The sequence below is a fragment of the Sander lucioperca genome, chromosome 24 (assembly GCF_008315115.2).
Source record: "Sander lucioperca isolate FBNREF2018 chromosome 24, SLUC_FBN_1.2, whole genome shotgun sequence".
Taxonomy (NCBI): domain Eukaryota; kingdom Metazoa; phylum Chordata; class Actinopteri; order Perciformes; family Percidae; genus Sander; species Sander lucioperca.
Window position 1 is genome coordinate 12,605,886 of NC_050196.1, and position 243,793 is coordinate 12,849,678.

The 243,793-nt window shown below is 40.9% G+C and overlaps 7 protein-coding genes and 2 long non-coding RNA genes across 30 annotated transcripts in view; 5 read left to right on the plus strand and 4 right to left on the minus strand.

Moving 5' to 3' along the window:
- mgat5 (alpha-1,6-mannosylglycoprotein 6-beta-N-acetylglucosaminyltransferase) overlaps positions 1-46,830 on the plus strand; it is a 90,872-nt gene extending 44,042 nt beyond the window's left edge. The window contains exons 6-17 of the mRNA XM_031291881.2: positions 4,443-4,514; positions 6,759-6,920; positions 8,086-8,255; positions 9,430-9,564; positions 15,461-15,594; positions 22,332-22,465; positions 35,607-35,756; positions 40,349-40,495; positions 40,599-40,715; positions 41,689-41,763; positions 42,713-42,870; positions 43,279-46,830. Of these exons, the coding sequence (XP_031147741.1) occupies positions 4,443-4,514; positions 6,759-6,920; positions 8,086-8,255; positions 9,430-9,564; positions 15,461-15,594; positions 22,332-22,465; positions 35,607-35,756; positions 40,349-40,495; positions 40,599-40,715; positions 41,689-41,763; positions 42,713-42,870; positions 43,279-43,477 (1,653 nt within the window). The 3' untranslated portion in view covers positions 43,478-46,830. The remainder of the gene's footprint in view (positions 1-4,442; positions 4,515-6,758; positions 6,921-8,085; positions 8,256-9,429; positions 9,565-15,460; positions 15,595-22,331; positions 22,466-35,606; positions 35,757-40,348; positions 40,496-40,598; positions 40,716-41,688; positions 41,764-42,712; positions 42,871-43,278) is intronic.
- LOC118494437 lies at positions 36,136-52,874 on the minus strand. Its single transcript, XR_004896567.1, has 3 exons — positions 52,822-52,874; positions 45,606-45,615; positions 36,136-36,147 (listed from the first exon to the last, which is right to left on the minus strand). It is a non-coding gene; the product is annotated as an uncharacterized LOC118494437 (long non-coding RNA).
- On the minus strand, positions 47,116-49,145 carry LOC116044609 (methyltransferase N6AMT1-like). The gene is made up of 6 exons (XM_035998407.1): positions 48,669-49,145; positions 48,082-48,168; positions 47,877-47,966; positions 47,730-47,783; positions 47,686-47,699; positions 47,116-47,611 (listed from the first exon to the last, which is right to left on the minus strand). The coding sequence occupies exons 1-6, from the start codon at positions 48,773-48,775 to the stop codon at positions 47,595-47,597; spliced, it is 369 nt and encodes a 122-aa protein (XP_035854300.1). The 5' UTR covers positions 48,776-49,145; the 3' UTR covers positions 47,116-47,594.
- Positions 52,875-59,584: 6,710 nt separating the features above from the next.
- LOC116044599 (transmembrane protein 163-like) lies at positions 59,585-83,369 on the minus strand. 2 transcript variants are annotated; one of them, XM_035998406.1, is made up of 9 exons: positions 83,146-83,369; positions 82,173-82,512; positions 77,923-78,042; positions 72,009-72,052; positions 71,806-71,897; positions 68,458-68,554; positions 62,299-62,410; positions 61,694-61,835; positions 59,585-60,938 (listed from the first exon to the last, which is right to left on the minus strand). In XM_035998406.1, exons 2-9 carry the CDS (start codon positions 82,357-82,359, stop codon positions 60,878-60,880), a joined length of 855 nt encoding a protein of 284 aa, XP_035854299.1. In that variant the 5' UTR covers positions 82,360-82,512; positions 83,146-83,369; the 3' UTR covers positions 59,585-60,877. The 2 variants fall into 2 exon arrangements, with proteins under 2 accessions (XP_035854299.1, XP_031147786.1); XM_031291926.2 differs by lacking the exon at positions 83,146-83,369 and having other exon boundaries at positions 82,173-83,145.
- On the plus strand, positions 83,185-93,799 carry LOC116044575 (cyclin-T2-like). Of its 5 annotated transcripts, XM_031291882.2 has the most exons (9): positions 84,791-85,040; positions 85,597-85,678; positions 85,768-85,896; positions 86,819-86,879; positions 87,189-87,251; positions 87,515-87,560; positions 89,482-89,645; positions 91,621-91,691; positions 91,791-93,799. In XM_031291882.2, the coding sequence occupies exons 1-9, from the start codon at positions 84,883-84,885 to the stop codon at positions 92,832-92,834; spliced, it is 1,818 nt and encodes a 605-aa protein (XP_031147742.1). In that variant the 5' UTR covers positions 84,791-84,882; the 3' UTR covers positions 92,835-93,799. The 5 variants fall into 5 exon arrangements, 3 of the variants coding, with proteins under 3 accessions (XP_031147743.1, XP_031147742.1, XP_035854298.1); XM_031291883.2 differs by lacking the exons at positions 84,791-85,040; positions 85,597-85,678 and adding an exon at positions 83,185-83,395 and having other exon boundaries at positions 91,791-93,797; XR_004896565.1 differs by lacking the exon at positions 91,791-93,799 and having other exon boundaries at positions 84,790-85,040; positions 87,515-87,888.
- Positions 93,800-106,418: 12,619 nt separating this feature from the next.
- On the minus strand, positions 106,419-185,175 carry zranb3 (zinc finger, RAN-binding domain containing 3). Of its 3 annotated transcripts, none has more exons than XM_035998404.1 (22): positions 185,060-185,175; positions 183,449-183,628; positions 174,339-174,357; positions 173,881-174,059; positions 170,970-171,201; positions 165,808-165,893; positions 163,942-164,113; positions 159,117-159,251; positions 154,948-155,067; positions 151,841-151,960; positions 150,965-151,144; positions 149,391-149,564; positions 147,975-148,449; positions 141,154-141,432; positions 136,602-136,756; positions 128,987-129,091; positions 125,626-125,768; positions 117,192-117,332; positions 114,194-114,352; positions 113,038-113,230; positions 109,687-109,818; positions 106,419-108,997 (listed from the first exon to the last, which is right to left on the minus strand). In XM_035998404.1, the coding sequence occupies exons 2-22, from the start codon at positions 183,592-183,594 to the stop codon at positions 108,899-108,901; spliced, it is 3,444 nt and encodes a 1,147-aa protein (XP_035854297.1). In that variant the 5' UTR covers positions 183,595-183,628; positions 185,060-185,175; the 3' UTR covers positions 106,419-108,898. The 3 variants fall into 3 exon arrangements, with proteins under 3 accessions (XP_035854297.1, XP_031147724.1, XP_031147723.1); XM_031291864.2 differs by lacking the exon at positions 185,060-185,175 and adding an exon at positions 184,855-185,032; XM_031291863.2 differs by lacking the exon at positions 185,060-185,175 and adding an exon at positions 184,461-184,511.
- On the plus strand, positions 182,609-183,080 carry LOC118494439. Its single transcript, XR_004896570.1, has 2 exons — positions 182,609-182,858; positions 182,910-183,080. It is a non-coding gene; the product is annotated as an uncharacterized LOC118494439 (long non-coding RNA).
- Positions 185,132-230,889, plus strand: LOC116044564 (R3H domain-containing protein 1). 15 transcript variants are annotated; one of them, XR_004896564.1, is made up of 27 exons: positions 185,132-185,307; positions 193,667-193,827; positions 199,175-199,373; positions 202,617-202,634; positions 203,260-203,349; positions 207,127-207,250; positions 208,652-208,730; positions 209,280-209,339; positions 210,488-210,628; positions 210,894-211,002; positions 211,206-211,301; positions 211,783-211,808; positions 212,100-212,153; positions 213,004-213,236; positions 214,937-215,206; positions 215,768-215,922; positions 216,330-216,443; positions 217,359-217,706; positions 217,893-218,019; positions 220,953-221,110; positions 221,438-221,619; positions 224,226-224,329; positions 226,482-226,663; positions 227,309-227,466; positions 228,486-228,583; positions 228,801-228,872; positions 229,862-229,950. XR_004896564.1 is itself a non-coding variant. In XM_031291854.2 (27 exons), exons 3-27 carry the CDS (start codon positions 199,215-199,217, stop codon positions 230,176-230,178), a joined length of 3,456 nt encoding a protein of 1,151 aa, XP_031147714.1. In that variant the 5' UTR covers positions 185,132-185,307; positions 193,667-193,827; positions 199,175-199,214; the 3' UTR covers positions 230,179-230,889. The 15 variants fall into 15 exon arrangements, 13 of the variants coding, with proteins under 13 accessions (XP_031147714.1, XP_031147715.1, XP_031147713.1 ...); XM_031291854.2 differs by having other exon boundaries at positions 221,438-221,583; positions 227,304-227,466; positions 228,801-228,885; positions 229,862-230,889; XM_031291855.2 differs by having other exon boundaries at positions 221,438-221,571; positions 227,304-227,466; positions 228,801-228,885; positions 229,862-230,889.
- Positions 230,890-231,558: 669 nt separating this feature from the next.
- Positions 231,559-234,888, plus strand: LOC116044587. Its single transcript, XM_031291910.2, has 3 exons — positions 231,559-231,933; positions 232,871-232,965; positions 233,087-234,888. The coding sequence occupies exons 1-3, from the start codon at positions 231,699-231,701 to the stop codon at positions 234,029-234,031; spliced, it is 1,275 nt and encodes a 424-aa protein (XP_031147770.1). The 5' UTR covers positions 231,559-231,698; the 3' UTR covers positions 234,032-234,888.
- Positions 234,889-243,793: the final 8,905 nt, after the last annotated feature.

Genomic DNA, 243,793 nt, shown 5'->3' on the forward strand with positions numbered 1-243,793 from the left:
AATAAATCCCATGAATAGACCAAAATCAACAGTTTGAATCAGAATACTTTATTGATCCCCTCAGGGCAATTATTTAGTTGCAGTTGCTCACAGTCACAGTCAAGTTAAAAATAAGAGTAAGAAAAGAGCAAGTCAATAAGTGTACACAGTAAATAAGTAACATATCTACAATTAAGACATAAATAAAAATGTTAAGTATTTACAGACATAAATAAAAATGTTAAATTGAAGTGAGATTAGGTTACAAGTCAGATTAGGTTAAGAAGATTGTTTCAATGGATTGTACAAATTATATTGTAGTGCAGTGTACAGTATAAATACAAGTAGCAGCAGTGAATAAATAAATAAATAACACGTTTGTTCATGTAGCTGATAACTATTGCAGGAATTATTGTAGATAATTGTCCAAAAATATTGAGATGTGATGTGGGGATGCGTGCTGTGAGACCAGTTTTAACTCTAAGCGTGTGACACTCAGAGGGAGGAGATCTATACTTTGATGGCCACAGGCATGAACAACGTCCAATATTTTTTGCATCAGTGGAGCTCTATGGCACAGAGGATTAAGATATATCAGGCTTTAATACACAGTTGGATACATGCAGTGTGTACTGGTTTGGGTCTTTTCATGAGATTTGTTGACAAAAAGAAAAACATTATCCTTGAACTTCAGTCTAAGATGTCTCTACCAAACTTCATGAATGCCATATTGCTGGAACTGTGATGGGAACATTTGCATATAACATTTTAATAATTTAGCTTCTGCTCCTGTTAGTCATAGTAACTTACAGTGAGTACAAGAGTAGAGTAAGCTGGGATTGCTGCAACACACTAGCACATAATGGGAGGTTCAGAGCCCTGACAACACTCAGTCACCTGAGAACGATCATATAACAATGAAGCGCTAAAAATAAGAGCAAAGGAGAGAGGCAGATAGGATTTTATTTTTAATGAGAGCAAATTACAGTGTGTTCAAAAGGCTGGTGTGGGAGAAAGGAGGCGATTCAGTGGGAAGGGAGGAAGAGGAGGAGTGGTGTGAGGTACTTCTTGAAGAGATGAGTTTTAAGCCTCCGAGGGAAGACGTGGAATGACTTTGCTACCCTGCCTAGTCTACGTATCCTTGGCAAACAGGAAAAAGCTGCCAGACCGGCATGGATGAGTCATGCATTATTGACGAGCACTAACGTATAGAAGCTTGTGTTCCTTCAAGGGACACTTTGAGACTTTTAATTTTGCATGACTTGTCTGTGCCAGACCAGTCAACATGGCTAGAATTCATTCATTTATTGTCGTTGATTCTAATTAAACATTCACCCCTGAAACCAAGCTCAAATTCATTCCGATAATGATTTGCTTTTTAACACCTTCCCCATCACCATCTGAATTAGGGGTGTAACGGTACGCAAAAATCACGGTTCGGTACGTACCTCGGTTTTAAAGTCACGGTTCGGTTCATTTTCGGTACAGTAAGGGAAAGAAATGCAAACATTAAACTGCAGGTTGTTTATTACTATAAACTTTTTTTAACAGTTTGTTTACACTTTTTTAAACACTTTTTAATAAAATATAATAAATAATATATATATAAAATAAAAAAAGAATAAGAAATAAAATACTGATGCAAAGTTCTCCACTAAATAAAATACTCTGTCTCAAACCAATATCACATAATAAAATATAATGAAAAATATAAATAAATAACTATGGATTACAGTGCAGCATTACCAATCCCAGCTTGTCAACAACCGAGTATGGTCGTAGATCAGCTGCTATAAAAACACCAGTTGCTTTCGTTATTGCGTTGGCCCGATCGGAATTACCAGCAAAGGTCTGTTTAAATGCCAACGGGAGCTGCGTTTGAATTACGGTCGTTTTTTTCCTTGTAGTAGTGATGTTCACACTCGCGTGATGCCTTTTCAAGTGTATTAACAAGTTTGAAGTGTTGCCAGAAACATACCCGATCATTACTGAGCAACGTCGGCACACTGCTTTCGTCTTATCGACTAGTCTTTGTCCGTTGACGTATTTCACTGGGAAACCGAAGTGTTCCCAAACAGGAGACCTTAATGATATGGGTGGCTCTTCAAGCTCCGGCTTGTCCGTACTGTCTATGGGCTTGTCTGCATTGGCCATGACGCTAGCTAGCGAGAGGCTGGGCTAAAGCGTGCCGTGTATGTTGTTGTACAGTGCGCGGTGTGTGATTATTATTTTTTTCCCCAAACCACTTCAGCAGAAATCCCACCCTGCAGTCGATTTCATTGGTTTAGGTTACAGTGACGGCGGGTAGGTTTAGAGATCAGTGTTTGGTGTAGGCAATCTGTACAGTGATTGACATATTAACATGACCAATGAAAACTTTAGAATCAGCTGCAGGGCGGGATTTGCGCTGAACGCGGAGACTTCCGCCACTTAATATGTTCGTGTGGAAACACGAAAATTGACCTATGTTCCGCACACAAAAGATTGCATTCGGTGCACATGTGCACCGTACCGAAAGCCCTGTACCGAAACGGTCCAGTACGAATACACGTACCGTTACACCCCTAATCTGAATACAAATCATGTGCTCATGATAAACTGTTTCACACTCTTTAATACTCATACTCTCAGATCCAGGAAACAGCTCTGCTTCTCATGAGACGTGATTTATCATTTCAAAGATCCTTCATATATCATAGCCATGATTACCATTCTGTTTGATTTAGATTCTTTAAGTGTGTCTCTCCCTCTTCTCTACTGGGAAAATGTTCATGTTAATAAGTTGTTTGATCAAGTGCTGATTCAAGTGAGAATCATGATTCTCCTTGTCTAATGGAAGGATATTTTATTTTCTAAAAAGTAAAATTTTAGTCATAGCTTCAGCTCAGGGAAGGTCAGTAGCCTGCTATGAATATTGTATGTAAGCTGAAAGCATGGCAGTGAACTAAGAAGGCACACAGAAAGCCCGGCCTGCTCTGTATGGAAATAGAAGTTAGATGGACAACAGCAGAATCCATTAGGGGAGAGGAACCTTTTCTTGCTTGCTCTCTGTTCATATTCATTCAGTGTTTATGAAACAGGGATGCTTTACAGGAAACACATTTGCTATTAAGACTTGCAAAGATTGGAAACAGATGCATCTTCTCTCTGCAAGTTTCGATCCTGCTAATCTAACAGCCCTCAGCCTTCACTCACGGTTGCCATGACAATTTGAATGTATTTTCATTTAGAATCTGTCATGTGTGGCTCGTCTGTTACGAACACACACAGACACACAAATACACGCCCTTTGCCATGTATAATTCATATCTGTCAACCACCACATTAACCTTGCGAATAGGCAAATCAGAGTGGGCAACATATCATGATGGATGTCGACTGCAGAAGGTCAGAGCTGTGTGTGTGTGTGTGTGTGTGTGTGTGTGTGTGTGTTGAGAAGGAGGATAAACACACCTACCTTATCTTTAAGCTCTAGCGTTTACAGAGCAATATTTAGACTGCTGTTGCTGAGATAGGCAAGACACACACATACTCCATATTCCTCTCTGTGGTCAAACACAAGAGGAAGGACATGCTCAGACAGAGAAGTGGAAGTAGAGCAAAAAAGGGACACTTAATTAACATCAGATGTAATCCTACTAAGACGGGCCAATATCCCACTTTTTTGTCTCGTAAGGGCATTTACAACAACACACACACACACACACACACACACACACACACACACACACACACACACACACACACACACACACACACTGTAGGAAGTGAGACTTCTGTTGAGCATTGTGCTATATAACTAATATTTCCTCACATATGGCCTTCATTGCAGGATGAATACTAGGGGTGCACGATTCAGAAAATGTCACGATTCAATATCGATTTTCGATTCAAAACGATTCTCGGTTTAAAAAAACGATTCACAGTATGTAAATTTAGTTACTTTTCCCATGTGATTGCAGTAGACATACAATTAAAAAATATGAATCGATTTTTGGAATTCTATGAATCAATTTTGAATTGGTAGAGCTTCAAATGTGAAGCGATTTTTTTTTTTTGCACACCCCTAATGAATACACATTTGCAGTTCCAGGAGTTTTTTTTCGAACCCATATTCCAAGTTCAGCAGCAGAAAACAAATTAGTTTGCGCTCCATTGCTCTTCAGACATGTGCAACATGGAATCAGATCTAATTTAGCTGCTCTTTATGCAAATCAGGGGAAGTGCTGCTCATTTACATCTGTAGTCTTAGATGATACCCTGCTAAATTGTAAAACTTCATTAAAACATAATATTAAGTTAATATCCCCCTATATCAGTTCCTAAACATGGATTAGCTGACTTATGTGTGTGTGCTCTTCTGTGTCACTAAATGTCTGGTATGTTTTGTTAAGTGCACACCTCTTAGTTGTGCCAAACTGAAAATGTTCCAGCAAAGTAAAACAGTGTTTTTGATTTGATAGGTGGAGAACTGGTGTCCTCGCCTGCCTTGGAGGATAAAGAACCTGAATGAAGATTTAGACAGGAGGGGACAGGTGAGAAACACAGCAAACGGCTCCTGTTCACTGTAAAACAAAAACAAAAAAAGGACACTTCAACTACCTCTGCTGCTCTTTGGAGATGAGCCTTTTGAGGGCGTTGCTTGTACCAGGACAGCTAATGGTCTCTCTGCACTACTACGCTGTTAGTTAAAAAAAACAACACTTGGCACCATTACTAGAAAAAATCGGGATGTATTTGGGCGTCACATTTCAAGTGTCAGGGTTGTGTTCCAAATGGCTTGAATGTATTCATTTTAAAGAGGCTTGCGTGTGTGTATGACAACTCCAGACTTTGTGACAGCGAGTTTTTCCATTAGCATACATTTTTAAACCGAGTCTTTCTCGACGTTAAGTCCCACGCCATCCTCCTGACACTACAGAAGAAAATGACATTCGACACCATTTAATGGGCTGTTTAATTTTAAGAAACACTTGCTCGGGGCGGCCTCTAGCTCACCCAGTAAGAGTGTGCGCCCCATGTAGGCTGAGTCCTTGGTAGCGGCCCGGGTTGGAATCTAACATGCGGCCCTTTGCTGCGTGTCATCCCCTCTCTTTCTCTCCCCCTTTCCTGTCTATCCACGGTCACTATCAAATAAAGGGAAAACCCCCAAAAAATAATCTTTAAACACTTGCTCACAAAATATATAATTGTTTTAAATGTCCCAAAATGGCAGTAAAGTGTGAGAGGTAATTTCTACTGCAGTGTGTATCATGATCATATTTTTAAACAAGGCAGCAAATGAACAAGCAGGCTGAAGCTGATCCACAGCATCAACATGCCTCGATGGCATAAAGGAGTCGAGCAGCTTTCGTAGACCAAATCCGGAGTGACGGGACCTTGGGACAAATCTGGAATAATGATCTTCTATCCCTGCCAATGCACCAGCTCACTCAAATCCCACTTAGAGCGCCTCTCCGGGCCGTCAGCCTCGTGCACTGTCCACAGTATCAGCGCTCCTCGAAAAAACACCCCCCCTTCCCTCTGCTGTGGGTGAATCAATATTATAAGCACTCTTTATCCCCTCTCTGGATGCATCAACAGAGCCCTCTGTGGTGGGGAGATGTCATTTGACAGGCTTTGGAGATTTTAATTCAGGCCCAGGTTTTTTAATAGGTTCAGTCCGCGGAAGTGATTTCCTGTCGTGATGAGGGATGCTAATGCCCTGCAACAGCCTTGTTTCAGCCACCTTAGCAGCTGGTAATGGCACTGTGGTTTGAGGTTTGTTCCCCCCGTCTCATTCACTGCTTCTCTTCTCTTGATTTCCATGTCTGAAATACACACATTAAAAGTATTGGTATTTTCCCCTTTATAATGCTCTGTGTGGCATTCAGATGAGTTATATTACAGTGTAGTGTGATTCAGTAGCCTTAGTTTTTGGACATAATGTCCATGAATGTATCCTAATGTTGCTGATAAGAAGTCCTCCTCTCCTCTCCTCTCCTCTCCTCTCCTCTCCTCTCTAAAGCTTTCGTACAGCTGAGCTATAAAAGGTGTGACTGATGTATTCACTTCTTTCAGACTATACAACCAGAGCTCACGTTTGCGTAAGCACATTTTTGTGTGCCCCCAATAAATGATTTCCTCTGCAGATGTCTCTCTGACAATTTATGATGGTTATTATCACCTCAACAGAATTACTTGAATTCCAGCTTCAGTGATTATAGCGGTTTCTTGGTCAAATAGGGCACATTTAGGTAAATGCAACATATTCAACATTCACTCATCCACCCATTTATCTATAAACCATCCCTGCTTCCATCTGCCAATCTAATGTGGTAAAATTCAAAATTTAGGCAGTTTGGATAAACCTTTTTATCCTTTAGCGTGCAGTGTTTGCCTTTGAGCTGGGGCTCATCGTTTCATTACTACAGCTCTTCTAGAAGGGTCTCCCAAGAAAAAGGCCCTTTAGCCATTTGGAAAGTGCAGTTGTCAATTTTGCAATTATATATTTGATTAGATACATTTTTAAAGATCCCCATGGGGTTACGTCATGGCAGCAGCAGAATAAGGATGAAAGCACTTGAAACAAACCATTATTTCAGATAACAAAGCAAGCAACAGGATAACACATTAAACATACTTAGAGTTACAGTGTCTTTAGATTATATTAGATTTACAGCTTTGAAATTAATAGCTTACTCTGAACATTATCTGGTGTACAGGTGGAGGAACAGTACAGTACAGTAGTAGCATATATACATACAATGTTTCACGTTTTCACGTGTCTCCATGTGCAGGCGGAGGTCCGGACCAGTTTTGAGGAGCTTTACCGTGTGATGTCACAACGTGAGGAGTTCCGCTGGATGATGCTGAGGATCAAACGCATGGCTGAGCCATGGGTCAGCGCCATCCGCTCGCTGGCTGCCAAGCAGAACCTGGCCCGGCGTCGGAGGAAGAAGGTATGACGTACAGTGCGTCGTAGTACACTGGAGAAGTGAGATTTGCACTCAGTCGGGCAAAGGGATAAGCAAAGACCTATTAGAAACTGTGTTTACAATTTTGACTGAAAAGCTTTTGTGAGCTGGATATACTCTAGATGTAATTAACGCATCAGTTGGAGACAGAATACCGTATACAATTGTCACAGCCATCAGACACCCACAGAAGCAGGTGCAAGCAGATATAATGAGTGTAATTCCAAATTTAGATTACTTATTTGGGTGATCTACTCTCACAAAAAGATATCACAACTGGTCAAATTCTAATGTTTATGTTTCTAAAAATGAGAGGAATACAAACCTTTTAAGAACTTTCTGAAAACATGTAAGCGCACGTACACACACACACACACACACACACACACACACACACACACACACAAACACACACACACACACACACACACACACACACACACACACACACACACACAAACACAAACACTTATTCACACTTGTAAACGCCCCACTTTTGTTTAGGGAAGAATTGGTGGTGGGAGCGGACTGATATGGATATTCCATTGTGTCCAAAGTTGGTGGCAGCTCCTAACACTGAATAATGTACTCCACACTTTCCACTGGCCTTGTAAATAATTCACATCACATTCCTGTGATACCTTAGTGCTGATGCAAAGCAGCATCCCCTTAACAAAGCAGAGAGTTCAAGAAAAGAGATCTATCCATCTATCTATGGTATCTCACCTATCCTACCTTACTGTTCTATGTGTCAGTTTAATCCATTTAATCTATAATTAAACAAAGAGTGTTGTTCTCTCCAGATACTTTCAAAGCCAGGTCTTTATTTCAGCCGCTAATCTCTTTTGGATATTAATCCGCACATATTAATCCTTGACTAGTGTGCTCTGGGACTGGGGTTGGTTGCTATTACTTCCTACTCCTGCTGTGGAACACTGTGTTCCCCTCAGCAACTGGAAACCTGTGTGTGTGTGTGTGTGCTTGCTGCTGTACTAATGTACTAATGCACTATTGCACTTGCAATAATCTACAGAAAGACTGGAATTGTGGATATTCCTAAAAACAAACCAAAAAAAAAATCTCTTTTTAAAGTAAATTCTACGCTACATGATTTAGAGTGTCAATTCCATACCTTTTTCCCTTTCATTAGATCCTGGTGCACTTAGGCCTGCTGACCAAAGAGTCAGGCTTTAAAATAGCAGAAAACGCCTTCAGCGGTGGCCCATTGGGAGAGTTGGTCCAGTGGAGTGATCTCATAACCACGCTGTACCTGCTGGGCCATGATGTTCGCATCTCAGCCTCCCTGGCGGAGCTCAAAGAGTCAGTACCAAACACACTAAGCACTATGATGTTCCTTTAGTGAAAACAGTATCGTAAGAAGATACTTATACTGAGTTAGACTTCAGGAGATCCAATTTTCTTTAGTGTTTGCTTTAGTCAGAGTAGACTAAAAGCCAAACAGCCTGAGTCAATAAAAATAATGATTGTTGTGTATCCTGATGCTTTAGGTCAGGTATAGAAATTGTTTGACAGGGAAGAAACGCTTGATTTCAAACAACAGGTTTGCATGATTTTTGCTGCATTGGTGCTGTATACTTTAAATGCAACCCTTGGTGAACAAGGCCTAAATTCAAAGCACATTTTGTTTACCACCTTTTTTAAACATTTAGGTTAACCGATTAGCTCTTAGTATTTAGTTATATATGACTGCATATTTGTTAATTGACTGAGGGTAAACAAATGTAGCTCCAATGTTATTTGTGAAATATTTGTTGGTGGTTTTTCCAGGTAGAAAAAAGACTGTAGGGCAACTAGAAACTTTGTTTAAACTGAAACTGGCACCCTGACTCAACTTGTGTAGTGGGTGCATACTATTTGACATGGATATAGTATAGTGTGAGCTGCTGTGCTGCCTAAAAGTAATCTGGCCTTCTAGCCTCCCATCCTCATCATGTCAGGGATGATTTTTGTTGTTTGCTCCATGTTAAGAAAATAATACCTTGGTAAGTACCTAGTTAATAATTTTTATGTTCAGAGGCCATGGTTTAGTTTTATTGTCAACAGAAATTATAAATACAAATGCTATTAAATAATCTTCTGTACCAATATTTTTCCACATCTTTTTAGCTTTGTAGATTGGTACCTCTATCAAATATGCTGATGTTAGTGCATTAGACAAAGAAGATACCACTGAACTTTTAATCTGAATGCATTGTTGTTTTTAAATATTTATATAAAAAAAAATGTCATGCACTATTGGAGTGAACGAAAGTATCTTCCCAAAGCGTCCCTCCCAGGTTTATTACCAGAGGGCTACATAAGTAAAAGGTATCTGTTACTGTTTAGCTACTAGCCTAATAGAGTGAAATCTGACCATGTTAATACCATGGAATAGAATGCAGAAACAAATAACCAGCAGCAGCAGCAGACTTGCATGTTTAATGTTATTACTTATCTGGCTATGAGAAAGTTAATTCCAAACTTTTCTCCCCAGGATCATGCGCAAGGTCATGGGGAACAAGTCCAGTTGCCCGACGCAGGGTGACAAGGTGGTTGAGCTCATCTACATTGACATTGTGGGCCTCACCCAGTTTAAGAAGACGCTGGGACCTTCCTGGGTCCACTACCAGTAAGTCCTTTTATATCCACCGACCAGCTTCTGACTATGAGTGATGCGTTCCCTACATGGCCACACAATTCTCTGCAATTTGAACAGTTTGGGGTATTGAACATGAGAGATTTCTGTATTTGTGTTCTTGTCTGCATTCTCACTGGTTTGGAGTGGGCGAAAAACATGATGTCACAATCTTCCAAGCACTAATCAGGATTTCGCAACATTTGAACCACAATATGATGACAGTTGTGTGATTGTTTGCTTAAGTTGCTAACACTGTCAATGAAATCTGATCAAATCACACCCACACAGTCCTGGTGACGCCTTTTAGCTTTGTTTTTAGTGTTAAACTCTTAATAAACAATATCGACTTTAACTTTAAATGTAATTGTTGCGTATTTAGTTGTGACTTTTTAATGTTATAGAAACTTAAGAGACAGCTGTAGGCCCTGTCACATCAACACAATTGCAGATTGGTGGCTGCTATCATTGGATTTAATGTTTAGCTTTAATTGTATGCATCCAGGGAGCGGTTTTGCTGAGCATGCATTGTCTGTTTTAAACACTTTTACATTGGCCGGCTTTCCAGTACAACCACTTTTCTACAGGTGGCTTTTGCGTGGCTCTGATTAAGCCGTTGGCGGTTGATTATACTGCACTGTTTGTTTCCCCTGTTTGTGATGAATTCCGCAGTTTGTACATTTATCTTACCTTGTGCTGTCAACTGTGGTTTAACAGCTTTGCTCACATATGCAAAGGGCATTGGGTTGAGGCTTGTCTGGCACTTGTTTGGACAATGAGTCTATTTTCTGCTCAAACATTACCACAATTTCCCAAAAGGCCGCAATAGCGTCTGTTGTTCGCTGTGTTTCAAGTCTATTCTCTCTCGGATTGCTCCGCTGAGGACTGTAGATGAGGCCTTCCTCGTTTTTTTTTAAAAAGCTCTCATCCTTGCCGACTGACAGGAAAAGAGAAGAAACAATAAGTCTGGGGGCACTAATGGCCCCGCTGGTTCCTCCTGCTTGTCACCAGGTTTTGTTAGTCTGCGACATAACACCTTATACTGTATCCGCTCCCTTTGTGCCCTGAGGAAATTGATTCAGCCTCGGGCGTCATGTAAGGTCCGGATGCTGTTTTCTGCATTATTAGTCCTACCATAATTGAACACTTATCTCAAAGCACTTAGTGTCACTGTGCTTTGTGAAAGAGGACATACACTGCAGGTTGGAGACATTGTTCTGTACTCTCTCACTAAGTAAGTAAGCTAGTCAGTTTCCCTGCATCACCTTTCTGCCAAAGTGTCTTTTACTTTGCCGTCTCCTGTTAGTGAATTACATTCTTTGCCTTTGTGGCCTGAGAATCCCTTTGTGAAACCATTTTCCCTTGACTGTATTTCTCATACAGGAAGGCAGGGAGAAGGATATCCTAAGCACAGAACATGCCAGATTTCTGTGCATATCAGACCCCAAGCAATAAACTGTGTCATTATTGTTCCCTTTTTTCTGGTTTATTCTTTGTGTTTGGGGACAAAGCAACCACGTCTGTCAGGCCCGTTTGTGATTAATGTGTTTTGTTATTACCCAGTCTTCTGGCTATCTGTCTTACAGTGCTGTATCACTGTGTTTCATACTACTCCGGAGGAATGGGAATGCTCTGAGCTATTGTTTTCTGGGTATATACTAGAGCCAATGTTGCCCTATTGTTCCGTTTCATTTAATCCTTTCATCCAATAACTGAATCGGGCAATGTGCTTTCATCTGCATCAGCGAGGCTGCAGAACATGTGCCAGTGTATACCAGTTCTACATTTGGTGTTGAAGGAAATATGCAGAAATGAAACTGGACAAATGACAAGTGAGGCTTTAGCTGCGTGTGTCCACAAGTTTGATTTCATCATTTTTCGTCTGGCTTCTATTTCCTTTTGATACTTCCTCACTTTCTTTTTCCAGAAACTTTGTTTTGACACAACACTGCATGTATTGCAGTGGCATGATTTCATGCCACTGGCTTCCGCTCATCCACAGTGTCAGTTGTTGAAGTGTCTGTGGTTCTGTCAAAACAATAACGTGCTTTGGAGATTGTGTGAGTCGCAAAGCATATAGTGGTAAAATGTAAAAGCCAATGTTTTTAGAAAGTTTTGGAGAAAATAAAAAATTGTTGTAATTGATCCTTCACTAAGCCTGGCTGCCCTTAGTTACTTTTGCTACGGCTGTCAAGTTTTCCATTCTAGCACGGCACATATGCAGGTTATAATGATATGTGGCAAATTTACCCCTCATAATGTGTGTTAATTATTGAAATAATTGGTCTTAAAGTGAAGACAGAAGTAGAAAAAAGCAAACTTCTCACTTCTAGTTGGCCACGGTGAATTCCTTCTGGCTGAAATGACAACTGTCCCGCGCAGATTTTATTAGCTTTAGCTAGCTAGCTAACTAACTCAGTGAATGTTTTAATTCTGAAAGGACTTTTTCTAACAACCTGTCCCACCACATAATAATAATAATAATAATAATAATAATGTCGTTAAACGCTTGGCCTTGGAAGCAATGCAAGGTTACTACTGTAGTTACTAGTCAGTCAGCCAGCCATGCTAATGTTTGCGGCTTATGCTGCTGCTGATTGGTTCAGGGGAGAGGTTCAGCAAACAGGTAGTTGATCAGATGACTTGTGTAAAGGAGAAAGGTAGCTTCTCAAAAGAAGTGGCCGAATAATGCCATTTTTAGATAATCCAATGCCAGCGCTCACGAGGCCGTTTAACAAAAAATGTCTGCAGAACAAAGTTAGCGCTCCCCCGACGTCAGTGTCATGGTGCGTCTCCGCGACAACGGAACGTTTTGAAAACGTTGTTTTCCTTTTGCTTTTTAAAGCTAGGCTGCGAGTTATAGCCTACAACTAAACACGGACTATAAAGAGACAATGCAGACAATTACAGTGTTAAATAAATGTTCATTTAAGTTCAGCAATTTTGTGTCTTATCTGTTATTACTATTAAACTGTTGTATTTCATCAGATGCAAAAAACAACAACATGATATCGGCATCATAAATCGGCCATCGTCCGTCCTGCTGTCTAAATATCGGCATCGTCATCGGCCATTAAAAATAACGACCACTTCTCTAATGTTATATAGGTGTTATTTTATTGTTTTATAATGGTTAGAAAAGATAACAATTCAGGTTAAAGTCTTATGAGTAGAATTTATTTTCATAATCAGATGTTATTAGCTGGATGACAATCAGGGTAAGATCATAAGTAACAAATTATAGTATATCTTTCCCAGCTCCATGGTGCCCTTGTAAAGTTTTTTTTAACTAAACCCTGACGCTGGGCAGTTGTTCAGCTTAATGTTTTTTATAAGACACATTATTAACTCATATGTCTGTTTATCATGCAGCTGTTGTGTTTAGCGTCAGGGCTGTGCAGACATATAACAAGCCCTTAGGTAGATTCATATAAAACAGAAATTCCCATTTGATATCTCCTGTTTCCTAATGACCCATATGGGACCAATTCATTTATGGCTTATTTTATATGAGCGATAATCATGGCAGGACAGAAAGCTATCTTTTACAACAGCTTTTGTTATACACTATCCATTTGGGATCACTTTAGGTGGATTGCATTATCGTGAAATTGCACGTCTACTTTGGCATCAACATCCTCACTCAGTCCACCTCGATTGTGATATTGCAGCAAGTGTTACTAAGTGCATACTTGTTGAGCTGAACAGCCTCAACTCCTGCCACATTACGACGCCCACTGTCAACTCACTGGACTCAGAATATGTGCTGAAAGCCTCACTGCAGCCCATATCTACATCATGCTATGGTTCTAGCAGCACTTCCCCATCTGTTGAGGATAGATCTACCGGGGACAGATGAGGGTTGTTTTTTTCCGGAGCGAGTGGGAGATGACATGTGGCCGTGTTGTTGTTTTTGTTGTTCTGCTTTCAGTCTAAAGTTTCCTCATGGTGAATCTGTTTCCCAGCTCTTTACTCTCCCAGGGCCTTTCACTGTTCACGCAGCCAGCTGCACAGCATCTGCCTGGGCGGAGAGATGATAACAGAGAGGGAGAGAGGGAGAGAGAGAGAGAGAGAGGGAGAAATTTTTACTTGCAGATGTCTATGTGTGTGAGACTAAGGGCCCTATCTTGCACCCGGCGCAGCGCGGCGCAAAGCCCGACTTAAGTGTCTTTGCTAGTTTTCCCATCCAGTTCCCAGGTCGTTTAAATAGCAAATGCACCTGCGCCCATCTTTGCCCACATGGGCGTGCTGGTCTTACAGGGAGGTGTGTTCAGGTGTATTCGTGGCGTATTGCTATCTTGAGGCAGCGGGAAGTGATCGCGCCATTGACCAACAAAAACCTGGTCTAAAGTCAATAGCGCAGCATTTCATTGTTACAGCAAATGACTAAAATGTGCCTAGGCGAATGCACAGCACGCACACTATGCTTGTTACACACACATGACACTCTGATTGGTTTATTGCATGTTACGGCCAAAACACACCTATGTATTAATGAAGACACTAACTACAACCCTTTTGAACCATGCGCCTGGCACACGGACCCTTTTTTCTGCCGTCAAACTAGCAAAAGTGGATTTGGACACGCCCTAAATGCACCTGCGCCAGGTGCATCAAGCCGTGTGCTTAGATCGTTATAATAGAGCCCTGAGTGTGTATATGCATGCATGTCTGTTTGCACTTGGCTTCTTCCTATCACTTCATAAATAATGCTGAGTATTTTACTTTAAAGTGGGAGTCACTTAATTGTATTCCCCTACAACAAAAAACTGTTTTTGGGCTAATGATTGCCAATAAAAAAAAGGTTAATTTTAGGATGTTGTAGAAAAATCAGTAAAGAAGTTTTGATTAATAGCATGAGAGGGAGAGATCGTAATTTGTGGCCAAGTTGACAGATTGATATTGGCTTTCCTTTCGCTCATTGGGTCTTTGCCTTCCTAATTGTTGATAGCGATGGACAGGGCAGACCAGACGAAGGTGGTTTAATTAATCCTGTGCTGTGACCTTTGAGTCAGCCGTGATGTTCATTCACAGTCTCACAAAGGACAGGATTTCACCGTCTCTCTGTCTGAGAGTGGAGGCATCGTTGTTGTGGTTTCATGATCCCGTACGGAGCTGTTTTTATTTTGGGTAAATGCATTGCTTTTTTGTGTCACTGCATACATTGTGAAATACTTTATTAAAGACATTTAGTCATATCTCAAAATACATTTCTTCAACGTTAAACTACAAAAATGCTAAATATAAATTAGTTAATGTTTTTGTTTTTGTTTCATACCATTACAATGCTCCATTCCACACGGGAATACATGACACACAATAATACCTCATATAAATAAAGATTTCCAGTAGTTGATAACACAAATAGCACATATTCTGCAGCATTAAAATACATGTGTATCTCATCTTTAGCTGTTGTAGCATCCAACGGTTTAGATAAAACACCTCAATGTTAATGTAGCTGGGAGCTGCCATAAAGTACTATCCAACTATGAACAGGTTGGTCAATTTTCTAGATCTCCAGGCTTACTGGTGGGGTTTATATGGGTATAAAATTAAGTAACCTAAGGCTTTTTTCTTGTACTACTGTGAAGGTAATTGGGAGATTACTGGGGAAAAAGCATTGTGTGGTGGTTCACTTCAGTTACACTGTAATTGGGTGCACAAGGTGTGACGAGTTTTTCTTCTAGCACATAATAACAACACTGAGCAGAGATGTGTGCAGAGATGATTTATAATAGTGTTTGTAGGTTTCATTGATTCAACACGATTCAAAGAAAGGTTCATTGAAATATACAGCATGCTGTTAATGTTAAGCAACTCATCATACAAGCATGTGCTTCTGGCATGGAGCAGCCCTTAACACTCTTGTCTTTGGGTGATGTCATAGGTGCATGTTGCGGGTGCTGGATTCGTTCGGGACGGAACCAGAGTTCAACCACGCCCACTACGCCCAGTCCAAGGGTCACAAGACGCCCTGGGGGAAGTGGAATCTCAACCCGCAGCAGTTCAACACCATGTTCCGTAAGTCGGCAGGACGCCAACACACACCAAACACTCTCTTACCAAAAGTGCATTTGTCAACCATCAGTAAGCTTTAGCTCTGGTAGTTTAAAATAAACAACAAAAACAGGCCATTTGGCTCAATTATAGGTGTGCAGAATGTAAAATCTGTTCACCACAGTTTATGAAATGAAAACCATAACAGAGAACGTTGCTGGTTGATTCATCCTCTGACTCAACAAGTTAAGAATGTAAAAAGATCCCTGATCCGTCTGAAGTACAAAAGTGCTGGACACTGGCCTTCTTCTCCACATGACTCTCACAGAGTTAACGTTCCCCACTCTGTTTAAATAAGGCCAAGTTGCCAAACATGGCTACTTGCAGTATAAATCAGTTTTCGTGATCATTACACCCTAGGCGACATCCTATGTCCACAGTTTAAGTTGAGTGTGAATGAGATGTTTTGGTCAGAAAAGAGGCATAAAAGAAAATCCAGCACATTGTTAATGGAATGTCATCAAGCATATTAAAGGAAAATAAGAGGTCAGACACACTCCATTTTACTGTGATTATAATGTTGGACGTAGGGGTTTTATTGCTCTGTGTGTGTGCATCACTGTGAGCTCACTCTGTAACTGGAGTCAACCACATTTGCGGAGGTGGATGAGTGGTGGCGTTGCAGCAGAAGGGAGAGGGGAGCCAGTCCCCTGGGGTATTGACCTTTTCCCCATGGCTAAGAGAAAGTGAAATGTTACCCCTGCAGTCCCCGTTTGCGAGGTGAGGCCTGGAGCTATCCAGAATGCCACTGCACCTGAATAGGCCCTTTGTCCCCTGAACAGGGTATGTCTTTCTCATAACACACTGGGGCCTTTGCACAAAATCCAGTTAAGAGTCGCTAGGTTAGATGATATCGCTCCTGAAACAAGTGCACAGTGGTTTGGTAGCGTGTTAAAACCACAAAATGGCATCACTCCCAGGCACGAGAGACTAGAAAGTTTTTTTTTTTCATCTCTGCATTGTGCCGCACAACACCTTACCTCCAAGCTAAAGAAGAGCATGTGTACCATGCAAACAGTATTACATTAACACCTCCAAGGATGATGAAGTAGATATATCAGGTATGGTATTGTTATAAGGCCGTCCACAAATAGTATTTGCACATCAATCAGTCATTGTTATTTGATTAAGCTTGCCGTTAGTTCATGCAGAACATGGAAGTAATATGCCCGCTGAATGAATAATCATTCCTATCAGACACAGAGACACACCAATCACAGCCATTCTCACATCAAGGTGGTCTTTTTATACTGTATATGACTCCTTCCTCACTGGTCCCTGCTACACTGACGCTGCTTCACTCACTGCTGCTGGCAACGCTTTGGCTCCACCACCCCAGCCTCCACCTTCCTAGTTCAGAGTCCTAACGTGACTCAAAGTTTAAAATGGTTTTCAATGTTTTCCTTTTGGCTTGCTCTTTTTTTACCAAGGGAGGGGTTCTGCGTGGTGCTCCCTGTTTCAGCTTAGCATGCTGCTTGGCTGGTCCAGGGAGGATTATCAAGAGCGGAGCCATCAGCGCCAAGCATGTTTTTCCATTAGTTGCAATAAATGGTTAAATCTATGACCAGAGTGTTCCTGGCTGAATCACATTAAATTGTACGGGGTAGTGTGTATTTCTGAGCAGGTGCTTCTGTCAGCTTGGATTTACCATGGGTGGAGTTTTCTGCTTGAGAACATTTTACTTATGGTGTCAGGATCTGCAGAAGTAAATTTAGTTGTCCAGAACCTTGATTCTGTCTCATATTTACCCCATCAATCTGGTCCTGCAAGCACGCTGTCAAAGAAATATAAAAGCATTTTAATACTATTTGCAAATGCTGTGTACAGTGTAGTTCCAGATAGAAAGTAAATACAATAAAAAACTTAATATTTACTTTCTTAAACCATACATTAAATGTTATATTTGGATTCCTTGGTCATGAATATGTATTAAAATTCACCTATTGAATGTAGATGTAACAATGGACAAATCAGATGCTAGTAGGTAATCTATCCTAGATTTGGATTGGTCTATTTGTTACGATTAGGCTCTGTGCTCTATAAATCATTGGTTGGGGGAATTGGGAGTTTGTGGCCTCTGGCCAATAAGACAAGACAAGGCCAAATTGACCTCATTAATCTGTTTCAGAGTCAGGATAGCAGGGAGTGTTTTCTGCTGTACAGTTTGTGTTAGAATGGGCTGCACGTCATGGTTAAGTCGGCTGTGTTTCCTAGTCATTAATAATCAGGGGAGCTGAATACTTGCAGTTAAAATTAACCTTTCCTGTAGGTTAGAACGACATGTAAGGACTGAAGTCCTGTAAAGTCTAATTTATTTACTATACACCTTATCAGGTTAAAAGACAGGTTTGTTACAAAGACTTTGGTGTGGGATATAAACCTGACTACAAACAGATATACATTTTATCTATTTATTTTGGAAACAAGAATGACTATGAATAATGATCCTTCCTTTAATCCCTCTGCACTACTGTCACAAAGATACTTTCCCTGTCAAACGTCTTTGTCATGCACATGCACTCTTATAAAAACCCATTTAGAAACTTGAAGCATGCACATGGCCCAAGAAATCTGCTTCGTCAACCAGGTTTCTCTTAAACCCTTGCCACAGTTTTCCTGTGTGTATCCGTGCAGCTGAATGCTTAATCCCTTCCCGGAAATGATGATTAATACTGGTCATAGGTCGAACAACAGATAGTATTTATCTTTGAGGCATTGCCAACTACGTAACTGACCCTGAGATCTGCCAGGCTGATAGTGCCTGTAAAGCTTTGACTGATAATGTCGTTGGCACACCCACTCACAAAAGGTTATCTTTTTTTTTTCTTTATTTGTATGGGATCAATAGGCTGTTGTCTCTCATACGCCTTACTCACTGTCCAAAGCACAAATAAACTGTTTACAACACCTTAAATAAGAAATGGGTTCTTGTAATTCATATCATTGGAAAACCAGACAGAGAGAACACATTTGTTGAGAATGAAATCATTTTTATTTCATTCAATCAAAACGTAATTAAATACAGGCTTTCAAGATGTCGCCCTGCCTGTACTCTACGTATGTGGTTATTGGATTTACAGAGTTTTCTAATGAAACATTGGTGCAAGACAAGAACAGGTGCTGTAATTGAGCACCTCTCACTGTTTCTTTTCATTTTAAACCTTTTTAGATGCTTTCTTTGATTGATTGCAGTGGATTAGCATTAATCAATCTTATTAGATACTGATACCAGTATCGGTATCGGCTCCGATACTGCCTAAAACGCTGGTATCGGTATCGGGAAGTACTGGAGTTAATGCACCGATCCGATACCACGTAATAAAGCCCTAAAGAAAATCTACGTCAAAGTAGTTTATTTATGTTCTTTTCCCGTTATAACTGACTGTCAAACTGGATAATAAAAGAAAGTTCTGGGGCGTTCATTGTTTGTGTTTGTTCATGTTTCACAAAGAGTTTAACCTGAGCCAGGCCGACAACAAAGATAGAAATCATATCACATCCATACAGGGATAGTAGTATACAGTTGTTAAAACATAATAAAATATATGTCACATTGGTATCGGATCGGTACTCGGTATCAGCCCGATACGCAAGTTCAGGTACCAGAATCGGTATCGGGAAGCAAAAAATGGTATCGGGCCATCTCGCATAATATCTTAGCATAATGGAAAGTTCCAACACTGAAGTCCAGAAATACCGTAGAGACATATAGACACCAATTAGCATTTAATGACATAGAGACAGTTACACACTTTCCAAAACTGCTTTACCGATTAATAGATTGCAAACCAAGGTAAATATATTGGACCTTCAAATAGCACATACAGTACCATGGTTGTGTGGGTGCATAGAATAGGGCCAAGTGCATTTCTTTGTTTGTCCTCAGACTGTATGAAATATGGCCGACATTAGCATAAATTAATGAACATCAATAATGTGCTAATGATTGCGAAACATCTGTCGAATGAGTTATTCATTGGTCTCGTGGATAATTTTTGTGATATTTCAAACTAACAGTGAATTACTTTCAGATTAAAAACACTTCATTTTCATTCTTATGGTGTTTGCAGCACTGTAGGACTGCCTGGCAGTCGCTCAATCTCAAAGTTGCTTGTGTGAAAGTGTTGCATGTGTATTTTTATTTTATTCTTACCCTTCAGGCCCATTCAGAAGTTGTCTAACCAAAAAAGTCTTTGATGTTGAGTTTTCAGAGTGCTGGAGATTTTAGTGCTGATGATGCATCTTTGCAGTTTAAAATCTTTTTTTTTTTCTGTGTGGCCAGCAAAATAGAAGTTAGTTTCCTGTAAAATGAGTCTGCATTCTCAAATGTTGGGCTAATATTAATCACATAATCCTTAGTCTGTGACTTGGGATTACTTTTTCCCTAGTGTATTTTCTTGTGCAGGTACCACTGTGTGATGATGTAGTGTAGTCTGCCTCTAACGCTGATTCAGTGACACTTTCCTGCTCCTTTTAAAGGGCACAAAGGAAGCCCCTGAACAGTCCCTCTCACCCTGTCAGAGACGATATTCTGTCCTGTATTACCTGTATTACCGGCATTTTTTCACCCAGTTTCTCCACTCAGCTCGGCCATGTTGTACCAATATTGACTCCTAATCTAACAGAGTGAACCCAGGCTTCCTTATTTAGCAACTTCACATTCACAAGTTTGTCAAGAGCGACAAAAGCAGCTGCTTCTCCGACAACACTGTCCTCCCAGGCTGTTTGTTAGCTAATAGCAAATGAAGCTGTGGCAAGTTGAGTGACATTTTGAGTGGCGGCTCTAGTGGGAGAGGAGGCATCTGTTGCCAAATGCATCAAGAGGGCCTAACACTAATTAACAGCCTGTCCTGTTTACACAGTTAGTTTGGTACAGGAGTGTTAGTGCTGCATCCTCCCAGTGCAGAGGACAATCTCTGCCTCTTCGCCATCAGAAATACTTTCAGTTATTGTTGACCTTCTGACGTTTTGGCTTGCTTTTCTACCGTTAACACCAGCTCAACTCCGCCTCCATTATGCCACACTGACACCTCACACAGATCTGGTGGTATCTTCGTAACATTTATGTGCTCTCCTACACACACGCAACATGAACTAACGGTAAAGGTTCCATCTGTGCATTGTCATGCTGGGAAGTGCAGAACAGGAGCAGGATTTGATTTGTTCAATAATTACTTGGTCTGGTGCTAGGCTCATTTACTCTGCATCCTGTGCTCTGTTTCTTTTTTATGTTTGCCCAAAGATATTTAGCTGGAGCCAATATGTGAACTGCCTGAAGAGATCGAGTGAACAAAAATTGGCTTTTTGTCAAGTGGGAAAAAATGTCACATTCCAGCCAACACCCTGATAAAAACACGTCAGTAGTATTTATGGAACTGCTGTAGCATAGTCAAACTTTTACAGTACGTCATTGTTTCTGCTGTCATCTGCCACAGTTGAATCATGATACAGCAGCTGTATCCCTGCCATCATGTGTTAAATGTCATCATTTATGATGATTCATCCCCTCTTATTACATGAGGCGTGATTAGTCCAGAGGACACCTGTGTTTGCACCTGCGGTGTCAAGGTTCTTTGCAGAGATTTTCTCAATCAATCCTTCTTTTATTTTCTATACCAGGGTTTTCCCTACCATTAGGTGCAGAACCTACGCTATTTTGGGCACCACCTTAAGACGAATGAATGTAACCAAATTACTTTTCTCAGATGTAATGATTGTAGTTGTCTGCGCTAGCTTTCCATTTTAAACACAGATATGGTAAAAATAATGGTCCAACATGACGTTAAATTGCATTTATTTTATTTTTTTTGAAAAACGTACGATTTTCTTGAGGGCCGACCCCTAAACCCCATGCCAAATACGTTCATCTAAGTCTTCCATATACCTAGGGAAAACACTGCTATACTGAAGCTGATTCCATCTCCCTCTGACTGACTGATCTTAATTTGCCTCTGTAGTAAAAGCATTGTGGTAATAAAAAAATAAAAAACGAGCTCTGACCACAGTACAGTAGTTGCCCGGGGCTCTGGCACAAACTAATACTCTGCACCAAAACACCTCGCAGGCTGTTTCATTCACTTCCATGGGTGATGAGGTCTGCGTTTCAGTCTGGTTGTACTATTCCTCAATTAGATTATTAAGCATATTAATTTTTGACTGAACCTTATCTGCCAACACTCCAAAACCCTTGTCTTCACATTTGTTTTACAAGGCAGATGGGAGTGAGGTAAAGCGCTGCCAGATTCGGGCTCCACACTTGACCTGCTCATCTCGTTGTTCCCATAGTAACTTGTCATCACCAGGTGATAAGGAACGGAGGGAACAAAAACCCAAAGTGCTTGTCGAGTTGTTCTGTTCAACTGTTTCCGTCTCTCTCTTTAGATCAGTGCTAATTGCTGGGATTGAAATGGTCATATTTAACTAAATAGTATGCAGACACTTTTGTTTTTGCCTTAGTGATGCATAAACTAAGGAGAGAAAAATAGGCTAAAGTCATTTTTAATTTTATTCCCAAAGAAGCAATAACTGACTTTTTTTCTCGCCTCTACCCTTTTTTCCTTTTTGTTTTGCTAAGACACATTTAAATGCATCACAGTGAAGGTTAAATGCCGCCTTTTAGAGCTTTTAATCCTTTAGAGGAAAGCACCGATATTCATTTGTGTGTTTGTATGTATTTATATTTTATTTTTATTTTGCTGCAGCGCACACCCCAGACAACAGTTTCCTGGGCTTTGTCGTGGAGCAGCACCTCAACGCCAGCGACATCAGACACATCGATGACATCAAGAGACAGAACCAGTCACTAGTCTATGGCAAGGTTGACAACTTCTGGAAGGTATTATAATCTTTTATGCACTCGCACACATGTATGAGACATTTACGATATTACTAAAACCCTGTACACATTTCTCACGCCCTGGAACATGTAAATTAGACACCTATAGGGCCGGGTTATACTAGAAAAGAAGTGGTTTGTATGTGTTGTCTGATCAGGTCGGAAATCAAAAGTGTCATAGTTATAGACTGATACAACCATGCTACAGAGAAAAAAAAGTAGTTCTGACTTTTCAAAAGCAAAAACCCATATATTGTACACACATACCTACAAACTCATTCACACAGACACACACCTTTTCAAATACTTACACTCTGACATACACAGACATACACATAGATAAATACCTACGTATGCCTTCTGAAGATGAAAGGGACGGACTAGGCATGCCAAGAATGCCAGTGGACCAAGAATAACCCATTTCCAGACCCCTGAGAACTCTGCAGTGAAACTCTTTGAACAACCTTGGGTAAAACTTTCACAGAAAAGTTAATAACGAAGCTCAAATTCAGCTTATCGCTCTCTCCGTGAAATTTTTAATATATTCAAATACATGCTCACACTGCGGCACAGGGACCAAGGGATTACTGTATCCTAGACAAAAACGACTTAGAGACTTGGAGAGATTTGCACATTGTTTGGCATGCCATGGATGGTTGGATTACTGCCCACGCCTTGATGAGCTTTCAGCCGACACCATGTATGTTTCAGAGTGGGTCGCTCCAGATCCTACTGACTCTTTAGTTGTCTGACAGAGTCGCACGGTGGCATGATAATAGAAGCTACAAGAGAATTGTCTTCATGTAACATGCCTTGTAGTGCAAATGCCTTCTCACATCAGGAGGCTGTGTGGTGAAGATGTGTAGAATTGAATAATAAGCCGAACATAACTGGCTAATGATCTGCAAATACTGTTGCATCAGCCGGTCATGGTTTGTTCCACTTGGCTTTACCTACCTTAACCAACTCATTGGCTTTACATTTATGTCAATACAGCTGACTGGTGATAATAGTTCATGCATTGAGTTTCTGTGGTTCCATAGTTCCTGGAACTGTTTGGTCAAAAAGGGCTAATAGTCACACACATTCACGCTTGGAGCTGCACACTACAGGATTTCAGTTGGAGCAGATGGGAGTTAAGTGTCACTATTAAGGGCATTTAAACAGTATGTTTCAGGGCTTGGATGAGAACTTCACTTCTTCACCTCCAGGATTATTGCGATCCTGATCACATAAAGATGTGATTTGTCCTAAGGAGTAATGAGCAAAATCCAACCAGTGGCCTCTGAAACAGCACAAGGAAGTGTGTGTTTGGAAAATACAAGTCATGTGGGAAAATATTAACAGCAACAAAACAAACTTAAAAACCTAATCTAAAACGTATTCATTAACAACACTTGTACAGTTTGAATTTCAAAGCCACAATGTAAGGCTCTAAATCCCAAGGTGTTTATAGTTTTTTAATCCAGAGGTAGCTGGCATGCTGCTGTGCTTTATGGCTTCTAGTACTGATTCAGAGCTCACACAGCAGTGTGCTTTTCAGTCTAGCGTTAAAAGGGCAGACAGGGGGAGCCCATCAGCTCACAGCAAGCGGCATTAGTTGCCAATCAGACTCCCAAGCGTGTTCATTACCTTCTGCTTTTAATTAAAGGGCCATTTTGGAGCTGACTGATAACGAGCTGACTAGCTTACTCCATTTCCCTCCCTCTTCATTTTAAATCGAGCTGTCTTTCGATCTCTTTCTCCACACTTGAGAGGTTTTATTTCAAAATGATATATCCCCTATTTGTAATAGAAATTGGGTCCCACTTTAAGAATTCTATTTCTTGCACAAAGGTAAAATTTACAATGGAATTATATTCATGTTATGGGATTAATGATCTGAAGACTCCCCAACTAACGCTTGAGGGAGGTACGGTCATCTTTTTAATATGTAGCAATCAAATTAAATCTCTTTTCAGCCCTGATAACGTTGGCAAACTTCAGTGTTGCTCATCAAATCTCTCTCTTGCCTTAATTACTATACCTGCCCCTCATTTCCACTTTTTTTCCCTACGTTTATCTAGGGATCAGATGATTTTACATTTTAATGTAACTTTTAGCTAATGCAAGTATAACTCCGGTTCGACTCCGACCTGCGGCCCTTTGCTGCATGTCGTACCCCCGCTCTCTCCCCTTTCAAGTCTAAGCTGTCCTATACAAATAAAGGCCTAAAATGCCAAAAGAATAATCTTAAAAAACAAACTAACTAAAATGTCTGCTCTACAGGCATCATAAAACAAATACAAATACATTTAGGCTACATAAGACTTTACAGGAAACTGTATTTCCAATATTTCCAGGAAAGGTTTTTGAGACTGTTTATTATTTATTTGCTTTATTGAGCTATAAAACCCAAATAATGTGGAAAAACTCTGGTCATTGAAACTGGAAATGTGTGGACCAAACAGGACACATTAGAGTGCCTGAGCCAGCATTGTTGCAGATGTATTCTCCAGGTGAATGCTGTCTCCTTCCTCGGCCTTAATATGGAGAGGTTAATGTAGGTTAGGCAAGTAATGGTGTCCACGTAAAACCCAGCCTATTGAAAGGCACTCGCTCTGCCTGATCAGTATACAGAGGTGCTCAGGTCACACTCATCCCACCGGTGTACAAAGTGAACCAATGTGTGAAGCTCACTGAGTAATAATCACCCAGACACACACACATTCTCTCACACATTTTTCACTAGTCTTCATTTCAAGTTTTTATCAATACCAGCACAACTGGAAGACAAAAAGGGGAAAAAAAGTGTTGTTTCTGATGCACAACAGATGCTTTGTAGTGCACATGAGTTTCTCATTTCCGTGAGCACAGTCATTTGCCAATGAGAAATTTTGACAAAGTTCTTTTTTTCTTTTCTTTTTTTTGGATCATCTATTTAGGGGCTTTGTATATTTTTAGCATGGTATATAGTTGTATGGGACTAAACCTCAAACCTCATACTATCAGGAACAATAGTCTAACTATCTGCGGAGGGTTTCTGATCCATAAACCCTCCGTTCATTGGATTACCTTTTCTGAAACAAAATACTGTTTTTCTTATTTTTCAAAATGCAAAATTGGGGCAGATTTCAAATATCTTACATGAAAACTTTATGGAGTCAACCTTGTGTGTCGTAGTAAAAAATCTCACATGCTGAGAACATACAGAAAAAGTGACAGCTGAAAAATGAAATAAATTACTATGAGCTAATTAACAGCGTGCAGATTTTTGGGAAGCACAGGGGAGAGTTTGATCGCTCTAGGGTTGAGGTTGTACCTAACTTTATGAAAGATTTGTCTGCACTTGTCTTGTGGTAATAGAGGTGAGTCAAGTCAGTGATTTAAAACAGGGATCATTTGTAGTGAATCACTTTGTAGTGAAATTAAATGATTCCTCGTTTTGCTGAGGACTGTAACTTCATGAAGGCCAAAGCAGCAGGTCTTTCATATTTCAAGTATTTTGTTGTTGAAGAGGCAGGGTTGATGGTGAGACCTGAAATAAAATGGCCAGACCACCTCTGAGGGACCTGTTTCCATAGCAACCCAGTTCGAAAAGCAGAGCAAGAGTGACTGTCTTCTCTCTCTCTCTCTCTCTCTCTGTCTGTCCATACACACACACACACACACACACACACACACACACACACACACACACACACACCCCCCCCACACACACACACACACACACACACGCACACGCACTATACAAACAGCTGTTAGGTATTTAAGTATTCATTATTTGGAATATATCTCTCATATTGTCACCCTGTCTCTATATCTTAATCTTCCGGTATAGATATTTTATTTGTAAATTTTGTGAGTAAAATGTGAATCTGCAACTTAAGCAGCAACATTTCTCTGTCAGGTAAATTTTTTCAGTAGTAGTAAGTCAGTAGTATACAGTTAAGTTGCATATTAAGTGCTTTGGGGTGCCTCTGTAAGTTATTTCGGGGTACGATGGTTCTGGAGAAAACTGCAAGCAACAATACAGGAGGCAAAGCAATTAGCCTGTTCCGAGCAGGCATGTTTTAAACGGGCACTGCACTAGTCTCCACTAAATCGGTCAGTGTCCCTATCTTTTAGCGTTCAGTGTGTAAGAAAGCATTTGATGAGGCAGAAGGGAGCATGGAGCAAGGTGAGAATGAGGAGGATATACAGAGAGGGAAAGCTGCAGGCCCTTGGCAGGAGATCAGAGGACATGTTGAAAAAAGAGAAATCACACTAAGCTGGCAGACACACACACACACACACACACACACACACACACACACACACACACAGAGCTGGCATATGTAGAGCAGGAAGGGCAACCATCCCACACTCTTACCCTTGCAGCCTTATACACAGTCTGTATGTGTTTCATCCCCCTTTCATGATGGATAACCAAGTTGAGTTGTACATTAAACCGTCTTTAGTTTCACTGTGCTTGTCCAATCTAATGAAGCAATCTCTTGTGCCATTAAAGTGACGTGAGTGCCTGGGCAGAAACCTGAATTTGACGTTTATGAAAAAGCTGGGTCGGCGCGGGAAATGTTATTGCGGTTATTGAACAGACTGCTTCTGTCACAGATGTTTTGTTGAATTAGGCTCAAGCCATTTCCAGAAGGTGCTGTTTGCTGCTGCTTTACTTTGTAACTCAGATCTGTTGTGTCAAATATTATGTTTTACTTCAATCTTTAGTATATTACAACTAGAACTGTACACTTTCTGATGTACTTGTGCTCACTGCTGAAAACTTGCACATTTGAATTGGTTGAAATACTGAATGAAGTTAAAGTGGCAGTTGAAATACAATGACCAAAAAAAAGTTGAAATGGCAGTTAAAATGGAAGGGCTGTATGAAGTTGAAGTGTCAATTTAAGTGTAAGCGCTGACACAAGTATTAGTTGAAGTGAAAGTGCTGAAAGAAGGTGAAGATTCAGTTGAACTTCAATCACTGAAAGGAGTTGAAATGCCAGGTGTTTAGGTGGTAAATTGAGCAGGATGGGTCAGTTGTAGTGTAAGTCCTAAAAGAAATTAGCCACTTTATGCGTATAAACTGCAAGAAATGTGTCAATTGAAGTGCAACCATTGGAGGCAGATGAACTCCGTTAAAGAATAAAAGATAAAATCAGTGAAACTGTCAGTTGACATATGTATAAGCGCTGAAAGCAGTTGAATTATCACTTGAAGAATAAGAGATGTCAGTTAAAGAGTAACATTTGAAAGCAGCAAAAAAAGTTTAATATTTAAAACAAATATCAAAAATCAATATCAGAGACACAGATATCCCAAATAAGCTGAACATTTAGAAATGTAGTTACATTTCTAGGCATGATTCATCATGATTAGTGTCTTTTCTTGGCATGGGGAACACACTGACCTTGCCTTTTTCGGAATGTGTTGTGTTCAATCTACTTTCGATTTTATTGAGCAAAAGAACAAGTGCATTGAACTGTCAACACTGTTTGCTTCTGTGATCATTCACAGAAACCGTAAATGGCTAATCCAGACTTATGAGGGGAATGCAACCAACAAATGTGAGAGTAAAACAAAAAATAATATATTTAACAGTGACATGAAATTGAATAGCTACAGTAGGGCAACAGTAAGTACAATAATAATATCATTAATATAAGAATAGAAATAAGTAATGTTTAAATTGAGCAAGCAGCCTAACTCTGCTTATACCACATTGATAATTAGGCTTGAAATAATATGGACACCTCCCGATGGCTGGTTTTGTTCACTGCATGCTTCACGAAGTAGTAGTTTGAATGTATGGAAATGGTGTTAAGATCCCCCCTGGTGCCATTAGCTTCTATATACAAGGTGCAAAGCTTTTAATTGCACCCAATGATGCATGCAGCGCTACAGGTGTTTCCATCGCTGCAGGATGGGCAGGAATAATATAGATGCTGCATGGGTTTTTAATTTATTTCTCTTGAAGTGGGCATACAACACATATGGGCTGAGCCTGGGACACTTGGATGATTACGCAGCCCACATATACAAAGCAGGGACTCAACTTTTCAGTTATCACCTCCTCTACTACTCAAAAACATGCTCTGGCCAGCCACCAAACTCCAATAGGTTACACACTGTTATGTCTAATGGGGTGTGGGAGGGCATTAAAGTAAATAACATCTCCTGACTGCACTCCAAGCACTTCTGGATACTATTTACCCATGTTCCCCTGGCGATTTCTACGTATCTGTCAGTGTCTAATGGGTGTTACGGTGCTTTTGTTAAAGTGCTCATATTATGCTCATTTTCAGGTTCATAATTGTGTTTAGAGGTTGTACCAGAATAGGTTTATGTGGTTTCATTTTCAAAAAACACCATATATTTGTTGTACTGCACATTGCTGCAGCTCCTCTTTTCACCCTGTGTGTTGAGCTCTCTGTTTTAGTCACAGAGTGAGGCATCTCACTTTGTAAGTACGGCTAGCTAGTCAGTTGCACAGTATGAGGGAGTGTCATGCTAGCAGCTAGGCGAGCATTATAATGTGTGTTACAAAGTGACCACGTTTGTCTCTGAAGTAAAGGCTGGACTACAATAGAGCTGTTTGGAGCAGTTTGTGAACAGAGTTTTCTGTTGGAGATGGTAAGTCCCTTTGGGGTGGACTTTGGGCTTTTTCACTTTGTAAACCTATAACATGCACAAAAAGATATATAACACAATAAAGGAAAGGGGAAAAGCCAAAAAGCACAATATGAGCACTTGAAGCTGTTTATTTACAATTACATCTGTCATACATTTGTCTGTTATTCTTTTTTGTAATCTGTAGTGGTGGGTCTTCTTTTTGCCCATTAGACGTAAAAGAACCACACTGGAATTAAGTCATGCAATAGTTCTAATGATGCCAGTTGCACGTCCTGAAGAAAATGTGTGTGTGATTGCTGTGAGCATTTATGCTGATTGGTATAATTTTTGATTGCAATACCGAGCTTTTTGAGATCAGAATGGCAGTTCTACTGTAGTTGCAGTTGCTACAGTTGCTGGGTATAAATAAATAAACTGTTTCAAAAGTTTCATGTATGGCATTGTATTCCTCATAACAGTCATTCATAAACAGTACATTTCAGTATAATACATTTATGTACACTTGATCAATGCGCAAGACTGAGCATGTTGAAATATCAGTGTTCAGAAAGACCATGGCTGAGATATAAATACAATTAATGTCTACGGAATTGATAATAACTCAAACTACAACAGTGAAGAATAAGAAAAGTCATAGCCCGGGTATAAAGGCTGTTTAGTATTGCTAAAGTGCCCTTGTGCAAATCACCACACTTGAAATGAACCACTGCTGTTACTTCTGACTGACTCAACATTACGACATCACTGCAGAGATGTGTGTATAATGGGCTCTGCTTGTCAGAGAGTGTTTGTTATGTGGTGTTCTCTGAAGAATAGGTGGAGTGACTTTTTTGTTGTGACTGACAAGCTTCCATTTTTGGGCCTCCAGAGAGGAGATTATTTCAGATGGGAAGACGATCAGAGGTGCGTTTGATGTCAAAAGCAGTTTGAGGGTCGAGTAAGTCGAACCAAGTGCACCTGTCTGCATTCTGATGAGCCAACAGCTCTTTGCACAATCTTTTTTGAGAACATGAGGAATGAACACGAGGAAGACAGAATCTGTATTGAATGCAGTGTCTCAGGTGAAAGCAGAAGTTGATTGTTTCGGTTGAAATGTGCTGAAATGCAAGATTAATCTGCTCCCACCCTTCTGTCTTGACACCAGTACCTGATAAGAGAAAGCGCTGAAACATCAAAATCTGCTCTCAGCCCTGCAGCTCTGTCCCTATACCAACATATAGGAGGAGGAGGAGGAGAAATTTAATAATAAATGGTAAAAAAGTGCCGTGCACTCACATAACAAGTGTTTTGATTTCCATCTAAACCTCAGATCAGAGAGCTGATTCCGCATTTCTGTAGAACAGCTGATAAACATACCTAACAGTAAATTTCGAAATCATTTAACACTTCAACAGGAAATAAGTGATGCCAGGATGTGTCACTTAGCAGCCACTATAAAATTGCCTAAGAGAAAAAAATTAAATAGAATAAAATGTAATAAAAATAAAATAACAGAGATGGGGAGTTTAATTAAGGCCACTTAATTAAGTCTGTGACAGCTTTAATAGTCTAATTTCTCTTATTTCTTACTTATAAACTGGTGAGTGCTGTAATGTTAGCCATCATAAACACCGATCATTGACAATAGTAAGTTAGCTGTGGATCTGAAACCTTTTTAGGTTGTCTCTCAGCCTGTAAGCTTTCCTCCCCTTAAGGTCGTGACACACTAACCCGATAATCGGCCGTCAGACAGTCTGGCAAGGTCAGTGACTCGTGTCTGTTCGGTGTGTTCCGTGCCGTCGGCCTTCATTTTGGCCGATTTGACATGTTGAATTGGAAGGCGGGCACTGCCGGCAGTTGGACTCAAATGACCAATCTGATTGGTAGACTGCTAACCCGGAAACGAGGAGCGGGATGAGCGTGACTAGAGTCTCTCAAAATCTGACGAAAATCTTTTAAACTGACCTTTGTTGATCTGAAATGAAGACAGATTCAGCAACTGCACGGCCTATTTCTCGCTTAAAATGTTTTCAGAAACGCATTTCGGTGAACTATTTCAGTAAAACATGAGATGGTATTCTGAACAAGCTGCCATGACGGTCTGGCTTTGAATTTCCGGAGAAACCAGACCCACGTGATGTGTTCGTCCAATCAGCTGCCGATTTTCATTTTTGGGCGACAATACAGATTAGCGCCGCCTGCTGTTATGGAGACGTATTACGTTTCCTCGCTTCGGTGTGTTCCGAGGCACTTTTTTGAACAACTCGGCCGTCTGGTTGGAGTGTCAGGGGCTTTAGACTGCGGACAGAAAGCAGCAGCCGCCGCCTCTCCTGTTTCCTCTCCGAGCCAGGCTTTACAAATTCCCTTTGATTTACAAGGTCATAAAACTTGCCTCCTCCTCTCCTGCATCAATCAACCTCTCCTGCTAAAGCAGTTATTTTATAACTCCCTAAGCACATGCTCCCGTACACGGCTGCTGCAATTGATCTGCTACCTTGTTTCAGATTGCACGTCGCATGTGGTTGGAGACATATACATCTACATACAGTGCACACAAATCCACCAGGGCTTTTCTGAGGACATGGAGGGAAAAAACTATCTTGTGATGTGTCTTCACGCCTGTTAGTGTTACAAAGTCATAACCTTTTTCTGCTTAACCGTGTGCTGACAGCCAAGACAGGTTTATGAACTGAAGTTGGCATATTATTATTACATGAAGGGAAAGCAAAGAAATTCCACAATGGATCTGAAAAATGGCAATGCACCGCATGCTTCTCTTCCATGTTGTCCCACTTCTGTAGTCCTGTCGCGCTTTGCCAGGAATGGGATTTTTTACATCTTTCAACCCGTCTTTTTGAACACGCTCCCTCTCTTTATTCCAACCAAGTGTGTCTGTGTGTGAGAGAGATCATCATGCTCCAGAGAGCATCTGGCCAGTGATGTCCTCTGACCGTGAAGCTTTGTGTGGTGACTGCCTTGAAGGGTCATGGCAATCTATGTTTCTCTTCTGCACACACACACAAACATATACACACACACACACACACACACACACACACACAGCCACTCAAACGGTCACCATAAACACATCACACACATCCTGCCTTAAGAAACTTTATGATGTTTTTCCTTCAGTAGTGTTTTTTTCTTCTTCTTTCCGCTCCAGGCTGTCATGTCTCATGTACAGTAAATCCAACAATGTTCATCTAAAATGTTCATTATAATCCATATTCTAATTTACTGCATGTTTAATCTCATACATCATTAGAGTGTTTTACAATTGCTTTGGCTCCAAAACTCTGCACAGAAGCAATTGTAAAATACCGTACTCATTCAAATGATTGAATAAAAAATGTAATTCTATGTTGAACAGCAACAAATCATTCCCAATCAGAACATGTGTCTAAAATGTATGTATGCCCTTAAGATTCTGTCAACTTTTGTATTTAAAGCACCATCAGCTGATGTGAAAGTGCAACACATATCTTAAAGTTTAACCATTCTGCATATTTACATGAATCACCATACTGCATAGGAATTACTGTGTTTTTAGACAGGTAAACATGTAAAAAAAAAGTATCAATGTTAATAGTCTTTCTTGACTCATTCCTTTCTGTTACAAAGTGTGGATGTATCCGCTCTTCTTCTTTCATTGGCTCTTTCTGACCTCATGCACCACCTTCTATAAATGTGTACTTCTATAGAAGTGTGTGTGTGTGTGTGTGTGTGTGTGTGTGTGTGTGTGTGTGTGTGTGTGTGTGTGTGTGTGTGTGTGTGTGTGTATCTTCTTCATTTTTAAATCCCCTCACACACACAACCACACAAATAAATCCCAGCTCAGCTCTCCTGAGTGTAAAGATTACAGGGTAGTGATTTCACCTTCTAATTAGAACTTACACACACACACACACACACCAGGCTGCTTTAGTTACAGTAGGCTAGCTGGAGGCATCTGATAGCCATGCCGCCAGGGACCCTGACGAGCGGCTACCTGAAACTTAAGCCCCAAAAAAGAAGCACTGAGGTAGACACACACACACACACACACACACACACACACACACACACAGAGAAAGTGAGAGCAGGGACATGACCTGGAGGCAGAAGCGTTTCAAAGGCAGGCTCATGTGTAGGGGTTGTGTGTGAATTTGAAACAGGTAGCTTTTAACAATAATGGCCTTCCTGCCCCATGAGTGTTGAAACTATTGGTAATCGATAATATTCCAGTGTGTATGAGTGTGTGTGTGAACCTACTGGTGAATGTGCCTTTGAGGCATCCTGTCATTATGGCGAAAATGGCGGGCTTTCAACTTACTGCCTCCCTGAAGGGCTGGGCTTTAAGAGCATTCCACTGTACTGTACTCGTCTTCCATATGGTACAGGACTAGGTGAAAAAGACAGATTTTACACTGCAGTTCAGCAGGAAACATAGGGACATTTTGTGTGCACGTTTGGCAGTCTCATCCTCGTTTTTGAAAATCATAGACCTGCTGTGAAAATTTTAGTGTGGGGACCATCAAAGGCCTTTGTAATAGTAATGTTTCCATCCAAACTGATTAACTTGATTCATTTTTTTTATTTTTTTAATCTCTTGTGTGTCTTTTATGACCAACTTGACAGTGATTGCCAAGAAAATGAAACGATGTTCAAAGTAAACACATCATAGAAACTGTTAATAATGTTTTAAGTTGATCAACAGACATTATTATGAAATTTACGATATCACATTTTGCTGCACGGTCTGCTTAACCCCAACTCACACATAGCCTTGAATCACTTTTAGTATAACTTTTAGTATAGTCTCGCATTTGCCACAGCGCTGTGGAGAAAGGTTTAATCCACAGAGCATTCCGGGATGGGAGCAAAACATGCTCTGGTTTGTTGGCATTTCTTTAAACCAATCACAATCGCCTTTGGTGGCGCTAAGCACCGGCTGGAGCCACGGTGCCGCTGCAAAATAGCCTCGGGAAGGAACTTGTTTTGGTGGAACGTGTACGTTCAAAGGTTGTTTTAGTCGTGCAACAGAAAACTCAGATTGGACAGATAGTCTAGATAGCTGTCTGGATTTACCCTGCAGAGATCTGAGGAACAGTTAACCATAGTCCTCATAAATCCACCGGAGTTTAAAATGCCAACACAAAGAAAGTGGAAGGTAACGGATATCCGGCCGAATATGTGAAACTTCTTTGATATAGACTACTTTTAGTATGACATCATGTATATAATGTCATTCTGCTTCAGTACACGCTGCACTGTTATCATGTGGACTGAATTCTTAATCCTCCAAACACATGAAAGAATGCAGAGGCAAAGTGCATTCTGGGGAACATTAAAAGTGCCCTTGAAGATAAAAGCCCACTCTTAGGCAGAGAAAAAAATAATACAAATTTGGGGGCATATAAATGGTTTAAAAAGATGATCAGTTTTGACCTCACAAGGTCTTCGTCAGGGTGGATATAATACAAACAGATTAATTGCACCTGTTATAACAAACATTATTATATCACATAATGAATTGATTCAGATAGGAGATACAGTTGTTAAGGGTTACTCCTGCGATTTAGTATTATACTTAAATAAAGTTGGAAAATTCACAAAAGTTGCATTAAAAAAAGTATGGTCAAGGTCAGCAGAGGCTTTGATATCCTGATTGTCATTCCCTAGATTGTGGCTCAAACTTCAATAACTACTATTACATTTACCATAATGCAAGTCAGTGTCATTTGTTGGACCATCTTTGCCGGGCAAATGCCCATGTCAGTCAAACTCCTGCCCCCAGATTGTAATTTTGTTAAAAATATTAAGTCTATGGAACAAGTCGAGATAGCCCTGATGACATCATTATGACATCATCAGGGTTATATTTTCTGACATTATAGACTCCTCCATACCCAAGATAAGTAGTACACCCCATGACAAGTAAATATAGCTAAACATTGGTGAAGTGCCCCTTTTAAAACATGAAAATAGAATATGTATTTAGTTTGACCTTGTCCACTATAAAATCAGCCGGGTAGCATTCCTGTGTGATGGAAGTGGGCTGGACGTGACTTTTGTTATAAAGGAAGCAGGCTTTGTTGGCATGCTTTATTGTGTTTTTTGATCAAGGGCATCACAAATCAGGTAGACCTTAATAACAATAGCAGGATATTGTGCGCACTGATGCTCCTCATACAGTGCTATTTTTATCTCTGCCTGCCTTTGTGGCCAGATGGGCCTCAGGTAGCTCGGACAAAAGTTCATCAGGTCACGTAACAAAGTAATGATCCTGGTCCACTCTCATAAACATGTAATTCAGAATTGTTCATTCCAGGATGTTTGTTTCTGGATTGGGCCAGCTGAACCTAAATAGCCTAAATATTTTTCCTGACTAAATTAATTTCATTTTGTGTGAGTATTTTGCAAGAGTAGGTGATGTTTTTTAACAGTGTTTCTGACTTTGGAAACAAATGTACACAATGTGAAACCCTGTGTTTTCCGGAAGGTTTGTGGACATCTTTTATTGAAAAGTAAACGGTGAAAAAATTGAATTGTATCTCCCTCTTTGTTCTAGGACAAAAAGAAATACCTTGACACCATCCACAGCTACATGGACGTCCACGGCACCGTGCACGGCACCAGCACTGTGCACCTTCCGAGCTACGTCAAGAACCACGGCATCCTGAGCGGCCGAGACCTGCAGTTCCTCCTCCGGGAAACCAGGGTGAGTCTCCCCAGCTTTAAATTATCTCACATTAAGAAAAAAAATGACCCTTCAGCGTGAGGGTATGGTGCTTATTAGATGGCTATGAAAGCCAGAAACTAACTCCCACGGTTTTCCCTTTCATATTTTTTTAAATAAGCAAGAAAAAGGTGGCCCTGCTAACCTGCAGAATATTGAGGACACACAGTGTCTTTTTCACAAACCATGGCCTTTCTTTATGTGCAGAGGGTGTGAAATCTGCTTTGAACATTCCTGTAATAGAAGTCGGTGTGTGACACTTACTTTAAAAAGCTTTTTTGAATGAAGTTTCCTAAAATAAATCACATTTTAGTACTGAAATTTAACTCAAAAGACAAGAGTGAAAAAAAGTGAAAGGTTTGGAGAAAAGAGTCTTTGTTTTGACCTGAGTGGCTGTAGTTTGTCTGAGTCTGTCCTCGGCCCAGCCATCCACAGAAGCACTTCTCCATTCATGTCATCACTTGTCTCTTCTTCTCACTTCTCAAACCACTCTCATCCACAAAGACAAGGACACAGCCACAGAGACTGCAGCCAAGCTGGATTGTACCGGGTGGAGCAAGCAACACGCACGCACGCACACACACACACACACACACACACACACACACGCACACACACACACACACACACACACACACACACACACACACACACACACACACACACACACGTTCACAGAATGTGTGTTGAGCTGTTTAACACAAATGGCTTTGTTTTGTGGTAGTACTGAAAGCTGTGAAGTGGAGAGCATGTTACTGTACCTCGAACTGATGTAGGACATTCCATCTGGTATAAATCCTTTACTTTAAATGTGACTTTTCACTACATTTTCTGGTGCTGCCCATTGCCAGATTGGGATTGGAATTAAATTGACATGGTCCTCGAAAAAACCTGTCTGCTGAAGGTAAAACGCATCATTAGTGCCGGCAATGAAAGATGGAGTCTGTTTTTTGGCTCCAGTCAGCATCCTTTTCAGAAGAATAAGGTGGGAGAGGGCTTCGATTTCTGTAGCCTCTGAAACCAGATGCCTTCCAAACAGAGCAAGAGAGGTAGGAGAGGCAGACTGAGAGAGGAGAGAGACATCAGACAGGAGCTGGGGCAGGGATACAAAGTGCAAAAGAGCCATAGACCATGATTCAGACAGTTATAGAAAATAAAAATATGGATTGAGATTCAAACCCCTTTTGTACCTGAAAAGATTCCGGACATTGCTTCAGCCAAAAAAAACGATTCTTGGCTGCCAAATCCCGCTCTGTACTGAGCACCTGAAACCAAGGACACAGGGATGTTTGAGGCACTGACAGAGAAAAGCAAAGGTGTATTCAGCAGTGGAGCAGATCGTTGAAGTGTTGAAAACAACTCGCTAAAGACTAAAGGGAAGCAACACTCTGCACATTGGTGCCAGAGAGGGCTGCACAAAGAATGTAGTGAATTTATATTTGCTGAATTCACGTAGCCTCTCTCTCACAAGTGATGAGATATAGTAGATACTTCCTTATCCTCTCATTACATTGTGGTTCTGCATGGAAAACCCATAGGGACTGGCCAATTAAATCCCACAAAACCCCAACATTTTAGCCACATAGTTGTTTAAGAGCTTGCAAGGAAAACATGAGGGGTTGTCGGCACAGTTTTCCTCGTGTTTCTTAAACAACAAATTTATCGTTACCTGCAATCAGACTGCCTGAGCTAATTGGCCTCGTGGGTTTTAACTATTGAGTGGACTGTAAAAAAGAGTGTGTGGAGGCGCTTCTGTGACAAGAAGAGCGTGTTGATGTTGGCGTCTGACATTTCATTTTCTCTCAAACTAAATTTCCTGAAATAAACTGACGTGCTGTTCTGTATCAGGGGAATAGTGTCAATGATCAAACCGCTGAAGTCTGGCAAAGCCTTACTGCGTCATGTTGCACGCTGATGGAGTCAAAGGTTTTAGTTTTTCTGATTTTTGCTTCTCCTCTCTATTGTATGTCTGTCTAACACTACCGGTTTAATTGCCTCTGGTAGTCTTACATGTGTTTCCTATTTTCTTTCTCTTTCGCACTCCTCCACACATCCACTACATTTGAACCATAGATTTGTATGTAAGACAAGACTTCCTATTGTCTTACACATCATTATTGTCACCATATTCAAACACATCCCATGGCAGGTGCTGAATTTAACTCTCTGGGTCAATAAACTCAGCGACTTCCGTGTGCCGTGTGTACTGAACCATAAATGCAAAAGTTTGTGTGAGCTGCTACTGTATCTGAGAATTGAAGTAGTGATGGTATGTGATGATAGGACAATTGTATGATGTAAGAAATACAATATGAAAAACACATTTCTTTTCTAATTTATTCAGGCTAATAGAAGATCTATGCAGAGATCTTATTCAAAGTTAAACGAGCCTCCTAACAAAGGAACTACTCCTGCATAGGAGTATTATTGCCATCAATGTGATGCCTGTCAAATTAAAGCATCTTCATTGTAGGTATTGTATACTCATGCAAGAGTGTTTGAACAGAGGAGGACAAATCAATAGAACAACAGTTCTGATGTGGAGCTTTGGATCTTATAAGCAGGATGTCCTTCGTGTACAGCATGAGCTTTGCAGTGCACATAAACAAAGCCGCTTGAATGCACACTAATAAGGAGCTTTCAGGTACAAGCAAAAATTCTTATTGATTTACATAGGAGATGCAGGGATCATTCATTCATTTGTACTACATCACTGCTTCTCCACTTAACCATATCCATTTTCATCCCCTCTCCTCCTCGCTCCCTATAAAACGTGGGCGACGGTTTCTCGGCATTAAGGAGCTCTCATGCGCACACAGCATACACACGCACACACACAGAGGAAGGAGTGTGCTTTGCTGCCATCTGTTGGCAGAAGTCAGTCGTTAACAAGGCTGTAGGTGTTGACCAGAAACATTTGAGTTATGTTCATACATGAGCTGGAGCATAATTCAGCCTTAAGCTTAAGTCTGAGTATTCATGTGTATACAGACATACATGGTACAGCCCTGCATTGTGCGTTATAGAAAGTATGTCATAAATCACACACACACACACACACACACACACACACACACACACACACACACACACACACACACACACACACACAGGCCAATACAAACACACAGACAGCCATTGTAGCCAGCCAGCTCCAGTAAAAGAGCCACTAGCCCATTGCCACCACCTCCACCCCACCCTCCTCTCTCTGTTTCTGCATACTTGTCTCACGCTCATGTGGATAAGCTGCTACTACCTCGCAAATATTTGTTCTTCCCATCCCCCTGTTCTTTATATATCCCATTCATACTGGCCATTAAAGTATCCCTTCCTAAAATGCTTCTAGTGTATGTGATGGGGGACCAAATCCACAGCGGGATTATAATATGAGCCACTTCAAGGCTTCAGCAGTCTGTGTTTATCGAATCAAGAGAGTATCCTCCACAGTTAGTCCTTTTTAGTAATCCTTAGTTAATCCTTTAATGCTTATGCTTTATTTCCTTTTAAGTATTTCAAATGTGTGCTCTACAAATAAACTTACCTTACAATATGTAGTAGGAGTAGACTCAGTTGTAATGCGATGTGAAGGCCTCACTGACTGCTTCTTTAATCATACAGTAAGACAGGTAGACTTACTTCTTCTCATTATGATTCTTTTTTCACTTTTTTCTTACTGGATCATTTCAGTTTTATGTATTCTAACAATTATTCAAGTCAGATGAGGAAAATCACTCTTTTGGGTAAACTGCTCACAAGTCTTGTGCAACTGGTGATGAGGGGTTGCAAGTAGACATCATTTGAATCACTTTTAGTGGTCATAAGCCACAAAGTTTGGAAAAGCACCGATTTCAGTCATTGGTAGGAACATAGTAAGCTAAAATGGGTCAGATCACGCGTGAGTGATATATCTCAGGGGTTGTATTAATAATGGTTTATAATATTTTCTTTTGTAAAATGGTTGTTTGTATGCCTATTTATATGCATATGTGTGAGTTACTGTAGTTGTTTTCCAAATTCTCATCAGGCTACTCAGATACAGTGTGTTTCCATCTGCAAAATATCCTCCCTCTTCACCAAACCTCTAGTGGCCTTTGGGAGCAATAAACATTAGAGTGTCTTCATATTATTTGGCTTGTTTTTCTTCCCTTGTTTCATAGAGAAAATGTGCTGCCTCGACTGTATTTAGTGCTGGTAACATGGGAGAGTTGCTTTAACAAGGGTTAACTGCTGCTATCAGCAGACAACAGAAACTCCTCAACACAGCCAGTGAACCTTTCTGCACCTCTCCATCCTCGACCGGCTTCTTGTTATTCTGGTTATTTCAGTAGCTCCCACATGCCACCTTCAGTGTTCAACATGTGATTTAAAAAACGTGTGATCACAGACTAAGTTGGTGACTCTTGATTGGCTTACATTAGCAGCAGTGTTATCACATACTGTATGTGCAAAAGTTATAATCATGACTATCCTCATCTACAGTTTAAGCTTTCTTTTCCTTAAAAAAAAAATAAAAATCCATGTGGAGGCTAATCTATATTATATATATATATTTTTATATTTTCTCTCCACTGCAGTTGTTTGTGGGTCTGTCCTTCCCCTACGAGGGTCCTGCCCCCCTGGAGGCCATCGCCAATGGCTGCGCTTTCCTCAACCCCAAATTCAACCCTCCAAAGAGCAGCAAGAACACCGACTTCTTCAAAGGCAAACCCACGCTGAGAGAGGTGAGAGGAGGGGGGGTTTTACCCTGCAGACGCTTCTGCTCAAGATACAACTTTTAAAAGGTGTGTTTGTTTTCCCTGACCTCTACTCTCTCGTTGTCTGCAGCTGACCTCTCAACATCCGTATGCTGAGGTGTACATTGGTCAGCCCCATGTGTGGACGGTGGATATCGAAAACTCTGCCGAGGTGGAGCGGGCCATTCGCTCCATCCTCAGCCAGAAGGTAAGGAACATGTTGATAGATTTTCCTCATGAAAAGTCTGCATTGATACAGAAATTATTTGAAAACATATGAGATGACTTTCTCATAATAGATAGATAGATAGATAGATAGATAGATAGATAGATAGATAGATAGATGGATAGATAGAAACTTTTTCATTCTTGCTTGAAAAATAGCTTGAACAAATACATAGGACAAAGAAAAGCCACAGATCATCACAGTTGAGATGCTGCAACCAGAAAATGTTAGGTAAATGATGAATCGATTATCAAAATATTAAGAAATAAGAGATCTATACAGTACAGTTCAGTACATACTGGAACGAAATTGTGTTTCTCCTGGTCCCCGGTGCAAGATAGATACAGTACAAGTACAAGATACAAAAACAGGTACAGACATGCAATGCAATACGCAGGACAACTATACAAATTATACAAATATAAACTATCAAAATTTGGACACCCTAATTGACAGAAATGCTTGGATGGAAACTATCCAAAGGATAAGTGAAAGCACGGGGGAAAGAAAGCGAGATCCTGTTCCGTCTTCGCGTCCAGGCCCATGCATATTTAAAGGTCAGGTTAGGGACCTCGTGTTGTGTTTTGCTCCGCCAAGCGAGTCGGAACAATGGTTTTGTTCACTGGACAAGCCTGCGGAGCCTCATATGCTTTGTGATCCGTGGCGAGCTGCAGCCTACCAGGCTCCGGCTGGGCTCGGGAGAAAGCAGCGAGTGACTTAGTGCTACAACAAAGGCTTTAGTTGTTGGTCCTCAAAATCCAAGTCTGTGGAGGTTGATAGTGGTGCAAAGGGCAGACAGCAGGCTAACGTTTCACCAGGCTGAGCTCACACACATACAGTGAAACGAGCTCATGCCTGGCTCTGGAGGTGTGCTGTAAAGTGTGCGACTTCCCCACCACAGTATCCTCTCCTGGCACTTCTGTGACCAGTCTGTGTTTTGTGTTTATGTGATCAGATTGAGCCCTACCTGCCCTATGAGTTCACCTGCGAGGGTATGCTGCAGAGAGTCAACGCCTTCATTGAGAACCAGGTACTGCTTCTAGATGGATTCCCTCCTCATGTTCTTTTCACATGTTCATGTTTAGGATACAAGCGTATCCGAATCTTGGTCTACTGAGACTTGATTATAGCTGAATGAAAATCCAAATCTCTTCCAAAAGACAAGCGCAAATGATGACTTTTATCTCTGCTGACAACAGCTCTCCAGCTCTTCTCTGTTCACTCGTAACGCTGCTGCTGCTGCCATCATCGTCATCACTGTTAAAAATGTGATGGGTTCTACGGGGGCCACAAAGATGTGAAAGCCAAACATTTCAGCTGCTGTTGAGTCACTTGCATAGCTGTATAACCCTGTCAACAAAATGAAGATATGTCTTGAAAATGTTCTGTTGTGGGACTGTAAAAAAACTAAACCAGATTCCAGATACTTTTGTAGGACAAGAGTGCAATCAAGTGCAACAATAAAGACATCACAGCTTTAATAAAAGATAGGGAAATTATATAGAACGATTTTCAAAATATATACAATAAATACCAGAAACTATATTATTGAAATAAGATGAACATTAAGAATACTAGATAGTAGCCAAATATAAATATAATAAAAAAGTAAATATTTGAATATTTAAACTAAAGCTATGAAATTTGTGGGAGGATTTGTGAATGTGGAATTTGCCTATTACAATTATGTTTAGTAATAACTAGTAGGATCATGTATTTAGGTTCTGGAGGATTTCAATCAACAGCAGTCAGTAACACAATTTCGTATTTACCATGTTAGTACATTCAGGACTGGTCATTTGAATGCCCTTAATTGTTAAAATAGGTATCACATCAATGTTTTTTAATTATTAGTGTCATACCAGATACAATGGCTTTACTCAGAATTTTACAGAAATTCCATGTTTTATGTTTCTAAGCTGGCCTATGTTGCAGTGTGTGTTGTATTTCCGTTGTGTGACATGATATTGCGTTGTCAGGACTTCTGTCACGGTCAGGTGATGTGGCCCCCTCTCAGCGCTCTGCAGGTGAAACTGGCCGAGCCGGGCCACTCCTGTAAGCAGGTGTGTCAGGAGGAGCAGCTCATCTGTGAGCCCTCCTTCTTCCAACACCTCAACAAGGACAAGGACCTGGCCAGGTGGGACACGCACGCACGCACACGCGCTCACGCACGCACACACACACACACACACACACACACACACACACACACACACACACACACACAATAATATATAGTATATACATCGAAAGATGATGTTTCTCCCTGTCCTAGTTGTTATTTTAAAAGTGTCCTCTAGGTGGCAGCACACTTCAGGTTATTCATGTGTACAGTACTGTATGTCACACAGAGGTTAAAACCACTGGAGGGCCCCATTTATTTCTTGGAATAAATGGGTCAATGCTCCTAACTGATTAGTTTACTTTAGTTGAGTGTGTGTTCAGCTTCTCCTTCTGTCTCTCCTTCTCACTCTAATTCAAACGAAACGAAATAAATAGTTATTAAGCATAACAACTGAAGGAAATCTCTCTTCCTGTGTTTCAGGTTTGGTGTGGACTGTCAGACGGTGGAGTCAAGCGCAGACACGCTGGTCCCGGCCTACAGCGAGGCTCGCCACCACTGCATCTTCCAGTCTGACCTTCTGCTGTTCAGCTGCGCGGGCGCCCACCAGTCACTGCGACGCATCTGCCCCTGCCGCGACTACATGAAGGGCCAGGTGGCGCTGTGCAAAGACTGCCTATAGCACCAACACCCAGGCTGAAGGGAGGGGGGGCTGACAGAGGATAGGGCGGTGTTCAAGCGTGGCTGGATGCTGTTTAACGAAGTCGGAGCAGCTCAATGAGTGTGTTTGAGAGACATGCAGCTGTCAATCAAACACACACACCAGACTTTTGTGGGAAGCTGTCTGCGCAGAAAAACATTCAAAGGACTGCGTATGTTCATCATATTTATTGTTTTCCCCAGCTGCTGGAGGTAAAGCAGCCAACCTGAGCATCCGTCAACCCTCTGGTTCACCAGCGGCGGTGCTGCGAGTCCCGGAAGCGGTGTAAAATTACTTGAATCAACAAAGGGAGTCGTCTTTAAAACTGCAGCCTCCTTGGTGGACTGCACATCAGTGACTGCCTGCCTGCCTTGTCTTCAGGTTCATCACGGCAGCAAGGCACCAAGGAGACTGAACCGCCCCCCGCCCCCCGCCCCCCTCCCCCTCCACTCCAACCCCTCCATCCACCACCCCTGGTCAAATCTGAAGCTGTTTATTCATTCTTTAGGTAGGTTTGCACTGGACTGACATGCCTGAAGGCAGAGAGAGACGCGCACACACACACACACACACACACACACACACACACACACACACACACACACACGCACACACACACGCTAACAGACGGCGGCTAAAGAAGAACCCAGTTTTACACTGTAACCAACTCGTTCCTGTCTTCTGGACCAGCACGACGAGAGCGGACATGTAACGTAGAGATCTAGATTTTTATTCTGGAAGTTTTAGCATTTCCAGACACATACCCCAGACTTAAAGGCAGTCCTCATTCCCTCTTAAAAGACCGAAAAGTCCAGTTGTGGATCAGTCACCGGCATGGTCCTCCCCTTGATTTTCATACATTCACTTTTAAATTGCACACTTGTTTTAAATGACTTTTATCAAAAAGAGGATTTAGTGTGTGTGTTTCTACAAAAGGCCAGTAGGGGAGCGTAAACATTTTTTTTGTTCTGACTGTTGCAGCAGCATGCCATCCGGTACTACACACACATTGAGAGGCGAGGATCCGGAAGGCGCGAGGGTCATTCTCTGTAGCTAAAGCTGTCGTGTACGGAGTGGCCGCGTCGTAGGTTGTTGTGACATTTCGTCGTAGATGATAAACCGTCGTCAGTAGTGGTGGTAACGCCTAGATACACCACAGCCCAGGCGAGGAAGCCTTTACAACACGTTTTCCAAAGAGGAAACATGAAAACCTTACTGAGATGTTTGTCTGTGTCTACACAAACTGTTACAATACAAAAACACAGATCCACACTCCTTGCCAGACAAAAGCTGTAAATCCTTTCAAGCCAACTGTAAGCAACAAAAACATGCCAACGAAGCGTTCCTGCAACGCAAAACCTCGCATCTCCTCATTTATTTCGATAATTGTTAGGATCTTAATTTGCCTGCAGATTTGCGAAGAAAAAAATTGAGATAAAAGTAAAATTCGTAGTTCTTGTGGTGAAAAGAAATGCACTACGGTAATCCATTTGCAGAGGTTTAACAAGATATTACTGACACTGTATATTGTTCATATGGGTTTTAAAGGTTTTCTTTTTTATTTATTTAGTATACAGATCTTTATCTCTGTGTTTGCTGGAAATCTTTGTTTTTAATTTATAGGAGGGATGTCTCTTTTTTTCTCTCCTTTTTATAGATTTTTATTTATGGATAGTAATTTATAAAAAATAAAAAAATAAGCTTGTTTGTCTTTGAGTGTATGCCCGGGAGGGGGAGGCGTTGTCTGCCTCTGTTCAGCTCTCAGCAGTGATGTGAAAAGACCTTATAGATTTGAGTCTCGCTGGTTATTTCATGATTGACTTTGCATTTTTATAGAATTTCATTTCTTTAAAAAGCTAAAAACTTGCATCAGGATTGGTTTTAAACTGAAATCTTTAGTTTTTGAAAAACTTTAACTGTAGAATAAGACTTCTAAGTCTAAATCTTTTCATCATCACTGTGTGGTTAAAGATGGACAGCAGTGGACAAACATGCCTAGTTTCATAGTGAAAGCCAGCAGGAGCCTCATACACTCTGTGCTTTTATTTCCAATCTCAGTTTTTCTGTTTGCACACGTGTAAATTCAGACTGAACGGCACCGTCCAGCTACAGTACACCACCTGTACTTTGTCAGTGTCGGCTCAGACTGTTTTTATGTTGTTTTTTACTTTTGTAAACAGGTCCAGTGATCTGCTGCCAATTTAGTTTTTCAAAAAACATGATGTGCCTTTTTCATGGTTCAACTTTGGGTTCTGCTTGTGTTTAATTATGGGCGAGCTGTTTCAGCCTGACAGTCGGCTGTGGTGTGTCAGAGATCAGCTTCAGGTCAGCAACACTTGGAACCTGATCAAACGCAGCTTAGCACTCGTCATACAGCTTTCACTCCCAAATTGAGCCTGAATCAGATTTATCTTTTGCTTGAATTGAAATCATTTTAATTATGTATCTAACTTTAATTTATTACAATTAAAATCAGTTAATTGAATTGCTCCAAACCTTGTGATTTGTTCCATTTGGTTGAGTTGCTTAGGTCTGGAAAAGTAAACTGATTGGCCATTCACAGAACTATAAGAAAGGATGATACCAGTGTTTGTTCACTTCAGTGAATGTTTACTTTACCATCTTGAAAATGCCAGTAGCCTATCAGTGGATGTACATGTTTATAGTAATTGGATTACCATTACCTTCCAGCAGTAATTTGATTTCAGAAACATCCATGTAAACACTTAATTTGGTATCCTTTTTCCCCCCAGTTAATCAATTAGAAATTAGTTTTCTACATGACTAAAAACCATGTATAAACTGGTGAGTAATCAATTAATGCAGCACACTGATTTTATTACTTTAAACTGATTACTCACAGTGATATAGTAAGAAAGAAACGATAGTGGTGTTATCCTTTCATTTACAGCATAAGGCTTATGATATTCTATAGTGGTGTTATTTTCAAAACGTCCCATGTGTGGACCAAAACCAACAATGTGTTAGTCTGTCTCTCAATACTTTAACTTCCCTACCTGTCTGTGGGATTTGCTGGCAATAACAATAATATAGAATATCACCACTTTTTCTTGTACATGTCAAATAAGTGTACCATAGTGAAACTTGGCTTCAGTTATTTTTCAATAAACAACAAGAGTCTGTCAAACCTGTTCTGTTGCAGTAAAGCCTTATGTAACTTTCTGTTAGTCAGGCTTATTCTGAGCATGCTGTCCATCAGATTATCAACTGTTTGGTTTCAAAAGAACAAAATGGTTTCTTCACCATATCTGTCTTTGTTAACCTCAGCATTGAATGTCTCCATTGTAAAAAAACAACAAAAAAACTAGACCAGCTACTTACAGTCATACAACATGTATCAATCTTTGTGTTTTAATCTGTCAGTTAGCATCCAGTGAATCACTAGAGTGGTGATGATTGTGGTCCAAGCGGTGAAAGGTGAATAACGCAATGATGACATTTTTTTTTGTTTTCACAGTCCTTGACAAGTAAGAAGGATATAACTTTATTTTTAAATAAACCTTTTTTCTGTGACAAAAGGCTCAGACTCTGGTTTAATATTTGTTTTACATCACAGTGATACAGATTCAGTATTTACATCGGCACAAGAGAGTACAGCAGCACAGGCCAAGGGGGCAGCTAGAGCCCCACAGTGTGAGCAGATACACATGTCTAACAAGTCATACAATGTTTAGTAAATGATTACCATCAACCAGCATTACTACTGCTATTACTCCACAAGTCAACATACTTAATTCACCAGAAAAATAAAGAGTTCCCTTATAAATACCAAAACAAACAGCCGTTCCAGATAAGAGAGGACACATATTGACTTTTGACACAATATCAAGATCAATGTTGACTTGTCTGTTGTCCAAAACCATCACTGCAGCATGTGTGTTGGAAGCAGTTTCACTGATGGGGAGCCAACATGGTGTTAAGTGGTAACAACCACCAGGCATCATGTACATTTATTTTATGTCTTTTTTATTTTATATTTGTATTTATTTCATTTCAAGGTTTGGGTATGAACACTTGCAACTGTGCTACCACAGACAGAAACCTGTCGGTCACCTCTCGCCCTCGGCCCAGGCAGCCTCTATACCTGTGCTGCCCGCTGAAAGAAAAGCACACATTGATCAAATGCTCCTCATCTCTGAACTGAAGATGGTGCTGTACAGAGCCTCGCCACCTCTTCTGAAGGATGTCCTTCTCTTCAACCACATAGGGAGGGTTGAAGAGAAGGACATCCACTTTTCCACTTAAGCGGGACAGGAGACACTCCGCCTAAAAAATGAAGGAAAGGAAAACAACCCATACAATTCAGAAACTTGCACTCGGACCATTTGAATATCTGACATGTGAATGTAAAAGCCTCAGCAGTGATGTGTTGACAGGCTGCAGTGAAACATTGTTACAGGGAGCTGTCTTTGCTGTGCACTGTGCTGCTGCAGGATTAACATCAGTGCAACTGAGGGAGACAATCATGCTTCTATTTAAGATTGTTTTTCCTCCCATGCATTTACAACAAGTAAGCTGTAAGTTGTATTGGCTGGGCGTGAGAATTGTCTTTTCTTTAAACTCACAGATATAGAGCTGAAGGTCCAACCACTGATGCCAGAAAAGCTGACAGCACTCCTGAGCCACTGGCCTTCAGGTGATGTTCAGGTGAACTAAAGGAAATACAGTTTATGACGCTGTCTGAGCACAGAAATCTTTATTTTCTACCTAGGAAATTGTTTATAAAAATGATGTTTTATGTAAAAAGAGAAAACAAACTTCAACCTTCTGAACACCAAAGCGGCCACCTGACTAGCGGGTTTTAGAAGACGTAACACAGGCGACTTCTACATTTCTACATAGACTTAATATGTCTATATAACATTAACTTTACTCTGTACTGTATTTGCATGTATATAAAAGACGTCAGAGGTTGGACTGCACGCCACACAGCATACTCCTTCCCTAGGCAATAATCATCCGTGGCACTATCCACACGCCATAACCCGGACACACAAACAAACACGGGGTTCCTGTGTCCCGTTGCTAACTTACAGCTAGCTTATGCTAACGTCTGTACAGTTGGTACTTTGGCTGTTTGGGGCGAACAAACAAACGACCCAGCGGTCGCATTCACCGCCATGACAGGTGCTTTTATTTGTCACACACCTACCTGTAGATATGTGCAGCCTCAACAGATGTCATCTGGTAAGAAGAGGAAGCTTCTACAGACCAAGCGAAGGAACATCCTCTCTGTGCTGAAGCTCTGAGGTGGGACATGCTTACTCTCAGGATTAGCTAACTAACAGCTGCTGCGTTGAAGGATTGAGTTCATTTGAAAGGCTCAGATCACACAGAGAACATCGTCCACAGTAAGGATTATGAAATACATCTTGAGTAACTGAGACACTGTGTGTGGAAAAGTATTTTTTCCTCAAACAAAATGTTAATGAAAAAAAGACTCGATGGCTCACATGGTTGTGTTGTTAGGTCAGTAGAGGCATTTTCAGTGCCGTTACCTTGTGTTAGACCCAGGTTGTGTTGTGGTGTTTATGCTGAAGAAGTCTAATAGGACTATATGTAGTGATAGAGCAGAGTGTACGCTGCTGTCTTCCCTGTGTGTTACGTCTTCTAAAGCCCGCTGGTCAGGTGGCTGCTTTGGTGTTCAGAAGGTCGTAGTTTGAAGCCCTCGGCAGGTCTGTCGGGTTTCGAAGGAGTAAACGCGCAAAGCAATGTGTGAAATGTTTCAGAGAATTCGTGCTGAAGCTGAATGTTCTGTCAGCTCATGACAACGATGGCAGCGTTAGTTTTAGAGTTGTTGGTAAGCTGTCAGAGAGGACGTGTGAGTGTGGTAGGCTTGGTGGTGTAGTGCTGCTGTTAGTTGTCATAAATCTCTGAGAACGTTTAGCTGGTTCCATCTTCTCCACTCAGATGGGTTTAGGGTTTGACATTTTGTAGCAATGAAAAGAATGCAGCCAAGGGTGAAAGCAGATTGTAGTTGTTTCCGGTACTACTACCCTCCATCCCTTAATATTGTTCTGCTCAGCTTCATGCATCCCTGAACACACACATTGCATTTATTTAAATTGTGCCACAGAATAGTTTGTTAAGGTTGACAAAACTTTTCAAACCATACAACTTTGCTGGTAATTTGTCAGCCATTGACCGGTGCAGATGACATCATTTGTGTGGTTTGGTCATCAAAAAAATCAAATACGGGAAAATGAAATCAAACGCACCGTTCCAAGCACTGTGTGTGTTTAGTAAGTAAAGAAGTGCGGTCGCCCACCATTATTATGCCAGAGTTCCAGAAGTTGCATAGCTTGTTTGACCTGCCGTCCGTGGTGTTGGAATAAACTGAAGATCACGAAACATCACAACTTATTTTGTCTGTTATTTTATTTTGGAGATTTTTGCCATTAACGACCCACAGCTCTGAATATCAGGCAGTCAGCTGTAGGAGAAGTTGACGTTAGCCAGCAGTAACTAAACAGCTTTGGACAGGCGCTTCCCTCCAGCATGGATTAAAAACCCACTGACACTGGAACAATTTAGAAGCAATTCATGAGAAAACTAATGTCAAATGTCAGCAGCTGTCTTTTCTTGTTGGAAATGTGATGGTGACGGGTTGTTGTATGTGGGTTTTGGCAGGCGGCGGCTGCTGTTCCCACTTCCTGTGTACCGGCACTGCATCATTTAGTGGTATGGCGTATCAGACCCCTTTCCCCCCTGGTTGCAGCCCATATATTAATACGTATCACACATTTCATTTGTTACGGTCTTTGTGTCCGCTGGATTGCAATGCAGCTGCATGCAGTTAACCTTAGGGTGCAGCTCAGATACTAAATGATGTCAGCAAGACACTGCCTGTCCTCTGCATGTGAGCTACAGTTCTCAGCACTAGTAGCTTCACCTTGTGTCTCGGTGTCTTTTATTCCTCCTTGAGGAAAAGAAATGGACACAAATGTTTTGAAGCAGAATAATCCAGTAAACTCTTGTTTTCTCCCCAGATGAGTGCAGAGTTTCCGGACCACAACGGAGAAGTTCCTTCACTTCATTCATGCCTTCTTCATACCGTACTCACTGTATACTCATAGTATTGTATGCCATGAAAAAAAAATTAATAAAGTAAGTAGTAGTAGTAGTAGTAGTAGTAGTAGTAGTAGTAGTAGTAGTATGTATGTATGTATGTATGTATGTATGTATGTATGTATGTATGTATGTATGTATGTATGTATGTATTTATTATATCAAAAAAAGCTCTGAAAAGTCATACAGAATGTCAAAAAGTGTTATTACATAGTTATTACATTGTAATAACACTGTTATAACATGTGTTATGTCAGAAAATCTGTCAAAAAGTGTTATTATACAGTACATAAAAGTGGACGTAAATTTTTTTTTGTCCATAAAAAAAAAGTATTTTCTCTAGATTACTCTGAGTTTATCTTACCTACTCGGGTCTCTCCCTTTCTCTGAATTGTCCTAATCTTCGGAGTTCTCCTACTCTGGTCTCTCCCTTTTGCCCTACTCTTCTCTGAGTTCTCCTACTTTGGACTGTCCCTTTCTGAGTTGTCCTACTGTGCTATCTTCCTTTGTCTCAGTTGTCGTACTGATATCTGCGTACGCGTCCTGTGGTCTCTCCCTTTCTCTGAGTTCTCCTACTCTGGTCTCTTCCTTTCTTTGTCTTAATACTGTCCTAGTCTCCTCTTGCCTGCACTTCCTTTCCTAACCTCTCTAAGTGGCCTATCTAAGTGTTTGCACATACGCTGGCACCGAGCCGGTCTTGAACTCTCGACCCTGGGCGCCTTAGAGTCGAGCACAAACCAGCAGCACTACCGACGCAAGTACGCACGCAAGAGTTCTCTGGGTGTATTTGTCTTTGTCATTCTGGGTGTAAAGCTCAAAATAAGTTGACTTATCCCAGTATTGGAACCCACAACCTTTGTGTCTTCCAACCCGCAGTCCATCACACTGAGCTATCAGATCTGATACAATTTGCACCTGTCTAGATGTGTATTTGACTTCTTCATTGTGGGTGTTGGACCTTAAAATTTAGTGCGCCTCAAAAGAGTTGAACCCACAACCTTCTGAATAGATCATGTCACAGCTATCATGCTGAGCTATCCATGATGCTGGAAATGGTTTGGTTGGAGGTTGTATTTAATGTTCACATCACTGAGGCGAGACATTTAAAAAGCTTTTGACTGAGCTGGGATATGATCCCTCAACCTCAGCTTGTCATGTCAGCATCTTATCCTGGTGAGCTATTCCTCAGACTGGGAAAAGGGATTTTCGTTCTATTATTTGTTCTTCACACTACCAGGGAGACTCCTTGGACATTACCTCAACACATCTAGTCAAGTTCAAGAGTGCCAATTCGGACCATGGGGTCGGAGCTTGTTAATAAGCAGCTGAATGCTGTGTGGGACAAAGGATGTGTAGCCTCTTTTAGTCCCCTGGGGACAATAAAGGATTTATTTGTTCACTCATTAATTCATTCATTCATGTGCCCTCCCACTCCTGAAAGTTTTTATTATGAGAGAGAGAAGTGGCTCAACAAGACAGGCTGAATATATAAGGCAGGCCACCAGGCACGTCCTTTGACAGCGACATGACCAGTGGATCCGATCTAGCATATAACCCCCCCCCCCCCGTCTGGCTAAAGATGTCCAAGGAGTCTCCCTGGTAGTGTGAAGAACAAATAATAGAACGAAAATCCCTTTTCCCAGTCTGAGGAATAGCTCACCAGGATAAGATGCTGACATGACAAGCTGAGGTTGAGGGATCATATCCCAGCTCAGTCAAAAGCTTTTTAAATGTCTCGCCTCAGTGATGTGAACATTAAATACAACCTCCAACCAAACCATTTCCAGCATCATGGATAGCTCAGCATGATAGCTGTGACATGATCTATTCAGAAGGTTGTGGGTTCAACTCTTTTGAGGCGCACTAAATTTTAAGGTCCAACACCCACAATGAAGAAGTCAAATACACATCTAGACAGGTGCAAATTGTATCAGATCTGATAGCTCAGTGTGATGGACTGCGGGTTGGAAGACACAAAGGTTGTGGGTTCCAATACTGGGATAAGTCAACTTATTTTGAGCTTTACACCCAGAATGACAAAGACAAATACACCCAGAGAACTCTTGCGTGCGTACTTGCGTCGGTAGTGCTGCTGGTTTGTGCTCGACTCTAAGGCGCCCAGGGTCGAGAGTTCAAGACCGGCTCGGTGCCAGCGTATGTGCAAACACTTAGATAGGCCACTTAGAGAGGTTAGGAAAGGAAGTGCAGGCAAGAGGAGACTAGGACAGTATTAAGACAAAGAAAGGAAGAGACCAGAGTAGGAGAACTCAGAGAAAGGGAGAGACCACAGGACGCGTACGCAGATATCAGTACGACAACTGAGACAAAGGAAGATAGCACAGTAGGACAACTCAGAAAGGGACAGTCCAAAGTAGGAGAACTCAGAGAAGAGTAGGGCAAAAGGGAGAGACCAGAGTAGGAGAACTCCGAAGATTAGGACAATTCAGAGAAAGGGAGAGACCCGAGTAGGTAAGATAAACTCAGAGTAATCTAGAGAAAATACTTTTTTTTTATGGACAAAAAAAAATTTACGTCCACTTTTATGTACTGTATAATAACACTTTTTGACAGATTTTCTGACATAACACATGTTATAACAGTGTTATTACAATGTAATAACTATGTAATAACACTTTTTGACATTCTGTATGACTTTTCAGAGCTTTTTTTGATATAATAAATACATACATACATACATACATACATACATACATACATACATACATACATACATACATACATACATACTACTACTACTACTACTACTACTACTACTACTACTACTACTACTTACTTTATTAATTTTTTTTTCATGGCATACAATACTATGAGTATACAGTGAGTACGGTATGAAGAAGGCATGAATGAAGTGAAGGAACTTCTCCGTTGTGGTCCGGAAACTCTGCACTCATCTGGGGAGAAAACAAGAGTTTACTGGATTATTCTGCTTCAAAACATTTGTGTCCATTTCTTTTCCTCAAGGAGGAATAAAAGACACCGAGACACAAGGTGAAGCTACTAGTGCTGAGAACTGTAGCTCACATGCAGAGGACAGGCAGTGTCTTGCTGACATCATTTAGTATCTGAGCTGCACCCTAAGGTTAACTGCATGCAGCTGCATTGCAATCCAGCGGACACAAAGACCGTAACAAATGAAATGTGTGATACGTATTAATATATGGGCTGCAACCAGGGGGGAAAGGGGTCTGATACGCCATACCACTAAATGATGCAGTGCCGGTACACAGGAAGTGGGAACAGCAGCCGCCGCCTGCCAAAACCCACATACAACAACCCGTCACCATCACATTTCCAACAAGAAAAGACAGCTGCTGACATTTGACATTAGTTTTCTCATGAATTGCTTCTAAATTGTTCCAGTGTCAGTGGGTTTTTAATCCATGCTGGAGGGAAGCGCCTGTCCAAAGCTGTTTAGTTACTGCTGGCTAACGTCAACTTCTCCTACAGCTGACTGCCTGATATTCAGAGCTGTGGGTCGTTAATGGCAAAAATCTCCAAAATAAAATAACAGACAAAATAAGTTGTGATGTTTCGTGATCTTCAGTTTATTCCAACACCACGGACGGCAGGTCAAACAAGCTATGCAACTTCTGGAACTCTGGCATAATAATGGTGGGCGACCGCACTTCTTTACTTACTAAACACACACAGTGCTTGGAACGGTGCGTTTGATTTCATTTTCCCGTATTTGATTTTTTTGATGACCAAACCACACAAATGATGTCATCTGCACCGGTCAATGGCTGACAAATTACCAGCAAAGTTGTATGGTTTGAAAAGTTTTGTCAACCTTAACAAACTATTCTGTGGCACAATTTAAATAAATGCAATGTGTGTGTTCAGGGATGCATGAAGCTGAGCAGAACAATATTAAGGGATGGAGGGTAGTAGTACCGGAAACAACTACAATCTGCTTTCACCCTTGGCTGCATTCTTTTCATTGCTACAAAATGTCAAACCCTAAACCCATCTGAGTGGAGAAGATGGAACCAGCTAAACGTTCTCAGAGATTTATGACAACTAACAGCAGCACTACACCACCAAGCCTACCACACTCACACGTCCTCTCTGACAGCTTACCAACAACTCTAAAACTAACGCTGCCATCGTTGTCATGAGCTGACAGAACATTCAGCTTCAGCACGAATTCTCTGAAACATTTCACACATTGCTTTGCGCGTTTACTCCTTCGAAACCCGACAGACCTGCCGAGGGCTTCAAACTACGACCTTCTGAACACCAAAGCAGCCACCTGACCAGCGGGCTTTAGAAGACGTAACACACAGGGAAGACAGCAGCGTACACTCTGCTCTATCACTACATATAGTCCTATTAGACTTCTTCAGCATAAACACCACAACACAACCTGGGTCTAACACAAGGTAACGGCACTGAAAATGCCTCTACTGACCTAACAACACAACCATGTGAGCCATCGAGTCTTTTTTTCATTAACATTTTGTTTGAGGAAAAAATACTTTTCCACACACAGTGTCTCAGTTACTCAAGATGTATTTCATAATCCTTACTGTGGACGATGTTCTCTGTGTGATCTGAGCCTTTCAAATGAACTCAATCCTTCAACGCAGCAGCTGTTAGTTAGCTAATCCTGAGAGTAAGCATGTCCCACCTCAGAGCTTCAGCACAGAGAGGATGTTCCTTCGCTTGGTCTGTAGAAGCTTCCTCTTCTTACCAGATGACATCTGTTGAGGCTGCACATATCTACAGGTAGGTGTGTGACAAATAAAAGCACCTGTCATGGCGGTGAATGCGACCGCTGGGTCGTTTGTTTGTTCGCCCCAAACAGCCAAAGTACCAACTGTACAGACGTTAGCATAAGCTAGCTGTAAGTTAGCAACGGGACACAGGAACCCCGTGTTTGTTTGTGTGTCCGGGTTATGGCGTGTGGATAGTGCCACGGATGATTATTGCCTAGGGAAGGAGTATGCTGTGTGGCGTGCAGTCCAACCTCTGACGTCTTTTATATACATGCAAATACAGTACAGAGTAAAGTTAATGTTATATAGACATATTAAGTCTATGTAGAAATGTAGAAGTCGCCTGTGTTACGTCTTCTAAAACCCGCTAGTCAGGTGGCCGCTTTGGTGTTCAGAAGGTTGAAGTTTGTTTTCTCTTTTTACATAAAACATCATTTTTATAAACAATTTCCTAGGTAGAAAATAAAGATTTCTGTGCTCAGAAGGGTTTATGTTAGTACATGAACATATTGGGTGTTGTAGTTCTGGATGTTTTCAGTTGTATATTATTGTGTATGTACTTTCAAATACCTTTTCCTGATTGTACATACTTTTATTCAGGTAACATTTCCAATGCAGTACCTTTATCTGGAACCGAGTATTACTACAGTATGGTGGTATAGTTTTGCTCAAGTAAAGGATCTGAATACTTCTTCTACCTCTGGTTTTAGTATTTATTCCACTATGTAGCCAAATATGTGTAACTTCTATTAATTAAGCCATCTTTTTTTCAACAGCAGAGGAAACTGATGTGTTTTTGTTTCATTTCACACCAACAAGGCAGGTTGAACAGTATTAAAATCCCTCCGTGTCCGAGTAGTTAAAAATAAAATATCTAAAATTAAACAATAACAGATATAAGAAAATAAGACTTCAATTAAAATGATAGTATATTCAAACAATTGATTTGTACAAGTATTTACTGACTCAAGCGTTTAAACAGCAACCATGTAAAAGTCATAGTAAAGTATGTCGAAAAAAGTGATAAAAATAGTAATGGCAAGGTACGAGCTTTACGTCTCCAGAGGCTGACTAATGACCACAGTCTGTACATCGATCAGCCCAACTGTCAGCATCACTTGAGAAGTCCAGAACACTTCTCAGGGGGCATTCTATTAGACTTAGTTATTCATTATATATTTGAATTCAGATATACTATATCACTTTTTTGACATACTATACTATGACTTAAATCATCTTTTTGACATACGATGACTCTTATTTATTTTTAAATTACTATACTATGACTTTTTAGGCCTTATTTTCAACATACTATACTTTGACTTTTTTAGGATTCTTTTCAAAATACTAAAAGCTGTTCTGTTGCATTATGTAACTTTGTTAGGCTTATTCTGAGCATCAGATTATCAACTGTTTGGTTTCAAAAGAACAAAAAGGTTCTTCACCTTATCTGTCTTTGTTAACCTCAGCATTGAATGTCTCCATTGTAAAAAAAATTTAAATAAAAGAATTGCTACTTTTAGTCATACAAATATGTATCAATCTTGTGTTTTAATCTGTCAGTTAGCATCCAGTGTCTGAATCGCCAGAGTGCTGGTGATTGTGTTTCAAGGGGTGATAGGTGAAAAATGCAATCAGGGTTTTTCCTAGCATTAAAAGACTTAGGTGCAGACGTTTTGGGCAGCAACTAAGCCGAATGAATGTAAAATCAATGTGAGCTTCAAAACTAAGTGATACTCAGAAATACTGATACCTAATGATTGTAGTTGGACTTCTTTAACAAGCTATGTCTTTAAGTTTTTGAGTGTTTATTTATTATCTGCTCTAGCATTTCCAACGTTTTTTGACACATATATGGTAATAATTATGGTCCAAAATGATGTCACATCACTTTTTCTTTTTTACTGAAAAACATCAGATTTTCTTGAGGGATTTACCCCTAAACCCCATCGCCAACGAAGGGTTAGGGAACCCAAGTCTTTCACCTGCCCAATGACATTTTTTTGTTTTCACAGTCCTTGACGAGTAAGAGGGATATAACTTTATTTTTAAATAAACCTTTATTCTGTGACAAAAGGCTCAGACTCTGGTTTAATATTTGTTTTACATCACAGCGATACAGATTCAGTATTTACATCGGCACAAGAGAGTACAGCAGCACAGGCCAAGGGGGCAGCTAGAGCCCCACAGTGTGAGCAGATACACATGTCTAACAAGTCATACAATATTGAGCACACATGGAGTTAAATTTGGGCCTCGTACACATTTTAGTCACAAATAGAACTCCATAAACTGATGACTCTCATAACCTAAATACCACTTTTGTATTCAAATAAAGGTCCTTAAATGTGAATCAACACTGAAGCACATTTGTCTCACTTTCGAGTCACTGCAGAAAACTCAGACTTGAGGAAAATGTATGAAAACGCCGAAAAATGAACACCTCTCTCCTGCTCCTGAAATCTATGACAATCAAACAGCTGAAAATCCACCTGATAATTACATTCACATTTTGCACTGAACACTGAGCAGTACGATTAAGGCTTCGGAGTTAAGAAGGAGCACAGATGGGATGGAAAGAACCATTTTAAGTTTGGTAGGTGATTTCCAGGTGTTATTCTAAATTGATGACATACTTTACAAAAATAACAACCTCCTTCTCAATGCTTGGGTGCAGTTCAGTAGCCACTGTGCTTCAGTAAACTCTATTTTGTGCTTTTCCATTTCACAGCAAAATTTCAGGGTAAAAGCAAACACCATTAGAGCAGAAAAATGAGCCACTCCAACTGGCAGCCATAGTGGGGGAAAGAGTTAAGCTGATGGTGCATTTAAGACAAGTTTAGGATCTATGAACACCAGACAAGTCAAAATCTTGTGTAAAATGGTCTATAGTAAATGATTAACATCAATCCACATTACTTATGTTATACTCCACAAGTCAACATACTTAATTCACCAGAAAAAATAAAGAGTTCCCTTATAAATACCAAAACAAACAGCCGTTCCAGATAAGAGAGGACACATATTGACTTTTGACACAATATCAAGATCAATATTGACTTGTCTGTTGTCCAAAACCATCAATGCAGTGTGTGTATTGGAAGCAGTTTCACTGATGGGAAGCCAACATGGTGTTAAGTGGTAACAACCACCAGGCATCACATACAAAAACAGAAAAAGGGACAAAACCAAAGCAATGTTTAACAGACGTCCAATTTCAGTGTACACTTCAGAACAGTTTGACGACACTCTGGCCAGTAGTGGATTCATGCATCTTGTTTCCCAGTCAGTCAGTCTGAGTAGCTCTGCAGAAGACCAACGTCTCCTATCAATAACTAACCATCAGTACTGAAATAGATGGAAAGTGGAATCATTCACAGTATGATATTAAATTGAAATATAAACTAGGGATACGTTTGGGTCATGGTCCTTCATCAGGTATCAAGACAAGATATCATTACTTAGAATTCCTCATGGGGGCGACAGAAACTACGCACTATAGCTTTAGATAAAATAAACAGGATATGGGAATTGATAATATCAGCAATGAAAGAAATGTATGTATGGTTACTTGCTGTGGAGGTGTGACAGGTCCAAAAAGAAGACATGAGACCGAGTGAGAGTGAGCACCTGGACCGGGAGCCCAGGTGAACCAGATCAAGTGATGAGCATGTCAGTCTCCGAGATTCTTTTTCCTTATTTTATTAGGATTCTGTACATCTTGACATATATTGTTTGTCTAATTTTAAGGATGTTTTTTTATGTATTGATGTGGTAACTTTCACAGCTGTTTGAGATCTAGCTCCTCTTTGTATTGGCTCTTGCAGCTTTTTACTTTAGTATAAAGTTGTTGTTTGATATTGTAAATTTGAAGTCTGATGATCCATAACCGAAAAGTTGTATCTTTTATAAACTGAGTGCTGACAGTGTGCAGGAATAAACTTTTTCTTTTGTCTTATGCATTTAAAAAGCTTTTCTTTGACCTAAAGTGTCTTAAGACTAGGTGCAGAGCTTTGTCTGTAACTGTAATTAGCTGTATTAAATACACATTCAAATATATTCACGTGTGGCAGGTACCTCTTCTGGTCAATAGATGGTGCAAGTTGTGCATGTACAAATGATATTCTTGGGTTTGTAACTTCAACTTCAAAAACAAAAAAGGTGGCAACGTTAAGCCATAATTTGTGCGTGTTCAACCTGTGTCTGCTTGCCCCTTTTTACTCCACGTCCATCACAATCACTCCTTTCTGTCCCTTCCTTACCAGCTCTCTCTCTCCTTTTCTTTTATTCACAGTCACTGTAATGCTGATTTCCTTCCGTCTTGCTCATCTAGTTGTGTAATGTGAAATGAGGGTACATACACACAACAACTGATTGCCTTTCCTCTTTACTTCTCAATAAAGTTTACACATTAGTCCACATTGCTTAGTGCAAACCTTTAAGACAAATTTAGTTTAAATCAAAAATATTTCTCATAACCTTAAACCTGCTCTAATCAAGATTTCACAAGGAGAAGGAAAATAGCAGGAGCTCAGTAGCTGAGCTAGCTTTTGCTATTTTCCTTCTGTTACAGTGAATTGGACGGCGAGTCAGGTCATGACTCTTAGTGAATGGAGGCCAAAAACAGGATTTTTATCCTCCAGGACTGTAAGCTGGCGCTGGCATTAGGTTGCTGAAACTGTCCCCACTCCAGGCTTCTGCTCCCGCCACAACAGTCTAGATAAATATTGCAAAAAGCAACTCACATGTTACTGATCCTTTGTGTGTGTGTGTGTGTGTGTGTGTGTGTGTGTGTGTGTGTGTGTGTGTGTGTGTGTGCGCTTATATACCTGCTCCCTATGCCAAATGGGCCTTGTATTGATATATCCTCTCTGGTCATATAAAAGGTAAAACACCATTAATCCTGCACTGCTACATCAGCTACATCAATCAGTGTGACCTGCCACACTACAAAAGTTTATAGCACAGCTGAGCAAAGGCCTCTGGCAACCATGGGAAAAAAATAAACTGCTGTGTTTTGACAGGGTGATAAGGTGTAACTGAGGTACTGTACATCAACTTGCTGTACAAAAATCTGTTGCTTCTAAGGAGTTATGGACTCTCTGGGTCCATATGTCTCCTGCACGCTGCAGTCCAAGCTCGTCTCAGTCTCTACTACAACTGAGTCAAAAAAATGTTTAAGTTCACAGTTTACTCCCTCTATCTTTTTAACCCTCTTGTTTAAATACGGAGGCATGAAAGAACAGTTAAATTAATTCACTGTTAAAAGACAGATACATATATAATATGTACACCAAATTGTAACACACTTAAAAGGCGCCAAGAATTGTATCCACCCGCACTGTCATCATCAGCCTGGATAGTTCAAATTTTTGAATGGGAGGACTGTACAGACACTGAAGCCTCCGCTGGCACCTCGGGGACTGAATGTTATCGTCTGAGACTGTGGGAACTGTAACCCCTGTCCCTCTCCTGTCAGTCAGTCAGTTGGTCAGCCCCCTTTCCATCCCTCCCAAACCCTCGTCTTCTCCCTCTTTCTTTCCTTGGTGGTCCGTCACTCAAAACGCTCGTAGTTCCTGGTTTGTCGGACCCGTGGGACCATGTCGAGCAACAGCCTGCAACAGAAGAAGAGAAGGTAAAACAGAGTTGATGCAAACACTTTGATAATATACAAATGTGTGCATTCCATTCCGACTTATTGAGACACTGCACACGGACATACATTCATTTTGGGTGTTGTTTAAGGCAGAAAATCTCACTGCATCAGCAGCAAAGATAAAACCTTTCATCTGAAAGCCTACTTGTTTGAAGAGTAATGTTTGTGCATGATTTCTGGATAAAGGTATGCATTAGTTTGTGCATGCTTTTTAGGGTTCATTTTAATTGGTTAAATGCTAAACTACTGTTTGTGGATGGCAGTCTGGAGGTCAGTGATAGCTTGATTTAGGCAGGGCAACTGTCTATCATCTGGGCTAGTTGTTCCTATATTTTTTATACAAAATGGAAAACAGAACAGGTGCTAATATAGAACTTTGTGGTACACATGTATATATATATATATCTCATTACATTACAAATTAAGCCAAATAATTGTTTATTCGTGAGTTTATGATTCAAATACTTTGGCCAAAATAGATACCTCTACTATTACTGTAACTATTATATTTCTTTAAATCATCTCCAGAACAAAACATATTTACAAATATAGTTCACATATAATGAAAAAAAATGAAAAGTTTATGGTCCAATACCGATCCTTGCAGGACTCCACATTTAATCTTACATTTAGATTTACTACCAGCAAACCTTACATATCGTTGTCTGTTATCCGAATAAACCAGCCCTCTAATAACTTCTAGTAATCACTTACTTGACTCCATAGGCGAGGATGATAAGACCCATGAGGACACCTATTGTCCCGTCCAGGTACCACACCTGGGGTTCATGCTTGAACACTTCAGCACTGATGAGGATGGAGAACCCCATGACTCCCCCCACCAGGGAATTGAATCCTGGAAAAAGAAAACAAAAAGTCAGTTGATGGGGATTTTGTCGGCTTAGTGTTGAAATTCAGCTTACGTTGTGTTTGGACTTCCCTCGGAGACTGCTAAGAGTCCATGGACATGTGATATTGCCTGCGGTGGCCTCTTAAAGTATACAAAGTGTCTTGTGCTATTACAGATTCTTGAAATGCCTCCAATATCTGACAGATACTCAAAATGAAGGTGACAAACTGCTGCGTGACCACAAGTATCTGCTACTCCATGGAAGGAATGTAAGCACGAGTAAGATACCTGAGTGTTACAGACATGTGAGCGTGTTTGTGCAAACACAATATTAACGTAGAAGTCACACTGTGATGCTGGTACTAGGAAAAGGACAGTACTTCATGAGTAAAAAAAAAAAAAACCTTCCTACAAATATGAGTGGACAGACTGATATAAGAGGTGTTGGAGCATGTGTGTGTGCACCTACCATCAGTGACGAGGGCCCGGCTCGTGAGCACTTTGCCAAGCATAAACTTGATCACAGCCAGGGAGATGCACACCAAGCCGCTGACGATGGACACGGTGAACAGGAAGCCATCCTGACATAGACACACACAGAAGCACAGAGAGAAAGTGGGAGTCATGGTTTGTTTTCATTTGATGATCTGCTCTGTCTTCACCGCCCGGTCACGTCACCGGTGTCCCTCAGGTGCACTACTGGTTGATCCACATGAAACTGTGAGAAACTTTTACAGATTTTATACTAAACAACAATGTTCTTTTTTTAGTAAAAACGCAACCTCATCTATCATTCAGTATTAAGGTAACTAAACATGATTTTAGGTAGTCAGTGAGTTAGTGGACTAAAAATATGACTTATTTTTATAACATTTCAAATATTTTGTAACATTATTAATGAAAGAGACATTTCTCAGCTCTAACAGGGTTACGCCTTTACTCATTGAATCCAGAGTTACGAAGTGTAACCAACACAAACACAATCATGGCATCTTCTCTTAAACCAAACCTACACCCTTTCTGTCAGCTATCATCCCAGCTAATTAAGCTGCACTTTTATTGTTCAAAACAGAGACACTATCATGATCATCCACTACATCTCCACTGAATCACATCACCTCCCCTCTCGACCATTCACTCAAATTATACCCAAAAAAGGTTTCCCTTTGCTTCCCCTAGCCCTTATTTTATTACCTTTCCTGGCAATTATCTGTATCTCATCAAATGCTCTGCCTTATCCTTACATGTCCTTTTGGTTTTAAATAATTTTAAGATTACTTTCTTTATGTGCCTGTTGTGAGATTCACCGGAAAGATGCCAAAAATTCAAATGCTCAGAACAAGGACTGATGGAGGAGAGGGAGGGAGGGATGAGAAAAGAGAAAGAGGGGCTATGGCGCACTCAGTGCCTCTGCGGCAGCATTAATATTGCACTATGGCCTTGGAGCCATGTAAAGCTAATTTGGCGAGCTCACAGACACCAAAGAGGAGATGGAGAGAAAACCTCAGCATGCTGCATAGACCTGAGTCAGTGCCGTGACTCAGGTGCGAAAAATAAATAGTAAAACATACATAGTGTATTATCCTAAACATATTCTTCAGCATCAAAGGACAAATCATCAATACCAACAAATACAGACATACACACATTTTGCAAATGGGAGCTATTCATTATTTACCACCGTTTAAAATCTTAATTTTATAGAAAATATTGAAGGCTGTGTAAAATGACACGCCTGCCTTGTTCTTTGCACTAACAGCAATTTAACATTACATACCAACGCAAAATGAGGACTATTAGATACACTGTAAGTATTTTACAGCTTAAAGTACTCCACATTCTATGGTATCTGTGTACCTTTATGGGGAATCCCCCCCAGTGAACTTTAAATCAACATTCAAAGTAGGTGGGTTGGTACGCACACATACACACAAGACAGCGATTTCATGACAGACCGACCGTGCACAGAATGTGAACAGTGCTTGACATTTACATTTGACTTCCAGAGATTCTTGTGCAGAATATGAAAACAGTGCCAACTGTTCTGATAAGTCAGGTAGGCCAAAAACTATCATTTATGATGATGATTGGATGTGGAGAAATTAGTTCAAAATTGTAATGATAATAATGTAAAAAAAAAAAAACCCCAAAAAAACCCAGTGTAATTACTGTGGTATTACCTGGTCTGAATGTTTACCAAGCAGCTCCATTACACACACAAACATACATTTAGGAACTGAAATCTCCCAGGTCTTTAGTTTGATGAGCATGACGACTACAACTGTTTTGGTGGCTAACTGACATTAATTGGACCCTGAGGACTATCAGAGCAGGAACAGTCAGGTGTCAAATCTCTCTCTCTCTCTCTCTCTCTCTCTCTCTCTCTCTCTCTCTCTCTCTCTCTCTCTCTCTCTCTCTCTCTCTCTCTCACTATTTCATAATGAGGAGGAAGAGAGGGAGGCTGTGAAAAGTAACCTTATTTCCAGCATCTGCATACTGAGGAGGGCTGTGAGGCATACACAAGCTATATATAACTCAAACTGTGATGCACCAGAAAGCAGTCTGGTAGAACCCGACTGTGTGAGCGAAGAGGAGCAGGTTGACTCAGAAAGTAAAACAATCTGTCTGCCTTGCCGCTCGCTGTCGGTCAGACCCGTCTCTTCCCCTCACTGCAGCCACAGATGAATAGATTGGTCCAATACATCAATAAATCATAATTATTATCATTTTCAGAGTTAAAGGAGCAGTGTGTAGGATTTAGAGGGATATATTGGCAACAGTAGAATAGAACATTCATAATAGAATAAGCCCATCATATCTACTTAGGGAGCGGGTCCTCTTCAACGGAGCCGGCCATGTTGCGCCGCCATGTTTCTACAGTAGCCCAGAACGGACAAAACAAAACACTGGCTCTAGAGAGGTTTAAATTGAACAATATATTAATGTTTTAAAGTACTTAAATATATAATAAGTAAACCTAAGTCACCTAACACATAACTACAATAATTTAACAAATAACAGTTACACTATTAACAAGTAACAACAAAATAAATGTTGTTGAGTTGGTATGCCAACCAGTTTCTAACTTTAGCAGTTCTTTTGCAGAAAAATGACCATATTTGCCTTCTCTGGTAAGATACAATACCTCTCCTGACGTATGGCATGTCCTGCACAGGAGAAAACTCTCCCAGGTGGTGTCCAAGAGGCCTGTACACACAGGTATGTGTTTGAAAGGGCAGACAATTTGGGGAGGCTGTCCCGCCTCCCCCACCACCAGGCTACAGGGTCTTGTCCTGAACGATAGACTAGCAGAGCAAGTGTAATATGTTTACTAGCGATCACGTGCAGTGAATGGTTAATATGCTTTTACGTCCGTTTTGGTGAGCCCAGAGGGAAAATATGGCGTTTTAAAAGTAGCCTACATTTACGATAGCTAGCTAACGGTAGACTACAGAGAAAGTGTGATATTTTTACGTCCGTTTCGGAGCGTGTACAAAAACCCGTCTTTCAGCAGTGATTGTAGAGTGCATGTCGGAGAATAGTGCGGACACGCGCTTGCACGTGCACCACACTGCGGAAAAGGGAGAAAGAAAAAAGAGTCTGCCGCTGGAGTGACAGAGGGAAAATATTTCAGTCGGAACCGAAATTTGCATTCTAATCCGGTCCGAATACTACCGTTTGCATAGGTTTCGGTACCCAACCCTAAGCATAACATGCTGTAATTTGAAGTACATTGTGTTATTTTTTGTGAAATGTCATTCAAAATCGACATTGTTATTTGACAGCCTTTTATCAACTATCAGGTCAGATGTTAGTTCAGTCAGCTATGCAACAGTTACACCCTGTTTTATACAGTCTATGGTTACACCTAGCTGTTACTGAGTGTACTGTATTAATTTAGTGATACGTAAATCACCACTTAGTCAACACTTACATTATAACTAAAGTTTGATCTTAACCTGAGCCGATCTTAGAAAAGTTAATCAGTATACTCATTAAATCTTAAATAAAACAGCTTACTTAAGGTTTTCTTCTGAGGAATGTGATTAAAAGTATATTTTAAAAATTGTATGTGTGCTGTGTACTTTTTCTATGGGATAAGTTTAACTTGTGTCATGCTGTAGCTCAGATATCCAGCTTTTAAGATCCTGTATTCTGATATTAGCTCCTTTGAGAGTCTTGAAACAGTTTTTAGCAATTAGATAACTTCACACAACAAAAAGAAACAGCCTGGGAGCTGTACATTAGATACAGCTCATTCTATAATGGATGTAATTGTGCATTTGAGGCTAAAACAGACAGCAACAATTCTTTTTCTATTTTGAAAACTACACCAGTGTGAATTAGATCATAGAGCTAAAGTAGAAAGAGGCAGTGAAGGGCCTGAATAATCTCTCAACAGTAATTCAGCTAACCAAAGCATAATGTATCCATATTTAATCATCATCATCATTACGTTCAGGTCCTCGACTGCATTTCTACAGGGATGACTATTGCCTGGCAATAGGGTATTAAAACTATTTCAGTCTTCACACCTGAGATTTGTGACATTCTTCATCCAGCAGCAGCAACACTGTTACACCTCTGTCACACACACACACACACACACACACACACACACACACACACACACACTCATATACATACACACAGAAGAAAAACAAACCTAATCGAATGTAGAGGCTGAAAATCATGTTTTTGTGAAAACCAATTAAAGCTGCTGGACAATAATTTCTCTTGTTTTCAGTCCAGTTTGTCTTGAGGTGAAAATCGATCCGCCTTTCTCCAAGCTGGGTTGGTTGTTTGGGAATTGAAATGATCTCACATTAAATGAAAATATTTTGCTTGGTGTGAGACAAAAATAACATTTGATCTGATTTTCAGCTTATTACTATGAGCAATGACAGTTTTTGGTTATTTCATATGAAAGATTTCTGCATTTTTTTTCTTTGAAGAAGAGCTTTGCTAAAGCAACATGTTACCTGTTTATTCCAGCTTGTTAAAGGCTGTGTTATTGTGCACTTGACACAAACAGGGAGCTGTTCCTATTAAAATCTGCACACATTTTGATACTAAGCTTCCAGTTTCTTTTCCCAATGACTGCTGATTTCTTCTCTTCTTATTTAACTGTTGCTCAGAGGGATCTATGCCTCTTTATGCCCTTTCAATTGTCAGTCTGGTTGAACCATTGTGCACCCTTCATACAAAATAACATAACATTTGTAAAGAGGCCTATCTAAAACCTAAAAGCATTAAAGACCATTTAAAAATATAGAGTGGTCCTCTCAGACATGTGACAGGACACAATCAAGCTTTTGTGTTAGGGGATTCTCAACTTTTGAAGGGCAGTGTATAGTCAAAACTACTTACCATTTTAGAAAAATACATATTAAAACAATATTTAAGCCAACTTTTCAGGGGCTTTAAAATCTGTTTGTTCTGAAAAACATAGTGGGACATAAGTCTTTCTAATCCTTTTTGTATTTGAATGTGACAATGAGTAATAAATGACAGACTTAATGTAGCACTACTGCAAGTAATTTTCATAATTACAAATATCGATTAATGCTAATAGATACAAAAAAATTGACAATTGTAGCAGACTGAGCAAGAGCAAAGATGCAAATTTACAAATTGTCCCCTTTGTGTTGAATCTGCATGACCTCACACCAGCTAACTTAATAAGAATATGAAATATACTGTTACAGTCAAATATGAATAAAGCAATATAGCAGTTTGACAAGATAACCTAATGCACCACCGCAGCCTCAAGATATAAAATTACAATAAACCTAATCATCCAGATGTGATTTGTGATTTTTCCAGAGCCCAAACTCTCCATCTGTTCAGTAACAACACTGAGCTGCTTCTCTTTATTGCTTGGCCTCAGTCGGGCCTGAAACACCAACCCTCCAGTGACCAGCACCATGTGACGGCCATCTTATTAGACGTACTTCCAGTTCAAATGGAAAGACAGAATCAGCCACGTTACGTCAGTAGCTTCATGTAAATTTGTCTTGGACGCTGAGAAGTACATGCAGATTTTGAGAGGATATCAATAGAGAAAGGCACAAAGTCAATAGGGCTTTTTTGGGATTCTGAGAGAAATCCTCGTCTCTGGCAGACTGGTGGTATTACAGCGGGGAGAGCAGACGAGTCCTGGCTGGACAAAGTGTTTGTGACTATCTGGCCAAGCCTTAAAAATAGCCTCAAATTCCACTAAAAGAATCTGATTATACACCAAATGTTTGGCTTAAATTCTGCACCCTGACTCCAGTGAGATGGACAAAACTGTTAAGTGACCCAGCTTGACTGTTCAGCTGACAGTAATACAGCTGTCAGTGTACTACAGAATGTTAATGTGTTTAGGGTTAAATGGATAACATAATCTGGCCCATATGGTAGATGCTTTAATCCAAAGATCTCCTCCATCTCCAGTTTGAATCAAATTCTGACCCCTGCACCACAGTCAGAGTCATTTCATGCACACTGACATTTAGTGTAAGATGTATATGTCATCTTACAACATGTGGTAGTAAACTCTAATCGAATATTATCTACATTTTCATCCAGTCTTTGCAGCTCTGTTTGAATCCGGCTTTTTTATTGGTAGTTGATAAATTCTTACCACTTCAGGTAGCAGCTTGGTGGCCAGGTCATGGATGGCCTTACCCATAATGCACAAGGAAGACAGGATGAAAATCACGCCCAGGATAACACAGGCTCTGCAGGGGAAAAGAGACAGAGGAAAACTGTGGTGACGAGTATATTACTATCTACACAAACGCACATTACAGTGCCAGTTCCAAGTTGGATTGTGTAAGCCAATAGAGCTGTGGTGGCTGTCTATCAAAGTACATGTATTGCCAGCAGTGTTGCTGACAGTCAGCAGTAACTTACTGCTGTATTTTAGCAACATTCAGAATCACCAGACTAAATAAGAACACCTTATGCTGAGAAAAAGATAGCTAAAACTAAAATGTTCCTGTGACCCCAAATAAATTCTGAATCACAGTTAACTGTGTTACCCTGATGTACAGATGCTCTGTGAAGACTTAGTTAGAAGCAGCAGATGTCCTTTAAAAACCTTTATCCAATTAACAACGTCTCGAAGGAGACAAAAAACAACTGGAGCATATGCCCTTGTCATGCATGGCTTCCAATGTGTGTTCAATTCTGAAGGCTGCTCTCGAACCACACTTTGTGTCTTGGGTTTTGACCAGATAAGGTAACCAAGGCAACTCCCAACATCACTATTGGAAGTCCACAGCAGGACACACACACACACACACACACACACACACACACACACACCTCAGCCAGGTGCACTAACAGGCCCCCTGTTGTTTCTTGCACACAGTGGATGTAAACATGACACCGTGTCTCTGAGCTGCTGTTGGCTCCACAACAAAAACAACAAAACAGCAAAGAGACCAGTGAAGGTTTTCAGAAAAACACAGCTTCTGTTTCAATACATCCATCATATCACATCTGGATGTCAATTCTTTTTAATGTCAATACCGCCACAACAACAGCATCTCATTCTAACATTTGCCACAGTCATGTAAATTAAGGAATTAAGGTGTTGTTGTTTAGAAGGGCTCCGTGTTTCATTTGAGAGCAAAACTCCCTAATTTGTCTTGTTTTGACATCTCAAGCTTGTTACCTTGGCAACCGGTCTGTAACCCGGGCATCACTATTCAGCCATATCTCCTCTATCAAACACAGACAGACGCAAAACTGAATAATAATAATATTGAATACCCAGTTGTCAGTAGTTTTCTCACTAGCTGTCTAACAAACCCACACAAAACAGCTGGAAGTGCAGATCAGAAACACAATGCTACAATATGTATTTGAGTGTTAGTTCATATATGTGGTTATATGTGTGTACGTCTATTTAAGTACTTGTGGATCCATGTGTGTGCGCTTGCAGGTAATTGTCACTTTTCTGAGTTTCAGACCATTTATGGATATATCTGTGTTTACAGTGTGTGTGTGAGATCCAGGAGGAAGTCTAAAAACATATGCAAATAGACAAAACAAGCAAATTAAGAAATTATCTTCATTATTTGACAACACATGCGCAGCATTTAGCAAACACACTGCAAATACACACAACACAACCAAATACACACACGCGCTGCAAATACAAAAACGATGCAAAATGAAAAGCACACAAACCCTGAAAACAAATGCAACAGAAAAACCCTGCATCCAGTTTACACAACGGAAGGTGAGGTTGTCTCAGAGTGGATATTTAGTTTTCCTAATTTTTTTATGATATTTTTAAGTGTTCTACTTTTCAGTAACATATATGGGCTAACTAGTGTTAGCTAGCAAGCTCTTGTAGAAGTCAGTCTCTAACACGGTAGATATGTAAACCTGGTGCTCTTTTATAATAGTGTAAAAGACTAGGGCCAAACGTAAAAATGAATTAGCACCTTTTTATGTTTCTTCTTTACTACTCCAAAACACACACTCTCTCTCTCTCTCTCTCTCTCTCTCTCTCTCTCTCTCTCCCCTAAATGCTGCGCATGTAATGTCAAATTAAGAAAGAAGTTTTCTTTATTTGCTTGTGTTTTGTCTATTTGCATGTGTTAGATGCAGTGCGTTTGCCCCTGTCGGACACCGTAGATTGGCTTAGCTTAGCATAAACTGTAAAAGGGAAAACAGTTATCAACTACCTACACACACAGAACACCAACAGAAATGTAAAAACAACTATTTGTGGTATTAGACAGAGTTACTTGCTAACTATTTCTTGATTGGGAAATTTACCTTTCTGTTTGCATTAACTGGTATTTTATTGTTTGTAACATGTCAGATATTTTAATCGACGGTTGAATTAATGTCTTTCTGTCTGTGTTACTACCTAATCTCCAGAGGACGGGAGCTCATCTGTCGCCTCCACAGCAATTAGCAGTCGCTCCTCTGTGTGTGTGTGTGTGTGTGTGTGTGTGTGTCTGTGTGTGTGTGTGTGTGTATGTATGTGTGTGTGCGTGCTGGGACTGAATGATCAGAAACAGATGCTGGTTATTATTTAAATTAATTGATTGTGTATCGTCTCTGGTAATGTTAAAACTCATCGAATAGAGCAGAACAGAAATAAAATGACAGACAACTGCCTTTCACTCGCGTTTCTTTTTTTCTCACTTTCGATCGCCTGCTTGCTGCCAGCACCCTGACCATTCAACAGGCCCACCTGACCTTCACACACACACACACACACACACACACACACACACACACACACACACACACACACACACACACACTTCTCAGCCAGGTACAGATAAGACATGAGGCGCCTGTCTGTGATCGGTCCCAGTGGGCCGAGGCTGACAAAGCTGAAGAGACCCTTTATCTGACACACTCCTCTACAGGACAAAGCAGACACACACACACACACACACACACACACACACACACACACACACGATTGTGGACACATTGAAATGGATTTCATCACTTGTCTGGGTTTGTTTGGTCATAGATGGAACTAAACCATCTGGGCAAGCCAACAAAAGCTTAAACAACTGCAGGGCGTCTACAAGAAGTGTCCTTAATATTAGATTTTAAGACAAAAACAAGAGGTCAAAATGACACTATTCCTGCCTAAGCATTGATTTAAAAAAATTACATTAATGATAACCTGCAAGATGCATATCATATTTGTTCACTTTCATTTGGGTGGCTAACACTTACACTAAGACAATTAAACGCAAGTGATTTTTCCAGGGAAAGACCTGTTTAACACTGTAGGTGTTTAGAACATCAAACAGGAATGTTTTAGCTACATTTGGTGCAAGCCATCACATCATTACCTATTTTTAGCGTAACATTTTAGTGATGTTAATGTCACAAATGTATATAATTATAAACTTTATAAGGCATTTTTAAGTATGGACTCAAAACGGATTTTTGATTTTGAACCAGGTTTGATATGAACTGAGTGAACGGTGATTGTACTTACATGTATTCGCGGTGTGCTGAGTGGACGGCTGCAGCGTTGCTGTACCGCCACAGTACAATGACAGAGGACAACACATCCAGCGTGGCATCAAACTGCAGAGTGAAAACATAAAACAGATGTTTTACATTCTCTTTACGACAGCATACAGTGTTAGCCATCGTATTCGTAGCTTTAGTGAAGTGGAGGCTTTACAGTCAACTTACAGCAAATCCAAAAGCTGAAGCACTGTGGCGCATGATGGAAACAGCTGCAAAGAAAACAGAGAGAGAGACACACTGAACAACAAGTAACTCATACAATGTGCTTTCAAAACATACTATATTGATCATATATGATTATCATATAAGTCTAAAGGTGCATTATTGTGAGGAATTGTGGTTCTAGTTATTAAGAAACAAGTAAGATGCATTTTGTTCACTGAAACAATTTGGTTATCGGCATATTATGTGCCTGTTTTGGCCAAGTGATAATAAGCTGTCGATGTGTTGAATACAAACACTGAGCCAGAGACACTGTGTGTAATCTTCTGCAATGGCAGGCAATGAGAGGAGAATGAAGGAGAGACAAAAGGGAGAAAGATGCAGATAGATAGAGGGGAGGAATCCTCTCCTCTCTTCCCAGGTTTATTTTTAGCAACACTCACTGGGGGCCAGAAACTCGTCTCAGCCCTGCATGCAGAAACACAGCATTGTGTGGTATCTCTTTCTCTGTGCTTCCCCTTTAGTCGCTCATTTTCTTTCTGCAAGGATAGCAAAATCATGATACCTTCCATCTTCTATCTCCTCATTCCCTCCCATTCTCTTCATCGTCCTTCATCCAAACCTTCCTTCATCCTTTCTTGTTTCGTCGACTCTCTCTGGGGTGAAGGTGCAATCATCCACTTCCCCAGCCCAAAATAAAAAACAGAAATGAGCGCTGCCTTTACATGCTTTTGCAAAGTATGTCATTAATGGCAAAGAAGCTCAGAAATAGAGGTTAAAGGGCAACAGTTTGTAACGTTACCATCTTGAAGCTGAAATACTGCACATTCTTATCCCCCCAACTTCAGTATGTAGCTCAACTTGAGATTTTCACAAATTAAAAGTTTGGGCTCAAATTGAAACAAAGAGCATTTTAACTCTTCCTGAGTCAATTTAAGCAAATTTGGACTAGCAGAAACACTTTGCAGCCATGCAGAGTTACAGAAATATTTTTTAATACAGTTTTATACATGTTATATGTGTAGCCAGCACATAACAACCAATTTCACTTGACAACCATCACTATCAACAGAATGGCATCACTTACAAGAAAGCACACTGTGCTGAACTAGAACTGGAAGACCAGGTCAAACTGCACATATCACCTACATTAGTGCCTACCATTACCATCATCACCAAAGGTCAACAGAAAACATGTGGCACACACATTAACGATGACACAACACATAACGTTAAATTGCCTGCACTAAGGTCCTTAATGTTAATTGGCAGCTTATAGTCAATTTAAAGAAATATGTTTTTTGTGATTATTTGCAAAACGGTCAATCACAGCTTGAATAAGTCCGGGAGGCCTTAATGACACAGGTGACAGTTACGTTACGTTACGTTACGTTAACCCCATTCTGTTTTTTTCCCCCAATATGGCGCTTTGCCAGGTGAAGTTCATCAGACAGATTATCGTCACCTATGTTTTTCTGCATCAGTCAACTTCTAACCTCGCTCGTTTTAACTAAACAAAACGATCCATAAAGTCCCACAGAGCAAACACTTTGTTTGTTTTTTTACTCCCGGCTAACGTGTAGTTAGCGTTAGCTGATTCATCCAAACTTTGCTAGTGCTCTGATACAGCCAAACTTCTCTCTCTGACGCACGAGGTCTGAGCAACCAATCAAAAGACTTGAAGTTACTACAATTATTTATATTTCTTTCATAGAAATGTTTGACTAAAATGTATATTTAATTGAATTTATGAAATGGGAGAACATTTTTAAGGGGTGCAGGGACCTCGAGGGCCCCCGTTGCGCCTGCTATGTTAATTTTTTTACATTTTTCATTTGTCCTTTAATTAATTTAAAAAGAAGATGTTTAAAAAGCAAAAAAAAAAGCCAACTAAAACACCATGTGTACAGTTTGGGCATTAAATGTTAAAATTTGATTGATTTTGACTTTAATGTGATGTCCAGATGTTTCTATTCATGTGAAGACCTCGTTTTCTGGTAAATATGGTTAGAGGACTGTAAAACTAGTGAAAAAAAGATACTGTTATTTACTATCAATCATCACATAGTTTACATATAGTACATCATATAGTGTATGTATACTGTATGAAGCATATGAAATGAAAACAGATCACACAATGAACATCGCATGGCTGATCTATTCTTTAAACATCCAGGGTGGAGATATTCTTCTTGTCAAAAGAAATGTCAAACCCTGGGTGCCTCGGCTCTTAGCGTGGTAACAGACATATGATACAGCAAATAAAACGTGACAGCTTTTCAAATTAAGGTAAATAGAGAGGGAGGGAGACACATCACACATCTGCCAGAGTTGAAATAACAAGGGAAATGTAGCAGGCACATTAGGGTTACTTCTTTTGTTTACATGTGAAGGGTTTGGACACACCAACTGAGCAAATAACACAAGAACATATGGCAGGGCTAATACAGTATATAACTTTACACAGTGCCTCACAGAAAGGTATACAAGTGGAATGGATGCAGATTCTGTGTTTGATTTTTGAAATACAAAACCATCTACTATAATCATCAAGTAAAAAGTAAAACACTGAATCGACAGCTTGTAGTTAAATTCTTCAGATAGCTGAAAATACGTTTGGTTTCATGCAATTTTATTATTAAAAGTCTCATTTGGAATGGAAACCCCACAGATCTGCCTGTAACATTATGAGCTGGTGATCCCAATCCAGAAATGTATGTTCCTCCTCCCTCAGCCCCTCTTTCCTTCCCTTTTCTCCTCCTAGCTCCTTCATTAGGAGCAGAAAGAAGAAATTGTGTGTAAATGAAGCTGCTGCGGCTCTGCAGTTGTCAAAGCTGAGCCCAGCGATGGCTAATTGGCTCTCAAGAAAGCTGGGTGGGTGTCAGTGGGGACGGAGCTCCAGCATCGCATCAGGGTAACACACAACACACACACACACACACACACACACACACACACACACACACACGATAAAACACCATCCGAGCTCTGCCGGTTTATTGGCTGATTCTGGAGCTGCATTATGCATATCAGTGAAAAACTTTGCTGTCAAGATTGTTTTTACAGTTGGTGGACTGATGGTGTTTGTCTTGCTGTACTTATATAGCAATGCATACGCCTTGTTATTAAAGCAGCAGCGAGGGCTCTATTACATTTTCATTTATTCAACTAAGTTGTACTCGGCCCATTTCATTCTAGGAAGGATTGCAGAGCACAAAACATTTACTGGATGTGACATTGTGGGTCACATAAACCCAAACTCTGCCAACACATCTGCTTCTATTTGATCCAAACACAACAGTTCAGACTGAAATTGGCTGCTGTGGTTGCTGCTAGGGGTGGGGGTGGGGGTGGAGGGGGGGGGGGGGGGATGCAGCATAATATGCAATATTTTCCGTGGCAAGACTGTATTGATACACGGACTAGGGCTGTGCTCGATTGAAGAAATTCTTAGTCGACTAACACTCATTCAATTGTATCGACTAATCGATTAGTTGATTTAATCGACAGATCTGTAAATCTGAGTTTGTCCGCAAAGAGTCATGCAAAAGCACCACTTTAATTCTTGTGTTTACCAGAGATGTGCTCGTATGTTTCTTGGAAATAAGTCATTCAGCATGAAAAAAAGCATAAAACATGACTAATCGACTAAAGAAATCTTAGTTGACTAAGACCAAAACGACCGATTAGTCGACTAATCGACTAAGAGGGAGCAGCCCTAACACGGACGCCAAGTATCGATCTTTTATTATACAAATTTCACATGAGAATTTAACCTTTTGGTAGTAGAATAATAAGATATAAATTATTTACAATGCAACTCCTTGGCTTATCTCCAAACACCCAGTGACAGTTTCACAGAAGGTTTAACAAGTGATTACGCAACTGGTGCAGTGCTTGTTTGCTAATAAATGTTCATTTTCACTACTGTATTAAACAGGAAGTTGCAGATAAACAAAGAAAAGGAGGCTTGCACAGCAATGATAAGATCATAGTGAATCTAATTGATGTTGTTATAAACTGTGTGCAATAATGAAATGAAAAACTGTATAGATGTGGTATCAACTGCACTGATATAAATGATTTCATCACATTAACTTCACAAATCACAAAAAGAGCATAACACTATTCTGATATGATAAAATGATATGGTATTGTATTACATGATAAAATAGTTACAAATCCAATAAATAATATAATTAAAGCAGACTAGAAGCAACATTTTGTCACCGCAACACAAAGCATCTGCAAATGAACTATGTGGGACTGGATTCTCCAATTTGCAATTAATAAAGCTTTTTTAGAGTGGGATGTATTAAACACATAGCTAAAGCAACTTACACACACACACACACACACACACACACACACACACACACACACACACACACACACACACACAACAAAGAAGGAAGTTGTAAGACTAAGTCCAGTCCTGCTTCTGTACCGACGTTTCCTTATCAGAGCAGGAAGTGGGCAAAATGTTTGAAACAACACGGACTGAACTCAGGGAGAGGCTCTGTTTTCCAAAACAAAATGTCTTCGTCCTTCAGCCACTTCACTCCAAGTCGCTTCACTAATTCTGACCCCAGCGGTCAACTTGTGCAACAGATACAATTCCAATTCCTAATTTCCTCCTCAAACAAGACTCTAATTAATTATTGATTGTTTATTTTTCTCTAGAGAGCGTCAGAATCTAAACAAACAATTATGTGTGTGTAATGACGCTGGCCCGGTGTGAGAGCAAGTCAGATCCCTGTTTACTGGAATTACTGCTGCTACCTTATTCATGTCTTCCTCTGCTTATTTCTGCAGCTCAAGCAGTGCCATGTTTCATTTATGAGTAAGACAGGCATGATGTTGCAAGCGAGTGATACCACTGCAGGACTTCAGAGATGTGATAAAAATGGCTGATGAAGAAATTGCATGAAAAGATGTTCAGTGAAGAAAATGGCCAGTTTGTGGGAATCAGGCTAAATTAACATGTATTCTCAAAAACATTTAAAAACAAGATCATAAGGAAGACATGCTATGTTTCTCACTGTCATCAGTCTTCAGCATTACAGGAATGTCTCATATCTCTGCACATCTGCAAACCAATGTGGTGATAAGATACACAGCAGCAAAGCCTCTTTACGTATGCATCTGCCAAACACTAATCTGCATTTACTGCAGGGGAGGAAGAAGCAACAGTTGAATATAGCAGTATGTGGTGGTGACAGGTCAAGACAAGGCTTACAGAGTCTGTGATATTTCCATCATCAAAAATCATCATCTCAAGCACCACTTTGCAGAACGTCATGTTTTTAAAGATGGATAGATGTCTGCAGGATTTTTTTTTTTTTTTTTTTTAAAATGGGCCTTCAAATCCAATTTCACAAATTGAAAAACATGTCAGAATAACCTTAATTACATCAACAAAGTGAATGACTTATTTCCCTAATTAGATTCAAAGAGGGAAACATGCAGAGAAGTCAATGTTAAAGTTTGAGAGACTCAGAATTCTTCCCTTTCTCTTCTCAATGTCAAAACGCAGAATGAGTCATTGTATCAACGCAGAAAATGCTTACGACAAAGGTGGGCGCTCAAACTTGGCCCTGAAAAACATAAAACTTCTTACATGTTGCTTTTTTGACTGAGTGAAATTGTCATTTGAAGTGGAAATAGTGGGAGGCTCAAAGCAGCGTGATCACATAAGTTGCTTGTCCTTCATGTTGTCTCTGGTTTAAGTAGCCTACTGTTGTTTAACAGATGTCACAGTAGGCTAATTAACAAACCTGTCCTTCAACTGAAGAACCCACAGCAGGCATCAGTATTTCTTTGGATTTCATTTGCTTAGATGTCTTTGACCAGAAATGTAAAAAGCATCTCTTCATGTGAGCCAGCGGACTCATTAAAGGAAATGAGTGTTACTCACTGAAAGCAGCGATGGCCAGGATGATTGTGATCACTATGGACAACCAAGACACCCACAGAGCTTTCTTTCGGTAACTCTGTGCTTCATGAGGCTTCAGACGCATGCTGCTTTCCAGAAGACCTGCAGACAAAAACACAGGGCACAGTGACACACAATTTACAGACATGACTCAGAGAGGGTACAAGAATCCGAAATGGGTTTCCTCAGGAGGGTGGCTGGCGTCTCCCTTAGAGATAGGATGAGAAGCTCAGTCATCCGTGAGGAGCTCGGAGTAGAGCCGCTGCTCCTTCGCGTCGAAAGGAGCCAGTTGAGGTGGTTCGGGCATCTGGTAAGGATGCCCCCTGGGCGCCTCCCTAGGGAGGTTTTCCAGGCACGTCCAGCTGGGAGGAGGCCTCGGGGAAGACCCAGGACTAGGTGGAGGGATTATATCTCCAACCTGGCCTGGGAACGCCTCGGGATCCCCCAGTCGGAGCTGGTTAATGTGGCTCGGGAAAGGGAAGTTTGGGGTCCCCTGCTGGAGCTGCTACCCCCGCGACCCGTTACCGGATAAGCGGAAGAAGATGGATGGATGGATGACTCAGAGAGGAAGCAGGGCAGGGAAACAGAGGGGCGCTTTAACAATGACAATGCTAACATGCTGATGTTTAATCATAAAACAAATCATTAGACGGATTAAAAGTTTGACCTGATGATGGCACTACACTACAGGAAAAGTTATGGGCTCATGAAAGGGACTGCAATTCATCCTTTGGTGAATGTCTGAACCAAATTGCATGGCAATCTATTTAAACATTTAAATCTATTTAAACATCTTGTCAAACATTTCACTTAAAATCACAAATGATAACCTCATGGTGGCGCTAGAGGAAAAGTCAGGGGAACACCACATTCAATAGGATATCCTCTCAGGACCATGAAGGCCTGTACAAAATTATGGCAATCCATCCAATAGATGATGAGACATTTCACTCTGGACCAAACTGGTTGACTGACTGATTGACCAACATTGCCCCTTATTGAAATGAAACCATGTGAGAAGTTTCAATGGGGAATGTCTCTGTGGTGGAACTGCTCACAACTCAGACATCTGAACTGTGACCCCAACTAAACTCTGTTTCTTTGTAAGGGTCACAAGCCAAAAAGCTCCCTGGTTGAGTAATTCATATCCACTTTTGAGTTAATCTAGTAAATCTGTCCTCTAGACCCTAAAAAAAAAACCTAAATCTATGAAGTACATGTAGTTAAATGGTGTCTTTCACACCTTACAGGGAGCTAGTCTCAACTTGTTTTCACTTTGGTATGACAATGAACTTGCAGAGGCTTGAAATGTGTTTAAGTTATCTATTCAAATGAACATCATGTCTGATCTTCTGTTAGCACATTTATACAGCCTATGGTTAGAATCCTAATACTAATCAGGGTTGGGTCTTAAAAATGCACCCATAACATTACAGTGACTAGTTTCAAGATATTGAATTAACATGACATACCGTATATCTTAGGTTAATATCTGATTACTTACTTGGCAGTGTACAGGTGCAGGAAAAGCATTTCATACAAACACACTTTCATCTGTGCCATATTTAAGATGTAAAATACCTGCCATAGCAACATTTTTTCAGTATAGTTGAAGGAATACAAGCGTAAACAGATTTCCAGCGTATCCCAGGTAAAAATTTTTGGTTCCCAGAACGTTCTGGAAACGTTCGTTTTTGGTTGCGGGAACGTTCCCTGAAGTTTATTTTTTGGTTAGTTTTTGGTTCCCATGGATGGAGTTTTCCTGGCGTTTAGGGAACGTTAGTTTTTGGTTACATCGACCGTTCTCAGAACGTTCCCAGAACATTCGCCTAACGTTGCAACCTTTAGAGAACGTTCCCTTACGGTTGTAACCTTTAGGGAACGTTCCCCTAACGTTCCCCTACCGTTGTAACCTTTAGAAAATGTTCCCCTACCGTTGTAACCTTTAGGGAACGTTCCCTTAACGTTCCCCTATCGTTATAACCTTTAGAGAACATTCCCCTAACGTTCCCCTAACCCTTAAGTAAGTTTATGGAACGTTCCCCTAACAAACAAAAAAAAAACCACTTACCTGCTTTTAGCGATTGTCTAATTTAACAGCATAATTCATCTTTTGCAATGGCATGTGCAAGAAACCTACCATAAATGAACTGACCAATATTCATATCTACTTTCTTTTTAGATGAGTCAACACCACACAGGAAACCAGCCAGTCGCCCAGAGCTGGATGGGTCTATTGTAACGCAAGCTCTGCCTGTCACTTCATCTTGGGACCCAGTTGAAGGTACAGTGGCTTTGAATTTTCCATTTCCAATTAAATACAATTTCATGACAAGGAACTTGAGAGTAACTTAACTTTTTTGTTGTTGTAAACTGCAGAACTCATCACACAGAGGGAGGTGACTCATCACACAGAGAGGCAAGAAGACTCACTTAAGTTGTTCACATATGAAAGTATATAATGTATAACAACTAAAACCATTAATTATTCCATAGCCATGAGGACATCCATTACCCGCATGGCACAGCGGATGGACACATTTGAGGAAAAGATGGATGAGCTGCTCATGCTCTTAAGGAGCTCCCAGTCACCTCCCTCTGCTCCAGTCGATGACGTGTTGCTGTCGCCCTGCTCGACAGTCACTGAGCTGCAGGAGTTAGACAGGAGTCTCAGTCAACAGGAGAGGAGGAACAAAATGGTAATTAAGTGGCCCTACCCTGCCCTAAGATAACACTATATAATTGCTTATCTTACTTATCTTACAAAATGGTAGTGTACAAGCTCACTACTTTGTTCTACATGTGTAATTTGTATTTATATATGTTTTACAGCAACTTTTCCTGACAACCTTTGGAGGTTCGACCAGAGGTACTGCCATCCGGCGCATGCTACGGCGAGTGGCAACCAATGACGTTGTAAAACTGTATAGCCTGCAGGGCAGAAAGACAAAGGCGGCCTTCCAGGACCTGACAATCTGCAGAGTTATAACAGACAGGTGTTATTTTATTGTTCACATCAGTATTATGCTTAGCTTGGCTGATAAGAGGTTTTAATTTGACCTGTAAATTTGCTTCTACTTGCTACTCTAGCGGCCTCCCAGAAAAACTTCCCCGCGCTGACTGCAGCAGAGGTGGAGGACCCCACAGTGCTCCCCCCTCACAATATCCAACAGCCTAGTGTCAAAGGTGGACTCATTCAAGTTTCTGGGCTCCATCATTTCCCAGGACCTGAAGTGGGAGTCTAACATCCTTAAAAAGGCTCAGCAGAGGATGTACTTCCTACGGCAACTGCGGAAGCATGGCCTACCACAACGGCTATTGGCCGTCTTCTACACTGCTGCCATCCTCCTGCCTCCTCCCCTCTGGCAGACGCTACAGATCCCTGCACACAAAAACAACCAGACACAAGAACAGCTTCTTTCCCACTGCCATCACTCTCCTGAACTGCTGATGAGTGGGGTCATCCCCACTTTGGCCATTCACCTACACATTACATACTTTATCATTCCAATATGCATTTTGAACACTACATTTGCACTATTAGTTTGCACTCTACATTTACATTACATACATATACATTTATATTAACTGCTCTTCAATGTTTAATTTCTTATACTGCACTGTAACTTTTATTCTCGTATTTTATCTGTTTTCAATTTTTAAATCTGTTTTCATGTAAAGCACTTTGAATTGCCCTGTTGCTGAAATGTGCTATACAAATAAAGCTGCCTTGCCTTGCCTTATACAATATATTGTGTTAATGTGCCTATATGTATGTTGTCTCTATTGTACAGTATGTGTCTATATGGCAAATAAAACTGATTCTGATTCTTATGTAAATATATATTTATTTTTTGGTACCGTGGTTGTTAAAGTTTTTTAAAGGTTAGGGGAATGTAAAAAAATAACGTTAGGGGAACGTTCCATAAACTTACTTAAGGGTTAGGGGAACGTTAGGGGAACGTTCTCTAAAGGTTACAACGTTAGGCGAACGTTCTGGGAACGTTCTGAGAACGGTCGATGTAACCAAAAACTAACGTTCCCTAAATGTCAGGAAAACTTTCCATGGGAACCAAAAACTAACCTTCAGGGAACGTTCTGGGAACCAAAAATTGTTACCTGGGACAGCATAAAATACATCGGCTACTCTCCATGGCATTACGCACAGTGCGCACCCTGGCTACGAGGCATCCGGTGAATCCTAAACTTTCAACATATTTCACAACGCCTACCTCCGTCCTCTATGCTGTCTGTTATCTTCATCTCCTGGTCCATCTTGAAACCCTCTCCCTGGCTTTCTGTGTTGGGCTGCTGCTGCTGCTGTTGCTGGGAGTCCATCTCCTCGCACTGCCCGTTCAACGCCGTGGGGTCTACTACAACCGGGACGGCGGTGGAGTCCGGCAATGTAGAGTCAGTCATCTTCTCAGCAGGTTGCGGTTCCAATGAGGCACTCCAAAAATGTCACACCTGGGCGATAAGTGCAGACTTTCAACTGGGGAGACACCCAGAGACAGTGAGGGAAGAAAGGAGACTCCTTGCAGGGCTGCAGGTCCACTAGCGCCAAATTACACACTGTAAGGTGAAACAATGCCGGAAATTAGGAGATGTGAACTTCAAAACAAACGCCTATTTGCCAACTGAAAAAAATAATGCGAAAATGTCTATTTTGTTCAAATATAGCCTACAGCTGAGCCTTTTGTGTGTGTTTTTCTGTGTTTAGTTTTTTTTGTTGCAAATAATGTCTATGCTTTATCATTACGGTATTTAAGAGTCAAACATGGCTTTTATTACCTTCTGTTACCCAAAAGCAGTAGTAATTTGGGTGATACTCAAGAAAATTACCTCAAGTAGGCTATTAAGTATGCTACAATTTGGGAACTTTTCTTGAGTATGCTACTTATACTAGCCTACATTTACAAAGGATTGGGTAGCCTAATTTTTTTACTCCACTATTTAATCTATTACAGTTAAATGCTGCTCAGTAAAATTCTTAATGCTTTAACTTTTTTTTAATTATGTTAAGTACTTTTATATTGTTGAATTGGAAGGCTACTTTTACTTAGGCTATGTAAGAAGCTAATTCTTCGAATCACTAAATGTTTTCAAGTTGAAATTTGCAGTTTCCATTAAACAAACAGCTGCTATTTATTTTGAAGGTGGTATAACCGGTAGCCTAGCCTACGTGATGTGTCTATGCTGACAAACCTGATGCGCTCAGTCTGGATAACCTAAGCAATAGAAAAAAAATCACAACTGGCTCCAATTCGCGACGTCGTGAAATAGCTACACCTGGACTCTAATTACTAAATCCCGGTGGAGTTCACGAGAGCTGTGCTCGCGCTGGAGTCGAACAAAGCTGCTGATCTGCGACCTGCGTCCGCGAGGAATCTGTCCCATGCGGATTGAACGAGCCGGAGGACCTGCAGACAGACTGGCCCCGTTACTCACCTTTCACGTGCGTGATTGAAAGATAATATAGTGATAATAAGTTGGTCACAACAACGCGTTGTCCTCGTGAGCGGCAACCCATCAGTAGCTAATTTCTTTCTTCACTTTTCTGCCATCACACCCTCAAATAGACAGTTATTTCCTCCTCTGTGGCCAAATCACTGATGTGATGATGATGATTAGAGAAGGAGGATGTTTTTTTTTCAAATAATTTTTACTGGGTGAGAGGGCAACGACAATTCAAATCTTATATTTCAGGATTGAGTGTGACGAAATTATGTTTTTGGTTGGAGTTATTACACTAGCCTACAAATGGTAACGGGATTCCTGTAACGGGTTGCTAAGATACAGCGCTGATAAACGCTTTTTCTGCTTTCTCTGGGTCAAACCCCTGAACTGATATGGGGTTTTCACTGAAGGCCTATTTACAAGTGATAAAGCATCCACTTTGAGCCTGAAAAACAATGTCCACATAAGGTGAATTAATTGAAATGTGAGGGGAACACAAATCGCCTACATTCACAATTCTGACATTTCATTAACAGATCACACTAAAATTAGCATAATCTGGTTGCATACAGGCCTACAAGTTTTAGAATTGTTATAGCCTACAGGAGCAGCCTAGGTGTAAGCTAAACCTAGTTTTGTTAGATCACTTGGGGAAGATGGAGATTTCACTCGCTGAGCTTGATTTTTGTCTTGGTCTTTGCTTCCATTTAGTGGTAGAAGGAGAGTAATGCAGGCCAAAGGATGCTCCACCATGTGGTGTCTCATTGTAGTCTACCTGCGTTGATCTCCCATGGAAATGTCAGAATCAGAACAGAGGGAGGATAGGCTATCTAAATCCACATTTTAATAAATAGCAATTTTAGCTGTGGTCTGGTTTTCTTGTCATATTGATCAAATAGGCTATTAATATCGAACCTCTTGAGTCGTTGCTTTACATGTCCCCAGGAATTCAGCCATTATAGAGGCTTGGTGGCAATAATAGGGAGATAGGCGATTGTACAATTGACATGCATCAACTCTGAAAGCAATAGGCCTAGTAGTAACAATTAAACTTTGATTTCTAAGGGCTCTTCGGGGCTTTACATTAGTAGCCTAAAAATAATGCAAAGTACAGTTGTGGGTAATCTGGATATTTCGACCCTAATTGCATAGCCTCGCTATTTCTTTGAAAAATCAACTAGGAAAGCAACGTCTTTAGTAAGTTAGCTTCTGGCTAAAGGGCTGAATACATTTAGCTATTACACCTGAAATAACGTTCGTTTAGTTGTTGTGGACAAAATGCCACAGCGTGAATGAGGTATAATAATAAATTGATTGATTGTGGCATCAATGAGTGCTATTTGTACTACCGAACACTGGTGGCGCTGTTCAGAAAATAGGTAACCGGTTTTAATCAGCTTCGGCTGCTCATTTCGTCCTTCCGGTGCCCCCGTCGCCCCACTCCCTCCCGATGCTAACACCGTCGGGCTTGGCTGTGGGAGCGTAATGGCGGTGCACCGGGGACCCTCTACGAAATGGCTCTTTACCCGGGAGCAGCTCGAAAACACGCCGTCTCGACGCGGCGGAATAGAGGCCGACAGGGAGCTTTCTTACAGGCAGCAGGCCGCCAACTTAATCCAAGATATAGGCCAGAGACTCAACGTGTATCCTTTCTGAAACGCAAAGGCTAACTGTTAACTAGCAGACATACGGGTTAGCGCATTAGCTAACTGAAAGGCCGGAATGGCAAGCCTCGTTACAATTAATATTGTATCCCTCAAATACACCTAAAATCTTTCACTATCATGTACAGAGTCCTCCATGATAAGATGGACCATTTAACTCCGCAAATGTGGTGTTAATATTTAGCTAGCTGGAAGCGTTAAGGCCTGCTTGCTATCTTAGCTATTGTTTTGTCTCAGACTGCAGATTCCATTGTTAGCTTTGTGTCTAGCTAATGATATCAGTGATGAATGCTTACTAATACTGGTTGTACGTGTAAGTTAAACATATTACTACGTTTCAAATGGCTTAAAGTGACTATAATTGAAAGTAAAAGGTAATGAATTTATTCTGCGATAGCACGGTACACGTTTTGCTAGCTGTCTCTACTCAACGCTAGCTTGATGCTAATGTGTCAAGGTTTCTACTCTAAAGCTGTTACATTCAATTTATTTGTACTGTATATCATCCATGTATTGTGCCTTAATAATATACCAGCTCTCAACTGATTATCAACACTGCTATAGTATATATGCACAGGTTTTATATGATTCACTCCTTCAGCAAATTCCATAGAAATGTAAGTAACGTTACCACTGCAGTGTTGGCTGATACCATAATTACCGGTGGTACGACTATGAAAACTGACTGAGGTTTTTCTCTCTCTAGGTCATTTCTCAGACTACGTTGTTCCTGGCAGCAAAAGTTGAGGAGCAGCCCAGGAAGCTGGAGCATGTCATTAAAATAGCCCATGCCTGCACTAACCCACAAGAGCCTGCCATAGACGCTAAGAGCAACGTAAGAAAACTATGAGTAGACTTTTGGTTTTCATGGAATTTACTCAGTTAATAACTGACTAAAGTGCCATTGTGAGGCTTTTGGGAGAAAAGACATCTTCAACTGCTGTATAGCAGCAACAACATAACTATTTTAATAACTGGTTAATTGCTACTAGTTTTCCAAGCAGAAATACCAGTGTTTTTACACCAAGGATTTTGCTGTTTTTCTTTGGCTTGTATAATAGTCAATTAAAATCTGCGGGTTATGGACTGGTTGTTGAGACAAAACAAGCTATTAAAAGATGTCCCCTTCTGGAAATTGTTTTGGACACGTTCCACAATGTTCTAAGGTTTAATAGACAAAATGAATAATCAACAGTTAAAATATAGGTCTATTGTTCGTGAAGTCACCTTTTGCTACAATTTGACAGATATAATGTTTACGTGATGTTGCAGATAAGACTTGGGGGGGGAAAAAGACCATTGTCAAGTCCAATGTTGAATCTACTTATTTTAATCATGTGCTTTGTCTGCCCTATTAAAAACCACGTTGACATAATTTGTTGTGGGTAGAAAGGATAAGGATAATTTGGTTAATTTAAGCCCCCTTTCACACATGCACTGCAACCCTAAACCTATCTAGACATTACTCGAAGAGGCTGTATGTAAGAATTCTCAGCAAGCAAGTGAGCGTGTTGATGTTTCTCAAGGGGCTGGTGTGAAACCAGAAGAAAACAAACATGCAAGGGTGACCAATAAGGGTCTATTATGCCCACACACTTAAGCTCTTATATCAGAATGCTAAAAGGTGCAGTAGCGCCACTACCCCAGCTTTTCTGCTGGCAATGCTTTTATTTTGTAGGAATGCTGATAAGTTGAATCATCAGTATATCGCTGCTGGAAAGCAGATTTTAAATTGTTCAATGATTGATCTTTTTCAGGCATTCCAGCAGCAGACACAAGAGCTTGTAGCACTGGAAACAATAGTGCTGCAAACGCTGGGTGAGTGCTATTAAAGCTTCAGTAATGTACATACAGTATTTACTTTTTTTCTGTGTTGAATTGCTTTACTGGCTTCAGCCAGCCATTATAGCAGCATTATTCCTGTCAAAGGAAAAAGTGCAAACAGAATTACAGTACCAGATAGGCATGTTGACATTGCAGTTTACCTTTTCAAATGTTTAAGAAGCACTTGAGGTTGTTCTTTCAGTTCCTTTCTCTTTAAACAAATATGAACCACAATATCGCACTTGATTTCTGCTACTGCTGACACGAGTGGCTGATCGCCTTCATTCAACATCTTTATTGCAGGTTTTGAAATAACAGTTGATCATCCACACACAGATGTTGTGAGGTGTTCCCAGCTAGTACGAGGTATAACATTCTTTCTTTTTACCATCACTTTATATTACTTCTAAAGAATTGTTTTCAAAAATGATAAATCCTAAATCCCCTCTAAAGTAAAAGATTAACAGTGTTTTTAAGAGCCACTTTTTCTTACTTTGGTCCCAAGTAACCAAGATTTGCATCTATACAGCTACATGAATCGTACTGCATAATTTACATTAATGGTAATTATAAAATGGTTATTTCAGAGTGTCAACTTAGTTCTAAAATAAACTTTCTTTCTTTTTCAGCAAGCAAGGATTTGGCACAGACTTCCTATTTCATGGCTACCAACAGGTTATTATCCTGTTCCCCTTATTGCACTGTAATGGCACACTATAGCTTCCTGTCCTGCAGGGCCCCCCTTCCTGTGTCCAACGCCCTGTTTGCGCCTGGAACCCCGGGAACCCCCAGTGTGGGGAAGTACCGACCAGGCTGCTGTGTGCGGTGTATTGTACAAGGGCTCTGTGTTGGCACATAGGGGTTGAATGCACTATGTGGAGTGTAGTGGTGCTGTTTACCTCTCAAGGTTGTTTGGTACGGAGTGCACATGTCTAAAAAAAACTCAAATGGTAGCCTGAATATAGATTGCCACTAAAGATTCTTAAACTTATAGAGTGCTTTGGTAAGTATAGTTTACAGTTCTTTTTTTTAACTTTTTGCACATTTTTCACCCTAAAAGAGCTAACATTGAAACACCAAACTATGCTGCAAACTGAATGCTTGTTCTGTGTGGTAATGTAGTTTTTATGACCATTTCAGAAATCTAATGCATGTGCGTCATAGGGTTATTGTCTTTTGAAGAGGAAATATGGTGGCAGAAATGTTTTAAAGATTCGCTACTAAATAATTTTCACTTTATATACACTGAGCTCCTAATTTTGATATTACTGTGCTGTTGTTCAGTAACTGACTTTTGAGGTGTTTATCTTACTTGTTTTACAGAGGCTGCTAGTATGATATGCAAGTCTGAGAGATTGATGTTCCCAACAAATGATGGTAGATAGGATCTCTTAATTTCAGTTTATGCACAAAGAATGAAGTCCAGATTAAAGTGTGGTGAATGTAATAACTTTATTGATGATAATGAAGGTATTAAAAGAATAATATGTGAGAGCAATGTTCATATTGTCGCGGTGTATCTCCAAGGCTGGATGACATTACAGAAGTAGCCAAATTTTCCCCACCGTTTGAACGCCATCGCTGCACGTACAATACTGCACAATATTTAAGATGTCGCACTCTTACGTGTGTTAAATCATGCGAGTTGTGATATAAGCTTTGTCAGAATTTTTGCATATACCTATAAATAATATAGATAACACATTATATTTACCTTTTACACCTTAAGCCTACTTTTTTATGCATTTCGAATTACAAGGCTGTTTAATATCTTTAAATGCAACTCACGTTAAAACTAAAACATGTTATAATTTCTGCTTTGCAGCTAAAATTGTTGTAAAACGGCAATGTTGCACTTGGGCTTAGGTGGAGTCATTCTACTTGTTGATATTAAAAGTAGAAAGTGGAATCAGAGGTAGGAGGGTTTTTAATCTTAGTTCAACTTTCAGTGTGATTCTGAGATACTTGATAAATGTGAGCCCTGGTCATTTTCAGCAGTTTTAGCTTCAATACACTAGTCAGTTTGCAGTGTAGTTTGGGATTCAGGGTGCAGAGAAAATAAACCATAAAAAACTTAGTCTAATCATTTGTCTTGGCTACCAGTGTTTCTCAGTCTTAAAGTTCCCATGTTTGATGTCGTGAAGTTTCAGTGATGATGGTGCTGAACGTGCTGTCATCATTTTATACTAATGCAAGTAGTGAGTAGATTTTATTTAATTTGTTTATAAGTTGGTATTTCCTGAAATTATTGCTCATTAAGAGATAAGAAACACTGTTTTTTAATGTTTCATAATTTCCCCCTTTTTAAATTCAAATCAAAACAATGTGGCCAAATACAGGTTCAATATATCATCATATGAAACATTTAGGAACATATTCTTACAAATGTTTTTCCAGTATTATAAGGTAAGGATGTGTGTATGTGATGTGAAAATATTAGTTTGATTCTTAGTAATGCTTTAATGTTCTGCTATTAATTTGAACATATGTTAATGTGGCCTTGTTAAACTGCCTCAAATGTATATTATATATGTATGTTAGAATAAAAGGCCTTAAGCTGACGGTTGTATCTTTCTCTTTTGTTTGTCTCCTGCAGTTTGCACCTCACCACCTTCTGCCTACAGTACAGGCCCACAGTAGTCGCATGTGTCTGCATCCACCTGGCCTGCAAGTGGTCCAACTGGGAGATCCCCGTGTCTACAGATAGCAAACACTGGTGGGAGTACGTGGACCGCACCGTAACGTTACAGCTGCTGGATGGTAAGAACTTCTACCGCTGGTTTATCCTTCTCTTGGAGTCATAGAAAGGTTCATGCTCTTTTTAGGGAGTGGGGGGACTACGGGCGTTTTCACCTACCCAATAATCCAAATGTTGTTTTCCCCTAAACCAATCCTCAACTATGAATGTATCTGCAAATTAAATATCACATTACATTACATGTCATTTAGCTGACACTTTTATCCAAAGCGACTTACAATTAAGTGCTTTCAACTGTGAAGGTTCAAACTCCAGACAACAAGTAGTAAGTGCAAATACATTAGCTTTAAATAAGCAAAGCTACAAAGAGACGTGAAAGTGCAGGTTCAAGAATTTATTTATTTTTTTATCCGAGGTGTAGTCGGAAGAGATGTGTTTTTAGCCTTCGGCGGAAGATGTGTAGGCTTTCGGCCATCCTGATATCGATGGGGAGCTCGTTCCACCATTTGGGAGCCAGGACAGTGAACAGTCGGGATTTCGTTGAGTGATTAGTTCTTCCTCGCTGTGAGGGGGCAGCAAGCAGTTTGGCTGATGCAGAACGAAGTGGGCGGGTTGGGGTATATGGTTTGACCATGTCCTGGATGTAAGCTGGGGCTGATCCGTTCGGGGCCCTGTACGTAAGTACTAGTGTCTTGAAGCGGATGCGGGCCGCAATTGGCAACCAGTGAAGAGATCGGCGGAGCGGTGTAATGTGAGAGAACTTGGGGAGGTTGAAGACAAGCCGAGCTGCTGCGTTCTGAATGAGCTGCAGGGGTCGGATGGCACATACAGGCAGGCCAATCAGGAGGGAGTTGCAGTAGTCTAGACGTGAGATGACTAGAGCCTGAACCAGAACCTGAGCCGCCACCTACGTTAGAAGGGGACGTATCCTTCTGATGTTATGCAGCATGTATCTACACGATCGGGTGGTTGCAGCAGTGTTAGCAGTGAAGGAGAGTTGGTCGTCAAGTGTCACACCCAGGTTTCTAGCAGTCTGGGTGGGGACTACCACAGAGTTGTCAATTGTTATAGTCAGGTCTTAGGTAGGAGAGCCCTTCCCTGGAAGGAAAAGGAGCTCAGTCTTGTCAAGGTTGAGTTTCAGATGGTGTGTAGACATCCAAGAAGAGATTTCAGTCAGACAGGCCAAGATACGTGCTGCTACTTGAATTTCAGACTCAGGAAAGGAGAGAATTATTTGGGTGTCATCTGCGTAGCTGTGATAAGAAAAGCCATGCGACTGAATGACAGACCCGAGAGAGTTGGTGTACAGAGAAAAGAGGAGGGGACCCAGGACTGATTCGTGAGGAATGCCAGTTTTGAGTGGGCAAGGTTCTGAGCTAGATCCTCTCCAAGTTACCCGGCTTTTAAATTTGTCTTGCTGATGGATTACATTACGGCCAATCTACGGACCTTTTTTAGAAAGTGTTTTTGACACTCGTCACTCATGCGTTTTTCAAATCTATTTTTGTCGCGTTTTGTAAAGTGTAATCTGCATAGACGGCTGTTCAAATCAGACAAATATCCGGATATGTGTTAATTTATTAACCGTATCTACACTGATTGATCAAAGCCAACAGTCTGTCACTACAGTCATCAGTCATTTTCCAAGCAAAATGCCAAACATTCCCTCGTTTCAGGCTTCTGAAATGTAAGAAATGTTTTCTTGTCTGAGTGTTTGTTTTTTTTTTAACACTATTTGCTTACATTTTATACTTCACAGAATAATCAAGAAAATAAACGTCCGATTAATCGAGCGTTAGTTACAGCCCAAGTGAATGCTACTAAATATGTGCACCAGGACCCAAACCATTCCTCTATTTTCAAGTAGGGCGACAAAGCGGCTGTCTCTGGTCTCCCCTACTGACATTGCCTCATCATATGTAGTATTGCAGTCTCAGCCATTATCCTAAGCTATCAGTAGATAGCATGAGAATGGTGTTAGTAATGAGCCTACAGTATAGAGGTGTACACTGACAAAGTTGTCTTCACTGTTTTCAGAGCTCACACATGAGTTTCTTCAGATCCTGGAAAAGACACCCAGCAAACTGAAGAGGATACGAAACTGGAGGGTATGTCATTAATTCTTGTCAGGCGGCACATAAAGTGTGACTGGTACAGGTTAGGACCAATAAGTGTCAGTATCTCATGTTGAATTCTGTGTTTCCTAGGCTATTCAAGCAGCTAAGAAGCCAAAGACAGAGGGCCCAACAGTGGATAGTGCCTTCCAGGGGACGTCCTTAGATGGCCTTTCTGGTGTCTCCAACTCCTTCTTCCCCTCCACCTCATCAGACTCTTTAGACATGCCCTCCCTTAACAGCATCGCAGCCTCCTATGCCTCCTACCAGCCACTGTGCGACCAGTCAAAGAGCTGCGACTACGACCAGTTCTCCGAGCCTCACCTTTCAGACTTCACACTGGTGAAACACGAACACAAAGCTACAGGCGGATCTAGTAGTAAACACCCGCAGCTCAGTACAAACGCCGCCACCTTTTCACGGCCGCAGAAAGTCTTGACCCTGGAAAAGTACAGAGAGAAACATGCGGCGGACCTGGCCTCGCAGAACGGTATGAAGGATGAGTCGAGCACAGACATGTACGCACCTCCTCCGGCTCTCTCCTCACACCACCACAAGAAACGCTCTCAGGCACAGCAGGCCAGCCAGTCAGGTGAGAGCAGGAGAGATAAGACCAGCTCTAAAAAGGCTCGGCTGCCTCCTTCTTATGCTGAGAACGGCTCCGCCACGAGCGAGGAGCTCAAGATGAGAATCAAAGTTTCATCAGAGCGTCACGGAGGCTCAGAGCAGGGCGGGACTCTGACTGGAAAAGACAAGCACAAAGAGCATGGCCACCGTCACTCAAAACACAGCCACTCGCACCCTTACTCCCTCAGCGGAAACGGCAGAGGGACAATAGAGAACGCCTCTTTATCCATACGAGCTCCCGACGTTGGCTCCTCCGGCTCGTCTCGTAAAAGGCCTCACTCTGACGCCGGAAACCACAACCACCACCACCACTCGTCCAAGAGCAGCAGGAGCTCCAAAGGAGGCCTCGGCTCGGCCCACTACTCATCTGAGAGCGGGAGCAGGATGATGGAGCACCACGGCCACGACGGAACCAACGGCATGCTGACCTCCAACGGCCAACACACTGACTACAAAGACACTTTTGACATGCTGGACTCTTTACTAAGTGCCCAAGGAATGAACTTGTAACCCTCGGAGAGGCCACAGTGTTGTCTAGAATAAGGTATTACCATGTTTAATAGTTTAAAAAAATGAATTTATTTGTCTTAAGTTATCTGAATTCTGCATCGCCCTCAGTCGTGTCTACACACTGATTATTGATGATTCTCGTTCAGCTGTCAAAAATGTAAAATTATATGGATAGAGCTGTGTACCACTAGCTTGCAACAAAAAACAACCATGAGAAGTTTTAAGAACGCGGCTGGAATAATGAGATTTTAAAACATTCTTTTAACGCGAGCCGACATTATGATTTTAATGTGCATGTTTTAAGTCACAAAAGGGAAGACAAAGCTAGTGTTCACAGCTATTGTGACAGTTTACAGATGGTTAATGTTTTTTTTTTGTATGTTAAGACATTTTGTTCCACTGAAAATCTCAGGTCTTGAACTTTTTTGATATAAGAACGAATCTTCCTCTGTTTGGGTTTATTACCTATATGTGGAGATGTATCACCTCGTCCATTTGCTGACGATGACGAAACATGGTCTGCTTACTTTTCAAAGAGTGCATCAATAGTTAAAAAAAAAAACCAATACAAATGTAAGGCAGACTCTATTTGCCGTCTATTGGGACTTCCAAGGCCGCACCTGAACTTAATGTGCAGACTCATTATAGAGCTACAAATAAAGTTTACGTAACATCTGCTGTGAAAGTGCATTTAGGATATATCGGCTAAAATTGCAAAACGGCCTTGTGATTGTACCTTGTCAACCGCTATACAGTATGATAAATGTTATTAACTATCAGAAAATACAGATCTCTTAAATAAGATTGTGTATATAGGACTGTAGTTCAGATTTCAATCTGTTGGTTTATTGCATCAGTCCAGACCTTCCTCCATTCAGTGTATCATGAGATCTAATGCAGACTCTATATTGATGAATTTATCCTCGATTTGTGTATTGAGAGCCCAAATAAAGGTGTAAAATTCATTTTTACACATCAGTGATTTTCTGTTCTTAAGTGTCTGATGTGAAACCAGAAACATGGATTTACCATTTGAGTTGTTGATTACGTTTGGTTGGTTCTGTAAGGTGATGATGAACATAACAAAAACCTAAACTTTTGAACAATGAAAGGAGTTACTCATCAAGGCTTTAAAGAGCGTGTAATGTTCTCTGTTTTCCTTCACTTTTGAAAGCTACATTTTCCATGGAAAGCTGTCAGGCTAACCACTAATTTAATGATCAAAGGATCTATTTTTTTTGTTTTCACAATCGTTTAGTCTATATAATATTAGCAAATAGTGAAAAATACCAATGACAAGTTCACAGATCCAACGGTGACATCTTCAAATGTCTCCATTTTGTCCAGCCAAAGATTCAGTTTACGGTCATACAAGACTGAGGAAACCAGCAAATATTTACATTTGAGAAGCGGTAACCAGTCAGACATTTTTGCTTAAAAATAGATTAAAAGTGACAAAAAAGACAAAAAGTAAACTCACGGCCCGCTTACTAGCTTTTTCTAGGGCTTTTAACCACAACTCGCTGTCTTCCTCTGGGGGAAAACAATGGAGTAATAATAAAACCTGAGATGACAGACTCCATCTGCTGACGACGAGCAAAAGGCTCAAGGCAAAAGCTTGATCTCCAATTTATTTACTTTTGTCAATGTTTTCCATCATTTTCATTGACTCTTAAATAACTTGGCAGAAAGTAGACTACCATTTTTTTTAATTAGTTTAACACTAAATATTAATCTGTTTTTGAGGCAGTGTTAATACAATTAACCTACCTAAACATACTAATACAATCAGTAAAGTTACTGGTATGTAATGATTAGTCACAGTTTTGCTTATTTTTGTTGCCTCTGAAAGCAGTGATTTTCCATTTTTGCTCCAACATGTATGCAAGGACCTCTTCCCTGTCAAATCTGAACAGTCAACATGTAGTACTTGACTCGAGTAAAATGCAGTCCTCAGTGCAAAAAAATGGTAAGCCTCTAATTTTGGCCTGGAAGGCACATGTAGCATGCAAAAATGAAAAGAACTGCCAAATCATGCAGATGGTTTAATCCCAGCCTCATAACATTGGATTTATTTTCCATTGAATTTAAGCCCTCGCTGCATTTGAAGATAAAACAGTCATTTGTCAAACGCCGCCAAAAGAAATTCTCATCAAAACAGAATATACAATGGTCATTTCCCACTGCCTCTCTGTTTACATATAGATTGATTAATTGATTATGTTACAGGCTACTTACTGAACAATACTGATTACATTAAATGGCCATCTTTCAGTACATGCTAGGTTTAAAAACAGCCATATTGGAGCTCTAATAGACAGCTGAAGTGATTAGTAGTTGGGTTGCTGTGCTACTGAATTAGTAATGCTAATGGCAGTTAATGAGGCATGACTAGAAATACAAGTTGAGCAGAATATTTAAATTAGTTTGTGCTTCTAAACATGCTTTTGTCTTGATAATGGTAGAAACTACGAAATCTGTTTATTTTAGTAGCTAAATTACCTTGTGGACATTTTTTCTTTTGTTCTTGCCAAAGAAAGCTAATTTATCAGTGAAACCTGCCATTTGGTCCCTCCAACAAACCTTAAGGGGGTTTCAAGGTTTTGCTTTGGACTTTACACTCTCACACAATACAGCGCTGATGGTTCATTCGTGGGTAGAACATAAATCCAGTTCCTGATAATTAACTAGCACCCTCAGAGCAGACACAGCGTTTTCACCAAGTATTACCTTCTAATTTTAGTGTGGAAGACAATGGGGAAATTCAGCGGGAGGATGTCGGTGAATATTCAACCATCTGGACATTCTCGCATACTGGTGGGAGGGTGATGATTTATTTTCAGCAACCTCTCGAGCTGAATAAGAGACGCCTACTGCTCGAAAATCCGCAGAGAGGAAGAGATATGAGAGGCTTTTGTGAGCAACAAATCCCAGAATTAAGAGCCATCTGAAAGGAAAACACCGTCCAAGCTCTAATTACGACTCAAAAGACAGGGACATACAGCCATGTAATGCAAAGGTCCCTGACACAAATACTATTATTATCATTATGATTGTTTCAGCAGCTAGGGTAGCAAGTAAACGGATAATTAAGTTACACTTTAAAAGATGATTTGAAGACTCAACTCATGCTCCATGTTATCCGGGATGCAACAAAATAACAGCATCATTTCAACTGATTTAGTTTGGGACAAGAATATTAGCCATTTGTCACAGAATTGCAGGTTCTGATGTACAGCAAAAATCCCCCTTCATTTCATGATGCGTCTCCGATCCATAGCTGTTTTACTGCCTCATGTCCACTAGATGGCAGTATTACATTTGGCCTTTTAATGCCAGCAGGGCAGATCAGCAGCACCACAAACACCCAGCATCATTTTCACTGCTTTTAGAGGATTAAAAAAAAAGAAGCAAAACAAGACGCAGTGTTGAATAACCTTGAAAGAGGATGCAGCTTTTCATGCCATAAACCCAAGGTGCCTCTCAGCACACTTTGTGATCCTAGGTCACAATATTCACACACGTGTCAGCTCGTGCTGCCACAAACTTTGGACTTGATCCATCCAATTAACAGATTCAGATAACTGTCGGACGGCGGAGGCTCAGAGACATTCCAGGAAATGCCATGGCACTTGGTAATTTCAGCAGTGGAGTTGATCAATAGGCCTTTGCAGAGCAGCATATGGTGCACTTATATGAGTCTTAATGCAAATGATGCCCAGGAAATTGTGCAGGAAAGTGGCATAATTATAAGCCATTGAAAGTCCATTGTCATTCCTGTCTGTGAGGTCTCTCTTGAAAAATCAGGAGCTGATGGAAACCCCTTTAAGCACCCGAGATAGAGCCGGAGGGGGAAAATGACTGGGCCTGGGCTGCCATTATGCCATGGTAGCGCAATTATATCCAATGATTGGCAGGAGCATAAATTAGCCTCTGTCTTCATGGTGTGGTTTACTTTTTGTTTCCAACTAGTGCTAAGGTATCCCTTTTTCACATGGTGAAAAAAGCTGTAGCCCTCTCTTTAGCCAGCTGTTCTCAATGAAAAACAAGACATTATTTCACAGTTTTCCTCTGTAATTATTCCCTTTACTACCCCAGTTTATTTCTCTACCCGATGCAAATGCATCCTCTCGCGGCCTGAACACCAGAGATTCATGTTTGTGGTGGGAACCGCAAAGCACCAGCTGTCCTTTAAAAAGAGATGGCTAAAAAAAACACACACACACACACACACACACACACACAGTTGATGTGAAATGTCTTCCTCCCTACTCGTCCCCAATCATCAATAATTCACCGGCTTCGACATTTGAACTAATTATGGTGCACCAATGGCCTATTTGAGCAGGGTCCTGTCAGATGAAAGTTGCTAGGTCCTTCCTGTCAGCGGTGCAGGCAGCAGAATGAAGCGACAGCAGTGGAGGCTGAAGCCATTAAAATGAATGGAAAGCACCAACAATCATACACCTCTGACACACACACACACACACACACACACACACACTCACAGATGTACCACACTGACACAAACACACAAATGAAGAAAAAAAAACATGAATTGCTGCTTCACACACACCCACACTCATACAGACATGCATAAACATGATGTGCTACAGTAGCTCACACACACACATAAACACACACACAGTGACGTGCCCGCCACCTGTGTGGGTTGTTTGGCCTCCTCATCCAGACCTCTCTGGTTTTAATTAGCCTGCTGCTGAAGTGTTTTCCTTTTTATATTCTCTGAAGGGCGATGATAACGGCTACAGCCGAGATGGAGGCTCTCTGCTGGTTTGGTTCATTAGGGAGAGCATAATGACCCTGCAATCACAACACCAAGAAAATACCTACCCTAATAATTATTTTCCTCCCAATGGTTTATATTGTGCTATGGCTTTTGTGAAAGGATTTATAATAATAATAAGGAAAAGAATCATCATCATCATCATGTTAAAACTGAGTTTTGTTTTTGTCGTTTTTGTTGTTTAAAACTGAAAGAATGATACACAGATCGACGTAAACTAAAATGTAACATGATTTAAAAGGTATTCAGTAACATACAGTACAGAGTTTTTTAGGTAAAATGTTTTTAGCCAGACGTCACTTAAAAAAAAAGTTTGATATTTTAGGAAATATGCTTACTCGCTTTCTTGCCAAGAGTAAGATGAGAAGATCGATACCACTCTTGTGTCTGTACACTAAATATGAAGGTAGAGCGTGGAAACTGTTAGCTTAGCACAAAGACTTGACGCAAATAGAAACAGCTAGCCTGCCTTTGTCCAAAGTTGAAAAATATTGGCTTGCCAGAACCTCTAAAGTTCACAAATTAACATGTTAAATATCATTAAACCCATGTAAAACAACAAGTGCTAGCTGTTTCCCCGTTTCCAGTCTTTATGCTAAACTAAGCTTATCGCCTGCTGGCTCTAGTGTCATAATTAGTGTTCAGACATGATAGTGGTATGAATCTCCTCATCTAACTCTCATCAATCTCATTTATAGCAGCAACAGGAAGCTAGTTTCAGCAAAAATGATCTGATAAATCCACTGTGCGCTACCTGCTCAGTAACAAAGGGCAGAAAGACAATTTAGCGGTGAACTAGCTAGCTGGTAACATAGTGGAACATTTAGCAGATAAAGAGCCTGATATTTCTTGTAGGAGTTGGTGGAGACCAAAACGGAGCTAAAAGGAGAATGCACATTGGACCAAATGAATGCTAAAGTCTACAAAGTTAGCTTCCTCACCCCTATCAAAGAGCTAGGTTTTCATAGTAACAACCAATGACAGAAAAGAGGCAAAGCTGGCTTATAGATTTGGCATAACAGAATTATGAAGTCACAAAGAATAGATGACAAATAAATTAGACTGTGTGCAACTAAATGAGCTTTGAAGTTTAGAAGTCTATCGCTGTGCAACCAGCCTGGACAGAGCTTTTAGATATTTGAAAATATTCAGTAAAATGAAATCAATTCAAAAGCAGACTGGCTTTGATATTTCATGTGGCGTATAGGAGTTACTGTTAACTAAACAAAGTGATATAAAACATGAGTGTGTGAGGACAAACTATATTTTATTCCTCCTTCTTAACCTAATTTTCTTGACCTTATTGACGTTCATTTCCCAAAATATATATAAATAACTAATATAAAAATAAATAATTTGCTTACAATAATGCTTTTATGGAGGGACTGCCAGTTGAAATAAGTAACTACCATCAAGCTGTTGGAAGTTCTAAGACGTCCTGTACTTAACACGGCGGAAGCAGCTATTTGGATCATCAGGTTTCTGTGGGAGATACAGCGGGATGTCATCGGCGTAGCAGCGAAACAAAACATTATGGATTATGTAGCCGAGTGGGAGTATGAGGAGGAGGATGAGTTGGTTACATAGAAAACTGAATTGGAAAGGTAGGAGTCGAGCTTTCCATAGCAGGATTTGGGTCGGCAGAGCATAGAAATCTGGTTTACTGTGATCGCAGTGGCAGGGTGAAGCAGTGGGGGTGCTGCCAAGGGTTTATTGATATCTTAAGGTGAAGCAGCACAGATGAAAATATTGACTCTGGTTTCAGTTTTGAGATATGATAATGGTATCTTGCTTTTATAACTACTGCAGTTTCATGTAATATATTACACAATAAATAGACTATATTTTTATATCTGCTATGCCAGACAAGCACAGCAGGTAAAATAAAAAGCAGTCACAATATTAAAAGGGTTTATATGTGTTCATATTTAACATTTTCTTTGTTTACCTATGGTGTCTTGACGTGATGTCAAGCATTACAGCACTGGCATTTAGATGACGCTAAAAGATTGATTTGATGCTGAAACATCTTTAATCTTCTATCGACATGTCCTCAACAGCAGAGGTGCGTGTGTGCAAGGCAGCAATTCATGCTTTTGTGGGTATAACAAAGCTAATCCTCTGTGTGTGTGAAATAAATATCTCAAAGATGCCTCTGCTGCTGGGTAATTTCTCCATCTTGTGTTCATGTACTCGTATTATCTTCGTTTTCTTTCTTAGAATCAGCTTGTTATTAATTTGACAAAGAATCAATCACTCATTCCAGCACACGGTGCAGTACATCTGAAATTATGAATGGCTTAAGGATGTTACACAGTAGCCGCAGCCCAGCTGGCGCACGCAAATGTGACGTCATGGGATCGCCGTAACTATTTATACCTGGTGGTCGCAATACTATTTGCACTCTTCTCCTGAACAGAGGTGGCGCTAATGAGGAAAGGCTACCGACTTTGCTCTTTCTACGGACTAGAAGAAGAAGAAGAAAAAAATAAACAACGACAGAACTGGCAGCAGCATTGACGTCAATGCTTCGATCTGATTCGATGACCTACTTCGTCGGATCAAGCCTTTCATTCGCCATAAAAGAACTCATCTTAACCCAGTAAGTTTACAAGAGAGACTTGCAGTCACTCTGAGAGTCCTGGCATCCGGTTTCCCAGGAACTCGTTCATGCTTCCTGTTTCCGCTTTGTCGCGCGCCGGCAAGATCTACGTCATTTTGACGTCACGATGGCGTGCGCCAGCTTGGCTGCGGTTACTGTAAAACGGCCATTATGAAGCATATTTGCCTGTTTATACAGTACACTCATATACACCTGTATATAAAGATGCTGTATCTTTATTTGTTTGCCTTATTTTTCTGAATGTTTGATTGTTGTATTTACTGGTTGTATAATCTTCATTACTCTCTATCAGCATCTTTTTTCTCTGTAGCTAAAGCTGTCTTCCCCACAGACATTATTACAATTTCATCTAAACTAATCTACAAAGGAGCCTCAACCATGTAAAGAAATGTACTGAAGTCATATATGAATGGATACATGCATCAAATAATATTTATAATATTATATAATATTTTTCTTGTGTTGTCAGAGAACAATGTGCAGCTCTCGTGAACAAGACTACACTAATTAAACAAGAAAATCACATGAATAAATCTGTCTTTCAAAAAATATACTGTATTTGATACATGCTTTAATATGTTTTCCTTTATTTGAGAAAGACTAATATAAAGAGGTGATCAGTGTGTGAGGGACAAATTAGACAATTCTGCAAAACCCCGGACTACATTGAAGCTTCCTACAAAATCTGCATATGGTAACTACAGTATGGTAAGGATAGGGAAAGACTGCAGTTAACTATGCTTAAAGGAATAGTTCAACATTTTGGGAACTATGCTTATTGGCGATTTTGCTGAGAGTTAGATGATAAGATGGATACTACTCTCTTATTAGTAAGATAAATATGAGGCTAAAGCCAGGAGATGGTTAGCTTAGCTTAGCTTAGCCTAGCATAAAGAAAGGAAGAAGGGGGAAACAGCTACAGTGGCTCTGTCCAATGGTAAAAACAATCTGTCTACCATCACCTCTAAAGCTTATGAATTAACACGTTAAATCTTGTTTGATTTATTTGTACAAAAACCGAAGTATAAAAACCACACATTATGGGTATACGAGAGTTATGTGCCATCTAACATTCACTATCCAGCTGCTTCCAGACACTGAACACCAGAGTTCCTGTTAGTTATTTGCTGCTAGCAGTGTTGCCTGTTCACTAATACACCTGATATGAATTTAGGACATCATGTGTTCAAAACTACTTAAAAAAAAGTTGAATTATATAAACACTGGCACAGTGTTGACTCAGTTTTTACACTCCCAGGATTAACGCTGATGCTTCTGCCGTGTGTTAAATCGTCCAACTCGCTTCTCCAGGTATATCTGAACACCGCGTTCCTTTCATCACGCCTGGCAAACCTGCCCGCTATCACATAATTAAATAAGATTTATATCATCACATAGAATAATTCTGTGTGGGCTGATGGTGAGTGTTGCTATAGCCAACTTTCCCCCCCTTTTTTGCACCAGCCCACTCGCACAGTAATTGAGAAACTGGCATAACTGAATATACAAAAAAAAAAAAGTGGTGGGGGTGTGAAGATGTCCACGGTTGAGTGGCCAAATGCAACCCACTCAAAGAGCCAATTGTGAAAGTACTCATCAATACATTTCAATGGATATTTGTGACACAGGTATAATTGGTTTTGCATGAAGTCTGATTTACATATATGATGAAACATTGATGACATATTTTACTTGGCGACACATTTTTGTTCACTTGCAGCAACATCTAGTGAAATCATTTCCAATCCAATTTGAGGATGACCTTTATATGTTTTGAGTTTTGTTTGCCACAATACATTTAAAATATCAAAAAGGAAGGAGGCGAATGGCAATGGAACTGCTCTTTGTTGTATTAATAGGCTCTTTGCTAATGATGCTATACTTACATCACAGCTTTAAACAGGCTGAATTTAAATGCCAACATAACTGAAGAATGTAAATAACCATGTGTGCTGCTAAGAAAAGGTGTATCCTTCCTTCCTGATTTGATTGGGCTAATTTTCTAAACTATGAGGCACTTAAGAATCCACTTAAGCCACTTAAGTCAATAACTCTCCAACTTACACCTGAAGAAATTGCTCCTAACACTTGAGACTCAAGTTAAAACTTGGCCTCTGCAAACTTATCTCAAGGTTTTGGAATCAAGTCTGTATTTTTTGTTTTGTTATTTTTGTTTTATAATAATGGCTACAAGGTGATAATCATCTAGTGGCAGAAATCCCAGATCTGGATCACCACCAAAGGCGACTCAATTGTTGCTGAGTCCAAAGCCAATCTGTCCACCAATATCCACTGAAGGATGTTCATACGGGTTTGAAACATAAAGGTGGATATAAGAGCTAATTGCTCCAGTAAACATACTATAAAAGGAAACCTGTAGCTCCTTTGTGGATGTATGATGATTTGCAACATGTAGAAGTTGAGCGGTTTTTCAGCTGCAAGTGAATAGGGCTGAGGTTCCCTTCTGGCATCCATAAAGCATTACACAAACTCTAATGTGAAATGCAAACCGAACTGAACAGGAGTTCGACATACCAGAAATTCATAAAATGCTTGAGTAGGAACTGAAAACAGACTGCTTTAGTAGATGTAATCCAAATATGTTTTTCCAACTGGAAACAAGGGACCACATAGAGAACAGGCTGCAATGAAGAAGTTATTTCTTGCAGCCTGTCCAGACATGCTCTTTTTGACTGTGTAGATTAATATGAAGTCACCCGAAAGGAAGCTAGTCACTTTTTTTTCCAGCTCTGGACCTGTGATGAGGACATTTTGGCAGATTCTTTCGCCGACTCATAGCCCCAGCATTGATGTGTGACAAGATATCTGTCGCTGTTCAGATGCTCACGTTGTGTGTTCAAGGCATTATGGGATGTTGTACCGACGGAGCAGAGGGCTGATGGAAGACAGTCGCAATCGCCCTCTTCTCATTAGACGCAGGGCTGTCTGTGCTCATTAGGCCGACAGCAGCGCAGGGATCTATTCTCCTGAGGTGACCAAAGGTGCTTACACAGACCTTCCAAGTCTCAGTAATGATGCCCCAGACCTGTCACTCTTGTCACATGACATGACCTTTTTCTGGCTCATGTGCCAAAAAAAAAAAAAAAAAATAGTTTCACAAGATGAGGCAAGAGAAGTCCTATTTTGTACCCCCCCTCCAAAAAAAAAAAAAATTTGAAAATCTGCCCAGCTTTGCATCAGCGTGCTAACCTTCCCAGCTGTTGGTTCACTTTTCACAAAAGTACACAAAGACAACTTCCTGTGAATTTATTGGCAATTCAAACGATTGCGATTCAGGTGTTAATCTAAGCACAAAAGCCCAGACCTTGCCATTAAGACCTATGAAATAAAGGCATGCTGAGCAGCGACAGAGCGGCTGAATAGATGTCTGGAAGCAATCTATGAAAGATGGCTGATCAATGGCCACAAAATAAAATGGGAGATGAAAAGATGTCTTTTAAGGCTCATGAAAAGGGAACTTGTTGGAGGGCGTTTTGTTCAGCTTTCCATTTTTAACCTCAATCATCTGAACACAGCATACACGAAAGGGGAAAGTGGTAATACTGTAGCCTACTGTGGCTTTCTTCCTCTTATGTAAAGTGCCACCAGGACTCCTCTGTGACTGTATATGACATTTCAATGTATGAACTGTATGTTTAGTTAATGCTGAATGCTTTTTTGCCTTAGCTTCACGTGTTTTTATGGAGACTTTCTTCATTGAATACTTGATTTTTTTTTGTTTATTCACAGATAAATATGCTGACACAGCCTGCTGTAAAAGCGAAAATCTTAATGATAATAAAATATAGATGAAATTGCATCAGTCCTAAATTGCATTAGGTACAGATGCCTTGTAAAACAATGTGGTCAGATCCAGTCCTCATAGGGGCTTTTCCAAACAAAGCCTGATTGTAATGGGCCACATGACGCGCCAATTTAGCCCCACACAAGCTCTGACATACAAATGAGAGCGAGCTACAGCAAAGACATACATTAATCCTAGCCAGATTGGGGACTGTATGAATTATGCTAAGAACCTTATCTGTTATTTCCCCTGATCTCCTGCTGGGTGAATTGATTGCATTTTTGGTCTTAATCCGCAGCATGCCATGCATCTTGGGAGACAACCAGGGAGCCATCTTGAATAAATAGAATTTGGACTTGACAAAAGCCACCTCCAGCTGAGCAATGAGAAAGCATCCTTTCACCACTGCACATCCCCTACTACGCTGAATGACTTTAGGAAATAGCCAGCCACTGTTTACATGGCACTGTTGTATCGATTTTCTGTTCCTCGCTTCAGCTGCAGTTTCTCTTGGAATATAATTTACGTGCATGACACTCATCAGGATGGATAAGCCCATTTTGGAAACATCTCTGTGCAACCAGAGAGGGTGTTTTAATGAGATTAATTAGATCGCTTATGAGTGATGGTCCTCTACCAATTACCTGGGCCATAATACCATTTCCCTCCACCCAGGGCGTCGCGCTCTGCCGAGCGGTGCCAGCCTTCTGCAAGCAGTTTCTGCAGCAGGAAATGATTAATCATCTCATCGCCATCCCAAGAGATATTATGACGATAAAGACAAAAGCCTCATCGGCTGTGGCCGTTTAAAGCCAAGAATTTCTTCCTAAACGCAGACGCCGGAGTTCAATTAGATGATACGGGTGCAGCCTTTTCAAATACAAGCTCTCTCGATGCTGTAACACAACACCACAGAGGTCTGACTGGAGGTCCATTCCTTTTCTATAATGAGGTGCTGCAGTTCACATTCCACCAAATGACAGAATATCAGAGGTGCTTTGGCAAGACAAAGACCATGCCGTTCCTGTTTTTCACTCCTGAAGGAGAGCAGCGGGGTACGACCTCCCTCGTGTCTATTTCCTTTTCCTTGCTGAAGGGCATGGAGGGTCACAGACACAGAGGGATCACAGTGGAGAATATGGCAGCCAGGAATCAAACCACAGCAGGATTCAGCCATGGATTGGAGAGCCGGTGGCTGCACGCAGCGCGCTGCGCAGGCTTTTATTGGCCCTTCTCCATCACACCTGTCACGCAAGATTGGGTTTGTAGAAGCGCTTCCTTCAGCTGAAAAGGCCAAAGTAGATTATGGGGGCAGGCGAGGCTGAAATGGAATAACCAATGGAATGGCGCCAAATATAACGCCTTGCTGTCTGAATGCAAATCATGATTGAATTATGAATGATTTGTATGGTTTACTGTCAAGTTTTGCCCGGTTGGAACAGCTTCTCAAACATTTTCATGTCACAGACCTCTAAAAAGACACCACATCCTATGGGGAGAGAATAATGAAAATGAAACCTACAATTACAATCATTATCATCATTATTATACATAATGTAATGTCTGTAATTAGAGAAATTCCTATGGAACTGAGTTACAGCAATATTAATCTATTTCTCAATTTGCTGTAGACCCCCAGGAGCCCTGTAAAGGGCCCATGGGGGTCCTCTGACCCACATTGAGAAACCATGTTGCAACTCTGCTATTAGCATTCATTTTATCAGAAATCAGTATTCCTCTGCAAATGGTCCTCTCTCCTTTTTGATGCATACCAAAACCAACAATGTGTTAGTCCACCTCTCTGTACTTTCTGGCTTCCCTAACCTTTCACAAATACATTGTTTTACTTAAAAGATTTTTTATTGCGAACTATTTTAAGCCGCAGATTAATACACATTTGGTGCTCTAGTGAAGATTTACAGGAGCAAGGCGGTGTAAATGGGATTGACTCAAAATAAATGTTTGGCGTGTCTCAGTTGCTAAGCTCTTGATTTCTCTCAAATATATGTTATCTATACAACAAATTCCTCTATTTTTTCTTCCTGATTTACCGTTGGTGTATACATAAATTTATCCTATCAAATGTGATGGGTGATAAGCTATCCCTAACTATCCTTGAAAATCGTTTTTAGCTTATGGGTTGTAGTAGCTAGCAGAATGATATCATGGGTTTATTGATGTCTCTCTCAGCCCTCTACAGCCAAAGTCTACTTCTCAGTAGCATTGCTATTTTGTGTACTGTACTGTACTGTACTGTACTGAGGTTAACAGTGAAGAACCACAACACAACTGTCCTTGGAAAGTCTGCAAAACTCCGTACAGCAAAAAAAATGCAGTAAAGCATGTTAATCAACTTGCTACGTTTTTTATTCTTTTGACAAATTGTGATTCAAACGATGCAAACATTTTCAAAAGTAAAAACGACAATTGAGAAACAAATGGAAGACTTGTAGCAAACAAACCTTCCTCCGATCCAGTCTCTTGTAACTGCATATTCCCCACATTTTATATTTCCCTTGGCAACACTTTACATTACGGAAACTAAAGCCCCAACTGCCGTTTCACTGCGTTTTTAATTAGTTTATTTTGGACAACAATGGAGCTCTATGGCACAGAGGAATACGATGGAATTTATAAATAAGAAAAATAAAGAATATGACCAGACTTCCATCCTTTAAAATCCATTTCTGTTGTAATAATTTGTGGTTCATTTTGATATGACAGGTTCACTGCTGTAGTGTTTTTGCACTGCACTTCTTTTTAATTCCATTTGCTTGGATTTTCTTCAGATGGCACCATATCTCTTTTCTTTTCCTATTGTCTTTTCTTTGTCACTACACCGTGATTTTCTAACTCTGTCATTATTTCCGCTAGATATTTGCCCAGCTAATTTTGGCCATGTGACGTTCAGAGTGTGCTGTGTTGCTATGTAACCTGTTGAGACGTCTCTGCAGCAGTGGCACCGAAGCAAAGACGTTGATTGCACTTGAAGGAAAAGTGAGTTTTTTGCTCTGATGTCAGCTTTAAAGAAAGAGGGGAGGGAGGGGTGTGTAAGACGGAAAGCAAACATGCAATCCTCGGCGGCCGTCCGTCAGTGTTTGAGTCCATCTTTATTACTGTCATCACCTGCAGAGGTAATGTTTTTCCTCTGGGCTGATAGTTGTCCAATGCAAACAGTGTCACACGGCTGCTTCGCTGCTCTTTACCCAGCAGCCCTTCTGGGAAGAACATGAGACGTCTTCATCTGGATGCTGCCTCATTATGGCTTTGTCTGACAAACACACACACCACTTCCTCTCTCGTCCAATATACACTTCTCCTCTGCCAAACACGCACGCTTTATTTGTGTAACGCACAGAAAAACACTCGGCTACACTTTTGCACAACTTTCCCTCCTCGCTCACTGTCTCTCTCCCGCACACACACATGCACATACACCTTTTGGGTGTAATAAAACAGCAGATCAGAGTCATTGGCTGCTGACAGGGACTGACACTGAAACCTGCTGTTGTTGGAAGGCTGCCTGGGAGATGTTCATTACTCACAAAGCTTGTCGGTTTGGACAGGAGAGGAACAACGGTCTTATTAAGTGGAGACCTGGAGCAGCCGTAGGGGAAATACACACACACCCACGCACGCACCCACATGGGCTCCGAGAAAAGTTTGAAGCTGTGGCTCCAACCGAGCGCTCGTATAGGCTGAGAGAAGTTGGGGCTGCCAGAAAAATTAAAAACTTTTCAGCAATGGCGGAATTTGCTGAGTTTGGAGTTTGACACGGCTGACAGACAGACAAATCGTGACATGACGACATCTGCAAAGTCAACCGCGGAGCCTCAGCAGCGAGAAGGGAAGTCAAATTCTGCTGCGGAGGAATGTGACGGCCTCATTTTCACAGGAGCCTGCTGCTATTGATTGGAGTTTCTCATGTCTGTCTGGCTCATTGTATAACTCTCACAAGAAGAGATTCAATATTCCCGACATTGCTGAACCTGAAGCCTTGTTTCCATAGTAACTCTGCTCTCCGTCTCTCTAAACATAGCCCTCCTGAATGACTTTAGCTCTGTTCAGATCATCAAGCACAGCTGAAGAGGAGGAAAATGCGTGGACATGGACAATAATGTTCCTGACTTGAGGCGATGAAACGATTTGCTAGCTTGTCAGAACAACCAACGTCTTGGTGTATTTACAGTCCAAATCGTGGTTAAAGCAGCAGAGGAACCGAGAAAGGCAACATGAAACAAGATGAAAATAGGCTTTTATTTCACTAGGGAGCGCTCATCTATCTTCCAAAAAGGAAGATTTACAAGGCGCCACATGTTGAGGGCGCCAATGAGGACACTTGGTTGTGTTTTCTGCCGTGAAGTTTTAATCACAAAGCCCCCAATTCATCTCTCACCTGCTACTTTTCACCAAGTTTGCAAAAATCTTAAAATAGCAGCATCTCTCTAAACAACCTGCTCCATTTCAGCCTCGAGCAAAAGGGGGCCGTCATAAATCAAAACTACCACACTTGTGACGTTTCGGGGACGAGAGGGGAGTTGGCTGAATTAGCATTTGATGCAGTCATCACTGTTTTTTAGGTACATTTCCACAGGTGCAGCAGAGTCCAACAAGACGCCGCTGATATCATCAGGAAGTGAGGGAGAGGAAAAGTATGGAATCAAAGGAAACCCGGCCTTTAATCCTAATCTCTAAGAGGGAATCGCATTTCTAATACTTAAATGTGAGTGTTGTCATTGAAAAATCATGATGCATCTTGATGCCAGCGAGGATTCAACAATGTGATTCAAGACATGTTACACCTATACAACCCTTACTAAACCTTCATTTCATTTCCGGATGAAGAACCTGCTGATGTCTGACGCAACCTTGGAGGCAGCAACACTCTTTCTCATCTGGCTCCGTTCTTTGGCTTGCTGAGCCGTCCTCTGTGGAGAAAAAAAATGGAACATGATGTAAGAGGTTAAATCTGCAGTCGGCGCTGAAGAGAAAAGCGAGATCAATATATTGAGCATCTCTAGATTAAAGTGTCTGAGTGGTGGCATAAACAGCGAGAGGATCCCCTTATCAGAACGAGCAGCTCTCCACATCAGTTTATACACGTCGACATATGAAGCGTTTCCTTCCAAACTGACACCCACTCTGACAAAAATGCATTCTGGCGTGAAAGTAAAGCACATTTTAGCTTACAATGAAAGCTCTATTTTATTTTAAAACCTCTGCTCTCGGATCACTTCTGTTTTTAAGGAGTGGATTGTCTATGATTATGAAATATTGACTGAAGAAGCTCAAGAAGGAAAATGTTCCCAAGGCAACAAATGCTATATATCAATATGTCATACAGGCACATCATGTGATGTTATTACAGGCAATATATAGCTTTGTGAGGGATGGTATGACTTTTGATGAATGTGTTTGACCATGTATCACATTACTGCCATCACATATGATCCTCAACATGAGTGATGAGACTTTCTTTTTATATGGGGATAAAGGAGAGGTCCATCCACGGTGCACCTTAAATGTTAGACAAATTGCTTTTGCCCCTTAAGCCCTTTGGCTCTAAAAGCTGGTGTTGTGGTTGTCATGGGTGCAGCGATGCGGAGTGTGCACGTACGGCTTTGTGGCAAACGGTGCAGAGCGTCTGCAGGTTGTCCAGAGAGCACTGTCCTCCTCCGCTGTAGACCGGCCGGATGTGGTCGACCTGCCAGAAATCCCCTTCGACCGGAGCGCGGATCATCTCATTCAGCTAGAAGCACACACAGAATGAAATAGTGAGCGTCTCAGTACACCGACTACCCTTGGATGTTTTCTCATACTGCTCCAAATTGCCAAAAACAAGCTGTGATTGCGCTGCCCTCCCAAACCATCCATCTATGCTGAAGTTCATTTTTTTTAAACTGATGTGATGTCTTTAGTAAAGCTCACTCTTTTTCCAAGTGCTAAAGAGACCTTAATTGTTATTACACACACACACACACACACACACACACACACACACACACACACACGTATTAAACAAATCTCTGCACCGCAGGGCCACTTCTGCAATGCGCTTCACAATAAAAGAGGATAAAAACAAATAAGTCTCAAGGAGTACAAATGACAGCAAGGCGCATAAATCTACAACAGGAAATAATGAAAGAAAAGTGCAGAATAAGGCATCTGATTAAGGTTTAAAATGGTGAGATTAATGTAAGCCTGTATGATTGTGAGGATAAGACAATTTGATGAAACAATAATTGCACCAAATCAATGAAAGTGAACTTTGACTTTCTATTATCCATCACCATGAGATGCTTCAGGTACAACCATATAGACCAGCAAAATGGTATTGGCCTAGATAATGGGCAACTGTTGAGTACATGAAAGTCTGCCTGACAAAGACAGTGAAAAGAGGTTAAATAAACCGGAGGGAATAGCATGCTACAAAAGGATGCATAGACCTAAAATGCCATTTGTAAGCTGTTATTGACTTTGTAATATTTGGTATTTTCAACTTTTCAGAATCATACATGTAAACGCCATACCATCACTTTCCTGTGAAAACCATTAAAACAGTGTCATTACCAATATTGGGAAAAGGTTAGCATGCTAACACACTAAACTAAGATGAACATGGTGCACATTACTTACTAAGGCATGTTAGTAACATTCTACTTTACAGTTATGCACTTAAAATACTACTTCACAACACTGAGGCCCTATATTTAGTAATAATTACCAAGCATGTTAGCATGCTAAGATGAACATGATAAACATTACCTGCTAAACATTAGCATAATAACATTGTCATTGCGCTTATATTAGCATGCTAACATGCAACGTACCTGGTAAACATTAGCACCATAAAATCTTTATTGTAACGATGTTAGCGTGCTGACATTAGCATTTAGCTCAAAGCTCCACTGTGCTTAAATATAGCCTAAGAGCCGCTGTAGGTGTCATAACCAGTCGGGTGCAACTAATGATAATTACACTATTGATTAATCAATTTTTTATTTTTTTTTATTAAACTGATACAGATTGCCTTTTTTTAATAACAAAACTCAAAGATATTAAGAGTTAGCAAGTGGAGGAGCAAAAGATGATTGAAAGAATTAGATACAAAGAAAGAGAGAAGCTGGATGGAAAGAGTTCAGGGCAAAAAAAAAAAATCAATTTTCCTGTTTTCAGTGCTACTCTGTCGACATTAAGGCAGCGAGCTGGAATTGATCCCAACAGATTTAAAGAACAAGCCTGCTCACAGGGGCAGAGTTCACGTGTCACACACACACACACACACACACACACACACACACACACATCCGTATTAAACAAATCTCTGCACTGCAGGGGCACTTCTGCAATGCGCTTCACAATAAAAGAGGATAAAAACAAATAAGACACACACACACACACACACACACACACACACACACACACACAAGGCCCCAATACTACCAACGCACCCAAAGGCCATTTTAAATAAAGAAAATACACACACACCACCAAAATACCAATACACACATGACAGAATTATTTTACACACATACTTGCACACACCGAAAGAGACCCCAAGGTACACATAAAGACCCATATACACACACCAGGAAACACACGCACATGCACACGCACACACCAGAACCCCCTGTATGAACCAAAGAATGAGCCTATAATCTTGAGGCTCCACCACCGCTGCGGCGTCTTATCATGTGGCTGAGTTTGTTTCCTCCAAAGCTCGGTGCATCGATCGGCACTGATGCTGCTGCCGGCGGAAATGGGAAGAGTGTGTGTGTGTGTGTGTGTCTGTCTGTGTCTGTGTGTGCGCGGGGGGCTTTGCAGGATAACAGCCAACCAAATCAAACAGGCTTACTGGTCGAGGCCTGGCACTGGGGAAAAAAATCAATGGGCCCAGCAATCCATTTACTGGGAGCTAGCCCCTTAGAGTGCAGATCAACCTGTGTGTGTGTGTGTGTGTGTGTGTGTGTGTGTGTGTGTGTGTGTGTGTGTGTGTGTGTGTGTGCGTGCGTGCGTGCGCGGAGTGGACAGTGCAGGCCGCTTTTATGTTTGCACTTCCACAAACACAGACACAAAATGGTTTTCCTTGTCAGTTATGTAGAGCACATCAGGGGACTAATGTTAAAGTGCCCATATTATGAAAAAAATCACTTTTTCTGGGATTTGGGGTGTTATTTTGTGTCTCTGGTGCTTCCACACACATACAAACTTTGAAAAAAATCCATCCATGCTGTTTAGAGTGAGATACGGTTTCTGAATGTGTCCTGCCTTCAGTCTCTGGGTGAGCTGTTCAAAATCGGCACGGCTTGTGACGTCACAAGCCGAAACGAGCAGGCTATCCGCAACCATTAGCTCGTAGCGTTAGCATGCTAACGCTATGGCTAACGCTAGCATGCTACCTCGTTCTCAATAGCAAAGCACTGCTACAACACACACAAGTTCACCATAATCTACAAAAGAACTACTTCCATGTGCGCCCTCATTTAGAAGTCTCCCAGCTAATCCTGCCTTGTAACTGACCGAAGTTGTAGAAACAGCCTTTCTTTTACTGTCTATGGAGCTAGCTAGCTGACATGATCTACATCTGAGCTACTGGGCATGTGCAGTGCAATCAAAGATAGTACAGAAGAAGAAGAAGAAGAAAAGAGGTCTCACTCTGTAGCTAAAACAGAGACCAGCTGAAAAGAGGATCTGCAGCAGTGAGAGAGAGCACTGCAGTACAACACAAATATGGTGTTTTTTGAAAATTAAACCATGTAAACTTATTCTGGTACAACCTTAAAATACAATTATGAACCTGAAAATGAGCATAATATGGCTGCTTTAAGACGATGTGTTATTGTAACATTTCCAATACTGAAGGTCTAATAAGGTTGTTATTTGCTTATAATGCACTGCCATTAAACTTCATCACTTCCAAAAAAATCTTTATGTCTGGTTTATTTCTTCCTCTGCTTCAGTGTCTGACCTGTTTGAGTGACAGCTGCGCGAGCCAAGTGCTCTCCAGCATATCCTTGCGCTGGGAGGGCGGGGCATCACGGACCTTCAGAAACAGGTCGTGGGCATGGAGGCCGCAGTGCTGACAGATGCCCTGCTCTGCCTCCAGCACTCGCAAGCGCATGTACGGCTGGCTGGAGCGCAACTGGAACTCCTCTTGGCACCTATGAGTGGGGAAACATATACATCTGCCTTTACAACAGAAGAAAGTCGTCACTGTCATTTTCTACTGTAGTTATGATTCAGCTGAAAGGTGCAGGGGAGCACATCAATGTGTTGAAGTTTGATCAAATCCAGGCATAGAGTAAAGGATCTCACCTTGACTCAATGACCTAAATTTAGCTCGTGAAAACAACTTAGGGAAATTCTACATTAAATGGGTAGTTAGACTAAAGGGACACAGAGACATATTTTCATTCATAAGAATTTAGTTGGCGGTTGTATTCAGTTTGACCATGGGAGTGAGCAGGAAAGGGTGCAGCGTCTTGCTCTGGGTTAGCAAGACATTGCAGAGACGGAACTAGCAGAATTATTCCACTTAAAAATATAATATATATTGGTGTTAAAATGCAGTGAATTGATCTTGAAAAAACAGGAAACAGGAAAAAAATAGGAAAAGGATATCTAAAGGATGTCTAATTTGGGAACAGCAATCTATTCTAGTCATCAGAAAACCGTATTCCTGCTGCAAAGCAAAGTCAGTAAAAAAACAAGGTGAAGTCAACATTATAGTTTTTGAGTTTGTTTTGCACAAAAACTCTTAAAGCTTGGAGTATAATTGAATTTTTAGGAGCCAGATGGATGGGCTTTGGCACAGAGGACAATTGGTACAGGAAAGTTGAAGCAATCACAGATACAAACTATTTGAAAGTTAATTTAAAATGCTTTTTTTGGACAGACGTTTTACCAAAGATGGATGGATTGACCCGTTGCAGTAAGCCCCACCCATCTGGTGCTCCAAGCAAGGAATGCTAAGACTTACTTGCATCTGCAATTTGACACAAGTCTTCGGAACTTTTTGTGCAACTCTTTACAAGGACCTGGAGGATGCTGACCATGATAATTGACGTGTATCTAAAGCCACGCGTATAGCTTCGAAACTGCATGTATTTAGTGTCACTACATACCTGTGGCTGCAGAATCGAGTGTCCCAGGCCCCGCCAGTGGTAGAGCAGGATTGATGGCAGGACAGACACAAAGGGACACCGTCACTGTCCACTGCCTGCAGGTAGCCGGACTCTGATGAGGGCTGCTCCTCCACTGTCTTACAGGACTTCTTGTCCAGGCTGCAGATTGAAAAGCAAATGTATTACATCTACTCAGGATTAAAAAGTTCATTCATTGGCTGCTTTAAAAAAAGACAAAATCAGAGCAGCAGAGTGAGTGTGTCATGACTCAGTTATTGCACTGATAGAATTAGTGATGTGGAAATGTACATTATTCAGAATTTATTAAGTTAACAGGTAAACACAGAGGGAGTTTTGAGTTTGCAATTACAGCAAACATCTATAGAAAATGTAGAGGTGAGAGAAAGAAAGTTTCTTATAAAATAAGAATTATATTATATCTCTGTCCAGTATCCATGCTTACACTTTAGCATCAAATATGTTAAGAAACGCAAAGCTTAGATAACTAACAGGACATGTTAATATGACGAAATGTGAACTTAGCAGACTTTAGGCTGGCTAAACACTTGTGTGTAACGTATAGACAAGAAATATGCAGTCTTCAGAACTATTTTGATGTCAGAAGATAGGGCACAAAATGCTGCTAAATAAAAGGATTCCATCCAAGCAATCTATTCTTTGTATCTTTTTGATTCAAGCAGCATGGCTGCTGCAGATTTTAAGCCATTTACGCACTTAACTTCAAAGAGAAGTTACCTTGACCCATGTGGTAGACATAAGTCTGTAAGCCAACAGCCAGATTCAATGTAGAGCTCAGTTATTTGAACATCAGCAGAACAGCAAACACATTTCAATAAATATTAATTTAATATAAACATCTCTGCTTGCTTTGTGTGCTGCAGAGTTGATGGACATATAGTGTGTGTGTGTGTGTGTGTGTGTGTGTGTGTGTGTGTGTGTGTATATATATATATATATATATATATATATATATATATATATATATATATATTTATATATATATACACACACATACACACACATTATATATATATATATATATATATAAAATGGTGATGCATCTGCAGAACATTTCAAGTATCTGTATGTGTATGCCTGTCCTTTTGGCATAGGACAGCGAGTTTGGGCATTTGCCATGGTGTCCCAGCAGGGTGCTAGAGCCACGATGGAGGGGACAGATGGACTAAATTCTCTTTCCCCATAGTTTACAATTCAGACAGACAAAGAGAGGAACAAAGAGCCAGAGACAGAGAACTACATAGTGAGATTTAATCATTGAAATGGAGAAGAAAAAACCCTGCTCTAAAAAAGGAACTTTGCTGCTTCAAAGTTGAGAAGATACAAAAAATTGGAAGTACCAAGAGACAAATACTGTGCCAGCAACATCTACTGGATGAAACGGAGACAGAAATAGACTTTTTCGTGGTGTGCCCAAACTGCCCAAATTGTTAAAACATGGCACTTTGGAAAAGAAATGTAACCCAGAAATACATGGTTTGCTAGTAACTGTAAATGTTGAATGCATTAGCCATAAAAGTGAAAATAAATCAAAAACATATAACATAAGAATGTATTATTCTTGCAATGTTATTAAAATGAATTATTATTGGCACTTTAAATTTAGCTTTCAAGTTATTTAAATTCATATATGCGCAAAGCAAGTGAGCATGTTGGCAGCTCTACATCGCAGCATGAGGTAACTCATGCTTCAAACCCCAGAAATCACGCAACATGTTTTCAGCAAACGGCACACAGCCTGCTAATGTTTACCACCGAGCTGATCTCTGATGCTTTATACCAAATGCACGAGAGGAACGACATCTGACGCTGGTGAGTCCAGCTGTCAGTGGAGTGCTTGCAGGGGGGAAAAAAATTATATTTTATACATTTTAAATGGTATCTTCCTGTGGACAGTGAGGTAACCACCATACCAGATAGATTTATTTTAGAAAAAATACAGTTTTAACAGTGACATTAAAGCAAACTCCTGTGATATATTCAACACTGGGTTGACGTGGTATGGATGGCAAATATCACCTCAGTATAGTCACCAGCACACCAACTGAATTAAAAAATGGAACAAAGAAATTCAACTTTGGATACAAATCAATATTGGCTTATAGTTTATGAAATACAAAACACTAAAACTTTTTTCAGTGATGAAGAGAAAATTATGCTACATTATCCAATTATCTTTTCATGTCGTTACCATGCTAGCAATTACACATTTTAGCTTTTTAGAGAAAACTATAGTCTCTTGCTAAACAACATGCTAGCTTTTGAAATTATATATATATATATATATATCTTAATCTTTTGCTAAACAACATGCTAGTTTCATGTTGTTAGCATGTTAGCTTGACAACAATGTTGGCTTTTGGTAAACATTTGTTTTTATATTTTCAGGGATACTTTTGTATTCCTCAAGCTGTTCAAAGATGTATAGTGTACACAAGCATACATTTCAGATGGCACCTTTAAGACACTTCATGGTATATCACAGACATTTTGTAACACCAGCTGCTGTGTACATATGGGAAAGAGTGCGTGTTTGCTGCAAGTTTCCATAGTGATATTCCCTCCTGGGTGAGCTGGTTGCATCTTACCCAGTAAATTGTATTATGGTCTATATTTACTGTACAAACACGCTCAGCAGGCCTTTGTGCCTCTCCCACAAGGCACACACAGATCTCCATGGAGACAGCCTAGGGAAGGAAAATGAAAATACACCAAACCCCAAAGACAAAGCCGCGTGATGACACAAATCACCTCCACGTAGAGACCATGAAACCTTGTCGTTAAAAACCACAAACAAGGCTGGACATGATCAGCTAAATCTAAATACTGTTGGTGGGGATTTAGCACTTGCAATAAACCAAACAAATAAAGAAACCCAGAATATAGCAAATGCAAATTAATCTTCAGTTGATTTCCTCCTGCCGTGAATATCCACCCACATATCTGCCCTGTAACCTACCTCTCTGAAGCAGGTGGTGTTAGTGAAGCAGCAGACCTCCTCTTTGTGAAGAAGTTTTCATTGGTGACTAGTCGGACGCTGCCTCCTTCCTGCTGGGCCTTGCTCAGGGAGGCCTGGGCCACCTCGTCTTTACTGATGTACCTGTGGAAATGGGATAAACAGGGCCATGAAGGAATGGGGGATTTGCAGATGTTATATAACTAAAGAGCTTGAAGAGAGCTGATTCACATGTAGAGCATGTGGGAGTTGGTGCAAGTAGATTCAGAAACTCTTCCTGGACAGCATTAGTCGCAGCTAAAATAGAAAATTTGATGTTGCTCAAGCATATCAGAATCAGAATCAGAAAAAGCTTTATTGCCAAGTACGTTTTTTACACATACAAGGAATTTGTTTTGGTGTTGTAGGTGCATGTCACACATTCTCTAAAATAAGTTAAACAAACAGGTTAAACAGAACAAACAATATAAGTATAAATATATGTATATATTTACACACACAGAATGTATTAAAAATAAGAGAGTAAGAATTAAGATAAAAAGAGCAGAACAGTAGATTAAGTACAGTGGCATGTAGAGCCAGAGGTGGGGTGTGGAGAGAGCCAGGGTGGTTTCCGGGCCTTGTTAATAAGGCTAGTGGCGGAGGGGAAAAAACTGTCCTTGTGTCGTGAGGTTTTGGTCCTGATGGACCTCAGCCTCCTGCCAGAGGGGAGTGTCTCAAAGAGTTTGTTGCCGGGGTTGGAGGGGTCAGCCACAATCTTTCCAGCACGCTTCAGAGTCCTGGTGGCGTATAGGTCCTGGAGCGGCGGCAGATTGCAGCCAATCACCTTCTCAGCTGACTGAATGACACGCTGCAGCCTGCCCTTGTCCTTGGCTGTGCTAGCAGCGGACCAGATGGTGATGGAAGATGTGAGGATGGACTCAATGATGGCTGTGTTTTTGTGTCTTTAGAGCGTTGAGCTCTAGGTTGTTTTGCTTGCACCACTTCACCAGGTGGTCAGCCTCCCACCTGTAGGCGGACTCGTCTCCATCAGAGATGAGTCCGATGAGGGAGGTGTCGTCCGCGAACTTCAGAAGCTTGACAGACTGGTGACTGGAGGTGCAGCTGTTGGTGTACAGGGAGAAGAGCAGAGGAGAAAGAACGCAGCCCTGAGGGGATCCGGTGTTGATGCTCTGTGAGTCGGAGATGTCTTTCCCCAGCTTCACATGCTGCTTCCTGTCAGAAAGGAAGTCAGTGATCCACCTGCAGGTGGAGTCAGGCACACCAAGCTGGGAGAGTTTCTCCTGAAGCAGAGCCGGGATGATGGTATTAAAGGCAGAGCTGAAGTCCACAAACAGGATCCTGGCGTAGGTTCCTGCGGAGTCCAGGTGCTGGAGGATGTAGTGGAGGGCCAGGTTGACTGCATCGTCTACAGACCTATTGGGTCTGTAGGCAAACTGCAGGGGGTCCAGAAGGGGGTCAGTGATGTCTTTGAGGTGTGAAAGCACAAGGCGCTCAAAGGACTTCATAACCACAGAGGTCAGGGCGACGGGTCTGAAGTCATTAAGTCCTGTGGTCCTTGGCTTCTTGGGAACAGGGATGATGGTTGAGGTCTTGAAGCAGGCTGGCACGTGACATGTCTCCAGCGAGGTGTTGAAAATGTCTGTGAACACTGGAGACAGCTGGTCAGCGCAGTGCTTCAAGCTGGATGGGGAGACAGCATCCGGTCCAGCAGCTTTCCTGGGGTTCTGTCTAACTGTTCCGTAATCTTAGTCATCTGGTCGGGACTGCGGTAATCCTGGGACTCACCCACATAAATGTAACACACACCAACACCCACAGAACTAGCAACACTTTACAAACCGCCTCAGTGCAATGCCAGATGTGCGGTTATACTTTTCTGGACACCAAACTGTGCTTAAACGTGCAAATTCTTACTTTCATTGCTTATTTTCAGTGTTATTTGTGTGCTTATATTCTGTTTGTCCTCTTCCCCTGCTGAATCCTATCACTATTGCTGCTGCAGCAATCTAATTTCCCCACAGTGATCGTCAATCACCTGATCTAATCCATTTACCCCAACACTGGTTTTTATGGCCCTTGTAATACAGATGCTAGGTGTGCGAAGTCGAAAAATTGCATGAAACACTACACGTCAATCTGGACAGGATTAAAATGACCCCAGGGTGTCAGAGTTGACGCAAAATACAGGAGAGGAGGAGTTGGGAGAAAAATAAATCTCTGACTTGTTTGTTCTAGGTGGAAGAAAATTGCTGTGGTCTTGAGAGAAAAGTGACCAATCACCAAACGTCCCCCAGGTAACAGCAAGGCTTTTGACAGAGGGATGATACAACACCCTAATGTTCCCCGTGGAGCAATTATCCTTTCTCTGTCCTCCTCTACAGGGAGGTCAGAGATCAGGCTTCGCTACTAAACACCAGTCCTGCAGCTGGTAGAGACTCTGTGTTTTGCTCAAAGACACTCTGGCAAAGCGGATGTTTGCCAACTCCCAGCTACTATCGTAGGTTTTACGATAGTATTTTGTGGCCATGTGGTGATTTTTGCAGTTTGCGTAACATATTATTGTGTACCTTTATTTGAAAGTTTCTGTGTTAGAGGTGCAGCATGTGTCTTGTTCTCATTGGATAACTGAACGATTCAGCCTCCTTGTGTAGAGTATGTAAAGGCTGTGCTGTCACCCTTTGGGTCTTGTGAATAGCCATTGGTTAAATAAAGATGACTCTTTTAGTAAGTCAGCTAGTGAGTCAAGGTGATATACCCACAGAAAAGGTTTCTTTTGTATCGACTAGAAAGAAAGTGATTAAGTTCAGCAAAGCAACAATCTGCTGCCATACATATAGTTACTGGTTAGGGTGCAGATAATGAGCAAAAGGTTTTAAAGAAGTGAAAAGCAAAACAGCAGCTTTAAAAAAAAAAAAGGTGAGATAAGAAAAGATGGATGGAGAGACAGGAGGCAGCCATTGCATGGTATGGAAATTTCATAGTCAATCAACATAGTCAATTTAGCTGTTCCCTAATTGTTATGTAGATCGACAATGAATGTTTGTTCTGGCAGCTTTGCCAATTCTTGAACTTTAGGATGATGAAACAGTAGCACTTCTACCATCGAAATAAAATCAATAATTGGAACAGCTCGTAGACCTATAATAGAAGCAGAAAATACATTTAACACTATTTAACTAACTACGCAGTAAAAGACAGATACAAGTTGTCTGCCGTTATATGCTGAATTAACTATTTTGGCTTTTTTATTCACATCTTCGTGAAAGGTTGTTGATGCCGCTTGCAGAATCAAAATTAGATGTTTTAGCAAAAAAAAGTATATGTATATATATATCTATATATCTATATAGATATATCTATATAGATAGATATATCTATCTATATAGATATATATATCTATATATATAATGCTGACAGGAGTATTTGCCAGTATCAAAGACTTATTATTTTCAAATAAAAGAAATGTAATTATGGGTTATTTAATTCTACCTAAATGGTTACATGATGTGTTTTTATTCTAACTGCGCTGTTTCCCTTATTACTAATGAAATACTAGCCTCACTACTCACTCATTATTCCCTATATATTGTTATTAAATCATGTGAACTATATAGAGAACGACCAAACGAGATTTTGGACACTCACTGAAAACACATCGTTGCGTGACTTGCGTCAGGAGAGCGCCCATTATTTGTGTGACGGAGGCAGGCGCACCAAGCATCATGTAAACAAACCGAAACAAAAATTCTTCTAATACGTCCCTGAAACAAACCCAGGAGGAAAGTAAAAGGTTGTATTATATTTTCTTTTTAGTTTTTGCGGTTACTTCTATAGGGGACTATATAGTGAATGAAATTAACCGCGGAGAATTTGAACACCACTACAACATGGCGAACACACTATATAGTGCACTATTTCCGTGATAGGGAACGGTTTCAAACACAGCTTCTGCTATTTAAACAGGAAGGTTTCGCCACTATTAAACTAGCTTTTAATATTTCTACTTGGACCTGCAGGCTATACAGTGACATTTTTATGCATTTCAACCACCTCCATCTGGACATAATATTTATTTGGGAGGGAGATGGAAAGAAGGTAAAAAAAATAATAAAGGAAAGATAGATGACAGGAGGCAGAAAGTGGAGGAGGGGGACACATCAAAGAGGAGAAGCTTCTCTGGAAGCTGAGGGGAGATGAGGAAGAAGGTAAGTCTCCATCAAACACATGAGCTTCCTTTGCTTCAAACAGTCCCAGCACAGAGGCTGGATGAAACAAGATACCTAACACTAAACTGGAGTCCAACTGTGTTTCTGGGAGAGTGTGGATGTGTGTATGTACTGTATTTGCATGTTTTTTATGCAGCTGGGTGCTTTGACAGTGATTCTGTACACTAAGGTGACTGCTGCTCCATCCTTATGCATCATTTTTTTTTGCACTACAAGTGTTTGACCACCAATTTTCTCATCTAATTAAGAAAGAAAATAAGTGAATTTCCAAAAAAATGTCAAACTACGCCTTTAAGACAAGTTAGCTCCAGTGGATTATCTGGACATGGTTTTCTGCTGGTAGCCATTTGATGCACAGCTGCAGGAATGCTGCTGCAGACGTGGTGGCAGCCGGCTGCTGACAGCGTACCTGCAGAGCTGCAGACAGCAGCCGGATCCTCCCAGGCTGGCCTGCGTTCAGCACCGAGGCCAGACCCTGCTCAGCTGTGTAAAATTAAACTAACGAGCTAATGCGTCTGGCCCAGCTGAAGCTACTTTGATTGATGGCTACTATCCTCCTCTGGCTTCAGAGAGGCACGGCTCCTACAGCAACGGTCTATTCAATTCAAAGAAACTCCAAGCTGGTTTGCTGGAAATTAAATGCACTGCCATAGAGCCCAACAGTGTGGTTCCAGGAGTAAAAATCCCATTGATTTTCTCCATAAGGATTATGATTATCATCCATAATGTCTAAACCGTCCAAGGTAGACTGACCACGAGACACAAGGTTGTGAAACGAAAGTTTTTTCTCCTGTAAAAGCTAGAAGTCTGTATAAAATCAACCTTGTTTAAAGAAAGCATGCATTATTCATGATCGAATGGAGAAGTACTACACTTTCCACAATCCTAAGCGTAACAGCGACATCTCTGATTGGTCCTACCCACTGTTACCATACCAAATGTTTACTGTACCCTTGAATGGCTAGAGCGAGCTTCTACCATTGAAGTATATGATAGTTTCTGTACACAGTCTTGTACCTTTGCCTTTCTTGCCGTTTTCAAAATGTTTTTTTGCGCTGAATCAAATGTTTTATGGTCATGATTCCTCTCGTAGCTGGTTGGCTTGGTTCCAGACTTAAAACTCTTTATGTAAGAAATGTTTGAAACGTCAATGGAACAATTGAATGGGGAAAAACACTTCTGGAACCACAGCCATTAAAAAAGTAGGCAGTCACTGATGAGCTCTATGATCCACCCCAGAAGAACAGAGGAAGAAACATGGAGCCACAAATCCAAATTTAAAATGTATATGTTTAACTACTGACCTGATAAATGCTATGGTAACTGTAGGTTAACATAATGATGTATATAGAAATCTATGTATTATGAGGACTAAAAACATACCATATTTAAAGCTATAATCTCCCAAGATTTCAGTCCTGCTTGATTAGGAGACACCTGTGGCCACTTCCTGTACAGTAAAGGCGAACATTACCAGTAACAATTTAAAACTACTTTATGGAGAGGCTATTACAGAATACAAATACATGCAAATAAAAATGCTGGCCATAGTGTCAAAAATGGGATCTGATATTATGAAAATCTTAAGATTTATTACTTTAAAGTGATGATTTTACACATGAAGTTTAGAGTACTAGTTCAGCCAGTGAAATTGTATAATGTCTTCTGTGGCTCTGGAGGAGCTCAATCAAGTCTGACCGGCAATTTCCACTGGATGAGTAACGGCTGCGGAACGGCTCCGGAACGTCGACGGAGTCATTAGGTTTCCATTAAAGTCAATGACTGCGGAACGTCTGCGTCCCTACTCCGTCCCAGGTCTGGCGGTCCGCAGCCCTCTGGAGCAGATACGCAGAGCTTCTATTTTTGCCGGACGCCGGAGAGCTCCGCAGCAATTCAGCACACGGCAGACAGTGCGGGACAGGAAGTCGAACACAGAAACAAAATAAAAATCCGGTTAATTTTCAAAGTAAAATACACCGTGCTCACGGCGGATCATATTTCCCTGCACTTCACCTTGAAAACACAGCACAAAGTTGTTTCCCCTCTACTCCTCTGAATGGAAACAAACTGTTGTTGGTTTTGTGGTTCTATTCTACGTGAATTTGCGAGATATTGTGGGTCCTCGTGACTACAGCTGTCAGTCATGGCCGTAGCCGTGCCGCAACAAATCCGGACCTAGTGGGTATTGACGGACGGCGGAGCACGCAGCCGTTCTGCAGCGGAGCCGGTCCGCAGACGTTCCGCATCCAGTGGAAATCCACAGTGAGAAAATAACCCCGTCTTTTCTCAGTTTCAGCTTGAGACTTCAAATTTATAGCAGGGAGCCTGTGTTACAAATTGGAGGAGTGGAGTTTGAAAGATGTGGGTGTTTATCAGGTAGGGACTGTCTGCCTGATAAACTGCCTGATAAAGTTGCATAATGGGAAGTGTAGGATCTAGTGTTTTTTGCTGTGTGACTTATTCCTGGGGCTAAAAGTCAGTATATCATGGCCTCTGCTAAATCATTTTCTCGCAAGTTCCTAAACTTTATGGAAGTGCAATACTGAATCGCTGGAGTAAGCTTTAATATAAGCTGCCATAGCGACAAGATGTCAAAAAGCACTCTTTATTTTGTCAGGCAAATGTTCTAGTTCCTTATCCATTTTCCATTTTTTTTTAGATGTTTTTATGATGTTGTTTCTGAATTAATGTTTTTATATGGATGTTAAGAAAAGTAATTTTATCCACCCAATTCTATCCTATAATAGAGTTGTACTATTCAATGTAATATGTTTTTTTCGTTTTAGCAATCTGTACAAATAATATCTTCCAATTATTTTGTATATGCTTACGGTAAAGTATCTTTCACCAATTTCATTAAAATATTTCTCACCTGTACATTTCCATTTTAGAACAGTCTTTATTTGAAAAAATTGAATACTGTCGTGTTCAGTTGATCAGTTATGATTGGATGGGTGATTTTGCCTGGACTATGGTTAATAAAACCATGAAATTGTTAACTGAATTTTACTAACCATCGCTACTCGTGTGTGTTGCTTAGCAACCAAATTGATTAGCAACTAATGTGAAGAAAATTAGTACACATATATACATGAAATACAATTCTTGTGCATTCTTATTCTATTATAATGGCGTATTATAGAAACAGTAAACCGTTTATAGCCAACGTTTGCAGTAATCTTGTATCAGTACTTGCAGGATGCAAACCCGATTAAAATCCTCTAAACTTTTCTAAAATCACTGTAAATCACCATGAGTGGCTTATGACGAAAATATCCACAGTGTTGGAAGCCCAGGCAAAGTGCATTAAGTTTGAAGTAGTTGAAAACGGAGCGTCTCAGTGCTGGGAAGGTAAGCCGTGATCGCCCCGCTGAGCCGAAGCTGGAGCTTGATTGGTTCTGATTAGTGAATAAATCAAACAGGTATCAAATCAAGCTGGGCCAATTGCCTCCTACTCACACCTTGATTAGGTTCATGCACCCAAACACGTTCCCCAGTTGAGAAACACTCTCTCTCTCACACACACACACACACACACACACACACACGGGTCTACCCTGTAATTGGCAAACTCTCCCTGCCTCTAGCCACGCCAGCTGTAATTAGTGTGCCAGCAACAATGCTTGTTTGTCAAAAAACACACATGTACACATGCTCATCCCATCCTCTCTTTTGCCTCAGCTGAAAGCCTTTGATACACCCACACACACATGCACACACACAAATACTATTCAGCCTTCCATGACGCCTGAGGCAGTTAGTATTTACAAATCTGCGGAATTTTCTGTGGAATCTTACACATTGCTCTCCGGTACGAAGGGGCGCAAAGCCGAGTAGATCGAGGAGGGTTAACCCATTCAAACACAGTCGACCTGGGTATAACCCTGGTTGAGCCATTGGTGTGAAAGGGGTATAACATAACCCTGTGTGGCCTGCGGGGTTTTACTGTAGGTATTAGCCAGATATGTTAACGATTGCAGCTTACGTTAGAGCAGATAAACATGAATTAACAATGAATCTATTCCTTTTGGTCTTGTGAGTACAGGTCTCACTCTTACTACAGTTGCTATGCTATGATAACCAACTGCTGTTCTGGGGAGGGGTTTAGCGAATGGTCAATTACCACCAGAATGTTTACTCACAGCTAAGTATTTGAAAGTCAAAGTAGCATGTTTCCTTCAAGAACATACTTCCAGCAAAAATCTGACCTCTTTATGCTGGAGTGAGGGCGCTGGGCGGCGGCCAGCTGCTGCAAGCCTAAAGTGGGGCTGTGGCAGAGGAGGCCGCTGCGTCGAAGCAGTTTCTGCTTCATGGCTGCCAGGCTGCTCCACTCCTGAACGAACCTCAGCACCTGCGGGGAAGAACACATGACAACTCACATCATATTCAATTTTAAGCTAAAACCGAAACCACTGGAGCCTTCATCTTCAACACAAATTGATATTTTGAATATTGGAGCCTCTTCAAGAGAAAAACATTTCTTTTGTTTTTCAATTTTGAAATATACACTTTAGCTGAAAACAAAACAATCCAAACCTGCAGAGCACACATACACACACAAGGAGACAGATTTCCAGATAGCTATATAAAACCCATCAAACCGAGAGAGAGCTGTGTATGCTTTCAGCCAAGTCAAGGATTCAAAGAAAATCGACTGGCAAAACAACAAATAGCCCACCAAGCACCAAGGCCTAATGGGCAATTTACCTGCGTATATTACACTCGAGGAGTGTTTTCTTTCCATGGATGATACCTACTCACGCAAAAGGATTATTTGCGTGCAAATAAAATTCAATATGCATTATAAAGACAGTTTCACACCCAGGTATGCTTTGTTGATGTTTTTGCAGTTCAATTGTGCATATGTTGACAGAAATATTACGAACTACTCATTAAAATTAGCTAAAACACAAGAGAAATGAAATAAGGAACATAAGAAGGAAAAGAAGTGGCTTCACATGAGGATGCACATGGGAGGTTTGAGATGGGCGATATGGTTAAAAATGATTTTAACGTTATTAATTAAGTATATTTTCTGAAATCAATAAATGAAATGGCATAGCAAATGTGTAACTTAAAGACAATAAATGATAATACGAAATTTTGAGATCTGGGTAACTAGAGGCTGATATTCCTATGGAAGCACTTGGAAGTGAAGCTGAGGTTTGTATTTAGCCCAGGAGGAGATCAGGGGTCAAAGCCTTGCAGTCAGGATGGATGTAATGTTCTCACTGATCGAGGAAACCCTGCTCTACACACACTGGATTGTCTGGTACAGATGAAGATTTAGAAATATCCTGAGATGGTAACTGTTTTGTGAGGTCATCAAAGGTTAGCCCAAAGTCAAGGAGTCGAATCAGATGTCAGAAGTCATGACTGAGGAGGAGAGTGCGATGGCGTTTCCAGCTTCCAGCGTCTCCAAAGGTCAGGTTAAATAGGTGACATTGTGTGGGTGGGAGGGCTTGGATTTATCACTGTGAAGCTGGATAAAGTTGTTCGTTAATCATGCTTAAAGGATAAGGCTGTTGATATTCTGAATTAGTCTTACTGCCAAATAAATAAATAAATCCTATATAAAGAAAAATAACAACAAATGTATCCTTCTAACATCTATTGTGTGTGTATCCAAAGCCTGATATATTTTATTCCTCTGAGTAGAGCTCTATTATGGAATGCTGTTTTATTCAATATTAAATAAATAAATATATAAGTCTAGGAAATACATCCGTAAATAAATAAATGAGTCAATAAAGATATATAAATAAATGTAAATATAAGTATATAAATGAGTCAATATAGCTCAAAAATATGCATTGATTTATTTCAAGGAACCTTTATTTCATTAGCCCACAATTACTTATTTTTATATATATTTATTGCCTCATTTATTTATTTCAGGATTTATTTCATAGGCATGTTTACTAATTCATGTATTTATTAATTTATTTAATATGGAATAAAATGGCTTTCCGTACTCCATTGTCGTCCAAAAACTATTAAAAACACATCAGTGAGCCACACTGTTTTAGTGGGTGACATTTACCATGAACATGGGAACTGTAGTTTATTTTGACTCTATCCCACACATACACCATCCTGCTGCTGTTAATTCTCACTAGAGCAACAAATGTGTATTAATGCATAGATGAAAATAGTCCCCAACAAATGCACTACTTCCTCCTGTTTGAGTAACAATTGATAAAAACTACAGTTCCCAGCTGTTTTAGGAATTAGTTTAGCGTTTTTATAGGCAAGCCGTTTTAAAAGATTAACGTCTACAGCAGGAACCAATGGGCTTGGGGCTGAGTGCCACAGACAGGGTAGGGAAGTTGGAAAGACAGACTAAGTAACACAGTGTTGGTTTTTCATCTTTTCATGGGATTTGCTGACGCTAAGAAATATACAGTATAATGCCAGACTTGCATCCTGTAAAAGGCGTCAGCACAGAATTGTAAGAACATGTAAGAGGATGACAATGTACACTCTCATCTTCTCAGAAATTTATTATTCATGTTTCATCCCTTAAAAGGCTCCATTTTCATGAAATATAGATTATTCTGATATCATTTATAATAGTTTCCCCATAAACTCTATTACAAAATGTTTGCTTGGGCAGCCTCTCTTTGGTTGTTTACACACCACTGCCTCCCCTTCCAAGCCGTGTTGCAGCCCACATTAAACCGCTTGCTTACTATTGATTTTGATGGACAATTGGAGTGTAACAGGGCGTAAATGATGGGTCAGAGGATGGATGCAACGCACGCCTTCGTCTCGCAAACCAACATAAACAACGTGACAGGTGGGGCGTCTGTCAGCGGCTCCGTTACTGCCACGGCAGATTGCAGGATTTAATATTAGCTGGTTGGCGTGCAGGGTCGTTTGAGGCGATGATCCGTCTCCTTTAACGACCGTCATAAAACGGCACTTGCTCGTTTGCTGGTCTCCTTGGCTGCCCAAACCCCCACACCGCCCCCTCTCTTTCCTTCCTTCTCCATCATCCCCCAATCTCTCCTCTCTCTCTCCCCCTTCACGCCCTGCAGTGGTGGAAGTGGGCGCCCACACTCCATCTATCTATCAGGCGCAGTGGTGTCATTAGTTTCACATGGCTGTAACACACACATATCCGATATCTGTTTAATCACCCCGTACAGCTTTGTGCCTCATTTTCACTGGATCAGTGGAATTGAGAAGACAGTCCTACTGACTGTGATATCAAACTAAATAATTTTGTCTAAAATTAAGGCATGAACATATGTAGATTTTCTGTCATCTTGGAAATGATGGAAAGTCATGTGGTTGATATCTTTCTAATAATTCAAAAGACGGAAATATCGGCACATTTTACAGCCTAAAAGTCAGCTGCACTGGAATTCCCCTTTCAGGCGTTATTACAGTAATGACACATTAAATAGCTACATGTCCCACGTGTAAACACTCCAATCCACATGCACACCCACACACGTTTATGAGTATCAAAGCGCATGTAGGACACACACACACACACACACACACACACACACACACACACACAGAGAGAGAGAGAGAGAGAGCCTGGCGGGAAGGGCAGACCTGTATTTGATTTTCCCGGCGCCGGCTGAAGGCCTCGGGCAGGTCGTCCCAGTTGGTTAGTTTGATGTCTAGAGGGACGAAGCTCAAGTTCAACGGAGTCCCGTCCTAACACATGAGAAGACAAAGAGGAAGAAGACAGCCTTAAGCAAATAGATGTGTTACTCCTCTTAGTAATATTACTGCTACTTGAACCACCATCACTTTTACTAGAGCTACTACGGATATTAATGATGAGAATCTTTGGTCTGCATGATAACAGGTTAGCAGCATATTTGCACCTTAGTGTCAAATATAAAGTCATTTGGATATTTTGGTGTTTTTCTATTAACATCTTATTATAACCCCCCTCTTTAGCATTAATAAGCAGCACAAAAACAATTATAAGGGGGTTAAAGTAAAGTGTTACTACCCAGATTAAGAAAAAACATTTCCTCACTCATCTCGAGTGATTTCTCACCGGGCAGTTTTATTTGCCCAGGCTTTGAGATATCTGTCTCTGAAATATCTGCCTCCACCGCAATACAATGGAGGTGAATGGAATTTCATCTGTGGTGCTCATAGCAGTAACTACTGCCATTTACAAAATTCACCACAAACATCTCATTTCAGAATTAGTGCAACCATTACTTTAGGTAATCTACAAAGCATGCTGTCAACTGTTTTTTAGAAAGATTTAATCGCTAGAAAGTAGTTCCAAAGAAATCTGATCCTAGATAAAACACAACCCGTAGAAAAAAACTTATTATAAAGTATTTGTACTTCTCTTCTTTCTTTTTTGTCCTTTCATAAACCTGAGTCAGAAATTCTAAAGGGATATACTGTACGACACATCATAATTATTTTTTCTTAATCCCAGATATGGATTTTGCATAAATGATTGTAAACGTAAATTATATTATTCCGAAAAAAGCAATCAAATATTTAAATCAGAAGAAAACTATTTGTATGGCTATAGATACCAGAATGGGTGAACTGACCCCAAGTGATTTAGTAATGTAGTCATTTATTTTTGGCTAAAATCTCCTCAGTCTCACTCACAAGGCAGAGCGAGATCCATAAAACACTCGCTGGTTCTTGGAAGCAGTAAATGGTGCATAGTGGCACCACTACTTTACACACAGTCCCTTCATGGTTCTTTGGAGGTTCCTGACGGGCTCCTCGTGTTTGCCCAAACAGTTGGTGAGACGTGGGCTTTGCTGCTGAGTCACTGGTGCAACCAAAGCAGACAAATACAACCATGCACGTTCACTTGCTCAGTGTACCTCTAAGTGAATGACCACGCAGCATAGATATTGTTTTACTTGCCTGACAAGAATAAATGTCAGGGTAATATTGTAGTTATATAACTTTGTGAGGGGTGGAATGCAAACAAAACATCTCTGATGCTGTCAAATAAATGTGTTATGTGTCAGAGAAGGTGGGCGTCTTTCTTTTTGTCATTAACAGAAGGATTTCTTTGACTGCTAACATCACTTTCTCAGACAGCAGAAGATAATGCTATGTTACTGTGAACTAGCAGGATAAAGTCAAATACTACTGTGTAATGTGTTTGACATTACTATTGGATAATTTCATTGGCATTAGATAATCCATGCATACTGTCCTTTCACAGTGATTATAGTATGACAGTTATTTGACTTCAATTATCTATTTTCATGTGTGAACTCTAGTATTTTATCCTTATTAAGAGTTTACCCACATAATAGCATCAAACATAGTTTTTTAGCCATGCTAATAACCTGGCTGAAATATTTTGAATAATATATTTAAATATCTCAACAAATATTGGTTGGTGTGTGGCGTAGTGCTTTCATGAGGTGGATATTTTTGTGAAAATGTGAAATGCCTTGACAACTATGGACAGTTTGGCATGCAATTTGGTACAGACATTCATGTCCCTCTCATGATAAACTGTTATAACTTTGGTGATCCAGTCACTTGTCATCTAACCATGAACACCATCAACAGGTTCAATTTTGTATTTGACCGATACTTTGGTTTATGACCAAATACCTGCAAACTAATGACCTTCCCATCAGCCTCAGCTGTACTTTGTGTTAAGTGCCAAGTAGCAAATGTTAGCATGTTAACACTCTAGTGAACACGGTAAACATATACCTGCTAAACTTTAGCATGTTGTCATTGTGAGCATGTTCGCACACGTGCAAACCCATGTAGCTCAAAGCACCGCTGTGCCTACTGTAAGTACAGCCTCACAGAAATACTAGCATGGCTGTAGACTCTCAGTATTGTTTCCTAATGAACATCTAGTACATGTGCATATGAGAATAATATTGTGAACAAAGGTAGCAGATAATAACACAATGTGAAATGGGAACCTTGATTGTTAGTTTGAAAGACTACTGAGAACATAAAGAAAATATTGTAAAGGGTTTAAAGTACAAAAGAAGCTGTCATTTTTTAAATAAACTAAAATAGCCGTTTGGTGCTGTATGGAAAATGTATGCCAATAGCACCTGCAGCACCAAAACTGTCACCCTACAATTAGGAGCCAAATAACCGGTTTTATAGAGTTTACATGTAATTAGTTTCATTGTGTTCTGCAGCTTCATTTGTATTAAACTATAGGTATTTTTAGCCAAGCAATCACATATTTAATAACTAACTTGCAGAACTTGAATCCAATTACATTCAAGTTCTGTAATCTGGCCACACTTAATTCTTTTGTGGTTGCCATGGTAATTTCTTTGGTAACCAAGGAGCTCTTTAGTGATCTCTTTTGTTTTATATATGTACACTACTTTGAAGATCCTGCTTCTCGTGACAGTAAGCATGCATTAGTAACAAAAAAAATGAGGATTATACAGTAAAGAGTATAAAAAAACTGCATATACCTACAAGAATGAACCTTGCTGTGATTATGGCTAATAATACTGCCGCAGCTAAGAGGTATCTGCAGAATCATTGTATAAAAAAAAAAAAAAAAAAAAAACACAATAAAAGAAAATGTTCCCAGTTATTATTTTTTTCATTAGCACTAACTACTGCCAATTTGAAGTCTGAGAAGCCACTTACACTCAGTGTTAACTTCACCCAGACAACAGTGATTGTGCCAAACATCAGGAACGTTTTACAAGAGAGAGGCTGACCAGAGTGAAATTAGGTAAAGCTACAATCTAGTTATCAGCTTACAGAGCCACTCCAGCCATGGACATGGCGGACAGAGAGGACAGGCACGAGACCGGAGAAAGGATGACGTTTAAAAGGTTAATACCTGCCGGCAGCTGACACAGGGATTTGGACATACAAATCAACATTAGGAAGTTTTTTCTGTGCTGTATCCTCAGTGCACTGAGGCTCACGTATTTATTTGGATTATGGCAAAATAAATATCATGGAGAGTCAGGGGAACGGTCTAGAGCCTCGCTAGATGTAATTAAAAAGAGGTGTGCTATCCTTCCCAATGGCATAGTAATAAATATATATATATATATTTAAAATACATGCATTACAAATTAAGAAAACAATCATTTAAAAGGGAAACAAATTAGAATTCTCCAAAAAAGAGGTTAATTTCTTTTCATGTAAAAAAACTCAACTCAATCTTATTTTAGGCATATATGAGTTTCACTTAATAGTTATAGTGTGTGTGTGTGTGTGTGTGTGTGTGTGTGTGTGTGTGTGTGTGTGTGTGTATGTATATATATATATATATATATATATATATATATATATATATATATATATGCGATCTGTTTAAAATCACGTAAACAACTCTTAATGTTGACCTTTATAGATATAATGTAGATACTGTATATCGTCTATAAATATGGACCTTAAGGATTTCTATAGTGTTTTCATTAAGTATGTCAGGGGTTTGTAATGAGTACCCCTAAATAAAGGGAGTCACAGCAAAGGATTTTAAAAATAAGTTTAGCACAACATAATGCACGTCTGAATCATCCTGACGTGGTAAACCCCAGCCATCTGCTACTCCTGGTGTTGACATGAAATAAAGAGAGCAGGAACACTGAATCCTTGAATAAAACAGAAAATGGACATCAAATTACTAATACTCTCAATATTTCTCATTCAAACCCCGGTGACAAATCTTCCTCCGATTGTGCATTGAGCGGCCCCCAGTGTGAATTCAACGCCTGGTCCAGGATTATCCCGATGTGACAGCTTTTCAGCCAGAATTCCTACAGTTCATCATTTAAACGACAGCGGGGGACATTTATCTCCGCGGCTTATCGTCTCAGCCACGTGTACATGACACTTGTCTATTGCCGTCAGGGTAATATTCCATTGGTGATTCAGTTCAGTGCTTTGGTCCTCTCTATGTAAAACCCTCTTGTCTCTTATCTACGTTAGTGGGGAAGGAATTTGATCCCTCATGAATGAAACAAAAGGGCATTAAGTATCACAATCCGATCAATACAGAGGTCTGTTGGCAAGTGGCACCTATTTCATTATCTGAATGAAATAGGTGAAGTCTTCACATAATAATAATAGTCTTCACATAAAAGCCCCCTGCGAGAGACCGTCTGCAGTTGGTTTAAAATATAACGTGATTACTTGCTGCAGGTAAACTGTCTTTACTTCCTTTTCTGCCTCAGTGCCTTTGTTTGCTATCTCTTGGTCAGCTCTTTCAAAATGAACCGACTGGAGCTTGTTAGGGGATATCTACAAATGTATGACTGATCTAACACTTCCCTCAGCATTCTGCAGTGCTCTGTCACTGCTGCCATTGTTGTTGATGTTCATTACTATTTGAACAAAGCAGCAAGGTGTTCAATTGTTTTTTCATATTTTGAGCAATGCTAGCATCCATTTATTTTTCACTGTTGTACCAAGGTATGTCAAGAACACAGCAAATAGTAGTATTAAAGGGGTACTCCAGTGATTTAGTACTACAGTACACTTCCATTAAGGGACATGCGAGAGACAGATAAGCCAGCAGATTTTTTTCTTTTTTAATATCCGCTCCCTATCAGCAGTTTTCCTTGGATTAGGGTGGCACCTAAATCATGGTTGCAGCAGTCGCCGTGGTCCTGCTCCGCACCCTGCTATGCCCTGCTACACCCTGCTACGCTCTGCAGTGCCCTGCTACGCTCTGCAGTACCCTGCTATGCCCTGCTACACCCTGCTACGCTCTGCAGTACCCTGCTATGCCCTGCTACACCCTGCTACGCTCTGCAGTGCCCTGCTACGCGCTGCTACGTCCTGCTACACCCTGTAACGCCCTGCAGTGCCCTGCTACACCATGAACTACTACAACTACTATTTCTAGTCATAGTTCCATTATCTTTATTGTGACTATTATTGCCACTGTTCATCACACCCCCAACCGGCACCATCAGACACCGCCTACCAAGAGCCTGGGTCTGCTGAGGTTTCTCCCTAAAAGGAAGTTTTCCTCGCCACTGTCGCACTAAATGCTTGCTCTTGGGGGAATTACTGGAAGTGTTGGGTCTTTGTAAATTATAGAGTGTGGTCTAGACTTACTCTATCTACATTTCCCATAATGCATAATGCAAGACCCTTTCTACCTTAACCTTAATGTCTGTCATCCCCAAGTTGTAATGCAGGCTTTCAGCCTCCAAGCCCAAGCCAAGATAACTCTGACGACATCACTATGAAATCATCAGGGTTATCGTCTCAGACTTGACAAAGCTCCTTCAGTTATCATAGAGCTGCTTTCACAGGCTGAGTAGTACTTCCCATGACAAGTAAACTGATCCTGATATGTAAAATTGGTGGACTGCGGCTTTAAATATACATACATTTAAGAAAAACATTTGTGAACCAAATATATTAAATAAAATGTTAGACTTCCTGAGAGCTGGTAAATACAGATAAAAGATGAAACGTTGGGAAGAGGCTTGAAGATGGGCAGATCCTTGTTAAACTGCATCGGTAATCCTTTGGTAATTCTTAAACCTTTAATTTGTATTAAACCAAAGAATATGACTGGATTTGAAGAGCTTCTCTTTCCTCTTTTACCACACGAGCTCGATCAATCTCAGAGAAAAGAAGAAAAAAACAATGTGAAATGAAAACAGCCTCTTGTTCCTCTGGTAATAGACAGGAGGCAATCAATGTTAATCTCAAGCATTAAGGTTGTTCAATCATGGTATTTATGTTATAATGTGCTAAACCTATAATGACATAATATAGCATGTTTTTTCAAGTCTAGAGTAAGTTCATCAAAGTGCAACTTGTAACTGAAATAAATGTGAGCTCTTTCAATCACAATTAGTTTCAATCTTAAACTTTGACTTTCTTAATGTTGCCTGTAATTTTTTTCTCACATCTGTTCTGTTTGCTAATTGGCAAAGCATGATAGAACTGCATGTCTCATATTTCCTTAACTGTATTGTTGTTTGCAGCTCTATCTTGATGAAGAGATCTTGATCTCAATGAGACTTCCCACTCAAGAAAAAGAAGGAATTAATTATGCTTTGTTCACTGCTCAGTTGAATCTGACAGAAACAAGCTGGTGAAGAACAAAACATCAAGTGGGTATCAGAACTCTACGTGCCCTTTCAGTTTGACTTATTCTTACTGCCTTGAGACCTGAAATAAAAACTATTACATCAGAGACTTCTAGACTTCCAACTTTCATTTAGAAAGTAAAAAGGGCTTCTGTTTTCTGACAGTCCTGATGTGTTCGCACTTTAGTACGTTCAAATAGCTGGAGGAATAACAGTTTGAAATGTAATACCCAGTACCTAACATATTATATCACACGCAGTTTTATACTAAAAGGACAGGAGAAGCATAAATATGACATCTAGCTTTCTCTGAATGGAAGGATCAATTAGATGCAGTTGCTTAGGATATTTCAACTTTTGAATGCATCACTTTGTGGGCACATTGTGTTAACAACCAACAGCACTTTGAATCGGGTGACTTTGTGATGTCACATTTGGTGAATGTGGCCACACTTGACATGTGAATGTCAAGTGTGGCCACATGAACATATCACGTAGCGCTGATTAAAAGATGAAAACTAATACATTTTTAGTTGTCTAAGTGTGCAGGGCTTTCAGTAATGCTCAGTAAACACTTATTTTTTCATTCAGGCCTCAGGGCAACAAAAATTGTGTAGATATTTGTTTTCTTTATGTGGTATTTTCTTTCCTCTTGGCCCAGCTTCAAATACTGTAGGCACGCCTACATGCTAGTTGTTTGTGTTTTTACACTGGTCATCTCCTCAGGCAGGAATGCAGTTTACTAAAGGAAATGTGAAGGGTTTTGAAACTGTACAATGAAAAAACTACCTGTTGTGTGTATCTATGGGAAATTAAACTAGATACCTAATCCTAAGTGTAGACATTTGCACATTGCAAAGTGCAAGTCAAAGCGACAAAAAAAACCCACATGTAATGCAATGCTTGCATTTCTCAGGTGTTGTATGACAGTTTAGGAGGACCAAAAAAAAAACAAACAATTTCAAATGTAGAAAAGGGACCAAAGTGACACTGGACAAAACCGAAGAACAAGACATTACAACTCTACCTTTACGCAACCTTAAGGGGAAAAAAAGAGAAGCCAGCTAAAATGATATTGTAAAACATCTCTGGTCCCATTAGGAGCTGTGTCTAATCATTTCTCCAATATGCACAAACGTTCACACTGGCTGCGGTACCTTGGAGTAAAGATATATTCTGTCTGTGTACTGGCTGGCGCAGAACTGCAGGCCTGGGTAGACGGGATGGGCGGCACTGGCATCATTTCCATCATTGCCTTCATCCTTGTCATTAGCATCCGCAGCAGAAGACAGACACGCTGCAGCTCTCCCGTCTGCAGGGAGAGAGGAAGAGGCTGGCTAATATCTCACTGAGTATATATTATTGGCTCATTATTGGCTTTCGCAGCTTTATTGGTACCTTTGTTTGCTCCTCTGGTGATGCAATGACTAGCAGAGACATTAAACCCCAGCAGCTTTTCAGATTTATTATACAGAGCACAATATTGAGACGAAATGGCATTGGTATCAGATCATTAAATGTGTTTACATATACAGCGCATGTTTGAAAAAACGTATTTAGCATTATTGCTTTCAAACACTTGATTATAGATTCTGAAATGAAAACGTTTAATTATCTTTGACATTTTTTGATGTAAATATGAAGGAAAGTGAATTTTGCTTCTTGCCGTCACCAGTTAATATACCAACAACCTTACATGTTTCCTGTTTGAAATTTATAAAAGCAGCATATAAGCACTTAAAATGACTTATATCTTAAATTACACTTTGTTTTTTAGCTAGTGAGTTTAAGAGCCGTGTCAGCAATCATTTTGAATGTGCCACATTGTCAATGGTGGACATGAGCATGGAATGAAGATAGGAAGCCTCTCAAAATTGGACCTGATTGGATACACACACCCATGCTAGTCACTGGTCTTAACCCAAATTTCTGAATAAATATTAGGGTGAAAAAATGAGCAATGTATTTGCAGAATCACGCTAATTTGTGATCTACAACACTTTGTGGCAGAGGCAGTCAGACATGTCGTAATCTAAACACCTCCGTCTAGTTTGATGATTGATCCAACACACGTGTTGGATTACATTTTTCTTTAAGCTAATAAGGATATTTCACGGTATGCTGAACTGTGCTTTTAAAGTTGTGTAACACTGTGCAGCTAAATAGAAAGCCCATTTCTTTAACAGAAACCTCCCAATTTATTTCTCACAGGATGGAAACGCAGCTAGAAGAAAAGAGAGAGCGAGAGAGAGCGAAAGAAAGAGTGATAAAATGACAGTCACAGATGGAGAGAAAAAGAGAGAGAGAGCAGGTCATTAATGTCAGCCATGTAGCTCGCTCATCCTGCCAGCATCAAGCAAGAAAAGGTCAGGCGGTGGAAATGAGACCGCCGCTGCTCGACCACGCTTCATTTAGACAATGACCTATAACACTCTGATAATACTTGCCTTAAATCACTTCTCGTGGCCAGTTGTCTGCCTTGTCTGTGTGTGTGTGTTCATGAAAAAGTGTGTGTCCATTTGGCTTGCTAATGGGGGGAAAATACTGACACAGGCTGATGTCTGTGACACGAGTAACAGGTGCTGTCATGTACCAAAAACATCCCTCCCATCATGCCCTCCAATGTCAAAATATTAAAGGCCCTGCAAACACATTTTCTCAATTTCTTCTTATTATAAGTGATGGGGTCCTAAGGGGACACAACATTTTCTGCCAAAGTCAGAACAGTTCGGCATATTTTAGGATTATTTTTTCCAAAGTACAGAAGTATCAAAAGTACAAGTACTCATTCAGACGCAAAATGGCCCTATCAGTGTTAATATACAGTAGCATAAAATGTGAATACTCAAGTAAAGTACAAGTTCCTCAAAATTTCCCATTTTTATGATCCATATTAAGCTACCATCAATGAAAATCAGCACTTCCTGCACAGATGGCTATTGAGAATTTATGGTCAACGTTCCACCACTGATTAGTCTAAACAAAACAAGTTTTAGCATCAAATTGCATCACAAATTTTAAAGGTCAGCTCATCCTTGACCTATCCTGTACAATGTCCATATCTTTCAATTTTTATGTTTGCCGTCCTCATTAAGTGTAATTTCCCTGGGTCTGGCACATGCTGTTCTGATCTGCGGCCGGCTTCAGCTGGAATGGGCCACTTTGTGTCTGAAAATACCAAGACGACCAGGCGGAGGCATTGTGCATCGTTACAAACCTAGAGCCAAAACATTTTTAGGACACTACTGTTTCACAAAATCCCATCTATCTGTCCTTCTACATCTGTAATGAAACCTAGCAACTATGCAATGTACACCCTATATTTGTTGTAAGCAGTCCCCCCCCCATCCCCTGTTTGCAGTGGCGGAACGCACCAGCTGCATTAAGTGGGCCATTTATACGATGGGGGCAATTCATCTTACAAAGCCGTCTTATTAGACTGTCACTTACACAGTATGAACAGTGCCTTCAAAACACCCCAAGGGATTTATCTGTTATTTTACTGCGAGGGAAAGAAAACAACACCTAATTGGACTGAGTCATCTCATTTTCTGCAGGATTGAAACAAAAGATATAAAAAAAAAAATTCCAACTGCACCATTCAAGTTTGAAGAGGTTTAGTGCAGCTGATACTCTGCAAGGTTTGAACTAACATCCCAAAGAAAAATGTTCTATGTTGGAATGTTTGGGTCATGCAGATAGATAAGGCGACAGACAGTAAGGAGAGAGACAGACAGAAGTGGAGGAGGAGTGATTGCCTGTCTGTGCTGTGAGGAAAGTAATCTCAGAGCAATCAAGAGGTGGGGGCGGCCGACAGCTCTGCAGTTCGCCTTCTAAAACCACGGACAGGTAGAGGGAAATCATTAGGCACCGCTCCTGACCCCATAGGTCACTTTTATTGGACAACCACTGTGTTTCATACTAAAACCCACACTGCCAGAGACAGACCGGCAACGGCATGTAACTAACAAACTGACTAACCACCAACGGGATGGATGGATGGATGGATGGAAAGATAGATATACAGGCAGACAGATAAGCGATAGATAGATAGATAGATAGATAGATAGACAGACAGACAGACTGCGGAAAGATATATATATAGATGGACAAAGAAATAGACCGATATCTTTCTATCTAGATAGTAGGACAAGCTAGCTAGACAGATATAGACGGATAAATAGACAGATGAACAGACGACAGATAGCTAGATGGCAAGATATCTAAATAGCCCTACTATCTAGCTACGTAGCTAGATAGCTAGACAGATAAATAGACAACAGAAAGATAGCTAGCTAGCTAGCTAGCTATATAGACAGACCGAAAGATAGACAGACCGAAAGATAGACATACAGATAGACGGATAGAAATATAGACACACAGATAGATGAACAGATGACACGCAGACAGATATAAGTTGTCTCAAGGGAACAGTACACGTCCAGAGGGGACGTGGGGGGCCAAATTGGCATCCAGCAGTGTCTCTTTAGTGCTGCCATTTCTGATCGACAGTGAAGCTTTTATCTCTCCCCGAGAGTCGGTCTAAATAGAGGCGTTTTTCAAAAAAGAAAGTGGGCCTTTCGCTCAACTTTAATATTTCTTAGTCTGAGAGTAGGGAGGGGGAACATAGAGTGCAGAAGGCACTGCAGGGGAAGCTGCACTGGGATTCAATCCTAGATCATTGGGGGGCACAGGTAGCTACAGAGACGGGAAATTAACCACTTGACAATCTCTGGCCACTAATAGATGTGTGTGTGTGTGTGTGTGTGTGTGTGTGTGTGTGTGTGTGTGTGTGTGTCTGAAAGGAAAGGAAGCTGCCAAGTTGTTGCACACTGATCTAAGGATGTTAAAGGGTAATAGGGGTTGATAGCTTGCCCGTTAAAACCTAAATGGCTTGTGCAATATTCCTTGCTATGTTAAGTATTCTGCAAAGAAGCTTTAAAAAAAGCCCTGAACTGCTTTCAGCTCAGTTTCATCCTTCAATAACTCTCAACCAAAATGTCTGCACGCTTTCAGAAGCAACAGCCAGGTCACAGGCTTTTCTTAGACGCTGCTAGTCTGGCAATTGTTTTTAGAGCTCTTCATATTACACACAGTGTAATTAGTTCTTTGTAATTAGCGCAATTTATTGCTTTGCGTATCCCTTTGAGACACAAGTACTTGAACACAGAGGTCTTAATTTGCAATATTACACACTGTGTAATTGGGAATTTGTTTCTTCACATCCCTCAGAGACCTGCAGACATGTACACATATAAACAGAGTGGACAGGGAAAGCAGGTTGTGTTTCAAGGATAAGTTGGTGTCGGGAGGGAATTTGTGCCTTTTATGTAATTAGACCTCAGTCCACTTTATTAAAAAACAGCCAATCAGAAGCTCATCAGTTGCCTACCGGACAGTGATTGAACCTAACACCTTGTGTGTATTTTGGTGCTCCAAGAAGGTCTCTGGTTTCAACAAGCTGCACTTTGGAGATTAGTAAAGTTTGACTCAATATCTCCAGTAGCTTCCTGAGTGGAGAAATAGGCAATATCCCCAACTAGATACTAATAATAGTAAGAATAATAATACCCAGCCCCATATGGAATGAGATATAGTCCCTTATTGGTTTGAAGTGATGATATTAAACAGCATTATATGGCCAGGTGACAATGCAGCACCAGTCAATTTCCCTGGATATGAAAAGGAGAAGATTGCAGGTGGGATTACCCTGTGTGTGGTCGGGGGGGAGGCAGCCGCCAGCGATGTTGTCGCATCGCTCTCCCGCTGATTGTTTGCCTTTGAGCTGCAACTTGTCCTCCTCCTCTGCTTCTCCTGGTTTCTGTTTGTCTTTCAGAGGCTCATCCTCCTCCTCGCTCTGTTTGTCTTTGAGCGATTCTGGAGTCTGGTCTTTTCGCCGGCTGAGCTCCGGCTCGCTGTCGGAGCTGGAGAGGACAACGCATGCCTGGTCCCTCTCGGTGGAGGGGGGCAGCTGAGGCCTGGGTGGCTCTGAGCCAGCAGAGAAAGAGGGAGGGAGAGAGAGAGAGAGAGAGAGAGAGAGAGAGAGAGAGAGCAAGATTACTTTATTGGCCGAGTTGCACAGTGTAATCAGACTTTGAAGAGTTTCATTCCCTAGTGAGATATCCATCATCTGAAGAGTGTGACAAAATGACTGCTGACATGAAAGAAAACTCAATATGGCTCATTAGTGAGTTTATCAGCTATCATAAGTCCTTTACTGACAATTTTAGAAGATTGTGTAAAATGGATAGACAGAAGCAGGGATGTAGTGGAATGTCTAAACAAAATCTATTCTAGGTAGCTGTCTGATTGCTACATACTGACCACTAACTGAAGGTCTACACTGCTGAGGACATTTCAGATTTTAGATCCTTGCTCAGTAGCACATCGGCAGTGAAGCAGAGCACTGCAGATGGAACACCTGCCAGCCCCCCTTTTCACCAGCTCTCAAATCAATATAATTTGCCGGGAGAATCATTTATGTTCTTGTCACATTGTTTTGTTAACTGCCTGCCTGCATCATGTGTGCAATTAAACCTAAACAAAATAATTGTCAGCGATTGCTGCATCTGTACAGCACTCCAGCCGGGTGCAGTGAGCGGTATTCAAACAGCTGATGATGGCAGAATGCCAATCACAGATCTTGCTTTAAAGAATCAGCTTACGGCACCTTGTAAACTGGCAACCACGCTTGTTCTGCTCTTAAACCATTCATGTAATTTTCATTCATACTGAATGTTGTAATTCTGTGAAGGTCAAGCAGAAATCTAAGACACAAAAATGTTAATGGATGCAAGGATTATGCCGTTACCATTAATAGATGCCACATTATATCAAATTTTACTTTTAAGTGGCGCACTTCTAAGGCACTGCCACTCACAAACTGAGGGTTTGGTAGTACAAATGTTTATCATCAAGGTAAAGCTAACAGACAGATTAGCTGCTAAAAGCAAGAAGGCAATTATTCATAACCAAATGTAAATGTCACTTTCAGTCTGAACAGAACTTCATTCAGAGAAGTGCTATACAATTTCCTTTCCTTACTTTCCTAGTTAAATTTAAATCATATCCTGTTACATTATTTGTTGAACTTGAGGTGTGAAATCTAACAAGACAGTAAGTTGTGAGACTTGGGGACGCAGAAGGCTAATTAGTGATCCTGCCTCTCTGTGGCTTGTTTCTTCAAAAGGCCAGGCTCTAGTCGGCTCCCTAAAATGTCATCTGAATCTCTGGGCTCCTGGCCCCGCCACCGCCCCCCTTCCCTAACAAGCCGAGCGAGACCGCAGAGAGACGGCTCAATTTGTGTTAAGCTGTCCCCACCGAGGAAGATGTTAACCGGGGTATGCCTCAACTTTACCAGTCAACCCCGTTCTTTTCCCTCAGATCAGGGCCCCATTATGTCTGTAGTGGCTTGATTAGGTTCCAAAATTGAGTCTCGATTCCAGACACACAAACTATACTACTACACACAAACACATTCAAAAAGCATGTGAGCCAATAGCATAAGCTTATGAGGATTCACATGACAAATAACACGCTCCAGTAGTTAAATAAAACAGGCGGAGCGAGTGAAACAGCTGCAGCCTGTGGCAAAAAAAAAGTATCAAAGAAGAGGAAAGTACTTGGTCCTCACATACTGTATGATAACAAAACAGTTAAAGATTTGACTGGACTTTGTTGTTTAATGCTAAAAATCTGTCAAAAGACAGGACAAGGATAGAGTGTAAGGTAAAGAGAGCCAGTGTCCTCATCCTGTATACTCTCACACAGCAGGTGCTGAGAGACAAATTGCTGGTCTACTGGTAAAAGAGCTGAAGGACTGAACCGTGCCCACGCGCGCGGCCTGAAAAAGCTGCAAACACAGGAACTCGACACCACCGATTCAACCCGAAAATGGTTGAACAGAAGCTGTCTTGTTGTTTACTGGTGCTAAATAGACACAAACTGACACACACCTGAGATGTCAAACCATGTCATATAAAGGAGGTTATAATGCATGACAGTTTGAATAAAAACTGTTCTTGATTACTGATGGTATAGCAAAACAGTGATTCAATTTGGGTCCAATTAATGAAAGCTGTTGTAATTTGGTAAGTTCCCCTCCCTGCCGCACAAGAAATCATTTTCTGTCGTAAATATGAGAAGTGATGGCCACCATGGCTGAACAGATAAAGCAAAGAATACCAACAACGCCAATAAAAGAAGACTGGAGATTATAAAAACAACCACAGCTTCCCACCAAAGATGGCTAAAACATTTGGCTTTCACGATTTAGAATTCACCAAACCCCTCCTCCGAACAGACATTGCTTCATCACAGTTTAGCAATCGTAGCTAGAGAAGGCAGGCCTGTCAAGGATTTCACTACATGACAAAGTGGTGTCAATGGGGTTGTACAGAATTGCAGAGCAATACACGATATATAATAGGGTTAGGAGGAACCCATCTCTTTTTTTTGCATTTTAAAATGCAAAAACACAAGAGCAAAAGTGTAAAGATTGAATTGTAAAGACATAAGAGGAACATGCACTGCATGGGGTACAAATTTCTATATCAGAGTTTAGGCTAATGTTAGTGGCTCTGTCCTGCACTTTGTGTGGTATAGGAAAGTTTGCACTAACAGCTACTCCAGTCAAACCTGTTAAATGTTAACTGCAATACAAGAACAATGTCTCCTTTGTTAAGATGTCTTCTACATCTTTAATCACCTGGGGAGAATGCTAAGTTTTGCTTGGGAGCTTTAGAAAGTTTTTTAGCATGGCATAATTTCTGTGGCAGTCAGGTGCACATTTCAGACCCTTTCACAGGGTTCTCGTTTTAAAAAGGGTGGAAACACTAAAAAGTCAGCCAGAGAAGGCGTTTTCAAATAGCTCACAAATTTAGGGCAAATTAGCTACCGCTAGCTAACTACTACAGCTGATAAAATCTGCAACCAACCGTCGCAACCAACTGCGGTCCTGGCGTCTCTGCACCATCATTTTAGCCGGGGTATGACAGTAACGGCACTGTAGCCGCACTTCCTACCTATATATAGTATAATTGTGGCATCACAACCGTACTGAAGTCCTTACGGCTTGTTTAAAGGCACCATTTCTGTATACGGTCCGTGTGCATTTCTCTGTGGATTGAGCATTTTGATACGTTCACAGTATTTATATAGCAACTCGACCTGCTTTAAAATGAAAAAAAAGACATGGAAATCTCACTTTCTACAATATGGGACCTTTAACTTATCAACTTGCTACAGTGATAAAGAAGTGTACTTATCCAGGGTGTGTCAGTACACAGTGACATCAGTGGGTGTGGTTTTCTACTATCATTTCAGTCAACAAAATCCACAGTGGTCGGCCAGAAACGAGAGGCTGCTTTTGTTTTTACTTCTGGGCAATAATTTGCAGGAATTTTGAGTGGTAAATCTACCACCATAAACACTGTAAACTTCACGTGCATTTCCACAATGGAAAGCTTAACAGACGTGGCAACAGTAGCTAATGGAAAGGGGCTTAGCGAAGGGTGAATTTGTCACTTTGACATTTGCTAGCCAGCTTCTAATCTGCCATTTCTGTTTCCCACATCAAGCTTCAATACCTTCCAAGGAATCCTAAAAATCTTAGTTTCCTTTCTCATTTCATGCATCTTATTCTGTTACATTCTGGTACATTTCATTCGGGTACAAAAGCCTCATGGTTCAGCAGACTAATATCCTTCTGCATGCTTACTATTCTTCCTCTACAGCTGCTGTCTTTGCTATGCTGCTCAAATTCACAGACAGTTAAAGCCAAATGATACTTCTTCTGTTCCTTTGAATATGAAGCCCTGATGTCCTTGCATCATGTGTCAGTGTTCAGTGATTCTGTGCAACATTTCTTAATACTAGTGACACAACTTGTGAGACAGTGTCGCAATTTCACTTTACTGTCATTGTGAGAAATTGTTGCTCTTGAAGAGACATCTCTCATGCCATACTGTAAGCTCTGACCTGATTATTTTCTTACATTTCCACGAGCTGAGGATTGCACTGCCAAGTTGAGAGATACCTCCATAAATACAGTTGTTATTTCTCAGCACAGTCTGTCATTTACAAATTTAGCAGGTTGTTAAATTCCCCGTCTAGTGAGCTGACACAGCCTGCTGCTGTGAATGCAGAGTGGCGCTTGTGACATAGAAGAGCGTGTGATTGCTGAATGGTTATCAAGCATCTGCTGCAGCTGAGAATGAAATGGAGGGGTGAATACTGTTCAAAAATATGTGTGGGTGAGTGTGTGGGTGTGTGTTTTCGGTGATGCTCAAAGGCTGAGGTACTACATGTTTGAACTGTTTAAGTGCACCATCCTCACTTCCAATAGACTGAGCTGCAAACAAACTTTCAGCACAGCCAATATTTACTCTTTACTTACACTAAATATAGATTTTATATTTGCATAATGAGCCTCATTAATGCAGACAGATGAGAAATTAAATGTCATACTGGATAACTCAAGTGTATACTGTATGTGTTTATGGCAAAAAATCTTGATTTAGAGATTCATGCACATCTATCTATATATCTGTCTATATCTATATATCTATATAGCTAGGTAACATTCTTTTAATGTAAAATAACCAGAATATTGTGGTTTTATGCAATTTAACCATGTTATTCACATTAGGGTTAGTTAGGAAAACCAGGTGAATGAGACTCAATTAAGAAAGCATTTAGTCCTCATTCAATCAACATTTCCAACAACTTTTTTTAATGACTTTGCTTAAAATCATTCTTATTGCTCGTTTCTTTTCTCTAATCACACCTCCCCTCCACACACAATTTTGATTGCGTTATGAAATATAAAAGCCTGCAATTTGTCAGACAATAGGAGGAAAAGATCTGTTAGCAGTGATTTCCTCAAGCTCACAGTGTTGACACTAAGGTTATTTAGTCATGAGTCATCTTAGTATCTTTGCATTCTGATCCATTTAAAGTAAAATTTCCTTCCGGACCTTTTAACCTTTATAGTTTCCTTTCAACTATTAGGACTAGTGGTTTTGAGCACTTATAACACATGATGTCTTTAAAGGAATCGTTTTGGGATACACGCTTTATTCACTTTTTTGCTTAGAGTTAGATGAGAAGATTGATACCACTTTCATGTCTGTATATGCTAAATATGAACCTACAGGAGGCTGATTAGCCTTGCTTAGCTTATTTTAGCTAAGCATACAAACTGGAAGAAGGGGGAAAACAGCTAGCCTGGCCAAAATCACGCCTACTGTACCTGCACTAGTGTATATATATATATATATATATATATATATATATATATATATATATATATATATATATATATTTTTTTTTAAACCAAGTTAAAAAAACTCAATTAATCAATCAGTCCTTTCAATATCAAACCTCAACAAAGTACAAACAAAATGCTTTCTCTTGGTAGATGCATTATTTCCAATTCTTCTTCTTCCCCTTACAAGTAATTGTCAGAAAAAAATGGTAAAAAGATCCATGTACAAGAGGCAATATCATAAAGTATATGTACAGTATGTGAACAGTGTATTTATGAAGCAAACAAAAAGCCTCAAACAAAGCCCTTATTTCATTTCTGTATACACTATGTTGTATAGCCTGTCATGGCTTTTTGTTTAATGAATCATCTTTGCAACATGTTGGTGTAGTAATTCCTTCAATTGATTTTGAGAGGGATGCTGTGTTAGAATGGATAAGAAGCAACAAAGTTTGATACAAGTGTGTAGTGTGACTTTAAATTACAAGCACCCTAATGTCAATACAACCATAACATTCAGTGCAACATCCCGCATTAAAAGAAGCACTAAAAGTATTGCTACTTAAATATTACTGCTGCTGAAACTGAAATGATTTCTAGGATATTTTTTTTCTGTGAGCCGATGTGATGCATCTCAGACATTTAAAGAGCATGGACCCGGAGCCTGCCAGGTCATAACAACTTCCCTCCCCTCTCTTTGGCAAGATACAATCATAGGCTGTCAGAGATATCAGCTAGAGCCAGCTCAACTTTTCCCGACTTTGTGCGAGACATTTGCAGCAATAGTAGGTGCCTTCTCTCTCTCTCTCTCTCTCTCTCTCAGCTTGACAGGTGAGAATTATAATGTGTTCTTGTCATCTGCAGAGAGAGAGAGAGAGAGAGAGAGAGAGAGAGAGAGAGAGAGAGAGAGAGAGAGAGAGAGAATATTCTCCGAGCAGAGCTGTGTCAGACTCTGGTAAGCCTGCCTCCATCTTTCGCTATCACGCATCTCCATCTGGTGAAATCTGTAATGCTGTTCAAAAGTATTATGTCAACAGACTGCTACGATTGATATTGACAGGAAGGAAAATAAAGAAATGAATGGGTTCAGCTTCAGGTGCTTCATTTCAAGCAAGAGATGATGGAAATTTTGTCTTCTTAATGGAATCCAGTTTGCAATCAGTGGAATGAAGTTTGTGAATTAATAAAAGAATAAATAGTGGAACACACAAAGACACACACAGACACACCAGATAATTTGTTAGTACTTGTTTCTTGATCCTACCTGACTGGACACCAGAAGAAGAGCGTGGAAACTCGCACATCTCGCAGTAAGGCAACAGGCTGCTGTTGGAGTAGGTGCAGGCCCCACAGCTCCACTTCTCAGTGGAAAGGTCGGGCTCCGACAGCTTCCGCGGGGCCATGGAGGAGACCAGGGCGCTGGGGCTGCCGGAGCCGATCACAGCAGCTGTCGACCGCCGCTTCCCACTGTATCGGGACCTGGGGCTTGGGCTGGGCTGTGGCGTCCGGAGCCTCTTCAGCTGGGGAGAGAAGTCCTGGTCGGGTGTGGAGGAGGTTTGGCAGAAAGACTTCTTCTCCTCTCTTTTTTCAGAGTTTGTTCCACTGCCAGTTGGCTGGGCAGCCTTCTCTGAGGAGATGGAGGGACATGTTTCTTCATCCTCTGTTCTCTTCCTCTTCTTCTCCCTGCTGGCGCTCGGGGAGAGGAAGGAACGAATGTCGTGCTGCTTCTCTTTCTCAAACTAAGAAAAAAAGATACAAGTTAGTTTTTTACACTACAGCACACAGTTTGTTACCTGAACAATAGATTTTAATCTAACGGTAAAGTAACAGAGCATACATGACACAAATCTTTTTTTTCTAACAAATGTCACAAGGCAATTATTTTCCCCTTTGATAAAAATAACAAGCAACATTTTCTAATGCCAAGTTGTATCCTGGTAACACAGGAAATAATAATGAAAATTACCTGATGACAAATAATGAATAGGTACAGAAAACAATGAGAAATAATCTCCTGTGACACTGACACACATCTTTAGACTGCTTTGACTTTAAGTTTTTTTTTAATTAAGTTCAAGTGTTTCTACTAATACTAAAACATTTAATCTCACAACCCTCAGACATATTTATTATTATTTAAATATAGATGAGCTCTTTGGTTCTTTCTTGATTAGGGCATACAACTGCATCTATTAAAAAGAAAGCCTTGAAACAATCTCCACATGACCATGATTACTTACTTTTTTAAGTATGTTTGGTCTATACAATTATTCATAATCTGGCTTCTTTCCCTTTGAAGGACTTTATAAAGCTCCACTCAGACAACATAACTAGAGCGAAGAGATCGCTTGTGGTGAGTGACAGTGTTCTTTTCCCAAGGTCTTTATACAATATGTAGCTTTCTCTATAACAACAACTGGAATATTGAACTTCCTGGCTCTTTATAACAAAACATCCTCAGATATTCAATTTACAGACTCATTGATGTTATGTATACAAAGATGTAAGATGTCTAAATACTGTATTCGCCAGAGGCCTGGGGGTGAACATCAGCAGTCAAGCTACATGTCTCCGTTTGTGTTCTTATTTGGTGTTCTTTTCTTATTATCTCAAAACTAAACAAAAATAAAATGAACTCGTCACTACTGACGTTCCTGATGAACTCTTCCAGCTGACTCACATGAGTGAAAAACACATCATCTTTGGCATTTCCTGTGTTTCCCTCCAGCGGCAGCACCATCTCGCTCGGCGTCCACGCATCGGCAAAATTGAGGAACTCCCACTTGTCCTTGTCGCCCTCGTCCGCCTTCAGGTATTCCTTTCTGCCATTTAAAGTGCTGCCAGTCACCGTTTCCTACAGGGACACATAGGACGCTCAGGGCCAGATGTACTAACGCTTTTGCGCCCACTTCAGGCGTATTTGTTTCGCAACGTGCGCGTAAAAGCATGGCGAGGAACTGAAAATGGCATATTGCGCTTTTCCGTGTCATGCATATGCATACGGGAGGGTCAATGGGAAAGTGGGAGTTTCCCATAAAGAGATGGGAGGGGAAGCGGAAAGTGCGCCTAATTATGTATTCTGCGGTACGTACAAAAATGCCCGTGAAAGCGCACTTCTATTTTGCGGTGAAAATTCTCCGCCTCTTAAAAGCAGGTGTAAACCTGGAAGCGGGTTTCCTCGCATATGCCTCCTGGTGAAATGGCAGCAGTAATCTGAGCAAAACGAAGACATAGGCCAAGGAGACGAGCTGAAAAGATTTTTGCCACAAGGATCACACTTTCTCAATTGAGTGAACACAAAATCATTAAGTGTTACAGATTAAGCAGCCATGCAATATTACAGTTACTGGAAGAAATCAAAGATGACATTGAATCTCCGACTCAGCATTCACATTCCATTCCAGTAGTTGTTAAACTCCTCGCTACATTACAAATATTGGCATCAGGATCATTTCAAACAGTCATAGCATCAGCAGTGGGAATATCGCAGTCTGCACTCAGCCGTATCATAGCACCAGTACTTAACGCTTTGCTACAGCGCAATTTACGGTATAGTGGGGGGAGAAAGGCGCTGATTACCCGATGAACTGCAGGTTTGGTAAATACGACGTAAGCTGAAGTATCACAGCGTGCGCTTTCTGCGGGTCGGCCATGGCGCTGATAACGCTACATTCGCAAATGTACATACATCTGGCCCTCAGTGTTCTTCTTTTCATGTTTCGGTTCGGTTCAAATGAGTTCTTTCCCAAATCACATGTTCTGTAATGAACAGTATCCCAAGGACATTTATTATTGGAATAATTCCGTTTTAATTACAAATTTAGACATCTGTGATTATTACCGTAAATCCCCGAAGCCTGTTCTCACATGCAAATCAATTTCACAAGTTTGTTCATGAATGCATGCAGTATATAAAGATACATTTTTTAGTAGACAGGCGCATACTAGAACAGTGAGTATAAGGCAAAGTGTTATTTAAGTTGATATGTTTTCAGCTATGTTACTATGTTCATTCCCCATAGATCAGCTGATCAATGCAAGAGGAATATATCCGTGAGATCACATTCAATTAAATTGATCATTAATTAGGTATATGTCTTTGTCATAAATGTTTGGTGAGATGTTCTGTGCGAAGTTTCCAGTGATCTATCATTCAAATTAAACATGACATCAATGAATGCTTAATTGGTGGAATGTGTGGTGACAAATCAAAGGCTGAGCACAAATCTTTCCCTGGAACGTCACCCACAGTACCTTCTTATTGAGCATGGACCACATAACGGTGTCAAAGGTGCCCTTGGCAATGAGGTAGTGCACGTTGACCGAGGACGTTTGTCCAATACGGTGGGCTCGATCTTCAGCCTGCTTCATGTGGCCGGGGTTCCAGTAGAGCTCGGCAAACACCACGTGGCTGGCTGCGGTGAAGGTTAAACCCTGAAGAGGACACACACACACACACACACACACACACACACACACACACACACACACACACACACACACACACACACAAGCCCAATTAGAGCAAAAACACCTTATTCAACCACTTCAAATGGAGCTCTCCAGTCCACATCCACTGAAATGGTGAATTTCTTTTAATAACAGAATATTAGCAGCTAATTGCCACATCAGAGTATCAAGCACCGATCTCCTTTGATTGGAATGCATAACATTTGTGCACATATTCAGTCACCCAGAATAATTAATGTCAAGTTTATTATTAAGAGTAAAATACATGTTCAGCATTTTTTTCTACTTGCACCAACCTTGATTATGATTCAATACAAACAGCAACAGTCATCAGTATGACTAATATGCACCAAATGACTCTAGTTAGCAATATTTCAAGCTATTTATTGTTGCATTAATAGTACATCACTAGTTTATTTCTTCAGTGTTCATAGGTTTCATTTAATTAAAAAGTATTGGCACCAACTCTGTTTTTGTTGAAATTCAATGATTTTTCAAAGCCAGGATTAAGTGTGATTTGTGACTACTTGAATAGCAGATTTTGTTTTCAGTGGTTACAATAGCTCGGAAAATGCACTATATTATATTTCTATATCTTAACTGGAACAAAACGTGATGTTGGGTCATAGATTGTGGGTGTGTTTGTGTGTGTGCGAGTACCTGACCAGCTGCCTGGATGCTGAGGATGGCCACCCGTGTCTCTGGGTCACTCTGGAACTTGTGGACCAACTGGATTCGTTCCGAGGATGGGACGCTGCCGTCGATACGGATATAAGCAGCCTGGAACAACAGAGGCAAGGCAATAAAATATTTAAGCTTTTGTGCTTTAAAGCTGCAGTAATATCTACATTTCTTTCATTTGTAAGAGGAAGAATGTGTGATTTCTCCTTTTCAAAAGTTACATAGTCTCACTTTAAATTTCAACACAATTCCAACTTTTAAGGCTAGACAAACCAAGTCTTATATAATTATTTATCACAGGTGTATTACGCCTAGAAGCGTAGTCATCTGAAGTGCACCTGCAAATACTGGAGGAGAAAATGTGAGAGTGGTTGTTTGCAAGTTCCATTAAATTAACTAAAAAGGTTCACACAGTTCGCGAGGGGCAGCTTCTAAAAAGCAGATTTGTGCGGGAACATTAAAGGCAGGGAACATTTCATTAACCTGTATTCTATGCTGGAGATATTACAATGACAGATGTGTGAATGAACACACCGTAGAAAACGTGAACAGAGGAGCCGCAATGAACTAGTTACAGCAAATAAAATAGCTTATTTGAAAAGAAAATGAGATCAATATACACAATATTTTCGTGTTATAACACCGAACAAAGAAAGCAGCGGCTGTGTGTTGATTAAACCTGAACTTGACATTCACTGAGCTGCTAATGCACTGTGGCCACTGCACTCTTTTGATTTGGGTCCATCAGTCCTGCAGAGCTGCTCAGTGGCCGACAGTAGGAGAGTCTGTTCGTACTGTGCGGCTCCCATGTGTGAATGAACTCTAACTGCATGAATATGAAGCGGAAGCTTGCTGAGAAAGAACACACAGAGGTCGGTTTGACGTTTCCGAGAAAAATAAAGGGCAAATAAATGTGCTTACTGAGAACCAGGTTCTCTCAAGGCCATAAAACCATTCTGAAATCAACCTGCCGTTTCGTCAGAGTTACTAGTTTTAAACACTCACAACTTTATTAAACAAACCCTCCAATCAGTTCGACAGCAGGTGAGAAATGGGAAAGTGTGAGCAGGAGAGCAGTGATAACGTCATGTGATGGGAGCGTAGTCACTTGTCTCTGCCGAGCCCCTCACCACAACGCGTTGCCTGACGTTCCTTTTTTTAGCCCTCTGTTAATTGGTGAGTGCGAATGCACCAGAGAGCGAGCGTCTCAGGGAGGAATGTGCGATCACACGTCGTACCGCTGCATTACATTCAGCGACACCTCCGCGACCCCTGCGTCACACACAAACACGTGCACACATACGCATACACACACATACGTATACACACACTTGAACTGTTTCGCAGGTTGCTGGCGCCAAGCTAATATCGTTTGCTTGTGATGACTTGTGAAATGCACCTTGGGAGATTAGCTGTGGAAGTAAAAGTTTACTTTCGAAGAGAGAAAAATAAAAACTTTTCTTCTTTCTTTAGATGATGATTAATAGATAATTTAAGAGATGCTTAATAATAAACTTCTTCTAATGTGTTTCAAAATATAATTATCTAAATATTGTACTGGCATTATACTGTATTGTACACCTGAATTTAGCACTTAAGTGGAAGACGTTAATAAATCATGACTGCTAACATCTGCTCTATGACTCCCGCTGAAGCACAAGCCCAACTTGTGAGCTTAGTGCTCAGTACTCTGTCTAAGTTAATCACAGATACGGCAAGGATTTGACTTATAAACACAGCCGGACTATAGATGAAAGAATTAGTATGGAGCCAATTACCTCTGGTTAGCCAGTGAAATATGAATACATTCTGCACATTTAGTGCTTCCAGGTTACTGTTAATGGGTAATTCAGGTCTCTGCAGCTGGAAAAAAAAAAGTTCAAATCTTAAATAGAAATGACAGAATTGAACATTTGTGCCAAAATGAACTATCAACCATATAGAAACAGTGCTCCCTCTCGTTTCAAAGGGATTGATAGAGCAAGAATAACACAAATTTTTTTTTTAAACCACATTTTTGCTTTTTAAGAGCATCATAGCTTATCATAGCTGACAAAAGCCCTGGAATTATGCATAGAATAAGGAAGAAAATGAATGGTTAGACAGCATGAAATAGCAAGAACCTTCAGTGACTGTACTGGCAAATTAATGAAAATACAATTAAATAGTTTTACATTCTGATAATTCAGACAGAAAAAAATGTAGACAGAGAGAGAAAGAGAAATTGGTAGATAGATCGACAAAGGAGATTGGTAGATGGCTAGCTAGCAAGGAAATTGTCTGGATAGCTAGATAGATTTACTAGTAGCACCTTTCCACTGCAGGAACTAGGTCACCAACCTGTGACCTATTTTACAAACCGGGACATTTCAGTAATTAAAAAAGTGACAGCAAGACGTGCAAGATGTAATTTGTACAGTAGGAGAGTGAGGTAATCAGTTATGGGACTGAACCATGGAAGAAGTAGAGCTAATATTACTAGTTACTAATTTTCTAACTACTTTTGGTTTGCTCCACTACGCTCGTTGTGATCTTTTATTTTTCTTTAATCTTCTTTCATTAATGGATACAATGGTTACGTTACATTTCGTTAAGTTCCTACAGTGGAAAAGGGACATAGATGCATCCATACAGTACATACAACCAGACACTTAGTATAGTATAGTAACATCAATGTGCCATACATATCCATATACATCCATAAATAAATAAGTGTGTCCCTATAACCAGCAGGATATTGTGTTCAGAGCCGAGACAAGACTTAGTATCCTGTACCTGCATCTGGATTGGAGTTGTGTGAAAAATCGGTTGGGGGGGGTAACACGGGTCATGTGTTAGCGTCATGTGTGTGATGGCTCTTATCGAGATCTGAAAGGTTGGGGGTGAGGAGGCCAATGATTTCCAAGGCAGTGTGTGTGATACAAACAATTTGTTCTTGTTGGAGATATGGTGGAAAAACTGTGCTTTTAGAAACTGTTTTGATTGTTGAAAAAAAAGTTCAACTCATTATTGCTGTATGAAGTTTCTCACTAGGCCCTTTAACACTTTTAAGAAGATCCAGTTGCCTGCGGAGCACCTGAGGTTACCTTGGCCTCGATGGCAGCCTCGGTGCAAGCCTGCAGCATGGTGAGGTGGTGGGCGAACACCAGGAACTTCAGCTGCTCTGCCTCCAGCATCATCTTTATGTAGTCCTTCACAGCTCCCGCCTGGCCACGCACACGCACGCACACGCACACGCGCACACACACACACACACACACACACACACAGATACAGAAATAGACACAGATGAAAGAGAGCTACTGAATCCATCACTTCACTGGTTGACCACACACAGAGGAATCGGCTAGATCAGTGAAGAAGTCAATTAATCACCGCGGCATCCTTTCTGTGTGATCGATTCTCTATTGAATGCCATGGATCCAGGCTTTAAAAAGAGAGAGCACACAGAGCGACTGGGGCACATTTGTCAGCTCGCAGATAGTGAGAGCAAATCAATAACTCACAACGTGGAGGTATGACTGGTGTGTGCTCTTTCTTTTCGCATTTTGGACAAAATTAACCTTTTGATCCACACAAAACCAGATGAATTTCAGAATTTACCAACTTAATAAAGACATATGGTTCTTTTTGACTGGATGTTCAACACTACAGAACTTCAGATTTTTTTTCAGGACTTGCAAATGTCCCTTAAAAAAACATTTTTAGGCTGGTTACGTGACAGCTGCAGTCCAAAATTACTGCAATAAGTAAAAGTTCAGTTCTCAACTATTTCATTCTGGAGTTATTTGCTTGGTCTATTCTTATGTAACCCTTTTTTTTTATTCATGCCTGGCATTTTTTTACCTGTTAGTCTTGTTTTATTTATGAAGTCAAATGGTAACAATGCTTAAAGAACATCACAGTCCAAATTTAACAAGATCTTGCTGGTTTCTGCCGACGTCTCCGGCCCTGACTGACAGTGTGAGGCTAAGCGGCAGAAGTGCGAGTGAGTTAACTGTACCCTGCAGGTATCCGTATCTATCATTTCACCATGCGCTGCTGCCCAGCGATCACACTGTGATGGCTGTGCCCGTCCCCGCTACCTTCTGCAAAGCTGGAGAGGATGTGCTGTATGAGCGTGTCATTGAGCATCCAGGCTCGGGACATTTCAGAGCCCCAGGCCAAAAAGCAGCCGAGAATAGCACCAACTAGTGAGAAATACTGAGTTTTGATTTGAGTCAAACAGATCCCTTACTAGACGGTTTTGGAGACAGGTCTTTTTCCGTCTTGTGAATCACACCCCTATAATCTCCACACCTCCTGCAACCTGACAACCTCTGCTGCCATCACACCTGCTCTGGTGGGAGAACCTCTGCTTTGCCTTGCTGATAATTAGCCGATGCGCCTGATAATGAATCTCTCCGCCAGGCCTACCGACCCTGTTCTGATCTGGAGGGGTCCTCATTACTGACGGCTTGGCTTCGCCGGCTTCCTTCCGCTGAGTTTAATTAGTGCACAAACTTCTCGGCTGTCTGAAGCGGCCCGTTAGCTTGCTTTAAAGTCCAGCATCAGAGCTGTCCTCTCTGGGTAATTGGGAGCAGATGCTTGGCGGGTAAAGCAATAAAAATACCCCAAAGGCATTTGGCAGCTCCATCGCCAGGCGGACTGGCAGGCAGGGGCCATGATGCCCGTCACAGTGACATAGATGTGTGAATCTATCACACCATTCCACCCCTCCTGATGATCCAAAAAAAGAAGAAAGAATGCTGTTTTTGTTTTTTTTCTGAAGTAGAAAGTGTGTCTGGCTCTAAAAACCAATAGGAGAGGAAATGAGACTGGGCTGGCAGTATCAGCATGGAGGTGGGTGAGTGGGCAGGGGGGCTTTGTAATGAAAGGAGGTCCAGTGTTAGGCTAAACTGAGCAGAAATCCAATCAGCAAACAACGGCAAGCGCAGAAAAGATCCAAGCTTGGAGGAAGGCTGAGCGAGTAACGTGTCAATGATTGCATTCTGTGGTTATCTCCGGTCTTCGTTAACCTCGGGGCTACGCTCCTCATGGCTGAGGGCGTTGGGCTAATTGAGAGGAATGCCAGCTCTTGAACATGGCAGATGATTGGAGAGGGATACTAAATTTGGTGGAAATGTTTACTCAACTACAAATATAAGAGATTGAGGAACTGCCTATTTTCATAGCGTCAAGATTACTGAGAAACAGATATAAGTGTGTAAACTGATCAGAGGTTGAAAACTATATTACTGTGTTACATGTTTCCACTAAGGAACAGGAAATGTAAATGCTTGTAAGATTTCTTAACACCGGCTGCTCTGACCCCGACCTTCCTCGTACTGTGTGCATCAAGCCACCTTCCCACATTGCTTATTTCTCTCTCATTAAAATAAAAGCGCCACTTCAAACTGAGAGCCGACTGAGTTTCCATAGCAACAACATCACAGAGATGCTATTTTAGTGCGGTGTGTAACTTTGAGATAAGGTGTAATCATGCCAGGCCGGACGAAACTAAATAATACCTCAGTTATAACTCCCTACTTTATCTAAGTGCTTTCGCTGGCGACCATTAGGCTCTGTTACCATGGCAATGCCTTTCCATGTGATCTTAGTGAGTGGTTGGCCAAACGCTCTGAACATGATGCTGTACTGTACCATCAATTCACCATTTCCTGAAACATGAAAATTAATAAAAAAATTGCAGTCTTTTGCCAATTTCTAAGCTATTTAAACTGCTCCGGATAATATACGTAGTTTGATTTTTTTAACTGTTTGATCTCAGAGGAGTCATAGAGGGTAAAACCATTGGAAGTTCAACTACAGGACACATTTCCAATCCATCTAGAGAAGTCTGACAATATGGCCCTAATGATGTGACGTTGTCTGTTTTCTCAGTTTGTGTGGTAATGTAAAATTGGGGGTAGCTTTATTCAACATACTTTTAACACAAAACTATTAGGGGAGTTTGTTACATTTTTTCTTTTTCTTCATTTGTTGCCAGGTGTCATATTTCCTCATTCTAATGGTTACTGACCAGATGAGGCTCACCCAAATATGAGATATTTTCAGGACAGCTTTAATTAAAACATTAAGGTCAGTGGTTCTCAAACCTTTTCTGTCATGCCCCTCTCTGAAGGCAGAAAAAAATAATTACTAATTAAAACTTAATTATTATAATAACATAATAAGAAGAACATGATGTGCATGCTTGCATTAACTTATTACAGTGCAAAGAAAAAATGCAAGCTAAAGGAATTATTCAACATTTTGGGAAACACTATTTATATGCATTCTTGTCGACAGCTAGACGAGAAGAATGATAACACTCTCGTAGCCTTAGAGATGTTGGTATGTGGATTATGTTACCTTTGGACAGAGCAAGGCTAGCCATTTCCAGTCTTTATGCTAAGCTAAGCGAACCAGCTGCTGGCTGTAGCTTCGTATTCGGCATACAGACATCAGAGTGGCATTGATCTACTCAACTAACTCTCTGCAAGAAAGCAAACAAGCTATTTCCCAAAACGGTTTCTTTAATTCAATCACATTGTTTAACTGCTCAACAGCACAGCTTGAAAAAGGAGACATATTTTTTCAGCTTTCAGACACAAAAGACACAATGCTCTCCCAAACTGTGGGGACGACTTATAATGCTCGGCGGTCAAACTAAAACCAATGTTGGTTTTCTGAGCTGTTGCAAAGTAAACATTTTTCCTGCGGTTTGAAATGATAACACAAAGAGCAGGGCCAGTGGTGAAAGCAGGATCTCTGCATTAAACTATGATGTTTGAAGGATAAGGATTGTGTCCCTGAAAGTCCATGAAAGACTAAGACCAACAATGTGTTAGTCCGCCTTTCAATACTTTCTGACCCTGTTTTCTGAACACTCAGCCGCAAGCTCCCTACTGAAGGTCTTTTAAAAATACTATAAATATATAGTTTTACTGTTTTTTTTTTTTACTAAATCAAATGGGAACTCTAGTTTTCAGCAAACGTTGAGCAGTAGGAAATACTGCATTTGTTGGGGACTATTGTCAGCTGTGGATTAATCCACATTTGGTATTTTTTCAGGACAGTCTCTCATTGATGTGTTTTTGGACAAAAACGGAGCTCTGTGGCACAGAGGAATAACATATATCAGGCTTTGTGACACATTTGAGTATATTTGTTAGTAGGATTCAGAGAGACATAGAATATCTCCAGCCTTATACATTGGAGGTATACTGTATAAGGACATAGGCTAGGGTTAAAACAAGAAATACTCCATTACCTTGGCAATAGCTGTTTGCTTGTACATTTGTGTGACCAGGCCCATGACCTGAGTGAAGGGGTTGTCCGTGGCGAGGAACCCTGACCCCATTCCCTTCATCAATCTCTCCCACTCTGCGAAGCTGGCTGAGGCCTCCTGCAAGAAAGAAGAGCGCAAAGACAGTGAGGCCGTGTCACTTATTTCTTCATCCAGCCTTCCCTCTCTCTTGTTCTCTACTGTTTTTGAGATATAAAGGGCAAAACAATTAATGGTGCTGCTGGGTGTCCTACTTTCCCTGGAAGAGAAAGAAAGAAAGAGGGAGAAAAGAGAGAGAGAAAGAGATGGAGAATTCCCAAGGATACCACCCCCTCCAACTGGGCTGCTGTGTTAGGTGGGTCATGAGCATCTCCCAATTATAGCCGCCTTGTGACAAGCCGGGGTCGAAGATGGAGAAGCAGCCGGGCCGGTACAATAAATCAAAGACACCTCGCGTGCTCTCAAGGTGATTGGCGAGAAGTATTTAAGGTGGGAGTGGAGCGCGGACAGGATCGCAGTGGGAGAGGCTGCAGGTAAAGAGCGGCATATGCTACCTCCTGTTCATAAACAAGACAAGCAGAGAGGCTGTGCATTTCTTGTCAGCATGTGGGTTAGCCCTATTTGTCATAAAAACATATGAAAGTTAGTGAATTAACAGCACATTCTTTTCAATATTTTGTACTACACTGCAACCTATGTAGAAATGTGAAAGGAAAAGCAGCATGCTGTATCAAATAATTGCAAAGCTTGGGTTTGATTCAATTTCCCTGCATTAATTCCAGTGTGCCTATAATCTAAAGTGCTTCAGATAAACCCCATTGACTTTTTCAAAATTGTCTAACTTCAGACAACTTTGTCATTAGAGGTTATTTTCTGGCTTTTGTTCACAGCTCTCGGATTCATCGGTCTGAATTCAGGCTGTGAAACCATGAAATGTGTAAAAATTCAACAGGAACGAACACTTTCTTTAAGCGCTGCATATCAAACGATGCAAAACTGTGAACCATATGGCAAGCTGAAGGAAGAGGTGATCCACGCGTGATTAAGCACATACATACACATAATGATGAGTGAGCGACGGGAGTCGGAGGGGAAGGAAAAAAAGTGAGAAATGGAAAGAAGCCTTATTATTGCGAGCGCACGCATACATAATGGTGGGAAGTTTCACAACTGCATTTTTCACTGCGCGTTCTGGACTGGTACAATGAAAAGCTTTTGGTGAAACATGAAAGCTTTACACTATTTAGCGAAATAATTAGCATTTCAGTGGATTCAAACCACGTCAAAGTCAAGGACGGTTGAATGAATAAATAGTATCATATTGCAGGAGCACAAAGCTGCGTTTCCTTTATGTTTTCTCTCAGATGTTTCTCTCAGCAGCACCTGCATAAACACAGTTTGGACTGTCGCTCAATGTCTATTTCTAATTAAAGAAATTACATTCAAGCATTGCTTTATAATCTGCGGGGGTGGGGGGGGGGGCGCTGAGTGGCTAAACACCCCACCCTTGATGATATTCACTAGACTAACACTGACAAAAGGCCAGGGCTGAAAACGTAAAGGGCAGGAGGGGTATTAAAAATGTCTGCTGTGGAAGATAAAAGCCATCATTAGGGAGGAAAATGGAACAGGAAGAACAAGGCTGTGCTGGTGAGTGGTCCTGGTATACAGTGTATATCGTCAGTTAGCAAAACTGTGCTTTAAAAGACAGTTTGTTTGGAGGAAACTAATGTCCACCCAGTCTTTTGTTTTATATTGTTCATATTTTAGTGCTTGTGGGAAGTACAATGGCCGTCGCTGGCCACTTCACATCTCCCTTTCTCATCTCTCAAAACCAGTCCATTTAGCTAGGAGGGTAAAATCCCTGTCTATTCTTCTTAGTGGATAAACACCTGTTAAAAACACTCCCACATTCATCTCATGAACAAAGAAAACCCAAAACTGTAAAGCCAAACAGCTACAGGCAGTCGTGCTTTTTATTTTCACAAAAGACAAATGATCTCAGAGCTCATTTATCTAAGCATATTACGCATCACAGCTGCTGTTTCAGCCAACTTGAGATAAGAGAGCAATGCGAAAACAACTGCAAGACATGACGTGAACTTTTCCAACAGTTCTACGCGCACATTAGGTGGCCTAATTGGCACCATGTAGAACACTGACCACATTTAGCTTCCGTTAACATTTAAGGAGATTGGGGTAAGAATGCTGCATCATCACTTTTCCGAGCAACTTCCTTATTGTTGTGTCATTTCTGGGATAGCGGCTCGGTGTGTAATTAGCGCTGAAAGAGCTCCTACAGTGTTTTTTTTCCACTTCTGCTGATATGATGCAAAATATAATAAAGTGGATGCTTCTAAATGTGTATTGTTCTTGGTTCCGGTCGCTCCCAGTGGGAAGCTAACCCCCTGTAGCATTGACACCGGTGACCCAACGCAGAGAGTGGAGGAGACACACTGACGGGCGCACAGGCCAGGTCAGAGGCACATTAGAATTCACGTGCACACATGCATCCAGTGTGGCGTGGGAGGCAGAAACCGCAACCATAACTTTAAAGGAGGCTAGAAAAGATGCAAACACCTACACACGAACATGACATTTACTCTACAAATACTGTGGTATCATCTTTACTATGGTGGAGAGGGAACACACACATATTCACACACACACACACACACACACACACACACACACACACACACACACACACACACACACACACACACACACACACACACACACACACACACACACACACACACACACACACACAGACCTCAGTTCATCTCTGCGTAGGCTGAAGGGGAGTTATTTAATCCTAAAGCAGCAACAGGCAGTTTTCACAGTATTAGTTTTAAATGGAAGCAGTAGCCATCATGTATGAATGGATGAGTTAACTGCAAACATCACACTCAGTTGCAGTTGATCATTATTTTGGTTTCCTTTGGCATCACAGACCGGTCATGCTGCTGCACATAAAGAATATTATAATCTTTGGTTTATCTGTTGATTGTTTAGTCTGTAAAATGTAAAAAAAAAAAAAAGTGTAAGTGTAAAAAATGGCCAAGGTGATGTCCTTAATTGCTTATTTGGTTCAATCCATAATCAAAAATCAAAACATTTTAGTTTACTTTGAAAATCCCTTTTGAGAAGCTCGAAAAAAGAGAACGGCCCTCTTATTCTTATCTCTCTCACTCTTTTTTCTGTAGGATTATCTCATACAAGTGTTCCAAGTCAGATTCACCAAACTCTCTTAACTGCCCAAACTTGTCTATATAAGGCAATCTCCAAGGAGTAGAGAGTAGAATTTGACATGGTGGAGCTTCAGAAGTCAGCTGACGAAAACATAACTTATAAGCAGTGTCAGCAGTGGAAACAATAAGGACATATTAATATTATTATTATCAGAGAAGCACCACACTGAGTAAGATGAAAGACGTACGCTGAAACGTCTCTCTAAAGCAACACGCCCCATGACTTACAGTAGATGGGAGGCAGTCAAAGGGAGGTGAAACTCATGGAAATGGACGAGAGAATATTATACAGTATGTTACACTGTCAGCAGTTATAACAGATCTGTTATGTCCTCCCCTAACAGAGACTTGCATCACGTAGCTGTTGGAGTAAGAGAATCTCCCCAACAACAAAACTGTAGAAGTTGCCATGCCGAAATTGTCAAGTAACAAAGTACGTTTACCTAAGTACTGTACATGTTATCATACAATACATTTTGAGGTACTTCAAAATGTTTTTTATTTTTAAGATTTAAGATTTTTTTTAAGATTATTTTTTTTTAAGATTATTTTTTTGGGCATTTTAGGCCTTTATCTTCATAGGACAGATGAAGACATGAAAGGGGAGAGAGAGGGAGAATGACACGCAGCAAAGGGCCGCAGGTCGGAGTCGAACCCGCGGCCGCCGCGTCGAGGGGCAAACCCCTACACATGGGCGCGCGCTCCACCAGGTGAGCTACCCAGATAAGATAAGACTTTATTGAGCAGTATATAAAGTCATTAAGAATTAGCGCCAAATTTACCAGTTGCAACGTTGAAGTGATGAACACAATAATGCATCAATACTTACAATCCAATACTATAATATAATGTACAATATAATACATTATTCTATAATATATTATTAATAGTATATTTTGAAAATCGGCAAAGTATCCCCTTTAAGGATCTGTTCGTACAAGCCCAATATTTGGCATTTTTGCTTGATTAATGACAAACAATTATCGATTCTCAAAATTAGTTGAGACAAACGTTAAAGCAGCAAAATATCAAATGGTGATGAGTAGGAGACTATCGTCTCTATATCATCTTTAATCAGTCCCTGTGTGGTGAGAAATACACAAACCTGGAAATGACAGAATTTAATTTTACTTAACAGCGTGAATCTGTGGCATCTCCATTAATCGAGGTGTGACACTCGCCTGGATATTTAGACATAATGCTTCTGCATTCGTGCACGGCATGTATGAAAATGTTGGAGCTGAAACGATTAATCATTTAGTCAATCAACAGAAACTTACTCGGGAACTATTTTGATAGTTAATTAATCATTTTAGTCATCTTTTCAAGCCAGACATTTGATGATTCGATGTCACCTTGGGCTCTGGGAAATTATGATGGGCATCTTATTATTATGATTGGATATTATTTATCAATTCATTATTAGTCTATAATAAAACAATTCTTAGTTGCAGCCCAAGAAAATGTGGATACATCACTTGTGTATAACAAGCAAATAATGGGTGAAATGAATGTCTGACAAAAGGCCACATGCTGTCATTTGTCCAAACATGTACCTTTGCGGCCTCCTTAGGCAGGTCGAAGGGGATACGCTGGCGGATTTTGGGGGGCAGCTGGGTGAGCACCTCAGCCTTGAGACGACGGATCATGATCTCACTCAGCCGCTGGTGCAGCTCCTCCAGGTTGGAAGCCCCGCGACAGTCCCACTGCCTGCGAGACCCGAAGTACCTGTAAGAGAGTGAACGAGAGGTAAAGCTGTGGCTGCTGATGTATTTGTTTTTTATACACATTTCTAACCGAAAGAAACTTACTAAGAAAACATACTTGTTTATGGCAATGCCCTGAAGGATTAGTTAAACACATTTAAACATTCCCACCTGGGAGCTGCCCGGCACTACAACCGCCTTCCATCGTTTACCGCTGAGCAGCTCTGCTGGAGCAGTCAGGGGATTAGTTTTTTGCTTAAGGGCACTTTGCAGAGCAGGAAACTATTTTGTCTAATGGCCACAGCAGCAGGTTTATCCCAAAACTCTCTGGCAACTTTCACCATTTATTTGCCAAATGGATTTTCAGAATAGAACTGGCCCTCCACACAAAGGCTGGTTATCTGTCATATTGGCTGAAAGTATGGACAAACTTAACAAGCCACTGCCAAAATATGGCTGTTTCACACTTCGATATTTAAACTTGTAGTGGCTGAGGAAGGGGGTAACTGGTTCACTCCTTCAAAAACGATGCTTCTGCCTGGTGTTGGGATTTAAACCAGCATCTTTCCATCTGTGAGGATGCTTTTCTGCCTCCTGAGCTGCTGCCATTTCCAACAATAACTTCACTATTATGAAGGGAATAGGAAGACTTTGCTTATATGACATTGCCTTGTGCCCTTCTGTGTCTATAATCTTTTGTGTGAATGTGTTTATGTGGCTCAGCACGGCATTCCCCAGCCACACTAAGTGCTATTGTATACAAAGTGTTATCATTGATGGCGACGGGCCCATCCCTGACCGAGCCGCCGACTTTGATGGACATCCAAAACAATGCATTTGATGTGTTTGTTCACACATGTAACTGATCGTCACTGGCAACTGGCAGCCAGTTGGCATTTAACGCTTGGCTTCAGTTGTGCTCTGGCTCTGACAACAAACCCTAAACTCAGCAACACCACCACTCCAGACTCAGGTACAGTCCACCTTATCCCAGCAGACACTTGAAAAGAGTGAGAATGTATTGGTAGGTGAGATCTATTAAAACTCTGCTAATTTCACTAAGCAAAGAATGATGAGTTTATAAATAAGAACATATCAAAATGAGGATATTACATACATTTAAAAGGATAATTTGACGTTAGGGGAAATATGCTTATTTCCTTTCTTGGTGAGAGTTAGATAAAAAGATTGATACCACTCTGATGTATGTCTGTTAAATATAAAGCTGAAGCCAGAAGACAGAGACCGTTGATTGGCTTTGCATTAAAACTGTTAGCGGGAAGAAACAGCTAGCCTGAATCGGTCCAGCTCTCCATGTAATTCCACAACTTGTTTTTTTCACACTTTGGGGTTTTAAATTAGCTTTAGGGATGTTGTAGGTGGGGTTTTTTCACCTTTAGACAGCCAGGCTAGCTATTCTTACGGCTTCCAGTCTTTATGCTAGACTAAGCTAACTGTCTCCTGGGTCTCGCGACACAATTAGAGTCATCTTCTCAGCTAACTCTTGGCAAGAAGGTGAATTAGTTTATTTAACAAACGTAAAAAAAGTAGTAAATATGTCACGAAAAATATGAATTGCAGAATATAAATGACGTGACATATATAACACACAAAATGTGAATCAAATATATAGTAGCATTAGGATACACTACAAAAAAGTTGAACAATTTGTAAGAGGTGTGAGTCAGCTTGTGTGTGTGTGTGTTAAAGACTCACCTGTAATGGGCGTTGCAGTATTTTTTGGCATAGTCAGTCCAGGTTCCGAGCTTCTTGGGGTAGAGGGCCTCAATTTGCATGAAAAGCTATTAAATACAGAGACAGAATAGGACATTAACAGCTACTCTGTACAGCTTAAAACCACACATTACAGGGTGTGTACACGTTTGTGTCAGCAATTAGGAAAGAGAGACAGAGATTTAGGACTAATTGTAATTGTAATATCCTTCTAAATCTCGCATATAATTCCCTCCCAAATAAATTATTTCCTGTAAACAAAACGCAGTATGATTTGTCCTATTTGTCATCTTACCCATTAAATGATGACAACATAGACAGCTACACTAGCCTGTTAGCAATTTAGCATGCTACTATTAGCATTAAGCTCAAAGCACCACTTTGCCTTAATACCATCTCACAGAGCCGCTACCTTGGCTGTAAGCTCTTACTGTTGTTTAATATAAAACTTTCTCACAAATTGACTGACACGGACATGACTCTCTCTCTCTCACACACACACACACACACACACACACACACACACACACACACACACACACACACACACACACACACACACACACACACACAGCGCAAATTTAGAAAGAAGAAATAACACATTCTTCCAATTAAAAGTTGAAAAAGTGAGCAAAAGAAAAAAATGCTATGGTATGAACAGTAGCTTATTCTGCCTCATTTTAGCTAATGTTAGCAAACTTTTAAGGCTTCAAGTGAGACAAAGAAATATATAAATATAAAATATCCTGTATCTTACATATGATAAGTTGAATTAATGAAAAATAAAACTCCACCATTGCTCAATTCAGTACATTTTTGTTGCTGCAGTCTTACTTGGTCTGCTATGGCCAGTACATGTAGCTTGTGCTAGCTTATGTTAGCAAACTTAAGCTAAATGTTGCTGTGTAAATGATATTACTAACTCAGAGTCATAAACTCAGCAAAGTAAGTTTGTGACTCTTTTCTATTTATGCTACTGTTACACTTTTTCATGTCACAGATAAATATCTCAATGATTTTTACAAAGGTTACACAAAGAGTAAACACACTGCACCTCACCAGGAGTCATGTTTCATTGTGTGGTTGCCACTTGTGACCACAGTAGCCACTGTTTACCAAAAGCCACATACATAGTCTTGCTTCATCGGTCTAATTTGCTTGCTTCATGCTAACACTTTCTATAGTCTTTGTGCTAAGCTAAGATTACCAGCTGCTGGCAGTAGCTTCATATTTAGCGCACTGTACAGTCTTGGCTGTAGCATCATATTCAACAGGAAGATATGGAACCATATCTTCTAGTTATTTTAGTATCATATCTTGTGTAAAATCTACTACACCAAATTGACAGATTTATCAGCAAGTCATTAAGATTGCATACAATTTCAGATACCACAACTTATCACCTTTTAGTTTCTGAAAGCTGCATGCAATAACTCAAAAGTAGCAAGAGCTTTTTTTGGCTTTTAACACAGACCATATACCTGTGCTCACGATTAGTCTACTGTCAAGAAGTGTGTCTTGTGTGCAATTTATTCAAGGTCCCGTTGTCCTTTGCCTAGTTTACTAGTCCTGCGTTGGGAATCTGTGTGGTAATTTGTGTCAGCGCCAATTAACCAGGTCAAACCACTGTGCAGTCAGACTAGGCGGAAAAAAATGTAACCGATTTGAAAATGAATTTAATATGGATAGAGAAAATAGACCTACTGCTGCTACATAACTGCTGACATGAAAATTGAGTCATCAAAAGATCTTTGCATCATAAAAACGTACGAACTGTTCTGTCTTCAGTGGACGTATGGCATTTTGAAAAGAGCCTTTTCATACAGTAAGTAGGTAAAGAGTGTGTATGCATCACAGGTAACAAAGCTCCAACAATGTGTGCATGCAAACGTCAACATCCCTGTCAATTGTAATTAGCAGCAATTTCTGAAGTAATGACAGGTAATCATCAGCAAGGCGATCTGAATAAGCAGCCACAGTGAGAGCACTATTCTAAATTCAGCACTTGTTCAACAGAACTTTGCATTTCCCCCCCCTCACACTGTTGATATAATAGGTGGGTGGAATGAGGGCACATCATGAACAGTGCAGCATGCCCTGAGCTGTGTGCTAACTCGATGTCAGAGCCACAGTGAGTAATGATGGCAGTGAGGAGACTGGCACAGAGGCAGGGACAGGGCTTATCAGGTTTATGCTGCGGATGATAAAATGTTATATTCAGTTTCAGATTCTAGTGGCAGGGAGAGGGAGAGAGATGATATCTAAAAACTAACCTCAACACTGCAGGAAGGCAATGGCAAAAACAGGATGGCATGTATCACTCACACACACACACACACACACACACACACACACACACACACACACAAACACACACACACACACACACACACAAACACACACACACACACACACACACAAACACACACACACACACACAGTCTCAATGACACACCTTCTCCAGATTTCTTACAAGTACTAACTTTGCTCCATTTTGGAATTAATTAGCTGCCTGAATCTCATCAGGTAATTATCATGATCGAGTCGAGGCAATAATTAAGTTTTCCTCACAGCAACGTGGCACTTTGATGACAGTGGGATCTGAGTACCGTCTTGCAAGGATACTTAAACGTAGTCAACACAAAACCTATGATGTCAAACTAGTTATGTAGTTGGTAATCAGCTCACTCTGTTAACTAACACGTTTTTACTCTAACAAGTGCCTCTTTACGGTCTCGCACAAGGCTATACTGGTCAGATCCTGATCCTATATATACCAAAGTATGACATAAGATTAAATCACCTTAGAAAACACTATATGTGTATTAATCTGCAGCTAAAAAAAAGTCCCTAATTAATGCACTGCTTTTTCTATGATTTTCAACTGTGGGAGGAGGGCTAGCTCAGTTGGAAAAAGGTGACGTCACGTACTTCTATGCACCAGTCAGGATTAACCCACACAGTCCTGATGAAGCAGATTAGTTGAGTTTTTGAATGTTAAACTCAACTCAATATAAATATTATGCATGGATGTTGTTTTCCAAACTTAAACAGGAAGTATTGCTATTGTATATTATATATATATATATATATATATATAGATAAGGGCTGTCAAACGATTAATTTTTTTTAAATCGCGATTAATCGCTGCATTTCTATAGTTAATTGCGATTAATCGCATATTTTATCACATGATTAAAATTCTATTATTTTACATTTCAAACAGTTTTTACGTACATATTAACAATCGAAAGCAATTTTTGCCAGTGTATCTTGATTGTGAATCAAATGAATGCAAAGAAAGTTACTTTATGAACTTGATTTTAAGATTTGTAAGATGTGATACGAGGAAGTGGCAGCTTGATGATAAGTAACGGTGCTGCAAAGGGTCAAAATAGTAGCCTGTTAGGCATGACGCAAAGCCGAGTGAAGTGTAAAATAAATTAATAAATTATTTTTTTTATTTTTTTTATTTTAATTATTATTTTTTTTTTCTTGCCTTGTATCAGCATTATCATTGTTACTAGTAATACTACTGTCATTACTTATAATTATTACTATTTGTTTGGGTGTTGAGTTATAACTGCAATTGCCATTACTACTCTGTCTTTATTTCCTTTCCTGAGCAATACAGGGTTGGGTTTGGGGGTTACATTTTTTTTTTAAATGACATGGTCTTTTGTTACACCCTTGTGTTATCACTTATTTTATAAAAATGTCAATAAAGAAATTGTAAAAAAAAAAAAATAAAAAAAAATGAATAAATGCCGGCATGCGATTAAAAAAAATTAATCGCAATGCGTCGGCCCTTAATCGCATCGCGATTAACACGTTAACGCTGACAGCCCTAATATATATATATATATATATATATATATATATATATATATATATATATATAAATATATACGCACACACATTTTGTCATGAATATTTAATTTTATAGACAGATAGTAAGTTTTTAGTTTTTTATTATTTTATGCATCTTTAATACATTTTTGTAAAGCCCCTTTCTAACACTGTAAAGAAACATTCTGTATACATGAAGTTGTATTATTTTCAATATACAACAGAACAGAGATAATTCATGGTTGTGATGATAAAGAAAATGACAAAATAAGGCAGAGGTTATCTTAAAGATGAGAATTATTCTCCAAATCAACTGTATAATTTGTAAATACAGTGAATAAATGTATAGTAGTTAACATCATTATCATAATGATGTTATGAACAACACTTTGAACTTTGTAAAAGCCAAAAGTGATGCTGCTCCTGAGGCTGAAGAGGATGACTTGGGGAAAAGTAGAAACAGTGTAAATGCTGAAGCACAAAGCTGTATCAGTGCCCTATCATTAGAGAGTGGACATTAAGACTGTGAAAAGATTTTTGCATTCACAAAGTCCACTTCATCTTCCGAGGCGGCAGTGATGGAATACGACTGCAATTTGCTCCTTCGATATACCATATATAAAAATGATATAATAAATCATTATGGAAAGGGGAATGGCTCCGCCGCTCTCCAAACACCGTTGTCCTGTGAACAGCCCTTCTTATTGTTTCTAAATTCAATAGTTTCCCCCCCTGTGCGCTTCTTTTTATTACTCGTCTCATTTATTGCAGTGTGGTGTCTGTTCATATCGGGCTTTGTAAATGAAGTTTTTGCAACAAAGGTTATTGAAATAAGTCCACGGGATCCTCGAGGATAAGTGTAGCCGGAGAGTTAATTGGCTTTTTGAATGTTGGATCGGAGTATAACCTTTCCTGGAGCAAGTTACCATGGCGATATACCTGTGCTGTATTGTGAAACACCTTTGTGAGAAGCCAGAGCTGAGGCCCAAATTAGTTCTGTGGCCTACTAATGTTTCTTCATGAGTGTGGGCTCAGAAACCCTTTTGAAGCAAACGTACCATATGTATTTTTATAATCTGTTGAATGAGATTTGTTATTTGTCCACATTGTTCCTTCCTGTCCAGCCCACTGTTTAAATGTAATTAACAATTCAAAGCAGGGTTTTAAAGTGGCAAGGTTTATGTCGTCTGTGAAGAAGCCAAAACAGCTTAATCCACTTACATTTGTATTCTTTCCCATAATAGGTATTTCCCCATGGAGCACCAGTCAATTTTCATATAATCAGATTTTATTACCTCTTCAGGCCGACCCAGGGCCGGGGTACCGGTGAGCAGGATGGCCCGCTTGGCGCTCTGAATGAGAGGCGCCAGAATCTTAGTCCGCGCTGCGTTCCTGGATTTGAGGTAATGGGATTCGTCCACCACGACCACGGCGAACCGCTGCCTGCTCAGAGCCTCCACCAGGGGGCGGGCATCTGTGGTGAGCAGGCCGTAACCCAGCACCGTCACCTTACTGCTGCTGATACGCCTGGACAGACGGACGGACGGACACAGACACACACGGACACAGACACACACACACACACACACACACACACACACACACACACACACACACACACACACACACACACACAGTATGCTGATCAAACATATGTTTCTGGTGATGTATCACAAGTTATGCTATTTCCTATGTTATTTCCTTAGAATACAAATATATACCACACATAAACACTAACATGACAAACATTATCTATTTATTAGAGCTGCAACTGAAATTATTATTTTCATTGTCTGCTTAATATTTTCTCATTTAATTGTTTAGTTTAATAAAATGTCAGAAAACAGTGACAAATGTCCATCACAGTTTCCTAAAGCTTAAAGACATCTTCAAATTGCTGCTTTTGTCTGCCCAACAGTCCAAATCCCAAATATATATTAATTTCACTATCATAGAACATTCACATTTGCAGAGCTGGAACCAGTAATATTTTCGCAACAATTGGTAACCAAAATGTGTTCTTTCATAGCAGGTACCCGTTTTTTAACAGGACGGTGTATTTGGGATTGAGTAAAAAAAAAAAAAAAAAAAAGACACTACAGTGCCCACAATCCCACAAATAATGAAGAAACATGTCACCCAGTGCAGCTCATTGATGTGTTTTTAATAGTTTTTGGAGAACAATGGAGCTCGATGGTGCAGCAGAATAAGATATATCAGGCTTTGATACACACACAATACTTGTTATAGAATATCGCCAGCCTCATCCTTTGAACTGCTACTGTAGTTCTTACAGTAGTCACTTTTAACATTGACACGTGTGTACAGCTAGAACTAAATACAAACTCAACATCTGTTCAAATGTTCTAGTGTTTATTGACTTAGCAACTGAACCCTCAAGGTAAAGTAAACCAGACTATTTAAAAAGGGTGTGTGGACTTAATGTTAAAGGAGGACATACACACGGACAATGCCAGGCACAAGCTAGGGCTGCAGTTTTTTTTAATATACTGTACATTTCCTCTACTCTAGTGATTAAGAAATCCACTCCTGGGCTGTATTGCAATTTCTATATTTTCCAGTAGACACAAACACACAGATACACAGTCACAGATAAACAAACACACACAGTGGCGGCATTCAGCTGCATGAAACTCAATAAGAATCTCTGAGAAATCAAAAACCATTCCAGCATCTGCCAGCTTTTAATTCTTTGCCTTCATCACGCACACATTTCCAAGCTGAAGTACACCTAAGGTGCCATTCATGTTCTACCAAAGAACAAGTGAGTCAAAATACTGAGAGGAGATGCTGCATAATTTTTTCTTGCCTCTCCGTTCAGTCATTAACACATCCCAGTTCAAGGACACGTTTTCCCCAGAAGGCTTTCACAACCTCTGTGTGCCTCGTCTGTGTGAGGTGGAGAGGGTTTTTTTTTTTTTTCCTTCCAAGTCACAGATAGAGAAAGTTTGTTTCATTCAAAAATAAAAACTAGGGGGAACTAGGGGAAAGTTGAGATGATAAAAGTATTTTATACGCTGCATTAGTCTACCGTGCAGAGATACACTGAAAACCAAATCAATATAAACAGCTGTGAAAAGGAGACACATTTCGCTACAACAGCATTTTTCCACTTCCTGCATTAAAAAAAAAATCAGCTCTTGTTCAATATTGCACATGCCGCGTTGACATGATTTGTCTGTCAGCGCTGTCAAAAATCGGCCCGTTGGCTCCTGACACAGGGACACTTTGAGATTAAATTGTCAGCCGCAACTTCTCTATCTATCACACTGTCACGCTTTCACACTGTGTGACCAAAAGTGTGTTCATCTATTTATTCCAGCTCCTTAATTATTATCGCGTGCATGTGAAGCAAGACACTGACACAACTTCCCCTGAAGTTCAAATAATGGCTGCAACCTTTTCACTTACATAATCCTGTGTAAAATAAACATAATCCACAGGATTATGTGCTTTGCTTCGATAACCTAAGCATATTTATGCTCTGAAAACTGTGGGTCTGAATGGGCAAAATGTGTCTCCATCTGCTCCATAACATGGAGAAAATGTAGAATATAAAAATTTGAATATTTGCTGGTTTCGTAGTCATGTGTGATAATAAATTGCATATTTAGGTACTTTAGGTTTTGGGTTCTTTGAAGACATCACCTTGGGCTCCAGGAAAATGATTCAGGAAATGATGAGTCTGCCGATTACATATTTATCATCCATTTGAAGCCCATAATCAAAACATATTCTAATAAAATGATGATTCTTCAAAACCAGTGCACATTTTATTATAAAGTCTATATTACAAAGTATAGTGTTGTGCTTTTGCATATCTACCCAATGTTCAACTGTACATTTCAATCCATGTTCATGGAGCATTTAGCAGCTAAAGAGCCAGATATTTCCCTCAGGAGTTGGTGGAGACCAAAACAGAGCTAAAAGAAGAGTGAATAATGGACTTGCACTCATCAAGTGGCCAAAAGCAGTACTCCAAAATGAATGCATATGTTGCCTCATATCTGCTGAATGTGTAGTTGAGCAACTGTTTGCTAACAAGTTCCTCATATGTGCTTAGGTAATAACGTGTATGTGTGTGTGTGTGTGTGTGTGTGTGTGTGTGTGTGTGTGTGTGTGTGTGTGTGTGTGTGTATAGACTGTGGCTGAGGTGGTTTCGGAGGGATGAAGGCCATGACCTACATGGTGTGGCTCTTGTTCTCCACCAGGTTGATGTCTCCGGGCTGCAGCTCAGGGAGCCACCTCTCCAGCTCTTCGATCCAGGGATATTTCAGTGACGAGGGCACCACCACCAGGAGGGGCCACTCCTGCCTGAAAGCGTACGCCACCGCGATGGCCTGCACCGTCTTCCCAAGACCCATCTGGACAGACCAAATCAACACCCGGCGGAGGGGGAGAAAAACAAGTCAATTGCGCTGCGACTCTGCGGTAAATTGCATATGACGGCCGAGCTGATGTGAGGGCCCAAGAGTAATAAGGTCTCAGAATGATTCTTGTGTCAAAAGAGATTAGGCACGTGGGAGTGCTGCACAGGCCTGACAAATTAATTTGGAAGGCATGCAGCGAAGTCCTAGGTTCATTTTTCTTTTTCGGGGAGGGGGGGGGTGTAGATTTCCTGAGCCAGCGTTGCGTTTGCTTACCTCATCAGCGATCATACATCTGTAAAACAAAACAGAGAAAACTTTATCAGAGCTGAACTGGTTGCTACAGTACAAAAAGTTTATAGCTTACATATAAAAACAGCATGTGCAGCATGGGAGCTCAAGAGCACCACAACATCCTTCATTAGAGAGGCATTTATTGTTTCCTTTGTCCAGACAGTTCTGACTTGTCCAAGGATCCACACCAGAAACCCTCCTGTCACAACCAGACTTCTCGAACCGTTCTGGCCACGGCAAACACACACAATGTCACCTCACACTCAGCTGCTCTTGGACATATATTACAAATCTGTCACTTGCAATTTAGGTCTGCACTGGTGCTTTGTTTCAGTGTGAGAGCTGTCGTTGCTATTCAATATTTATGTTGCTGTTGTTGTTCTTCTTCTTCTTCTTATTGAATAGTTCTGTGTCTGACACAGCTGAGTGTCTTCGGAGAGACTTTGGGGAATGCTCACTGTGTTTGGGTTCATAGTAATACTTATTTATGGAGTTTTGTTGTAAATAGGTGTTGTTCCATAAAAAAATTTAAATAAAAAAATAAATGATCTTGGGCACAGATGTGAGTTCATTTAATGCCAGGCACACACTGTACGGATTCAGCCCAACTTTAACCACAAACTGGCCCCCGACTAATTTTAGAATCTATCTGGCTGTTGGACATTCTGCATGTCAAGACATTCTGGTGGAAAATCTGTCTTGGAAGTGTTTTCACTGTCCAATTTCCCAAGCGGCTGCTGTCAAAAGATCCTTTATAAAATGCAGTGAGCTTTTTTTAATATAGTATTTTACATGATGTGGCTACTGTAGTCTTGATAGCATCTTCCAGCCATCTGCAGCTTCAGCTTTTGTTCCTGCTTGCATTCCGTTCATAGCAGAAGTGTACAGAGTACCGCTGCCTTTCAATTGGTCCGTATGTGTATTGTGTTGACAATTCATCAATTGAGTAAAAATCAATGACATTTTATAAACAATTTTATAAACAGTTAAACAAAATCAATAGATAATTGATAGTAACACTAACCATTAGTTGCAGCCCTTTAACTGATTACTAATTACAACAGTAGTGTGAACAATGGTCCGTGTACTTGGCCCAACGGATTTTCGTTTTGAAAGGAAAAAAACAAAAACTGAAAAACTTTACTAATTACCATTAGTAAATAGGAAAACAAAAAACGGAAAACAACCCATTATTCGTTTTTTGTTTTGATATTAAAAAACGGAAAACGAAAAACAATCTCGTTATCCGATTGTCTTTGATGTATTTGTAGATGGAACTCGGAAATTAAAACGTGTGTATAAATCTTATTCCTTTGTCAGTACCCGATCCGTACCACCTGTAAAATCCGTTCTGTGCACTGCCTGATCAGTTCTACGCTTGCGCGAACACCGGCAAACTTCACAGCTCTATGCACGCATTGGCGTAAGGATGTTTGGACATTCCCGGTTACCGGAAGAAAACATTAGACAGTGACAGTAGACCGTTATGATGGCAAAGATGAAGTTTACAAGGTGTTTGCTGGAGTTGCCTAAAGTATCTGTTAATGATATACGGAGGGTCGTCCGGCCATCCAGTACAACACCATGTAGCAAATTAAATAAAGACTTCAAATTTTACGTTTCATCATTTCTTTGCAACTTTGAAGGTAATTTGCTAACGCTAGTTAGCCTGAGCTAGAAGCCTTGCTTTGGTGTTTTAAGTCATGACGCCGTCCTGCTTCAGGTTAATCATGCTTGAAATAAAGTTTAAGCATGTGTATACCTCTCACTTCATGTGTTTGTATTTTTATGAAAGTATCAGGTAAAAACAGGGCTACAAATGAGATCTCTGTGAGAGACCAGCTAACTCCTAGCCAACTATTATGTAACTCAATGCTGGACATTTCACCCCTAATTCCGGTCACTTTACTGTATTTGTATTTGTTTAGTATTTGGTTTAGAAGCTTTTATTGGTGATTTTTACGGTACAAAGTCCTGCTACATACGTACATAGCTAGCTATATATGCTCCGCTATGTAGCATTAGCATGCACAGAAAATCTCGCACAGGGATATTGTTAGTTTTCTACTACATAATTATGTGCATGCACAGAACGGATCTTACAGGCGGTACTGGCCAATAAATGCTATTGAAGGGCGGGTCTTGGCGTGGCGGGAGTAACTTCCGGGTCACGAAAAAATACCAATGCAAAATTAAGGAATACTGTCGGTACACGATCCGTTCTGCCTGCACGATCCGTTCTGCACATGCGCAAGATAATACTGTTTTACGTATCTGTCGGTACACGATCCGTTCTGCCTGCACGATCCGTTCTGCACATGCGCAAAATGTTCGCGCATGCGCGGTTGTACGAGGATTTACGATCACTGCACGATCTGTTCCACGCTTCCGGTCGACAGCCAAGCTAACGTTAGTTTAGCTAACAGCTAATTCGGCTAACTGCTAGCTGAGACAGCATGTAATAACTTTAAAAGACCCTCAAAATAAAACTTGAAAATAAACGTTGACATATATAACAGCTGTTACGTCAGTTCTACTTGTGCTCATTTAAAATACAATCACTCAATACTTGTCTTTATTGTTATTACTGTGAAGTCTTAATTTAGCTGTAGCCTGCTTTTCCCATTACGTTTGAGTTAACGTTATTTTAGACTGAATCTAGCTGTCAGCTAGCGGTTAGCCGAATTAGCTGTTAGCTAAACTAACGTTAGCTTCCCGGTGGAGGCTAGCCATAGGCTAGCGTGGAACAGATCGTGCAGGTCGTATGGATACTGTCGGTACACGATCCGTTCTGCACATGCGCAAGATAATACTGTTTTACGTATCCATACGTGTGCGTATACATGTGCAGAACGGATCATGCAGGCAGAACGGATCGTGTACCGACAAATACGACTTATACACACGTATTTTAATTTCCGAGTTCTATCTACAAATACATCAAAGACAATCGGATAACGAGATTGTTTTTTGTTTTCCGTTTTTTAATATCAAAACAAAAAACGAATAATGGGTTGTTTTCCGTTTTTTATTTTCCTATTTACTAATGGTAATTGGGAAACTGGCCGTTTTTCGTTTTTGTTTTTTTCCTTTCAAAACGAAAATCCGTTGGCCACCAAGTACACGGACCAACAATGGTGATGATATATTTACAGACCTTTAGCCTAAATCGATCTTTGTCAATCCTAAATTCTCCTTTAATTTCACATTTTTAAAGAGCGATTTGTGAGACATTTGTAAGATTCGCCTGCAACTGAACCTTAAACTAGGATCAAAGTAACAGCTCGCCTATCTGGCTGTCTCTGATATGGTACTTTGGCAACCCTATAACAGCCTCCTTTACTAGTTCCGCCTTTACACTATACATGATAAAGGAACAATGAAAGTGCGACACGTTCCTTAGCTGAAGTTGTCCTCTGTGGAAAACGTACAGATAGACCAACCTCTGGTTCTCTCTGCCCAGTGGATTTGGGCCTATTGTCATGACCTTGCTTATTCATAAATGCTTCCAACACCATGTCAGAGCAAACAGTGCGACCGAAAAAGCTCTGAATACCTCAGACACAGTCTCTCATTATTCTTTCTCCTCCTCCTCCACCTCCTCCCCCCCATCTCCGCCCCATTTCTCTCTTTCAGCTGAAGAACATGATTAATGTGCACCTTGCCACTGGTGGTTTTTCTAATTGCCAGCACACTGGCACAGTCAGCGCAATGCACACGCACACACACACACACACACACACGTGACAATATGTGAAAAATTGCACAAAAGAAAAGACACGATATATACGAACACACACGCGGACGCATGTAAAGGTGTACACACACACACATATATGTGCTTGCGCATACACCCACCCACACACACACACCCACACTCACAAACTGGGGAGAGTGCTGCTGGGGCAGGTGCTTGCCATTTCCCAACACATTAATCATCCACCTTTAAATAACCTGAGTGTCGTCTTGACGGTTTGAGACTGCGAGGATGCTGCAGTGCTGTTGCCTGACGACGGCACGGTCCCCGCCGCCCAATCTTTCTAATGTTATCTCTGAAACCCACAAGCCCCAAAGTGTCAGGAAATGGGCTCCCCCACCTCCCAAGCTGGCTACGATGATTTGATGGGTTTGACCTGTGCACAGTGATGTGTTGTGTGGCCCGGTGTCTAACCCCAATCTTCCAGCTCCGTTAAGGTTCACTACTGAGGACTGGACCTGTAGTGTGCTGTGGTCAGTGGGAAAGCTGCTCAGAGGTTGGACGCTGCACAAAAGGCTGCCTCAAAAGGGTGCTACAGTGTGCCATGCTCGCACACAATTTATGCGTTCAGAGCGCAGTTTTGCTGTACATTGTGAATGAACTCAAACTCAAAAGAGTAGTCTTTAGTGGAAAAGGTTTGGGCTTTTTTCTACTAGTAGGAGATGGAGGATGTTTTAACAGTGTGTGTGACTTAAAAAAGAAAAAGTTTAAACACTAGCTATATGGGGCAGTCCACAACTAGTGTTTTGCTTATACAGTAAGTTCTTTTTTCCTAACTTAATCACACCCAAATCTATCATGAGAGCTCCTTTATTTTTTTTCAGTGGTGCTTGAAATAGAAAACTTTTTGTACTTTGACAATAGTTAGACACACACACACACACACACACACACACACACACACACACAAGCAGGCTCTCTTTCTGGCTTGTGTTAAGTGGAACATTTCTTTTTCTTCCTAACTTTATTCCTGTGGTTCCGAAAGCGATTCTTTTTACCATTTATCTTTCATAACGTTTCCCCCACAGGGAGAGATTTACATAAACTCCATTTTTATATTGTTTTTAATCACATCCAAAGAAAAGAAATACACATTAGACATAACCATAATAAATAACCAGATAAAAAAAAAAAAAAAAAAAAGGACCTGTTAAATACGCAGTTGTGCCGCAGCTAAGACTGGTGACGACGGTTATGGTTGCCGATTGTTGTAGAAAGAAAACACTGTCCAGCATGTGAGTTCGCAGGGGAAGAGCTGTGAGACTGAAGGAAATACCACAATTCTCCTCTTACAAATTACAAAGAATTCCTAAGCTATAAAATGCACCATTGCTCATTTCAGTGCACTCAGGAGTTTTTCTGCTACAGTCTTGGTCTGGGTTGACCAGTAGCTTATTGTGGCTAATACTAGCTAAAGTTAGCAAGAAAACGCTGAGAGGTTTAATCAGGGTATTTATAAAGGCCAGTCTCAATGCAGAGAGTGAATATATTGTGAATCTGTTGCCTAAGGGTGTGTGTGTTATGTGTCTATTCTCTTGCATTATGGCCTTAGATAACCCTTGATACTTTCTTTTGCTACGTTAAATCATAATCCATATCCTCCTGTATTTATTATTTATTATTAGTAGGATGTACATAGAGATGTATGAATGTTGGGCTCTAATGCAACTATCTAATATAATCTAATGCATCTCTAATGATGCATTTATTCTGAAGATTTCAAGTGAGCAAATTTTGTACTTTAACAATACTGGTTAAAAATGTTTCCCACCAGCATAATTCTTCTCTCTAAGACACAAACTGACCCAGCATGCTACAACATTTATTTATCATGTGCAGCCTAAAGGTTCCTATAAAAGCCTCTTATACTATCTAAATAATGAAAACACGGCTAAGGCTACGGGTTACTGATGGCAAGTAAAATGCCATTTTTCATGCTGTATAATAGAATGCATCTCCTGCCGTCTTCATAACACAAAAATATAACACCCCCTTACATTGAAACCTAAAGCAAACTTGATTAGGAAGAAATGGAATTTTGAGCACCTTAGAAAGTAAATACTGTAATCGAGGCACTTTAAAGTGCCCATATTATGAAAAAATCACTTTTTCTGGGATTTGGGGTGTTCTGTTGTGTCTCTGGTGCTTCCACACACATACAAACTTTGAAAAAAATCCACCCATGCTGTTTAGAGTGAGATACAGTTTCTGAATGTGTCCTGCCTTCAGTCTCTGGGTGAGCTGTTCAAAATCGACACGGCTTGTGACGTCACAAGCCGAAACGAGCAGGCTAACCGCAACCATTAGCTCGTAGCGTTAACATGCTAACGCTATGGCTAATGCTAGCATGCTAACGCTAGCATGCTACCTCGTTCTCAATAGCAAAGCACTGCTACAACACACACAAGTTCACCATAATCTACAAAAGAACTACTTACATGTGCGCCCTCATTTAGAAGTCTCCCAGCTAATCCTGCCTTGTAACTGACCGAAGTTGTAGAAACAGCCTTTCTTTTACTGTCTATGGAGCTAGCTAGCTGACATGATCTACATCTGAGCTACTGGGCATGTGCAGTGCAATCAAAGATAGTACAGAAGAAGAAGAAGAAAAGAGGTCTCACTCTGTAGCTAAAACAGAGACCAGCTGAAAAGAGGATCTGCAGCAGTGAGAGAGAGCACTGCAGTACAACACAAATATGGTGTTTTTTGAAAATTAAACCATGTAAACCTATTCTGGTACAACCTTAAAATACAATTATGAACCTGAAAATGAGCATAATATGGCTGCTTTAAAGATGTAGAGAGAGAGATTTCCTTATTTTCAATTTGATACTTGACCCAGAGTCCCTCCTCAGATACTGCTCAGGTACATGGGATTTGTCCAGACTGCTGAATCTCAATGGTGAGCACACTCACTGGATCCTTTCATCTGCAACAATGTCTGTACTACATCAATTGTAATTTTTGCAGGCTGCCATTTTTTTAAAATCCGGGGCGAGTGAATTACGGTTGCTTTTGGTAGCTTGACTATTTAAAAATGGAGGGTTTGTGCTGGATGTCCTGTGTCGCGCCAGTGACTATTTCCTCTGACCAATCAGTGGCCTGCAGTGTTTAAACTCCACCTTTTAGTATCAGAAGCCGTACCAAAAAAAAAGTACCAGGTACAAGCGTCAACTTTTGATAATGGAAAACCAAAAAAGAGCGAGTCGAGTTGAATAGAGTACCATGCAGTGGAAATGCGGCATATGTTTTCTTCTCACTGATTTGAGGTGGCCTTTCAACAGGGACTCTGGAAATAAGCTGAATTGTACTCCCAGTACTGTAACTGTGTAGCAGTGCACTGCTGAATAGCCCAAATGATTTTATGGAACGACTCTGTGTACAGTCCTATATGATGAACAATAATGATGGGTGTACATAAATCAACTCGTATGTGTACAGAGACACATCTCTGGAAAGTACTTCTCTCAGTAATTTGACCATTACAGGGAGAGACAACACATTCTGCGTATTGATCTCCTCTCACAGCAGCAGAGCAGGCCTTATTCAATAAAAACACAGGCAGTCACTTACAATAATATTTTGGACAAATCAGAGCAGGGAAGACATACAGTGCATCAAGCTACGGTCAACACCATAATGGAAGTGACCAAGAGGTCTATATCAGAGTACTGCATTTTACAGATGTACCCTGGGTAAATGTGTGTTTTAGAATAGCTGAATATATACAGATGTCAGCACTCAAATGGCACACTTCTGCCCAACTTTCCAAACAATACCATCAACCACATCTCTGGGTTTTTTTATTGTCGTACTGTGCCACAGCTTTCCCACATTATCCCTCATCTAACTCCATTAAAAATTCACTCACCCTCCTACACAGACCGATACAGCGGGTTCCATAAGTATTTGAATTGCAACAACATTTGATGTTTTGGTTCGATGCTCTTGATGCTCTGGATGTGGAAAGATACAACAACTATGAGATTTAAAGGAAAAATCCTCCCACGCTGTTAGATATCCGACATCAATTATGCCTCATTTAATAATGAAGGGCGGCCATTTATTTTTTTGTCTGTCAGCCTGCCTTGTCTAGTTCCACTTCATGTGTTGATATCCTACATTTCCCAGAATTGTTACACTCTGTCCTAAAAATCCAACAAGTCATACGTTGCATTTCGGTCTCTGTTAAGCATCAGTGTAAAAAAGAAGACACTGCTGCTTTAACTCAAGGCTCTTTTCAAGGATATGGCATGAACAAATAAAGAACGGCAGGGCGTCTCAAATACATAGAAAGATCAAGATTACTGTCAATAAAATGTTTAGCTTGTTATCATCTTTTACCCTCTGTCTGTCTGTCTGTCTGTCTGTCTGTTGGGTGAGGTAAAGGGGGCTTTAAAACGTTGCATTTTACCCTCTCACTGTATTATCTTACATTACTACTTTTATAGTATATAATATATTGTGCTAATGCCACTTCTGGTCTCCAGAGAGAAGCACTGCCTGCGCTGCTCTTCCTGTCACATTGATGCCAATTGACTGAGGTAGCTGTCCACACGGTGCAGCCAGAGCCAATTGACTTCTGACCCACCCGTGTAACAAAGCAGTGCCTCCCAATGTTCCTGAATCAATATGGCCTCTCCGCATCACAGCAGCAGCGCTCAGATTGGCTCCCCCTATGCTGACCTTCCCGAGAGCCCGAGCGCACATCGACTGGTCGGGGAGGAGGAAATGTGCAAGTCCTGGTCTGTTCCTGCTGCTAATGCTCAACACAGCCAAACGCTTACGGACTTAAGGGCAACTTTGCATGGACGGGTAGTTGTTTTCAAAGATACAACCTGCACTCTATCTGAACTTCTATTTTTAGAATATATTCACATACATTCTTGACTTTTGACTTGCGTTTTCCCATTGAACTATAAAGGTGAGTTGGGACTGCCTACTTTAAAGCTCCATTAGGCAAATGATCCATCTTATTAGACTAAATCACTAAATGTGTTTTGCTACAGATGTTCTGGAGGTTTTGTTGTCAAGTATGGACACAACCTGAAAGTCTTCATCGTTCGAAAGTGGGGAAAGTCTAAATGCATCAGTGACCGACATTTTCTTAATACCTTGCCTCTTCCTGTAATTGGTGGTGACCAGTGTGTGAAGCTTCTGAGTGAAGATACAAGCTACTCAAATTCTTCTATAAAACGCTCAGACTAGATTTTGAACTATTTGTGAGTGTTGTTCCAATATCAAAGATGTTTCTTAAAAAACATTTTTTTTTTTTTAAATGGAAAAACTAGACCTTTGACTAGTAAACAACAAAGCTGTGACGTAACTGGCTTACCGTCCATTCCTTGATAAAGCAAACTCCACTCCCTCCCTTTGGAAAGGCATCAGTCGCTGCAGGAGCTTGTGAGGAAGGCCTGACAGTTGCTGTGACCATCTTGTATCACAGCAAGAGGTCTGTAGGTCATTATCATCCATTTCCATTCGTTTGTCGGCCCTTGCTCAGTCAGACTTTAGGCTGGAGAAAAAAAAAACATTGGTAAACCAAGTTGTACATCTGAATAAAGGTTTGGTCTGAATTAATTCCAAGAGCATCTATTGGACGTTAAAAAGCACTTTTGTTTAACATATTGATTGCTGATTTAAACATGTTTTATAATACTGGAGAGAAGCTTTCCTCTGCTGCCTACTAGCACTGACAGGAATACCATTATTGGATGCTGGATGACGCAGTATAGTGGACAAAGATAGTCTGAATTTAGATGAGATGTAAAATGTGCCTGTCTCAGCTGTCCCCAGTTACAACAGCATATTTTTGTGTTGCCTCACCCAGCTGATCAATCCTGCCTCCACATGTAATGACAGATATTGGTGAGTGTACACCAACAACCCCACAAAATCATTGTGTCTAAAACAGTAACACCTTCCAATAACAACAGTGTTCAGATAGAAGTCAGAGAGCAAGCTGTGTCTACATTAAATGGCAAACGTCATATTTTGTGCATGTATGTTATTTACTTATTATATATTAAATATAAGTATATTTGGATCATTTATACTAATACAAATAATAACAATAAAAATACTCTGTAATAACAACCACAAATTACATTTGATAGTTAATTTTCCACCAAAACCACCTAAATGTCTCAAGGTAAGATCTTCTGATCTGGAAGGCAGAATCTTGCAGTTATGCTAGCTAAAGTTATGCATTGAGTTTAAACTTAACTTTATCGGCTATATGGAGTAACTTGTCCAAAGAATACGTTGCCAGGTTATGGGCCGACAACAACTTAATACACATTTAAGTATGCAAAGAACACATTTTGAGTTATTAATAACGTTCCCACCTAAAGAAGTCGGAATGGATGTAGCCCTGGTTGTAGCGTATAGCACTGAAGCTAGCAACATAAACAGGAAGTAAACATACTTGCCTATAGAAATAAAAGCACCACTCGTTCATTATTTTTCATACCGGATATGCATTTATGTTTGTAATATTTGCATATGACTCTGGTACCTAGCTACCATATTAGTGGAAAAGCCATGGCAAAATAGAAGCTAACATAGGTGCTCTACTTTACATTATAAATCTCTGCCACTTAACGTTACAGCGTTGCAATGATATCGTGACTGAGGAGCAGTAACGTACAGCGTACATGTAATAGTGTTATGTTCGCAAATCTAAATAAGAAAAAACAAACCAACGCTATTTTTGTGGTAGCGTATGCATACTTTGCCTACCCAGTGAGAAGGTGGAGTGGGATGAATCGTAGCAATCACATAGTTTATGAAACAGCAGACTGAACTGAAAGACTGAAAAGTTTCGCGGCAAATTGAAGGTTCACTCGGTTTATTTCACCAGGCACCCGCAGGCTCCGCAGCACTTAGTTTCATCACGAGTGTTCAATGCATTCCATGAACCAACGTCAATGTAATCACAACTCACCTAAAAGTACAAAGACTTTGAATCAGTGTTAAAGGATATGTGAGACAATAACTGCTGCCATAACGCAAAAAACGACGACAAGACGTGACATATTTTCAACACCCTACGTATCGAACGGTCGTACGTGAGGATCTGACGCACTCTCCCAGCCTTCTGGACTCCGCCGTCTCTCCTTCACTTCGCCACAAACACTAGCTACTTCACCCTCGGTAGAGACTACGGCTGTGCACCGATTGTAAACCAAAGCGGTAAGGCAACATTACATATCTGCAGTATCGTGTCCAACAGTTACCGTTTTGCGGAAAACAAACGTCAACCGGATTGTTGTAATCATGTAACACGAGCTAGTTAGCAGTAAACATCTCTCTTGCTAGTGCGTGACAGCGAGGGCACCGGTGTTTGGCTGTTTTCAAGTATTAGCAAGCCACAGTGCCAGGTAATAATCGTTAGCTTAGCCCCGACACGATCCAACGCCAAGTGTGGCATATAATGTTGCCTTGCTCTACGGCAAAAGTACACACCTCGCAAGTAAACGGCGTCTCCAAATTGTAAGCGGCCATACTTATGTTCGGCGTCTGTCCGAAAAAGCAAAAGGCAGTAGTTGAATAATACAGCATAATTCATTAACTTTTAGGCCTGTTCGACTCCGTTTCTCTCTCGGTAATATGCGGCAACGAACAGTGTGTACTAAGGTTAACGGTTAGCCATTTCCATAAACTAAGCTTTTGATTGAATATTTGCGCTACCTGCTTAAATGTCTTAACGGCCGAATTTGAGTTACATGTATCAATTATCAGATTGAAATGTCACATGTTGTCCGGGGTTTGTGGGTTTGCAATTACCAAGGAAACATTTAAAATAGCCAAATTTGTAATGGAGTCTGGTGTTAACGGGCTCGCGGTGGAATAGCGAACGATTAATAGCATTTAAGTTACATTGCTCTAAATGATTACTTAAATGCATTTACTTTGGATTGATTCTCCACACATTCCTCTATGCTATATTACGAATCGTAATCTCTTGTTTTTATGGCAGATACATGATTGACAATGGGATATTTTCTTGGTCGATGGAAGCATAGAAAAACAAGTCACACGCAAATTAATCAAACCCACGTAAATAATAAATGATACGTTGCGCAGATACCTCAAAAGTGCCAGAGTTTACCAAATAGGCTAGAGGCAAACGGGTTTAATGTTGTATTTGGAGTGACAAATAAAATGTATCAACGCCAATCTCTATCAGTGAAACTAGTCCTCCAAGGCTTGTCGCATACAACTTAATTGTAAATATTAATTAAATAATGAATGATGCAGTGTAGTTGTGCTCTATCAACCACAAGCATTTTCAGAGATTTTCATGTTTTATTTTTTCAATTGCTGAAGTAATAGATTTTAAAAAGCCTTTTTATATAGTAGTATAGTTCTTAACATTGACATATTATATAGTTTAGTACAATTCCATTACTGTTGCCAGAGAGATTATAAAAGTGGACAGTGAAACCTGATGCACCAGATGTATGCTAGTAAAAGGCCATAAATCATACTTATAACTCATTTTTGGAACTTGTGTAATAAGTAATCCATACCCACTATAATTCTGATGCACTAACCCAGACAATTATCGCCTCCATAGACTTGGTAGAGATGGAACTGAAAGCTTACACGTTGCCACCACTGAGGCTGAGCATCATGATTGTATCATTTTCATCAAGGTACCAGCGGAGCCTGGTAGGTGGAGAGTGGATGCTAGCTCAGTCCCTCCGTCTGCTGTTTTAGAGAGTGGAGATGATGTGTTCATCTTTGCAGAGCTGCGCATATTTGTGTGATGTGTGTATGCTTAATGGGGAATTATGATCATAATTAGTCATTGTGTATGCAGGTTTAGAAGTTCTCAATCAGGTTACGTCCATGTTAGGGTGATATGGTTATTACAGATGCATATCTGTTTGTACCTGCTGGGTGAAATATAGTACATTAGGTAGTGGCAGTCACAGAAAAGTACACTAAATTATTGCTCAAATGCTCTCTTGTAATTGTCTGCACTCTGTGGCACACCCCTCCCAAGGCATTAAAGGAAATGCTAATAATTGTTTGCCATAACTGTTTCACCCACCGCTGCAGCCGCTACTCTGTTGACCATTCATTACGCAGGTTAGGGCATATTTGGAGCTGATGACATTATCAGATATTGAGGTTAAGGATCCTGTGTAATAGCTTTCACCAAAGATGTGGCCCAATGACTAAATAATTAATCGCCTTCCAGGGGGAAAATCTCTCTTTCCTATAATATTTGGTCTGGGCCATTAAATAATTCATCCGCCTATCCATAAATTGTTTGTTCAATTGGTGACCTTTTCATGGGATTAAGGAAGCACAAATAATACATTCTTCAGAGACCTGGCATAACGAATGGTACAATTATGAGGCAGGATTGGATCGGATCGGTCGTCGCAGCCTGGTGTTGGTTGCTAAGTGACAGCAGGAACTTTTCCGCCCACTGTGTTTGCTGTTGAAGTCTGAGTGACTGCAAAGGACAAAAACAATCACATTATGGCAGTCTAGACTTGGGCTCTGCATCGGACCTGTTTGTGACTTCCTGTGTCTTTGATAGTCTGTCAGTCACTTAGCGATGAAAGTGCTTCGTGAAGTAGATTATTATCAGAGCTCAATTATCACTCCTATCCACGCTATCTTCGTTGCATGTACAAAGGAGACAGACTACTTGATCTTTAATGAAATAAACAAGCCAAGTAAATTCTGGTGGAGGCTATGATCCCTTATTGTTTTTTCCTATTAAATCACAAAAGGCAGCTTTAGCTGAAATGGAGGAGGTTAGGGGTGCGGTTTGATCATGCACAGGCAGCTGCTCTTCTTCCTAATGCAGTCAGTGTATTGTTTTCTCGCCGGTCCACCAAGATGAGCTTATCTGAGATTTGCCTAAAGCTAAATGTTTTCTTGCCGTATTTTACTCTTGTGTTTAGTATTGGGTGGTATTTCAGGTGGTGGCTTTCTCTCTAAATCTGCGGGATTAGCTCTAGCCTTGTCGTCTTGTGTGAAAAGCAGGGTGCCAACTTAAATGGGAAGGTAGCCCAGTGAACAGCTCGGCCTCTCAGCGGCCAGCGCCTCCCCATCGTCTCTCCACCTGCTCTTTGAGCACCTAGCTGGCCACAGACATGTCGATCCTGTCCCCTATCCGCTCCTCCTCCCTGTTTGTCTTCTCTCCTTCGCTTTCTTTTTCACCTCCTCTGTGCTCCTCCTCGCCTTTTCTCTCTTACCGCTCTACCTCCCACCCTTCTCATCTTCCTCTCCTTTTCCTCGCGGTCTCCTTCCATCCATCGCATGTCCCTGGCTGCCCTTTCCTCCTCCTCCTACCCCCGCCTCCATCCTAAAGCAGAGTAGCTAATGAAGAGCCCCATTTAGCCGGTGACTTTGGTTCCATAGCGGCGGCCGGCCTCGGCTGCCGTGACTGGCTGTTGAGGCTCTGACATCACACAGAGGCCAGCTGTTGATTTGGCGCTGTCTCCAAGGCTGGCTGGCTTGATGGGTTGTGGCAGGTAGACTTGTGCTCGCACAGCACTCTCCCTCCCTCCCTCCATCCCTATCTCTCTCTCTCTCTCTCTCTTTGTGACACCCACTCTCCCTCACCCTCTCCCATTACACTCCCCTCTCCCCGTCTTACACTCTCACTCAGTCGAGCGAGCGAACAGGAGGCAGCAGGCAGCTGCCGAGGAGCGAGCTGGGAGGTGACTCCAGCCTCCTCTTCAGCAAATTGTGCCTCCTGTACAATGGAAACTAAACGCTTGAGTAGCAGGAGGGATGGAGGGCAGAGCTGCCGGGCAGGTAGGTCCTGCAGCTTCGCGCCACTTGAATCTCGCATGCGTTTTCTGATTTCCTGTTCATATTTCTTGTTTATTATTTTGTTCTGCTTTTTAATTTTTTCTTTGTCATGTGCCTTTGTGGCTGTTGATTTCTACCTAAGGTGAACACGTGTTGTATTCAGTGCTGTTTTTTGTTTTGTTTTTTTAAACCAACAACATGTTAATGCATGAGAAAATCTCTTCCGCATCAGCTTTTCTCTTTCTTTTAACATTGCATGACAGCAAGTCAGTAAGCAAGTGTGCAGTCTTTTTCTTTGGCTTGTTAAACTAAGCGCAACATGACATTTGGTGTGCTGTCGGTGCCGTGTTACTCAGTGAGCTGAGCCAGAGCTTTCCAAATCTCCTCGCTAGTTTACCAATGCTGCTTCTGCTCTTCATTACGAGGATAATTAACCGAGATCAGCCAATAAGAGGCTTCGCTCTGCATTGTTCTCCAGCCAAGCTCTTCCTCTCTTCCCCCCCTGTTTGTTCTGCAGGTGTTGACTGCAAATGGACTTTTAATGAGTCTGGCTGACTTTTTGAGTTATTCTCCTCTCATAAGGCTCCATAGATTAAAACTGCTAGACTTGCATGTTTGTTTTCTGTGTTTATTGTTTCTCCTCTAATTGCCTAGATTGATATTCCCTGGGAGCTCTCCTATGGGATAGGTAATGGATTACCTACATGCTCTGCTGTGGATTTAATTTATTAATGCTGGCTGACTGCGCCTCAGCTTCGCAGCACCGCGCTCTCTGCCTTATATGACCTGAAGGCAGTGCGAGAAGCGCAATTACAGGCTCATTTGTGCCTGTTTATGCTTTTTTCAGTTAATTCAGTCTGAGCTATTACAGGCAGTTCCTTAAACTGACACTGCCTCAGTCGCCCCAGAAATTGAGGCAGGCAGTGTATGAAAGTGATATAATTTCATAAGCTTTACACTAATCGCATTCTGGTCCAATTATATAGCTCCCCTGTCAGTGCTTTCCTTACTTTGCAATTAGCAGAAATGGGTAGAAAATGGGAGATTAGTTACTCAGTTTAGCAAAATGCTGAAATCAATTTTTTTGCAGCGCAATGAGTGCGAACCAGCATTAGTAACCTAATCAACTGTTTACTTGATGTCTGATTTTATCAGGGTGCATGTCCTGCACTCTGCTGAATCCGATTTATTCTAAATCTGTCTTTTTGTTGGTGTTTCTGGAAGTCAGCATTTAATTGTGGTAAAATGTGTGGCTGTGATTCCTGTGGTTGAAATGTACAGCTTGAGAATTTAAGCCAAGCATCAGTGGCAATTCTTACTCAGAAATGGCGAGCAGGTGACTCAAAGCTGTAGCCCTCGGACATGGCATTACCTTTTGTATTTGAGTCTCGGCTTTTGTTTCACATTGCTCCACTGAATAGAGCTCTGTTTAGTATTCTACATCTCTGCAGACAATATCCCAGCTGTTTGGCACCGCTCCTACCGTTGTCCTTTTTGTGTGACACTTGCGAAAGCTCATCAGCAGCAATACAGCATGAAATATTTTTCAACGCGTAATCTGCAGCTGCGTGCAGGAGAATGCTGCCACTTCGTTTTTTGCTCAGGCGCTTAGAAATCATCGGTGGATTGACTTTGTGATTGGAAAAAGCATATGAAGGTGATGGCTTGTTCTTTTCCGCCCCATGGTTGACTCATCTCCTCGATCTCTACCGAGAATAGATAGATGGAGGGAGGGATTGAGGGTCCTTCACCTCCAGTTGAGCTGGTTTTTAGCCCAGACAAGTGCCCTGATCCACACAGAGCTAAGCAGAACAGAGCGGAGATGTGGGAGGGAAAGGTCAGCCTTAGCAAGAGAGGTGTGTGTGTGTGTGTGTGTGTGTGTGTGTGTGTGTGTGTGTGTGTGTGTGTGTGTGTGTGTGTGTGTGTGTGTGTGTGTGTGTGTGTGTGTGTGTGTGTGTGTGTGTGTGACTGCTTATGTGAAGGGGAATGGAAATAAGTATACTGGAGTATGCTTGCTCTCCTGTTCGTGTGTGTGAGTGCCATCACCAGTAGGCTGTAATGCGCTTCACAGTGATTGAAAAAAATTCTCATTAGCTTGCCATTGAACGTAATTGTCCATGTGAGTAGTCCGTAAAGAGCCTGGTGTATGATTAACTCGGCTCAGTTGACGGCCACCCTTATGACCCCACTGTGGGTTTTTGGAGAAATAATTTCCACCAAGAATATACGAGAATGTGTGTTTGTACATTTGCATATGTGGTGCTTACACCAATCCAGCTGATGATTTACGGAGTAATCAAACAGTATTGGTTTTATTGTCATCTTTGAATTTTGTGACGATTATTTCTGTTTCCTGTATTGTAATCTGTCTAATTGAGTATATCTGCATTCTAACACATTTATGCATTTGTGTTCTGATTGTGTCCAGATGGGCAGGTTTGATGCATGAGTGTGTGTATGAGAGCGATGTTGCTGATACGCCGTCTGGCATGGCGATAAAGGTGGTGTAAAGGGGCAGTGCGACACTGAACGATGCCTGAGGGAGCCTCTTTAACGTTGCCGCGCTCTGCGGCGACTGTAATACCAATGAACCACTCCCTGTCAGCTACAGCACAATACTAGAGGATGTACAGGCAGACGGAGAGTCTCTCCAAGTTCACTTGTGTGTGTGTCCAACGGTGATGTTTCCCTGTGTCCGTACCTGTCAAAATAAAAAATAATTGGGGGAGGTGCTGTGCATTGTTTGCGGTATAAGCATTCATAAGACAGTCTCCACCATACTGCATAAACACACTCAGTGTGAAGTCCTGAAGCCTGCTCAGCAGCTCTGGCCATAAAACCTGGAGCGCCTATGGCCAGACTCAGCCACACCGCTGTCGGAACAACTTTTACACTCTGCGTGTGTGCATGTGTGATAGCTGCAGGACCAGCACTGAATTACAGAGCAGTGCTCCACATTTCTCCATTTCAGACATTTAGCTGGCACTTCTATTTGCAGCGGCTTGAATTGGCACCACTTTTGCAAGCAAGAAGGGCAAAATCTAGAGCCACAGCAGCAAAAATGATACTTCTGTCATACCAGAATAACCATGTAAAAGGTACTGGGTGCGTTCAGAAAGTGATAAGAGGCAAATAGAAGAGCAGAAGGGCAGAGATAAGACGATTCTCGGAAAAAGATATACGCTATCTAGAGATGACCAACATGCAGTAATAGATTACTGGCTACAAACTGCATATACTAGATTGTGTACTCTCCAGATGTAAGTAATTATATACATGACATCAACATTGATGAATGGATCCTGCCTCGGGCCTCACACTCGTCCATCTGCCAATGCCAGGGAGAAATGCTACAGGCAGAAGGAGACATTTTCCTCATAAATTTGCTAAAATGTCAAACGACATTCATGTTAAGGGGTTGTGGAGTCTTAGATTGTATTAACACTAAATAACATTGAGTGGTCCTGTTACTGTCAGTAAATATTAACACTCGTATTTGTGGATGGTTGGGCTGTTTGAACAAAAGCAATGCACCAAATGGCGACTGTTCCATGGCACATCGCTCCCTCCCATCATCATCTCAGCCTGTCGCCCTTGCTGCAGGCTGAGGAGTCAGAAGGAAGATTATAAAATGAGCAGGGATTCCACTTGACCTTTTTTGGCTGGCACGGGGGTCTCACCAAGGCCATGTTGGGAGCAGCAGCCAGGCCTTGGCACCGCTGGGTGCCAGAGTCAGTGTGGCACCTCGCCCACTTACTGAGACGGAGATTAGGGGAGGAGGGAGAGGATGAGAGAAACGCAGGGAGACAATGAGAAGCCTGAGCAAGGACCAGTTATATATGTTGCTATAAAGGAATGCACAGCATCAAGTAATGTGATGTAAGAGCTGAAACAAATAATTGATTAATGGATAAGTCGTTGGACAGGAAATTAATCTGCAGTTATTCTGATTAATTGATTAATCGTTTATTTTTTCTGACAAAAATGCCAAAAATTGGTTAAGTTTGGGTTTTGGACTGCTAGTCAAACAAATCAAGACATTTTAAAGATGTCACCTTGGGCAATTATAATGTGCACTTTTTACTGTTCACTAAAAGAATAATTGATTAACGGAATAAACAATCAGCAGATTATTTGATAATGAAAATACTCAAGTACGACCAACTGCAGCCAATAACGTTGAGCAATAATGTCACGTTTGCACATTACAATTAAGGCAGCAATTCAACAGAATAGTCCAGGGAAGCGGGCGGTAAAATACTAATTTGGTTAGAAAGCTGGAAATCCCATTTACTGTATGCAGCTCTGTTGTTGTTGGCGTTTTCATTTGTCTGCCCTGCCCAGCCATTGTCACACCGTAGTTCAGCTAGAAAGGGATTTGCTGGAAAATAGAGGTTGTACGCTAGATGATTTGAAATGTATGTGCACACAAATGGTGGAGGATTTTCCACTGAGAAATGCTATCTTCCCCCCGCTGCTCTCTGAATTCCTAATGGTTGGTTTTTATGAGGTTGGCAGGGGTGCCTTCTCCTGTTGCCTCCGCCGCACTCCCATCTCTGTGCACATCAATTATTTATTGCGCATAGGCACGCATGGGCCCAGAAATACACACTCGCCACACTTTTACTTTTTTCTCCAATACACAAATATTTCAAAGTTGCTGACATCCTGACTGCTGTCAGTCCATGCGACCTCAGTGTCAGTGTCGCTCCTAACCTCTGACCTCTCTAACGCCACAGCGCTAACCCCGTGCCCCTCTCCGTTGCAGGTCAGCAGGGGTCATGAGGGTGTCGGAGGCCCCGGTTGCTGTTCAGAGCAGCTGAAGCAGACATGGGCAAAGAAGTCTCAAAATGGCATCGGTAGGCTCAGCCTCATCGACTTCACCAGCCACATCGTCCTTCGCCACAACCACCACTGGCTACGCAACAAGTACGTCTCCGGGTTTATTTCTCTTTGACAATAGTCAGGGGATATGGGATTTTCTGGGGATCTTAATGTTATTTAAGTCAAGTTTCAATACAAATTTTAGTGCAAAATTTAACCAAATTTCCAGAAAGTCAGCAAAAGGAAATGCAAATGAATGTGCATTTTATTCCGCTACTGTCATGTAAATGTTAGAAGTTGATTCATCAAGATAAACAGTATGGTGGCACTAATTCTCCTGTCGGCTGCCAATAAACCACTGCAGAAGAAAATGGCGCAACATGATGACGTAATTAAAGAGCCCCATACTTATTAAACGACACCAACAGCCTCTGAGATGCTCAAAGTAAGATATGGAACTTAGCCTAATAGCTGGTTTGATTTGCATTGATATGGATCTTATCTCAGTTAGCTATTAGGCTAACTGAAATAAAACCATGCCAATCTCTAGGTATGGTGAAGGGTATGTGATGATGTGGGGCTATTTTAATTCCAAAGGCCAAGGGAACTTTATCAGGATCCATAGTATCCTGGATCCATGAAATAACTGGCCTTTAAAAATAAAAATCTGCCTACCTCTATGGGAATTTAACATAGGGGTATGTATTATTATGGCCCCTGTATTTTAAGGAAGAACATTTATTTATTTACAATACATTATTCATTCACAAAACAAATTGGTGTCCTTAAAAGGTCGGATTTTTCCTCATTTTTTTAATTAAGGCATTAAGATCAATTTCCAAAAGATGATTTTTTTTATTCCTTTTTTTTCAGTCAACTTCAGTATGGGTATGAATACTTATGAGCAGCACTATATATATATATATATATATATATATATATATATATATATATATATATATATATATCTCCATTAAGTGCTCAACAATAGACTTTGCCTTTTCACTATTGTGTGCTGCACAATCATTTTGCAGTTCAAGAATGAAGTCCTAAAAAGTACAACATTCATTTCCTTTAGACCTACATAGTCACACATTGACGCACCAACTGTCACTTCCATTGAAACATTAAGAATAAACATGACATAATTTCCTGTTATTCTGACATGGTACTCTCTATTAGTAATTAGTTGTGCAGTAGTGCAATGTCAAGTACTTAAAAAATAACCAATAGTTGAATAAACCTGTATTTAAACTAATTTCTTCTTACTCCAATTTGAGTCTGTTCACATATCTCTATCATTGGCATAGTGTAAGTACTTGTTCTAGAAACTGGTGTTTTCTCAAATACATGTACTGTAAATGGATTAACCATATTATTTGTTCACTTTTTCTTGTGTTAATGGAATGCCAGAAAGCCAAGCTTTCTATTTTAAACTAAACAAACTACAGTAAAACATGTATGTCAGTCTCAAACACAGGTACAGTGTCAACCTGTAATAAAGTTGTTGTTTTTTACTACTGACTTAGCCTGTGGAACAGTAAGAAAGCAGAAATTCATTAAAATGAAGCTGCACAATTCTTCAGTGCACCTGGTTGGTTGTGACTCGAGTTAGAAGTTTCTCTCCTGCTACAGTATAGCAGCATGAAAGAAAATAGCAATCATGACATTGAGAGAATCATCCATGATGTCATTACAATATTAACATAGCCTCAGATGTATATTTAAAAGAAAAATATGTTGATTTTGTTTTCATACTCACTCATAAGACACCAATTTGCTACTCCTTAAATTCCCAGACGTTTCCTTAATGTAACCCCTAACGATCCAATGATGATCTATATTACTTATGCAGTCAAAACATCAGGGATTCTAAACAGGCACACGGTGCAATTTCCTCAGCCATGAGAGACGAGATGGTGAAATTCAAATGCATCAAAGTCTGAAGCCAAATTTAGTCCAACACTCCAGTCCCATGATAAAATGTGTTTTGGAAGAATGAATGATTCGGTGAGGGACAAAGTAACTATCCATCACAAGCCCAGCTCTTGAAAATATCTGTCCAATATTGCAAATCGTCAACAGAGCGACTCAAGAGACTTCACTCATCAAAATGTCAGCAACAGACACTAAATATTCAAAGGCGTGCCCAGCACCCTGGAGTATTAAGCTGTTTTCCTTCAGAATGTACAAATAATGTAAAGCAGCAGCCGGCGTTGCTTTTGTCAAACCTCTGACAGGTCATTGAAATTCAACATCTGACTCTCCATTGCCCAGCCCCATTTTAGCTAACCTTGCACAGCATTAGGTTAGCTGTACATTTGCCCAGCAGAAGAGCTCCGGAGAGCAGCGGACCTCACTAGAAGTCAATTACTCTGACATAGAGGAATTGGATGCCGCCTTTTTAAAGAGAGCGGCTTCCGCTCGCTGTCTCAGCTCTTTTGGGACGAAGATAAACAATCAAGTCTTAGCCAGCCGCTTTGCTGCTCAGCGATCAGATAGGAAAATGGCTCTGATCACTGCGGGGCAAATAGGTTGAGGCTCCGCTGATTGGTGATGGTTGGAACACACACGTAGCCACGTACACACTCAAGCACAGAGTAGGTGCTGTCTTGTGGATCCAGTTTTGATGTGCAAAGTGAATTTGATGAGCCCATCTCTAATTAACCTATTAATCATAGCTCTCATGTACCAGATGTCTGCCCCTCCCGTGTGTGTGTGTGTGTGTGTGTGTGTGTGTGTGTGTGTGTGTGTGTGTGTGTGTGTGTGTGTGTGTGTGTGTGTGTGTGTGTGTGTGTGTGTGTGTGTGTGTGTGTGAGCCTGACTACATAATTAGGTCATATCTGCAGGATCAACTCGCACCATGACTTCAACATAAGGAGGTCATGGCATTACACAGTTATTTCATGCAACATACCATAGGTGCAAAGCAACTAATGATCCAAGATTGGCAATAATGTAGAGTTCTTATATTTTTAAAATTAGTTTTTCTTTTTTTTTTACTCTGACAAATTAAGCTGACATCAATCCAAAAAGTCTTCATGTTGTATGAACAATGTTTGAACCAGAGTCATTAAATTAACCAAACTCTGGGTCTGGAGTGTAATCTGCATGCTTTCCTATTCCGTTCCTATACAACATACACACGGAGTATTTGGGGGGGGGGGGGGTATGTGGACCTCTCACCTTCATATCTTCCTGCTGAGATACAGTATGGCCTTTTACATATACTATATCTACTGTATGCTGGTAATTCAAGGTTTTGGATGGCTCTACGCAATCAGAAACTTTGCCTTTGCGACGTTAATCGAATGAAAACACAATTAAATAGTAAACCTTCATATAGTTTGAAATTATTTAGGCTATTCCACATTTTTGCTGATAATAGATCATATTATTTAATATCAGGTAACTTAGTTAAATAGCAAATTAAGTTTTATAATAAAATAAAACCTATATGGTATAGTAGTGTGTTTCTGTCACTTTTTGGCTGCACTGCCTTCACTCTGCACCCTCAAAATTTCAATTAAGCCCTATATATATATATATATATATATATATATATATATATATATATATATATATATATATATATATATATATATATATATATATATATATATATATATATATATATAATATATTGTGTGTGTGTGTTATGGGCTCACTTTGAAATATTGCAACACCCTCTTAATTTAGTTATGTTCAACAAATTTCAAACCTATTTTTTACCAATTGGTGGTGCTCCAAAAAAGGTTGGGGGCTGTGACCCTCCACGCCTCCTTTAACACTTTGGAACCTCGATGTCAAAGGTTTATTATTTTTTGGGCCCAAGTGGAGACAGACACTGTAATCTGAAGCTGTTGGATCTCACAGGACCAAACTGTCCCCCTGCTGTGTCTTGTCCAATCACGTCCGTCGTCTATAGCTGAACAGCTGCAAAACTGTGAGCCAGCACAGACGGACAGAAAGGAGTGACGGATGATCACAGACTGTGTTGATGACACAAACTGCCGCTCCTTTTTCTCACAGCGTACATTGAGTTTGAGTTGTCAAACTCAGATGTAACTAATGGCATTCTAAAAGGATGATTTCCATTTGGATATGGAGACATCAGTAATGTTATAAGTTACACCTGTGTTTCTACTCCCACAACATCTCCAAATGTCTGCCATGAAAACATTTGTTAGGCTGCTCAGTGGCAAATTGGCATCTGTGCACTTACGGCAGATCACTGTTACTACTGCTGCAGTATTGCTTCCACTTTCTAAATAACACCCAGAAGAAAAACTGAGACAAAGTAAACGGTCATTACTAAACACTCCTCAAACAACAATATGGACCACACCACGGATGACAAGCAGGCGCTTTGCTGTGGGCCTGATTCAATGATGCAGTGTGAACAAGTAAGTTTTATTTATTACTGTATGGCTAAATAGCTTTCTACATGTCAAATTTGTTTTACTATTTTTACTTTTAGGGACCTTAATGCCGCAGTATACTCCTCCATATAGACACTATATATTATAATTCTGTTTATTATTTAATAATGTAGGCCTGTGCTGTTGCATTTCTTTATTATTGCATTATTTCCTAGTGTGCATTATCCACAAATGGCTTAAAATGAGTTCATATCAATTACATAATGATGATAAACTGTTTCTCTTTCACAGCGTAGAGAAGAAGGATGAGGACAATGACTGGTGGCCTCCCCAACCATTGGACACACCCCATATTCTCAGTGTTACCTTGTGTTTATATCTGAAATAATAAATCTGCTCCAACTAGTGAAAAAGTGCATATTGTGTTGGTATACTGTATATACAATCACCTTGGCACATGCTTTTTGGAAAGCAAAGCAAACACATTTTTGAAGTATAAAACTGCTAATATGTGAGTATTTTAGGTAGTAGAATTTGTGCAATAAATGATAAAAGATTAAAACAAACTTTGAATTACAGCCTGACTGGTGCAGGATTTTTAAGGCTGATACAGACATCAATTCTTCTTTTTAATTTAATTAACACTAACATTTTTAATTAATTGCTTACATTTGTTTTTTTTGTTTAAGGAAACCTGATCATTATATGTACAATGCGGGTAATAGAATAATACACCTGCCAGTACTCTCTGGTGGACAAACTATGTATGGTGTTTCTAGATGACCTCAAAAATCTGTTCCCAAATAATCATCCATATATCTGTTATACTTGTAAGTGTTTAGGCCAATTCAAACTACTTGAATATTGAACTGCCTAGATACAGTACATACCTGGGGGAGAAATGTGTAGAATAGTTATACTTTGTAGTATATCTTATTTGTATGTTTCTGTTATTTGAGGCTTTGCTACTTAAATAAAAGACATTACATTATAGTAATGGAGAACTCCATTCCGTGAAGCCTCTCATCGTAACATGCTCATCCCCTCATGGACATTTCTGTCTCTTTCAGGTTCTCTGTATTTGCCAGCATCTCCGAGTAAGACTTTGCAATGAGAATGTCCGATACAGTTGACACTGAAACGATGAAAGTTTCCGAAGCTGCCGACACGGTGCCATCTCCAAAAGACAACGGCACCAAGTCTGAGATCACTGACCAGAGCCAGAGCAGCAGAGATGAACACGGCAGCAACAATAACAGCGACGTACAGGTAAAGAACTGAATGAGATGTATATGTTCACCCTAAAAATCCTCCCGGTAACACCCCTTTCAAATGCTGACCGGTATCGTATAGATCAAAACTGACTTTTTGTCAGAAAAGTGTTCAGACAGTCTTTTTTTTTTTTTTAACGTTTCCTCAACATGTCACATACTCGTCTAATCAGGGAGGTTAGAGGTGTCAGCAACCTGACCGGACCAGGAGTGATTTTTCATTTTTCTTCCACACTCCTCTCCATAAAAATTCAGTAAGAGTCAACGTCAAACACCAACTGCCCTGGGGATCTCTTGTCACCTGCGGCATTCAAGATGATTTTTCCGGGCAGCAAGAAAAATGATTCCTGAAAAGTATCAGCTGCACAGACTGAAATAATAATGTGGTGCTTGACTCTGCCTTGCCACAGCACCGAGGTCGGTCACTACTGAAACTGAGTGTGGAAAAAGATCATTTGGTCGTGTAAACTAGTGAATCTCATGGATCCTCCATGGGAGACATTAAAGCACTGGATCTACTGGGGATTCAGGCCAGCTGAGATCACTTTCAAATAAACTGCCAGTTAATTAGTTCTCCATGTCATTGCAACAAATGTGCTCTGGGACCGCAGACAATTTTCACTTGTTAATTTGTCTTCAATAGTAAAACCGGTGCTGACTGGTTAGTGCTCCCAAATGGCAGAATTATGTGAAATGTCTTCGATTGTGGTCAAGGAAACAAAATCCAGGAAGGGAAAAGGATTGTCTCTGGCTGCAGCCTAAAAATAGGATTCAGGCCAATCTGGCCTTGTGGTTGGAGGCAGGCAGAGCAAGGAAGTCAGGCAGGCAGGCAGATAATCTGGAGCTCAAATCCTGGCTTATCTACAAACTTCCTGTGTCTATGTTGCCCAGAGGAACAGAATGACACCAGCATGGGGAAGCTGAAGGGGTGAGAGGAGGGGACACAGGAGAAAGAGGGAAGAGAAAGATGGGTTAAGAGGTTAAGAATGAGGGAGCAAGGATAGAAGGAAGGTGAAAGAGCATGAGAGACATGGTATTGAAGATTGAAGGAAGGAAAGCAGAGGGAAGACCAAAAAGAAGCATATGGATGAAGGTGGGGGAATGATTTCTCCTCCTTAAATCTACTGAACACCTAACTACTACTGTAGATGATAAAGTAAGTGTGGTCAAAATAACTCACCACTGACCACATCTGAGAGTTATGCAGCACCAGTAAGTTGAAACGATGTAGACAGGGGTTGCAGTAATTGGCCAGAACAGACGGAGCAAAAAGGAAACCGAAAGACTGTGAGATGAGGTAACTTTTAAAAGATGAATTAACACAATCTTCCTCTTGGAAATATAAAGTTGACTTCATAAGCAATAAAACGCATCATTGCTCACTTCAATACACACTTTGTTCTGCTGCTTTCTCAATGTGTCAAGCTATTTCTTTTTGCAACCGAAATGAAAGCATCTTGGGAAATTCAACGTGCCATTATCCTGTAGTTACCACTTGTGGCCACAGTGGTCGCTGTTCAGCAAAAATGACATACTGTTGTCTTATATTTAAACAAGAATCGATTTGATACTAGTGATTGAAATTAGCAGTGTTTTTGATGGAATTTTAAAGCAAGCAAACTGCTCTTTTCCTCAGCTCTTACCGCCTACAGCAAAACTCTGTCCGTTCACATCTCACCTCAGATTGACTTTGCATGTATCACTCTTTTTTTTTTTTTTTTTTTTTTTTTTTTTTTTTAATCTATTTAGCGACTTACTTCTCCTTCTACTCCTTTTCCTAAAACTCACCCCCGGCATAATTATTCCGTGGTCACAGGACCATATGCCAAGATATGCCGACAGCCCTGAAGCCCCTGACCTTTCTGCTCGTAATTTTCAGCAGTGGAGGAGGTCGAGCTAATTCTGTCGTTTTGTATAAGGGCATCGGTTAAATGCCTGAAATGTTCATTGTGGGAGAAATAGAGGAGGTAGGGAACTGGGTAAGAAACGGGGGAGGGGGCGGCAGTAGGTGTAACGTGGAAAAGCATTCCTACAGAGGAAAGGGGTGGGGGGGAGACTGGGTGACTTTGCCACCATCTGCCTCCAGCTCTGTCCCCTGCAGCAGGACAGGTGGCTGGTGGCCGGCCTACTTCTGCTGACTTCAGCCCTTTCCCATTCCTTTATCTCCTGCCGGCATTGTTCATTCCCCACTGGCCCCACGCCGCTCAATTAGCTGGTGTAGCGGTGCGCTCACAGTCCCAGCCCTCTCCTCCCCACCCCTCCTCTCCTCCATCCACATCCATATTACCTGATATAGAAAGGGGCGCGGCAGGTCACAGGCATTGGAGATGGGCGAACAGCGGTCCATTTCAATTTTTTTTTTTAGGTGTTATTTGGCCCTCAAGCTCAATAAGAGGGTGGGGGTTGTCCTTTTGATTTCAGAGGACAGGTGGTGAAGGACAGAGTGGTGTGCACTTGTGTGTGGATGCATGTTGGGATTAGGAAGCAGAGGACTGGGCTCTGTTACAATTTTGCCTGAAATGGCTCCTGCCAGGTCTCACCCCCCTCTCCCCTCCTCCTCTATGCATGCTACTGAGAGACCTTCTGTTTATACGTACACACACAGAGCCACCAGTGCGTGAAGCACAGAGGCAGCGAGCTGTCTCACACACTGTTGGGTGGCCAGTCTCTGCTTTCTTCATCTCACCTCCAGCGCCTCGGTTTGATTCACATGACAGCTAAATGGAGCTGAGAGCAGCGCATAAGACTGACCTGACGTGTGTGTGTGTGTGTGTGTGTGTGTGTGTGTGTGTGTGTGTGTGTGTGTGTGTGTGTGTGTGTGTGTGTGGCCGCTTTAGTAGCATATGCTCTGCAAAATTAATTCATGCTCCCAGGAAAATGGTAAATGTTTAACTTGATATTTCGTGGTGCGCAGGGAATTTTCTATTTCTTTTTGCAGATCAATGCCGCTAAATTTTGTTTCTGTGTCCTTACATTTTTCAGTTTAGGAACAGATGTAAAAACACCGGCATTACAGGAGGTTATTTGTCTTTTTCTGCTGTCTTGGTATAAATTGTTTTGCTCTTCTGCAGAGCTACACTAGTAGCGCACGCATGCACAAAATGTAGGCCACTCATATTTAATTCAAACTTTTTCACTTTCTTAAAGTAACAATCCTCTTTCCCCCACCAAACTTCTGTGGTTTGTTTGATTTTTCTTCCTGTGCACTTTTTCCCTGCACCCCTCCCCTACCTATGGACAGCCTGTGAAGTACTCTAAGGTACGGTACGCTCGACGTGCATGTTGTGCAAGGATGCTCCAACCTGTGTAATGTGCACTTGGATTGCATTGTTTGCTTGAATTAAGATGGAATTTGTACCTGTGTTTCCTGTCAAACAAGTTGTCATTGTACACATTGCTCCCGGAATTTTTGAAATGAGTTCAGTGCAATATATTTTGATGCAATTAAATGAATGATAGTGGAAGCTATTGTGTGTCTTATGCCTGAAAAAAACAAATTGTTTGAAATGGCCGTTTCCTGTTTGCTTGCTGCATTGCTGTAGATGGTTCAGGGAAAAAAAATGAGACGGCTTGGGTTTATGTGAAAATGCTTACTTACATTTTTTTATTTAAGACTGTTCTGATCAAGTTATCTGAGAAGATCTACAGCTACTGGTGGACAATCATGTTAGCTATGAAGAGCTGCGTCACTCAGGAAAAGATTTGACAGCTAAAATGGGAAATATTGAAACTGTATGATTTGCTTGCAAGAATTGATTGTGCTCGCTGGCTGTTTCTGTTTTACTTTGGCTTGTCGCTGTGATGCGTGATAATATTGATGCGGTTGTGTGTGTGCGTGCATGGTTTTAACTGTGCCCACCTACCTGCACCCCCCTCCCCCTTAGTCCAACACCAGGCTAAAGCTGGTGCGGAGCCTGGCAGTGTGTGAAGAGTCCTTTCCTTGTGCTATTCCTGAACCTTCAGCAGCACCTCAGGTAACAATCTCTGAATAACCAGAGTGTATTCACATTAGGAGTGTGCTGGTTTACCAGTTTTACTGTACACCATATTCTGATGGTAACAATTACTGGACAATTACTGTCAATACTGTGACTATTGCTGTTTTTAGAGGGCACCAAAAACAGCTCTCCTGTCTTTATTAGCAGCTATTAGCCTTTTTACCAGCCAAACAGAGTCAGCGCTGGACTGACGGAACCAGGCAGCCTGCCTGCCTAGTTCTAGCTACTCTGGCCATGAATTGTTATGCCAACATTAGCTTGTTAACCTAAGCACAGCTAGTTCATGGCTGCCCAAGTCGTACGTAAGTCATGTTCTGTGAGAGCGAGCATGCATTTTTTACAGTACGTGACAAACAAGGAAACTCATCTAACTTTTTACTTATAACACCCAGCAGGAAACACTTACAGTACTAACTTAAAGACCCCATCTGGACATTTTTGAAGACATAGAAAAGAATAGTACGCTTTGAACAATTCATTGCACGTGATATGATTTTTTTCCACAAAAAAAATGCGGGTTTGAGGTAATTTTCAGGTCTAATAGTATTTCTGGAAAGCTTGATGGTTATCGTGATAATACAGTTAGGGGTGCATGATATATCGACTCAATATCGTTATGGTGAAATCACGTTGCGCATTATATCGAAAGTGTCGCAATAAGTATGCAATATTTAGTTTATTTTGTGGAGCGCTGCGTCTCGTCTGTTGGCTTTGTGGCTGAGTTGTTTGATTTAGAGCTTGCTTGAAACGCTGTAATGATCATCATTTCATCGGCCAGTTACCGTGCCACTTGCACGTTAGTCCACGTCAGTGCACAGGGCCACTACGTGTCAAACCCTATGGAGCGTACCACGTGTTTGCATATTTCAACAGAGTGACAGTGTAAATGAAGAAATAGAGACAACAAAACGGAACGAATCAGAAGAGAAAGAAATGTTGTGTCCTGTTCTCTTTATTTATTTATTTTACACTGTCCAACCAGTAAAACATGTCCTGTTCTGTAGACATGGTCCTTATTTATTTATTTATTTATTTATTCCTGTTGGACCAGTCCAATATGACCATCGGTTGAAATAAACCTTGTGTTGTAAAAAAACTTGACATGACATTTTTGGCCACAACGATCGTAGCATGAAAATGTGATGCCGGCACATCCCTAATTCACATGGACACTCTGTTCATATGGAGTAGAATTCATCCCAGTCATCTCATCAAGCCCGATGTGACATAGGTGGTTGTCCGACACCTCGGCTCAGTTCGTTAAGATACAAGCCCACACGCATAGCGCTGAAGTGCTGACCAGGGATCAGTTCTTCATCTCAGCTCATTACAATTGAGCATGTAGACCTCTGATGCTTGATTAGTGGCCTTCGTCTGACAGTTATGATTAAATACCTGCCTGTGGCCGCTTGATGAAAACATCACATCATCAAAACCGAAAGTACAGAGCGCCAACAGCGGGCCGGACGTTTAGTTTGCTAAATCAACTCTCCTTTTACTGCGTATCTCTGGGCAAAGCCCCCCTCTGATCGAACTCTCTCCATTACATGCCACTGTGCACCGCTCCTGGCATGCTTTCACACACACACACACACACACACACACACACACACACACACACACACACACACACACACACACATATATACACACAGGTGCGTTTGTTCCAGGCGTTTCAGCCAGTCAGCACCGAGCTCCATAACCAGAGGGCGGTGTTATTCCCACAACAGTCTCGCATCGTCTGCACTCACACAACGTCCTGTATTACTGCCATCAATCATGTCGAGGAAATTACAATTTCCACACGTCAGCTACAGAGAGCTGTGGAGCGCTCTAATTGAATACTCTTGATATTTCCCCCGCTACTGTTATTGGGCCCGGAGTCGAGGCTCCTTCTGCAGCAAACTAACCTAAAGGGGCGAGGTAAGGCAATAAAGAAAGAAAAGGAGAAAACACATAAGTGGAGTACACATTCAGCTGTAAGATCACTGACTCCCATTCAACCTCTTGATGTATCAAATCTAAATATTTATCATTGTTCACCACTTTACGTTATTGTCTCCAATGTCGGATTGTAAGCATTAACAAAGAGCTGTATGGATGCTTTCTCTGCATCCTGAAAAACTACATCTGTCCCCACATGGTATGCCTGGCTGTCAACTCCAATCAATGGCCGATAGTCGAGAGCCTCTGAATACACGCTGCACTTTTTGTTTTAGACTGACAGCATGTTCATTACAAATTCAGAGGACCATCATTTTCACGCTGTTTTTCTTTATCTCGAGGTAAATGGATGTCAGGAAACAAATGAGGCGGTTCGCAACAGCTGCACATCAACCGGGCGGCTTCCATGTGATGCCGAGGGTGGCATTAAGTAGCAAACATCACCGCTTCGTGCCAGAAAAAAATCCTTTTGCTTTGACGAAAACACACACACACACACACACACACACACACACACATGAACTCGTTGTCACTTACACAACACAGTCCTAGACTCATTTTCGCTTTCTCCCAGTCTCGCTTAGGCAATTAGTCAGTCACGTTTCTTATTAGCATATTACATTTTCACATATATTAAGAGCGTCTTGAAATGAAGGAGAACGTAGCGTCTCATTATCTTGCTTCACAGCTGTTACAGATATCCAACTTGTGACCTTTTTTGGTTATGAGCTGCTCTCCTGCCACTAGGACACCCCTTCTCTCACTCCTTCATTCATTCATTTCTCTCTCTCTCTCTCTCTCTCTCTCTCTCTCTCTCTCTCTCTCTCTCTCTCTCTCTCTCTCTCTCTCTCTCTCTCACACACTCTCACACTCTCTCTCTCTCTCTCTCTCACACACTCTCACACTCACTCACAACACACACTCACTCTCACAGGCTCTCTGATGTTAGCTTCCCAGAGTTGTGTTTAATCCATTTACCGTGTACTGGCAAGCGTTCTCCTCTTTTCAGCTTTCCTTTCAGCCTTTTGTAGAATTGCCTGAAATGCAAATCAGATACTGCTCTGAGGTGTGGGTGTGTGGGTGTGTTGGGGTGGGTGTGTGGTTGTGTGTGGGTGGCGTAGCACAGCACGGCTAGGGTAAATCAAGGCCATTTTTAATAGATCTCGCAAAACATCCACATCTTCCATTCAGATTGCAGCACAGTCGATTTTTAAGAATTTTACAGTTGGAGGGGGATTACAGCTAACTCCTCATGCTGTTGAATTTTAAGGAATGAAATTTGCTGTGTTGTTTATTTCTGGGCTCCAATTCATGTTTTATTCAGGTGGTTTAATAAAAACAAGCTAATCTGATAGATTAATTGCCATTGTGATTTGGAATTCATGGACGCAGGTGCATTATTACCAGCAAGGAAACGGGTTTGGATGATAAACCAGGAGAGTTTAAGTGTCTTGCAGTGCCCTCTCTTGCCCATCCTATTCTCTAATTAACCTAGAACCTCAGGCAAGATCACGGAGAATGAAACGCCTCATATTTAATGCCGCCTCTCTAAATTAAAGTCTCATGTCTGTTCTTTAATCAGAAGTCACATTTAGTATTTGAAGCTCTTGTAAAATGCTGGCATTAGTGCACTTGTGTGTGGTAGACTAGACAGAGTCCCCCAAACACACACACACACACACACACACACACACACACACATACACACACAAAATCCGGCATTTAATAGGACATCAGCAAGATCTGTTTCACACGCATACTGTACCTCAACCAGTTTTTCAGTCTGTATTTTCTTTCCTCCCTGAACAGGATGGATTCCTTCTCCAGCCCTTTGAAAAGGAAGATCAAGCCACACAGGACCAGGTTGAGAAAGAGGACGGCTACGATAAGGTGGACAAACCTGAGAAAACGCCAAGAAAAATGCTGTCGAGAGGTAAGAAATTTATATATATATATATATATATATATATATATATATATATATATATATATATATATATATATATATATATAATATATATATATATATATATATATATATATATATATATATATATATTAATATTAATATTATTCATACACATTTTAACATATTTTTGTCCTTGGTTAGATTTTAAGGTTAGAAAGAAGACCTGACGGGACTTGCCATCTCAGTCACAGGAGCTGAAATCTTTCCATTAACACCACAGCTTTCTTTACATCATAAACACCTGGGGCCTCATTTATAAACATTGCCTCCTTCCAAAAAGGAGGTTTAAAGATGCATGTGCTTTTCCCCATCCCCAAAAATTAAATTTTTAGGATTTAATTTAGAAAACTTGGCAGGAGGGTATGTGCACGTCTTGAAAATGAACCTCACTATAGATTATTTATACGTTTATAATATTTTAGCTGTGTGTCACTGGCGACACTGAAGGCAACATTTTGAAATGAAGCCAAATGCTTAAATGATACTTATCACACAATCCATGTCACTCAGCCAAATTACAGCCTTCTACCATGTCACGAGCAACAACCAATCCTAAACATTTTTTTCCCGGCACAGTGCCCTCCAGTTTGTCCAAAAGCACTTCTCCGTTTTAAATGATATCTCATTATGGGCCGATAATTGGCGTGATTCAGTTAATTGCGACAAGCTCAAGGTGTTAAGCAATTATATGGATTCCCACAGGCGTATAAAGGTGTCTGCTTCCCTCTGTGGAGAAAACGCCACTGATGAGGCAGCCTCCAATTATAGAAACCAGACACCCACCAAGAGGAACGAGCTCTGTGTCCCCTGACTCCCACTGATGGCTCCCATCCTTTGTTGGCGCACAGGAACAAGCTTTTTCGGTGTCAACTTTGTTATCCAACCACTTCTTCGTTTCTTAAACGGTTCCGCTGGCAGTTTTTTTTTTTTTAAATCGGTCACACTAATAACAACCACCAAACCGCTAGTGCCTAGCACTGTCAGTGAAGTTTCTTCTTTCACATGAGCAGTCTGACTTTTCCTTTCTTTCTTTCTTTTTCTTCCCAAATTGAGCTGAATGACAACCTGATTAATTAGCATATCAATAATCACAATGGGCGTTTCATTAACTGTTTATCAATAATTTGGGGAGTTAACGGGGTGGAACATTTTCAAGTTTCTTATTATTTATATAAATGCAATGATGTCCAGAAAATGACATATAATCTTGGGGATTGTTTTATAAATCAGGACATATTGGAGTGAATTTGTGCGCAGGCAACATTAAGGGTGGTCTCCGTTTGATAAATGAGACCTGTGATGCACTGCCTTCATTTCAAAGGTAACCTCATTGGTCATTGAAACATGTGTGTCTCTCTTGGTTAGATTCCAGCCAAGACTACACTGATTCAACTGGCATAGATCTCCATGAGTTCCTGGTCAACACGTTGAAGGGCAACCCCAGGTACGCTCAACATACACACTGCTGCAGTCAAACACCAGCCTAAAGGCCTGCTCACCACATTTCAATGGAATCGCTTGATTAGTGGATTCACTCGCAGAAAAGAAATTGCTCAGCCTTGGTGAGCTTGACACAGGAATTCCCGCCATTGTGCTATAGCAAGCCGTCTTTTCACTGCTGACATTTGAAATTTACGGAGAGCCAGAGTGTCCAAAATGGAGACAGCTATCGTAGCTTATGAACTTTGTTGTACGTTATTTCCGGCTTCCTGGACAGGTAATAGAGTTCCCTGCTGGCTAGCCTGTTAGCGGTTAGCTTGCATACTACAGTATTCGCCAAGTAGCCCTATGTCACTGCGCCTTTTTAACCAAATATTTTGCATTTTACTGTGCTACTTTATGGTGTGACCAGGCCTTTAGAGACTGTGTTACTACTATTTGAATATTGGTGATATTTCTTATGACCTGAGAAGTGAAAAGAATATTGATTATGAACCCAATTTTGCATTCAGGATGTCTAAAAAAACAATCTTAATATGTATCATTTATTTAGGGATCGAATCATGCTACTGAAGTTGGAACAGGACATCTTGGACTTCATCAGCAATAATGAGTAAGACATATTCGTTGCCATTTAGCAGGTTCTCAACCAGACTGAATTAGTGAATCCAGCTGCAGTAGCAAACTTTTCCTTCAAGCTCAAATATTCTTCCAAAGAGCTCTATAGAATACGAGCGCAGAATGCTCTTTTAGATGGGCTGTGCTTGATGTTACACAATTAAGACGAACAGCTGTCGTCATTTCAGCTGATCTATAGAGTATAGCCCTGTTTGGATGTATCGCATCAATTTTAAAGCGGAGTCTATGATCAGACTTTTGGCTCTGCTCATCAAATTCTCCGTTTAGTGTCTTTGGAAGCAGTGGTGGAATGTACCTAAGTACATTTACTCAAGTACTGTACTTAAGTACAAATTTGAGGTACTTGTACTTTTACTTGAGTCTTTTTTTTCATGCCACCATCTACTTCTACTCCACTATATTTCAGAGAGAAATATTGTACTTTTTACTCCACTACATTCACCTGACAGCTTTAGTTACTAGTTACTTTACAAATTAGTAATTAAGTACACAAAACACATGTAGTTTTTTAAAATACGATGTTTTATTATACATTAAACTACCCAACAGTATTTAGACCAGCTGAAATGATGAGACGATTAAACACTTAGGTGATTGACGGAACTGTTTGGATCGTTTCCAGTTTCTAAAATATGAGGATTTTTCTGCATTGAGTACTTTTACTTGTAATACTTTAAGTAGATGTTCCTGATGGTACTTACATACTTTTACTTAAGTAATATTTTCAATGCAGGACTTTTACTTGTAACAGAGTATTTTTTACAGTGTGATATTAGTACTTTTTACTTAAGTAAAGGATCTGAACACTGCGTCCAACCCTGTTTGGAAGTATGAAATGTTAAGTTTGGATCACCATTACCAATTTAGTCATGTTGATCTCAAATAACAGAGGGCTTTAAGTTCTCCTCTAGTGAACTCTGACGTGCTTTGAAACATTTCTTAAAACAAACCCAAGAGCAGATATATCCTTATAAGGTAAAACAACAATGGACTCCTACCAGATAAAACAGGCGAGCTTTTCTTGCTTAACTCCTCATTTCAGACTGGGATTGCGACTGATGTTTTTTCTCCGAGCATATCAATTTCACTTAAACTTTTCAACCATGTGTGTGTCCCTCCTAGAAGCCAAAAGAGAAAGTTCCCACCCATGACGTCCTACCACAGGATGCTGCTACATCGGGTAGCAGCCTACTTTGGCATGGACCACAATGTGGACCCCAGTGGAAAGTCCGTGGTGATTAACAAAACCACCAACACTAGAATGTGAGCCTCTCTTTGGTCTTTTGGTGATCTTCTTCCAAGTTTACTGACCGTATTAGAGTAAAATCATTATATGAATTATATTATTATCAGACCTCTCATTATACTACACTATCGCTTAACTAATTGGTGGTGAACTTTTAGCTGTTGCAATCCGTTGACAGATCAGTTACGTTCCTGCCCTGCTTGTTGGTTAACATATGTTGCTGTCTGCATCTGCCTGAAATTAAGCTGGCACTAAAACTCTTGTGAAATCCCCCACCGACAGACCCGATCAGAAATTCTCAGAGCACATCAAGGATGACAGGGCAGACGATTTTCAGAAACGCTACATTCTAAAACGAGACAACTCCAGCTTTGATCGTGAAGACAGCACGGTAGGTGTTTGTGTGCGCATGTGTGTTTTTCACCAAGCTGTCACTTTCATTTCTGACATGTTGGTAAGAGTGGGACAATCTGGCGTCCCTGACATAGCTGCTAAAGGTGTGTGTGTGTGTGTGTCTGTGTGTGTGTGTGTGTGTGTGTGTGTGTGTGTGTGTGTGTGTGTCTGTGTGTGTGTGTGTGTGTGTGTGTGTGTCAGATTCGAATGCGTTTGAAGGCTGACAAGAGGAGCAAATCGATGGAGGAGAGGGAGGAGGAGTACCAGCGAGCCAGAGAAAGGATATTTGCACATGATGTGAGAGCCGTTTGTGTAGGCGGGGTTGGGGAGCGGGGGGGGGGCATGTTGCACAAATCTTTGTGTCGTTTCTATTCATGTGCAAATTCAGTAGATTTCTTGCTACCAATTACCACTGCTGGATTTATGAATTTCTAGACTAGGTTCCCTCTGATGTGAAGCCAAATAAATAAAGTCCAATTTATAACTAGACCTGTAAGCGGGTACACCGGGGTCCAAGCACCTGTCAATGCAACAGCATTTTTATTTCTTTTTATATATATATATATATATATATATATATATATATATATATATGTGTGTGTTGATAAATTGATCAATGCTGTAGTAATATTCATGAGGATTTTTAATGCACAGAGCCATGAAACGTGGTTTCCAGCAAATGCAAAGAGAGAAGCGTTCAAGATAACAATAAGAACAAACTGTCCTGTGAATTATCAGCACCACTGGAATTGACTGTAACTTTCATTTCCACCCACAGGGAGATCACTTCATACTAGATAGAAGGTAAGTCGTACTATGCCATTAATAACCACTGACTTTGCTTCACCTCTCATTGAGCAATAAGTTTGGTTCAAAAAGAGCTAACATGGATGATGAATTGTCAGTTAATTGGCCAGAGTAGAACCGATAGATCCTTTTTAAAGTGTAACTAAAGCTCTACTTTAAATGATGTTCTATCACTTTTATAGTGTTCCTGTCAGAGCAGCAATTAGCGTCAGCTCTGTCATGTTTTTAAAATGGTGGATATCTCATTTTGTCAGCGCCTGTTCTGTAATACCTCTCTTCTCCCTTCAGTGCTCAGGATGAAGGCGCATGCATGAGCACCCAACAGAGGCGGCAAATGTTCAGGTAGGTCCGCCCCCGCCGCACATCATTCAGCTCTTTCAGAGGCTGAACCGCAGGCAGAGAAAACCCTTTGAATCGCCCGTCTGCCTTAATCGGCGTGCTGATCTGAGGATTTGTTTTTGCTGCTCAGGAAAGCTTCTGTTAAATAGGATTTGCTGCCCATGTGGGACGGCCTGTTTCAACCAAAGCTTGGCAATTATACCATGTTTGTTGGGAGAATATGCGGTCTTGTTATAGCTACATCTACATTGCTGAATATGGTCCAACAGGAAGACCACAGGCCATATTTTTTTTAAACAGTGTTATGCAAGGTGTCTGGTTTTGTTTTGTGTTTTTTCCCCCCCCACTTTTTCATGTGTAATTTTGTGGCAAAAGATTAACTTATTAGTTACTTACAAATTTTAAGATTAGAGCTGAGCAATTAGACAATATATAAGCAACTGTTTTGATAATTGATTAAATTGAAAGTCATATTTAAAACCAAAAATGCCAAAAGAAGTCTGTGGTTCCGGCGTCTGAAATGCAAATGCTGTTAAATGTTTTATGATCTAAGGCTAAATGTCTTCGGTCACAAAAAAAGCAATTTAAACATGTCAACTTAGTGAATTTGTGATGGACATTCTTTTACTATTTTTTGACAATTTATGGCTCAAACGATTCATCAAGATGTGTGTGCAGGTACTGTGATATGATCAGTGATGTAGCTCTTTCTGATTTAGGACACGTTGCAGAAGTTGGGTCTACACTATTTAGCATTTTTGAGCGTGTTACATTATAGATAGAAACAGAATTATAAAATAAGATTAAAATTAGCATTAAATATTTTCAAATCAAATGCTCTCTCTTTTTCCAGGCTACGGGCCGGCCGGTCAGGCGCCAGCCGGCAGAGCAGCTCCGAGACGGAAACGCTGCCGCGGCACGGCGAGCCTCGGCCGTGGAGCAGCACCGACAGCTCGGACAGCTCCAACCGGCTCGCCCCGCGGCCCCCCATCACAAAGGCCAGCAGCTTCAGCGGCATTTCCCCCGGCCTGGTCCGAGGGGACAGCACAGCCAGCAGCAAGAGCACCGGCAGGCTCTCCAAAACAGGCAAGAGGGATGGAGGGAGCTGGAGTAGAGCTGTACTACAATGTTTAGAGACTGATTTACCTCATAATGTCCTCACTTTGTTTTAAATGAAACCGTGAAAAAATACCTTAGTGAGGCCGCCGTAAATACAAAAAAACTGCATCTACTTGCACTTTCAACATGTAGCAGTCAATATTCTGCCATATATAGTTTTTTATTGTTCTGTTTTTCCGAGGAGAAACCACCTCTATGTTTTTTTCAGATTCAGCTGTTTTCGTGATTGGTTGTTTTAAAACAAGGCAGATTACATTGTACAGCTATTTTCTGATTGTAGATGGAAGGATTTCTCTCACGTGAATGTAATTCAGTCATTCATTCAGTCTCTCAGAGATGGGAGAGGAAACTGTGTCCCAGCATGACGAAGTATCCTAATTGGATAAATGAGGAGCAAAAATAGGCATTTTGCATATTGAGCTCCAAGCAAACTCCTCTGGCATTCAGGGCTTCTGAGTTGTCTTCAGAGCAAATGTTTGTTGCCATTGTTAGTAAAGTCTGTGGGCCGCCTTGTAGCTGGGCAGCTGTCAAAATTAATGACCGTACAGCAGCACGGTGATGGAAGAGGCCCTTTAAAAAGTGTTGTAGCAGCAATAGTGTAAAACCTAGCGGTGAGGAGTTACTGCAGAATGTACAAAGTATAACTGAGATGCAGTTAGGGCTGCAGGTACTTACTCCACAATATGATACATTTGTAACTAGATTGGCTGAGATTAGAGGAAAGTGCTCTTTACTGTGGATTTGTCTTCTTTATCTCAGTGAATGCAGGGTAGAAGTCCTTGGTTGGCCTCTGCTCTCCATTTTGTTTACCGCCACCGTTTCTGTCTGGCGTTTTTCTCTTCTTGCCAATCACCTGGTTATTTATTTTTTTACACAGAGGTGTAACAGCAGCAGCAGCAGCAGGCTTCTTGCCTGAGCAGTTTTTTAAGTTGTTTACGAGGTGGCTGGCTGCCCTCACTTTGTGTTTTGGGAGTATAAGTTGAGGAGACATTTTTCCTGTGCTGCCGTGTTCGGCTGCATTTGCCCTTCGCCTAAGCCCTTAAATAACATCTCTTGGAACAGGCTGCACGCCATCTCTCCCTGTAAATAGGAGCTTATTTATGATGAAAGTAAAATTGCTCTCAATCAACTGAAATGAAACATTTATTGTTTTTGCCTGTATGATTTAATTTTGACATAATCTTTCAGTTTTTTGGTCAAAGTCATGACATTTGTCATTAATTTTCCCTCATTTTAAATCCAGTGGTGGGAACTGAATTTACTCAAATACTTGGGTAAAGTTTTAAGGCACTTGATCATTTCCATTTCCTGCAATTGTAAATTTCTAAACTCTTCTAAACACTAGATTGCGATGCCAATCCCTCCTCCCAAGAAACATCTTTGTACAATCGCCATTTTACACGCCATTCGGTAATTATACAGGGAGAAATCCATAACAGACTGTGCACAGATACCAATTTCTCCATCAACAGTTGCTTGTGCAGCCACCAGAGAGGTTGCATTATTAGCAAGACTGCTTCATTATCACCACCAACTCTATTCACCCACTTGAATAACTAGCAAGCTGAAAGCAACACGTTAATGCTCCTCCTCTCAAAAGCTATCTTGAAGTCATTCTGGGAGACGTAGGAAGAATATTATAATCTCATTGTTTTGCCTTTCCTCAGGTTCAGAATCGTGCAGCAGCGTCGGCTCCTCGTCCAGCTCTCTGTCCCGTCCCCAACTGCCTCTTCCAGTTTCAGCCCCGTCCTGGTCCAACATCCCCGGCGCACCCTTAATCCACATAGCCGCTGACACTAGAGGCTCTGGACACCCTGAGATGATCAAGAGCGTCCCGTCACAGCCACCATCAGCTACAGACGCAACAAACTTTTACGTGTTGCCGCTGGAAGCCTCAGGGATACCACCCGGCAGCGTTCTGGTCAACCCACACACAGGTGGGTGATGGGACACCTCCATGCGAAGATGAAAAGTTTCAATGTAAAAGTCCATCTCATTAAAATCAAAAATCACACAAAGGCACAGGATTTTGTTCTTGAGGCGGTGACCCAATCTCAGCCTGCTGCATTAAATCAAAGCAAAAAAATACATTTTCATGTCTTGTAATTTTGGTTTACTAATGAATTATCCATGACTCGGGGACAGAATTATAGGTTGGCATGGGGCTGCACTCGGTTTGTCTGTCAAATTAGTAGTCAGACCAGAGCACGCTGATCAAAATGCACTGAACAGATGGGAGAAATGTGTAAATATTCATCATGGGCCAGTTGTACACTTTTGAGCTGCAAACTGAACTTCAAATGCTGCCAAGGTTGTTAATTCCTGTTGCCTCTCTCTCATGGACCATGTTTGGGTGTGTCCCTCCCTGTCACCACGAGCATAATTCAAGTGTTTCCTTTTTGTATGATGATTAAGTATTAGTGTGTGTGTGTGTGTGTGTGTGTGTGTGCAGTTCACATCACTGTGGTTTTTGGTCTCTTATGAATTAAATTTGACAGGCAAGCCTTTCATCCACCCCGATGGCAGCGCCGTAGTTTATAACCCGGCCTCTGTCGCCCCCGCTGCTGGCAGGAACCCACAGCAGGGGAAAACCCCACAGCAGCCAATCCCTGTCCCGACACAGCAGCAGCCAACCAATCACCTCCACCCTCAGGTCAGTGGGGGCGGGGCTACATTTTTCAGCAGGACTCATTCAAATTTGAAATCCTGTAAAGACTCCAGTGTTGTTTTTTCTAACTCTCTCTAACCTCACTAACTTATTGTGCTGAAATGGGAGCTGATAGTAGGATGGTAGGAGCTTCTCTAAGCTATTTAATTGACCCATCGACAACCCCTCCAGCAGCACCAGCCAGTGTTACCTGAGATAGTGTTACATTCGCCAAACCCATCAGTCAGTCCTCATCCTAAAGGCCTTTTTCTCTTGTTACATTAAAAGTGAAAACCTAAACAGGTAAAATTCAGTAAAATGGTCAATTGAAGCTCCCACCATTTTACTGGCGTCCTTCCTCCAGTCTCATCTCCTGTCCCTCTGTCCATTTCTTCTTCTTCTTACCTCCTCAGCCGATCTGTCCTCCTCTCCAGCTGTCCTCTGAGCCTGTTCACAACCCAACGGTCTCGTATCCTCTTCCTCCTTCTCAGTTCCTGCCCATCTGTCATAACCAACAGTACACTGTGGTACAGAACTCCTTTTTTTCCATTTTATTATTCTTACCCCTTCCCCGCTCTCCTTCTCCTGTCAGACCTGGCTCATTAACAGTTTATTTCTAGACTTTTCTCTGAGCAGTTAAATGAATAAATGAAACTCTGACACAGATGTCCAGGAAGCTTGTGTCGAGCTAAAGAAATACTGTGCTCTATTTTGACTCAGATCTTCATACTGTATCTATTTGCCTTTTTTAATGAGCTCCTTGATTAATTATCTTCTGTGATATATTTAAAATTTAGATCCATTATTGGCCCCATATATTATATTCAATACTACGTAGCAAGCAGAGTTTGCTATCCGCATTCAGTGTTTTTAACAGGTTTGGCTCAACAAGATTACTATCAATGGTGTCTAAAATCAAGCATTATCTCACCTTTTCAAACTTCAAAACACCTTATTATTCCCCCACTTAACTATTCAGTTTGTTTTATTGGGTGGGAAGGTGTATTTAAATCCAGCAGGAGCCGGTACCCACATATATAGATCGTGCATTCACTTAACCTCATTTTTGACCTGGTTTTAGTGAAAGACATGCCTCTGTGACTAATTATGCCTGTGGAAAGTTCCATAAATATTTAATTCATCACCAGATGTTAGCGCTGAATAATCCATGACCAAAAACACTACTTTTCCAACATGTCAGAAATGACCTGAACTGGCGTGCGGTGGTGATGCACATAAATAGTTCACTTTAGACTCTGCTGGTCTCTGCAGACCTGGGTCAGATTTAAACTCTCCGTTTGTTTGAACCTTCATTTAGCAAGTGGCTTTGATTCAGCGCTTAGCTTAGAAATCATCTGACTGTCCAAGGCGGTCGAACTGTACTGATCCAAATTCTGAGCACATTGAGTAAAATGTGTTTTAACACTAAATTCTCTCTCCAGCCTGATGCCCTCAACGCCCAGTTCAGTCACATGACTCTGGCGCAGCAGCCTCCCGGCAACAGTGGGGCTTCAGCTCCGGACGCCCGCCACTATCCGGCTGTATACCACCACCACCCCTCCCAGATGGTACTGCAGGGAGCTCCGCAGCAGCAGCAACAGATTGCTAGCTACATGGTGGCAGGGCCATCAGGGGGACCCCCAGGGGTGCTGCAGGGTCAGCCTGTCCCGACCCCAGGCCCCAACCACACCTATCCCAGTTCCACCTCGGGCCCTGCTGCTTTTTCTGGATCCACGCTGAACCAGCAGCTGCTCCAGCAACACACCTACATCCATCAGCCTGTCCAGCAGGTAGGGACGTCTAAAATCATGCTAACTGTTCCAAAGTGTGGTCATTTGTCAACCGCGGATCACTCCCGCAGTGGAAAACCAGCTTTATGACTAATCCTTCATTTCTCCTCTTGCTGGGAAGTGGATTCAAACGGGATTGCTGATCTGTCACACAGTCCTTGAACTCGTGTTGTGTGTCTCTTCCAGATGTCCGCGTGTTACTGCTCTTCAGCCCACCACCCCCACTGCTCCAGCCAGCAGCAGCACTACCGGCCCCCCGTCAACCCGCTGTCCTATAACTGCCCCCAGAGCCAAAACCTGCCCCAGCAACAAGGTATGCACACGGTCGTTTTAAAGAAGATCCATGTTTTTTAACTGGTAAAAGTTGTTTTTATAACAAACACACCTGCATGCCAAAGAAATAGCAGGTTACCCATCTTTTCTCCAGTTTTCTGTGATAGACCAAAGCTTATTCAACTTCTTCAAACATGGCTTTGAAAAAGTTACACGGTGGATCTAAAGACAAATCAAAGGATGTTTTAATCAACGAGGTCTGCAGTCTCTGATGTAAAGCAATGGATTTTCCTTGATTTTTCAGACTTCATGTTGCCAAGAGCCTTGCTGCTAAACAGATAGTTTGACTTCTCACTTTCAGCTCTTAGATAGTATTTATTTGTTGTTGTTCTTGTATGTTTCTTCACAAGGGAGCTATGCCAGCCGCAGTCTGACTGCTCTACTGAAGGACAAATATTTCTCCCTTTCTTTCCTCAGTTTATTCGTTTTTACGAGTTCAGATGTCTGCCCGGGAGACATCCACTTGATTATTCTGGTGATTCCCCCCCCCCCCCCCCCCTTCACCACAGGAGTTGAGATTGTTAGCTCCTGCTTAGTCTTTCTCACACACGCGCGCACACACACACACACACGCTGGTGCACACACACGTCTCTGTAAGTGGCTGCGGCACTATTCTGTCATCTGTAGGCTGCAAATGCGGCTTCCCTGCTGGGGACCCGGGGAACAGACAGCGGACAAATGAAGCTGACCTACAAAAGCAAAGGACAGCAATTATTTCTCAGGGAAACAGAAAAAAAATGACTTCAGTGCCTCGTTTCTCTTCTGTTTTTGCGTTAATTAAAAACAAAGAGATATATATATATATATATATATATATATATGACCAACTAAAGGTAAAGATAGTGTAGCCGGTTCACACATAACAAAAAAGTAGTCAGTGGGAATTCTCCGATGGCGCAGTCAGGGTCCGCAGAGAAACGTATGTATGTACTTGTGTTTACACTCTTTGCTGCGGCTTCAGTCATGGTCATTAGGATTTGTCTTCCTTCCTCTTTACCGTTTGGTGATGCCAGAGTTGATTTGTCACTGCCGGGAAGAAAATGCCACAAACCCTACTTTCAATGGAAGTTGCATGAAAGAAATGACAATTTTTTCAAGGAATGATGGGAAAATCCTGAGATACCTCACATTTTGAATCATACTAGCAAACAATTAAAACTCTACATAAAATATGCACATGCAGCCAGGTTAAAACATTGGACACTGGATATAAAGCCTGCAGTATCTATTATGGGTCAGATGAGTAGGGCTGGGTACTGTATTCAGTACTTTTTAGGCACCGACCGATTGCATCTAAAGTATCGAGTATCGAAAAATGCCTCGTCATTCAAGTTTCAATACCTAAAAAGTAAATCTCATCTGCGTTTGTGAACAAATAAGCATGCAGCATGCTTCTACCAAGATCTAATAATGTTTGTGATTGGCTGTCTAACTTTACATGTCGCAGAGGCAGGCAGGAAAAACTCTACGTTACGCACAGAGACTGGGCTCACGTAGTAGGAGCTGAAAAATAAATCAAAAAGATTTGTGCCGTAATGTTGTAATTTCTTTTTGTTTTATTAAATTGGTATCCAAAAAAGTATTGTTTAGGAACCGGTATCGAAGTCACGGTATTGTTATCGGTACCGGTAGAAATATTTTTGAATGATACCCAGCCCTACAAATGAGGCAGGTAGATAGTCAGCTGCCTGGGCCTTTCAAGACAGGATTCCTTTTCATCTTAATGGTTTTCAGGCTTTGAAGTATGATTTAATACCAAAGAGGAAGCACACTGAGTCTTGAGAGGCGGGATGCGGGGCCGGGACGCTGTCTGAGAGGCCTTTATGAATCTCACAGTGAACCGGTCTCTTTTTCAGCCCCTCGCTCCTCACATGCAGGACATGCAGTAATCTCACCATTGCTAGACGGTCGGCACAAGGCGGAGGAGGATGGAGCGTGTGCATGCAAAGCAAAAACTTCCTCCTAATTGGTCTCAGCCTGTCCTCACTGGATGGCTCAAATCCCTAAGATGCACAGACAGGCATAGGAAGGAATTTCCGAAGTAAAGAAGTCAAAATCGTCCCTCATCTGCTGGAATGGAATAAAATGGGGTGCGTTTTGATATTACTGTCATTTCATGCTTGGTTTGTGAGTGAAGGTGGGAGATGAGGCTGGATAAAAATAGTCCTCCCCCTCTCTGTTCCTCACTGAGCACTCTCATTGTCTCATTGTACTTTTCTCCCAGGGCGGCAGACTGTAAAGACACCTTCACAAAAGGACGTCCTCTCCTTTGTCCCTTGGAATACCGCATGTGTGTGTGTCACGAGGGACCGTATTTTCAAATGTCTCTTTTTGTCACCTTGACATTTTAGTGTCTGAATCTCCCCTTCCCCTCCGGCGAAGAATAAGCGCCTCCATTTTAGGCCTTTTGGAAAATGGACAGATCCGTGTGTGTCATCTTCTCCCGGCGCTCTAAATGGGTTTTTAAGTAGTACTGGAGAAATGTGTTCCCATTCTCCATTTACCCCTGAACCTAATCACTCGTTGAAGTGGAAGTTGTTTTTTGTTGAGGCGAAGGAGCGGTTGGTCCACTCAGGTTGCAGGTTCAGGCCACTGCAGGCTAAATCAAATATATTGACTTTCTCATTTATTCCGAGTGCCTCAAACCTGCTTAGCTGTAACAGCTCTACTCCCCGAGCCAAGCTCAGACTTCGACAATCTTTGAATCTCCTTCTTTTGTTCTCCTACAAATTTCCCTTTAAAAAAAAATCTATAAAATCTTGATAAGCAAGCTTTTATCAGTACTGTCTCTGGCTGTGTTTCATAGGAGTCGTGAATATTAATTGCAGTGTTGTGTTACCATCACTGTGTTCCTATCAGGAGTCTCTTTTCATTCGGTCACAGCGTTGTGCCTTTTTCTAATTTTGCCTCAGTGCACCAAGCCATGATGCCAAACCCAGCATCCAGCTACCAGACCATAGTGGGCATGCAGCCAACATCCACCGTCGCTCTCACTGGCAACCAGCAAAGCAATATGGGTAACCAGATGCAAGGCATGATGGTCCAGTACCCTCCAATGCAGTCTTATCAGGTATTTAGATGACGAGATGCCTGCAAGCTTTCCCGTTGAGTGTCAGATTAATATTAACAGTGTAAAGATGAAAAAGAGCATGCAGTTCATTTTGGTATGAATGGAATTTGTTGTTCTCAAGACCATTGTTGTTCTCAAAGGAGGCTGCTGGTAGCTCTTTATTCTTGTCAAGACACAGGAAGAGAAGAGAGCTTCCAAAATAAAAGCATGTGCCTGAGATTAATGGAGAAAACAAACTTTTGAGTTATTCGTCTTTTAACAGTAAGGAGAATACAAAACAAATGTGTACATGTTTAACCGCTGTTTTCCAACCTTTTTTTCCTGCAGCAGGTCTCTGTGCCACAGCAGACGTACCAGCAGCCAGTGTTTGTGTCCTGTCAGCCAGGACAGGCGGCGGTGGCTGTTGCTGGCATGCAGCCCTGCTACAGCCTGCTCCCCCCTAACCAGCACACCACCATGAGGTACCATCTCAGGTTAAACAACACGGACACTCTGCAAATGTTCCAAAAGTAATGAAACAGCATAATTATGTGATATATCAAGTTATTTTTTTCAAATGTGAATGGAAATGAATGTACTGTACCAGCATCAAATGCAATAGAAAGAGCATGTGACTCACCAAAGATAAAAGATGGATGATTTTCTTTTCTTTTTATTTATTCTTTTATTGAAACAGGAAGTCTCATTGAGATCAGTATCTCTTTTCAAGAGACACAAGAATGAACACATACAGTACAAGCATGCACAATGTACAATGGTTACACATTATTTGAACATCCATCCATGTCAACTCTTGGAAAAAAAAAAAAAAAAGAAAATGCATTTTCATTTTAACAGTTTTCAGGGTTCATACGTTTTGAAAAAAACTGGAAAAGTTATGGAATTTGAAAAATGCAAATTCCAGGCCTGGAAAGGTTTTGGGAAAATAAAAAGACTCAAAGTTTTGGAAAAGTCATGGAATTTCTTTTAACACAGCATATATAAAAAAAAATTTAATAAAAAATGTATTTCACGTCGTCTTCACCTCACCGTTCTATTCGGGGCGCGATATTACGAATCCCACTATGAACCACAAAAATTGTCATTCATTTTATTGTTAAACCTCTGAGGGTAAACTTTAACACAGATTTTTATTCTTATTGTATAATGTCGACTGACATTTTCAGGAATACATAGTCATGGAAATTTGCCAAAAAGTCATGGAAAAGTATTGGTTAAAATGCGTATGAACCCTGAGTTTTTGTAACTCAATCCGTTTTAAGGAGCCCAGTATGATATAGTATTTTAGATTTAAGTTTAAGTTGTTTTATTGCATAAAGATATTGTTCAAATGCAGCAGTGTACATGCACATCAATTCTTTGATATATGGGAGCAATTAGTTTATTGCACATTTTATGTTTATGATTTCTTTCATAAGCCAGTTTCAGTGATCAATTCAAAGTCTAAAATGTAAAAAAAAGAGTTAATGATGTTTTCTGGTTCGGCTTTTTTTTCCAGAATGAAGTTACGTTTACACTGATAATAAACTTACTTTGATTTATGTTCATCCTTTTATAATGCCAGTTTCTAATAGCTGAAGTTGCTTTAATCAGGTTTAGGTGAAATGATTAGCTTGCCTGTGGATGTACTTTGTCCCAGAAACCGATTTGCAGGTACTAGCTGCTGTTTCTCACTCCTAAAGGTGCCTCTTATTTATAGACCTAACAAGCATGATGAGTGCTTCCCCAAAGCACTGCCGAGCCAAGGTCATCTTTGTTCACTGTGGGGGGGGGGTTATTAGTACGGTGCTTTGGGTGATGCTTTTCGGGTCTGCGTATTAGTGATGAATGTCGACTCTCAAAGAGCCCGAGTCGTCGTCCTCCATTACTGCTGGTGCCGAGTAGTGGTGAGCGCTGTGCGCTCTCTCTCATTATAAGCTGATTGATAGAACTAGTTCACAGAAAGCAAAACATGTAATTAGTTTCTACCTCCATGGACCCAATCAATCTGGATACTGGTGAGGGGGAGCACTACTGGGACCATTATGCATGCTCGTATACATCAACACCAGACATGAAACAGACATGTACTGTAGTCATCACCTGCAGAAGAACAATGTGCACACACACATACATACACACATGAGAGGAGAGGTCACTCTCTCTTTTTCCCAGCTGTAAAATGAGGCTGCTTTAGTAGGGCAGTCAGTGTGGAAATGATTTATGTGTCAGTGTTCGAACGGCTCAGTGTTCTCCCGTGAGGCCCGACTGTCCACCTGCAGCCAGCTTTTTCACCATCTGTACGCGAGTCCCTGCAGGCAGGTTGCTTACTGAGCAGAGCACCTGCTTTGCAGATTGACTTAAAGTTAAATTTCAAATTTAATACCCCCAGCTGAAGTGTTAAGATCGCTGAGCTTCTGGAGATTTACGTCTGTGCAGGTTTGGAAGTGCTGCTCTGATCACTTCTAAGGTGTAAGCATCGTATTGGACTTCTTTTTCTTGAGGTGCTCGGGCTTTGGAGTGCCAGAAGCGCTTCTGCTGACAAATTTGGCAACATTTAAACCTTATACAGGGTATGATCTACCCAGTCATTTTCTGCTGCTTATCCAGGTGTAAGTGGTGTTTAATGATGAATTAATGATATTATTAGGAAGTATTGGTATTGGGGCTGCAACTATAACCACCTAACCATCATTTATATTGTCGATTATTTGCAGATTAGGTTTTTTATTTTTCTATACAAGACAAACATCACAAGTTGATGGCATCAAATTCTGTTTTCAAAGCAACAGTCCAAAACCCAAATACATTCATTTAATATACTGTAAGACGATAACTAGCAGCAAATTCTTACATTTGAGAAGCTGGAACCATCAATTGTTTTGCTTGAAGAATTAAAACGGTTAATCACTTGCAGACTATCAATTGACTATTAGCTGCCGCTCTAATTGTTCTATACTGCTTGAGTACTGACAAAAATGTGATGGAAATGTCAATAGATTAATGTAGATGGCTAACATTTCTAGGCCTTATCATCCCTACCCTATCACCTTTTTATACAAGTATTAAATTGTGCTATTAAAAAAAACGTTTGAACCCTGTTCTAAAACACTTTCCTCTGTGTGTTCATTCACAGTTCAACAGTGAGTTTCCTGCCTGCCCAGATGATGGAGCAGCTCCAGTTTCCTCAGACCTCGTCCCCCTGCGTCTCCCAGCAGCACCCAGGCCAGCAGTATGCAGGTACGCTCCCCTCCGACGGCCAACCACAGCCCAGTCCGAGGACCAGATTTAAACACATAGCGATGTGCAGCAGCATCACTTTTCAGTCTCTGACATTAGCTGCCCTGGAGATTCCCCACCACTGCCAGCACTCCGACATCCTTCATATTCCTCCATATCTCAATAACTGCAGAATGTATTCCTTCACAGCTACCACCCGGGCTTCATAATGAAATAATCTTCCCTGGGTTCACTTTGCAGTTGTATGTGCGTCGGAAGCATGATTAGATTTACACTCCGGATTTTCAAAATGAGAGAGTGAGGCGTGGTGATGACGGCTCCCTGGAGTGTGTGTATAAGTGAAAGTGATTTGCACATCCATCCTCCTCTTCCTCTGAAGCTGCACGGAGATTAAACAGCCAGTAGGTCGACCACTGCAAATGTTGTGTTGACAACAACTTCCGTCCAAATGTTGTTTTGCATCTTTGAATGATGTCGTTGGCAGCTCCAGTGTGAGTTATGCTCCAATGGTTGTATTGGGATATATTATTACATGGTTGGGCACGGGTTAATCTAATTTTAAGTAAAAAATAGTCCTAGTTTCCCTACTGTCCTACTCCTAAATGATGATTCTAAATGAACAACTGCTTTCTGTTTACTACAAGACCATCATATGTAAACTAATTCATGCTTTGATATTGTTAATGCAGTACAGAAAACATGAGGTGAAGGCATTTCTTTAATAAGTTAATATCAGCAGATATATGGACCTTGTTGATATGTGTAGTTGTAATAGATATATAGGTAAATTGGGAGATAGATAGTTGAAACTACCAAAGATAGATAGATAAATATTTATTGTCATTGCATATATTTACACAACAAAACTTGGTTGGAACAATCCAGTTTGCAGCATTAAAATACAAGATAAAATATGAGAGATATGCACACTCTCACCCACACCCACACACCTCACTCATGCCCATGACCTATACATATTACCCATGATATAAATAAATACTAAAAAAATATATAAATATAGGGAGCAATGAACACAAAAGTCAATGCGTCATTATTGCACAGAGTCCATTATTAATGGATTAATGGAATGGTTCTATCTGCGCAAGTGTTTGTGTGTGTCTGTGCACGTGAGTGTGTAGTCGGGGGCTGGGTGGTGGTGATGGTAGTGATGGGGGTTGATTTCCGCAACCTGTCCACAGCTCTGGGAAAAAAAGCTCTTCCATAGCCCGTGTGAGGAGACCGCTTGAGTGGATGTCGCACAGATATGGGAGGGGTGAAATAATATAAAAATAAATACTAAAAGTCGCCATAATAACCTTTCTCCATCTTTTCCTGTGTTGCCTGTTTTGTGTTGGCCTTTCGAGGTTTCACAGAATCTCTGTCCAGAGGCCCAGGTGGGGCAGTCTCCTTACTAATGACCTTTATTATTCATGCCTGATTATTATGGGAGAGCAATGGAGGGAGCCATCATTTCCAGCCCGTCAGTAATGAGGTCAGATGAAGGTTTCGCGGCGGCCTCACCTACAGCGTCACCAGTAAACATTTTTAATTGGCTAGGCCGGGGCCAGAAATAATCTGCAGATTAAGTCCAAATATCCATTGTCCTTGCTACTGTTGTTGGGTAATAATTCATAAATCAACATTGGCGTTGGCTGTGCAAAGTTTCCAATGTGATTTTCACCTAATGCGAGCTTTATGTAAACAGAAATTAATTAGGTGGAATATATATTTTTTGAATTGATGGAGCAGAAGGTTGCTTCTCAACCTCCGATTGTTTTTTTTGGTGGGGGGGGGGGGTTTAAGTCACGTTCATGCGTCACAAACTAATAAGATAATTGGATTTCCCGGATCATTGCAGAAGGTTTAGCAGCAAAATGGTATGGACTGTTATTGCCGCTACGGATGTGCCCTTATAATCAAGGCACTTAAAACCTAATTGCTCTGGGGCTAACAGTGTGAGAGCGGTGTTTTCACTGATGTGTAGCTAAACAAAAGTGCTGAAAGAGAGCTTTTGGGCAAAAAAAACGGATGTAATGAATGAAAATAAGTTATATAGTGTGTTTTACCATGTCTGCATGACCTGATTTGCCTCTTGTCAACACTGTATTTCAATTCCAGCTTGTGTTATTTATTTATTTTGGTGTTTGTGCAGGGTTGTTGCCCCCGGCCCACGGCAGCGGCATGGTAATGCTGCAAATGACAGCGCCCTCCTGCCAGCATCCCCGGGCTCCCTCCCCCTGCCAGCGGAAACAGCCCGGCCACAAACACTCGGGCCCCGAGCACCAGCGCAGCCGCAGGCCTGCTGAGCTCCCCCCACCTCCAGACAACACCCAGGTACAAACGCTGCCCATGTGCATCGATTAGGCAAAGACAGTCACTCAAAACAATACCACTTTTCAGAGTTTCAGAGTTAAAATAAAACTGCATTGTTGTAATGTCAAGTCAAACATTGTATTTAACCTTTTAATAACCTTGTTGAGGTTGTCTTATGGTTTTGAGAAGATTTAATTAGCTCAGTGGCCCAGAGGTTTTGACTTGACAACAATTTCCAAATAATGTCAACTTAAATTATAAATCTGCTCAGGTAATGTTTGCCACATAGGACAATACAGTATGTGTCAGAAAGTTGTCGCAAGAAAGCCAGTTTAGTTTGGTCGTCTGAGTCTGACAATGACGCGAGAATTGCCAAATGCGGCCTCCGTGGCGCTCCAGGCAGGTTAAATGTCGTAGTAAATAGGCTCTGCAAATGAAGTCAAAGCTGGCGTAACCTGAAAATGAGAAGAAAATAGTCCTTAGCATTAAGGTGTAATGGTACATTAGGGGGACTAATGTGGATGAAACGGTACATTAAAGCAACAACTTGAACGACAGAACTGACGAAAGAGAGAAATCGAGATTGTTGCCTTTTTTTGAATGAAAGTGTTTGTGTTCTTCCCCATTTTCTCTCACCGCACCGCCGGTGTGTTGTGTGTAGAGCAGCCTGCCCTTGTCTCCGGCACTCACTCCCTTGCCAGGCCAGCCACCCAGCGTCAAGGGCCTCCCATCAGGCATCTCGTCCATCCCTGTCATGGCCAACCCGCACCACCACCACCACCACCACCCGCCGCTCCCTACAGCCTTCTGCCACAGTGGACAAGGTCAGAGACACATGGGCCACCAGGGTGTTTACTCACTCACAGACTGATATAGCAGGCTCATCAAAATGTATGCAGTTGTATTTCTTAATCCTGAGTGTGCAAAGATTTTTTGCAAGCATGGTCATTTTATTTTGTAGAGAAGTTATCACGCAAAATTTGATTTCATTTGAGCAAACTAAAATGTTGTGCTTAGTAAATTATCCATATGAGCATATAATGATAACCTCTCTCACTCAGTTTTACTCACTTGTCCTTTCTCAGCATCCCTGGTCTGTACACTTTCAGCTTAGCCTTGCCTCTCACTGAAGCTCACACAGCCTTGTACTGTGCCACAATTATAGCCAATTGGAAAATTGGAGTAGGTCATTTCTGATTGCCTGTTTTGTCTCCAGTCTGATTGCTACTATATTATCTGTTACTAAGGAGGTATGGAAGCAGTGGGACAATGGTAAGCAGCTACTCCACAGCCACAAATGGGTAGTTTATACCGTATTGGTTACATACCACCTTTAATAGCATGCTTTTAAACTGAAATTTAGCTCACTCTCTCCAACAAATGTCATATCTTAGATTGAAATTGCATTACATTTAGAGACACAGTCAAAGTTAATGTTTTTTAAGGAAACTCTAATGCCTTGGCTGTTTAAATGGAATTATCAAATTAGCCAACTAGCTGCTGTTGTTGCTTATCTGGCTGAAGAAGGCTAGCTACCTAAAAAGAGGGCTAGGCTGCAAGCTAATAAACTACAGACTAATTTACAAATTACATTTCAGTTCAGAAATGACATACTATTTAGCACAGAATACATTTTTGTTTGCTCAAATAAATAAATAAAAAAAAAATATATATATATATATATATATATATACACACACACACACAAAATGCATATCTTCAAATGTTTCATTGTTCGCTCAGGATCAAGGCCCACATCTAAGTCCATATAAACTCACAGTTTCTTGTTTCCACTGATGTGAAAATTCACAGTTTGTGCTAACTTTTTGGCTATGCTGTCTAGGTGAAGCACACTACTCTCTACTGGGCCAACCTCTGCAGTACAAACCCTCCATCAGACCTCCGCTGATCCACACTGCCCACATGGTGGCCAAACACCAGGTCAGACACACAAACACTCACCGCGTGTTATGCTTGATTTGAATTGGGAGGTTTTTCAGAGGCTTCTATCAGTAATCTAACAGTTATTTTCTGAGCTTGCAGTTGTAAAGTTCTTCCTCTTTATCAAAAAAAAAAAAAAGATATTACATTTCAGGTGAGGAAACATCCCTCCCCCGCCCTCCACAGATAACCTAACTGTTGTCCTCTGTCTCCTCAGGGTCCACTGGGGGTTTGGCGTAGCGGTCATGGGAGGAAGGCCAGCAGAAAATCTCTGTCTTCAGATCTCAGTGTAGGTGAAGCAGGTAATAGGAAGTCCAGAGGGAGGCTTGAGTTTAGTGAACATCGAGATAACAGCGGCCATTTTTAATTTATCAGAGCTTCTGACCGAAATTTGACCTTCCCTCTACTGTAAGATGCACCAAATAGAAATTTGGTATATTATGAAATGCTTTCTATACAGTTGTCTAGGAATTCAGACAAGCAGTTTGTCAAAACATGCAGTCCAGAGTGAAACATCAGGTTTTAGATGTCAATCAGAAAAGGAAATTCATCATCACGTGATCAACTCAGCTGCTGTGTAGTCAGTTTAGCAGATTTACTGAAATAACAGCAGGTTTTTGTTGTGTCAAAATATGCTTGCTGCGTTCCGCAGCTGTGGAGAAAAGCATCTGTTTGTGAATGTAAGCAGAATAAATTACAAACGGGGCGGAATTCACACCTGGCAGTGGAACCTGCAGCCCCGGCGGTATTGTGCCGACAGAAATGTGCTGATTATTTCAAATATGGCGATGTATTTTTGCACTTGCCGAGGTATTTTTTTGCATTATTCAGGTGCTCTTGTCAACAATCCCACTAGTACAATCAAAAGGAGGGGGGTCGTTCGCAGCCCAGCGTGTTTTGCATTAAGGCTCGGTGGAAAGTTCAACATTACAGCGCTGCCTCTAAAATGTCACACTTTCTGGAAATAAGAAAAGCAGCATTATCTTTAGACTGACAGTTTTTGAAAATATAACCTATCAAGAAACAGTAACAACACAAAATTTGAGTGATATTTGTATATAGGTTTGCTTGATCACACTGCAACAGGTCTGACTGACCTTCCACCGAAAGCTTTAAAGCTGACAGCAGCAGTTTATTGAAGCCTCCCGATGGTGCAGGTCTGAGTTTTCTCTTCACCCATGACAGTTGTTTTACTTACTGGCTCTGCTGCTCACAGTGCTCTCTGTGTGTGTGTGTGTGTGTGTGTGTGTGTGTGTGTGTGTGTGTGTGTGCGCGCAGTGAGCAGTCAGATCCTGGATGTGACAGATCCTCCAGAGGGGATCAGCTGTACAGACTCCCACCATCTCCTGGCAGAGCTCTGCAAAGGGAGCGAATTGATCCAGCGGCTGTCGGACCATCAGCCCCGGCTGTGCAACACAACCAGAGACGCTCCCAGCGGACACCTGGCCCCATACTCCATCTTTGCCATGCTACCCTCCAGATATGCTGTCCCAAGCACCGCGCTTCACCACAGCAGCCCCCAGGCAACCTTTAAACTCAGAACTAGTACCAGACACAAAGGGGAGCTGTGTGACTCGGACAAGGCCGGCTCATAGCTGCTAAGATCTTGGTGCATCTAAGGAGCGCCACATGAACGCACATCCAACCACCTGCCTCAGTCTGGACTCTCGGATCAAGTCCCAGACTCTGTCCAAATCAAAAAAACGTATCAAATGTTTGAAGAATGAATGTTCACTTTTACTTTATTTTAGTTCATTTTATCATTTTTCTGGCCAACAGGTCTGAGTTTTGTTTTGTTTGTGAAATGCGTCCGTGGCTACTGAGCTGGCCCCTCTCTATTCTGACAATCTCGTTTGCTGTTTAAAAGTGAATGTGTTTGGAGAGCTTTGGGTTACATTTGCCAGCTGTTAGTGACTCCACTGTGGCTCTTTTAATAGCAGGTGTATGAGTGTGACAGCACCATATCGAGCTAAACATACACACATTCTACTTGTTTCTGGTTCAAGAATGTTTTTGTGCCCACTTCTGAAAATTAGACAATTAGAATTTGGGGCTCCATACCATATTAATGCATTGAAACTGAGCATTCATATCAAAGTAAGTGTTTTATTTTATTTAACATTCATCAACAGTTCCGTCATCTGTGTCCTAGCCACTGACTCATAAAACTGAGCAGCATTTATCTTCCGTTAGTTACACAGGAATGGGTTACTTCTCTTGTATAACATGCTTCTAACAATAACATGCAGCAACACTTGTACAATTTGAGCCCATACAATAATAAACACTGAATAATAGATATACTACCTGAATTATTTAAAGTCACTTTTATACACAGTAAATGTTGGATTTGCACTGAAGTGATGAACGAGATGAAGATTTAATTAGTATCGGACAAGGCCTGGATTTTCTTTTATCGACCCCCCTCGTGCCTGTTTGTTGCACTCGGCCAGGCCTCTTTCTTTTATATTTAATTAAAATGTTTATATGCACAAGAAAAATGCAATCGAGTTTGTCACTCTACTTGGCTTCTTTTTTTGGGGGATTTTGTTTGTGTGAATCATGAGAGGTGTTCTGTGTCTGGTGTGGCTTTTCTTTTTCTTTTCTTTTTTTTTTCTTTTTTTTTTGGTTTGACTAATAAATGTTTGCACCACATGTGTTGACATAACTTTTTCCAATACTAAAAGGTGAGCAATAATCTAAAATTTGAGGGTGTATTAATTAATTATTAATTTTTTTTTTTTTTTTTTTTGGAGCAAGATATAACTTGATTGTGTGAAGAAAAAAAAGCATAATGAGGCAACTATGTGGAAAATGTTGCCTTAGGCTGGTATCTCTGTCTTTTGGGCATTGCAGATATATTTGCTCTGCTTAGCAGCCTTATTTCCAGCTACATAAATTAGCCATTTTGAATAAACCCTCTTCTCAGTCACTGAAATGTAGAGAAACAGAGACGCCTAGTGGATAAAGGCTTTTGATACATCTTCTAACCAACAGCTCCAAGAAGAGTGAAAGTGAAACTGAACTAAACCTTTGACTCTTTAGGTAACTGAATTTGTGTTTATAGCAACGGCGGAAGAGGTTGGAAAAAAACGCGCGTTAGCAGTTAGCTGCGATGTTTGCAATGCAAGGGTTCATGTCTACGGCTATAATGAACACCGACTCCTGGGAGGGAAATAGGACGGTGGTTGTGTCCGGTGTACCCGACGTGTTACCCGTTAGCAGGATGGCTGACAAGCTGACTATTCATTTCCAAAGCTGCAGGAGGAGTCGTGGAGGAGACGTCCAGGTAGTCACATATCCCACCAACATGGACGGAGTCGCTTTTGTCACTTTTGACAAAATTGAAGGTAAATTAACAGGGTAAAAGCTAACATAGGCTACAAGCTAATAGTATAACGTTACTGTGTGTGTGTGTGTAACGATAAGTAATAACTATTATTACATTTCAGTCACAGAGCATTAATATATATCCAGCCATTTTTCAAAACCAAAGAGGTCATTAAGCATCACTAACCATCTGGATCAAAAATATATAATTTAAAAAATAATGGTATTTTCTACTCTCCAATCAAAGATAGTGGGTGGCAGGAAATGACATATTGCTCAATTTGTACAATGTCAACAACAAAATTCTACTGTTGTTATGTTGATGTTTCCTACACTTTCTTACAAAGTAATGCCAAATGTTTTGTTTGTGTTCCAAAAAAAAAACAGCAAGGAGGTATATTCTGGCTACCTGGATCAGAAAATACAGTTGAAAATTAAGCAATTGATTTTGAAAAATTGTTTAGCTGCAAGAGACTGAATATTTTTTAATCCAGGTGGCCAGAAGAGTCGTTTTGGATATACATTCAGCATTCTCTGGGATTTTTTTCAAAGCTAGCCCTGTATTTATTTTTCCCATCTGTTTATTTTTTATGCTTAGTAGCTGTGGCTCTAATGTAATGGCAGTGTGTGAGGCTGCCTTTATCAGTGAATGGAAATGAAAATACATAAATGCCTTAAACCAACTATAGTCATTGTTAAGTATCTCCAGTTTTATGCTTAATTGGTTCCCATGGGAACCTATTATGCAATATGTAGCGAAGTGAAGTATAGCTCAAACATTTATTTACAACTGCTGCCTGGCTGATGAATGGATTAATTCGCCAAATTATAGTCACAGCAAGCCAGTATCAGACTGATGGATAATAAGTAGGCTCTGTGCTCTGATGGCATCATGAAACATTATAATGTGCACATGGGTGGAGACCATAGCAGAACACAGTACACTACTCTTGGCAGATGCAGAGAGGGTCGTGCGAAAGGAGCAACAGATCATGATGGACAACGAGTTTCCTGACGACGTCCTTCTTACAGTGTTTCCCTTCACTAGAGATGTAAGTATCGGTTTGGTTTTAAAGAAAACTTCATGAGAGTTTGGCTCATCTGTAACTTATGTGAGTAACAATTTTTCTTAGATGGTATAAATACTGATTCAGATATGCTCTTGTGCTGCAGGTGTTTTTATACGTCCCCAGTGCTATGGTTGACCTCTCTGTATTCGGCAGAGATCAATCAGCGCTGATTCAGAGTCTGCGTTTAGCTCACAGGTCGCTACGTTTCCAGCCTTTCCATCAGGAGATGAAAGCCACCATTGAAGGGCCTTTCGCTGCCGTCCAGGCCCTAAGACAGGACCTCATCTGCAGGGCCAGCCGGCTTAAATCCACAGTCTCAGCCCAAACTGCTGCCGCCAAACTAAAAGAAACTCCTCCTAATCCGAGGGTAATACCTCATCAGGAGTTTGTCAGCTCTGTAAGCTGCAGCGGTCCTAAAGCTAAGCTGGGACCAGCAAGCTCAAACTGCTTATCAACGCTGCTGCAGACTACAGGTGAGGCGACTGAAGTCCAAAGCCTGCTCTCCAATGCAAAAACTCAAAACGTTTCCTCAAGGCAAAAAGTTTCCCATGAGTGTTTGGCTGTCGGGAGCTTTTGCGACAGTGATAAAGAGGAAAGAAGAGATCGGTCAAATTTCGAAATGCCCTCAGAATATAGGACCGAGAGAACAAAGGTCAACCCCAGACAAATGCTTAAAACAGGGGTTAGATATTTCTTATCAGGCCAGGACCTGCTCCTAGCAGACGAAATATCAGCAAAACAGCCAGGCGAAGACAACATTTCCGAAAAACACCACAGCCTAGACAGGATTTCAGCAACCAAGATCAGAGAGAATCACACAGGCTCCTGCTACAGCAATACTGACTATCTGAAGGGATCAGATCAGAGCAGCTCAGTCTTCACTGCTAAGATCCTCCAGACCAGACTTACAAATGTCTCAACGTCCTCCAAGAGCAATACTGAGGATACAAAAGAGCTGTCTGCAATCTGTCCAGAGGATCAGGAGGATACGTGCATCTGGGTCGACACAATGAAACATTTGACAAGAAGGCGTTTGACAGATGCTTGAGAGGTCTTGATGTGTCCGTTGAGTGTGAAGGTAGCGACCTCACGCGGATAGTGTTGACTGAGAGGCAAACCTCCAAGACAGCCTCAAGAATCCAGCAGAGAAACCAGGAGTTTTGGCTGTCAATATTAGGAGTTCAACAGATCGACTACGCTGAGGAGGAGCAGCCTGAGAAACAGAAACTGATTCAAGTCTGCAATGATGTGAATTTCCTGTACACTAACGTGCTTGTACATGTTGGAGGATTCTTGCATAAGAGTCATCGGTCCTTCGGTATCGAGTCCCCTGTTCTGTAAGAGGGTGGAGGATAGAAACACTGTGAGAATGTCATACATGAAGCAAAAAGAAATTAATGTACTTTTATCTACGACCACAGGGTGGTGCAATTGTGCTGCATGTTGCCTTCACAAAAGGCATTTTGATTCCTGCGTTACACTCACACAGTTATTTTTCATTTTCCCTGGCTAATAATTAGAACTATAGTACACTTATAGAAGTGATTAATACTTTATCTATCATAATATATGTGTCCATTACTCTGAGAACTCTAGTGCTCTTATTAAATTATAAAACCCCAATGCTTTTGCTTTTCTCTTTGTTTCCATGGTGAAGCTTCCCTCCTGTTTATGCATGGGTAAATAATTAGGCCTTTAAACAACAGGTCTTAATCCAAACGATGTTCTCACAGCAGTAGGGATAAGTCTTAATTAACCTCCTCATATCCTTATTACAAAAGATAGGCTTCTAATTAAATAAACAAAAAAATGACAGACGACAACCTGTCTCACATAATCACATCTTCCTTTTCTCTTCCAGAGATTCTTTAATCATTTAATGGGAATAAATCATTTTATTTGAGGCATTTGTTGCGTTTTTTTGTTTTTTTAATCCGGTAAACTGAAGTCTTCATGGCAGACAGACGAAAGAAACAACTCCCAGAAGAGAACATAGTTTTCTCTGTTTAACATATTTTAATACAGAATTGAAAATGCACATTTCCACCATTGAGGATATATATATATATATATAGTATGTTCTGTGCTTGGCTGTGATATGCTCGATGGTGTTTTAAGCCCCCAACGGCTCCTTCCAGGCAGCGCTGCGACTGCTGCCTCCAAGGCACCTAACCCTAACCTTAACCCTAACCATAACCATAACCAGTGCCTAATCCTAGTGCCTTCCAGGCAGCGCTGCCTGGAAGGAGCCGTTGGGGGCAAAAAACACAGATAAACTTGTGATATGGTCATAAAGCCTACTGTCGTTTTGCTGTGATCAGAATCATGGACCCACATTGGACAGCAGGGGGCAGTATGACACTTTCTCCCATATGATTAAAAATAGAGACACTGTAGCTGCCATAGGCTCTCTATTATGGAGGCTGGGTTTGGCGAGCTGGGTGCAGATTGGCAGGCAAATTATGTCAGTTGGACGCCCCATTATACACCCTCTCCACACACACACACAGTGTTGCACTTTCACCAAGGGAAATACTGATCTGTACATGTGCTGTGTTAAGATGCTCAGTAAAATCATGTTGTGTGGAGAGCGTTTTTTTCTCTCTGCGATTATTCAAATTAGCTGGTTCCACAGCCTCGATAATTGATTCATTATGTAAAAAGAAGCCACACAACCATAATGAACACACACAGACAATCACTCATCTCCCAGACACACACACACACACACACACACACACACCGTGAGTTGTTACCATAGGAACATAGTGGGAGAGGTTGCTGAGCTGCAGCGCTAGGCGTTGTCAGGGGAAGCTCTCAAATACAATGAAAACATCCAGGAGGATGGAGGAATTGCATTACAGCAGAAGAACCCTTCATCAAAGATGCATAGAGGAGAGAGTGATGCCTCTTAACACCCAGGCCCCTTTGATAGCACGTCTTGAACAATTACCCATTATTTGGGTGGGGGCTGGAGTTAAAATGGAAAGGAGGGTCAACGAGCAGAAAGCATGAATTTGTTTTCCTGAAATGGTCTTGACGCTGGTTCTTTGTCCTCATTATGCATAAAGAATAATTAGGTAATTGCATTTTTGAATATATTAAACATGTATGACTTTCATGATGGAGGTCAAGAACAGCAGCAGGCCAGAAAAGGAAGCCTGAGTGTCTGTGTCAAGGATGTTTCATGGGGGATTGGGTCTGCTGTGTGTCAAAGCTGTGATTGAAATATGGATGGATTACTGAACTGGTCTAACCGGGCACATGCCGGTAGTGACTGTGACTGTTGACATTTCTTATTGGAAAGTCAATCAAACGAGTACAAAGAGACATAAAATGCTCATAAAGGGAAGCAAAATGACCACAAAGAGACAAAAAATGGCTACAGAGAGACACAAAATGACAGAAAAAAGACATAGAACAACCACAAAGAGTCACAAAATGGCTACAAAGAGACAAAATGGCTACAAAGAGACAACATGACTACATAGAGACACAAAATGACTGAAAAAATGACGCAAAACTACCACAAATAAACACACAATGACCACAAAGAGATGGAAAACAACCACACAAGAGACGCACAGCAAGTAGTATGTAGGAGGGCTGGTGGGGACACACCAGTCCGTCCACGGATTGGATGGTGCCTGTCACCACCAGACCACCTATTGTTCTATTTCTGAGTGTGTAGGCGCGTGTGGTCATGTTGAGGCACACATATCTTGGAAGTCAGAGGTCATGCAGACAAGCAGCAAGCCTCTGCGTCACATTTCTTCACAGTGAGGAATGGGGCTGCTGGTGATGAATAGTCTTCTCCAGGCGATGTGTGTGTGCACACTGCAGTCACAAATTGCGTCTTAATGATTCTCTTTACAGATCATCACCCTGCCCAGGAGGGGGAAGGCAGGGAGGGATATGAGTTGTACCCACTGCCCCCAACCCACCCACCCCCATGGGTGTTAGGGAGTTGTGATGGAAGAGCCATGTAGGAGAAATTGGGGGCAACAGACCAAGAAAACAGTTTGTGTGTGTTAGCTGTGGAAAAAAGGATGAAGGGTGTTTGATTGGACTCACAACATATGACCCATAATGTAAACACACCGGATCCCATTGAATTTTTACAAAAGTGACCCATGTGTGACTAATGAAAAATGTGTAGATATAAACTGTGTGTCTTCAGATTGTTATCAATCCAGTGATCCCATCTACTGTGGTGCTCTTTAAGCGTTTTACTCCAACTACTTGTTTTCCTCTATTCTTTGTTGACGCTGTCATTCCCCATGCCTCCGCCAGTTGAGAATTTTCCTGCCTTTGTGACCTTGCACCTCCCTGCACACCTGTCCCACGTTCCTGTCTCATTACCCCCACAGCACATCAGAGTATTTCTACAGTGTGGTATTAGTATTTTTACTTAAGTGAAGGATCTGAATACTTCTTTCACCACTGCAGCACATACAGATGCTGTACCTACCATAGCAAGAGCATTCCTTTGTGGCTCTGTTGTGGGAGGAAGAATGATAATTTCACAATATAGCTCATCATTTATCGATATGTTTTGTTGAACTACTACAACTCTGTACCTACACAGAAAAGCAAGACCCACGTTGCAATAAAGTGGAATTATCCTTTAACTCCATGATGTGTACTGAATTGATCATCTGCTCCGTCTTCCTGCTTTTTCACATTTCAGCGTTCCATCTGCACAACCTCCCTTACGAGCCGATCCAGGAAGTGGCGGTAAAATAATCAGTCTCTCCTCTGACCATTTCAAAGAGCTCGCAGTTAGCGGGGTGTAAAGAAGAAACGCAATTGCCTGTTAAACCTTGACACCGCTGGCCGCAAGGCTCAACACACGGACGCCACATGTGGGCCCCCTATAACTATTACTTTGCACTTGAATATTTAAAGACGGGGGTGCAGTTGAGTCTGATGCTGGCTGTGTACAATGATTCCTGTGCAAAGGGCCTCTGGGACTGATCTGTGCTAAAGATAACAGTATTGCAAGGCATTTGGGAGATAGAAATCATAGTATGAAGACAATAAAACCGTTGTGGAGAAAGTGATGCTGTGGTAGATTTGGTCGTTGACACAGGCTTAATGGCCCGACTGGTTCATTGTCTGCAGCTGGTCCAAAATATTATATGATTCAGTGTGCTGATGTCCTGCAATAGCACAGGGAGAGCTTCTCAATTTCAGCCCTCATCTCTCACCTCCATTAACTGACAAAAGATACCAGAATCCTGAGAGGCACATTTCTCAGGTGGCACCACATGGCATCAAATGATGTGTGTGGCTCTAGATTATATGAGGCACTCTGTCTTATTTTAAACTGTACATGGATGTGTGCAGGAGCTGAAAACTCTCCAGAAATAGGTCTAATAATTGATATTTGTGTGAAAGCACCTGTAAGATTTAATGGCTTGGACATTTTTCAGAATTGAAGCCACCACAGTAATGGCATCAGCGGCACTATCTCGTCTTCTGTCTGCAATTATACATGCTGCACTGAACTTGATAGTACCCTGGTTTGATAATAAAATCTGTGACCCTGAAGTTTAAGATGTGATAGGTGTGGTGAGTTCACTTACCCTGTGTTATGAATAAGAACTGCAATGAATTGGATGCAAACAAAATGAGAATGTTGCCATTTTACTATCTGTGACAGCCAAGCAGAGAAACCCAGTCCCCCCTTGACAATAGGAAGATTTACATAATTGCACTGTGAACAGATTACATAAAAAGAATCCCCGTATAATTCATTCCTCGGGTTTTCTCTACCCACCCCAGTGTTATCTGGTTTGTCTGGACTAAATGGTAAAAAGAGAAGGGACAGATGGAGAAGAGAGAGGCGACAGCGTGTAAGAAAAGGTTGTGAATACATCAGTGGCCTACTGAGCCAACAGGATGTGCCAGCATGAGTGTGTTAGAACATGCAGGTGTGTGTGATGAGTGCATTTATATGCTGTCGGCATCTGAAATCAGTCGTGTGGTGAAGATGAATGGCGCTGGCTTTAAGTAAAAAGTTAGTGCTTAGACAAAGGACAAAGATGTATCCAAATGAGGAAGACATTTACAGAGATCATGTAAACAAACATGCCACAGCTAAATATACCAGAATATACAATGCTGTGCATTCTGTACATAGGACTTTAAAAATGCAAATATAGAATTTTCAGCATATATGTGTGCAAATCACATTAAGAAGTCTGCAGAAAGGACTGTATCTGTACAGAATGTGCAAATGTCTTTTAATTCATTCAAAAAGCACTTAGACACAATGTCTCCTCATCTCCAAACCATAAAAAACCCAAACTCCTGAGAGGCTAGCCGCATACATGCGACCTAACCTCGAAGAGAGAGAATACATACTGATTTGATTAGCCCGACTCAAGTCTTTAAAGTCTCCTGGAAATGTCAGCAAAATCATCAAAGCGTCCGTCTCCTTCATAAAGCTTTGATCAAAGCCATTCCCAACATACTGCGCCTTCTATATAGTTAGCTCACGGGTAAAATGTCTACATCTGCACAACATTATTGGTTTTATGGGAGTTTTATTATAAGTAGAGACAGACTGGAATCGAGGAGAGACAAGTGACATTTCCCTCGTAGCTACACCCTCGGCCCACCAACCCTCTGCTGCCTTTGCAAATGTGTCACATGTACTTGTGTGCTTGTTTTACAAGGAATTCCTCTTTGTTTGCTCAGGCTGCCTCCCCCATATATTACATGAATGCACTTTCTCTGTGCATTACCACTTCTGCAAGAGAAGGAGCATCTCTGCCCTGTCCTGCGTTCAACATAGCAAGCAATGTATCATGTTTGGACAAATGATGGGTTTTGCACCTAGACAGTCAAATTTAGTCAACATGAGAGTAAAGTAACTGCAGTAATGTTGTGAGAGGCCAATAAATCATACTTGCTCTTATACACAGTATTATAAAACACCACTATACTCTCCCACACAAACTCTAAGTCTATAGTGTTATGGTTAGGTGTGGCTGTAGCTTGATTGACAGGGTCAGACTGACATGTGCACATATGAGGGGTGTGGTGTTTGACTCAATTAAGCCCAACAAGCTGCAGGCTGACACGCTGGAAGAGGATACTGTTGAAGACAAGACTGAAGCTGGTCTTGTTTCCCACACACCACAACGATTTGTAAATACACCTTTTTAAAACTGAACAACTACACTCCGAGCGGGCTGGCGGACTCAGCTGAGAGACACCGGAGTGAGCAGGCCGTTTCGGAGCGTGGACGAGAAGTGGCTGGTTGAGTCACAAACACAGCACAACCCCTCTCAGACCTAGGGTTGAGTCCCACTCACCCAGGCAAGCTTAGGTCTCATTCTCAAGTCAAACGTAGCTCACAGGGAAAGGAGACAGTTTATTGATGTTATCTGCTAGGCTAGCCTTTAGTTTGTGGGTCCTTAGGAGAACCAGCCTAGGTTAGCTTAGCAACCATAACAATATACATACAATTTAAGAATTGGATGATATGAACCTAAAGCCCCCCTTTGGAGTTGTCTTGAAAACAAACACAGCTACAGTATAGTTCAATTCACCGTTTACACCCAAAGTCATTGTGTGTTTCCTTGAAGCGTAACAAATGTGATGAAGATATTTCCTTCCTCATACACTAAAAGCCGGCTTTTTATAAATAAATAAATCTTGCATTGTATACATCCATGTTCTTCTTCTTAACTGCCATTGCAGGCACATTACCATTCTTCTTTGCATGTTATCCCCACCAACTGTCGATCAGCAGAATAGTGTGTAAAAGGTGTCAGGAATGTGTATCGCGTTACTTGCATTAGTGTGTTCTTTTGCACATGTTTATACTACTGACTACTAAAATACTACTAAAACATTGCTCCACAGCGCTACAAGTGGTCAAAATCTCCACGGTGTACCTTTAATTTCATGTTTAGTGGAATGTTATTGATTGTATCACATAGCATAGTTTATTAATATATGTGATTGATAATAGTTATATGTGAGGTTGATTAAAATTGAAATAACATTTTCTGATTGGCTTACTTACACCTTATACATTGAGAAAACAATGAGGAACATAATAAAAAAAAAAAAAAAAAAACATGACAATCTTGCTATCATTCAAACAACTTCTGTTTAAGCTGTGAACCAATCCGGAACTCAGAATTGAACCTGCTTACTGTCCAATAAAACACATACATATTATCATACTGTCTCAGACACGCAGACCATAATTTTATACACACTGCTATTCTCTCGTAGACATATTCTTCATCTTACCCACACCATCATTCTAAATTAAAACAATGTGATTCTGTATGATACACACCAGTATTCTGTCCCATGCTGTAATGGTGTATGTGCTATGATTTATGAACTAAACAGCCTCTCATATTAATCCCACCCGACACACAATCTCATTAAAACAATTACCTTTCAATACAAGGCTATGCACTACAGTGTTTTATGTGTAACCTTTCTTTTATGAGTTGAATTACATACACACACACCCACACCTCCACCCCACCTACTTACCCTACACCCACCCGCCCGACTCACAGCAGGCTGCTCAGACCTCAGGCCACTTCAGTAGATCAAAGAAATGTTGGTATGAACCCCCCGCCTCCCAAAACCTCTAAATCCCAGCACCACAGTGGCTCAAAGTAAGCCCACAACACACCTCTTGTTTTAAGTACTCTTTCCCTTTCAGGAAGCCCTAACAGAAGCCCTGAAAGACCCAGCTGTAAGAGGGTCAGCGTGCATTCATTTGATTTCCATCCTTGTCTGGGATAACCCAACCGTTATAAAACATGTTTGATATTTAGGTTGGCTGTTCTGTGCACATACAGGACATTACAGTCTCATATCTGTATGCAGGATTCCCATATTCCTGCACATAAATGCGCACTCACAGATGCTGACACAATCACACCTCCTGCTTCTACACCCATCCCCCCGTTCCAAGCTCCCTCAATCACTTTGGGCAGCGTTACGGTTTGGCTTTGCACACTGTATCCTCGCCACGTCTGGTGCTGATTTCCAGGCCACAGGACCGAGGCTTGCCAGTAGGTGGGGGGTTGCAGGCTGGGCTGGGGAAGAGCTCAAAGATCGCATGAATATCACCACAGTGCTGACAAAGAGAAGCGGACACTGAGCTATTAGGAAGCTCTATGATGCTCTCATCTGACTGTGTGGCACACCGCTGTGAGGAATCCAGATGACAGTGATGCTCTACTTTCTGCTTTCTCACATACTCACGTTAAACCGTTTATCTCAACATGACATGCACTTGAATGAGGCAAACTATTTAGATAAACGAGTAATCAAGTTATTTACTAAGTGAAAATGCCATATATTTGCTGAAAATAACTCCTCAAATGTGAAGTTTTGTATCATTCAAAAATGTTCAGATTTCTGACCGTTGGTTTCACGATCAAACAAACTGTTAATCAATGAAATTAATTTAGCAAAAAGAAGAATTATCAATCGATAAGGAGAATAATTGTAAGTCCCAATTAAAAACAACGTGAGCCAGTATGCAGGACCCTGAAACTAAAGCAGCTAAATGGAATTCAGCCGTCATTCATTTTATTCTTATTCTTACCGTGACAAGTAGGCTACAACTAAATGTAAAGACGAAGCAAAACATTGTCAAAGTGTATAATGAAAAATTTTCACATTTAAGTCTGTTTACAAGGTGACACACATCATGCATATATAGGCCAGAGAGATGGCCTGCTTGTTGTTGCTATATTTAGCCAGAACATGAAATATCTGAGAAGGTTATTTTAGTGTGGATGTAGAGGCCTTATTAAGAGAGACCACTAACTTCTAATAACACCTCAAATCAAATGTGTCAAAAAACAAGGCCATTCTTGTTAGCTAAAGTTACAGTTGGAAGATAGAATTGAAAATTCTGATTAGCTAAGTAAAGGTAACCGTTGAAAGATAGAATCGGAAATGTCTTTGCATTATTTTTGCATTATGTTTTGCAGTGTTACTGCACCCTAAATATAAAGCTACAGGCAGGAGAGGTTAGCTTAGCTTAGCATGACGACTGGAAGCACTCTGCCCGACCAAAAAAATAGTGCAGCACATAACCCCCTGTAGCTTGTCATTTTACCATTCACGGATTTAACAAGATACAACTTGTCAATCAGTTTACTTTAGAGATGCTGGTAGGTGGATGTTTTACGTTTGGACAGACACAAGCTAGTTGTTTCCACCCACCTCTAGTCTTTATCATAGACTGCATATTATTAATATATAGTCTATGGTCTTTATGCAGAGCTAAGCTAACAGTTTCCTGGCTCTAGCTTCACATTTACTGTATTTGGGAGTGGTATCGATCCTCTCATCTAACTCTCAGCAAGAAAGCAAATAATACTTTAAGGATGCTAACACTTAGCACACACTGTTTTAAGTGAAGTATGCAAAGTAGCCAGAGAGACACATATTTTATGTCAGCTTTCATTTTTATATAGGCGTCCAGGAAACTGTAGCAGAGCACAGAAAGCTGGAGAGGCAGGTGAGCCACAGCCAGCCACCCAGTCTTTATTATAGGTTTTGAAACCTAAAAAAAATTAGATGCATGATACCCCTGGTCATGCATTAACGAATACAATCAGTTACTAAATGTCATTAACAGCTGGGGACCTCTATAAAGTAGCCAGGGGCGCATTATGTCACCTGAAAGCGATTAAAGAACACACCCTACTATCATGCCAACATTGTCAATGGTTATTAATATTGCATAGATTTTGATCAGACCGTCACTGTCGACAGCAGTGGTTGCATTATCCTTTTTTTTGTTGCC

Excerpts from the sequence above, each read along its gene's own strand:
- LOC116044609 (XM_035998407.1), bottom strand. The coding sequence starts at position 48,775 with ATGTCCCACCTCAGAGCTTCAGCACAGAGAGGATGTTCCTTCGCTTGG. Across the intron at positions 48,169-48,668 it reads GAGGCTGCACATATCTACAG|TTCACCTGAACATCACCTGA; the intron begins GTAGGTGTGTGA and ends TATTTCCTTTAG. Across the intron at positions 47,784-47,876 it reads CAGCCTGTCAACACATCACT|GGCGGAGTGTCTCCTGTCCC; the intron begins GCTGAGGCTTTT and ends CTTCATTTTTTA.
- LOC116044575 (XM_031291882.2), top strand. The coding sequence starts at position 84,883 with ATGGCGGTGCACCGGGGACCCTCTACGAAATGGCTCTTTACCCGGGAG. Across the intron at positions 85,041-85,596 it reads ATAGGCCAGAGACTCAACGT|CTCTCAACTGATTATCAACA; the intron begins GTATCCTTTCTG and ends ATAATATACCAG. Across the intron at positions 91,692-91,790 it reads AGAGGATACGAAACTGGAGG|GCTATTCAAGCAGCTAAGAA; the intron begins GTATGTCATTAA and ends TGTGTTTCCTAG.
- LOC116044599 (XM_035998406.1), bottom strand. The coding sequence starts at position 82,359 with ATGACTGACTCTACATTGCCGGACTCCACCGCCGTCCCGGTTGTAGTA. Across the intron at positions 71,898-72,008 it reads CTTCAGCTTTTGGATTTGCT|TTTGATGCCACGCTGGATGT; the intron begins GTAAGTTGACTG and ends TTCACTCTGCAG. Across the intron at positions 62,411-68,457 it reads CCAAGCTGCTACCTGAAGTG|GATGGCTTCCTGTTCACCGT; the intron begins GTAAGAATTTAT and ends TGTCTATGTCAG.
- LOC116044587 (XM_031291910.2), top strand. The coding sequence starts at position 231,699 with ATGTTTGCAATGCAAGGGTTCATGTCTACGGCTATAATGAACACCGAC. Across the intron at positions 231,934-232,870 it reads CACTTTTGACAAAATTGAAG|ATGCAGAGAGGGTCGTGCGA; the intron begins GTAAATTAACAG and ends TACTCTTGGCAG. Across the intron at positions 232,966-233,086 it reads TGTTTCCCTTCACTAGAGAT|GTGTTTTTATACGTCCCCAG; the intron begins GTAAGTATCGGT and ends CTTGTGCTGCAG.
- zranb3 (XM_035998404.1), bottom strand. The coding sequence starts at position 183,594 with ATGGAAATGGATGATAATGACCTACAGACCTCTTGCTGTGATACAAGA. Across the intron at positions 171,202-173,880 it reads GAGAACAAGAGCCACACCAT|GCGTATCAGCAGCAGTAAGG; the intron begins GTAGGTCATGGC and ends CCGTCTGTCCAG. Across the intron at positions 108,998-109,686 it reads GCACCGTTTGCCACAAAGCC|AGGACGGCTCAGCAAGCCAA; the intron begins GTACGTGCACAC and ends TTTTCTCCACAG.
- LOC116044564 (XM_031291852.2), top strand. The coding sequence starts at position 199,215 with ATGAGAATGTCCGATACAGTTGACACTGAAACGATGAAAGTTTCCGAA. Across the intron at positions 211,003-211,205 it reads TTGATCGTGAAGACAGCACG|ATTCGAATGCGTTTGAAGGC; the intron begins GTAGGTGTTTGT and ends TGTGTGTGTCAG. Across the intron at positions 226,664-227,303 it reads CACCTCCAGACAACACCCAG|AGCAGCCTGCCCTTGTCTCC; the intron begins GTACAAACGCTG and ends TGTTGTGTGTAG.